This window comes from Dermochelys coriacea, chromosome 10, assembly GCF_009764565.3.
Source record: "Dermochelys coriacea isolate rDerCor1 chromosome 10, rDerCor1.pri.v4, whole genome shotgun sequence".
In the NCBI taxonomy this organism is placed as follows: domain Eukaryota; kingdom Metazoa; phylum Chordata; order Testudines; family Dermochelyidae; genus Dermochelys; species Dermochelys coriacea.
The window spans coordinates 7,049,708-7,289,754 of NC_050077.1; the positions used below are offsets into that span (position 1 = coordinate 7,049,708).

The 240,047-nt window shown below is 50.8% G+C and overlaps 8 protein-coding genes across 19 annotated transcripts; 3 read left to right on the forward strand and 5 right to left on the reverse strand.

Moving 5' to 3' along the window:
* Window positions 1-13,306: 13,306 nt before the first annotated feature.
* Window positions 13,307-39,085, reverse strand: LOC119862374 (chemokine-like receptor 1). Of its 3 annotated transcripts, none has more exons than XM_038419021.2 (2): window positions 38,961-39,085; window positions 13,307-15,022 (listed from the first exon to the last, which is right to left on the reverse strand). In XM_038419021.2, the coding sequence occupies exon 2, from the start codon at window positions 15,006-15,008 to the stop codon at window positions 13,923-13,925; it is 1,086 nt and encodes a 361-aa protein (XP_038274949.1). In that variant the 5' UTR covers window positions 15,009-15,022; window positions 38,961-39,085; the 3' UTR covers window positions 13,307-13,922. The 3 variants fall into 3 exon arrangements, with proteins under 3 accessions (XP_038274949.1, XP_043349562.1, XP_043349563.1); XM_043493627.1 differs by lacking the exon at window positions 38,961-39,085 and adding an exon at window positions 17,976-18,208; XM_043493628.1 differs by lacking the exon at window positions 38,961-39,085 and adding an exon at window positions 16,670-17,641.
* Window positions 18,584-34,460, forward strand: SHMT1 (serine hydroxymethyltransferase 1). 2 transcript variants are annotated; one of them, XM_043493626.1, is made up of 12 exons: window positions 18,584-18,700; window positions 22,285-22,420; window positions 23,558-23,703; window positions 24,102-24,217; window positions 24,439-24,599; window positions 26,025-26,106; window positions 26,825-27,037; window positions 27,991-28,107; window positions 29,400-29,522; window positions 30,122-30,238; window positions 32,387-32,497; window positions 33,149-34,460. In XM_043493626.1, the coding sequence occupies exons 2-12, from the start codon at window positions 22,319-22,321 to the stop codon at window positions 33,319-33,321; spliced, it is 1,461 nt and encodes a 486-aa protein (XP_043349561.1). In that variant the 5' UTR covers window positions 18,584-18,700; window positions 22,285-22,318; the 3' UTR covers window positions 33,322-34,460. The 2 variants fall into 2 exon arrangements, with proteins under 2 accessions (XP_043349561.1, XP_038274939.1); XM_038419011.2 differs by lacking the exon at window positions 18,584-18,700 and adding an exon at window positions 18,816-18,915 and having other exon boundaries at window positions 22,278-22,420.
* On the reverse strand, window positions 34,316-46,398 carry SMCR8 (SMCR8-C9orf72 complex subunit). Its single transcript, XM_038419010.2, has 2 exons — window positions 43,319-46,398; window positions 34,316-39,830 (listed from the first exon to the last, which is right to left on the reverse strand). The coding sequence occupies exons 1-2, from the start codon at window positions 45,667-45,669 to the stop codon at window positions 39,377-39,379; spliced, it is 2,805 nt and encodes a 934-aa protein (XP_038274938.1). The 5' UTR covers window positions 45,670-46,398; the 3' UTR covers window positions 34,316-39,376.
* A 61-nt stretch (window positions 46,399-46,459) lies between these two features.
* On the forward strand, window positions 46,460-63,321 carry TOP3A (DNA topoisomerase III alpha). 3 transcript variants are annotated; one of them, XM_038419009.2, is made up of 19 exons: window positions 46,460-46,616; window positions 50,100-50,159; window positions 50,879-50,952; window positions 51,253-51,328; window positions 52,305-52,413; window positions 53,437-53,580; window positions 54,086-54,256; window positions 54,566-54,666; window positions 54,838-54,912; window positions 55,041-55,123; window positions 55,269-55,476; window positions 56,358-56,543; window positions 57,463-57,592; window positions 58,247-58,360; window positions 58,442-58,607; window positions 59,023-59,166; window positions 59,562-59,684; window positions 60,062-60,786; window positions 62,208-63,321. In XM_038419009.2, exons 2-19 carry the CDS (start codon window positions 50,148-50,150, stop codon window positions 62,390-62,392), a joined length of 2,826 nt encoding a protein of 941 aa, XP_038274937.1. In that variant the 5' UTR covers window positions 46,460-46,616; window positions 50,100-50,147; the 3' UTR covers window positions 62,393-63,321. The 3 variants fall into 3 exon arrangements, with proteins under 3 accessions (XP_038274937.1, XP_038274936.1, XP_043349559.1); XM_038419008.2 differs by lacking the exon at window positions 46,460-46,616 and adding an exon at window positions 47,059-47,858; XM_043493624.1 differs by lacking the exons at window positions 46,460-46,616; window positions 50,100-50,159 and adding an exon at window positions 47,261-47,858.
* MIEF2 (mitochondrial elongation factor 2) lies at window positions 52,975-76,260 on the reverse strand. Of its 4 annotated transcripts, XR_006274666.1 has the most exons (6): window positions 75,750-76,005; window positions 71,638-71,788; window positions 69,232-69,412; window positions 65,721-67,700; window positions 63,445-63,454; window positions 52,975-52,988 (listed from the first exon to the last, which is right to left on the reverse strand). XR_006274666.1 is itself a non-coding variant. In XM_038419013.2 (4 exons), the coding sequence occupies exons 2-4, from the start codon at window positions 71,779-71,781 to the stop codon at window positions 66,631-66,633; spliced, it is 1,395 nt and encodes a 464-aa protein (XP_038274941.1). In that variant the 5' UTR covers window positions 71,782-71,788; window positions 75,750-76,260; the 3' UTR covers window positions 65,204-66,630. The 4 variants fall into 4 exon arrangements, 3 of the variants coding, with proteins under 3 accessions (XP_038274941.1, XP_038274944.1, XP_038274942.1); XM_038419013.2 differs by lacking the exons at window positions 52,975-52,988; window positions 63,445-63,454 and having other exon boundaries at window positions 65,204-67,700; window positions 75,750-76,260; XM_038419016.2 differs by lacking the exons at window positions 52,975-52,988; window positions 63,445-63,454 and having other exon boundaries at window positions 65,204-67,697; window positions 75,750-75,989.
* Window positions 76,261-77,698: 1,438 nt separating this feature from the next.
* Window positions 77,699-105,064, forward strand: FLII (FLII actin remodeling protein). Its single transcript, XM_038420164.2, has 30 exons — window positions 77,699-77,931; window positions 80,653-80,763; window positions 82,587-82,658; window positions 84,287-84,367; window positions 86,316-86,401; window positions 87,132-87,293; window positions 88,100-88,203; window positions 89,083-89,258; window positions 89,738-89,895; window positions 90,712-90,796; window positions 91,857-92,004; window positions 92,319-92,455; window positions 93,187-93,399; window positions 94,017-94,196; window positions 94,484-94,566; window positions 94,999-95,073; window positions 95,748-95,831; window positions 96,408-96,579; window positions 96,714-96,818; window positions 97,436-97,627; window positions 97,902-98,090; window positions 98,804-98,943; window positions 99,182-99,425; window positions 100,074-100,228; window positions 100,358-100,418; window positions 101,332-101,460; window positions 101,705-101,811; window positions 102,233-102,338; window positions 102,674-102,739; window positions 103,197-105,064. Exons 1-30 carry the CDS (start codon window positions 77,869-77,871, stop codon window positions 103,329-103,331), a joined length of 3,819 nt encoding a protein of 1,272 aa, XP_038276092.1. The 5' UTR covers window positions 77,699-77,868; the 3' UTR covers window positions 103,332-105,064.
* A 1,694-nt stretch (window positions 105,065-106,758) lies between these two features.
* LLGL1 (LLGL scribble cell polarity complex component 1) lies at window positions 106,759-180,524 on the reverse strand. 2 transcript variants are annotated; one of them, XM_038418826.2, is made up of 23 exons: window positions 180,234-180,524; window positions 164,510-164,607; window positions 136,686-136,767; window positions 136,019-136,149; window positions 131,293-131,451; window positions 130,836-130,998; window positions 130,145-130,280; window positions 128,935-128,989; window positions 126,971-127,125; window positions 126,675-126,892; window positions 126,287-126,354; window positions 123,907-124,057; window positions 121,466-121,570; window positions 120,293-120,585; window positions 118,593-118,746; window positions 117,927-118,080; window positions 116,818-117,101; window positions 115,942-116,206; window positions 115,459-115,573; window positions 114,970-115,064; window positions 114,087-114,192; window positions 112,779-112,858; window positions 106,759-109,913 (listed from the first exon to the last, which is right to left on the reverse strand). In XM_038418826.2, the coding sequence occupies exons 1-22, from the start codon at window positions 180,312-180,314 to the stop codon at window positions 112,780-112,782; spliced, it is 3,147 nt and encodes a 1,048-aa protein (XP_038274754.1). In that variant the 5' UTR covers window positions 180,315-180,524; the 3' UTR covers window positions 106,759-109,913; window position 112,779. The 2 variants fall into 2 exon arrangements, 1 of the variants encoding a protein (XP_038274754.1); XR_006274665.1 differs by having other exon boundaries at window positions 112,779-114,192; window positions 126,675-127,125; window positions 180,234-180,443.
* Window positions 180,525-212,328: 31,804 nt separating this feature from the next.
* On the reverse strand, window positions 212,329-233,234 carry ALKBH5 (alkB homolog 5, RNA demethylase). Of its 3 annotated transcripts, none has more exons than XM_043493302.1 (5): window positions 233,101-233,234; window positions 231,663-232,513; window positions 224,224-224,304; window positions 217,078-217,233; window positions 212,329-214,844 (listed from the first exon to the last, which is right to left on the reverse strand). In XM_043493302.1, exons 2-5 carry the CDS (start codon window positions 232,412-232,414, stop codon window positions 214,661-214,663), a joined length of 1,173 nt encoding a protein of 390 aa, XP_043349237.1. In that variant the 5' UTR covers window positions 232,415-232,513; window positions 233,101-233,234; the 3' UTR covers window positions 212,329-214,660. The 3 variants fall into 3 exon arrangements, with proteins under 3 accessions (XP_043349237.1, XP_038274981.1, XP_038274982.1); XM_038419053.2 differs by lacking the exon at window positions 233,101-233,234 and adding an exon at window positions 232,866-233,008 and having other exon boundaries at window positions 231,663-232,516; XM_038419054.2 differs by lacking the exon at window positions 233,101-233,234 and adding an exon at window positions 232,866-233,007.
* Window positions 233,235-240,047: the final 6,813 nt, after the last annotated feature.

A 240,047-nucleotide genomic window follows, 5' to 3' on the forward strand; every position in this document is an offset into this window, starting at 1 on the left:
GTTGAATTTCATTTTATTGTCTGTCTCCAATTTATCAAGATCCCTCTAAATTTTAGCTCTATCCTTCAAAGTGTTTGGCAATGCCCCAATCTTTATGTCATCTGCAAATTTGCCTGCCTGATTCACTATAGCCTAGTACTGCCTTTACGCTGCTCTGGTTGCACAAAGAGGCCCTAAACCTGATGGATCCAACCCCTGGAAAATATCCTGGAGCAGAGGAAATTTTAATGTGGCATAGTCCACATCAAGCAAGCATAACACACCTACATTACCTGCCTTCACCATCCCAGCATAGAGGATATGGTAGGGACATGAGTAGAGAAAGAGGTTGTGAATGGAACACTACTGCACTCTGGCTATTCCCAGCTCAAGAATGGTCCTTTGAGGGCTTGACAGGCCCCAGAATATGTGAAGGCCTCAAAAGGTGTGGCAAAGTCATCTTTGCCTACCACCCCAGTCTTTTTTAGTCACTTACAAACAACATAGAATCATGTATCAGAGGGGTAGCTGTGTTAGTCTGTATCCACAAAAACAATGAGGAGTTTGGTGGCACCCTAAAGACTAACAGATTTATTTGGGCATAAGCTTTTGTGGATAAAAATCCACTTCTTATGCCCAAATAAATCTGTTAGTCTTTAAGGTGCCACTGGACTTAACATAGAATCATAGAACTGGAAGGGACCTCAAGAGGTCATTGAGTTCAGTCCTGTGCACTCATGGCAAATCAAACACAATTGCACTTAATTTTGAGTTTCTTGGCAGGACCTCTTGCATTCTTTATCTAACATTGGCTGAAAAGGTAGTTGAAATCCCCAGCTGCTTTGCAGAAAGAGGCAGAGTTAGCCACTCTGTCTTTAAGGCGCTATGTTTATCACAGCCATGATTTCAATGATTTTCAGATTTTTTTTTTTATATATAAAAGTCATGGTCTTTGTCATCCTGCACAGCCTGTAAATAAGTAAGACTGCTATGAATTTTCACACATTTGGATTTGTATCTTATATGTGGGATGGTTTGCAGTTTTTAAATGAGTTTAAAACTTTTTATTGTAAAATGGAGGATACTTTAGTTTTTTCAGTTTTGCATGATAAACAATGTTAATTATAATCTGTGCCACAATTTTAGCTTTTTTAAAAACCAAATTTTTGCCATGACAAAGCTGTTGTTTTTTCCATGACAAGCAGCCAACCTCTATTTTTCATTGTGTGGCTGCATATATCGTTACTTTACAGTGAGACCTTGGGCTCCTAGGCAAATATTCATATCAGTACTGAACCCTCCCACTCTCCCTCATCCTTCTGAGAGCCTAACATAAAAGGAAAGGAGTACTTGTGGCACCGTAGAGACTAACAAATTTATTTGAACATAAGCTTTCGTGAGCTACAGCTCACTTCATCGGCTGCTACTCTGAAACCTGTCATGTCATAACATAAAAGGGGAAGGGAAGTCAAGTGATATCCATTGCCTCCGGTCAGGCAAGTGGTCCTGTATTCAGTTTCATATCTTTAAATTTCAGTTTTCACTAGCATGAGCTGGATTGTTTATTTTTGATCTGCATATAGCACTTATCACTCTAGTATCTCATGATTGCTCATTTCTCTTAGATTCCATGACCTTTGCTTAATATTTTTAAAACTTACTTCCTTCCATCAACCAGTTTATCATCTCTCTTCATATTCTGGTAAAACTGAATGGAGCTTATTGATCCATTTAACATGGGAACACAGAACAGATTCCAGATGGGAAAGTGTCATTTTTTTTCTCCACATGTTCACACAGAACTAAAGCATTTATTTCTGTGTAAACAAAATAAGTTACATACTGTGGGCCTGATTCAGTCACACATTTTCTATTCAAGTAACTCTGTTTATTTCTGTGTAGTTACTTCTGATTTACACTGGTAAGTGAAAGGAAAAAATCAAGCCCTGTAAATGTATTTCTCTATAACCTGATAGGTGTTTCCCAAGCTCACTAAGCCCTCCATTTCTTTAACTATTTTTCAGCTTCTTAGGTTGACTCCCTCCCTGACGCAGCATTGATTTCACACCTAGCAGGAGCTTTCACTGTAGCACCTCACTTCTAGCTGGCAGGGCAGGTCTGAAATTTATTTCAGAAGTGATAGCAATAAAATGTCTTGAAGAATTTGACCATTGACACAATTGGCAGCTTTCCCTAGAAACATTTAGCTACCTTAGGACATCCAGAATCTGCTGGTTGAGGGTCTGATCTGGACTGCATTGCCCCAGTTCCCTGACATAATTGTTATAGGTCCAGGCAAAGAGAGCAGCATTGTCCTACCACAGGGCTGGGAACCAAGAACATCTGACTTCTGATCCCCGCTCCGACTCTAACTGCTTTCTGTCACTTTAAACAAGTCATTTTACCTCCCTCTGTGCTTCCTTTTGCAAATCTGTAAAATGGGAATAATTAACTCCTAGGGAGAAGAGGATTTGTTAATTTTACAATGTGCTATACAAGTGCTAAGAATTACTAATAAACCTGTGCCAAAGGATCAGGCATGAGCATAGTTCTTTTTGTTTTTGTATTTTATAAAATATAATTATTCAGTTAACAGTCATTTGAAAGCCTATGCAAAATACTTCAGTTGGGACTCAGCCCTTGGTGTAACCCTACTACAGTTCATACTAAGAAAAGGAGTACTTGTGGCACCTTAGAGACTAACAAATTTATGCTCTAATAAATTTGTTAGTCTCTAAGGTGCCACAAGTACTCCTTTTCTTTTTGCGAATACAGACTAACACGGCTGCTACTCTGAAACCTGTGACAGTTCATACTGACTCACGTAGGGAAGTTTCCTTTTGGCAGTTGTGACAGAATTGGTAGCTACTGAAGTCCCTATTTGTTTGATTCTTGGGAGCAGTAACATGCACCAGGATGGGGGATTCTGCTAATTGGTTAAGTTGCCTCTAGAACCTGGCCATAACATAGACACCACAGTCCCCTTCTAACACCGGTCGTCTAGTCCAAGTATCACCAACCCCAAATGTTCAAAAATCACGAGTCAGGCTTACCAAAAATCAGGAGATTGGCTTTAAAGTCATGAGATTATGTACAAATAATAAAGCTGTTGGTGGTCTTATTTGCCTTCTCTTTTTGAGCCTTGAGGGTGAACTGAAGTTACATTTTGAAGCTTTCTTCACAGTCACATGGGCTAGACATCTACTTTTTCTTAAAGAAAAGAATGAAGGCTGAAATCAGCACATATCCACTTGACTCCAGGAGCTGGGGCTTTAAGAAAAACAATAATTTTCATAAGACTCATAATAAAATCATAAGAGTTGGCAACACTGAGTCCAATACTTCCCCCTCCCCTAGCTACCATCACCCAGCTGTCTTCCATCCAGCAAAGCTCAGCTGCATGTTTTTAAAGCTTGTTTATTAAGCAATCTTTCTGATTAAGATTGTTGGCAAGAATGGAATACTACTAGGGAAACACAGATGTACTCAGATACTACAGTGATGGAGCCATATAAATAGGATTCGTCTTCCCCTGTAAATTGGAGTTCAACAATGCATAAACACAGCCTCCATTACAATGCATTGTCTCCTAGAGCCTGCAAGAGTGGTCTGCACTTCTCCGATAGGTTTCAGAGTAGCAGCCGTGTTAGTCTGTATTCGCAAAAAAGAAAAGGAGGACTTGTGGCACCTTAGAGACTAACAAATTTATTTGAGCATAAGCTTCATCGGATGAAGTGAGCCGTAGCTCACGAAAGCATGCTCATATAAATTTGTTAGTCTCTAAGGTGCCACAAGTCCTCCTTTTCTTACTGCTCCGATACTTTCACACGGATGGTAGTTTTCAAAAACCACCATCTCTGCTGTGAGCCACTATCAGCCTCTCCCTCTTCGCTGCCTTGTAAGTAATGGACAAGCAAAGCTGTTCCCAAGTCAGCGTAGTGGGAGAGATGGACAGTAGCCAGCAAACGAGGCAGAACATATCAATGAAGCGATAAATACTGTTGCAAGTCTAAGGGGGAGTGCAGCCATTGGTGCAATTTCCTCTTTCCCTCCCCGTACTTGAAAACATTGTGGGAAACAACATTTCCCACATTCTGATTCTTGACAACAGCCTGATTTGCTAGACGCATGGAGCAGGTCCTATCTATGCTATGTTAAGTGTCATGTAAACATTATATAAATATTTTGTCAACCACTACTGCCTTATGGTGACGTAATAGCCTAAGAGAAATAGGCACCCTAGCTATTTGTTACAGTCTAGTTTCTTCAGGGTTGGGTGGCTTTTCACTGATAACATACCTTTCAATCGTGAGCTACAGCTCACATGCATCCGATGAAGTGAGCTGTAGCTCACGAAAGCTTATGCTCAAATATATTTGTTAGTCTCTAAGGTGCCACAAGTCATCCTTTTCTTTTTGCGAATACAGACTAACACAGCTGTTACTCTGAAACCTACCTTTCAATCGTTGTTTTCCTGTTTGCAGGAGTTCTCAGCTTCAGGGTTAGTCTGAACTGACAAACAGATTTGCCATGTTTGCAGGAATTAAAATGGCAGCATACGTTATGGGCACTTGGCTATTCCCCCCCATCAGGTTTCAAGTATTCGTGAGGGATGAGGGGCTTGATAGAGTATCTAGTCTCTAACTAGCAACAGATCATTGTGCATGCACACACATACACACAATGTAAGTCTCACATCTAGAATGAGAGCTGGGAGAGAGAAAAGATGTGTTACAAGTGTTGCCTTAAAAGTAGAACCTTTAGTGGCATCTGTTTCCCTCTGAACTGACTGATATTTCCACCTGCCCAGCCTGTCCGGGCCCATGTGATTTATGGAGTCCTGTAATTTTGCAAAAATTTTTAGTAACATTCATTCAATTTGCTATTTTACAGACACTTGTTGCACTCAAACTCGTTTACAAAAGAAGGAAGTTCAGTTGGGCAGATTCACTGGAGTCATCACATTTTAGAATAGGGAAACTGAAAAGCTAAGTACTAGTGGTCAAATATCCAGGCACCACTTAGCACTTAATTTGCATCCTGCAGTGCCTTACAGTTACTGGTTTACTAAAAATTAAAGCAGGCGGGGTGGGCAAACTTTTTGGCTCAAGGGCCACATCTGGGTATGGAAATTGTATGGCGGGCCATGAATGCTCATGAACTTGGGGGTTGGAGTATGGGAGGGGGTGAGGACTCCAGCTGGGGGTGCGGGCTTGGGGGTGGGGCCAGAAATGAGGAATTTGGGGTGCAGTAGAGGGCTCCGGGCTGGGGCAGGGGGTTGGGGTGCAGGTGGCGGGGTGAGGGCTCTGGCTGGTGGGGTGGGCTCTGGGGTGCAGGAGGGTGGGATGGGGATCAGGGCTGGGGTAGGGGGTTGGGGCATTGGAGAGGGTCGGGGTGCAGGCTCTGGGTGGCACTTACCTCAAGCAGCTCCTGGGAGTAGCGGCATGTCCCTGCTCCAGCTCTACATGGAGGCACAGCCAGGTGGTTCTGCGCGCTGCCCAGTCCGCAGGTGCTGCCCCTGCAGCTCCCATTGGCCAATGGGAGCTGCAGGGGCAGTGCTTGGGGTGCTGGCAGTGTATGGAGCCCCCTGGCTGCCCCTACACGTAGGAGCCGGAGGGCGGATGTGCTGCTGCTTCCGGGAGATGCGTGGAGCCATGTCATGTGCGGAGCAGGGCAAGCCCCGGGCTCTGTTCCCCGGGAGGAGCTCGAGGGCCGGATTAAAACGTCTGAAGGGTCGGATACAGCCCCTGGGCCATAGTTTTCCCACCCCTGGATTAGAGGGTTCAGTCAGTGTTATGCCCTGAGCAGGCATTTGGTCATTAGCAGTAGCATTTTCTTTCATAGGCATTGGCATGGAACAGGCTGTAATTACTGATGGATATGCTAATCCAGAACAGGTTTGTATTTCAGCACAGCAAGAATCTATACAGGGGCATGAAATTCACACAACACAGAAAAAAATTCTGTTCATAGCATATGTAGTTACAGAAGAGGCAGGATGGGGAGAGCAGAGCATCATTTACTGTACATCTGGCTCCAAGATGGGTCAGGGCAACCTGCAGGAATTGCGTTACTGACTGCACTTGTCTGATCCTTATCGGAGCAGTCTGCACCCTGGCTAGCGGGTGCTGCACACCGCATATGTTCTGGCCTCACCATTGAGCCAGCAGGCCACACTTCCTTAGGCCATGATGCACTGGCAGGGTAAATAGACCCCTTCCCTGCTGCTTTTGAACACCGGGTGGGAATCCGACCCTTCTGCTGCGCAAAGAGGCTGTGGAGCCATTTCCATTCATTAACTTAGCACAGGTCAAGCTATGCCTCTAAGACTGCTGGGGCAAGGTCAACAATAGTCAGTACCCTGTGTTATGCAAACAGAGCCAGCCTTCCAACTAACTAGTCCTTCTGTAGCCCAGCAGTTCTCAGCCAGGGTTCTGGGGCCCCTGGGGGTGAGGGGAGGGCTGCCAAAATAAACCAGAGAGCAGGGCCAGCGTTAGACTCCCTGGGACTCAGGGTAGAAAGCTGTGATGTGGGGCCACAGACCATTGCCCGGTTTGCTACCCCTTAACACCAGCCCTGGCTTTGAATCTCCTGGATAGGCAGAACCCCAGGTGCTGTGGCACAGGTGGGCCATGGAGGTTTTTATAGCATGTTGGGGGGGGGGGGGGCTCAGAAAGAAAAAGGTTCAGAACGCCTGGGCTAGGCTGTCTCATCTTCAAGTCTCAACCACATCTCACTCATGACAGGAAACTGTAAGTCTACATTTCCTGCCAAATCAGCAGGCTCTCAAATATGCTCCCCTGTCAGTTATTCTCTGAGCGCCTGCATACGATGCTTTGTTTGAACTCAGAGCTGGGCTATTCAACCAGTCCATTTCCCAACCTAGCAAGGAGACACTTATTTAAAAGATTGACTGACCTGGAAATTCTCATAGGAGGCAGCCTCCTATCTCCATTGCAGGGGGCGGGGGGTAGGGTATTACGTTTCACAAGAGGTTCCTCATGTCTGAGTCACCAAACAGCTTGAACTTCCTCCCGTCACATTGCCTCCCTTCTCCTTCCCTTCCCTGGCCCTTCCTTTTCCATGACATTCAGCACGAGCACCTTGTTCTCACCTTCAAGGCTCTGTGTAACTCCTCCCCTGCTTTCATCTTTCAGAGTAGCAGCCGTGTTAGTCTGTATTCACAAAAAGAAAAGGAGGACTTGTGGCACCTTAGAGACTAACAAATGTATTTGAGCATAAGCTTTCGTGAGCTTCATGCATCCGATGAAGTGAGCTGTAGCTCACGAAAGCTTATGCTCAAATAAATTTGTTAGTCTCTAAGGTGCCACAAGTCCTCCTTTTCTTTTTGCTTTCATCTTGGCTCTCAGTTCCTCTTATACCCTCTCTGGCTTCCTCTTACCTGTTCTGTATCCCCCTCTACGCTTAGCTTCATTACTTTCATGGTCAATCTCCTAAACTCATGAAGGAAATGCCCTCTCTCTCCTCCAAACTCACTTTTCATCACACCTCCTTGATGGGTCTCCTCACTGATGCTCATACCTGCACATACCTCATGCATCATCTTTGTCAGAGCTAGACTGGAAGCACTTGGGGCTAAAGTCCCTGACTTAAGAGGTGTAGTGCATCGTACACATTTGTGTCACTATAGCGCCATGATACATAAATAATAACCAACTGATGCTAAGAATATGTTTCACACTCCAACTTAGACCAGGCCTTAGCTTACCGGAAATCCCCTCACACCCTTCTCTTAGGTCCTGTCTTCATTACAGGAAGAGACCCACTTACTCTACTCTGAAACTTACCCTACAGTTATCCCCCATCATGGTTACAATGCCATTCTATTTTACAGTGTATGCCAGAGTGCTAGAGCTCTGCTCCGTCTAAGATTTTAGCACGGTTTAGGAAGACGGTTAGGCTCTGCGTGCAGTGCAAGATGTAGCTGTGTTTTAAATATGTCAGGACATAACTACGTTGTAACTGGACTCTTCGAGCCGTGCTTTTTTGCAACACAGGTCCAAAATCTACACTCACTATAGCCTGGCTTTGTAACATCATTCCTCCAGGTCTACAGTGGCCAGTGAAACAGCTGTTGTTACTCTGCCCTCAAGAACCACACTCAAACATGGTTCAAGCTAACATAATTCCTGCCTAGGGGCTCACCATACACGTCTGACTCTACAGTGACCCTTCCGGCAAGAGTCATCCTGCAGCTATCTCCCTCACCAAGCTGCTTTTAATACTCTATTTGCCTTACTCGGTTCACCAAACGCTAACAGCTTTGCCAGATCCATCTCTCTGCTGCTAATCCATACTAAGGGGCCTTGCCTATTAAAACCCTAATTTATTCTTCCCGTCCCCTGCTGAGGCTCATCCCTCATTCAGACCATTCCTAGCAATGCCACTTGTTCCTAGCCTCCTACAAGCCCCTTGAGCGATTTTACACAGAGATTTAACCCTCCACTTTGATCAAATGAGCTGTGCTTTCATAGGCTCACCCAGGGAGCTGCCTCGTCAGAGGAACCAATCAAGTTTTCATATCGGTGGGGACAGCAGATTTAACACATTTTTCAGCTCCTGCAAACAGTCAGAAGGAACTCTCAGCCCTTTCTGAGAACACCTCCTCCTTCCCCTCCCACCCACCTCTTTACATTTAAAATCACCTTGAAAGTACAAGTGCATCAGGGGGAAGGAGAGGGGGGTCTATTGCCCGGACTCACTGGTCAGCTTTAAAGGAGTTTTATGGGTTTGGTGACTATTTTCTGCTTTTTTCATAATTAACCTTTTCCAATCAGAGAGTGACAACTAATGTGGACATGGAAAAAAATCAGTAGTCTTCCTTTGGTTACAAATGAGAGACCCTGTGATAGTGAGAGGGTCTGACATGGGAGAACTCAGCACAAGGGAAGATTTATGTTGGGACTGATCCTGTCTCCGGCTACAGCTGCATTGATGTTACTGAGGTGTTCGGTTGCGTAAGACCTATGGGATCAGACTATGATAGCACCAGTTCTGTCTCCAGAGTGTTCATTAACAGAGCCATGACTGTGAGCAGTTAATTACTTTTGTTAAAAAAAATCGTTAGTGCCCTTCCTGTGTGTGGCATTTTGCAATACCTACAATATTGTTTTGGCAGGTGTTACGAGGTGGTGCTATTACTGAGTCTTCCAAGTTCTTTTTCCTGGCATGCACAACCGAATGTTCAGTCCTGGGAAGATGTACTCTGTTGTTAGCTTTGGCTTGGCCCAGTTCTGCGTTGAAGGCAGTTTCTGTGCGAGCAGCAGGCCAGTGTGATTTCTGGCCTTGGAATCTGATTTGAGTCAGTTCTTAGGGCAGAGGTGTCATGTGAAAATTGAGGATGGCAGAGAGTCCTAGAAAAAGGGATTGCCTGCAGTGTTGTTTGACCACCTCTGTTCCAGGCCTGGAGTATGTGTGTTAGGACCCAAGTTACACTTAGAATATACCCAGGCATTACTGATTTCTTGTCCACTGGGAAGCCACCTGGAAGGCCTCAGATATCTGCTAATGCTCAGCAGAGGGGCAACACTGCTATCAGAATGGGACACTGGCCTCAGGAGAGGGCAGTATATAATGGACTAGGGAGGGGACATGAGGGTGCTTAGCACCTATGAACAATCATGGCACGTGGATATTATCACTGGTACGCTGTGCAGAACATGTGGTTTTTTGGAAGTGATTTGAAGATGGGGCACCTGGCAGGCATTATGGGGAAGCTTTCTGGGGCATACAGGGAGGCCTGAAAGAAGGCACCAAGTTCAGGGTGGGATGAATTGACAAAGAGGTCTGTAAGGAGGCATGTTTAGGCAGAGGATAGAGTGAGTGGGGGTTAATGAGGGCAGGAAAGGAGGTGGGTCAAGTGGGGACATAGAACTGGTAGGTAGAATTCCAGGATTCTATTCCTGGCTCTGTGTGACCTTGGAGCATTAAAACCTTTCTGTGCCTCAGTTTACCCCTAAGATTTTAGTCTGCCATAGGGTTTTCTATAATGCCTAACATTAACATCTAAGTTCCTGAGGGTAATAATACCTACCACACAGGGGTATTGTAGGGCTTGATTTACTAACATTTGCAAACTGTTTAGAAAGACACAGTGTATTTTCTTTCTTTCTAGGCACTACTGCATTACAAATAATAACTAAGCCTCACAGCACCCCTGAGACGTGCTGCAGGGTATGTATTCTCCCCATTTTACAGGTATGGAAACCGAGGCATAGAGCTATTGAGTCCTACATTTTCATATTTGGGCAACAAAGTTAGGCACCTGAATAAGTAGCCTGAATTTCAAAGGCACTGGGCACCTGCTGCTTCCACTGAAATTAATACAAATCTAGGCAATTAATTTTAGGTACCCACAGCTGCACAGTTTGGCTGAAGCCATTTTCTCTCTGTCAGCTGGAGTCTGTGGTTCATAAACGCTGCTTTGTGGTTGTGCCACTCCGTGGGACAAAGGACTGTTGTGGAGGGCACCCAGAACCCTGCTGCCTAAATGCCCTCTGAAGGCTGCTCACTTTTATGATGGGGACTGGGTCAGTGCTGAGAGACCTTGGGACTGGGGCCTCCTCCTCTGGATTTCTGCCAAACGTAGTTTAGCTAGTCCAGAGAATCTGGGTCAGAGCCAGAATCAGAAGTGCCAAGGTTTGTGCTGTGAGAGCCACTTCTCTATAGAAAAGGAGTACTTGTGGCACCTTAGGGACTAACAAATTTATTTGAGCATAAGCTTTCGTGAGCTACAGCTCACTTCATCAGATGCATTCGGTGGAAACGAAAGCTTATGCTCAAAAAAATTTGTTAGTCTCTAAGGTGCCACAAGTACTCCTTTTCTTTTTGCGAATACAGACTTACACGGCTGCTACTCTGAAACCTGTCACTCCTCTATAGGAATTACGTGGACTTTGCAAACATAAGTAAAAAGCAGGGAGGTCAAATGCTGGTCTGAACAACCTTGATACTGCAATTCACCTCTGGGAATAAGTAAATACCCCCTCAGCTGCATGCTGCCGAACAAACAGTGCACTTGTTGGATGCGGTTTGATCTGGAGAACAGTCAGCAATTTCTGGCAAAGGTCAACTCTCTCTGGTAAGCCCTGCAAGCGCTTACCAGAGTGCTTGACTTTGTCAACAGTTCCACTGAGTTCAGTGTGGTAGCTGTGTTCGTCTGTATCAGCAAAAATAACAAGGAGTCCTTGTGGCCAAACAATTTTGTTAGTTCTAAGGTGCCCCAAGGACTCCTCGTTGTTTTTATTGAGTTCAATGGAATTACTCACATGCTTAAAGTTAAGCATCTATGTGGCATTGGAAGGATCAATGTCTACATTAATTCTGTTAAATATTGCATAGGCCAATGGACCCCTACTGGCTCCCTACATGTATGTGAATAGGGTGACCAGATGTACCATTTTTATAGGGACAGTCCCATTTTTGGAAACTTTTTCTTATATAGGTGCCTATTACCCCTCACCCCGTCCCGTTTTTTCACAGTTGCTATCTGGTCACCCTATATGTGAGTGACAGTTCTCATTCCATACAGCCATACAATGTGTTTATATGTATGCGAACCATACTGACAAGCAGGGGGAGCAGAGCAGATATAATTTATGCTCTTAGCTGGGCTTTTTTTCTCACTTGGATTAACAGACTGGTATTGTTCACTGGGTTTTCCAAACCTGCTAGGTGAAGGGCAAGGCAGCAGAGGACAAGTTACACAAGGACAGGAAGAAGAGAATGACGGTCTCCTATAACAGCATCTCACTCTACGCTGAAATGCCTTTTCTGATCATACAGGTTTTCTCTTCTAAAAAATAAACCTGGCCAAAGTCTGATCGCTCCTGCTGAACAAAACCAAAATCCTCATCCGGAACAGCTTCCAATCTGATGCTCAAGCAGATACAGCCTGGAGGCATACGCGGGGTATTATTTCGTCATTCTCAACCAACTGGTTTTCCAATGTATTAAAAGCACTGAGATCGACTCATAAGGTAGGAACCAAGTCTTGCAATTGGATCCACATGCACAGATCCCTGAGCCCAGTTTGGAGCCCCATTTACTTCAGTTTTGGCCCTAACTCCAGTGGTCTCTGAATTCCAGATTCTTTGGCTGTTTTGGGTAGTTGTCTCATTGCCCCAGGGGAACTAGCACGGTCAGTTGTGATCACTGAGTATTTCCATGTATTTTAGCACACGGTGACACGGAAGTCATTAGATCCACAGGCTGTGTGTTTTGAAATGTTTTTATTGATTTTTAACATTCATTACGTGAAGTACAAACTGTCAGGTCTCAGCTATTTGAGAGAGAGTAAAATGTCGAACATTGAGAGCTGCCAGTCAGAAAAACGTGTATTTTATATCAAACTTGAGTAACAGGGCACAACTATTAGTCCATGTCCCAGTATATAGTGGGAGGAAAATTATATAGTTTTACTACCTAGAGTCCTGATCCTGCAAAAACACATCACCTTACTCACATGAGTTGTCCCATTAACTCAAAAGGGATTATTCATGGGAGTAAAGTTATGCTGGCATTACACCCACTGAAGGCAAGGGAAGCCTTTCTATCGACTTCAGTACATTTTGGAGCATGCCCCATACACAATAGCATCAACGAGGTTAAGGACACAATGTGAAGAGGATCAATAACCCTTGTGGATCCTAGTGTCTTCCAGCCACCTTTTTGCTGAACAGGTTATTTTCTCCTAAGCCTCTAGTTCACTAGGACCAGTGCACCAGACATGAAAAAGGATCTTCACATCTGCTGGTCTAACTTATTTGTAATCAGGATTTATCAGAATAGCTTCCCCCTTTCTCCTCTTTTGTGTGCACATATATATATAGGAGCAGCAATGCACCATGTTGCCATTTAGTGGTGCTAAAGCATTTTGGGACTTCTGCAAAGAGCAGTTTGCAGCACACACGGCAACTCCTACAGCTACGCTCCTGCCATCTGACGGAAGTCAGATGAAGTCAATGAGGCTACACAGCTGTAAATATAAGTGGGGTTTGGCCCTGGGTGTGTTGCATCAGAATCTACAAGGTGACCCCTGAGGCTACCCTGGATAGAAGACATTTGTTAAATGAGCCACTGTGGAGAGGATCCTAATATTTCTTTATTGGGAACCCTAGTAAGATAAGGAAGGTACCGGGAGACCTGTCAGCAGATCAACAAAATAACGTAGTGCACAAGCCATTAGGCCTAAAGGGTTTGCTCTTCAGGTTCTGGATGTTTATACAGAAGTGAGCAACGCTGAACTGATTACTGGTATGGTCTGACTGCTAGTAAAGGAAACCTAAAATGGCATCTTAATCTTTTAAACATAGGTATTGTGGAACACATTTTGCTAAGCAAATATTAGCTTTTTTCCAAGGGAACGCTGCAGCGGGTATCAGTGAAGGCAGGGCAATAAAACAGACAAGCTTCATCTCGAAATAACGGGCCAAGTGCAGACTGGGTATAAACCCGGCTGGCATTAAATTCTCTGAGCCACATTCAGTGCTTAGTTTCAAGTTAAAAATGAGCAGAATGGCACAAACATAGTAACTTGCACTGATCTGGTCCTCCGTGTGTCAAAATGAGTGCGACTTACACTGAGGGAAATGAAAAAGGCGGAAATAGCAGGAAAAGCAACCAATAGGAAAGTGTAAAGTGTACATGGCAGGGAGTTGCTACTTTATTTAACAACCCTCTGTCAGTTGCTTTTCATTCTACAGCCCCGCTCCAATAAGCTGTTTCACCTCCTTGGTGTGTAAGTCACCCTGGATTTTGCACATCCAAACTGGAGCAAATCACACTTTTTTACCATCCAGAACCCATTTCTGCATTCAGTGACACAATACGACTCTGATTGAAATCCACGGGAACTGCTCTGGCAGAGGGCAGAACTGGGTCTCCTGTAACTTAGCACTAAAATTTTGGCCATTAGCTACTGATTAAACCCCTGGAACTTCTGCTTCAGAAGTGGCTCTGGATTTTCTCTTGCTGGCCAGGGTGTTCAGGATGGAGTCCTCACTGAAGGCCCCCTCGAAGGCAGAGAGAATGGACTGTCGGAACTTTTCCTTGAAGTCCTGCCCCACAAAGACATAGAGGATGGGGTTGATACAGCTGTTGAAGAAGGCAAGACTGGAAACCAAGGGGATCCCTATGTAAAGGGCCATTTTCAGCTCCTGATTGGAAGAGTTTTTAGACATTTCAAGCAAGCAGAAGACATGGTACGGAAAATAGCAGAGGAAAAACGACACTGTGACAGCAACAATGATCCTGAAAGGCTTAGTGGACCTGGCTAGATGGCTCCTTTTCATCCTGACAGCAATGATGCTGTAGCAGATAAGGATCACTGTGAAGGGGATGAGGAACCCACATAAGAATCTGGTTATGATCATAGCTTTGTGCCTCATTTTCCACAGCCGACGTGTCGCCTCAGATTTATAGTCATCAGACAGGGCAAAGTTATTGTAACAGCTGGTGACGTTCTTCGAATTAGTAGTCGTGTCTCGAAAAACAAGATACGGAGAGCTGATGATGAAGGCTAGGACCCATGTGACCAGGGCAATGTTGGAAGCCAACTTTGGTGTCCGGTGGTTACGAGACCACACAGGGCAGATCACCGAAATGCATCGGTCTATGCTGATCACCATTAGGAGGAAGACACTAGCAAACATGTTGAGGAAGGCAATGGTGCTATTCAATTTGCACAGGAGCTTCCCAAATGGCCAGTGAAAGCCCAGGGCAGTGTAGGCAATGCTGAAGGGCAGAAAAAAGGTGAAGATGAAATCGGCAACAGCCAGGTTTAGAAACCACACGGCATTAACTGTCTTCTTCATCTTGAAGCCAGCGATCCAGATGACAAGGCCATTGCCTGTCACCCCCAGCAGACAAGCAATGCTGTAGACCACCATGGAAAGGATATGCATGCTCTTTTGGAGGCCAGAGAAGTAATTGGACACAGTGGAGTTTTCATGCTGAGTGGTGGAGCTGGTCGAGAACAGTGAAAAGGAAGAGATGTTCTCCATCACCATCTGGGATCCTGAAACTAGACAAGCACACTTCTGCTATTATTTGCATCACTGGCAGTTGCCGGGCAATCAGTGTGATGTGAGAATCTTTGCCAACAACAGCACACCAAAAACCCGTAAGACCATGAATCTGGGAAATAACCTACATTTAGTATTGACAATGCTTATCTAGAGCTTTTCATCTGAGATTCTCAACAACAGTTTGCAAAGGTTATGTTACTGATGGGGAAAGTGAGGCATAAGGCATTTAAGTACCTTGGTCGAGATCCCAGCAAGACAGTGCCACAGCTAGGAGCAGAGAAGAGCTGTGTGTGAATATCAGAGGGCGGAAACTGGTCCTAAATGAGCCGTGTATCTGGTGCCTGATTTTGTCCAGCAGTTAAAGTAAGATGTTCAGGCGTAAGCTCAACCGCCATTGGAATACCTCAGAGTCCCATTATTATTAATGGAAACTCTGAAATCCATCAAGACAAAAATAATTGATGCAAAGACTCCAGAATGCCTAGAAAACACAATACCCAACTCACCAGGGAGAATCGCACTGGGACGCTTTTCTCCTCTAACAGCAAAAAAGAAGAAAGACACACCCAAAAAGTCTCTATTTCCCTCCAAGCACAGTTGCCAACTTTCACGTGGTAAATAAGCACCCCGACTTTCACAATAAGCAGAAATCAAGCTAATCCCATTTCAAAACAAGGCCAAAATAAACCAATCCCTAAGAACCCCAACACTCTATGTGACTAGGTCCCCCGGTGTGCAGTATGGGACTGTGGTGGGCTTGCTGTGCACCCCTGACTCTCTCCTGTCCTTGCCCCTGCTTGCAGGGAGCCAGTCCAAAAAAAGAAGCAACAAGCTACAAGCAACAAACCAAAAACTAGCCAACAAGCAACTCACAAGCCAATTAAGCCAAAAACAAGTCCAATTTCTATGTTTTTTTCACGGGTTTGGCATGCCTGCTCCAAGAAGGAGCACATTTCTGTGGAAGAGTTATGCACAGGTGCCGCTCCAGTTGGGAGGAGATGGTATTCCAAAGGCTGGCACTGAATTGGTCCTGGAAACCCTAGAGGTTTAGGCTCTGTGTTGACACTGGTCACAGAAGCTCCTCTTTATCTCAGTCAGTGTGATACGGTCACTACCAAATGGAACATCTTAGGATGGGCATGTGGTCTTGTCACTGCTCTAAAAGTCATGGGTGAAATCCTGGTCCCCTAGAAATCAGTGGATGTTTTGCCATCGATTTCAGTGGACTCAGGATCATAGCCCAGGTGAAAACTACCCAGGAAATTAATCAGACATAGGCAAGCTAGCAAAAAAAAACCCCTCTCTTGCCAGCAGACCTCTGCCCACACCTCCCCTAACATGCTCTGAATGGCCCTGCATCTCACCAGAGATGCTGGTAGGGCCTGAGTCTTTCATGCACTGAATGGTACCTTATTCTAGCCCTCAGTGAGGCTGTTATCTGGTGCTTTATGATTTAATTCTGTTTCAGCAAGGTGCCTTTTGGGATACATTTTAAGTATAATAATTTATTATAATCTAGTAAGACAGATTTTCTCCCATTTACAAGCAAATCCCCCTTTGAAGTCCCAGCCACCTCCTACTTTTTTCACTGCTTCCCACCCCCATTTAATTTCTGGCACTCGGATTAACTTGGGAGCACTCACCGCTACCTTATGCTTCTCACCACTTCTCTGCTCTCAGCTTCTGGACACAGCGAGCAGTGCAGCCGCTGGGCTTATTGTATCTCTGAGACAGTGAGTGGCTCTGAGAGTGATTCAGGTCCGCTTGTTTGGTCTTTCCATGGCCTGATTTCATGGGGAATTTACGGGGCATCATTTATTCCAACCTCTTGTTCCTCAATTTACAGGGAGTAGAATTTAACCCATTGGCATCTCTGGCCATAGCGTGTCCTGAGATGTTGTCCTAAGCAAACACTTTGGTTGGCAGGATGAAAGACGTCTCAAAGGTGCAGCTGTGAAAATGTGCCAAGTGATCCAACCCCATCCCAAGTGGAAGCTGGAATGCTGGGGACATGTGGCCCAAATTCACTATTGTATTGGGATCACAAGTCAAAGAGAATTCCCCAAGAGGATCACAAAGGGACAGATGCCTCGAGAGACCCTCTGAGGTGGGCACAATCTACCCAGAATGAGGCTTCACATTGTATTTGGGGGTTGATCCTCAGCATCTATTCGTGACCCGGGGTAAGACTGCACCATAGTGCTGAGCCTCCTGACTGTCTGCATCAGGGGAAGTTTTTCCTCCTGGCTTTTTAATTTGTACTGAGAACAGGAGGGAACCTGCTCTTACTGCTTTCGATCTTGCTCCGTCCTCTGCCATGCGAGACACACGGGCGCCTGCAGAAGTTGTGCCCCCTTCTAGGAGTCATTAATTCAAAATCACATCCTTAATGTTGTGTGTCCGCTGCCCTCTTGGCTGATACACTGGGGACTGAACCATTGACCTGCACAGCTATAAAGCATGTGCAACTGCAGCTTGAGCTACAGAGCAACCCTTGCACCTGGGCTGTGCTGTGCCGATCCGAGCCCACTGGGGGCCCTAAACGAGCATATCCCCTCACCCCACATACTAATAATTAATAGGAGGTGGGGGGCGGGTGCTTGAGCTGCTCAGGGCCCTAAAAAGAAAAGGAGGACTTGTGGCCCCTTAGAGACTAACACATTTATTTGAGCATAAGCTTTCGTGAGCTACAGCTCACTTCAGCATCGGATGAAGTGAGCTGTAGCTCACGAAAGCTTATGCTCAAATAAATGTGTTAGTCTCTAAGGGGCCACAAGTCCTCCTGTTCTTTTTGCGGATACAGACTAACACGGCGGCTGCTCTGGAACCTGTCGGGGCCCTGCGCAGTTGCTTAGCCCGCTTATGCCTAGCGCCAGCTCCGGCTGCAATGACTCCTCGTCTCTGCGGAGTGGCACAGATGGGGGGCGGGGGTCTGTAACAGACACTCACCAGTGGGTCACAGGTGCAGTAACGCAGGTGCCTACGGGGGGGAAGGAGGAGAGATGCGCTGCGAGGACCCGGAGAGTAAAGAGCTTGGGGCGTGAGCCAGGCTCCCAGAGGCAAAGCGCTCTCCCTTCCTCGGCCCGCTCCTAGCCGCTGGTGGGAGACCCCCTGGCCTCCCTCCAGGGGCGGATCCCCCCCCCGCTGGGCATCGGGCCCGATCCCCTCCCCGCTGGGCATCGGGCCCCCGCTGGGCATCGGGCCCGATCCCCTCCCCGCTGGGCATCGGGCCCCCGCTGGGCATCGGGCCCGATCCCCTCCCCGCTGGGCATCGGGCCCCCGCTGGGCATCGGGCCCGATCCCCTCCCCGCTGGGCATCGGGCCCGATCCCCCCCGCTGGGCATCGGGCCCGATCCCCTCCCCGCTGGGCATCGGGCCCGATCCCCTCCCCGCTGGGCATCGGGCCCGATCCCCTCCCCGCTGGGCATCGGGCCCCCGCTGGGCATCGGGCCCGATCCCCTCCCCGCTGGGCATCGGGCCCCCGCTGGGCATCGGGCCCGATCTCCCCCCCCGCTGGGCATCGGGCCCGATCCCCCCCGCTGGGCATCGGGCCCCCGCTGGGCATCGGGCCCGATCCTCCCCCCCCCGCTGGGCATCGGGCCCCTCGTCCTCCCTCGCCACCCGCCGTGGCCCGGGCGAGGGGCGCTGCCCACCCACGTGCTGCTCCGGGGCCGGCCAGAGCCCGCCGGCCGGCGAGCTCGGCCTGGGCCAATAGCGTGGGGGCAGAGGGCGGGACGGATCGCACGCGTGCCTCCGATTGGTTGAGGCCATTCCGAAGGTTCCGTGCGCGGGGACCACGTGCAGCTCGAGCGAGGCGGGGCGTGTGTATGAACGTTCCAGCCGCGGGGCTGGGCGAGCCTGCAGCAGCCCCAGGCGCGCCGGGAGCCCGGTAAGTGCGGTGGGTTCCCGCCGGGGCTGCAAGTCTAGAGAGCCCCTGGGCCAGGTTCACTGGGGTCCGGGTATCTCTCTGCTGGGGGCGACATCCGTTAGCATTAGCTCCAGCTGCACGTGGCTCGGGGGGGGGGGGTCGCTGTCTCTCGCCCCTTCTCCTGAACGGCAAGGGCTTTGTGCCTCGGCTGGGCTGAAAGGAGTTTAGCAGCAGCTGCCTCTGCTTTTTGCACTGGAGGCTGGGAAAGCAACAGGAAGTTGGAGCCAGGATCTTGATACTACTATTTGGGAGATCCCTAGAATCATAAAATATCAGGGCTGGAAGGGACCTCAGGAGGTCATTTAGTCCAACCCCCTGCTCAAAGCAGGTCCAGCACCAACTAAATCATCCCAGCCAGGGCTTTGGCAAGCCGGGTCTTAAACCCCTCTAAGGATGGAGATTCCACCACCTCCCTGGGTAACCCATTCCCGTGCTTCACCACCCTCCTAGTGAAATAATCACAGAATGCCTGCCTACCTCTTTTATGCCCCCCGCACCTCACTGGCTGGGGTGGCAGAACTGAAGCTGGAGGTAACATAGCAGAGGCTGGAGCAAAATCACTGTTGAGATGTTTCAGAGTAGCAGCCGTGTTAGTCTGTATTCGCAAAAAGAAAAGGAGTACTTGTGGCACCTTAGAGACTAACAAATTTATTAGAGCATAAGCTTTCGTGAGCTACAGCTCACTTCATCGGATGCATTTGGTGGAAAAAACAGAGGAGAGATTAGGGTGGAAAGTGATTTCCTCCCTCTTTTGCAGCAGGACACACAGATCTGGGGTTGTTGGGAAAGTGGGTTTCAAATGCAAACTAAATTTCCTCTTAAATCACAGTGACTGAAAGTAGTTAAAGTTCTTGAAGTGGGAGGGAATGGTTTCTACACTGCCCTTCTGTCTAAAACAATCTTTTCTCTGAACCCTACTGCAGATGAATAGGAAAATTATAATTATTTTACTGATTGTAAAATTTTATCATTTGAATGGTAGCTGTCCCCAGCCAAAATGTATAACACAGACCCTAGCTGAAGGGCACAAAGTGAACTACATAGTGCTTTTCCTGAAGCATCAGGTGTCAGCTACTGCCAAAGTTGAGATACAGGATCTGATGGACCGGTAGGTCGGATATGATCCTTAGATCAGGGACTGTATTTTCACAGGTTTCAGAGTAGCAGCCGTGTTAGTCTGTATTCGCAAAAAGAAAAGGAGTACTTGTGGCACCTTAGAGACTAACAAATTTATTAGAGCATAAGCTTTCGTGAGCTACAGCTCACTTCATCGGATGCATTTGGTGGAAAAAAAATTTTCCTCTAAGGTGCCACAAGTACTCCTTTTCTTTTTGGACTGTATTTTGTTTCCTGTATAGCACTGAATAAATGATAAGCACTTAACAGATAGCATGGTCCAGTGGTTAGGGCCCTGAAATGGGAGGGAGGGAGACACTCAATTCTGTACATCGGGTTCCATTTCTGCCACTTACTCTTTGTGAATTTTGGCAGTTTGCTTAACCTTGGTTTCCCCCTCAGTGGAGAGAACAGTACTTGTCCACCCACCTTCTGTAAAGTACTTGGGGATATACCAGTGAAAAATGCTATACAAGAGCTTATTTATTCATTAATGATGATCTGGTCTGGCAGGAGCTGGGATATCAGCCTGGCTGGAATGGCAAATCCTACTTTTCCAACCTAAGCAACATCTCATTCTGACTCCATTTTTGCAATTCAGCATTTCTGATATGCAGAATTTACAGTGCCCCAAAGAGATAACAGCAGATTCATGGGGAAATGAAGGTACATTTAGAATTGCAGGGGGAGGAGCGCTTCTAACCAGCTGCTCCTTTCCAAGCCTGGGCAGACAGCTTTCCAAATGGACTTTAGTTATTTGGCACTAGCAAACAAATGTGATTGCCTAATTAGCTGTACATGACCTTTCACTAGCCTTGAGGCGTTAATGTTTAAAAGGAGTTTTTGTTTTTGACTAAGACAGAGGCTGTTCTGTCCCTTCATGACTCTTTGAGAGTTTATGCTTGTAAGCTTATGATCGCCACAGAAGTCACAGTGATGGACTTTGATTAATGAATGCGTAGCTTTTTGGATTGCATTGGTCAGGCCTGATTGTCACGTTTACTGTAAATATGGAGCTTGGCATGGATCCAGTGTTCCACAGTGCTACTCAAAGTGGTGGTCTGCGGACCGGTGCCGGTCTGTGAGCCATCGGCTGCCAGTCTGCGTGCACATTGGGAAAAAAAATTGCCAGTCCCCCACATCAGATAGTTTGAGAAGCACAGCACATGCTTTGGGCCTTAGACCTGCTCTGCAACTTGTATTCATATTGAGCAGCACCTTGCTCGTATGAGAAATCCTGTGGTCTTACATGGGACTACTCCTGCATGTAATGTGCTACTTGTAAATAAGGGTGCCAGAGACATTTATCAGATGTGCTGAATTTAATATCTCTTGTATGTTTCAAGCAGACGTTCCCTTTAAGTAGAGCAGCAATTACAAAACAACATACCTCTGTCCAAAAATATATTTACCAACTACTGTTACAAGTAGTTCTTAATATTTCTAGAACTAAGAGTTTGGAGGAAAAATAATGCTTTTTCTCTCTTCAGTGTGATTTTAACCACACAGAGTGCTGGCAAATGCCCAGTTTCGCTATTTCCTGTGTAGAGTTAGGTCAACAGTTTCCCCGGTTATATGTGTGGATCTCTGACCCAGGAACAAGCGAAAGAAAAACAGCTAAAATAACAAAGTGATTATAGAACCACAACAATTGGCAGGGGCAGGGATAGTCCTGAAATGACACACTTAAAAAAAAAAAAAAAAAAACAACTAGATTTTAAATGGATGGGGTCTCTAAGAATTGTAGAAAGAAAAGGAGTATTTGTGGCACCTTAGAGACTAATTTATTTGAGCATAAGCTTTTGTGAGCTACAGCTCACTTCAAGCTGTAGGTCATGAAAGCTTATGCTCAAATAAATTTTAGTCTCTAAGGTACCACAAGTACTGCTTTTCTTTTTGCGAATACAGACTAACACGGCTGCTACTCTGAAACCTAAGAATTGTAGGGTTTTCATTATCAGCTTGGTCCAAACCTCAATGAAATATGTTCTTTCCATAGATTTGGATCAGGCCCTGATACCTAGATTTACTGGGTCTTATAATTTATAAAATTTAGCACCTAATTCGCTGCAGGCTGATGTTCCAGTTTGCAGGTCACAGCCTGGAAAGGAATCTATTTAAAAACAATACAGGAGTGCTACAGGGAGTGTTCACCTCTGGTGGGGGCTGTTATTAACAGTGCTCTACAAACTGTCCCATTCTGTTAGTTTTCAGACCACGTTATACCGAGCAAGCAACCGCCCCCGGCATGGCTCACTTAACCAATGTCAATGGAGAGCTCCCCAGTGCTGAACTCTGGGTGTCCCATAACAAGATGGTCATGGAGCCGCTTGATACCAGTGACCCAGAGGTGAGAAGGCTTTTTTCCAGTTTTTGTGGTGGGGAAAGGGTTGCGTGGGTTTTGGCAGAGGGGAAACCTGAGCAATCGCAACAGGAGATCTTGATTCATCCTCCCAGCTCTGGGACCCATGCAGCCAAAGGGATGTTGATCTTCCTCAGGCAATGACTCGGGATGGCAGGTCAGTCCAAGTTTGGTCATCCAGTCCTGGGTTGTCACTTGCTTCCACTCACCTCATTTCCTATTCCCTCTGCCACATGCTGCAGTCCCAAGGGAGATGGCAAAGGAGAATGCTTGGTAGCTCTCCTCACCAGTGTCTGGAGCATCACCTCCATGGTGTTCCCAGCCCCTGCTGCCGTGAGTCTGAAGGTCCCTCAAAACCCAACACTCCCACATGGTGGCCTATAGCTGTGCCACATAATAGGTCTATTCAGTGTCTCATCCCAGATTTCTCAGGCCCAGGGTTTCTCTTTCCTCTGTGGGATCGGATATTATTTATATGGAAATGAGCATAGCTGTGGTCCTTGCATCTAGCACATTGTTCCATGACAATGGAGCAAACGAGAAGGGGCGATCTATAGCCATTAGAAATTTAGATGAGCTGTTACGTCATCTGTTTCTTTCTTTCAGCCAATTTTCACTGCCGTAGTGCCTTACTCCGTTCAATTTACACGTTCCTCCAAGTGCTCATTTTTGTGAAACATCTAACATGCAGGCTAATGTGTCCTTAATTTCATCGTGTTAGGCCTAGGTTATTCCTCCTGGCACCGCCCTAAATAATTTCTCCCGATCCTGCATATTCACATCTTTCCAGTATTTGTGGATTTGTCTCCCCCTTGTCTACATTCCCTTAGCCAAGTTCTATTTTTAACTGCAGTGAGTCAGCCTCCCTCCCCGGGTCTCTCCTTGCTCTTCTCTGCACTCTCTCCAGTTTGTCAGTATCTTTCTGATAGAATGATGCCCAGAACTGAGTCCAGGGTTCCAGGTTCAGAGCCACAAGAGAAAGGATTCTTGCCTCCCTTGTCCATGGCAGGATGTCTCTGTATTTTTCCATTCTACCATCTGTTGCTTTTTTGCCTTAGAGAGAGTGCCTCCCAGCCTCCGATGCTCTGTAGAGAACTGATAAGGATGGGGTTTCTTCTCTCAAAGGTGTACGACCTCATCAAGAAAGAGAAGCAGCGCCAGAGGCTTGGGTTGGAGCTGATAGCATCCGAGAACTTTGCAAGTCGAGCGGTTCTGGAGGCCTTGGGCTCCTGCATGAACAATAAATACTCGGAGGGGTACCCGGGACAGAGGTGTGGAATGTAGGGGGATTCACATCCAAAGGGTGTTCTCTGTGGGTGGGAGAGAGTCCAACCCTCCCTGGCTTGGCTCACTGTCCTTGAAGTGATTGCTGCTCCATTACGGGCCCAAGCAACCACCGGCTGTAAATTGTTCCTTTCCCAAGGCAGGTACAGACGCACTGCACTTCGCTCCTCGCAGAGTGAGGCCAACGTGGGCTGTCGCCCTGCAGCTTCCTGCCATTCCTGCTAAACTGTCACCTCCGAGCCTGAGGAGCATCAGGCGGATTCTGCACAGACCCCTGGGGGAGGGAAGAGGGGTCCGGTTAGCTCTTACTCTGCCACTGGCATTGGGGATGGAAACCCGCGGCATCACTGACATAAGACTCCTGCTTTTCTCATCCGGGTCGCAGGTACTATGGTGGGACAGAGATTGTGGATGAGCTGGAGATCCTCTGCCAGAAGAGAGCTCTGGAGGCTTACAGGCTGGACCCACAGAAATGGGGGGTCAACGTCCAGCCATACTCAGGTAGCAAAGCCCAGATCCTCCTTGGGAAAGGGGATGGCAGAGCCATTGGGACCCCTGCATTCCCTAACTCGGTCATCTCTCCCTGGGCTGGGTACAAGTGTGGGTGCTCAACAGAGGGGACTGCTTTAAAAACCCCCTCCCAAGGTCACAGCCCGGACTCCCGCCCCCGAGAGCAGTGGTATCAAGCGCTCGGTGTGCTCAGGGGCTGCCTTTCGTTGTAGGCTCCCCCGCTAACTTTGCAGTGTACACGGCCCTGGTGGAACCCCATGGCAGGATCATGGGTCTGGACTTGCCTGATGGGGGGCACCTGACACATGGCTTCATGACGGACAAAAAGAAAATCTCAGCTACCTCGATCTTCTTTGAATCCATGCCCTACAAGGTAAGGGGGACTCCACCCGGCCGATTGTGGGGAGATCAGTGGAGGCCAGCAATCGTCACCCCTCTTCCATGCAAGCAACTTACACTGGCTTCTGCCTGAAGAGCTGGGATTTCTTAGTGTGCCCCGTATTAGCAAAGGGAGGGTGTGCTATGATGGTGGATACCGAAGTGTTAAATAGTCTTCCTGAGACAAATGGTGATGCTGGAGGCTGATGGACCACAGCACGAACGCTCAGGGCCTGATCCAGGGCCCACTGAAGGTGGGCGGGAGGGGGGGCGTCTTTCTATTGGCTTCGATAGACATTGGCTCAGGGCCTTAACCCTCCAGAGCTCTGATGGCCTATCCAGCGTGCACTGGCTCTACTGAGCCTTGAGCAGGGCTCCAGTCAAGTTGGAGGAAGGAGGCATGCAGCGTCCCAACTCTGTTGCCATTGTCCCAAAGTGGGAATGGAACAGAAGATGGGCCAGACTCTGATGGGTGGGTTAAGCCAGTGTTTGCACTAAGAACCAAGCTGACATGAGTGAAAACTTCTGCTGCAATTGCCCAAACTTCTCCCAGTAGCTTCCTCAGTGAGTTGGAGCCGCACCAGCAATGACTGCAGGGTTATTTCAGCAGAGAATGAACCCGCGATGAAACCAGCACTCACCTGGGTGGAAGTACGAATTAGCCAGGATCTTGCTAAGCTCACATTTATATTCCAAACCCAAGGGCCGTATGAGCTGAGCCTCCTCCCAAGGCTCAAGAGATCCGATTTCTGTTGCCAGCTCTGCCAGTGATTCAGTGGGTGACCCTGGCTTAGTCACTTCAGTGCCTCAGTTTCCCTATCAAATAGGAACAGTGATATTTACCTTTCACAGGTTGGTTCCCAAACTGTGTTAACATCTTTGACCTGCTCTGTAAAGATTCCCTCTTATTAAACATGGCAAATTCTCTGACTGGTGTGCATTAGGGCTGCCATATTGAGCCTGAATGCCCGTTTTGTTACTGTTCAGTGTGACACTAGGCTATTAATGACTGACCTTGGGCTCTGTGTTCTCAGAGAACAGATCGGGGCCAGTTGCTCCCTCCTGCACTTGGTAACGACTTGCTGGGTGAAGTCATGGGGTCCAACAGCTGACTCGAACTGTGGTTCTTTAATGGAGGATGCCAGGGAGATCAGACCATGGCTGTGCAGAAAGCCAAGCAAGAGGTTCTCTCTGACAACCCCAGGGAGCAGGGAATAGCCACTGTCTGCTCTGCAGACCCATCATGGAGCCGCCGTCGTTAACCCTTTAACTCTGCGAGGGTTTCATGAGAGAGCTGGGGCGGGCAGTGCTACAGAGTGAGCACTGCTGCACAGCAAGATGTAGCCGTCTCTCCTCTAAGGCTAGAGAGGCATCACATGGTGCTTGCCCTTCATGTCTCTTCTTGCTGCTCCCTTACCAGGTCAATCCCAACACTGGCTATATCGACTACGACCGGCTGGAGGAGAACGCCCGTTTATTCCACCCAAAGTTGATCATAGCAGGTAAGCGGCTGGAGAAGGAAAAGCAGCTGTTGGAGGCTCTGAGCAGCAGGTAGAATCTGTTCAAAATCCTTTCCTCCAGGCTATTGAAAGATCCCAGCCACAGGGCTTAGTCGATGGCTAGACACTCAGGAGCAGCGTGGCAAATTTCAGCAAACATGCAGCATCCTGCCTTATGTTCTGAGCTGCCTCTGTGCTGATACTGTGGCGACTTGGAGAGGGGGCCTTGTAGTTCGAGCAGGGGACTAGGAGTCAGGATTCCTGTGTTCTGCCACACCAATGCATTGCGTGGCCACCAGCAAGTCACTCACCCCTCTCTCTTCCCGTCTTCAGGCCCCGCAGGGATGCACTTTGGATCAGTGAGCCCAAGGACTCTGGGGGGCAGTTCAGCAGCTGCTAATTTGGTGACCTGGTGTCTGTCTCTCCCTAATGGGCAGTCAGGCTTTTCCTGCCACTTGTCTCACTCCGGCCTCTTACAGCCAAATCCTGGGCCCCTGCCATGGTCTGGCTCCTGGACTTCAAAATATTTCCTCCCTGTGGACTTGTGCTAGGAGACTAGCAGCTGCCTGACTAGTTACCCAGGCTTTGGGTGGGTTGTACAGCCCATGCTGCCGTGGCTACACCATTACTGACGCACAAGCTAGCTCCATTAGAACTAACTCAGGGGTGTCAATCACACAGTATAGACGCACCCTGAGGCTGGTGTTTTCTCCTGGCCTAGGAGTTAGCTGTTACTCGCGTAACCTGGACTACGCCCACATGAGGAAGATCGCGGATGAGAACGGAGCTTACCTCCTGGCCGACATGGCCCACATCAGCGGCTTGGTGGCAGCCGGTGTGGTGCCGTCGCCATTTGAACACTGTGACATTGTGTCGACCACGACTCACAAGACGTTGAGAGGCTGCCGGGCCGGCATGATCTTTTATAGGAAAGGTTTGGGCCACGGAGCGAGCAGAGGATGAAAGGCCCCGGGCTGGGCCGGGTGGGCCATTGGGGACCTTTGAGCTAGTGTGGAATAGGAGCCAAGGCTGGTCCCTCTTCCCTCTGGCTGGCAGGAACCATGGAAGCAAAGCTTGCAGCTTTCAGAGAAGGGGGGAAAAGGGCTTGTCCTTCCCATGGCTGTATTAGATCCCCAAATGGATTTAATGAAGTCCCAGGCTGCATGTGGTTAGTGATGCTCCCAGGGTGGAGCTGGACAGATTTATCATTACCCTCTCGCAAATCTTCTCAGTCTGTCCAGCCAGGCTTCCCTCTCTGCTCTCTCTTCCCTCCACCCTGAGCCTGGTTTGCCAATGAATCCCGGTTTGCCATTTCCTTGAGATCTCTTCCATGCTGCCCCCTGCCTGGCCCTCCCTCCCTAGCCCAGCTCAGTTCCCTGTACAGGCCTGGGTCAGGGGCAGCAGGGATTGAACCGGGAGCTGTGGATTTTAAGGCTTGAGCCTCTATTGCCTGAGCTAAAAGATCTAGCTTCGTCCGGCAAGCTGTCGCAGGCTCATCAGCCTCAGGTTGTCGCTCCCGTCACACCTTAAAGGGGCCAGAGCACCAAAGACTGGGTTACACATTCACCCTTTCCTCATTCAAATCCCTCCTCAGCTCACTCCTTCTGCTAAGTCCACCACCCTCCTCTCCCACTCCTGCCTACCATCATGCTGGTGCCCACCTATTCTGCTGCGCTTTGAGTTTGCAAGTTCCACAGGCCGTAGCGGGCTCTGCACAGCTCCAAGCACACTGCTGGGGTGCAGGGTTGTGACATCCTGACTCCAGCCACCATGGGGTTAAAACAAGACTGATTAAACCCACCCAGCTATAGAACACGGGAGAAGTTGCATGAAGAACAATGAGTGAGCTGGGCCCCATAGACAGTGACCATCCCCCTTCCCTCCTAGGAGCTCGCAGCGTGGATCCCAAGAGTGGCAAGGAAATTCTATACAACCTGGAAAGCCCCATCAACCAGGCCGTCTTCCCAGGGCTTCAGGGAGGGCCTCACAACCATGCCATTGCAGGTAGGGGCCCCAGAGGGCTCTTCAGTGGCTGAACTTTAGCGCTGCACCACCACGCACGGCCGGGGCATTTCTAGTTCCAGCCAAAGTTGCAGGGCTTGAAGCAGGAGAAAATGCACTTTGTTTAACAGTGCCCCCTGCAGCTGATGGCCAAAGGGATATTTGGCTCCATGTGGGAGTCCCAGCCAGGTCACACAAGCTGGGGAGGCAGGGCCCAGTGCAGGGTCTCATGGGTGAAGTGTTAAGGATGAGTTTGCAGCCCCCCTGGGACCAGCACCCAGACAAGAGTTTGGAGCTGCCCTGCTGCCCAATATTCTGCTGGTCTCTAGTACTGCCTCTTATCTTGTACCATATGGGAGCTAAAACTCCAGTACTGAAGGTGACCAAGGCTGCTGGCTGTGCATGGGGATATGAAGGTCAAGGGCTGGCGACCCAGGGCTGACCTTGCCTCCATAGGCAGGCCCCAGCATGAGAGTGGGGAGCCCAGACTTCCTGTCATTCTGGGTCAGATTCCTCTCTGCCTCTTTCCCCAGCTGTACCATGGCCCTACAGCTCAGAGGGAGGGAGGGTTAGTCAGTTTGCAGCAAGCTTTGCGATCCTCTGATAGCCAGCACTGAAGAACAGCAGAGTATCATCCTCTGGCTGGAACCCTTCTCCCCTGGCCGAACCCCTCCTGTTAATCAGCAAGAGCAGCTTTTTTTCTGTGGATTCCCACATTCCTCTCCCTATTGATAGAAATAGGCAGCAGGTGATTTTCCTCCAGTTGGGAGAGTCCAGATCCACGTCTTGGTATTCAGTGCTGAGGTGGGGGAAAGATACCACACAAAAGACACAGTTGCATTCTAACCCTCTGGCCATTGCGCTGGAGAAATCTGAAATCCCACTGTAGAAACATCCCCTAGCAGTGGGCCTGTGACTCTGACCCATCAGACCATTGGGCATCAGCTAGTGAGATTTTGGCAGCTGTATAATGGAATTAAATTCCACCGTGGGGTTCACAAGCCCTTGTGCCTCTCACCAGAACTTGTTGTAAACAGCTAGCGTAAACGTGGACTGTGCAGCACTGACGGCCAATAGGCGCTTTGTGTCGCGAAGAACAGCTCTGGGACCTTGCATTGCTGTGTCTTTAAAGCCTCCTAGCCGTTATTCTAGGCCTGGCTTGGGAAGGATCGTTCCTCAGCTTTCCAGGCCAGGGTTCCATTGTCAATGCTCCAGGTCACCACTGAGCCCAGGCACGGAGCAGCCTGGCTTCTTGATGCTAGCATAGAGACGCAACACTTTTCCTTTCTGCCCAGGAATCGCTGTCACTTTGAAGCAAGCCATGACCCCGGAATTCAAAGCCTATCAACAGCAGGTTGTTGCAAACTGCCAGGCACTGTCTGCCACTATGATCACACTGGGCTACCATGTGGTCACTGGTAAGGACAACTACTAGGTATCCACTACATTTCCTCCTGAAAATGAGGCTGTTTCTGTTGCCTAGGGCCTGATCCCAACTCTAGTGAAGGCCACAGACTCCTGCTGACTCAGGCTGGATTGGGATGGTTATAGAAAGGGCCGGAGCTCTGTTATAACACAACCTTTTAGGATACACGTGCAGGGAGATCTTCCTCCGGCCACCCATCTCAGGAGAGTTTGAGCGCAGAGCTTGGCGCACAGAAATGATACAGGTGTCTAATACGTTGTTGTGGCCCGAGCCATAGACACAGCAGCAAACCTCAAGCCAATAAGAGAGACCATTAGCTAGTAGGCCTGTTTCCTTTAGGCTCCGGATAGTTCTTGTTCTCCTAGCCCTCCCTTTGCTGGAGCACTTCCCTGCCCCATGGCAGGCTGCTCCACCACCCTGTGGCCCAACTCTTGCTCCCCGCAGTCCTGGGCAGCATTGTGGTTATAACTGCAATGGTCAGTGGGAGTAGGACTGAGCCCAAGCACTTAACTTCCAATATCCCAGCCTCAGTGCCTTGACTTCTAATGCACTAGATTGTGTCCATTTCTCGTCCTTCTATTCCTCTTCCAGGTGGGTCTGACAACCACTTGATCCTCGTGGACCTGCGCAACAGAGGGACGGATGGTGGGAGGGCCGAGCGGGTGCTGGAAGTCTGTTCCATTGCCTGTAACAAGAACACCTGTCCTGGTGAGGAGGTCCTCTCTCAACTGACTGCTTAGCCAAGTTTGCAGTTTCACACAGGTTGCAGCCTGCTTCAGGGCAGCACCCAGAGAGCTGGGGTTGCTCAGGATCCCTGGGGAAACGGGGCCACTTTGCTAGGTGCCAAAAGACAGATTTAGGAGCCTTATCTTTAGGGCTGCAGAGCAGAGCATCTTGGCTGACAACTGAGTGTTGCTGGCTTGGCAAGCTGTGTTTGGCCCACGAGTGGCCACACTTAGAACTATTTCTATCAGTGAGGGGAAGAGACTTCATTGAAGGAAGAGGTAGGGTCAAGCCAGACAAACCTCCGCTCACTTGAGAAACCTGCTCTTGGTGGTGGGGCCAGATCTCCGCTCTGGGGTCAGATCCCAAGAGGAGGAAGGTCTGAGGCAGGCAAGAAGGTTTCCTACAGCATAAGGACTAAAAAGGGGTCGGCTCTGTTCTCTGTGTTCTGCTGAAGGCTGGAGAGCCACCAAGGACAGCACCAGGGAATGTTTCTTCAGCAAGACTAAGTCTTCCTTTCCCAGCGTTAACCCCTCACTTCCCTGTGCCCTTGGGGTTCTCACTTGTTCGCTGGCAAGTGCTTCGGGTAGATTTACTCTGAAGTATTGTTAGTAAAGCTAAGATTTAATCCTGGGTATTTTTAGTAAAAGTCACGGACAGGTCACTGATAATAAACATTCACAGCCAGTGACTTTTACTATAAATACCCATGATGACTAAACCTCTGCTCCTGGGGCCCTGCTGTTCTGGGTGGCCCCTGCTCTAGCGGTGAGGGCTGACTGCCCCTGCTGGCCCATTGCTCCAAGTCACCTAGGGACTGCCCCCCCGCCAGCCCTCGGGGTTGCCCCCCCGCCAGCCCTCGGGGTTGCCCCCAGGACATGCTTGGGCATTCCCCACGGTTGCTGCGCTGGCTGCCCCTGGACCGCGGCTGCTCGGGCCGTCCCTGGGGACGGCTGCACCGGCTGCTGCTCAGGCCATCCCTGGGGCTGCCCGAGCAGCGGCTGGCCCCAGGGTGGATCCTGGGGTCAGCTGCACCGGCCGCTGCAGCTGCAGAGGTTGCAGAAAGTCTTGGAATCTGTGACTTTCCACAATCACCATGACAGAATCGCAGCCTTAATTTCTGGATGAGCCAGCTTCACGCTGATGCGTTTGGTCTGTGGCCGCAGACCGTGCCCCAGTTCCACGCCCAAGGCCAGTTCAGGGAGCTGAATTCAACTCTTCTTCTCTGCCTCCTGATCTTGGAAACACCCGGCCCCACAAGTTCCACACCCGGCAGGGGTAATTCAGGCTTTACTCTAAGTTCTCTGGTGCATGGGGGGGGCATTAAACCAGCACATGCCAGCTCCTCTGCAGACACTCCCATATTAGGGTACTTATTTGCCTGCTGCCCACACCCCCAATTACCCCTCTGCCCTCCACTGCATTGCACTACACTCCATCCCTGAAGTGGCTGCATTTCCACGCTGGAGCTGCCTGTATAAAAGGGACTACATAACCATGTACTGTTTAAGCAGGTGCTCCTGCTCTCTCCATGTCTGATCAGTGCGTCAAACCAGTGGGCTTGGGGGAAACCTGTAAGTGCAGCAGCTTTGTAGGCTGGAAGCAGGGGCAGGCTTCTCTCCCAGCCTCCATGCCGCTGATAGTGAATCTTAGAATGCAGCGGGGAGACTCACCTCACGGCCTTGCTGGCTGGAGACGTTTCCCGTGGGGAGCATGGGGGCTGCTCTTCCTTTCCTTCTTAAGCTTTGGTTCATGCTGGGGCTGAAAGGGAATTGGCACTGGCTGATCAAGACCTGGCTTGCTGTTCCCACCAACCCAACGACAGTTAAATGTACCTCTTCACTGTTGCTTCCAGGTGATTGGCAAGGTCACAGCCAAGTCTTGGGGCTGTAAACCTAGAGGCCAGTGGCTTTCCTGTTTTGCCATGCAGCCTCCTTATGAGAGCTGGGCAGAGAGGGGCATGTGGACAACCCCAAACCAAGCTAGAGAGAGCTCTAAAATGAAGGATGCCACTCTCCTGCCACTCCCCCCCAAAATAACTCCAGCCAAGACCACTGGTCATGGGAGGAAGCTTGCTCCTTTCAGTAGTGCTTGTGGGAGCGTGGTTCTCCTGACGGAGTCCTTTTGACACAGGTGACAAGAGTGCCTTGCGCCCAAGCGGCCTGAGGCTTGGGACACCAGCTTTGACCTCCCGGGGATTCCGGGAAGAGGACTTCCAAAAAGTAGCTCATTTCATCCACAAAGGTAAGGCTAAGGCTGCTGCACTTGGCTGAGCAAGGCAGAGCTGTGGCTCCAGCAGGTTCCAGAGCAAAAGTTTCTGCTGTAAAGGCCTAAGCCAGCTCCTCTTGCTGATTACACTGGGAGTTGGACCACGCCCTGGGTGAACACTAGATTTCAGTGTGGCTCTACTGAATTGAGGGATCCTGGCCGGTCCCTGTGCTGTGTCCACTCCTGATCTAATGTGCCCATTTTCCAACTCCAAGGAGCTTTCCGAATGGTTGGTGCCACAGACTCCCCTTTGGGCCTGTAGTAACCTGGCACTAACGGCGGCTGCTGTGATGCACTCAGGCCTGCTCTCTGGGTGTCACCATGTGGTGGAAACAACCACACTTCCACTGAGAGCAACAGATCCCATGCAGGCTAGGCCCAGCATCCTCCTGACTCCCCCCAGTTGCATTTGCTAAAAGAAGGCATCTTCAGCCCCCCAGCGTGGTGCAGGGCAGCAGGGCTGGCAGAGCTTTATGGGAGCAGGATACAGCCTGCGCATTCAGATCCCATCTCCCCTCCAGTGGCAGGGGCTGGAGAGCTAACGGGTTTGCGTTCCATGGGCTACAGGGAGGGAACGTTTGTCAGTCTGAGCCGCCCTCTGGCAGCATTAACCAATCGTCCACACAGGGATAGAGCTGACGCTGAGGATTCAGAACGACATGAGCCCCAAAGCGACGCTGAAGGAATTCAAGGAGAGGCTGGTGAGCGATGGGAAGTACCAGGCGGGTCTCAAGTCTCTGAAAGAGGAGGTAGAGACCTTTGCTGCTGGCTTCCCACTCCCTGGCCTGCCTGTCCTTTAAAACAAGGCCGCAGCTGCACCCAATCCAGGGCTACCAGAGAGTTCTGGGGAAGCAAACTGGGATTGCGGTGCATCCACATCCATTAGGAAGGCATCTGTTGCCATCTGACAAGCAAAGGGAACTAAGAGAAATGTCACTTCCCCACCCCCACTTCCGTTAACCTCCTCTCTTCTCCTCTTTGTGATTTGTTCCCACAAGGCAGATGGCTTTTAAAAAAAAGTTTAATTTTTTACCTGCCTCTCCGCCTAGGCTACCCCTGTAGTGTGCTGCCCCACACCTGTGGCCACGATCAAGGGGCTGGTAAGCCTCCCTTTAGGAAACAGGTCCTTTTCTAGTAACTGTGAACGGTGGAGCACTTAACTCTTTTTAAATGATTGAAATTGGCACCTGATTTTTAATACATCAACTGCACTTTTAATGAGGACAAACAGGGTAGCTCTAAAGTCCAAATTACTGATAGATCTGCAAAAAGGTGCTGATGCACCCCTACCTCCCACTGTAGTTAAGGGGGGCTGCAAATGCTCAACTTATAGCTAGCATACTTCCGAATGCATGAACAGGCATTGCTCTGAGCAGGGATCTATGCCATATTTTAAAGAGATTTTCAACAACATAAGCTGTTATATTCAGAGTTCCCACTGGAGTCACTTTACAGTCACATTTTGTATTTAAAGGTTGCAGTAGGAAAGCATCAGACTTGACTGCCTTAAAACATGTCTTGCTAGTTTCAGAATAGCTTATTCAGCCTTCCACAATCCCCCTCTCCATGGGAGAGTAACTCTGACAAGCAAGTTTCCATTGTAATCATGATTGGCAAACATACTAGTCCAGGTGCAATTTTGCAAGACTGAGCTACTGAAAGAAACACATTTTTGGTGCTTTTATAACTCCAAAGCACATACCACAGACTTCCCCTATTAATCAATGTTTCAAATGATGTCAATATTTCAAGCCACCGCGTCCAGTCAGTTTTTCAAACATCTGAGCCCAAAGCTTAGGTAGGACCATTTTTTAATAAGCACAGTCAAATTAGAATTTAATCACAATGTATGACAAGAATAAGCTTTAAAAAATACAACCAACTTTTTTTTTGTATTTCAAAAATATCTGAACCCAAATAAATAATTTTTTTAAAAGTACATTTCTCCTACGATTCATTTGGTATTAACATCTGTTAAGCTCTTGTGCAGCAACACCTACATCACTACACATTACAACATGCAGCTTGGATTTCTTCCAGGTGACACTCGGTCTAGCTATTGATATAGGTGCTCTGTACCCAGACACAGACAAGGAACTTGACATGCAGTAATAAGATATGGTGCTTTAAAATAAGATGAGAATTCATCACAGCCTACTCACCGCCCTCAAAGGCAGTTCTTAGCCCAGCCCCATTCATCTACTGACCTACCCTGCCCTGAGGCCAGATACCCTGTGCTTCTGCCTTCCAGTTAAAATGCATCTCTCAGCAACCAGTATGTAGTAGGTTTATGATTTCTCAAGCTATGGTAGCAGGTTCTAGGCTCTCACTTTAAAATGTCTTGGCAGTCCAGTCTTTTTTCTGTCACTGGCTGGCTAAGGCTATATCTACACTTAAGACACTACAGTGGCAAAGCTATAGTGATTCAGTGTAGACACTACTCAAATGGGAGGGGTTCTCCCATTGCTGTAGCTAATCTACCTCCCTGAGAGGCAGTAGCTTGGTCGACGGAAGACTTCTTCTGTCGACCAAGTAATTTTTCACACCCCTGAGACGAAGCTATGCCAACGTAAGCCCTTACGTAGCACTATTCACTCGGGGTCCAGTGGACTACAGGAGCTCTGTATTTCAGGACCAGCCTCCTTTGCAGCTCACTGGATTTCCAGTTGTAACACTTGTTCTAGCTTTTCACTGGGACAGTTGGCTTTTGTAACTGCTGTAACCCAACAGCAGCCCCATGTGTGTAGCAGCTCCCTGCCATCCATTTGGGGCCTAAACCTTCCAGGCACTGAGTCTGAACGCGAGTTGGGCACTCAGTATCTTGCACAATCAGACTTTCTGACCGCACCGAGTCTGCTGCCTATTGAAAACTGAGAACATCATGCGATGCACAATCCTCAGTCAGTCCTACAGGCTTTCAAACCCAAGCCACATATCCAACCCCTTAAAAAGTGATCTACTACTATTGCCATAGCCCAGGCATTGCTTCCCTCTTCTAGTTTAAAGGCAAAACAGCTCTTGAGCTGCTTAGAATTGATTGCTACTGGCTTAAGGTAAATCGGAGCACTGTTCTCTGAGAAACAGAGCTGGTAGAGAATTAACATCACCTCCCTCCGTATGGCTGACCATCCTAATTGTTGTATCTGAAAGCATGAGGCTAGGTTAATTAAAGAGTGCAAGCCAACAATACATCTTCAAACACAGGAAGGTAGAGGACAGTAATTGCAATCTGCTGTCCTGATTAGTCATGGAAGGCCACAGGAGACCTTTGCTCTGATGAATTCTCATGTGGGGCTTACAAACCATGTCTCCCTGACACAGACAACACAAAAATAGGAAGTGGACCCACAGCCAGCCATGCAACGTGTTGTGGGGTGCATGCTGGTGGCACTTACAGAAACACAATACAACACTGGGTCTGCAGGCTTTCAGAGGGAGAGACCTCATTTAGTAACGTACAGCAGCAGCTACTAGCCAGCAGGGTCTGGTACAACGCCCGGTCTAAAAAGTGTGGCTGAATCTCAACAGGCACTGGTGTCTTACTTTGGCCTTTGAAGCGTAAACCAGTTACTAATGTGCATGTCAGGATCAACAGTGGGGACCATTAGTATTAAGTTCCTAATTAACGAATGGTTCCTGATATCTGAAGGTATTGAGGCAACATGGTTAAGGACCAGGTAAAGTCTTAAAGTGCCTAAGCAGGGATTCTTACAATATGGTAAATCCATAGACTCTGAAAGCTTTCAATCAAGAGAGGCAACTTTCCAACCACTGTCAGCCAGTTCAGGTTTCCATAGGCTTTCCCCCTCACTGTGGATGAAAGGAAAAGGGAATCACAAGCAACAAGGATCTATCAATTCAGGTAGAAGATCCACTCCAGCTGTGCCTAGCTACTTTCAGTGGAACAGCCTCTGTTTCCTGAAGTGTGTTTACCTGCACTGCTCGCTCAACGTTAAAGCAAATAAAAGTTGCATGTAGCATAGGACTCTCTCTTAATCAGGAGCAAAAGGGGCAGGTCAAATGGTCCAGGATCACTCCCAAAGTGGGGGAAGATTCTGAAATTAAGAAGAATTGCATTGTGGTAAGTAGCTCAGGGGAGTGAGACTGGTGGAAGCCCAACTGCTACTAACCCCACCTTGCAGAACATTAGACCCCGATGCAGTTTTGCACATAGAGAAAAAATGAGAATCTTCATTTACCACCTTAGGAGTCTGAACAAAGTACAGATGAAGGCTGCTGTAACTAGAAAGTCCCATAATTCTGTATCCTGCAACCATCACCAGTCCTGCTCCACTGCTCTGAGCTGTCAGCTAGGGAGAGACAAAAGTCTCCCAGGACTTCAGTATGTCTTAGCCTCCTCACTCCCAATTAGCGTCAGGTTATTTTTCAGTACAAAGATGAGGTCTTGAGATGAATATATTTCCACTCGATCAATTAATAGGCAGAGAGGTTACGACTGAATCATATTACCTGCATTATTCTCTTAAGATCCCAGCTGTTCTTTTTCTACTTGGAATCTTGTCTAGGCTTAAGGTTATTAAGACACATCCTTGATTTAACAAGCAGTGGCTTCAGTCACCTAGTACATTACAATGTTTTTATATAAGCATAAAAATAGCTTTCACTTAGCAGACCCAGTTCACATGCAGTAGCTGCATACAGGCAGTCACATTTATAATCTGAAAAAGAAAAGTTCTTTAAACACGCTTTTCAAATGTGCAAACAATTCTTCAGCGTGGTGTGCAGACACATGTAAAGCTGATGTGACACATGCATACACTGCTCAACCCTTCAGCAAAAGGCTACTTTGCACTGGCTCCTGACTGCATGCTAAAAATCACAAGCAACCTCCAACTTTAGTGAGCCTTTGGTAACTCACTATTTCCTGTTTGACCTGGTCTCACTGTAAGCCTCAGCAGTGATATTAATACTTAAAACAGTTGTCCCTCCCCATTGCTTCCCCTGGCCTGCTTCAGTAAGTACTGTCTCAAAGACGTTTCTGTGTGTGAGGAGGAGTCAGTGTTACAGCACTATGGAGGCTAGGAACATTCAGTGCAATACGTCTCTAAGGAGCCTCTCTTTGTTTGGGATGCACGTTACATAATAGCACAGCTATCACATCAAGTTTCAATGGAATCTAAAATACACTAACAAACCCAACACTCTGCATTGCAGCTTCCTCAGGTACATTAGAGAAATTTACATTCAATTTCAGCACTGTCTCACATAATCACATTAGACAGAGGTTTAAAAATACACACACACACTTCAGCTACTCTAGTAAAACCTATGTTCCCTCCGAATCAGATGAGAACAGTGCTAAAAAGAAATAAAATCACGGTGATCTTTTCCACCAAGACTTTTCTCTCATGTAAAAGAACTTGGGGGGCTGGCATTGGATGTACTGCCGTAATCTCTAGCCAAGGGGTGGCAATGGAAGAGATGCATGATGAAAGCAGAGCATGAATCCTTCAGCACCCACCATAAAAGCAGTCTAAAGGTTCTGGCACAGTTTGCAATGTGGGAGGAGCTTTGAAAGTCCTCAGTATCCAACAAATAGGCTCAGTGAAACGCAGTACTGCATGTGGCATCCAGAACTACCCAATGGATGCTATGGGAGAGGTAGTAGAGAAGTTGCAAAGGCCTGGCGTTAAAAATAAACAAACTTGGAGTGGTGAGACAGAGCCAGCAGCAGCACTCGCTGCTGCCAAGCCTACACTCATTTTCCTATCCAATGCAAATCTAACCCCCGACACAAAACTACAAAAGATAAAACATTCATTCCAGATCTCCGAGTGCCTGCCCTAAGAGGCTCCTTGTCCCCATCCCTCCCTCTGCGTGCAGCTTCAGCTGAGTTGCACTATTCGTTCTCTAAACTCTGAGAGAGCAACCAACAGGGGCCCTTTTTGCTATTCAACTAGCATATTTCCTTCAAGGTTACACCACAGCAGTGCTGCAAAGTCTTAGCAAGCTTTAAAGACTTGTAGGTCTCCTTCCCCATCCCCAGGTCATCAAGAAAAGAGTATGCTGCAAATTAACAAGGCACAGCGCTCTACATTCACACTGAAGAGGGAGCCTCCATGCAGTCTGACGATACAGAAGGACTCCTTACACCTTTTTGTCTTCCAGCAAAGCTGAGAAATCAACAGAAGAATACATGCTTCGATCTCTAGCTCATAGGCTCAACAACAATCAATTCCACGAACCATTAACAAGCACAGAGAATGCAAAGGGGCACTGTGAATTATTTCATGTGGGCAGGTAATTTTTAGCCTCCATCATGCTTGGAAGCTTTAATATATAGAGATCAATATCACCCCACCCTTGGGCAAATGTATTTTGTTGTATATATAAAACAGTCAAAACCCCCAGGGCTCAGACTTTACTCCTGTCTATGCACTAGCAACGCTGATGTCGCCAGGAAAATGCAAAGTTTTACCTTGAATATATAAGTTACCATGCACTGAGGGGACTGGACACTACTCGTCAGATGTCACCCCACAAAGATAGCCGACTTCTCCCACCCTCACTGCGTCATGAACATGAAAGGAATGGTGTTCTTAGTAAGGTTTTTAAAAGTTGATAGTGTCCCTTTAACATTTGAAGATGGAGTGGCCAAAATTTTTAGATCTCGTTTCTTTGCTGGGGTACAACACATCCAGTTCTCAGCTGCAGGGAGTCGCACAGAAATCAGGTTCCTTCATACACAATGTTTTCTACACAGCAGACTCTTGCTTGCAAATATGTTGACTGCTTTGTATTCTTCCCGATATATCAGTTATTTGTAAATAGCCAAGTCAAGCACAGATGATCTTCATCAAAATCAGAGTCCATAGAAGGGCAGCCCAGGTGATACTAAATTTTGTATAAAAAGCTGGGAACGTAGTCAAATCTGAGCACAGGGTTAATACGCCTGACAGGTTCCTGAATGTACTGCAATTTCAGCAGCTCTGCTAGGTACTGTACCACTTTGACATCTTCATTCACAAGTCCCAGATGAAGTTTCAGAAAGTTCATCCTGCGAGACGCAATGGATTCCTCCGTTTCTGTCTCGTTGATGGGAAGGTGCAAGTGATGGCAGAAGGCGTACAAGAAGGCCTTAGAACACAGCTGAGTTAGAATATTTTGGACGTGCATATAGTAGGTGCTTCCTCGTTTGATCTGAGTGCGGTGATCAGCAAGCATGGGCACCAGGGTTCCTTTATAAAGGGGGCAGCGTAGAGTCTTACTGTCTGCATCCAGAATGCTGATGTACCGGCTGTATCGACTCAAGGAGTGCAGCATATTAACACCAGCAGGGGAAACCACTCTGCAAAAGAGAAGAGAGATACAGCATACTAAGGAACACAAGGGAAGCTGTGAAACACTGACAGATGATACAAAGACACGATGTTTGTACAAACTAGATTGAAAGGTTTCATAAACTACAGCACAATCATCTTTAAGAGGAAACCTGTCACTTGGATTTGGTAGCAGAGATCGAACGTAGAGGAGCCTTTAAAGGTGTCCATAGTGAACCTTGGCTTACACTGAAATACTCCTGTGGGAATTCTGCACCAAAAAAAGTGATGCGTACAATATTTTAAAATTCTGTAAATTGTATTTGTCAATAAATAAACGTGGCTCCACCATGGCAGTGGGGAGCACAGGCCACTGGCTGCACTGACGTGGGAGATCACCCTGAAGCCCCCACCTCCCGCAGTATAGGGACTTGGCCGTGAGGCTGCATCTGACCCTGATACAGTGCAAGGGCTGGGCCTGCCCAAGACACATCTCGGGGCCCTGCCCCTCTGTGCCAGGCGCACCTGTTGTGGGTGGGCAGGCTCAGCCCAGCAGGATCCAAGTGTGGAGGGGTTTAGTGGTGGGGATCCAGGTGTGGGGTTAGAGGTTTCTATGTGGGGCAGTCTGGGTGCAGGTGGCTCAGTGGGAGATCTGGATGCACAGGGGCTCATTGGGGGGTTCCGGGTGCAGGGGCAATTGGGACTCTGCAGGGGATCTGGGTGAAGGTCGTTGGGGCTCAACGGGGGGGGGTCTGGGTGTTGGGAGATGGGGCTTGGTGTGGGAGCATAGCAGGGGGGTGTGGGTGCTGGTGGAGTGGGGCTTGATGGGGTGGGGGTCCAGGTGCAGCTGGTTGGGGCTCAGTGGCGTGGGGGGCTCATCGGAGGGGTCCAGATGTAGGGTGGTAGGGCTTGTCAGGTGCAGGGTTCGATGGGCCTGCTTAACTGGGAAGCCCCAGCTGCTGCCAAGGGGATATTGCATGCCGAGCTCCTGCTGCCCACCCACGATTCCCCTATTCCCTTTTCTTCTCCATCCCCCTCCCCTCACTCCTACTTTCCTCTGCCCCTGTCCTATTTCACCCCCCATTCCTTCCCACTGCCTCTGTCTCCCACCCCTTTGGTCCTCCTTCCCTCATTTCCCCCACCTCAGGCACTCATTGCTGCACAAAAAACAGGAAGGCTCCCAGCACATAAAAGGACTGCAAAACTGGCACTAGGACCCAGTATTCAGCTGTAGAGTCAGCAGAGCAGAGATGCAGCTTCCTTCCTTCAGCTGGGCAGTTCCGCACTTGCAGAAATGAGCGGTGGGGAGTGGCACATAACCCTGAATGCCCCCCATGCCTCGCCTCTGTTGGGGGGGCAATCCCCCCAAAAAACCCTGCACCTGTGGTAGTCCCCCTTCCCTGGGCAGCTTTTTGGCAGGGAAACACAGGAATTCTGCAGGGAGCGGGTGGATAGGAAGTCAAGTCACTACTATCCACGGGCATGCAAGAACTAAGAAGAAATTGCTGGTGAATAGATGCAAATACTGCTACAACTGTTCCCTACTGGAAGTGAAGGAACAGCCTTTGGGGTCCCCTTTCCAACAGCTCCCCCCGTCCCCCAGAATTATTTTTGATAGATAGTAGCTTTGATGTTGATGAAACTCTAGTTGTAGAGAAACTTTTTGTAAACAATCCTTAGACAAGAGAGTTCCACTACAGAGTCTGGGCATTTCTCGCTGAGATGCGAAGTCAAAGGACATTCACAACAAGCAGTCACCTAACAAGGACTAACAAGTGTGTGTGATTTAACCGAGATAATCATAACCCTAAAACAACTCTGCCCATTGCTCCCAATTCTGCATGGTTAAGGTCATCTTGTCAGGAGAGGCGCACCCCAACCTCAAACCAGAGGAAAGAGTTGCTGATCTGTAATGCATCCAATGAAGTGAGCTGTAGCTCACGAAAGCTTATGCTCAAATAAATTTGTTTCTCTAAGATGCCACAAGTACTCCTTTTCTTTTTGCGAATATAGACTAACACAGCTGCTACTCTGAAACCTATTCTAGTCGAAATTATTGTAACTAAACTCTTAGCATTATAGGTTTCAGAGTAGCAGCCGTGTTAGTCTGTATTCGCAAAAAGAAAAGGAGTACTTGTGGCACCTTAGAGACTAACAAATTTATTAGAGCATAAGCTTTCGTGAGCTACAGCTCACTTCATCGGATGCATTATAAACTTTGATCTATATTCTCTGTGTGTAAGAATGACTGTGCAAACTTTCTAGAACACAGCTTCATTCTATAAAGGTAGGAAATGCAACATGCAAGAGCACTGTTGTATGGCTGTTTTTATATAGTAGCAAACAAAGTAATACCGTACGTTTTAAGAAGTGAATAAATAGATTTTAGAAATATCTTACAGCCCCAGGGAAACCCTCTTCCAGTGCTGCTTTTCCACAGAATATCTTCACCTAAAGCTGAAGTTTCCCAATAAGCCAAACTGTAGTTTGAACCTTGCAGCACATGGAGCAATTTGGGCCTGTCGTGCCATTTTATACTGCGGTTTCACTCAAACACATTCCACTGTATATAGACATCACCACAGGGCTCAGAACAGGACTTCTGCATCTCTCCCCATCACCTAACCCTAACCTAGGTTAGGTTGCTAATACACCGATACAAGCAGGCCACTTTCCTTCTAATTCAAACAACTGTTGTTGGTCAGATGTTCTAGCCTTTCATTTAATCGAAAGCACATTTCTAAATAAAAATCTAATGGAAAACTAAAGGCCCATGTGACAAGGAGGACAGTTTAAAACAAACTTCAGCTAGAAGAAAAGCAGACTTTTACCCAAGAGGTTCCGACTCCTCTGGTGGGAACACAAGAAGGAATTCAAAGGGACACCTTAAAGTATTATGGCCCTGCTCCAGCAAAGCACTGGACCAATACACTTGCTTGAGTGCTTTGGTGGATGGGGGGGGGGGGGGAGGGCTTTGGTATTTTAGCGGAATGATTTCCCATTGACTTTCAAAGGAATCTGATAGCTAACACCCAACAGAATGCATTGGAAGTTTAACACTTAAAAGGATTTCTAGGAAGGAAAGTATTGGAGGAAATACCACCCTTTACACCAGTGGTCCCCAAACTGTGAGTGGGGCACAGAGGAACATTCTGCGGGGGTACAGCAGATTCAGACCAGCCCCTACAGGGGGCCAGGAGGGAGTGCCAACCAGCTCCATCCCCAGCCGAGGCCCCAGCTTCAGCTCCTGGCCCCTAGGTGGGGTGTGACATAAAAAGTTTGGGGACCACTACCTTATACAGACACACATGTACACCTAACAAACAGAATGTGTAGCAACAAGCCCCACCAAATGAAAGTGACTATAGAGGGGCGAGGGTTTGATTACAGTATCAATTCCCCTTCAATACTTCCTTTTTTAATGTAAGAGGTCTCAAAAAAGGAACTATTCGCTTGGACCTCTTAACATTAGTAAGCCCATGAACCTACTATTTGAAGGAGATCTCTGTTAGTTTACCTCTGCAGTCCAATCAGCTTCCACTTCTGAAAATCCATGATATTCAAAGGGGAAGTGACCCACTGTTTCACAGGCTTGGCATACACCCCACAATTAGGAACAAAGATGGAGAGAGCAGTCACAAGTTTCTTTACCATTGCTTCATCTTCCCCCAGCACTATTAGCGTCCTTCCACTGAGCAGAGAATATATTGCAGGATGAGCAAAGGGATATTGCCTAATGAACTTCAAGGCATTCTGGCCAGCCTTTTTTTTGTGCCTTTCATTACAGTGACTGAGAGGATAAGCAGGAGAAGGAGTCTTATCAGAACACGTGGATGCTGCACTGCTCACATAGCTTGTGGAGTCTGAGTATTCATCCAGGCTAATTCTACTGGCCTCTTTACTGCTTAAGTAACGCGGATCAAGTTCATATGAAAGGAGTCCTCCTGAGACATCATCATGTGAAGAACAGTCTGTGAAGTTCACATGAAATCCCTGATCCACCTGCCTATATGGCTGTGGTGGAATACTGACCACACCATCATCATCATCACAATGTTTATGTGCTAGGTCAGGTAGAGGCTCTAAAAAGTTTGGAGACTCTTTCCCAATACAACAGGCAGAATCAACTGGCAATAATTTCTCCTGTTCAGAATTGCCTTCCATCTCTTCAACGTTAGATGGATTTAAACTTGGGCTGATGTGAATACCTCGGCCTTCATCATCTGCATAAGATTCTTCATTAATGGCACTTGGGTAGCTTGCTTTAAAATCTTCAGGGATCAAAGATTCCGAAGGACACAAGCTGAGGACTTCAATGCTGTCCTCACTGATGGTCCTTCTGCCGACTGCCTTGCTCCTGACCACTTGTGGACTTGGGTGGATAGGCAAACTTGCCTGGCTCTCAGATTTTGTCAGAATAGCAGCAGACTTTTCTGTTCCCAAAACCTCAATGCTTTCACCGCTACTAATACTCCCTTTAATGTCTGCATCAAGGTATTCCAAATTCTCCTGGTCAAAACCAATAGGTTCAGTCACTTCTGGTTCTTGGGGATCTTCAATCTCCTGCTCCATCTTGATAGGTACAGACTCCACACTAGATTTGTAAGATTCCAAGCTGATTAACACTTTAGGAATTGGAGATTCTTCCAAACACTTGGTGTTGACAGTGTCTTGATTAGATCCCTGGCAACCACTGTACTGTTTTTCAGCTGGTTTTTCATCTAAAACAGACTTATCTTCAAAAAGAAAGTTGGTTATACTTTGCTGCTTTAAAAGTTCTTTACAGATCTGATTTGTCAAAAGATAGCACACATCACCTCTAAATGTTTTCTCTATTTGATTTAACTGATCAAGAGTTTGGGTGAAAAAATAAACATCACAGAGTTCCTCCAAGGTTTTCAGCTTCTTGTCAAAACATTTTGCAGATTTTGCTTTGATGAGTTTAGGGGTGTAAGATGGCATCCGTGCATAAAGATGCGTTTCACCAGGCTCATCAGGGTTAGCGGTAGTAGAGTCTTGATCAAAGCTTGTGTTAGCTTGATCTAGTTCACACTCTGGCTCATATGGATGGAAATCAGAATTCTTCAGTTTTCTATAAGGATATGACCTGATTTGCTTTAACAGGTCTTGATGCTCAATAATGGACTTTTCAACACTTGCCAGTTCATTAGCTTTCTCAATGGCTTGGGTTGTATAAAATCCTTTGTCATTGGCTTTCTTCTGTATCTCTGTTTCATTGTGCAGCACAGTCCTGGTGTAATCAAGGTCTTTCAGTTTCTTTTCAAGTTCACTGGCAAAAGCTTTCCTGTTACCAGTCTTTAAGCACTCTGATGCTTTGGAGAACTCCATAGAGAGCTCCTGAAACTGATGCATGATTTTGTGCTCATCAGTAGAAATGTACGCCATGCAGAAAGGCCTCACAAAGCCTCTAGCTTCAAGGTCATAAAGAGTTAGATGGTGCACATAAGCAAAAGCCCCTTCCTTGGAATCTCCCAACACCACTTTGGAATCCTCCACAAAGTTTAGCTTTGGGTAGGAGCATCCAGGAGGGTGCCCCACAAAGGAGGCTTGATAATCCACAGACATGATCCGGAGGGAAAAATAGTTCAGATCAAAAGTGCCAGAAACTTTGGCATCATCCGGGATGGTCAACAAAGGCTGAGGGCCCACTTGTTCTGAGAACTCAGAGATGAGAATGAAGTCCTTGGTGAACTTGGAGCCAGAAAACTTGGACCAGGGGTTGGCTCCATGGTTAGCAAAAGGGAAAAGTGGCACAGAGTATTCCTCGGGCAGGGATGGTTCATTGTATGCCTCCTCTTCAAACTCTTCCTCTTTGGTAAAAGCCACCACATCAGGGGCACTGATCATATTTATAGGTGGAATGAAAGGACATGGAAAAGAGAACCCTTCCCCCAACCCAAAAAATGAAAAGATCAACCAGAATCCATCAAGAGAAGGATCCTTTCTCACACTAAAGGAACTGCCTCCTTTCCCAACCCCGTCCAGGGCTAAGGTCCTCCCACCTCAAGGTCTCTTGGGGGTGGAGCGGGAGGGGAGGGAGTCAGCCCTCCTCATCCAAGGTGCCTGGCAAGTCAGTTCCCCATATCAGCTTCCTCAGCCCCAGCCACGCACTCGGCACCCCTAGTGATCAGCTTCACGCCGTTTTCCACGTACCCCCAATTCCCACAGTCCCGGGGGCTGTCTCAGCCTCTCCCCCCACCCCAGGTTCTCAGTCACGAGCCCAAAGGACCGGCTCCCTCACGGTCCAGGATGTCGGGGGCGGGCCCCCCAGCCAGCTCCTCGCTCACGCTGGTGGCCTCCCGCCCAGGGCCGGGTCTCTCCCCGAGTCCGGACACGGGCAGGGGCCGGCTCTTCCCCCGCCAGCTCGGGCTGTCCTTGCAGGCACGGAGGACGGGCTGCTCCTCCGGCCCGGGGCCTCCTCCACGCCAGGCGCTAGCGCCAGCCGAGCCGCCCCGGCCCGCTTCTCCCGGGCTGGCGCTCGAACCAGGAAACCGTCACTTCCCTCGCAGGGCCCCCGGCCCGGCAGCCATCTTCCGATCACATGACCGTTCGGGCTGTGACCTCTGACCCGGAAATGGTGTCGGTTTCCGTGCGTGTGCCCGGGGGTTGCTCTGCGTACCGTTGCCAGTGTAACCCGCCAGAGGGTTATTGAAAGCGTCGGCGGCGCCTCGCGGGCGGGAGCAGAAGCGAATCACCGTTTTCAAAATAGAAATGACGCCGCGGGGCCTCTTGGGAGTTGTAGTTCTCGCCCGCAGCAGGCGGCGGTGTCACTTTGCGGCAAGGCGTAAAAATAGGTAAACGGCGCCCTTTTACCTCTCTCGTCACGACAGTGTGGACTGCGGCGGCGGCGTGGAATTCGGCGGGGAGGAGGGAAGGCGAAGTATTGGAGGGAATCGTGGCGCCCTGGTTGTAGGAGACCTCAGCACGGCGGGCAGCGGAGCCCCTGCCATTGGGCTGAGGGGGGAGGGGCAGCCCCTGCCATTGGGCTGAGGGGGGAGGGGCAGGGAGAGGGGGAGCCCCTGCCATTGGGCTGAGGGGGGAGGGGCAGGGAGAGGGGCAGCCCCTGCCATTGGGCTGAGGGGGGAGGGGCAGGGAGAGGGGGAGCCCCTGCCATTGGGCTGAGGGGGGAGGGGCAGGGAGAGGGGGAGCCCCTGCCATTGGGCTGAGGGGGGAGGGGCAGGGAGAGGGGGAGCCCCTGCCATTGGGCTGAGGGGGGAGGGGCAGGGAGAGGGGCAGCCCCTGCCATTGGGCTGAGGGGGGAGGGGCAGGGAGAGGGGGAGCCCCTGCCATTGGGCTGAGGGGGGAGGGGCAGGGAGAGGGGGAGCCCCTGCCATTGGGCTGAGGGGGGAGGGGCAGGGAGAGGGGGAGCCCCTGCCATTGGGCTGAGTGGGGAGAGGGGGAGCCCCTGCCATTGGGCTGAGGGGGAGCCCTTGCCATTGGGCTGAGAGGGGGAGGGTTCAGGAGGTTGAGTCTAGTGGGGAAAAGACATGGGTGATGGAGTAAATACAGCATTTTTTTGGGGAGGGGACTGGAAATCTCTTACAGCTCAGATATACATCCTGAGTTAGCATCCGCTTTAACTTTTAAAAACACGTGAGGTGGAATTTACAGTGAGCTGCCAGCAGACATCAGTGGGGAAGCTTGAGGGGTCTCTAACTACTGCCCCATCAAAATCAGGCCGGGGTCCTTTAGAGTGGTTGCTCGCTGTATGAGATCGCCTCCTGGAGGTGGCATCCTTACCTAAGACTTTTACTGATACCTGTTGGGTATCTGATTGCGGGAAAGTGGCGGCAGTGTGAGGAAACGGGCAACATGTCTTGGCAAGTTGGGAGCTGCCCTCAGCTCTCAGAATGAACTTTCAGGCCAGGCTTTTTGCCCGCTGTGGGGTCAGGTTGTTGTCTCAGTCCTGGAGTCTCTTCTCCCAGGCTGCAGAGGATATGACATTCGGAAAGATTCAGAAGGTCCTCTGTGTAGCAGAGAAAAATGATGCTGCCAGAGGAATTGCAGATATTCTCTCCAATAGCAGAATGAGGCGGGTAAGAGTAAAAGCAACGGTTTCTTTTTGAGTCACTTTCTAATGGGGCTTTGTTTCTCCAGCTACATAAACAATTTGTTAAGTGTACTTGCCAATCATTCAGTTGTTTCTGGGTTAATTAATTTTTTCTTAAAATAGATATAATGTAGTGGGGCTTCCCTATAGAGACTATTTATAGCTGATGATATTATTTTTATGAAAAGAAAAGGAGTACTTGTGGCACCTTAGAGACTAACACATTTATTAGTGCATAAGCTTTCATGAGCTACTATGCACTAATAAATGTGTTAGTCTCTAAGGTGCCACAAGTACTCGTTTTCTTTTTGCGAATACAGACTAACACGGCTGCTACTCTGAAACTTGTCATTATTTTTATGTGATCACATTAAAATGCAAGGCTTGCATTGTCTGCTTGAGCTCCCATTAGAGCTAGGAAATGTGCAAGCTGCATCCTCATTTTAGTGCCAATTTAAATCAGCCCTGACCTGCAGCACCTGTTTTGTTAGAACCGTGGGCCACTCTGCAGAACTCTACCAGTGCACTTCAATCCTTACATGCAACAGCTTGTGCTATTCCAGTCTCTGGCCTTTCCCAAACAGATTCCTACTGAAGATGAACTGTGCCAGGTTAGGTGAGGTGGACAAATGCATATTGGACAAGATGAGGCTGACAGCACCAGACTCATTTCCCCTTGTGACAGAAGCAATGTTGGAATTCTGTTCTTTAGTCCTAATCTTGGTTTCCAGATGCATAGAAATATGGACTGTGTCTTGTCTGTTTGCAGTGAGGTACTGCCTTGGTGAATTTTCTGCTGTCATTCCTAACTTGCAAGCTGTTGAATATATGAGAAATATTAGAATCTGAAACAGCCAGGGGCATCTTCTGCCATGTAATGCAATTAGTTTAGCAGGTCAAAAAATGCTGCTTCTTGCAATGCTGTTATTGCTTATCAAATTCCAGTGGCTTAAGTTTTTAACACAGTGAATATGATTTAATGGTTAGAGCAGAGACCTCAGTGTTCTGTTCCTGCTCTGCCATTGATATAAGGCAACACTTTCCTTTTTCCCCTTCCTGAGCAAGCTATACCCTTCTATACTAATACTCCAGTCATGCGTATTATCCCACCTCTGTGATGCCAACTATGTCATCGTTGTGTTGATTAACTGGCATTTCAAGTTCTTCCTGCTTATTCCCCATACTTCTCATATTAACATACAGATATCTAAGATACTGATTTGATTTCCCCTGTATGTTCTCTCTTGTCTCTCCCTTATCCTTGCTATAACAACCCATGCTCCTGCCAGATCCGACCCTCTTCCTAGGTCTCCATGTTTTTGACTTACCTATGGCCTTTTGTCATCTGCCTCTGTTGAACTTAGTTTAGAGCCCTCCTCACTAGGTTAGCCAGTCTGTATCCAAATATGCTCTTCCCTTTCCTTGATAGATGGACCCCATCTCTGCTTAGCAGTTCTTCTTCCCGGAACAACATCCCGTGGTCAAGGAAGCCATTGTTATGTGACAATGGTCAATTCATGTAATCTCTCAGTACCACAATCTACCCTTACGTAAAATAGATCTAATATCCTTACAGCAGGGTGCTGAGAGGCTTAATGTTTATAAAAGTGCAGGCAGATCCTAGGTTGAAAGATATGATAGAAGTAAAAAAAAATTGATTACTTGAGAATTGATGGTCTGACTCAATCTAGATAACGACATGCTTCCAAAGAAGATAATGTGAAATGTTTGGGCCCAATGTAGAAACTTCTACCAACCTTGATAAGTGGAGGATACACTTGGAACAGTGTGTGCTAAATTACGTGTCATTTTTGTAGGCTGACAGTTCATTGGAAACTTGGAATATTTTTCAGTCTTCATCCAAAGAGTTAAGTCTCAGTTGTGCCCCTGGCTAACTGAGTGACTTGTTCAATACAATATTCTTGCACCTATTTTCCATCTTGCATGTTTCTCAGGGGTGTTGTACAGTGCTCTGATGCTGTAAAGCACCATTAAGTGTCAAATGTTTCTATAAATGGCTGGTATCATTTCCGTCCAGTCTGCCTTTCCTCTAGATCTTACTTAAGTCACTGTAAAATGATTGCACACCTGAACACCAGCAGTCTGTTTTTCATTTGCTACGTATTTCCATGGTTTCTGCTATAGCTGTTTGTGAACGTTGATTTGGGTTGTTGGTTTTTTTTGTGGGGGAGCAATTTTTTAAATGTCTTTTCCATTTTTTGCCTAGAGAGAAGGGTTTTCCAAATTCAACAAGATCTATGAATATGACTATCATATGTTTGGCCAGGTAGGGTTCCATCTTTTCTTCATAACGCTCTATAACCCTTCTGGTTTAGGAAAACACAAAATGCTGATTGATTATCTAATGAAAACGTTAACCAAAATGGGACAGAATTCCGTATTCAGTAATGGAAATATCTGTGCAAAAAATGTGTATATGAAGAATGACCAAATTACTGAGAAATTGAGATCTCAAGTTTTCATTTGAACACGTAGGAGAAATGTCTTTCCCACTATTAGTGTCGTGCTGTCTTTATCTCCTACAGATATAGTATGGTTCATTGATTAAGGACCTGGTCAAAGAGTCAGGAGATCTGACTTCTATGTCTGGCTCTGCCACTGATCTCCAGTGTGGCCTGAAGTCACTTTACATCTTTTTGCCTTGGTTTTCCCATCTGTAAAATAGCATTCTGAGATCCACCAATGAAAAGCTCTGCATACATGCTAAGCATTATTAAGGCAAGGAGGCATTTTCCATCTGATCACTCATATATTCAGAATTCCCAGATTATATATATGATAATGTGTGTAAAATGCTCAGCTGTGGCTGGAAGGGAAAACTATTATGTCGGTAGAAGCAAGGCAGATATAATTGACTAGAAACTGATGTGTCTGATCCATCAAATGAGAGCGATGTGTCTGGAGCTCATGAACACCAACATAAGCAGGCTTTAGCAAAACATAGGCAACCGTTAGAAACTAATTGTCTTGATCCATTTCCTACAGAATGTTACTGTGGCGATGACCTCTGTTTCGGGACATTTGCTGGCTCATGACTTTAAGATGCCATTTCGCAAATGGTTAGTATCACTGATCTGAGAGAGCTGGTGACATGCTGCTTGTCATCTTTTTTTTATGCTGAGATGTGCAGTGCAATGAGCCTTTCAAGGTCAGCCTGTGGAACATAATTTATGACAATTAATGAACTGGCTAATGTGTATGTGTACCAGTGATAAGGACAGTAATACTGCCGCTAAAACCACCATTCTGGCTCTTCATCAGTACACCAATAAGAGATATAGAAATTATCAGGTAATCTCTTGTGAATGTTTTGATTTATTTTGTACGTTAAGTTGTACTGTTTATCATCTCTTCCCCAGGCATAGCTGCAACCCACTTGTACTCTTTGAAGCTGAAATTGAGAAATACTGCCCTGAAAACTTTGTGGATATTAAGGTCTGTGCTTTTAAAAGACTACCTGATACTCAAATATTAGGGACAGGTTCCACAAATATTGGTGCAGACAGAGAGAGGACTGGACCGCTGTCCATAACCTTTAGCTCTCTGGGACTGTAGCCAACATAAATATTTTCACTCACATTCTTCAGTCTATACATGCTGTCTGCCTTTGAACTTAGTTTCCTAGCCTAAGCACAATTAGTCAGTCAGGTCAAAGAACTGATTTATTTAAAGTAGAATCCACTGTGTAGGAATCAAGGTATTAATAGCCCCAGTTCCATCTAGATTACATTGGAAAGTCCTGTGTTTAATAAAACTTATTAAGGGACATAATCCAGATTTAGATATTGACTATTTCTGTATAAAATGAATGCAGATAAGTGAATATTTACTATAGTCATCAAAACCTGTTTGCTCACTTACTAGCCTCGTGAGATTCAAATCTTGTTCTCATAAATGGCCATGTGGAACTGCTCTCATACAGTGTTACTCCAGCACCCCTTTACAACCAGGAAATTAGTACAATACCTGAACATTCCCCTAATTATCTTAGGGAAAATTAATGAGGTCCTACTCTCTCTCTCTCTCTGGTGTGTTTTGTTTGAATAAAATTATATTTTAGCTGAAAATCTGCAGAACAGCCAGTGCAGTTAATTTCAGCTATATGCACAACAAAGAGGAGAAAGCACACAAATGGTGGTCTCATGTGCATGTACTTCTCTGCAGACAGTAAGGTTAAAATAAAATACAGCAGCATTACTCTGCGATATACTTGGAGGAATGGGATATGTTGCATGTAATAAAATGGAAAATCAGAACAATTCACTATAACATTTGTCGCTATGCATATGCATTCCATTTCAAGATCAAGTTAGACTGTTGACATTGCTGTTGGTGATTCGCTCCTGGACTAAATTAGATGGCATGATAAGCGACCTGCTGTCTCTCACGCTGTGCCATTCTCTCATCTCAGAAAACCCTAGAACGAGAAGCCCGGCAGTGCCAGGCTCTGGTGATCTGGACCGACTGCGATCGAGAAGGAGAGAACATTGGTTTTGAGATAATCCATGTTTGCAAAGCTGGTGGGTGAAGGACTTACTGTTTCATTCTTTGAAATGCTGACTAAAAAGATACCTTGTTCAACAATGTAACCCCAAAGGCTGCTGCTGAATGTTTGCAGTAGATCCAAGTAGAATGCACTGGCTGTGGTGTTGATTGTACCAGGTATGTGTTAATATAACACATTGCCAGCAACCAGGTTACATTTACAGTCCATTGATTTCAATGGTATCTTGGTGGGTGGAGGCAGCACAACTGGTATGGACAGGGTTAACGTTAGTGAGGGTTTTTTGTCCAACACATTTATTGCTGTCATAGCCAAAATATACAGCTTAAGTTGGACAGAACTTGCAGTCAAGGTGTAAAAGCTCGTCTTGGCTCTCCGTGGTACTGGTGGGTATCAGAAGTGAGCATAGAATTTTCTCTGCTGTATTGTAAATACATCTTTCTATCCATACAGTGAAATTCCATCTAGGATTGCTTAATTGTCACTGGGCCAGTTCGCTTCCCAGATAATGTAAAGAGATGAGATGGGGAGTGTGAATATAGTCACATTAAGATGACCCAGCAGAAGTAACTTAGGTTCTACTCTCTCCCTCTGTGCCTCTCTCTCACTGCCAGAGGTCTTGTCAGCACTTTTCCATTTATGTTATGATAACTCTAGGCCAGTTTTGGGAGCTGCAGACTACACTTGTGAGTGCAGAAGGGTGTCATTGGAAACATGGATCATCGTCATCTGGATCCTTTTGACTGCAAAGATATAAAAATGGCCCATACTTACTAGATGTGTGTTGTTTTTTGTTGTTTTTTTACTAGATTTACAAGAGTGAAATCAGTGAAACTTACTAGGACATTATAAAGCTTCAGTGGTCTAAAAAGGACTTTATTTTTGGACTCCAGATCAGCCTATATATGTCGTCTACCTTGAATGGGGTTACTTTGAAAGCTTAAACTGGTTCTACTATCGATAGTTTTAAAGGAAATCGCTGAGTATTCAGTCTCTGCCATTGGGTTGAAAATCATGTTTGATCCCCCTTTCTTGACAGTGAAGCCAAGACTTCAGGTGTTCCGAGCCCGCTTTTCCGAGATCACTCCTCGTGCCATAAGAGGAGCCTGCGAGAATCTTGTCCAACCTGATCAGAACATTAGCGATGCTGTGGATGTCAGACAGGAGCTGGACCTTAGGATAGGTACGAAGCTAGGGTTGGCAGTAGCTAAGTTTTTGCTGCTCTCTAAATCTCTCCTTTGAGGGATTCTGTAAAATTGCCCTGGCAGGTAATTGATTTTTGGGAGCGTTCATTGCTTTGCTATCAATATATAGCTCAACAAAGTGGAGGAGTTAAAGTATCTAAACTCCTTTAGGTTATTGTGTTAGTTCCAGGATAAAGAGCGGGCATCAACCTCTCCTTGTTTGTTCTTCCAAAGCACAGCAGGTGATAGTGGTTCAAAATTATCCATTTGCACATCCCTGTGACATGTGACAGAAATGCAAATGGACCATGCCTTCACTCAGTTGTTTCCAATAAAATAGTTGCTCTTTGAAGGAGCTGTTAGATTCTTAACTATTTATGTGACATTTGCTGGGCCTCTGCATTTCGAGTTAGTTGAGTAACAGAAACCAAGCTTGCAAGGTAGTGTGATTACTTTTTAAAATTATTATCCCAACTTTAAAATCCCTTTTTTGTTTTCTTCCAGGTGCTGCATTCACCAGATTCCAGACCCTAAGGCTCCAGAAGCTCTTTCCCGACGTTTTAGCCGAGCAGTTGATCAGCTATGGTAGCTGTCAGTTCCCAACTCTGGGATTTGTGGTAGAAAGATTTAAAGCCATCCAGGCCTTTGTTCCCGAAGCCTTCTATAAAATTAAAGGTATATTCTGGGATAATAGTGCAGTGCTCTCGGTGTCTGACAGGGTTCAGCGCTTTTGAAAAGGACACGAAACACGGCTTTACCCAAAAACATGAAAGAGGGAGATGTTTCTGTGTAATACACAAACATTGCTACAGATGTGTGATTTTTTTTTTTTCCCCCCCTTCCCTTGCCATGATCATTCAGCACAGTTTGGAAGGTTTCCCAAAAGTATGCGAGTTTTCTATGGCCCTCTTTCCTTACCTGTCTAGCCAGTGCAGTCTTACTTTGTACCATCTCTCTGATGTAGTGACCTCCTTTTCAATGCAGTGACCCATGAACATGAGGACGGCATGGTAGACTTCAACTGGAAGAGGAACCGACTCTTTAACCACACAGCATGCCTTGTCCTCTACCACATGTGTATGGAGGTAGGAAACCTTGTCAAATATATAGGGTCCAGCATCAAACAAGCATTTCTACCTCTTTCCTTCTGGTTGGCAAAAGCATTAGACAGCAGCTGATGCCTCATGAGAACCTTTGAACAGCACTCCATATAGACACTTCAGTTTGATTTTCCTTTCTGCGTGCTCTGTGCTTAGGATCCAGTGGCCACTGTTATCGAGATTGGGAGCAAACCGAAGAGCAAATGGAGGCCCCTGGCACTAGACACTGTGGTATGTTTGATACGATGATGCTAAAAAGTTTTTTTTTTTTTTTTTAAAGGAGCATTGAATATAAGTTTTAGTGACTGTTCAGGTTTGTGCGGCAAATGTTCCCATTCTTCCGTCTCTTTACGACACAGGAACTTGAGAAGCTGGCTTCCCGCAAGCTAAAAATAAATGCCAAAGAAACTATGAAAATAGCAGAAAAGCTCTACACTCAAGGGTAAGAATTTCAGACCTGGATGTGCTGGAATTAAATACCTTTTAGAGAACAGCAGACCTTTAATCAAAAATGGGACGAGCCCACAAGAGGAACGGAGACTGGTTAGCATCCAGTGTGGTTATTCGTTTTTCTTTTTGTCTCTAAGGTACATAAGCTATCCCCGAACTGAGACCAACATTTTCCCCAAAGACCTAAACCTCACCTCTTTGGTACAACAGCAGACCCAAGACCCCAACTGGGGAGCCTTTGCACAGGGGATTCTAGACCGGGGTGGGCCAACCCCTCGGAATGGGACCAAATCCGATCAGGCTCACCCTCCCATTCACCCCACTAAACATACATGTAACCTGCAGGTGAGTCTAACATAGAGCGGAGTTGAGTCACTAGCACGATTTCTGCTATTGACAATGCACCTTATCAGTGACTGGGTAACATGGTGATTCTAGCAGACGGGCTTGCTGTGCATATATTAGCAAATTGAATTAGACTTTCCATATCTTCAAAAGTGGGTTTATCTCCTGAAAGAGCCTTTCTACAATATGCTACCCTGATCATAAATGTTTCTGCACAGAAACCTGGCTGGAAAATATTAGGTGCTATAGAAAATCGAAGCTGGAAATATGCACCTCTTACCCACTTCCAAGCTTTGACATTTGAAGTCCACATCAGATTTTCAGTGGAGGTTCTCTTTGCTTATCCTAAAACTGTTGACTGCCCCTAGTTACATTTCCTCTTTAGTCCCAGCACAGAGGAGATGCTGCTTTCAGTCCATACTGGATCTTTTCCTTATAGACACTTTTTTTTTTTTTTAAAGGCATAGGGACCTAAACCACTTGACAGCCTGAAGCAAGCGATGTTTCAAAGTTATGCTTCGTGTCTGAGGGGGGAAGTTATTATTATAATACTAAGATCCCTTTCATGGAAAGATCTTAGTTCTTAACAGAGGTGTACAAGTACCGATTAGATGTACTTTATGGGTGGGAAAACAAAAGCACAGAGGCTAAATGACTTGCCTAATGAGGTTAGTGGTATAGCTAGGAATAGAACCCACATCTCTTGACTCTTAATCGCTTGCTCTGATCTGCACTTCTAGTGGATTCCTCTTGATGTCTTCACTTCTGGTCCCAAGGGACTTGCATTCTGAAAGAGGGCTCTTAAACCTATATTTGTGCGAGTGTGGTGTCCTTTATTTGGAGGAGACTCCTGACCCTCTTCTCTTCATGTGCGGTTTTAGGGGAATGAACAGCGACTATATGAGTTCATTGTGCGTCACTTTTTGGCTTGCTGCTCCCAGGATGCTAAGGGACAAGAAACAACTGTGGTGATTGACATTGCTAATGAGCGATTTGTTGCTCATGGGCTAATGATCCTGGCCAGAAACTATCTGGATGTCTATCCTTATGAGAGGTGGAGTGACAAGGTAACCATCTTGATCAAAGTGTATGGGAGATGGTAAATTGGGGAGGGGTCATTACAAGATGCAACTGGGTTTAATGTGACTCAGTAGTTAAGCTTGCCTTGGCTGATGTGTAAACACTTAAGGGCCAAATTCTGCTGTCAGATTACCTGCAGGACTTCCACTGAGAACTCCCTTGTTCCAATTGTTGTTCTACCCAGAGGTTCATCTCTCACTTGAAGACCTGCAGCTCATTTTGGCAGTTTGATTGCTCAATTCCCTTCCCCCTCCCCCATTTGACCTCCCGAGGAAGGGACCCTGTCCCAGGTCTGCATGAGGACCTGATGGTTTGCTTTGTGCAAACTTGTTGGTGCTTTCCTTCACTTGCTGAAAGAGGTCACTGTTGAACAATGCTGGGCCCACTTTTTCTTCCCAGACATTGAGCACGCTACGCTCAAAACCTGGAGTAAAAGCTGTTAAGAAAGTTGAACAGCAGTATAACCAAGTAGCTGTGCTTGACCAGTTTGTTGGGAAGACAAGGTTGTTGAGAGAGGAATGTCTCCATGCTAATTCTTTAAGTGAGCAGTCTGCTTCAGGGTCTAAGGACAAATTTGGTTACTGATGTTTCAGAGCAGAACAGTTGTATGGCTGAATGGTTAAGGATGTAGGGGAAAGCAAGCAAACTCTCACCCTCAAACTCTTTGGATTTGTGTGGTATCTCTTTAAGACAGAGTCCAGCCTTGGAATTGATAGCTGTTATGAATCTAAAAACTGGTGAACAGGCTCCTGTCTCTGTTCCCCAGGGAATGAGACACGAGTCTCCTGCAGAACAGTACAAGGCAGTACCCCTAGATCCATGCCTCTTTGGATTTTTAAATTCTATCTTAAACAAATGTTGCAGAACGTTGTTTCGTTGGAGTTTGTACTTCTCTCGGTCCTTCAGGTTCTCCCAGTGTATCAGAGGGGGTCTCGCTTTCAGCCCACCACAGTGGAGATGGTGGATGGGGAGACCAGCCCACCCCAACTCCTCACGGAAGCTGATCTCATATCACTCATGGAGAAACATGGCATTGGTCAGTATTTGCATCAAATGGGACTGTGACACCTCATGCTGTCTTTAGCAGAATGGAGTTTGTATACCTCTTCCCCCTTTCATGATCCTCTGTTTTTTCCACCAAATGCATCCGATGAAGTGAGCTGTAGCTCACGAAAGCTTATGCTCTAATAAATTTGTTAGTCTCTAAGGTGCCACAAGTACTCCTTTTCTTTTTGCGAATACAGACTAACACGGCTGCTACTCTGAAATCTGTTAAATCTGTAGCTGTAATGGTCTCTCTCTTCCACCAGGTGGAGAATTCTCTAAATACAACTGATACAAGATAAGACATTGTGTGGACACTTGCATTCCCAAAGTAACAGAAGGGGGAGGATCTAAAGGCCAAGTCTGGAGTGTGTATAGGACTCTGCAGGTTGCAGTTTAGCTCACTGGAGATACAACTTTACTTCCCATCTCAGTCTGTTTAGGGCCCAGTTGTCCCTCCCAGGCTCCCTTACAATTGGCATTGGAGTCAGTGGGAGTTGAGGGCAGCATGGGCCTGCACTTGCCCATTGTGATAAATTTGTGCCTGTCTTTAGCATCCCATGTCGCTGCATTAGTAAATACCAGCTTGTAGAGCCCTGATGGTTTGTTCATGCCAGCTATTAAATGACTGCACAACCGCTTTCAGGGACTGATGCCACTCACGCCGAGCACATCGAGACCATCAAGTCACGGATGTACGTGGGGCTTACTCCAGATCAGAGGTTCCTTCCGGGGCACTTGGGCATGGGGCTGGTAGAAGGTAAGGATGTTGATTGTAGTTAGGAGGGCTAATGCCTTCGCTATCCCTTCCTTTCACTTAAAGCAAGGTATCTTTCCTCAGGCTACGATTCCATGGGCTACGAGATGTCAAAACCTGACCTTCGAGCTGAGCTGGAGGCTGATCTGAAGCTGATTTGTGAGGGGAAAAAGGACAAATTTGTAGTGCTGAGGCAGCAGATTGAGAAGTACCAGAAAGTCTTCACTGAAGCCGTGGCCAAAGCCAACAAGTGAGTATCAGAAAAACCCATGCAGTCTCCCAGAACAGCAGCCAGGAAAGTGGAGGACTTAGCTTCATGTCTGGGGCTCTGATCACGTCAGAGCTTATTTCCATGACATGTGCATAGGTGTTTCCAAGAGGAGGCATGGAGTCTGAATGCTGATGCTGTGTGTCTGGTGGGCAGCTGCAGAGCTGGTGTCAGAAGGTGCCAGTCTGTGCTGACCTTTGGAGTTGCACCCACACCATGACTGAAATGGACGCATTTTTATCCTCATGACATTCCTAAATGGACTTATTGTGAAGTTCACTGGAGGCCAGCTGTGGGAGCAGCTACTCGCCCACCATCTCCATCGAATGGAGAATGGGAACAAATGTAAATGCTCATGGCAGAGGGAACCAATGTGACTGTGTGTGTTTCTTTCCAGGTTGGATCAAGCTTTGTCTCAGTATTTTGGAGAAGTAACGGCACTTGCGCAGCAAGAGGAGATCTATCCAGCAATGCCCGTTTCCATTCGGAAATGTCCACAGTGCAACAGTGACATGGTCCTGAAGAGCAAGAAGAATGGCGGGTCAGTGATATCTGTTAAGCTGATGACAGCTCGGTGTGTTGATGTTGTGTGGCTCCCTTGTAGCTCAGTGTAGGGTAGAGCACTCACCCAGCCCTTCTCCCCCTCACAGGGCATCAAAGCTACAGTGACAAGGTGTGTGGTTATGCCACCTGCCCTGTGCCTCCAGGCCACTGGGCATAAGGCCAAAGTTCAGATGCCATGAGCGGTAAGAGCTGTGCATACCCAGTTGAGCTGCAATTCTGGAAGCACATGATAGTTTTTATAAAACAGCCTCATTATGCTTGTCTTTAACAGTGGGTTGCTGAACCTTGGCCCATAAGGTGCTGCAGGTGCAATGGCTGATGAGTTCTCTTGATTATTCTTCTTCCTCATACTAACCTTTTACTCCTCCACAGCTTTTATCTGGGCTGCATGAACTATCCTAACTGTAAAGCAGCTGTGTGGTTTCCTGAATCTGTGCTGGAAGTCAGCAAGGATGACAGTGTTTGCGCTGTGTGTAAACCCCATCCGGTTCATAGGTGAGTATTGTTCCTTACATATGGACACACACAACTGCCCTGTAGAATGTACTGGTCAGCCATGGTGGTCTACACTACTCTGTAGGACTCCATATCCAGTTTTTGAGCAGGGCTGGGATTGCTACAGAGACAGCACATCCAGTCCCGGGACGGTCTGAGGAGGATGATTCATCTGGCTATGGTCGCTTTAAAAGCAACATTCACTGACTTCCAAAGCAGTGCAGTCCATTCCTCCTAGACTGGAAGAATGATAGGTGCAGCAGGAGGGCAGGTAGAATAGAATAAGCATGGTGGGACCTCCATGTCTTTGCTGGAACCTTGAGGATCAAGAGGGGGAGAACTCTGATCTGAGATATGGATTTTAATTTTTCATTTAGGCTGAAATTTAAGTTCAAGCGAGGTAGTGTCCCACCCCTGCTGCCACTGGAATTTGTTGGCTGTATTGGAGGTTGCGATGAGATGTTGAGAGAGATCTTGGACCTGAAATATTTACAAGGACCATCCAGACCGGTACAGTCAGTCAACCCGCCAGCTAACTACCTACAAGTCAACCAGTCCCTTAACCGCATGGCCAGTTATGAGAATGGTCACGTGAGGCCTACCACAAACCCTGGTGTAGCAAGGGCACCCAGAGCTGCTAGTCATCCAGCTCCTGCTGCTGCTGAGAACAATGCAGTGGTGTGCAACTGTAGGGAGGAGGCAGCATTGCTCACGGTGCGTAAAGAAGGGCCAAACCAGGGCAGGCAGTTCTATAAATGCAGTGCCGGCAGCTGCAACTTCTTCCTCTGGGCCGATCAACAATCAGATGATGGAAACAGCGTAACCCACAGGAGCTTTGCTGCACCCCCTGATTCCTTGGGTGAGAGGCCTCCAGGAAGTTTCGGGAGCCTTGGAGGAGGAAGAGGTCTGGGCCGCTATGGAAGCAACGATTTTGACTCGGGAGGAGGGGGCGGTGGCACGATGTGTAAGTGCAATCAGCCGGCCATCACACGCACCGTTCAAAAGGAGGGACCCAATAAAGGGCGTCAGTTCCACACGTGCCCAAAGCCGAGAGAGCAGCAGTGCGGCTTCTTCCAGTGGGTGGATGAAAACGTGGCCCCAGGTGAGGATGGGCTTGTGCTCGGAGTTGGGGTTTGGGTGGGATGTAATGGCTGGGGGTTGTGTGTTAAAGCTGAACTGAAGGGAGATATTGGGCACCCCTCAGGCATCATCTTCAAAAACTTCAGATAAAAACAGGAAAAGGATTGCAGAGCTACAGAACTTGACAGAGGGACTCGGGCTGCTGTAAGGTAACTCGTCTGAAATGCATTAGATGTGTCCTTTAAAGAACTGTCCATTTAGTCTAAAAATCTTACCTGGTTCTTTGTAACAATAAGGAAACTCAGAAGTCTGTCTTAAATTGCTGTCCCTTTGACTGAGCTAGAGCAGGGTATGTGACAGGTACCCAGATGCAATTTAGTCCGGAACCGATTTATTCAGGTAACGGGACCTCTCACGGCTAGCTGTGGTAAGCTGAGTGGATATTCATTTCAAAGGCACAGTTCAATGCACAGAGCTCTTGACCTTTCCTAACCTAAACTTCATCAGTTTGGGAATGTGCTGTCAGCTGGAAATACCTGTTTTCAGGAAATCTGTTACTGAGTGGGTGAGAACTTGAAAAGGGGAGTGAGCATCAGTTTGGTGCTTCTGTGCCCGCTGCTGGCACTGGAGCTGCACTTCATCCCACCACCTCAGTTTAAGCTCCATTAAATGTGGATCATCCTCCCTCTTGTATTTCTAATTAATGGAAAGAGCTAAAACTGCCAGGTAGGGCAGCATCAAACCTTCCTCCAAGGGACAACCGAGGGAATCAAATGTTAATGGGATACAGTTGGCTATTTTTAAAAACCTTTTAAATCCTATCTGGAATCCTTTTATTCCTTTATTTTTTTTAAAAGGAAGGGTTTTTTTCCGGTTCCCTTTTATTCCTAATGGTCTCTTCAGCAACAGAGAAACTAACCATATAGGGGGGGAATGGTGAAAGTGACTATTCCTGGAGTGCTGGCAAATTACAAAATAGGAGGAGCTGAAAAAAGATGTTTGTACAATTCATTTCACTTATAATAGGTACAGAAAGCTTTTTTTTAAAGGGACTCAAGTATTTAATGTGACCCTTAAATATCCAATTTTTTTTTTAAGCAAACTTAGGGGAGAAAAGTGAAATTAGCTAAAGTCAAGTCGACCATATTATTTTTGCTGTTTACAGTTTGGACTTTGTATAGTTTAAACTAACTACTGAGGTAGCTTCCAATTTTGATCTCGTGCACTAGCCCAGAGCTGCAAGATGCTGCCTGAGAGCATATAAATCCAAACAGGACAGAACCATCTTTAATTTCTTTGAGTAGTGGGATTAATAAAACATTTAAATGGACCCAAATTCCCTGGGCATGTCCCCTGCATCTAGACTTGTCATTCTTCCCCTATTTCTGTGGCTCACATGGTGTTAAACTGCTTAGAACCAACTCTCTCTCTCTTTCTCTGTAGGAACTGCTAGAGCCTTCTCTTCAAACCAATTCAGGAGCGAAGGGCACTTAAGAGGGTCAGGAAGCAAAGCTAAAAGACCAAGTAATCTCTCTTCTGAAAAAGGACCTACTCCCAAGAGACAACGGACGTGTGGCATTTGCCACCAGCTTGGTCACACCAGGAAGACATGTCCTCAGGACCACTGAGGAAGGACAGTATATGGGATGCTCTTGAAGGAAACGCTGAAAAAGCCAGTCCTGAACTGCTCCAGGAGTGGCTGGCTGTAGAGATGCAGTGGATTTTAAAAGCAGAATGTCTCTGGGGCTTGTGTTCAAACCACTTCCTGGAAATGCTGGCTAAAGCAGGTCTGCCCTTGGTGGTGACCAGCACCCTCAACTATTCCTTGGGAAGTTTAATTCTGACTTATTCAGACACTGGGCTATCTTCTAAAGGAGGCTCAACTACTGCTGCCATTCCTTGGTTTAGTATTGTGTGAGCTATTTTGTAAACACAGGCAGCGTGTTTAGAAACCCAAAAGACTAGGTCCCTTCTCAGATAAAGCTTTGGACAAAAATACAGCTGGTTGTTGGAGTGAGAGGCTTTTCGCAGAGCTGCAAACCCCAAATCTCTCCACAGCTGCTATTCTCCAAGGCCCTTATGTCTAGGAAATAGTGGGGGGCTAAAAAGAGTAACACTAAAGGAATTGAGGAAATCTGGAGCAGCTGCTGTGGTTTGTTTGCAGACCAGCATCATCCCCAACTGCTCTCTGTCCAGGAAAACATCTCTGTTGATGGTTGTGAAACAGTTTTTCTGGCTTTTCACAGGGTGGGATTTGATATTTTAAGTTACCCTTCCAGCTTAGGGTTAGTCAGTCAGTATTCCCTTACATCCCTGACTCTTGCTTCCAAAAGAGAATTAACAGCAGAGAAAGTAAAGCCTCAATCCCTTGCCCTGGAGAGAGAGCTTAGTGCAAGTGCTCAAACCTGAGAACCTTCACTTAGGCTGATATTGAATTTAGAATCCAGCTACTCCTTGGCCACTGTGAGCAAGGGAACTTAATGAAGCTGCTAGCTAATGCAAGTTATTTTGGTCAGATTGGTGTGCCTTTTAATAAAAAGGAGAACTCTTTATTTTACTTAAGCTCTGTTTTAAATTATGCCCAGGAATGGTGTCACTATCTCCCCCTCATTACTGCCTCTTGTCTAAGTGGACTGTAGGCTCAGCTGAAAACTCTCTTCCTAAAAGCAGCTGTTTCCACCACTCCCCACCTAAGCTATTCACAGGAACAATGTGGCCACTTGCTGGGCAGTAAATCCAGGAGCTTTATTTAGAAGTGATCTGCAAAAGAAAAAAAGCCTGAACTTGTTCCCTGCTTGCTGCTTTATTGCATCTTCCACACTCTAAAGAATTAACAAAATGTCGTTTACAAGCAGTTGAAAGTTGAATGAAAGGGGATTCTGAGTCTAACTATTCTTCCTTCCTTCCTTCCTCCAAACTGTTAAAAGGTGTTAAGTTTATTAGTCTGTACATGATCACCTGCAAAACAAGAGTTGACTTGATATTGCTCAGGAAAGTAGGAGTTCAGACTGCCTTTAAACTAGGCTTATATGCCCTTTTCTGCTGTGATGTATAAAGTCCTTTAGCCTCAACATGCAGCTTTCCTGTACCTCTGAAGACTCCCTCCACCCCCTCTGGTAGTTAGTGGAGCTGTTTAGAAGAGAGCCTTGACTTCCCTTTCCTTAGCAGGCACTGCAACTGGAGCTCTAGAAATACAGAAACAGGAATCCATTTGTTAGTACAGAAAAGAGGCTGAAGGTTCAGCAGACAGGAAGGAAAGAAGCAAAAATACTTGCTAGATGTGACTTGAGTCAGAGAAGCTGATCTGATCAGTTATAGGTAGTCCTGGTCGCATTGTGCTCACCCAGGAACTGGGGAGTAACTACTGAAACCCATAGAGTTCATCCTCAGAGAGCCAGTCCCATTTTAAAATGCTTGAGGATGAGGGCAGGGGAAGTGTCCTTCCTCAAACTGAATTATAGCAACTTCCCCACCTGCAGACAACTTTGCAGTAATTCTCCTGGGATCAGGGCAAAATACAAAGTAAGGTCAACAGAAATACCATGTAACATTCCATTTTACTTCTGTCCCTCACTCCTACTGTTAGGAGCAGCTGTGGCCTAAAAATACATCCCAGACCTGCTGGCTAAAATCAAAGGATTAAAAGAGGCTTTGTAGGGCAAGCATTGAGCTGGCTGAACACTGTAGCAGAACTTTAGTCAGCACTATTATAACTACGGTAGCAGTAAGCTAGCTGCAGCCTATTCAACCCACAGAAGCAAGCCTCTGCTGCTTATTGCCACACAGTTAAAACATGCACAGCATGATCTCTTATCAGTTTCACCGGACAACACAAAGTGTGGTTTAAAGATAGTGTCCCCATTTGGCCAGCCAAGTACTTCAATTGTCAGAGCATTCAACTAAATGGAATAAACTAAATAATAAATAAACTAAACTAAATACACACATTCAACTAAATGGAATGTAATAGCGAGCGCAGACTGTTTTGAAACTCTAGTAGCACGTATAGGAATCTTGTTTTCCAGGAAAACTAAGGCAGCAAGAAATGCCTTTTACACTACAGGTCATCGTGAAATAGAATTAAAGGCCCGAGCCCCTCAACTTGAACTGCCTGAGTGAAATCTCCCCTCAGTGTGAAATTTGTGAAGGGGCTGGGGGAGAGTGATAGAGTTGAACTATCTTTAAAGGAGCAGGGAGTCATCCTCTGGTAGCGAGGGCCATAAGTACCCAGATAGGCAGAGCCAATGCTGTTATCCAAACACAAGACACCCATTCCGCAGTGAGGTTTTATTCTCATCACTAACATGGTTTAGTGCCTACAGATCAAGTAGTCTTCAGATTAGAGGAAATCACAGTGCACTGAGAAATAGATTAGTTTTCTCTGCAGAGATGGTATTTTGTGTTTGGGGGGGGGGGGGGAAATAAACACCAGTAGATACTCACATTAAAAGGCTACAGGTTTATTTTCCACCCATAGTGTGCAAAACAGGCATGATTCTTAATTCACAAGAACAGTCAGAAAATGTATTTCTAGTATTTGAAATAGAGCTGGTACCAAAGTAAATCTCTGAGCAGCACTACAAAACCAACTCATTCTCAACAGGAAGACAAACATAAAATCACTTCAGCTCTTGCTGACAGGAAGCCTTCTGCTTAAAGCATTGTCCCCATCCTGCCCCTTTCTGGGGGTAGAGTCTTACTGGTGACCTAGAAGGGGCAGGATAGCTAGATAGCAGAAAAACATGCATAAAATAGTTTAATCTGAAAAGCTGGAGTGGGGACTGTCAACATGATTCATTTTAAAGCAGAGGGGAACTTGGGGACGACAGCAGTAGCTACAGCAGTGTCCTATCTTGCAGCTGGGCTACCATCTTTTGTGTCCCCACAGTTGTAGCAAGATTCAGGATCACTTAGTTCCATCTATACTGAAAAGCTTTTGTGGAAACAACCCTGTACCACCCTTAATCCCGCTGAAGTTTGTAGCAAAAAGTGCATAAGGAGGGAGAGTGAAAACAAAAAAAAGACTCCTCACAATCACGTCCTGAACCCCTAGTATTGGAGCTCACATTAACAGAACGAGCGACACCGATTAGATGTAGCTTGTCCTGTTGGGCAGCTGCACTCGTAACACTGAAAGTGCGTCAGGAAAAAGCAGATGGGAGCTGACTGGCTATGGCAATATCCTGTGATGCATGATCAGTTGATACTGATTCTCTCCTCAGGCCTGTCCCTTCATGCTGCCAACATCCTGGGTTTGCAAATACATACCAGGTTCCAACACCACCCCCTAAGAAGTTGAGTCTGGCACTTTAAGAGTGAATTTTGTGCTTGAGAAAGGGGCTGGATTGAGAGCCCTGAAGACAAGTCCAGTTTATACACAGCCAAGGTACAGGACAAGCAGTGGCAGTGTAAGGTTCGCCACACTCACCAGGGTCTTGGTCTGCAGGGCCTACCTCCAGGAACAAGGGGAAGTTCAGTTTCCAGGCCCATTCGATACTGGGCCTCATCACACTAAAGTGCCAAACGTGATGGCAGTTTGGTAGGGACACTAGTTCACTAGGAATTGGACGGAGACCAAACTCACTTCACCCAGGCCTCACTACTCAATAGATGGTACCTGACTTCTTGCGACTACAGCCATGGGCTGGATTGGAAGTGGCGAGACCTGGTGGCGATAGGCTCCAGATCCCATTTCCCATCCCTTTACTCAGGCACCTGGTGTCAAAAAAGTGAATACTTCGTTCACTAAGTGCAAGGATTTCACCTGGTAGCGACTAGGAAGTAGAAGCTTTGCAATCCACTCAGAGGTGGATGCAGCGAAGCGCAAAAAAAAAACCCTACAATCAGGATCTCCCAGGCTCGCAATTCATTTATCCGCACGTTCCTGCCACAAGAGGTCTGGCTGAGATACAGCACTGTAGAGTGCATACCCCATCTCATCTATCTCCTCTTCCAGCAGCTCGCAGAACAAGTTAATCTGACTATTGAAATAGCAGGGGAGGAAGCCTGCCTCCAGATAGCCAACCAACGATTCGAGCACCTGCTGGAACCTCGCAGCCAGGGCCTCCTCTGTCCAGTCTGATTCAGTTTCACTCAGGTGGAGGAGGACATGAGTCAGGTGACTGCCAGTCAGTTTGCTCAAGAAGGGATGGTTTTTACAGACACCTTTTAGGATTTTGAGGCAGCACCGCCTGGCTCCAGCGTCTGCAGCATCCAGATCTTTAAGCTTGGAGACCTCTGACCTATAAAAGCTTTGTCGCCAGAGGTTTCCCACAAGTCCTTTTGGAGGCTTGGCAAGAAGAACCTTATCCCCAGCTTCTGTCACTGGGCAGAGGGTTATGTTCAGCTGGGTCTCGTAATGTGTAACCTCCAATTTCAGCTCCTCAGAAGCCACCACGGGTCTGATGAGGCACTCCAACATGCTGCCTATGGCAGGCCAGTTGACTGAGGCCACCAGCATTTTATGAAGCACCTCATTGAGCACGTTGGAGGAGAGGTACCCGCCCACTATGAACCTGTCCCAAGGGCTGCTCCCGCGAGGGAAGTACTCCAGGTCAGTCCGCCTGATCATCCAGAACTGGGGGTCTTGTACGATGGTGTCCTCTCCTGGGATGAGGCTCCAGAGCGTGGTTTCAAATACCAAGGGCAGCATGAAGCAGACATGGTCAGCAACAACAACCTGGAGGTCATCGCAGAGGGAACCACTGAGGAACATGCTGCCGAAGGGCAGTTCTGGGCACTTGTTTTGCAGGAAGCTCTGCAGTTCAATGCAGATGTCCTTTGCCAGCTGCTTACCAAGGGCCATGTCCGTCTCTGGGATGGTGACATGGTTTCTGTAGTAAGAGAGGAGTTTCTCCTGGAATGTGAGACAAAGCAGAGTCCTGGATTCTTCTTGGGGAGTCTCCGGGGAGGTGGGATGGCCATGAGGCTCAGCTGCTGGAAAGGGAATAAAGAGATGTATTAGAGAGTCAATGCTTCCAGAGGGGGCACTGTAAGTACAAAACATAATGATCACAATCATCAGAGCTGGAAACCAAATCTGTACTCAGAACAGCAACAGCACGAGCAGGGGCAGTGCCAGATTCCCCCATGCCAGCTGCATCCAACACGTCTCACTCCTGACCTGGAAGGATCATTAAGGCTTTAGCTTGATATCCAGGGTCATCCAATCCTTGGCCTCTCAGCTGAGATTGCCAGCAAAGTACCAGCGAATGCTCTGCAGTTACACAGCACCTTTCACTCAAAGATCACAACTAAGCCCTGTGACCATGCTGGGACAGGGACTACCCTCATATGTCAGACTGAAAACCACAGTAGGAAAGACTTTGTGACTTGCCCTGGGTCATCAATTCAATGCCAAAGATGGAAATGAGATCCAGGTCTCCTGACCCAATCTGGTCCTTTAGAGACGCAGGGTACATCTGCCTGCCATAAGAGACATGCAGCTGGCTTGGGTCAGGTTCACGCTATGGGGCTATAAAATTGCAGTGTAGATGCTTGGGCTTGGCCTGGAGCCTGGGCTCTGGGACCCCAAGAGGGAGGACGGTTTCTGAGCCCGAACCTCTACTCTGCAATTTTATAGCCCCAGGAGCCTGAGTCAGTTGGCCCCTGGGTCTTTTATCACAGCACAGATGTCCCCTCAAGTTCCACAATGAGGGTTCTCTACCCTGGTGGCTTTGATTCAGGCACACCCCATTACAAACTGGATAAAACCACCACAAAAGCTCTTGGGGGCAGTCACTGTCGGTTCTGTGTTCGTACAGCACCTAGCACAACGGGGACCCGGTCTGTGACTGGGCTTCTCCAAGCTACAATACTACAAGTAATTTATGGAAGCCAATGACGACGCAGAAGCAGTGACTTGCAATCACTGCCAGTTGGGCTGGCTTTGAACAGGCACCTAGATGAGAAAAGCTCCACATTCCATGACCACTGTCTGCTTGATGTCTCAGAGTAACTTAATTTCTATACTGACTACCTGGCTGATGCTCCAAGCAGTCTAGGCCAGCCTCCCACAATCCGGCCAGCTCTCTCATTTCTAGATTAAAATACACCCCATCTGGTCTAGATGGCAAGGAGACTCAGGAGTGAGTGTAACCATCTCTTCCCTGCCAAAGTGATGTGGAACCAGCTGTGAACTGTGCCAGCTGTGTGGAACATAGTGGGCCAAATTAACCACTGGTGTAACACCGATGCCAACAAGAAGCCCATGGAGACGAGTCAGCGTGGCTAGCCGAAAAGGGTAGGCAAGGACTGGTCCATGACAGAAGACAGGATAAGTTCCCCAGGAGCCAGAGGATGGAGGAGTTCTCATATGGTCGTGTAGTGTGACTTAGGGAACAACAATCAGTACAAAAACAAGAGGTTGCCTGATGGCAACAACACGCAGTGAACACCTGGGACAGGTGTTTTAACCCTGTCTAGAACTTGGACACTAGGAGTAAGGAGACGCAGCATCGATCCTGACCTTGGGCAGGAAGGGTCGCAGATGGGGATAGCAGAGACTCGCTGAGATCTGCCCGGCTTTGCTTCTTTGGAGGCTTTGGCACTGCCTTAATCAAGCTCAGATCTTGCCAGCTCTCCTCGATGGACTTCTGCTCTGCCTTAGCATTGTCCTCGTCGGGCGAGCTGGTGGCTCGGTCTATCAGCTGTGGGAGCAAATGGAAGAATGAAGGTTCACAACTGCGTCACTGCTCTTACCAATGGTCATCTCCGACGGACTCACCCCAGCTCTGCTGCCAAAGCATCCATTCATCCAGAAGTGGATTGCTCTAGAACCATTTTATTTAGTTTTCATGCAAGTTTTTACTGCCCATGAACTACGCTCAGCTGCCAGCACTACAGAACAAAGAGTATGAAGGGCAATCAGCAATGCAGCCCCCGTACACTGCCCCACACCGGATGCAGAGGGAGCATGTCTAGACACGCAGAGGGTAACATGAGGACGTGTACCATAGATTAATTGGTTCTGCAGACTGATGGGCTTGTTTCAGAGCTCAGCTGTTCTTCCCCCTTGTGAATGTTACAGGGGATTTGCTGTGTCTTAGTCTAACTATAAGACATTAGAATTTCCACACCAGATGAACAGAGACTCTAAACAAATCAGAGAACGCTTCTGTTGGGGGTGAACATGTAGATACAGCACAGTCTTTCCTCTCCCTTTGAATCCTCGCTCCTTATTCTCAGAGTGGATTAAAAAAAAATGGATTAAAAAAATCAGATTTTCCTTATTTTAAATAAAAACAAGGATGATTTTTTTTTAAATAAATGGATTTAAAATTAAATTTGAAATTGGCAACCTATGTTAAGGCCTAAACTTCTTATGATCATTTAAATTAAAATACCATAAATAATATTAAGCAGTACATATTTGCTGCCAAGTTTTTAAAAAAGTCAATTGACTGCACTGATGGAAGTCTCTGGCCTAGAGCCAGAGTCTGATGAAGTGCTAAACCGCTTTTGACACCAGTAGCCTCTTCTACAGACTCAGAAAATATTTTCTTTATTTCGGTTTATTCAATTAGTTCAGTTCAATGATTAGTTCATTCAAAGATTAGACACCAATTGGAGCTGAAAAACCAGGAGAGCTTTAATCTATTGATGAAAACTAGGTGTGAGGACCTAAAATCTTGAAGGATATAGTGGCCAGAAATAATCAGTTCAAGTCACTAACTACAGTTAATACATCACTTAATTTTAAACGCAAAATATGTATCCAGCACATTTAAGGTAGTTTTAATTAATAAAAAATTTAAATGCTGGTTTTGTGCATTTTAACTAAATTTGAACATCAATCCAAATGGGATTGGAATTTGACCCAAACAACAAGTAAAAGATTAATCTACTAAAGATGGAAGGCATCATTCACCACTTTCTAACATACAAAATGCAAGTTATGCTATATAATCGCTTAAATCAGTGGTCCCCAACCTTTCTTGTGTGAATAGCATATTGCTATTCCCAGAAGACCAGGGTGGGCACCGGACACCCCGCTGCCAAAATGCCACCAAGAAACGGCAACGCTTCTCGGTGGCATTTCAGTGGCGGGGTGTCCTGTGGGCACACAAAAATGCCCCGGTGGGCGCCATGGCACTCTCGGGCACTACGTTGGGGACCCCTGGCTTAAATAAATGTGTACAGATACAATGTATCCTCCTGGTTAGCAAAAAAAAGAACCACCAAATATACCTAAACTGTAACCGCTGTATTTAGTTGCAAATCAACGTAAAAACACAGTTACCAGCCAATGAGAATCAACTTTTCTTTAGGGAAATAACTAAATAGTACAAATGCAAAACATAATTAAAATCAGTCATTTAAATCTCTTTAATTGAAAACAATTCACCCTGTTCTAAATGAGAAAATCTTGCAGTCCTGTTTTTTTGTTTGTTGAGGAAACCAAACGGTTTTCTTCCTTTTAACAGAAAGCCAAATCGCCTTCATAGGCAGAGTTCAGGGATATTTCAGTGTCCCAGGCTGGGAAGAATGATGGAGACAAGTCGCTTTCTCTCCCTTGCCCCCTGTAGTAATGCTCCTCCCTCAAAAAATACACACAACAGGCTTTGTGATCTTTGATCATATGGATATCACATGCAGAGCTTCTACTGGCCCAGATCACAGACTCTGCTTAGAGGAGGCCAAAGACTGTTTGGAAAGAGACACGTACAGAAGGTCTGCTGCATTGGTGTGGCTAGGGTGGTTTTGGGAAGGATGCATTGCAAGGTCTTAGTCCTTTGCAATCTGGGAGTATCACTCTTTTGTTAACGAGGGACAGCTACTTAAGTTCCTGAAGTCCCAATGCAGAAGTCACAGCTCGACAAGTGTGAACAGGACATTAGTCAGTAGTCATGTTCCAGAGGGAACCCAGGCTTACCCGTTTCACCACCAGAGTTGCGATGGCCAGCACAGCAGCACCCCCCACGCCAAGCACCAGCCTGGCGTTGGCCAACAGGAAGTCAACAGCACCGCCCAGCCCGTTGTCGTCCTGCCTCTTCCCCCTTTTATGCAGCTCAGCCATGTTCAACCTGCAGAGGAGAAAGAAATATGCAAAGTGAAGAGCCCAGGCTGGGGTCCAAGGTGGCTTTGTGGAACCATTTGAGGGTATTGAAAATCAGGGAAATTTTCACACAAGAGCATCTACTAGTTTGTGGAACAGCCTCCCCAGGGTAGGGATGGATGGTCATTAGCTGGGACATTTCATAGAATCATAGAAGATTAGGGTTGGAAAAGACCTCGGGAGGTCATCTAGTCTAAACCTCTGCTCAAAGCAGGACCAACCCCAACTAAATCATCCCAGCCAGGGCTTTGTCAAGCCAGGCCTTAAAAACCTCTAAGGATGGAGATTCCACCACCTCCCTAGGTAACCCATTCCAGTGCTTCACCACCCTCCTAGTGAAACAGTGTTTCCTAATATTCAACCTAGACCTACCCTACTGCAACTTGAGACCATTGCTCCTTGTTCTGTCATCTGCCACTACTGAGACCAGCCGAGCACCATCCTCTTTGGAACCCCCCTTCACGTGGTTGAAGGCTGCTATCAAATCCCCCCTCACTCTTCTCTTGTACAGACTAAATAAGCCCAGTTCCCTCAGCCTCTCCTTGTAAGTCATGTGCCCCAGCCCCCTAATCATTTTCGTTGCCCTCCGCTGGACTATCTCCAATTTGTCCACACCCTTTCTGTAGTGCGGGGCCGAAACCTGGATGCAATACTCCAGATGTGGCCTTACCAGTGCCAAATAGAAAGGAATAATCATGTCCCTCGATCTGCTGGCAATGCTCCTACTAATTCAGCCCAATATGCATTAACCTTCTTGGCAACGAGGGCACACTGCTGACTCCAATGCAGCTTCTTGTCCACTGTAATCCCCAGTGCAGCCAAATCGAGACTAGACAAAGCAGGGAACAGACCCAGTAGATCTCTTTGGTCTTTGATAGCTTCTTCATACTCGCCTTCCTGGCTCTACATAATCACACCTCCATCTCCCCTCTGAGTTCCTCTTGCCCCTTGGCCTTATCAACACCTTCTTACCACTCTCAGCTCCATGCCTTCCCCCCTTGCCAAATCTGGAATTGCCTCCAAGTTGCTAGAACAGCCCCAATAACCAGCACGTGGTGATCAGAGGAGAAGTTCTCCATATAACATGTTTCTGTTACAGCGAGAACATTGAGTCCTTCCTCTACAGGTTACTGAACCCAGCCCTGGAAACATGACGGGGACGGGAGGAGAGATAATTAAACAAAGATGGATGTTAACGGATGTCCTCCCCTGTTTCTCTTACACTGAGAAAGGGAGGTATTTGGTGCAACAAGATTTTCAGATCTTGTAATGGAAAATTAACTGAGACCAAAATGGGGCTCACATTCAATTTCTAGACAAGATCTTTGCTCTAAGGCGGTAGTTAGAGCAGGGGGCTGGGACAGGAATCCAGAGCACTAGTGACTCATTGCAGTACCATGATCAAGTCCCGGGCCCTCTGTGACTCCGTTTACCCAGAGATATGTTGTAAATTGCTTTCAGAGCTACAGATGAAAGGAAGCAGGCATTACAGAGTATCAGTATAAAGCATTGGCTGAAGCCCCGACAGGACTCCCTTAAAGATACAGTGCAGGGGATTGTCCAAGATTGCTCAAGCAGCTTAAAGTCCATTCAAGATAAAAGCACCTCACACTGCCCTTTACATGGAGATTCTGCTTCCTTCAGCCAGTGAATAAAACAAGGCTGAAGCTCCTCCGGCAGCACTGACAATCAAGCAGCTGCCTTGTCCTATTTCCACCATGCCCTACGTCCATCCTCTTAGTTTAACGATGCAATCCTCCCCTTTCCAAGCTGCAGGGCCACACGGGCATTATTTTCACCCCACAGCCCGCAGAGGAGACCACCGCACACATCCCTTCACAGGCCAAGCCCTACTTCTTTCCTACTGCTGCTTCGCCACAGAAAGGGGCCGCAACCAAATTATTAGATCCTGCAACACTGGAAGCGTACAAATCTATAGATGAACTCCAAGGCTTAGACCTCCCTCCCCTGTAGTTTGAAGCCCACACAGCATCTGTGTCCATTGCTCACAGGGCAGGCACAGCTCATGAGTAATGATCCCACGATGGCTCAGTTTCACTGTGTCGCTATGGGAACAGGAGAGATGCAAATCAACAGTTTATCAGGGGCTAGGACCCCAGGCTATTAAGGGCTCAAAATCTAGTTCCCAGACACAGTTCCTATTTCAGAAAACACGCACCACAGCGTTCTGGTGCCAAGCCCCTCATTTCAGTGTGCACCACCCTCATGAGCAGGCAGTCACCGAATGCCAAGGGGGGCTGTGCTGGGAGCTGGTCTGTAAGTTCAAGCTCTCAGGTTTTTCCAATGAGCCATGGAATGGTTTTCAAGGGGCCCAACAGGGCAAATATGCTAGGTCAAGCAATCAACAAGGCTATGAACATGTAGTAGGCTCATCAAGGTAACTGGCTTAAAGAGCAGAAATGAGTCTATTAGTCCCTCAAACATAAGGCGTTTATGGGAGCAGGCAGCATGTCCCTGAGTATGCTAGACAGAGCACAGTGGTTTGAGCATTGGCCTGCTAAACTCAGGGTTGTGAGTTCAATCCTTGAGGAGGCCATTTAGGGATCTGGGGCAAAAATTGGGGATTGGTCCTGCTTTGAGCAGGGGGTTGGACTAGATGACTTCCTGAGGTCCCTTTCAACCCTGATACTCTGTGATTCCTGAGTAATAACAAGCTTGTTTTCTACAGACAAGAAACAAGATCGCGGTCCCGTGCGTTAGGCACAGAATGTCCCCCTCTCTGTCGGGAGATGTTTCAGAGTAGCAGCCGTGTTAGTCTGTATTCGCAATAAAGAAAAGGAGGACTTGTGGCACCTTAGAGACTAACAAATTTATTTGAGCATAAGCTTTCGTGAGCTATAGCTCACTTCACAAACTACAGGTGGCTGCCCTGAAGCGTTAACCTGCAATTAACTAGCACTCCCCATGCAAAACAGAGTTAATATTAAGCCCCAGCATCGCTCCAGCAGGCAAGTACCCCCCCACTTCCCTCCCCAATCTGTCTGCCTGCAGATAAAACAGGCACAGCAAGCCTGGTGGCTCAAATGTACACAAGCGCTGAAGTTGCAGAGCTAGCTACACAAGCCACCCGTCCTGCTCCAACCACTAGACTGCACTTCCGCTGGGAACAGCACAACCCAACCCTGGTGGGTGGCTGCCCACAGCGGGACTGACAAGCGCAGATGGTTTAAGACACCAGAGCAGGCGTCTCCAGGCCGGGGGGGTGGGGGGGGGACACGCTACCTCTGCTAGCTCGCAGCCCCACAGCAACTTTAGCATGGCCGCTGTCTCTGGGCTGGGCAGCCATTTTCAGCTACCCTCCCCCCCCAGCCAAAGCAGCGCCCCATTCACAGCCTGGGGTGCGGAGAACGACTCAGGGGAGGGCTGAAAAGGTCCCACCGCTTTCCCCAGCCCCACTACACAGCAGGAGGCAGAGCCACCCCCCACAACACCCACCCCATAGGGCCCGATTCGGTCTGGCCCCTCGGCTGTGGGCTCCTGTCCCCGCAGGGCGGGGGAGAGCGGGCCCAAGGCGAGCAAGAGGCCAAAGCTGCCCCAGTCCGAGAGCCAACGGGGACCAACGCCCGGGCCCAGGCGGGATCGGATGCAGGCGGCCAGAAACACCCAGCCCGGGCGGGCGGGAAGCAGGGAAGCGCCCCCCTTTCCCCTGCGGTAACCGGACTCACCCTGTCCCCTACATCGGCCCGGCCCTCGCAGCGGCGGAGCCGGGACTCTGCTCCCGCCCCACCTGCCCTTGCTGCGTAAACCAACGGGAAGCGCTCACACAGCGGTCTAGATCCCGCCCCCCAGATCTGGATAAGCCCCCCCTTCTCCTCCCCAGGTCTAGATCACGGGGCCCCCGCTCTAGATCCACACCCCCCACACGTCCCCTTGAGCCCTGCCCCCGGGCGAGGCCCGGCCGCGCTCACCTTGCGCAGCGAGCCCCGCTAGGTCAGGGCATGTGGAGGCGGATCCCGGCAGGGCCCGGGCCCGGGGGCCGGAACACACCTCGGCCGGCCCCACGCTTAGGGCCGCTCCCGCCCGCGCGCGCCTCCCAGCGAACGTTGGCGACAGCAAGATTCGGTCAGGCCGGGGCGGACCAATGGGAGCGCCCGCCCGTTGTCCCAACGTTCCGAAATGGAACGACCGGTTGGGTTGTTGCCAATCGCCCCCTGCTCTGGGCTCGTCACACGTGGGCGGATCCCGGCAGCTCTTCGCCTTAAAGGCACAGCGGGGCCAGGAAGAGCCTTCCAGCGGGCGCAGGGGCTGGGGACATGGGGCGGGGGGAGGCTCAGCTCGAGCAGAAGCACATGGTCCTACATACCGAGCTGACAGAGACTCTGGGGGGAAGTGCTGAAAACCCGCCCCGGGAGACACCCCCCCCCCGCCGCCGCCACACACTACCATCCCTCACTCCTAAATTAGGGTTGCGACCTATGCAGGTTTTCCCAGAATCGTCCCTTTTTTGAGGTCGCTGTCCCGGGAGTGGGAGATCTGTAAGGGTGTTCAGTACACGCAGCCATCTGTGGAGCTTTATGGGCTCAGGATCCTCCCGGATGTCCTGGCTTTTGGGTAGCTCAGAGGTGGCAACCATAGCTTGCCCCAATCCTGGACCAAGAGGAGCCCACTGTGCTGGCTGTGGTACAAACAACCAAAAGAGGGTCCCTGCCCCCACAGGATCTGAGGCAAGAGACAGCAAGTGGCTACAGACAAAAGGGATGGGGGGAGCATGATGAGATCATTAGCCTTGTTTTATTATTAATAAATATTTGTTAGTTATTATTAATAACCTGTTTCGGAGTACAGCCCTGTTAGTCTGTATTCGCAAAAAAGAAAAGGAGTACTTGTGGCACCTTAGAGACTAACAAATTTATTTGAGCATAAGCTTTCGTGAGCTACAGCTCACTTCATCGGATGTACTCCTTTTCTTTTTATTAATAACCTGTCTCCTTTTGCCCACAAAGACAGCCAGCATGTCGTGCAGATAATTAATACACTGAAAACAACGAGGGGTCCAGTGGTACCTTAAAGACCAACAGATTTATTTGGCCATAAGCTTTCATGGGTAAAAAACCCCCACTTCCAGGCACTGCACAGCTACGTGAGCAGAGCCGAAGTGAGACCATAAGGGCTGAGGCCCTACCTGCTCCATGTTGATGTTGAAGAGAGGACTAGACTGGACTGAACTGGGACTCTGCAGATCTAGGTTCTAGTCCTAGCTGAGTGACTTTGGGAAAGCACCTTGGCTCAGTTCCCCCTTTTGTGAAATGGGGCTAATGATGCTGACCTTGTTTGTAAAGCACTTTGAAATCTTCTCGGTATTATTTTGCTAGCAGTCCATGTTCGTCCCAGCAGCCTTCACAAATACACCCCCTCTCTTTCATCGATTGCTGCCCTTCACCCCGGAAATGGCTGCGTTTCAGTAGTTTGGGGAGCATTTTGGATCTTTCACGAGGACAGGAGCTATAATAAAAATGAACAAAGCACCTCTAATGACTGCAAACAACATGTATGCACAATAAGGCTGTAGTGCTAGTATCGTGTCATTAAAACATTCCACATCACACATGCAAACACTAACAGTCAGGTTGCCTCACAAGCATTCTCTTCTCACCATCACTGTTATAGGGGGCTAGGCCGGGATACAAGAGGGTATGATAAATTATCTAAAAATTGTGCTTGGCGGAGCACAGCTAGAAGAGTTCTCAGCAGTAGGCGAGAATGAACCGCAAAGGAGAATGGGGACAGATTTCCGCACAGGGACCAAATAAAGGGGGCTTTGCACCAAATTGCGGGTCTGCACAAGACAGGCAGCTGCAACCACTTCTCCCCCTGGGGTGTGCGTTTAAAAGCAGGCATCTCTAAGTCTGGGAAATTTGTTAGCACCCTTGTCAATGAAGGGGTTAAAAGAGGGAGAGCCCAGCCTCCATCAAGTTTGGCTGTAGTGTGCAAAGAAGAGCCGGCCCCTGCTTCCTTTAGGGCTGTGTCAATGTAGCACACCCTGCCAGGAGGATCAGCCAGCCCCACTGGCTGCAGCTGAGAGGAATAATGGCTGCCACTGGAGTGCTCCCCTTTATCAGGGGGGTGGATCTGAGTGGGAATGACTTCAAGGTAAATCAGGGCCCCCCTTGAACTGGGCTGGGTGGGGGGAGGGGAGTTTAATTCTGGGGCTGGGCTGTGGGCAAAGCCCAGGGCTGGGAGGCAGACAGGGAGGTGGCTGGGCAGCTCCCAGAGTCTAGGCCCTGCCTGCTTCCTGCATGGCTAATTTTAGACAGTTGCTCACCCCTGTGGCTGCACCGTGGCGCCTGAGATCATGCTTTGAGCTACTGCGGTGGGTTTTTATCCTCCAGAGGCCTCCCCCCAGGGATTGGAGCTGTGCGTGCCTCTGTTGAGCTGATTTTTGAGAGAGGAGGAGAGACTGTGTTTAGTTGCCAGAGATGCCTGGCAATTTCAGAGCCCCTTTCTGGGGCCCTGGGGGGAGCTGTGAATGGATCCCATGGCAGGCTGAAAAGCACCATGTATTGTCATGTTGGTTCTGCTCCATGCTGTTATTAATGGCTGCATTGATGAGACTTGGCATTTGTCTAGCATTTTTAAAGCAGGGCTCCATGCCCTGAAACGAATTAAGTCTCCTCATGATCCCTGTAAAGGGGACAAGTTTGTAAAACAGCGGTTCTCAACTGGGGGCCGCGAGCAAGTTCCAGGGGGTTTGCCAAGCAGGGCCGGCATTAGACTTGCTATGGCCCAAGCCAAAGCCCCACCATATGGAGCTGAAGCCTGGGTCCTTGAGCCCCGCCACCCAGGGCTTCAGCTGAAGCCTGAGCAACTTTGCTTCATGGGGCCCCTGGTGGCATGGGGCCCGGAGCAATTGCCCTGCTTGCTACCCCCTAACGCTGGCCCTGGTTTTTATATGCAGAAAACCAGTTGTTGCGACACAGATGGGTCGTGGAGGTTTTTATAGCACATCCGGGGGGTTCTGGGGCTCAGAAAGAAGAAGGGTGAGAACCTCTGATGCATCCCAGAGAGATGAAATGACTTGCCCAAGGCCACGCTGGCAGAATTGGGAATGGAACCCAGGCACTGTTGTTCCCAGTCACCTGCTCTAATCCCCCAATCATGTTTCCTCCTTGGTAATGCTGCTTTTCTGAGTTATATTTCTCCAACCAGGGGTTAAGATGCTGCTGGGTGCTGCTAGTCCTTTGGCTTTGCTCGCAAGTCAACTCTGTTTCCCTGGGCCCATTACTTGCCCTTGGCCAAGGGTGATTTTGCTTGCGTACGCGAGACATAAATGACCCCCACCAGCTTTGCCCCAGTGATGTGACATGACTGATATTTGGTGCATGCATAATTTGTTTGTGCTACTAAGGAGCTTGACCCCTGGGATGACCCAACGTGCTACATTTATACTGATTCCTACCCTGCATGAAACTGTAACCAGGCCTGGCAGTTAATGAGCTCACGCTGGCCCATGCCAGTCACTGCATCTGAGGAGCGGGATTGCCGCTCTGCTGGCCCTTGATGGGGCCCACAGAGTCTTTACATCCTCTGAGGTTAAAATTCAAGTTCTTCCTTTGCGATTACCTCCCCCCAACACACACAACAACTGAGCCCTCTCATTCCAGTGTTGGCATACCTGACCTGGAAGGTAGTTAAACAAAATAATAGCCACTTAGGCCCTGATCATCCCAGCGGTTCCATGCAGGTGGGCCCCCATTGGTATGACTGGGGACAGGCGCAGGGGTCTGTCTTGTGAGGTGGCTGGCAGGGTGGAGGCCTTTGCCTGTCGCTGGAAACCTACTGCTAAGCAGGCCCTTAAAGCGCAGTTGCACAATCTGGGTTAAGCAGTTTGCACATTAGAAAGGCCTTTTGTTGCGGGTACGTGCATCTGCCCCTCCCCTCCCAGGATGGGGCTCTGGAGGCTGGGTTGTTCTTTAGAAAGCAAATAGTCTTCCTAACAGAGGTGGCAACATGCCTGCTAAGGCCATGATCCTTCAGTGACTGAAACTCATGCATGACGTGTCACTCATGGGAGCAGCTCCCTCGAAGCCAGTGAGCAGACTCTTGTGAATGACGCTACCCATACTCTGCAGAATCTGGGTCAGCTGGTGTCCGTTCATGGGATTTATGCTGCTTCTAAGCCCTGTAATCTTGTGTGACCTGCCTGACCATTTCTCCATTCACACTCTGCTATGGAGATGTTCCCCTCCTCTGGGTCAATTTCCAGGGCAGATCCTAGCTGAGCATGCGTGCACTGGGATAGTTTCTCTAAAACCTGTAAACCAGGCACCTGTAGCCACCAGTGCTCTAAGCTAAGAGGGCAACAGTGATCCTTGGCTCATTAAGCAGGGAAATAAATCATAACCAGGAAATAAATCATAAGAGGGGAGGGCTCGAGAACTGCACAGGAGAGACAGCAGGGGGCTGTTGAGAGTGCAGGTCCCAGGGTAAGAATCCCATGGGGGGGCTGCAGGATGTTTGGGGAAGGGGGGAGCAGGGGCTGAGAGGTGTGGACAGCAGGGTGTGGCTCGGAGTCCTGTCCAGCTGTCCCTGTGACAATCCGATGTGTCAACCTCATGGTTACTGTGATGTCCGAGTGCATTTCGTTGGAGGTTTGTTACAATAAGTCATACACTGTCAGAACGGCCTGTCGCCTTGGTATGTTTGGCAGGGATCTTAGCAAAGGGGCCTTGGTTGGTTTCACACCTGGGGCATGGTGGAGGGTGTTAAGATCACAGGGTCTGTTTCATCTCAGGTGGATGAGAAACCTGGCAATGCCCATTTCTCTGCCGATCGGATGCCATAAAATGACTTTCTCTTCCCCCCTCCTCTCAGGGTGGCTATTTTCCTGACCACGTGAAGGCTATGACCAGCTTGCGATGGCTAAAACTGAACAGGACGGGCCTGTGCTACCTGCCAGAGGAGCTCTCTTCCCTCCAGAAACTGGTAAGAGCTGTGCAGAAACCCAAAAGCTCCACCCAAAAGCTTCCCCTACAATCATCCCCATCATAATACCTAGTTTTTAACTCATGCTTTTCATCCATACTGTCTCAAAGAGCTTTGCAAAGGAGGTCAGCGTGATTATCCCCCTTGGGGAAACCAAGGCATGGTGAGGTGCTGTGACTTGTCCAAGCCTACCCAGCAGACCAGTGGCCAAGCCAGGAAAAAAACCCTTGCAGCTTTGTCTGGTGCGTGTGCACACAAATGCACGCACGCACGCACACACCCTCTCTTTAAGGGTGACCTGCAAAGGATCTTCAAAACCTGGACTTGCATCTTTCCTTTAGCCAAAGTGCTCATTAGATGTTGGAATGAAACCAAGAAAGGAGTCCCCCCTGTGCGAGGCGCTGCATGGTCCTTCTCTCCCTCCGCTGGTAGGGCTTTCGCTATCTTGTGATAAAAGGGAGGTGGTGGATTCACCATCCCTTGAAGTCTTTTAAGTCCAGACCACGCGTCTTTCTAAAAGATAACTTCTGATTGAGCTACAAGAGATGGGCTTGACGCGGGAACTGCTCTGTGGTATTGTGTGGCTGTGTTCTAACTAGATAATTCCAAGGCCTTGGAATCCATGCATCTGTGTCATAACTTCACTAGTTCTCCATAGAGCCTTCCTTAGTAGATAAGATCTGAATATCTAGTGGTGTGGGCAAAGGAACCTCCTTTCCAGCCTGCTTCCTACATTATAAAGAAGCAAAAATGGGCTCAAATCCCAATTTTTTTTTCTTTTTTTCAGATCACCTTTAATGGAATCCCATCAGTTTAAAACTCTCATTTCTAACCATGACCTAACTAACTAACTCCCGTGACTGATGCTGTCCTAGATGTCAGTCTAGCGGCTGCGTGCGTGCTTGAGCTCACTCACGTGACTAGTCTTAGGGAGGTCAATGCGATGACACACCAGGGTCAAGTTAAACTTGCTCAGAAGTGTTTGCAAGAGGGAAGCTTTTGCTGATTAAAGTGGAGTGAATGTCTTTAAACCAAATTCACCAGTCCTTTGATTTCTGTTTGTAACCAGACTAAAAATAGTTCAGTCAATTGCACTTTTGTTCTTTGCCTATTCAGTTTTGTAGTCAGTTTCACTTAGAGGTTCCCTTGCGATATCTTTATACCTAGTTTTTAAATAGTGCTTTTCATCCATAGATCTCAAAGCGCTTTACAGAGGAGGTGCTTCTCTATCCAAGGCATTTATCTTAGCCCCTCCTCCCCCCAGTCTTTTAATGTATTTATCCTCACAACACCGCTGGTGGTAGGGAATCTGGTAAACTGAGGCACAGAGACTGTGATGTGCCCAAGACTGCTCAGGAAGTCTGTGGAATAGCAGGGAATTGAAAGAACCTGGGTCTCCTGAGTCTTGTTGAGGCCACCCTGCCGCTCAGCACACTGCTGCAATGTTCAGGATGCAGCAGGGCGAATATTTAAAAAATAAATAAATCCCAGTTTCCATTGGAATGATAAAAGCAAATGCTGGGAACTCTTCTCTAGCATCAACCTGCCTAGTGGTGTCTAGGGCCTTTAAAAACAATGTTTTGCAAAATAAGCCAGAGTGTTTGGGACTTGAATGAAGGAGCCTGCCTGTGTTCGGAGCATGTCAGTAGTAGACAGTCCCTGCCCCAAAGAGCTGGACAGTCTAAAGAGACAAGGGGCCCCCCCAAGACAGGGTAAGGGGCAGAAGGCTCAAGCAGAGTGAACGGCAGCAAACAGCATGGCAGTTCCAAGGTCCCTTTTCATTGTGTTTGTAACCAGGTGTTTGTTCTTCACTTTCCAAACAGGAGCACCTGTCTGTGAGTCACAACAACCTCACCACGCTCCACGGAGAGCTCTCCGGCCTGCCTTGCCTCCGGGTGAGTAACCTGCGCCGTGTCCCTCTGTCGCCCAGCACCCTGTTGCACCAGGGGAGAGCGCTTCTCTGCAGATGCCTGGGTGCCAGCCCCTAGCTGCTGGCCTCTCCTCTCCCACTGATCAACATGAACCCGCCCCGGACGTGTCTATTGGACAGATCCCAGATTGGAAGCCCAGGCTCCCTTGCCAAGCCTGGGCCCAGCTGGGCCGATGGAAGAGCTTGGAGAGCTCCCCAGTGCTTCAAGTGGCACCCATCCAAACAGGGCCAGCGAGCTCTTCAATGTGGCCTTAGAAACTCATCCCGCTCTAGAGGCTGAATCCTCTAGCTGCATGGAAATGCTCCAGGGCTGCCTCAGCACAGGGGCTGGTCTTGTCTGCGGTTACCGGCTTGTCCTGCATGCAGGCACCCTGCACTGCCTCTCCTTTCGCAATTCCAAGAGGGAGTGCCGGTGCCTCCCCTGGGCCTGTGAGTGGCCGCCGTAGCCGGTCCGCCTCGCGCAGGGGAGGAGGGATTGGCTGCTCTGTAGCCGGATTCTCCCCACGCCCTGGTTGGCGAATGTTTTTGGATCTGCTGCAAACCCTGAAGGAGAGCTGAGTCCACAAAGATCCACTCCACCCCACACACACACCCCCACATCTTCCCCCCCCCCTCGCCATCCCATGCTTTGGTAACTTCCTGAACTGCTTGCTGTTCGGTAACCCAGCCGGCTTCCTGGCTGCGGCTCCTTCAAGGGGCTGGCACCCTGGGTTGCTCTCAGGCAGAGCGCCTGACTGCCGGGGCTGCATGCCTTTTAAAGTGTCTTGTTGCCGAGGTCAGCAGAGCGCTGCTGGGGCTAAATGGTTTTCCCCCCCACCAGGGGAGAGGGGCTCTGCCTTCTGGGGCTCCCCGCCTGCGGAGGTCCGTCTCGGTGCCCATGTCGATACTGTCAGCGTATTTGAGGCTTTAACCTCCGGATGGGGGTGTCACGTTACACTTGGAAACCCCTGTTAGCTAGTGGTGATGGGATGGATCACTTGATTGCGTGCTCTGTTCATTCCCTCTGGGGCATCTGGCACCAGCCACTGTCGGAAGGCAGCATACTGGGCTAGATGGACCTTTGGTCTGACCCAATATGGCTGCTTTTATGTGGCCCAGCATGGGGCACCTGTGGAGATGCAGCCTGGGGCTCTTCCCTGGGGGGCGGGTGCTGGTGCCCTTCTCTGGGGGGGACTGGACACCCTTAACACCCATTGGCACTGCTGGGAGCTGACAGGATTGGGCCCTTGGTCTGCTCAAAGTTTTGTTTGGTGGTGGGTCGGAGGAGATCCCTGGATGTAGCACTGTGGCTGAAAGGCTGAATTTGCTGGTATCCACCCCCCTCCCCCAACCCACGGCTTTCCTTCCATATGGCAGGAGCTTTTCTGTTCTCTCCTCTGATCCCACCCAGCTTCTCTTCTGTCCCCGTTAGCCCTCCCTTCCACACGCTGCCTCCCCCTGCTAATCCTCCTCCTTCGGGGCCCAGTGGGACCTGCTCACGTCTGGTCGGTCTTTGCCCCCGCTCTGATGCGGGTGCTGAGTCAGGGGCTTGGGAAGGCCCGGGTCGTGCCTGGATCCAGAGCCTTGACTATAAATCTCTCTTCCCCTTTTAAGGCAATCGTGGCTCGAGCAAACAGCCTGAAGAATTCAGGAGTTCCTGATGATATTTTCCAGCTCGATGACCTCTCGGTGCTGGTATGTGCTGCCTGTTCGCTCCGGTTCCTTCCTTGCTCTCCTAACCCAATCAGTGCAGTGAAACTAAAGAAGCAGAGAGATTCCAACAGCATCAGTGGGGAGGGGAAGGAAATCCTAAACCAGCATGCTCAATCAACCCAAAAGAGAGGCAGCATTGTCTAGTGATTAGAGCAAAGGGTGAGAGCCCGGACTGCAGGGTTAAATTCCTGCCTCTGCCACTGACTTGCTGTGTGACCTCTGCCAAGTCTCTTAGCCTGTCTGTGTCACTTTTTAAAATGGGGATTGTACCCATCTTTCTGAATGGCTTTGAGTCACACTTTGTTTTAAGGGCACATTCATGAATGGCTTAACGCTATACAGGCTCAATAAATCAGTGTTTTAATAAACGGCTCCTCGGTTGTTAAAGTCCAATAGCACCAACGGTCACTTATAAACCATGGCTTAGAACTATTTCTAACCCCACCTACTTATGTTCTTATCCCCACCTATAGCGAGGCCAAGCAGCATTTGATTTTTTAAAATTTATTTTACAGTTTCAGTGAATAATAATCAATGTTTATTTTTAATTTAAATTGATAATCTAAAAAATGCTTATCTCAATTGTGTGAAATTATGAGGGGGGGTCAGTCAGAGATTAGTCAATGACAGTAGATGTTGAGATTCAAAAAGCTAAAGCCTTAGAACCGTGAAAACACAAATTGTTAACATCCCAGGTCAATATATATATATGTATATAAGTAAATTTCCTTCGATCAAACTCCAAGTTCTCAAGCAGCACTTTTCTGACTTTGCCTATCTGTAAATTTTGACTGTTGGAAATATTTTTCCAGTTGTTGGTGTGTGCGTGCGGTGAAATTGACGTTTACCGACACTTTCCAGTAACATCTAATCCTTCCACGCCTACCTAATACCACATTCTACCTGATGGTTTGCAACATGCTTCTAACATCTATTAATCCTTGATTAACCCTTTACAAATGTACCCGTGCCGCAAAGTGTGACTGTTTGAGATTCCTGGATGTAAAGGCACCATCCTGTTTACCGAGTTAAAAAGTGCCTAACTCCCATTGACTCTCCATGGGAATTGGGAGTGTAACTTTCTTTGGCAGGTTTGACGGTCCCGGCCCTTATTAATAAAATCTGGCTGTTGGCGATAGGCCACACGCTCCCCAAGGAACCTAGCCACGTACATTAAAATGGCTTCGTTCTTGGATCTTCTTTTTAAAGAGACAGGCTGTTAAATTCGGGGCAAGGCTATTCCTATGGGTCTGTACAAGACCTAACACGGTGTAGCCCAGATCCTGATTGGGACCTTGGGTTATCAGCGTGTGTATTATGGTAATGCCCAGTTTGACCTCTGATCAGGACCTTAGGGCATTATTGTAATGCACTTTACCATAACACACATCATAACCTGCTTGACCTCTAAATTAGTCTCCATTTTAAAGCTGATCTAGTCTGCTCAGGAATATCCTTGGGGATTCCTAATCTTTCTTTTGTAAGCATTAAGATCTAGCTGAGAAATAAGTAAACGTCAAATAAGCAGCCACTGTTTTGGTGTGAGATCCCAAAACCCCAATGCACGTGAGCTTCCCCAGGTAGTTGGCAGCTGCCGACTCAATTAGTGGCACTGATGCCCCTCTGAAGGGAACCGACGAAGGACAGCTGCCTCTGGCTGCCGCTGTGTTGGAAATGGCACAGTACGGGGTGTCCCTGTGATCCGCTGGGCAGGTCGCACAAACCGCAGCTAGGTTAAAAAGACTGGAGGCCGTGTCCTGGATTTGGATATACGCACAGATATATCAACAGTGTGGCCCTGCAGATCCTTGCGGTGGTGGGAGGGGGCTGATTTCGGCTGGGGGGGACGGGGCAGTTGCTGGGTGGGCCGCTCCATGCCAGCTGGGATGGAGGCGTTCTCCTGACAGCTCTGTTGCTTCCCTGCCCACAGGACCTGAGCTACAACCAGCTCACAGAGTGTCCCCGGGAGCTGGAGAATGCCAAGAACATGCTGGTGCTCAATCTCGGCCACAACAGGTGGGTCTGGCTGCTCCAGGGTTCCAGCCAAGGCTGCGTGCAGGGGGTTCCTGGGCCGGCTGCACCAGCGGCTCACCGGGCATGGATTTCCCTGTCAAACAAACCCCCCCCCTCTGGATCTAGGGGAGGCCTGCGCCTCTGAGGGCTGGGAACATGTGAGAGAAGGGAGTCGGAACTGATGCGAGGGGCGCTTGGAGCAGCTGGTAAAGATCACTCTGTGCTTGTCCTGTGCTGCTCGGCTCCTCCACGTAAATGCCTTCCTGCCCCGGGCTGGGGAAGTCTCGGTGTCCCTGTTGGAACCCGGGAGATCCCCGTTCTTTGCATCGCCGCCAGGATCATGCCCCCGGTTGTGTTGGGTAACTAGGCTGGGTCACCTCACCACTCCCTGTCATGCAGGGAAGGGAGCTGAGAGCTCTGTTGTCTCTGAGTGGGGATCTGAGCACCTGGGCGTATGTCTGCACCCAATTGGTGGGGGGCGGGGGGGTGACTGCTGCAGGTGGAGACCTGAGTTAGCGCCGATAACCACAGCAGCGAGGCTGCACGACCCAGCCCAGGACCCTGGCTATGTTCTCGAGCAGCTGGCCCGTGCTGCTTCATTGGCCGAAGATCATGTCTGATAGGGTGTGTCTACACAGCAATCTCTTCGTACCCGTCCCAGTACAGTGTGGCGCGGCCCTCCCTCCCCCTCTCCTGGCTGGTAAACCGAGCACGGCTCGTCTTTCTTCTTCAGCATCGATAACATCCCCAACCAGCTGTTCATCAACCTGACTGACCTGCTGTACCTGGACCTGAGCGAGAACATGCTGGAGAGCCTGCCCCCGCAGATGAGGCGGCTGGTGCACCTGCAGACCCTGATCCTGAACAACAACCCGCTGCTGCATGCCCAGCTCAGGTAGAGGGGTGTCTTGCTGCACTGCCAGACAGGGGTGCAGGCTGCCGGCGCTGTTAGGGGGCAGGGCGCGCTCAGGAGAGGTCCCCTTTGGCTTGACGCTCTTCTAGCCACTCTCCTGAGCCTGGCTGGGAAGAGCCTTGTCCGGCCGCGGGTCCGGTTTCTTGCCTGGTTTCTGGTTGCATTGGACTGGAGAGATAAAGTAGCCACCAAAAGACAACCAGAAAGGCCTTCTCCCCAGTAAACGCCTGAGAACCCAGCCTGGGGGCCCCTTCGCTCCTTCTCCAGCGAGCCCTTTTGGAAGGGACACGGTCAGCTTCTTGGAGCCTGATCCAGAGCCCCCCATGACATGGTAAAGATGGGAAACCCCACCCACGACCCTTCCGAAGCTTTGGATCCAGCCCTTAAGTCTTTAAGTAAGACTATTTTCTTGGATCTCATGGTGCCAGCCACAGCCCTAAAGACTGGTCGTCTCTCTCCTGTCCCTCGCCTGCCGGGAATGAGCAACTCAGCCTCTGGGAAGGAAGGGCTGATCCGGCTCCCATGGCCCAGTCCATCTTTGGCCTCCAGCCGGGTGCAGGGATGGCTCTTGTGGAATGGGCTCATGTCCCTGGGGAGCTGGGCTGAAACCCAGCAAAGCTGAGACCAGGTTTAAACTAGTCCTAGTGTGGACGTGCTGCATCTTGCCTCCTCTTGAACCAGAGCTTGGGGTCCTGCTCTCTCCCGTCCGGGCTCTCCCCTCCAGTCCCTGGCTCGGCCCAGCAGTGGATCTCCCCTCACTGCTTCTCTCTCTCTCTTTCCATGTAAAGGCAGCTCCCTGCAATGACGGCTCTGCAAACCCTGCACCTGAGGAACACGCAGCGCACTCAGAGCAATCTGCCCACCAGCCTGGAAGGCCTGACCAACCTCGCAGGTGAGCTGCCAGTGGGGTTTCGCCCCAGAGTCCGCGGCTGAGGGAGCACGTGTGGGGACAAGGTGGGCAAGGGGAAACAGCACCTCTCCAGGCCTCCTTCCCAGTGCTGCCGTGCAACAGGGCCAGTCCAGCGACGAGTGCAGCGCGGGAGGCCCTGCATTCGGAGAAAGGTGTCCCACTCCCAGCGAGCCTTTGGCTAAGCTCACGCCACCCGCATGGCAGCTTGTGTCCACACACGGTGGCTGTCCCCAACAATGTGTGAGCCAGCTGGGTGCATCTCCCCGGAGCAGGCCTGGCTGAACCCGTCATCCACAGCAGCATCTTCCCTGATGGCAACCTACAACTGTTGCATCTTCCATGGTCCAGCTGCTCCTCCTCCCTCCATCCCACAATGCAGTGTCTTGTGTCTGGGGAAATTACCCAGAAGCCCCTGTTCCCAGTCCCAGTGTGGGCAGCCCATGGCATAGATTCTCCTGCAGTCCCAGAGCGCACTGGGACAGCCACCTGGTTAAGGTTCCTCTTGTGAGCCCAAGCCACATGGCTGGGTGGGGCAAGCCGTTGCAAGGATGATAGAGGAAATCGCCTTGTGGGGCCGTTGGTCCCCAAAGTGGTCCTGACCCCCGCTGGTCAGGCTCCTATTGGTGGAGATGGTCCAGGCTCTGACTCCGGGAAGAGTGCAGCTGTTAGATGGGCTGCCTGCCCCGTCCCTGTGAAAGTGGATGCATTTAGGCCGGGACCTGCTATATTATCCTGGCATCATGTCCATGCACTCGCAATTACTGTGTAACCCAGCCAGAGCCCTGGGTTGTCCGTGCCTGTCAGCCGACTTGGGCCCAGTCCGGTGGGTGGCTTCCCTTCCCTTCTGCTCTTCTTCCCCAGACGTGGACCTGGCGTGCAACGAGCTGAGCCGGGTCCCCGAGTGCCTCTACACCCTCTCCAGCCTGCGTCGTCTCAACCTGAGCAGCAACCAGATCTCCGAGCTCTCCCTCTGCATCGACCAGTGGACCCAGCTGGAGACCCTCAATCTGTCGCGGAACCAGCTCACCTCGCTGCCCGTACGTAGCGATCTCCCCCGAGACGACAGCAGGGAGCTGCCTGGCTTCCCATGGCCGAGCTTAGGGCACAGTCTCAGTGGGACGCGCCTGGTGGCTTTCTCTGGAGCTTGGTCCTTGGCTTGTGAAGCTGTGAATACCAAAGCAGCATCACAGACCCGAGGGGCTGGTCCCAGCATCCCGCTGGCTCCCCATCCTCTGACTCAACAGGCCTGTGCTTTCCTCGCTGGTTCAGGCCAAGCTAAGAGCTCCTAGGGCCCCCTTACCGTAGCATCAGCACCCCTCGTGGTCAGTAATGGGTTTATACTCACAGAACCCCTGGCAGGCATGCCCATGGTACAGTTGGGGAAACTGAGGCATAGAGCAGCTAAGTGACTTGTCCAAGCAGCTGGCAGGATGCCCTGGACAGTAGCCCCTGCAGAGCCCAGTGGCCCAGGCTACAGGCTCCCCCTGATCTGTGGCGTGTCTCTCTCCATCCCCAGTCTGCCATCTGCAAGTTGACCAAGCTGAAGAAGCTCTACCTGAACTCCAACAAGTTAGACTTTGACGGCATTCCCTCTGGCATTGGCAAACTGACCAGCCTGGAGGAGTTCATGGCAGCCAACAACAACCTGGAGCTGATTCCCGAGAGCCTGTGCAGGTGAGCGACCCGCCTGCCGCCCTGGCCTGGGGAGACAGAAGTGGGATCCCCCCCGCAGCCTGGGGCAGAGTCTCCCCCAGGTGGCTGCTGTGTGGGGATAGGGAAGGAAGCCGTTTGTTCGCTGGTCCTCTCCATCCCTGTGCGCCTTCTGGCTGCTGGTTACCCACCCGCCCCAAACACCTGCAAAGGGCCGGTCTGCCCAAGAGGCCAACACCCGCAGCCATCGCTGACCTCGGTGGGGACTCAGGACCTCCGACATCAGCCCTGCTATGTGCAGAGCTCACCTGCCGCTAACAACGTCCGCAGCCTGGGTGCGAAAGACCCCGCCCCACCCGCTGCAAGCTCACAGCCCCCTCCGAAGCCTGGCGGGGTGGATCCCTTGCGCTGAGCGCTCACGACTCAGTCTGACTTCTCCAAGTCAGTCCCGCTTGGTGCAGATCTCTGAGCTGCCGGCCCCCTCCCTGGCATGTCTGGAGCGGAGGGGAGGGAGGAGCTGGTGGGTGCGTTCTGCAGAGGCGAAGGAAGGGTTCTGCATTTCTTGCGGGGCCTGAGCGTAGAGCAGCGTCCGGGTGGGCCGGGACAGATGGACGACATGCGGAGCAAGGAAAATGGAAGAACTCGGCTCAGGCTGAGCCGGCGTCCCCTCCACACCCTGCGTCCCTCCTTCCTCCCCTTCTGGGATCTGGCTCTCCCGCTTGGGAGCGGGACTTTCTGGCTATAGTTGATCTCCTGGCCCCCCTGCCCTGCAGCTCATTAGCTCAGCGTGTCTCAGGAGCGGGGGCCAGGCCTCTCCTAGCGTTTCTTCTGCCCCTCCAGGTGCACAAAACTGAAGAAGCTGGTGCTAAACAAGAACCGCCTGGTCACCCTGCCGGAGGCTGTTCATTTCCTGACAGACGTCGAGGTGAGGCCACGGAGGGACGGGCCTCCGTGCTTTGCCAGCGCCCGCTGGGCAGACATCCCAGGCTCTGTCCTTCCTTGGGAGCCGGTCCCTGGGGGATCCATGCATCCCGGGGCAGTGCGGGCTGGTGTGCGAGCAGAGGGCTCACCCCACCAGGAGTGCCAGCCTGTGCTTCCCACCCTGAACGGGCTGGGTCTGACACATGGCAGCGGGGAGGCTCTCTACGCCCCTGGCCAGCCATGCGGTGACCTTAGTTAATGTACTGGGTCGGGATAATCCTATTGCACAAAGGTAGGAAACTGGGAGCCTAAACCCACTGAGGACGTGGGCCGGAGGCTCTAAGGGGTAAGACCTCAAGCCATGCAGCAAGGCAGTGGGACTAAACTAAGGGACTGTGGGGCTCTAGCTCCATGCCCAGTCCTACTGATCGTGCTGCCCCTCACCCTGGCTCAGCACATCCCTGGCAGGAGCTGCTCCTATGCAGCCGGCTGAGAGCCCTTTGCTCCCTCTGTCTCCCGGCGGTTCGATCTGGGCCGCCCAGCCAGGCCTAGCGAGTTGGTGCCATGCTGAAGGGGGTTATGCGGTGCAGCACGAGTGAGTGGGGAGATCCTGGATCACCCCTGCCTGGCGTAAAATCCCTGCCCGCCGGGCCTGCACTGGGCGTGGTGGAGAAGCCCCCTGCCGACGACCAGTGTGTTCGGTGAGGGGTCCGTTTCTGGCATCGTCTGATCTGTTCTGAATGACGCTTGGCTGTCCATGGGCCCTCCTGGCTGGTGTAAGCCTGGACCCCTGCGTGCCCGCTGCTGGACGTGGTTTTCGTGTTGGCAGGGGAGGGCGTGGCATCCCAACCCCCAGCGCCTGGGAAACAAATCATGTTCGCCCTGCTGAACTGTAGCCTTGCACCGTCAGACGCTGACCCTAAACCCTGATGGGGCGGGGATCCTCCCATGCCCCCCACCACCAATGCCCCCTGGGCTCTCCAGGGCGAAGTGAGAACCAGCCGGTGCCCAGATAGCTCATGTGGCTGGTGTTTGGATGAGCTCTCTTTCCCATGCCCCTGCAGATCCTGGACGTCCGGGAGAACCCCAACCTGGTGATGCCCCCCAAGCCGGTGGACAAAACCTCCGAGTGGTACAACATTGACTTCTCCCTGCAGAACCAGCTGCGCCTGGCTGGCGCCTCGCCTGCCACCGTTGCCGCAGCTGCAGCAGGTGAACCAAGGGGCAATGGCGGAGGGCGGGGGGATGGGTGTGGAAATGTCGCATCCAGCTGCAGCCTGGCTCCTGGGGAGCTGGGAGGACTGGGGATCCCAGACGCTGGCAGCGGAGTCCAGAACCCGAGGGCTCCTGGCCATGCGGTGGCCTGGCTCTGCTGCCATGGGGCTGGCACTGGCAGGCGATTCCCACCTGGGGCTGAGAGCGCCCCGCGGGGTAGGGTCTCCCATCCAGCCTGTTGCCTTGAGTAGGTGTTGGTGATTTCTGGGCTGTGACCTGCCGGTGCGCACACACATTGCCCGTGTTCCCAGGGAGCGGTGCGAAGGACCCCACGGCCCGCAAGATGCGGCTTCGCAGACGCAAGGACTCGATGGCGCAGGACGATCAGGCCAAGCAGGTGCTGAAGGGGATGTCAGATGTGGCTCAAGAGAAGAACAAGAAACTGGAGGTAGGAAGGGGCGGGGCGGTGGGCGCCGTCTGTCTATTTTTCACACACACACACACACACACACACACCCCCTCTTTCTCCACCTCGGCTACCTCCCTTCCACAGCCTACGTGCGTCCACCCTCGTCCCGAGGCCAATGCAGGCCTCAGTGCCTCTGCTTGTCTGGCCCTAGCTCCCTCCCGATGAGCACCCAGAAATGGGGGCACCCGCCAGTAGAGGCTGCTCTCGAGGCTGCCTTGCCCCTGGCCACGGGGGGAGAGTCCACGTCGCAGCCGGGACTGGAACTCGCAGCCTCGTGTATGCTGTGAGCGTGGGGCTCAGAACAAGGGCGTCCGTCTGCTGAGGGCACTCTGCCTGCCGGGCATAAGGACTGACCAGGCCTTCCCGGGCAGCTGGGCTCGGGACTGTCCCGACTCGGCCGCTCCCTGGATGACTGCGTCACAGCTGCTGGCGTCACTCCCGTGAGCCCTGGTGGAACCGACACAGCGGGTTGGATCCCGCTTCTGCCTTGCGCGTGGCCGGCCAAGCTCCGGGCAGGCGCCTCGATTGCTGGGGACGGCGCCGGAGGCCCGGCGTGAACGTCGGGTCCCAGCCCCAGTTTGCTCCTAGGAAGATTCTCCGCATCTAGGGACACTGTGGGGTCGAACACGGCCCCAGGTCTAGACCTAGGGCTGTGAGTGGAGAGAAGCCAGGCCGCTCCTCACCACCCTCTCGTCCCCCGCACCCCACAGGAGAACGGGGACATGAAATACACGGACCCGAAGACGCGCCGCTGGGACCAGAGCCTGGAGAAGCCCCAGCTCAACTACTCGGAGTTCTTCACGGAGGACGTGGGGCAGATCCCCGGTGTCTCCGTCTGGCAAATCGAGAACTTCGTGCCCACCCTGGTGGACGAGGCCTTCAACGGGAAGTTCTACGAAGCTGACTGCTACATTGTGCTGAAGGTACTGGGGCTGCCGTGCCCTGCCTCCATGCTTTCCTGTGGGGTGCCTGGAGCGTGGCCCAGGACCCTGAGCCCCCAATCCCCTGGGGAAAGTGAGCATGGAGCAGCGCAGTGACTTGCCTGAGGTCAAGCAGGGCTGAATTGGGAATAGGGCCCAGGAGTCCTGGCTCACAGCCCTCCCCCTCCCCCCCCCGCGCTCTAACCACTAGGCCACGCTCCCTCCCAGCTGCAGATAGTACCCGGGGGTCCTGGTCTCCTGCTCTAGCCACGCTCCCTCCCTAGGTTCAAAGGGTTTCCTGTCAAGAGGTTTAATACTGTGGGCGGGAGATAAGACCAGACAAAATCCAAGGTCCCAGCCTCCCCGGGCTCCCTTGGGGCGAGTGACAGGCTGAAGGGAATGGTTCCCTCATCCCAGTCACCCCCATGTGGGCTCCAGCTTCCTCCCGTGCTGGGGGCCCCATGCTGTGCCAGGCTGCAGGGAGCCTCCCAGGGTCATGTGGGTAGGCGGGGCTCCTGTGGGTGGCCCAGAGAGCAGGGAACACCCCCCCCCCCTCCGAGAGACCCACTTGGCTTCCTCCAGCCCCACCGACGGCTCTGCCCATTGGCATTTCCTCGCAGACGTTCCTGGACAACAACGGCTCCTTGACCTGGGAGATCTACTACTGGATCGGGCAGGAGGCCACGCTGGACAAGAAGGCCAGCGCAGCCATTCACGCCGTCAACCTGCGCAACTACCTGGGGGCCGAGTGCCGCACCATCCGGGAGGAAATGGGGGACGAGAGCAACGAATTCAGCCAGGTGCCTCCCCCCTCGACCGCCCTGATGACCCTCCCTCCCGGCCTTCCTCCTCCCACCCCCACCTCTGCAGCTACCAGCTCCTCTTTATAACCCCATACAGACCAATCCACCCCTGTACAGACACCCCCCCCTTCCTTCTCCAGCTGTCTCAGGGCTGGAGAACTTGGCAGTTCCAGGTTCCCTGCGACCGGGCGCAGCCCCCTGCAGCCAGCCCTCGCCCTGCCAGGAGGGAGGCCTTTTGCTGCGGACTGGCCGGCTCCCAGCTGACCCCTTGTCCCCACCCCTAGGTGTTCGACCATGAGATCTCCTACATTGAGGGGGGCTCGGCCAGCGGCTTCTACACCGTCGAGGAGGCACAGTACATCACCAGGTAGGGGGGCCGCCGGTGGGGGGCGCTACCAGCCACAGCCACCCTCTGGGGCACCACGATTAGGTGGCGTGCAGACCCAGAGAAACTGCCTGGCTCAGGCACTCCGGTCTTGGACACATGCCCAGAGGATGAGCTTCTCCAAGCCCTCTCTGCTCCCCTCGAGCAGGAGACCTCCTGAATAAAGCAGCTGTCACCATGGGTGCTGCGGAAAGGTCTAAGCCTGTCTGGAATCCGACAGAGCGCTTGGGGTGTTCTATTATCTTGTGGCAGTGAGTTCCAGAGGCCAAGCCACCCCTTGATCCATTCTGAATGCGTTGCTACCCAGCCCTGTGGGGCGCACTGTCACCCTGGTGCCCCTGTGGGGGCAGGTTCTCCTCAGGCAGTGGGCTCTCTCGTGACTGCCCCCCCCTTGCGTGCCGCGTGTCCTTGCAGGTTGTATCGCGTCTACGGGAAGAAGAATATTAAGCTGGAGCCCGTGATGCTTAAGGCTGCTTCGCTGGACCCCCGGTGAGTACGGAGCGGGATTGGGACGCTCTGCAGACAAGTGGTACCCAAGTCCGTGCCTGTGGGGCAGCGGGATGGGCCTGCCAGGATAGGTGAGGGACCTACAGACAGACAGAGGGACCCCTGTCCGGGAGCAGAAGCTGCAGGGATCATAGTGATTTAGCTTGTTGGGACCGGAGCCTGCAGTGTTAGCGCCGGGGTGGCGGGCAGGAATGCCACGTTGGGCCCCGTGCATGTCAGCAGAGGCTCTCATCACTGCCCTGGGTTGGGGACATTCGGCTCCATTCCCTCCTCTGTGCAGGCTTCCTGGATGACCGTGAGCGAGGCGCGGGGCCACTCTGAGCCTGTCCCGTCTGGGCAGTGGGGCTGCGAGCCCTGCCCTGCCTCCGGCGGGCTCAGGGGTAAACGCCTTCGTTGCCGGGAGGGGCTCAGGTGTTGCGGTGACGGTGCAGACCCCTCCAGAGCTCAAATTGCCCGCCCCTGCCGGCAAACCAAGCCATTGCGGTGCGTGTCGGCGGCCACTGGCCCAGTCGCTCTCTCCCGTCCCTGCTGCCCCGAGCAGCTACCAGCTTGGGGCCGGGGGGTGTCTCTGCCACCGAGCCCCCCTCTCAGCTCTTGGATTCAGCCCTGCTTGGGCTCCACGGTGCACCACTCTGACCCCTCTTTCCTTCACCCAGGTTCGTCTTCCTCCTGGACAACGGCCTTGAGATCTCCGTGTGGAGAGGGAGCCAGGCCACGCTGAGCAGCACCACCAAAGCCAGGTACCATCCGCAGAGGGACAGCCGGGGTGTGGGGGGCATGGCAGGGACGGAGCCAGCGGGCGCTGACACAGGGGGGCACCGAGTGCGCTCTGCCCCCTTCCACAGCTCGCAGCCGCTCCAGCAGCACCCGTCGGGGAGCAGGGTGATTGCCCCACATACCAGCTGGCAGCTCGCCTGGCTGGACGGGGTAAAGCTTGCTCCAGAGCCCGAGGGGATGTGTGAACGGCACCCGCTGCCGCTCTGGCATCACAGGACATGGCAACCCCCTGCCACCTGCCCTCCCTTTTGCCATCATGGGCCAGGAGACCCCCACTCCACCACCTACCCTGCCTCCTGCGGTCATAGGGCATGGCTTCCCCCTGGCCTCCCACCTGCCATCGCAGGGCATGTGACCTCCCACCACCTTCCCTTCCTCCTGCATCATGGGCCAGGTGGCCCTTCCCTCACACTCACCTGTCACAGGCCAGGCCTGGTGCCCCCTGCTGCTCTGTGAGCCCCGCCAGGAGCGCGGCTGGCCTGGAATCTAACTGGAGTCTAACTCTGGCCTGCTCCTCTCCCCCGAACTGTCCCGCCCAGGCTCTTCGCTGAGAAGATCAACAAGAACGAGCGGAAAGGGAAGGCGGAGATCACACTCCTGAGCCAGAGCCAGGAGCCGCCCGAGTTCTGGGAGGTGCTGGGGGGGCAGCCCGAGGAGATCAAGGCCAACGTGCCTGACGACTTCCAACCAGCCAAGCCCAAGCTCTATAAGGTAGAGACCCCTTCGCGCTCCACGTGCCCCCAGGGGGAGTCTCTCTGTGGCAGAGAGGTGCCCGTGCCCTGTGACCAGGCTCTGCCTTGTCTCTGGCCACCACCTCTCATGCCTCTCCTCTCTCCTCGGCTCAGGTCGGCCTGGGGCTGGGCTATCTGGAGCTGCCCCAGATCAACTACAAGCTCTCGGTGGAGCACCAAAAGCGGCCCAAGGCGGACCTGCTACCGGAGATGCGACTGGTATGGTGGGGTGGGGTGAGGCGGGCCAGAGGTGGTGGGGTCTGTTCCACCAGGCTGTGTGCCATAGGTCGCACCCGTCCGGGGTGGGGCTGTGCCCGCTAAGGCCACAGGGGCTGGGTACGTGGATGGAGGATCTGAGATTTGCCGACCCTCTACCGCCTCCTCCCGCTGCCACTGTTCTCGCCAGGCTCTGGAGTGGGAAACAGTCTGGAGTTTGGGCCCTGCTCGAAAAACTTCTCCCTATTGCTTCAGCAGTGGTCAGAGCCCCGGGGCAGGAGAGCCGTTCCCTGGGGCGCAGCCCCAGTCTCCATCTCCAGCCCAGTGGGAGGTGGGGCCTGTCAGGAAACCCCCCATCCCACCCCAAAATGGAGCGGGAATCAGGGTGGGGATCTGAGCTCGGGCCCTACTCCCAGCTGGAGGATGCTGCCAGGGCCTGGCCCCGAGGAAGGGCGAGGGGCCGGGCAGCCCTCTCTGTGACGGAGAGTTATCTGAAGGTGCTGGGCTGGCAGCCTGCTTAGCCCCCAGGTCCTGCTTTGGGGGTGTGGGAGAGATCACAATAGGGGGCAGTCCCCCCTCCTCCCACCCGCTCAATCCCTCCTCTCCCACTTGCCCTCCAGCTGCAGAGCCTGCTGGACACCAAGGCCGTGTACATCCTCGACTGCTGGTCCGACGTCTTCATCTGGGTGGGCAGGAAGTCCCCGCGCCTGGTGCGGGCGGCAGCCCTCAAGCTGGGGCAGGAGTTGTGCAGCATGCTGCACCGGCCCAAGCTTGCCATGGTCATCCGCAACCTGGAGGGCACCGAGTGCCAGGTACGGGGGCACTGGGGCCCGGGCTCACCTTGCCCCTCGGGGGTGGCCAGCAGAGCTATGTTGGGACTGGCTGGGGAATTCAGGTCTGGCCAGCTGCTGCCCTGGGCTGGTCCGACCAGGCTGTGGGGTAGGAGACTCTGTCTGTCTCGCTTCCCTTCTAGCCGGGCTGGGAGCTGCCCTGCGGGGAGGGAGGGGGGCTGCGCCCCCTGGGAGAGGCTGAAGTGCCCCGTGCCAGCGTGTCTCTCCTTCTTCCCTCTCTCCCTCCCCCCGGCAGGTGTTCAAGTCCAAGTTCAAGAATTGGGATGATGTGCTGAAGGTGGACTACACCCGCAACGCGGAGAGCGTGCTGCAGGCCAAGGGGCTGGTCGGCAAGGTGAAGAAAGACGCCGAGAAGAAGGATCAGATGAAGGCTGACCTGACGGCGCTGTTCCTGCCCCGCCAGCCCCCCATGGCGCTGACGGAGGTATGACACGGGGGGTGGAGGGGTAAATGAAAGACCCTCAGGGGAGTCATCTGGGCCCTTCCTTCCTCCCGTCTGGGTAGGGATGGGCTGGGACCTTCTCTGCCAATGCAGCTGTCCTAGGCTTCCCCTCCTGAGTCCTTGGGCACCAGCATTGTGCCCCCTCCAACTGGCCATGGGGCAGCCAAGGCTGGGGCAGGAGAGAGAGAGGGTGTGGGCTGGTCCCACTGCATCTTGCTAAGTCAGTGGTTCCCAAACTGGGGTTCGCAGAACGTTACAGGGGGTTCACCAGAAAAATTTCACTAATGGCAGCCAGAGGACCCCAGGCATTGGAGGCAGCAGGTGGGACCCGGTTGCAGGGCAGACAACCCAAGCCCCAGGGAGAGCAGGGCAGGGCAGTTCAGTTGGGGCTGGCAGCCCGAGCCCCGGCGGTCAGCGGGACCTGCAGCCTGAAATCAGTGGCGCTCAGTTGACCGGTGGAAGCATTGGCCCCAGCCTCTGGGGCCCTGGCTATGCCCTGGATCTTCCCTTATTTGGGAGAGGGTGTGGGGAAAAGGACATTGCAACCCCCCCCACACACACACACACAATATTCTCAGGACCAGGACTGACCCCAGGGTCCCCTAGGCCGCCCTGCAGAGCTCTAACTGCCAGGCCAGCTTGCCACCCGTTGCAACATCCTCCTAAGTGTGCACATCTCTTGGTGTGGGGTGCAGGCGGAACAGCTGATGGAGGAGTGGAACGAGGACCTGGACGGCATGGAGGGCTTTGTCCTGGAGGGCAAGAAATTTGCTCGCCTGCCCGAAGAGGAGTTTGGACACTTCCACACGCAGGATTGCTATGTCTTCCTGTGCAGGTAACACCCGCCCCTGCCTTCTCTGGGCAGCTCTCGTGCCCCCCGCCACCTCCTTTCTCAGCTGTAAAAGCCCCCATCCCTCTGGGCTGATCCTCTACCATTGGCCCCCCCAAGCCCCTGAGCGGGTGTGACATGGGGCTGCTGGTTGCGGGGGCTGGGAGAGCTCTGGGGCTATGGTGGGACTGGGGCTGCCCTCTTCCCCCCCCACATCACCGGGATCCCCCCCCTGCGTCGGCAGGTATTGGGTGCCGGTGGAGTATGAGGATGACGTGGAGAAGAAGAAGAAGAAGAGCGGCGGCAAAGGGGACGGAGAGGGAGGGGAGGACGATGAGGAAGAAGAGGAGGAGGAGAAGCAGCCGGAGGAAGACTTCCAGTGCATCGTGTACTTCTGGCAGGGTCGCGAGGCCTCCAACATGGGCTGGCTCACCTTCACCTTCAGCCTGCAGAAGAAGTTCGAGAGCCTCTTCCCTGGCAAGCTGGAGGTGAGCTGGGAGCCTGATTTTCCCCTGTCCCCAAGGGCCGCACCCTGACCTGGAAGCATGAGCACCCCCACTCACCCTCCGCTCTCAGGACCCAGACTAGGAGCCCCAAGGCCCCTGCCCTATATATGCCCTCCCATGGACTGGGAGTCCCCCTTCCATACAACCCCATGGGCCATACCACGAGCCGGGCTGTAGCAGGCGAAATCCCATTCCCAAGGCAGTCTAGTCTCTCCGCTGCGTGGGGCGCCCTGAGGTGGGCAAGTGGGGACAGGACATTACTGGCCTTACTCCCAGCTGCAGGGCTCAGTCTTGGTGCCAGCAGCTGCTTCCATTGGCTGGGGCAGGCGATGCCGACCCACCCTGGCTAACAGCGGAGGATCCAGCCTGGCTCCTGCAGGAGCCCATGAGGGTGATGGTGGTCCAGGCAGGTGGCTGGAGCATACAGCTGAGCCTTCATTGGGGTCAGGCGTGCTCCTGCACTCACCTCAAGGGGCAGGGTCTCCTTTGCATGTAGGTACCCAGGATGCTTTGCTAGTCGATGGCTCTCCGTCACTCGACGGGTCTGCACATGTCCCGGGGTCCCCTCCGCCGAGCATGAGCCAACTCCCCGGCCTCTGGACGCCTCTAACGCCATCCCCTTGCACCCAGGTCGTGCGCATGACCCAGCAGCAGGAGAACCCCAAGTTCCTGTCTCACTTCAAGAGGAAGTTCATTATCCACAAGGGCAAGAGGAAGTCCAAGGACGACAACCTGCAGCCCAGCCTGTACCACGTCCGCACCAACGGCAGTGCCCTCTGCACCCGGTGAGAGCCAGAGGAGCTGCTCTGCTAACCGGAGCCTCATCCTTGCGGGGGTTGAATGGGCCGACCGTGCTGGGGTGGGTGGGGACCCCGGCTGGGGCTGAGAACTCCTCCTCCTCTCGTCCCTTGCAGGTGCATCCAGATCAACACCGACTCCTGCCTGCTGAACTCGGAGTTCTGCTTCATCCTGAAGGTGAGCATCCCGGGGCTAGTGTGCCATCCCCAGCGCTCCGCTGTGGGCTGCCAGGGCCAGCGCAGTCTCCAGCTGGGCCCGCTGCAGCGACGGCTCATGCCACAGCCCAGGGCCCACATCGAGAGAGGATGAGGTGTCAGAACCTTTGTAGAAGTGGGGCGGCCAAGGCCAAAGTACCCCCCTCCCTCGCTCTGCAGCTGGCTGCCCCGGTGGTGAGCCCGCTGCCCTCTCTGCTGGCACCACAGCAGCCCCTAAGGTGTAATTGCAGCGCCTCCCCAGCAGAATGGATTGTTCTGCAGGGGGTGGGGCTGAAATCTGCGGGGGATATGAATTGTGAGCTTTTTGTTTTAAAAAGGGGGGGGCATGCCCCCACCCCTCCAGTTCCGGCACCCATGAGCAAGGCTGACGAGGTGGAGTCCTTTGAAGCTCCCTGCTGCCACCTCTCTTGTCTTGACCTTGCTCCAGCACATGCCGCTCGTGGGCATCCTTCTCGTGGCTGCTCCGAGGAGGTGCCATGCGTCTGTGGTTGCCCTTGAAGGTGCTGGTTGCCTGACATGTCCTCCCCACAGATCATGGGCAAGAAGCGTCTAAGGGGAAAGAGGAATGGAAGCCTAGAGCTTGGGGGCGGAGGAAGTGGGGCAGGATCAGGATCCTGCCTAGACTGGCTGACAGAAGAACCTGGTCCAGATGCATGAAGCCACATTGGGGGTGACCTTGGGAGCATCAAGCTGCTCTAAACACCTGGTTTAAGCCAAAGCAGCATCTCCCTCCACATGTAGCCTCCGTCTGCCCTTCTCTCAGCATGATTCCCCTGTTCCCATCTGCTCCCACGTTGCCTCTCCTTACGCCCGGGCTTCCCACCCAGCCCCAGGACTCTGCTTCTGCCACCCTGACCCACGCTCCCCTCCCCTAGGTGCCGTTTGAGAGCACTGACAACCAAGGCATCGTCTACACCTGGGTGGGCCGGGCCGCTGACCCCGAAGAGGCCAAGCTGGCCGAGGACATCATGAATCACATGTTCGACGACTCGTACAGCAAGCAGGTGAGGCAGGGCAGAGCTTCTGTGGGCGTGACCCAGGGTCTGGTTCTCAGTGGCGCTCCATGCCAGATGGGCAAGGCTGGTCTAGCCTGCGCTAGCCACCCCTTGCCCTGGGGTGCAGCCAGGGAGAGCTCGGTCCTCTCCCTGCCTCTGATCCCAGAGCCCTAGGGGAGGAAACGACTCGGGATCCGACTGAAACCCTCCAGCCCCCGCGGGCGCACCCTGACCCCTCCGCTCTGTGTGCCAGGTGATAAACGAAGGGGAGGAGCCAGAGAACTTCTTCTGGGTTGGCATTGGGGGCCAGAAGGCCTACGACGAAGATGCCGACTACATGAAGTACTCGCGGCTGTTCAGGTGCGTGCCGGCAGCTGCTGTCCGTGGGGCCCTGCAGGGAGGGAGCTGTCACTATGGGCAGAGCCTCCGCTGGCTAGACAGGTCCCCGGCTGGTCAGGGCTCCTGACATACGTTCGCTGGGTGCCTGTTCCAAACACGTGCTCGCACGTCTCCGGCTCAGCCTGCTCCTTAAGCCACCAGGGTTGTCTCTTACCAATTTGGGCTGGCCAAGTAGGGAAGAAAGCCTAGGCACTGTGACATGCTGCCCACTGGACTGGTAGAGCTTGGGAAAACATTTCCCAGGGCTCAGCTGAGACCTGACAAACTCATGGCCAGTGGGGGCCTGCCTGGAGTCTGGCGCCCAGGATTTGCCCTGGACAGCCGGGCCGGCCTGGGGCAGGGCACGCCCGCTCGCTAACAGCAGCTTGGCTCTCCACTGCAGGTGCTCCAACGAGAAGGGCTATTTCGCTGTGTCGGAGAAGTGCTCCGATTTCTGCCAGGATGACCTGGCGGACGACGACATCATGCTGCTGGACAACGGCCGGGAGGTGAGTTTCTAGGGCCTGGCGCCCCCCCCCCCCCGGAGGAGAGTAGGGAGGATGCTGTAGTCACATGATCGTCCTCGCTAACTCTTCTGCAGCTGGGCCTAGGCTCCCTGGTAGGGAACTTCTCGCTGGAACCCCAGAGAACCCGGTCTCTCCCCCAGGCCCTTCCAGCTGGGCTCCCTGGCCCAGATCCTCCCACTTCCAGGGGGTGTTAGATGCTGCATGAGGCCCTGCCCATGTGCTGCGGGGAATGAGCCAGGCCTGGGTGCGCTGCAGTGTAGTGGCTCGTCCTGTCTCGCTCGCTGACCTAACCCTGCTGTCTCTGCTGTTCCCTGCAGGTTTACATGTGGGTGGGCACCCAGACGAGCCAAGTGGAAATCAAGTTGAGCTTGAAAGCTTGCCAGGTAAGGGCCGGGCCCAGGGCTGGGGGTTGCCCCGGAGCGTCTCTAAAAGCTTCCCTGGCTCTGAATGAAAGCTGCGGGGCACGGAGGGGTGAGGGGAGACAGGCTCTGAGAGCCCCCATGGGGGTAGGGGGATTCTACTGCCCTGGCACATGGTTCCCAGGGGGTGGCTCCAGCAGCTTGGCCTCTTCCCCTTGAAACGCTGCAGCATCTGCCCCTAGCTCTGCCCTGACACGCGCTGGGGCACAGGGCTGTGCCTCCACCGGCCCCTGGGGATGGAGTTCGGCCCCTGCTGGTGCAGCGGAAGGCTTGTTGGTTGAGGGGCCGAAGCTCCCGGCTGTGACCACAGCAGCCCTAGCTCCCCGGGGCCTCCTCCCAGTTCCTGCAGTAGGAATGGAGCAGGAGCTGGCCCTGGGGGGGGGGCGGCAGTGCCTGAGGCCACCCCTCCCCCTCCTTTCAGGTGTACATCCAGCACCTGCGCTCGAAGGCGGCTGAGCACCCCCGGAAGCTGCGCCTGGTGCGGAAAGGCAACGAGCCCCATCCCTTCACCCGCTGCTTCCACGCCTGGGGCATCTTCCGCAAGCCACCTGCCTAAGGAGCAACAGGGGAGCACCTGCCCTGCTAGGGCGGCCGGCTGCCCGCTGGGCCATGGAGAGCAGTGGGTCCTCCGCAGCATACCACGCTTCCCCCAGGGGAGGAACAGAAACTGCCTCTGCCCTCGCTGGCGGTCTGCCCCACCCCTCCTCCCCACTGCTTCACTGCTGCCTCTCGCTCAGGGCCTGGTTCCTAGCCGTGGGCTCGGCCCCAGCCCGGAGCCGCACGTCTCCTGGCGAGACACCCCGCGGGGCTGAAGCTATGTGACTAAAACTGTGTGGCTGGAGAGGGCTGTAAACTGCTGCACCTCATCTGCCCCTGAAGGGAAAAAGGCCAGCCCCCCTCTGCTCTGGTACCAGCTCCTGTGGCTGAAGAGGGGCTCAGGGCAGGATCAGCCTGTAGCACAGTGTAACAGACCGGGCGCTACGGCTGTATTGGGCTGATAAGGTTATTTCTTCCCATGCCAATGCACGAGGGGCTTTGGGTGCCTTCTGCCAGGCCCTAGCAGGCAGGGGCAGAGTGGGGTGCAGTGCCACCAGGGAAAAGAGCCAAGCCCGGGGCCAAGGGGGGAACTCCGTTCTATGCAGCAGAGGCTGGGTCCTGGTAGCTGGCTCAGTGGCTCTGGAGAAGTGGCTGGAGCTTCCTGCGGAGGGAATGCAGGTCAAGCCAGGGCCTAGAGCCAGCTCAGCCAGTGTGGAGGGGAGCCCTCACCCAGCCAGGGGGAGCAGTGGGTGCAAAGTGAGGGGGGGAGTTTATCATCCCCAACGGTACACAAGCACCAGGAAAGCCCCAGTGCTCCAGGGGGAGGCTGCAGCTGTGTTTAAAATCCCTACCCAACCTCCCCAAAGCAGCTGGCCCCTAGAAGAGGAATGGCCTGGGGCTAGCTTGCATCTCACCCTTTGCAAGTCCCCCACATGTCGTATGCTGCCTGCAGCAGCCTGGCTCTTTACCCTCATGCAACCAGGCTGTGTGCTTGGCCTGTCAAAGGCACAAACCGCAGTTTGGTACCAGCTGCCTATTGATTTTTCAATGGGCAGGAGGTGCCGTTCACCTCCCTTCACTCACCCCCTGTGCTCTATGGCCATGCTGCTGAGCCCAGCCTGTGAGATTGCTGATGGGGGAGAAGAGTGTTGCACCCCCCCCAAAGCCTTAAAGAACCCCAGTGCTGGCTGCTCCTGCTCATTCTTCCTGAGGGATGGTAAGAGGCAGGCAGGGGCTTTGCTGCTGTCACGCAGCATGAAGTCAGGCAGCCAGACTTGGGAGTGGCTCTAGCAGGGATGTGCAAACAGGATCCATCCAGGCAAGCACCAGCTGGCACCAGGGACCGTCCCAGTCAGCAGTGCAGGTTCCCACCGCCTGCTTCCTGCTGAGCCTTGAAGCCTGCTGTTGTAGTGAACCCTGTGGGGGGCCAGTGAAGGCCCCTAGGGGGCACTGTAATACTACTGAGGACACCCGAGTTTTAGCACAGACCTTTCCAAGCAGTCCCCACCGGCTGCAGCTACTGGAACCAGCTGGCTGGATCCCCTGCGCTAGGACCGTGCCACTTGCAGAACCACAGGAGAGGTTTAAATGCCATTTCCCCCATCACCACCCCTTTGCACTCAAGGTCGAGAAGCACATTTTGCACTCAGAGCCCCCCCTCACAGTGACTGTAAGCGCTGGCTCTGTGCCGGTGCAGCCCTGGGCCTGGATGCTGCGTTCTGTATCATATCAATAAAGATTGCACTTCACCAAGCCTGGCCACACGCACTCCAGTTTAACTTGTGGAAATGGTTTAAAGACTTCACAGTACAAAGAATCCACCATGTGCTGAGGCATTCAGTAATTCAGCCAGAGGTCAGGGGCCTGTTACAGGAGTGGGAGCAGGGCCCTGGGGCCTGCACAGTGCAGCAGGTCACACCAGATCAGGGGTGGGGAGTGGGGGCTGCAGCTTGCCCTGCTCCAGTCGGTGAGCCACTCTGTGCGGCTCCCAGAAGCAGTGGCATGTCCCCTCTCCAGCTCCTATGCACTGGGGCAGCCAGGAGGCTCTGCTCTGCACACTGCTCCCACCCCAAGCACCACCCCCATTGGCCAAGAACCAATGGGAGCTGCAGGGGTGATGCCTGCGGCTAGGACAGCACACAGAAGCACCTGACTGCACCTCCACATGGGAGGGGAAGAACATGCTGCTGCTTCTGGGAGCCACTTGACGTAAAGCACTGCCACACCACTCGGTCCCAACCCAGAGCACAGCTTGCACCCCCAACCAGAGCCCTCATCCCCTTCCACACCCCAACCCCAAATTTCATGAGCATTCATGGCCCACTGTACAATTTCTATACCCAAATGTGGCCCTCAGGCTAAAAAGTTTGCCCACCCCTGGACTAGATCGTCCTTTCTGACCTCAGCTGCTGTGAGTTGGTGAAGGCTGGCTTTAGCCATGCCCAGCTGGGCTTCCTAACCAGTGAGGAGCTGAACAGGGGGTAGGGATGGCTTGCCTTTCGACCGCTTCCCTTTCTCCACAGCACACCACTAGAAGGTTTAGCCACAATCCAAGGCTGCTGCTTACCTGGGAATGTGGTTTTCCGTTTTAACCTGGGGGTGTGCAGCATTGGGGGCTGCACAGGGCCCTGCCTATTCTTCCTTGGAGTGCAAACAGCAGCCTCATGTGTGCAGGACACATGCTCAGCCCCATGCTGGGCAGTGGAAAGGACCATGAATGTAGGCTCTGCCTGGGAGCCCCCCTAGCCCCTTGCCCCAGGAACTGCATCTCCCCCGCTGCTATGGCTTTAGCCAAGCCAGACAAACCCCTCCCCACTCCATTTCCCCACTAGCCCCCACCCTGCCCAGCATAGAAGGGGCTGTGCATTAACCTCACTCCAGGGCTGCCACAGTGGCCATCCCAGCACCCGGCCTTTGGTGCCCAGGTTAGCAATGGCCCATCCGTTCAGAGCAGGAAGATGAAGTGCAAGGGAAAGAGGAGCCAGGTGGTGAACAGCTAGGACCAGCCTGGTAGGGGCAGGGACCAACACCCAGGTCCTAGGGCTTGTAGGTACAGAGGGGAAGGGGAGGAGGCAGCTCCCTGCCCCAGTGTCTCAGGCATTGCATGGCATGGGCTGTGCTCGGGGGGGGGGGGGGGGGGTCTGTGCAAGATAGAGCCAGCTGCCTCCTCCCGGAATGAATTTTTCCTTGGAGAACAGACAAAGTTTAACCCTCTTCTCTCCTAGCACCAGCGGCAGGTACCTTGTGCTGCCAGGCTCCGGCCCAGGCTCGGCTGCTGTGCAGCGACTACGCTGGCACCCTGCTCCCTGGGCAGATCCCAGCCTCCTGGCTGGAGCGCAGCGACCCTCGAGCACCGGGCTTCTGATGTCCAACCCCCAGCCCCAATCCCGCTTGTAGAGGGAGGGAAACGCTCAGATGAGTGTGAGCAGGGACAGGCACAGCCACAGTTAAGAGATATTAAATGCTTTATTTTCAATATTAAAAACCAGTATTTCATAACTAGACAATGCTAAATTCATCTTACCAAAAAGACACGGGGGGGATGTTCTACTGGGGCCACTAGAACCCCACAGGGCTGGGTTAGACTGCAGGGCACCCCATGGCCCATCGCAACTACATTTCTCCCTCCCTCCTGCCCCCACGGATCTAGTACCAAAATAGCCATACAAAGTATCAGTTTCGGCGGCAAAGATCGAGTGTAGAAAAATACTATTCACAAACAGAAGCGGGAGGGGTCCAGAGAGTTTGTGCAGTTCAGATTCTTCCTCTGCCCCAGCCCAGCCAGTTCCTTCAAAGACTCAAAGTATGAGCCGCTGACTAACCAAGCCCCCATCCCACCCCGACACGCTGCCGAGTAACAGTCTTTGCTCTCTTGGTACCAGGCTCAGATTCAGGGACATGCACCTCCCAAAGAGCCGCAGAGAGAACGGGGTGGGCCCAGAGCTGTTTTGGCACCATGGGCCATGTGACAAGGCAGCCACGTGCCATTCCCAGGCCGGCCGAGGGGAGATGGGCATTTGCTTGTGCTGGTAAGAGGTGGGGCTGATGACCCATAAAGGCATGGTGAGGGGGCTGCAGGCGGATGCCCCCATCCCAGCCCTTGTAACTCCTACAACAGCTCAGGTACCAGGGCTTTCAGGCCTCTGGGAGTCAGGGCCCAACAGGCCCTTTGGCACTTTGGAAAGAGGAAAGCAGCCTGGATCAGGCACTGACGGGGTATGGCGTTCGCTCTATCCCGGGCCTGCCCTGGTCTCCAGCTCCAGGCCTCCAGCCCTTGCAATGTGGGGGGAAGCCAATGCCTACTAGTGACGCTGGGAGCGAGTGCGCACCCTGAACACAAGAGAGAGCTCAGGGGATAAAGCTTGGGATGCAGGCAAGTGGAACCACCAAGAGCTGACCTGGCCGCGAGATTCCCCCCTCCCAGTGGGAAGAACAGAGCGGAGCAGGGGATGTTCCCCAGCCACGAATGGAAAGCTCAAAGCAGAGAGATGGCAGCCAGAGATTGTTGTGGAAGCCAGCCCAGATTTTAGCCCTGGGCCTGGCTTGATCAGTTCCGCTTCCTCCTTCCCAGCCCCGCGGGGAGAGGCTTTGCCATAACGCTCCGAAGGCCGGAGCATTCAGCCCTAGGAAAGCCCAAGCCAGCTGGCCCCTTCGGGCCCAGAAGTCACCTTCCAATCCAGTTTGGAGACAGGAATCCCCAGCGGCCACCGTACTTTGCTCTACACCCCAGCTCAGAGCGACTAAGGAAACTAATACTGCTGGAAACAGGACCGACCCCTCAACAGCTGCTCAGGCTGAGCTCTTCAGTGCTCTCTCTGGGCCTCCCCCTGCACCTCAATTTTAGGTTTGACCAAGTCAAAACAAACCATCTTCAACATTCACCGAGCCGCCCCCTGCCCCATCCAAAAGCCTCGTCCCACCCGTGCAGAGTTCAAGTGGCACTAAAGGAAAAACAGGATCCTAAGGAAATGGATTAAAATATCCCCGCTGAAACTGACCGGATTGCCAGGAACAAGCCTTCTGATCAACAGGCATTTGATCTGGGAATGAACGTCCCTGACCGGCAGCCACCTTTCAGCCCAGTGGACGGGGAAGTTTCAAAAGCGTAACTTGGGCCAGGGGCTGTCGGGTGGCCCATGTTAAAAGCAGGCTGTGCAGGAAGCCACTTCAGAGGATGCTTTGCCCTGAAGCGGCAGGAGTTGGCTGGACCCCTGTTTTATTGCAAAGCCTGGTTGAAACCAGAGGAAGGGACCCTCCCCTCCAGCAGAACTCAGGCCCCGTCTCACGCCGGGCTGAGGCGGTGAGCAGCCTGTAGATTCACAACTCCATGGAAATGGCCTTAGCACAGACAGGCAAACGTCTGGGGCCGTTTTCGTCCAGAGGCATTGGAAACCAAAGTGCGTAATTGCCGGGACCGTTTTCCAGAGGTGCCGTGCACTTGTAACCACCGGTGAGCTCAGGAGACAACTGCTCAGCACCGCAATGGGGGGGGGGGGAAAAGGAGAAAGAGTCTACAGCCCCTTGTTTTGGCATCTGCCTCTTAGGCACGCCTGTTTGAAGGCACTGGCCTTGGGTCCCCCACACCTGGATCAGCATGGCAGGGTCCCATCTTGGGCGAGCCACACCTGGTGCTGACTGGCTCCGCCCCGGTCTCCTTCATTTAAAGGTGTTCACTGGGGGGGAACCCAGCTGGAGCCAGCTGTGAAGATGGAAGATGAAGAGCCCTAGAGGCAACCAGGCCCCTAAAATAAAGGCTGCTAACCCAGAGCAGGAACTTGGCTCTCCTGCCCCCCAGGAGGAAGGAAAGGTGCTAGGAAGGGAGCTGGACCCTAGCGTGGCTGATTCACCTCCAGTGCCAGCGAGATGCTGTGGAGTTTATTGGGGGGCCGGGGGGGGAAACGCCGTCACCACCACTGAGAAATCAATATCAATCCGGTATTGAGCAAGAGGGCCCCCTAGTGGCAGACGGGTGTTAAGGCGAGTCCAGCCAGCACTCACGGACTTGCTGTCTGCGGCAGGCCAGCCGGTTCCGTGGAAAGTCGAAGTATTGAAAGAGCTGCTCGAGAGAGGAGTAAACATGTAAACGCTCCCCCAGGCCAAGCCATGTCCCTATTCCCCCCTCCTGCCCCAGAGCAGAGTCCTTCTGGGAGCTCAGCAGAGGAGAAGGGGAAAAAAAACAACCCCAGACCAGACTGCGTCCAACCCTCCCCCAGGCGTCCGTGTGATGTTGCGCTCCAGCAATGGGGTCCCTGGAGATGGATGCATTACCTCCCGGTCTAGGCCAGGCAGATGCAGCAATCTCACCCCGCAGCCCCAAGTCCGGTATTTGCTTTGGGGGGAGAGGGGGAGGCAAAGCTGTAGTGTTGCAGTGCGCTGGGCCCGCTGGCTGAAGGCGGCTCGGCTTGGCGGAGAGAGAACCTTCGAACCGGGGCAGAGAGGTGGGGGGCGGCGTCACGCTGCAGCTTCCCGGCCAGATATTAGAGAGAAGAGGCGAGTCTAAGTTACGCGGAGGGTCTCTGGGGAGAAAAGTGAAGCCGACAGCTTGGCTCAGTCAAGTCTTGTGTCCGTGGAATCCAGGCGCGGAGACGAGCCGGCACGGTCCCTGCAGAGAGCACATGCAAATCAGTACAGCATCCCAGGTGTGATACACCAGGACAGCCCTGTCAATTACACTACTAGCCCGGGTGCAGTTGTGGGGGGGTGAGCAGGGGATGGGAGATGCCCCTCACCCCCTCCCCCAGGTTATAGGCAGCTTTCAAGCAGTCTCACCCACCCTCCGTTTATGATTGGGGGCGGTGGGGGGGGTCTGAGAGTTTGTTGTACTATGGGGTGGCAGCATGGAAAGGTAGAGAGCCGCTGTACCACCTAGTCTTGAGCCAAGTTTAAAATCAGGCAACATCAAGAGGCTTTTCAAACAGCAAAACAATTGCATGAAAATCAGCCTCCTCTCAATGGTTTTTGTTTAGCTGTGGTCTGCCAGCTCTTGGTCTTTGTTCTTCATTTAGAAGGGGGGGGGGGAAAGGTTTTTTGTTGTTTGTTTGTTTTTTTTAAACTGGCAAAAAGTAGGGGAAGTTATCAAAAAAGGGCCACTTCGAACCTTGAGAAGGGAAAGGCGGCTTTAAAAAAAAACAACCAAAGTTTCACCAGCTCTACTCATGAAGTGGCTGATGCAGGACACTGCCCTCTGCTGGATCCAATCAGAACTGGATCATAAGCCCTTTACTGCTGGCAGCTAATGAAGATTCTTTCGCCCCATGGCAGCAGCTCTGCTCTCAGTTCGGTCAGGTAGCAAGCAGCAGAGTGTTGCATAACCCACCCAGCCTAACACTTTGCCCCCCTTTAGTAGTGGCTTGGCCATGGAGGTGAGGAGCCTCCTCCAGGCATGGCTGACGGAGCTGGGTTGTTTTTAAACTCAGGCTTTAAGATTCAAGGTTCAATCCCCACTGCCGACGACCCACCCATGGGCACAGCCTTAAAGTTCTCCCAGGAACAGAACAAAGGACCGTGCTGTCCCCAGGCCTGGGGGACAAGGCTCTCCTGCCTCGCCGAGCTCCACAGAACCAGCCCGGAGGCTCCCCCAGAGCGCACCATCTCCCTCCCTGCAGGAGCACGTGCTGCCTGTTACTAAACCTAGTAGATCCCCCGGGAGCCAGCCATTAAATTAACACACTGCTTTTAACAACGCACTGCCCAGCTGCCTTTATTAAACAAGGAAATGATGCAAGACACAATTGCAGCAGCTCCCCAAACTACATTAAGGCCCTAAATGGAGCATTGCAAACTGCCACATGAGGCCAGCAGAGGCCCCTTGGGAGTAGGGATACCTGGAACAGGGTGCAACATCTCAACGCACTTGGGGACCTGCATTGCTCCCATTTCACAGCCGGGGAAATGGGACTGAAGCTTGGCCAGGAACAGGACCCAGGAATCCTGATTCCAAGCCCCATGCTCAATCCACTAGCCTGCAGCAGCCCCGAAGGGGGCCAGCGAGCAAGGAGGGGCGAGAGATTGACTCGCGGGTGTAGAGAGACGCGCTGATCCCCATGGGACGGGAGTTCTGCCTCTCGACCCGCTCTGTCTCTCCACCGTTTATCCAGGCCAGGCCTGCTGACCTGGGCCCCTACAGATCCCATGCTGCAGCCCAGACACTTGGTGGGGAGTTGGGGAAGGCTGGGGGGCCCCCGCCTCATGGCACAGACCCCTGCATCAGTGCATGTAGAGCGGTATTCTGAACAGAGCAGGATTTCAGCTTGGAGCGGTGACTGGGTGATCTGGAGAACAGGCCTCACCAGAGTGGAGCAGAGCCGCCGACCATCTGGCCCAGCGCCCTGTCTGACAGCATCAGGCAGACGAGGGGTAACCTGCCCCCAACCCTCAGTAGAGGAGGGGAGGCTATCACTTCCCACAGGCTGTGCCAGAAGTTACCCCCTTACCCGGCTAACAATGGTGGGGGGAACAAATCCATGGCCTTTACACGGACGTTAGCCGACCCCTCACCTCTACCGCACTGAAGGCAGTAAGCATGACCCCCATTTTAGAGGGGGGAAACTGAGGCAGAGCAGTTTAACAATTGGCTCCAGGATACAGAAGGAATCTGAGCATGGACTGGGAAGCAGGAGTTGCAGCCCAGCCCTGTGCTCAGGCCACACCTCTAAGTATTGTGGTGTGCATGAGGGGGATGCTGCCCTCTGCTGGATGGAATCAGGAGTGCTCAACTCGTGGTCATAGTCCCTATACTGACAGATTCTCCCTTAGCAGAGGTGGCTGGAGCCTCAGAGTTCTAGCCTTGCCACTGCCTTTCTGCTCCCTCCAGCAGTTTGGGACCTGGGGGTTTTAAGGGCAGCCCCCAGCCCATCCAGAGCCCAGTGCAGCCTGGCTCTGTTGTTCAGCCACTGGGGTCTGGCGCAGCCTCGCTCTGCATGGGGGCAGGGGAGAAGTCTCCCAGCTGCCACTGCCTGGTGCAGGTTGGTGGGCAGCTCTCCCGATGGCAGGCCAGGCCAGGCACACAATGGAGCCATTCACCACGCTCACAGGGCACCAGGCTGGGGACACCGACTCCGCTCCCGTGTCCATCGCCTGTGTAGGAGCCTCCCTAGCTGCAGTGCAGACCCTGGGGCCCTGCTTCCTACAGGGGGTTCCAGCGCTGGGCAGCGCCATGTGCCCAGCTAACAGGGCCCCGCACCCCAAGGAGATCCAGTATGGCTGCCTCCCAGGGGCATCCGCACAGCCTCACCCGCAGCCCAGCAAAGCCTGGCCCAGGTTCCCCGGCGACGGGTGCTGGAGGAGGACAGACAGCCAGACAGCGAGCAGAACAACCAGGCGCTGGGCTCCAGCAGCAGAGAGGCTCCCTGAGCGAGCTCTCGACCAGGGCCTAGGGATTCAGGGCGCGGGAGAGCACGGCACCAGGGACCGCTGCAGCAAGCCCTGCCACCCTCGCAGAGCAAGAACCCCCTGCCTCCCCGCGCACCTCATTTAATCAGAATCCCTGGAGAGTGGGCCTCCTCCTCGCTCACGTTCCTCAGGTTCCTCTCCGCTTCCTCCGAGGAGCTGGAAGACAGACACGCTAACACAGACCGTTCGGTCCCAGGCACGGCCGGGAGCTGGCCCAGAGACGCCCCCCAGCCGCTGGGCCAGCACGGCTGAGCGAAGAGCTCCTGGGCTCCGGACACCCCCCCAGCCTCCCGGACGTTAAGGGCAAGCCAAGACGATCCATTGCTCCCGCTTGGCAGGGGATGCTGGTCGAATCACCCACCTGCATGTGCCCCACCAGAGCAGGACAACGCAGGCCCTCATCCGAGGCCAAACGTGGGACACGCCAAGCGGCTTCCCCGCAAATGGGGACAGCTTGGTCTGGGGACGGAGTCCAGCTCCTTGGGAAGGTCCCCACCCCCAGTCGCTCCCGTTGATGCCCGCTGGAGAGGCCGACTGGGCAGGATCGCTGAGCTGCCCGCGGAGATGAGCTCTCCGGATCTTGGCTGCGCACTGAAGCCTCCCATCTGAAGGAGCAAGGCTCCCGCAGCACTGCGTGCAGACAGCAAACTAGCTCATGAGCGGGCCCAAGGCCAGCCGTGCTGTTGGCCAGGGCTGATTCCAGGCTGTGGTATGCACAGAGCGACCCCTAGCTGGGGCAGGAGGCCGTCCAGCATTGCACAAGCCCAGCCCCATGGGGGGGAAGGAGGGAGATGTGCATACATGCGCTGGGACCCCCTTGACCAGCCTTATTTCACAGGCTCTCCATGCGCCTGGCCAAGGGGCTCCCAGCAGAGAGGCTGCATTGTCCGTACAGCCCGGGTTTGACCGGGATGCAGGACCCTTATAGCTAGGGACGGGGGTGGGCCCTGGGGAAGAGACCAGGGTGAAAATCCTCTGCCACCCTCAAGGCGCAGCATGGCTAGTGGTTTCACCACCTCTCCCATCCAACGCTGCAGGGAGCTCTGGCCTCAGGGTGGGCAGCCCTGTGCATGCACAGCGCCCCCCGGAGGAGCGCCAGCGTCATCTCCCCGGATTCCGGTCGCAAGCGGTTTGCAATCATCAAGTGCGCGCTTCAATCCCTCGGCACGGCCGGGCGGGGCTGTGTGCGGGGAAGGTGAACAAAGCCACTGGAGCCTGGGAGACGGGGAACTCCTCTGTCTTGTAAACATCCCCCAGCCTAGATGCTGACTATGTCCAGGGAGCAACAACGGCACAGCTGACGCTGCCAGGCCCCAGAGTGGAGCCCTCCAGCCAAGAACACTCAGGCTCGTGGCACCAGTGACTTCCCAGAGCCCAAACTTACGCCAGGAAATCTCTCACTTCCTCCACGGTGATGTCCCCGGTGGTGTCCAGGGGGCTCTCTGGGCTGTTTGGCGAGTCAGTGGGCGCCGGGGGTTCCTCAGGCGTCCCTGGAGGAGAATACATGCAGCACTGGGGTTGGTTCCAGGACACACCTCATGGTGCCAGCCCAGCTAGAGGGCAGGCCGGGCATCTGCACCCCAGGCCAGCAGAGCAAGGAGCTGACAGCTCCCCTGGACAACACCCCCTGCCTTCAGAGACAGCACATCTGGAGCTGTGCCAATGACGCCCTGGCCTCTTCCTTTGCCAGGAGCGTCCCAGGAGCGCTGCCAGCACCCATGGGACGAGCCTTCCTGCGGGACCCAAACTGTCCCAGCAGCTGATCGGACCCGGGGCAGGGAGGTCCCCATTCCACAAGAGGAGGTGCACTTTGGGCCAAGCGAGACAGCTCACTCTGCCAGGTTGTACTCCGGCTTCCTGGCTCTAAGCAGGGCACCCAGGTGCCAGCCTGTCAGAAGGGCCCTGCTTTGGCAGAGGGTCTTTGGGCTGGAGATGCTGCATGCACCGGAGAGGGGAAGATATCCACCACCCAGCAGCACTTCATCCCAACGCAGGCCAGGGAGAGACCCCGTCCCCTTAGGCAGCTAGAGTCCACTGTCTTCCCAGGGGCTTTAGGAAGGAGAAGGGCAGCCTTGTAGCAAAAAGCACAAGGACCCTCCTCTGCCATGATCCCCATAGATCTTAGCCGAGTCCCAACCCCCCCCCATGCCTCGGTTTCCCTATCTGTATCACCGGGCAGCGGCGGCTCGGCCGGCTGGGAAGCCCAGCTCCGCCAGCGCCCGCAGCACACCAAGCCCCTCGGTGGAAGGCCAGAGCAGTCTCCTTACGGGTGCCGTCGCTGGGGGAGCCGTTCGCCTCTGAGTCCTGCAGCACGGGAGTCCCGTTGGCCTGCGTCAGTTTCGGTGTCCCGGTGAAATCGCGGCTGACGAGCAAGAGGAGAGAGAGTTATTTCCGTCACCGCCAGTTCCCAGCCTGCATGGGGGAGGGCAGCGAAGTGGGGATAGGGGGCACTTTGCTGCAGGGGACCGAACTGCAGACGGGCCCACAGTCACCCCCAGATTCTTCGTCACCACACTGGACAGAGGGCAGGGCCTTTGGGCTCTAGGGGCAGTTAGCCTGCCCCATCAGGGCAGTGGTGGCACAGGCCAGCTGCTCAGGGACTCAGAGGGGCCATGACACAGGCAGCAGCCAGTTTGCTTCGGACCAACCGTGCTGGGAGCCTGCTCACGCCCTACAACCCCAGCATTCCCCACCAGCGACACCCTACTTAAAGCAGCAGCAGCTTGCAGTTCCTGCAGCCCGGGAGGCCAGCCTACCCGAGACAGGTGGTGCCGTGGTGCCGGACGAGCTCCAGCGAGCAGAGCGGCTCTGTGATGTTCCGGGCGCTCAGGGAGAATCGCTCGAACTCGGAAGGCGAGATCAGGTAGAAGCCTGGGGAGAGGGAGCCCAGAGAGACTCAACAGCGGGCACCCACTCGGACAGATTAACCAAGGCGGCTTACACTCTCCTGGCGTCTCAATGCACCAGCAGGATCGCAGTGCACCAGCTCCCCCAAGAACTGCTCCCCAAAGCTGCCCCAGCTCAGCAGGGAGGAGATCAGGGCCCCGTTGCACAGACAAAGTTCCTGCCGGCCAAGAGATGAGAGGGCGGCTCCCAGGTCCCAGCCCAGCGCTCTACCCACCGTGCAGCACCGTCTCCCACACCGTGGTAGCCTGGGGCCAAGCGAATGGAGCCGAAGGAGCCCAAGCCAGGAATCCACGTCCCAGCCACCGCCAGACCCACCAATGCGGTGTGCTCACCTTGCCCGTGCTTGGTGAAGACACATGAGGCGATGCCGCTGATGTCCTCCTTGCGGATGCAGTCATAGTGCACCTGCGGCCGCAGGCTGGGCACCGTGAAGATGTGGATGTCCCCCAGGTTGGTGAGGCACGCCAGGCCGTTCTCCGTGTAATCCTCGCACGCCAGGCTGGTGAAGCTCACCAGCGCCACCTTCCGCACCCGGCAGCCCTCGTGGGCCGTCAGCTTGAACTTGGTCTTGGCGCTGACTTTTGGCAGCGTGAACACCTAGGTCAAGGCAGAGAGCAAGCCGGCTGGAGAGCGGAGACCTGGTTCCTGTCTCCCCACCCCACTGCTATGGGGCAAGGGACCCATGTTTTGCGTGGCCACAAGCTTCATAGGGGCTCTAAGCACAGGCCAGCTGAGTCTTACCGGCAAGGGTCAAGGCCTGTCAGGTGTACCAGGGCGCTAGCCATCAGCAGCGGCAATGGCTGTGTGAGTATGCCATGTCCACGCCCTTCACTAGCCCACGGCCACCTTCACTAGCCATGGTGTTGTCTGTGGACAACCCACTTCTTTTAGTGCTGAAATGCCCTGCACCCAACGCTGGGCATTTCATCTTTAAAAAAAAGTCACAGCAGAGCCCCTGGCTCCCGCCACAACGTGGTTCCACCCAAGCCAGGGTTTGCCATGTCCACCCTCCCTTCTTCTCTGCCCCCTGCAAGACACCCCTTTCCCTCGGGAATGGGAACGTCCCCACGGGAGAAGCCGGCAGGAGGCAGCGTCTCCCGCTACCAATGCCACCTGGGTCAGGGTAACGGCGGCAAAAGGCCGCAGCTCGGCAGGGTTCCCATGCGGGACAGCGCGAGACGCAGCGATCGGCCCCTCCCTTCTCCTACCTTGAACTGCTCCTCCGAGGCGATGAGCACAGAATGGGTGCCCTGCATGTCGGGGGCTTTGGCCAGGTCCCGGGACACCTCGTAGGGCTCCGGGAGAGGGTTCCCCCGCCCGTCCAGGACCGCGATCGACACCACCGGCGCCCTATGCATCAGCTGGATCTCCTTGCCCAGCACCGCTTCCACCGAGCGCTCCGAGAACTTCTCCTGGGACGGGACCTCCAGAGCGTAGGCGAACACGGAGCCCGAGTTGGTCCCAGCCCACATGGTGGGCCCGTGGTGTGCGGCTGAGGAGCAGCGGGAAAGCAGCAGCATTAGCAGGGCTGCGCAGAGGTGCTGGGGGGCCCGGGTCCCCCAAAAGACAGACCACTCAGGGGTGGCCCCAGGGCGAGGAAGTATTGGAGACACCTCACCCCTCAGCAGCGTTTTCTATCCCACGGGGCCGGGCCTGGCTCCCCATTCCGGACATTGCAACCGGGCACACGAGGTCACAGTGACACTCAGCTTTGTGCGAGGCCATCCTGTTTGGGGGCCCTCGCAAACGGGGGACTCTGGGGAAAACTGCCTCCCCCCAGGCAGCCCTGAGTATTAGCACAATATCAACCCACACCAGAACCCCAGAAGCAACCTGGGTCAAGCCGCGCTTTCTGAGCTCAGGGTTTTTAGCACTGGCCAGTCTACTGAGCAAAGGAAGAACTGCACAAGGCAGTGCTAGCCTGGGGAACTCTCTGCCACATGGTTTTACTGAAGTAAGCAGGGTTTAAAGATTAGACCTTTCTATGGAGTAGGAACTCTCTCTCTGCAATGCTACTAGACAGCATAGCTAGAAACGATATTAATCCTCATGTCCCAGGGTGTAAGGTGAGCACCAGACAAGGTTAGGAAGAAGCTGCCCATGCTTCTCAGTACAGTGCTGTACCAGCTGGGGATCAGGGGTGTTGAACATCTGCCTCTTGGGCATCTTGTATTCAGGGCTGGTGCAGACATGGGGGTCCAGCCAGGGGAGCCGTAGGTCTAGCTCAGCGCGGCAGAGCTTGTGCCAACAGGCCTCACGGGACCTCCTTCCTGGCTGCACAGTTGTATTCCTACTCAGAGCTGCGGCCAGGCCTTACCATCTCGGAGGAAGGTATCAGCGAAGTACAGGCAGCGCACCACCCCCGAGAGCGAGTCGTCGGCTGACCGGGGCTCGATCCGCCTCTGCACGGGAGTCATCTCCACGTCGGTGGGGCCGGCCTGCTCGGCCAGCTGGGCATTGGCTTCCTGCACCTGGGGGAGGAGACACCAGTCCCGTGAACAGCCTGGATTCCAGGGGTCAGCTTCCTCCCTTCATCAGCTAGGGAGCAGCCCCACAGGACAGCCCCTCCTGGGGTCCCCGAGAGAGAGGGGACCCTCCAGGTTCTGGGAGTTAGTGCTAAGCTATGAGGTAGGGCAGGATGGTCAGGGCACCAGCCAGACACGTGGAAGGTTCAATTCTCTCCTCTGCCACAGACTTCCTGTGGAAACTTGGGCAGGTCACTTAGCCACTCTGGACCTCAGTTTCCCTTTGCCCAGAAGACATGTGTCAAAGAAAAGCAGGAGCAGGGACTCTGCTTGGTTTATACATTAGAAACATTCTAATGCACTCGGGACAAAGGACGTCCGTGTCAAGAAGCCAACCCGCCGCCCCAGCAGTTCAAGCACAAGAGGTCACTGCCCCCCTCCCAGGGACACCCCCACCCCAGGGGGCAGGCGCAGGATGGGACAGTCCCCCACCGTGCCCTGCCCTGCCCTGCCGTTACCTTGCTGGAGGAGCTGTTGGCAACGACTCTCTTCTTGCCGGAGACTCGGCTTTTGCGGATCCTGCGGAAGGACTGGCGCAGGGACTTCTTCAGAGACTTCACTCGGGAGAGGGGCCCCTCCATGGCCAGGGAGTCGTTGGGGTGGAGCGTGCACCTGCGGCGGCACAGACAGCTGCTCAGCGCCAGCCAGGGCCTCGCCGTGGTCTGGGGTGCAGGAATGGGGACCCCCGAGGATTGGCCATGTTCACAGAGGGGAGACTCGTTCCCGGCCTTCTCCCCAACCATGCCAATGCCTAGCTCTGCCCTGGCGGGTCGGCAGGGCCTGCCACGTAGACCCCCCCCCCCGCGAATGTCACTTGGAACAGGCGGTTATCAGGTAACCCACAAACACAGGGAACTAGGACTAGAACCCTCCCGCCTCAGCTCCTCCAAGGCCTCCTCGGTAAGGCCCCTTTGTGGGCTGTGCCCACCAGAGGGCACCTCTCAGCCACCCCATGACAGTAGGATCGGGTGTCCCCAAGGTAGCCCCTTTCATCCCAGAGCACTCAAGTGACGTGGCTGTAGGGGGCTCGGCCCCGAGCAGCCTGGCTAGCGGATGCACCCTGGGTCTGGCTAGGACACTGCGTCTAGAACATGCTCCACAAGTGTTCGAGCAGACAAGCCAGTCAGGACCCCCAGGCGCTCCCTGGTCAGCACCTGCTGCCCCCTAATCAAGGAACTGCTCCATCGAGGGACCCTCTTCCCAGCCACGCTCCCACAACAGATCACTGCCCCATGCGGCGCTCTTCCCCCTGGCTGCAGCAGGAGAAGGAACGGCCCTCCCAGCGCCGTCTGGAGAAGTTCCTGACACAAGGACGGAGCAGCTGCCACCGGGCGGGGGAGATGGACAGCTCTGCCCTGGGGAGCGACAACGGGGGGGCATGGGCCCTTCTGCAGAGTCACGCAGCCCCCCCAAGCAAGCCCAGGTGGCCACACGCGCTCTGTGGGAGGCCGGAGAGCGGCAGCAGAGGGGGGTGAAAGCCCCAGGGCGCCTGCTGGCTCCCCTGTTGGCAAGCAGGGACACTGCTCGCCTACCCAACCCCCCTTCATGCTGAAGGAGCCCAGAAGAGCTCTGAAGGCAGGAGATCAGTACGTGCCGAGCGCGGGACAACTGCTGGGGACCACCGGTGGCACACGGACAAGCCAGCAGGAGGCTGCAGCATTGCACGGGATCGTCCGCTGGCAAGCTACAGCACCCGCTTCGCTGAGCCGAGTCCCCTAGGACTTAGGTGTGCGTGGGAAAGGGACCAGCCTCATGAGGTTTAAACCTCCCTCCACCCCACTCATGGGTCAACGTGCCCCCCGCCAGCTCATTAGCTCAGCTTCTCCCAGTACTGCACCGGGCTGTGCCACTACCCCCAGTCAGGGGCTAAAGGGTTCCCAGGGAGAATCCTTGGCACTGCTCCTTCCAGCGGGGAGTAGAGGGCTGCTGTGGGACAGGACGGTGCCCCTCCCCGAGCACAGGGGAGAAAGGAGCTGAACCACCTTAGAGCCCGGCCCTGCCCATCTGCCATGGGAAGGATCAACAGCAACAGGATTTGTGGTGTTTGTTCGCCGCTCAGCTCCATATCCCAGTGCCAGCGCCAAGCTGGACGTGACGTGCTCCGTAGCTGGAGCCGGTCCCCTGGGGAGGAGGGAGTGCAGCTCCCAGGTCCCCCTACCTGGCCAGCACCGGGTCGCGTCGGTAATAGTCGAAGAGCCCGAAGCCATGGCTGGTGCCGAAGGCCACCAGGTTCCACTCAGAGTGCAGTGTCACGGCGGTGACGGCAGCCGGCGGCATGCACTGCACCAGCACGCTGGGCTGGAAGCCTGGGCTGAAGGTCAGGGAGCCGTTCTTGGGGGTAAGCCGGTCATGCCCCTTCCAGGTGAAGCCCTCCCGGTCCTGCAGCAGGTCCACCGTGGCCACGTTGATCATGTGATTCGACTTCTCATCGCTCAGCTCCATGACGAGCACCTGGCGAGAGGCAGACGTGACATTGAGGGACAGTTCCGCCGAGGCATCTCCCCGCTACCAGCGGAGGCGGGCCGTGCATGCAGCTCAGGGGAGAGCTCCTGGCCTCCAGCTGGGAGCCTGGTGCCCATGACAGCAAGGCACCAGCAGCACCGGGTCTGGTAGACAAGTGCAGGGCCGAGGCTCTTCCGAAGCACCCTCAGCTGCAGCACCCCCCTTATCCCAGGGCCAACGCCTGCCCCGGCGCCAATGCTCAGTGCCCCTGCCCTCCCTACGCAGTCCTGGCAAAGCCAGCTGGGGGTAGAGGATCAAGCAATGGAGTCTTAAGTGACAGCTGGGCTGGGGAAACCTCTCCTCTAGGAAGCGACTGGTATATTCCTGCCAGCAGGACTGGCTGGCCAGTGGGGCACAGCACGACAGCCCGGGGCAGCTGGTCCCTAACAAAGGGGTTTATCCCTGCTCGGATGGACCCCTGCAGCTAGATGGCTCCCCAGAAGCAGGAGACAGAGCAGACACTCCACAGCTGATGGGAAACATACGAAGCTTCCCCTGCCAAGTCAAACCCACCCCCAGCAAGTCTGCCAAGCCCTGGGGCAGATCCCACCAGCCAGGGGGTCTACAGGCCAGGTCACTGGGACAGCTGAGAAACATGCCCTGGGATCAGCTCTCTAGTCCTGGGAGAATCGCTTTTAAGAGGCAGAGCACCTACAGCCAAGCGGGAGCATGGCCTGAGAATCCCACGCTCCCCACCCAATACTTGGGCTCTGCCCCTGGTCCCTGCACTCCCTTCCCCCTCCCCAAACTTCGCCCCCAAGCAAAACCCAACAACAGTACAAGGCTGACTGGCTGTTCCCCGAGAGCGTCGCCCGCACAGCCGTCCTACCTGTCCAGCAGTCCCAGCCACCACCATCCGGGCCGTGTATTTACACAGCGCAATCTTCTGGATGCCCAGCCGCGGGTCGTCGCTGTACGGATCAAAGCAGCCAACCTGGATGATGGAGACAGGGAAGAGGGGGTCAGGGGCGCGAGAGGGCAGGACACTGCTTTTGTCCGGGGCTCCGGCAAGCCATTGCGCACACCGACTCCTCCCAGTGCGGGCACCCCCCTCTACTCCCTCCCTTCAATGGTCTCAGATCCTACCTTAACCCCCTGCCAGGACCGGCCCTCGCCAGGGGCCCCAATCTGTGTCACTGGGTTGGATTATTAGACAGCTCCCTTCTATTTTCATTAGAGATGGTCCTGGACAGACACCCCAGGACTGATGCTCTAGCTGACAGGTGCAGATCTGATGCAGGCACGGCTGGCAGGCCAATGATTCTAGTCCTTCACGAGGATGGTCAAGAGCCAGCAGAGTTCCTCCAGCAACTAAACTTAAACCCACCGCACTCACATGAGAGCCCTGGCCCATCAACCCAGCCGAGGTTGCCCAGGAGCTAGTGAGATGCCCAGCACTGCCCCAGACAGAGGCAAGGAGCTGCGTGCACCGTATCAGAGGTGGGATGGGAAAGACTCATTCTTTGACACATTTATCATAAGCATCTTCACGCTCGGGTCTGGGCAGCAGGCAAGCCCGGCTCTCACCATCAGCCTTGCCTCCTGACCACCACTGGAGACATGGCCGGCGTCAGGCCAGGCTGCAACTGCGTTACAGGACAATGGGAGATTCGTTACTAGCTGGCACCAAATGACCCCTTTCCAGCCCTGCCTACGGGGTCTGGGGGATCCATGCCTATGCGACTTGTGCATGCTCTTCTCCAGGATGCTGATAGCGGGGGCTGCCCCAGACTGCTCTGGCCCCGCCCCCAGAATCAGCACACACAGAGGGGCATTGAGGGGACCCCAGGTGGTGCAGTCCTGCCACACCGCACAGATGCCAAGACAGATGCAGACAGCAGAGCTGCAGTGGTTGGAGATTCCCTCGGGAATTCCCCTTGGAAGCATGTCTCTATTCTGGCCCCCTGTACCCAGAGAGTGGGCCTGATATCAATGCAGCCAAGTCCAGCTCCATCCAAAACAGTCTCTACCCCAGCAAGGGCTCCCAGCAGAGGAGCGGGGAAGGAGCGTAGAATAGGGATCACCAGGTGGAGGAGATCCTTGGACGCCAGGGTTTCTAGCCAACAGCCAAGACAAATCCTGTTTGTCTGCTGCCCATAAACACCTGGCGACGATCAAGCTACAGCACAACGCTGCCACTGCTGTAGGTCTAGAGAACTTAACCTTCCCTGGACGTCCGCAGGACCGTCACTCGAAAACGGCTGGGAGGAGCTCACAGCCACCCATTCCCATGGGGCTTGAAGCATGATCAGCACAGATCTCCTGTAGGGACAGGGCTCAAATCTCATTCCTTTGAAGATCAGGGGCCAGGTTGCACTCACTAAACTGCAGAGGGACTCCCGTGAATCAGCGTCACTCCAGATTTACACCAGTGTAAAAGCACAGTGGGCAGTGTGGCTGGGCTCAGGGGCTGGGGCACGAGGAGACTGGGCCTTTTACCAGGGCACGCACCTGCCTTTGAGCAGGGGAACGGTTCTCACGGCGAGTGCCCCTTTAAAACCCAACTGGCCAACTGAGGGGCACTGAGTCAGCCAATCAATGCCATCCTCAGCTGCTTCCCTGGCCCTCCCCAGGAAATTTTCAAGGCCAGGGGCTCTTGCCATGCAGACTCTGGGCTGCCATTCGTGCCTCTGGGACCAAGGGGGTTTGCAGAAGAGCATCTGCCCCGAATCCCAGAGGCATCCTCATTCCTGCCTGTGCCCACGGGGCTGGAAGTAGGAGGCGGCACTTGGCAGCAGCACTGGCCTGGCCCACATGGGGAGCGTCTGCCTGAGCCAGCCTGACCCTGCCCACACTCGTGGCATTTCCACAGCTGGCAAGAGGAGCCCTGGCGATGGAAGGCACAGAGCTGGTCCTGCCCGAACAGCAGCAGGGCGTGCTCCCCACACAGCCTGTTCTGGCCCTGCTCAGAAGGAGAGCGCAGTTTATGGCTCAAGGCCTGGCCTCTCTCCAGAAGCAGGGGAAGGGTTCCCTGGGGTGGGAGGTGGTTTGCGATGGCGGATGTGCAGAGCGAGTCTGGCTCTCTAGGCTCCCATCAGATGGCAGCACCTTGTCACCCACTGTGGCCCTGGGCTGGCAACGAGCCGCCCTGACATGGGGGAGATTCTCCAATCCATGGGCCTCCCTCCCAGGAATCCTCAGCCAGCGGGGCCCGGGCTGTGACATGGTAGTACAGGGACACTCCTGGAGAGGCCCATTGGCTCCTGTGAAGGGGCCCCACACGGAGTTGCCAGGACTGCCCTGGGGATGGGCAGGGACCGAGGGTGGTACCTTGCGGAAGGGAGGCCACTCCTCCTCGCTGGCCTGGTTGAGGCTGTCGTGCTCGCAGTCAGTCTGGAAGATGTTGGCCGTGCCCAGTTTGTACAGCGGACGCAAGGACACTCCCGAGGCGTCCCAGAAGCGGACCGTGCCATCCTCGTGCCTGGGGAGGAGAGAGGGGGAGACATGCCACTCAGTGCGGAGAAGCTGGGAGAGCTGTCTGGCTGTCCCTTGCCCGGGGCCCTGACTCCCCACATACGACCAGCTAAGCTGCCCCTAGCCTGCCCACTTCTGCAAGGGAGAGGTGTAAGAGGCGAACGGACTCTCCATTGCATCTGTTAGCGCGGAACTAGTTTCGACTCCCGCCCAGTGGCTCTGCCGCTCCCCACAGCCATCGGGGCCGATCTCTGCGTGCTCCGATTTCGGTCCCTCCTCCCTACCCCAGTCCAGAAGCTTAGGGAGCAGGCGGGAATGAGCTCAGGGTACCAGCATTCACGCCCGGCTGGCTCAGGAGGGTGGCAAGGTGAGGCAAAGATCTCCTTGGTCCACAGCACACTGGATTCTGGACTAGGGCATTGGGCCACGGACCGGGCGATCTGCCTCTGTGGTGATGCCCTCAGGACGGAGCCGTCACAGAGCTGGATGGCTCCGTCAGGCAGGGGTCAGGAGGGAGGGATGTGGCTGCACAGCTTGGCTTAAGCCAGCTGTACCTCAGTAGCGCTAGACCTTCCCAAGATTGTTAAGGGAAGCAGTTCCACAGCAACAACTGGCCAAGCTGACATTTCCCTGCCGACGTCAGGGCTAGAAGCCACCCAACAATCATGCCGTGGCTTCGCGGCAGCTCGAGGGGAGCAACTGACAAGCCATAACCACAGGTCGCTAAACCCTCGGAACAGCAAGGGGCGTTCTGCGGTCGGCTGTCCACAGCACAGCCTCTGGCTGCTTCCGGCTCCCCGTCCAGGAGTTCTGTGCAATGGCCCAGCCCAATGATGGGAGCCAGCTCCCCGAGGCAGCCCATGAGCACATCAGTCACCACTACCCAGACGTGGCTCATCTGTAACGAATCAGCCCCTCCGACGCCCCATCCCCTGCCTGCCCCATCTAGCAGCGGGCAGAGCTGAAAGGGCAAGAGCAAATCAGCTCCTCAACTCCGCTCCAGGCCGGGCTCCCGGTCAGCAGGCCAGCAAGCCACCCAGGAGTCCCGAGGTGGGTGTGCGTCCCAGCGGGACAGCAGGCTCCACGCCCAGCATGACAATGTTAGTCTTGAATTTTCCTTCACCCCCACCTCCCCCGCTCCAGCCTCAACATCTGCGGCTGCTAACAAGCCCTGCCTGCATGTTCGGAGAAGCTGGTGCAGCGCTCAGCCAACGATGCATTTGGCAACATGTTGCCAACTCCGAGCCAGGATAAAACCAACACCAAGAGCAAGGAGAAGGAAAAACAAACAAACAGAGTGACGCATCCTTGCCAGACTCATCAGGGAGGACCGTTAGCTAGTCCACCCAACAACTGAGATGGGGCTTCTCCCACCTCTCCCCTAGCATCCGTCCATACTCGTACTTCTCGCCCAGCCTCCTGGCTTACATCCCCCACTCTGCAATTCAGCAGCATCGAACCCAGGTCTCCCAGCCCCCTGCTCTAGCCACTACACAGTGCTACCCTTCTGCAGTGGCAGAGAACGCCCTTCAGGACAGACTTTGGCCGTGACTTTCAGTCAGCCAGGGAGAGGTCTGCTCTTGGGATCTCTGTTCAGTCAGACCTGATCCCAGAAGAGGCCCACCCCACCACCCACGAGATGCGGCTTTCTACGCTGCAGGAGGGCTGGCAGAATCCCCCGCTGGCTGCCTCTAGGGCACGACGCAAGCCTCAGCCATTCCAGCACGTTGAAGTCCCTGCCCCAGTCCCTTTGCTGCCCCTACTGGGCACTCTGTTGGAGGGTGGCTGCTAGACAGCCATAGGGCCAGCACCTGCCAGACAGTTGGATTCAGGTTGGGTAGTTCTTCTAGGTTTCCCTGCTTTGTGCCAGTGCATTTATACCTCACGCCCACCTTCACGAATATCCACACTGCAATTAAAACTCCCCAGCTGACTTGGGCTAAGGGGTGGTTTCATTGCCATGTAGACTTTTGGGCTAGGGCTGGAGCCCAGGCTCTAGACCCTGCGGGGGGGGGGGTGTTGTTAAACCACCCCTTGGCCCAAGCCAGGTGGCATGGGCCAGCCATAGGTTTTTAATCCCAGTGTAGACGTATCCTTCGATACCCCCACATGATGGTCCCTGGCAGGTGTCCCAGGGAGCAAGACCCAGTGAAAACCCCAGCACTGGCCAGCTCTCTAGGGCAGGGCTGTGGGAAAGATTAGCCATTCAAATGGCTGGTGGCCGAACGGTACTTACCCCGTGAGAAGAAGGCCCCTCTGGGTGGGTTCTTGGGCTAAGTTTTTCCCTCCGCTGATCGGCCAGTTCTAGAAGACAGATCCCACCCACGCAGGGTGGGGGGAAACATTAAGCAACAGCCCGTTCCACAGGTCCACTGGGGCTCTCACCCACGTGCACCCCTCCCGCCCTGCTGCTGGCATCCAAGCAAATCGAGACGGGTTTGCACAGCCCAACGGGATGCTGCTCGACGAGCCAGGAGAGCCACGTGACAACTCCCCACAGAGGCTCGCAGTGTCCTCAGCCAAGTCAGGCTCCTTGTGCCAGTCGTGGTAAGGACCCCACCCACCTTCTGGCAAGACCCAGTTACAGCTCAGTGGCTTTTCTCCAGCAGGGGGCGTTCCCCTACCACAGAAGGGTGCAGGGGGCCCTGCTGCTCTCCAGCGCTGATGATTCGCTCCCACAGCTTCAGGGGGACGTTGGAGATGTGATAGGCGCAGGTGATAGCGGAGGAATGGAGGGGTGCCAGGTAGGGGGCAGGAACCGTAGGCCAGCCAGGCGTCTGCAGGTCGAGGACCACCAGCTCCTCCTCCACCAGGACCACCAGGGCACTCGGGTTATCGAACTCTAGAAGGCAGAGCAGCGAGATGTCAGGCTGGGGAGGGAGACCGAGACGCGCTCGGTTCCGAAGAGCGGGCCGCCTACCCTCCTGCGGCTCGGTGTGGTGCACGGTGAAGAAGTCGATCACGCGCGAAGTGAAGTCCAGGGTGACCAGGCTCTGGCCCTGCAGGATGCTGACACAGTGCCGGTCCCCGTAGCTGGCCCGGGGCATGCCACCGCTGAAGATGATGAAGTGATTTCTGCAGGCAGGGGAGAAGTAGCTGGCTATCGGCAAGTTTGCTGCTAGGATTTCCCCCCACCCCACCCCACCCCACGGACCAGGGCTGGAGACCTCACAGGCCCCTATGGGAATTCGGTGCCCCACAGAAACGCAATGGGAGTAGGGTGCCCAATCCCTTCAGGAAATCCCCAGCCAGACCCATTTCTGAGGGCAATAACCCAAAGCTCTATGGGCCTGGTAGGACACCACTGGCACTTTGGCCAGCCCCGGGACACCAACACGCTCCGTTCTCCCGACAGCGCGCGTGATGCCTGAACATTAGCTGCCTGCACGGTACAAAGGGCGTCGCCTCCAGGGATAGTTCTGCTCGCAGGTGCTTGTGGATGGCATTTTGAATGAGGAGCTGCGCCTGGGAGGGCCTGGGTCAGGCACCCTCTGTTCCATTCAGAGGAAGGAGAGCGCACCAGGGTTGGGGCACTAACCTAGGCACGGGGAGAGCCGGGTTTCACTCCTTGCTCTACCCCAGGCTTCCTGGGCCATTTTGGGCAAGTCACTTGGTCTCTGGGACTCAGTTGCCTAGCTATAGAATGGGGACATCAGCCCTACCTCCCAGGAGCGAGGAGGAGCCCACATGAAAGAGCGTGGGGCCACGAGCAGAGAGATTGGCTAAAGCTAACATGCCCCCTCTCCCCCTGAATGAAGCCAGTTACCCTGAGCCCAGAGCCATTCCTCACACGAGCTTCCCGCCGGTGAAGGGATCACTCATGCTATTCCCCCGTTCCCGCTCTGCAGAGCGGCTTGGCCGGTTCTGCAGAAATGTCCTACATGCCCCCCGCCACCCCACAGAGGCTGGGGGGAGCTAGACGAATGCAGCAGATGCAGGACAAGGGCCGTGCTGCCCAGTGGAGCCCAGCCTGCCCCGAGGAAGAGGCAGAGCACAGCAAGGCTGGTCGAATGGACAATTCCTCCAGAGCAAGAGAACGCTTGGATTAACGGAGACGTGACGAGACGAATGCTTGCTCTGGGTCTGCAGGCCCCATCCCTATCCCTCCCCCGCCCACTCAGGAAGGCTGAGATGCTGGCATTGTATGTGCCATGGCTATTTGGGCTGGATGTACGGCTTACATGGATTTGGGGTCAAGACAGTTCAGGAGCCAGACTTCCCTGCATTGGAGTCCAGGGTTTTCGATTCATCCCCTCTACAAAACTTCAGACCCAGGTTTGGATCCCAGAGCTCTGGCTTGCTTGAATCCGGGTTTTGGTTTAGGGCCCCCTAGCTCCACCTTTCCAACCTTCCCCCTACTTGGGTCCTAACCCTCATCACAGCCAAGCAGCATGTCCCTGACCAGAGCGACTGCAGGTGAATGACATCAGTAGCTTCCCCAGGGACATATGCTCTACAGACTGGCCACTAACTTTGGCTCCTGAGCAGCAAGTGGGTGGACCAAGCCCCCCTTCCTACTTTTAGGGGCTATCCTACTTCTGTCTTATTCAAGGGCGCCGGGGGCCACCTTTTAGCTAGTCCACAAGTTTACTTGCCAGCGTCGAAAATGTGATTTGCCAGGTAGCGTCAGTTGTATTAGTGTGTTTAAAACAGGAACTTGGATGCCTGTCCTGAAAACAAAGTCTCCGGCTTCTATTAAGGGGCCCTCTAGTCGTTCCCCCCCTATACCCCCCATTGATTCGAGCACTCCACCGCAGCCCGGTGGGACGGTCCCCCGCGGACACAGCCCTTTGCTGCTGGAGCTGTGGCAGAGATGAGCACCCAGTTCAGAACCAAGTGCCACCTCCCCAGAGGTCTGACAACGTTCGCCGGCACGGGACATACCCAGATTCACAGGTTCTCCACAGGATTTTGTTGATGGCTTTACAGGGAAACGGACCTGGAATGAAGGAGAAGTCGCCACATTAAAGCCATCCTCCCTGCTCAACACCAACTCCTAGGAGGGGTCACTGTCTTAGCCCCTGTAAATCAACCCACTCCCACTTGTATCCCAGCAGCTCCCCCAGCAGGCTTGAGTACATTTTCTCTCCTGTCCACCTCAGCTGGAGCCTGGTTGAAGCTCCCAGATATTCCTTTCGGTATCAGGATAGATGCTCAGCGCAGCACTCTGTACTGACACACACAGCATCTGGTTTCCTCTCCATTAGAGCAGCCTTCACGGCCAGACTTGGGCAAAGGACACAACCGTCACAAGGCGCTCCGGGCTAGTCTTTAATGTAGCTTTCAATTGAAAGTTCCCAGAAATTACTGAGCAGCACTTCCAGCAGCCTCTACATAACCCTTCCCTAGCCTGCTAGAGTCCGCAAGGGATCCAAACTCGGGCCTCCCTCCCCACCTGCATGCCAAGCAGATGGGGTAGGGTTCTGCCCACAGAAGGAGCTTCTGGGGAAACGCCCCAGGGTTGGTGATGCAGGCTTGCTTCATCCATCCAGGTAACAGGACAGTGGCCACCTCCAGAAGGAAGCTGGAGAGCCATGTCATTCTAAATTACAGAGATCACTGTCCAGCCACAATATGTGACTCCATCTCGCACCATGTATGAGGCTAAACCTATTGCTTCAGGTTCCCATCTCCAAGGGCCCAGAGGGGAGCCTCCATTGCCCTCTATGGGGGGCTGTTTTGGGAATTCAACGCTGCTGGGATCCTCAAGATGTAGCTATAAGATCCACGGACACGTCAGAGCCCAAGTTAAAGCAGGGAGCCCTAGCAACTAAGACATTTGCTGGCAAGCCAGGTCTGCAGGCCAGTTGTACAACACTTGCAGTATCTCTCTCCCAAGCCCTAAGCCATCAGTGGTCAGTTTCACAGAGCACCCTGTCGAGAACAGCACAACCGACCACGCGAGTTAATGGCTCAGTCAAGAGGCTCCTTGTGGCCCCATATCTACCTCCCCCTCCAATAAGGTATCGGGGGCAAGCGTGAAGTCAGAAGTGGTGTAATGACAAACTCTATTAGAAGGTAAAACTGCCCTTGGCCCCACTGCAAGAAGGCAAAAGAACAAGGCGGGTGGGTCACGAGGCAAAAGCAAACTCACCGTAGGGGATAGTTGACATGAGTGGCTGCAGGGTCTTATAGCAACTACTGTTGATGGACCACACCATGTAGCCTCCATCACTATGCGAGCTCACCACCGTCCTGCCGCTCCGCTCCCAGCCAAGGCTCTCCAGCTGCTGCAAGGAACAGATGCGGCCAATAAACCCAAGGTGGAGAGACACACGGGGCTACAGGAGGCAGCTGTGCCATCTCATCCCCTCTATGCGTACACAGCCTGGGCAGAATCTGGTTTTGCCAAAGGGACATGGGGAGCAAGGCACAGCTCTTCAGAACGGAGATGGAAGATCAGGTCAGCAATGGAGGTTTGGGGACCACTGCAATATCACAGGTGCAGCTGTTAGTTAGAAGAGTCAAGTCAAATGCATCAAGTTCAGTTTGGCCACAGCTCGATGCCTGCGAGCCCTCCTGTCTCCCTGAGGAGGGAGTCTGGTTAAAAGTGTGATGGACTCTGCAAGCGTAGCCTCACTGACTTCCAACTCCAGTCCACCAGCTTCCAGCAGGTGAGTCACCAGGCATGGCAGAGCGCGGGAAGATGGCTTAAAGGGAAGCCACAGAAACTCATCAAGCGCAGATGGCTTGGCCAAAGCTCCCGTATTCCGTACATAAGTGGGACACCCACGGGACAGAGCGCACGGTGTTCTCGGCTCTCCATGAAACCCCATTCAAGGTACCTGATTGCCCAGGAAGAGGTGGTGGACATTTCTGGTGCTCTGGTCCCACACGATCATCAGCCCCCTGCTATAGCCAATCAGGATCTTGGAGGAGTCTTGAGGATGTTCCTGCAGAGACTCTACTGGCCCAAGAGCCTTCCCGCAGCGGTAATCGTCTGGCACACTGGCATGGAAGCAAAGTGGGGGGGGTTACCAGGCTGGTTAAAAGCCATGCAGCCAAGTACCTTGTTTTCTCCTCTCTAATCCCTCCCCAGTGCTGCGGGAGAGACAGCACAGTTCAGCTGTTCTGTAATGGGGAGGAGGAAGATGATCCTCTCTCACCCCTGGATCAGGTTATTAACATCCCCGACAGCCAGTGGGGACACAGACACACCCCATCTGCCATGCATCTTGGTGCCCACAGCCATGAGCGGATCTCCGCTGGCACCAGTTCACGGAGCTCTCCAGGCCAGCTCACCTCTGCATGATCTCCTCTTGATACAGGGTTTTATCCTCCAGCAACGTTAAGCCAGAGAGCTCCAGGAAGTACACGCCACCCCCTTCTGTGCCCAGGCAGGCCACATCGCAGGCAGATTTCAGCAGGATCACCGTCACCCGGGTAATGCTGGGAGGAGAGCTACCAGGAAGACAAGATTCAGACAGACAATGAGAGCCACGCCGGTTTACAGGCTGGATGTTTACCTGCAAAGTTGCAATGGCTCGTTTTGAGAGGACTTCCCGGAGACGCACCGGCTGCACCATGGGTCAAAGAGGAGCATGGGTTGTTTTCCTCCAGCCAACATTGGGTGGGCTTAAGTCACTCCCTTTTATGGACTCCCAGGGCACAAGACACCAGAGGGTCCTGAATGAGGAGCAGACTCGTTAGGAGGAGAAGCTTGTCCACAAGCAGAGCCACATCCATTTGGGCCCAAGCCTAGAGATGCAGAGCTCCCTCAACGCCTACTGACTTTGGCTTCAGCTCCTGCCATCAGCACATCCTCCAATGACCCAGACCTGCCCCAACTACCAGGGCCCAGCAAGAAGGTAACAGACCCTAGATTGTGCACAGACATTCCACCGCAGTGGAGATGGACCGTGGTGCTCAGGAGTCTGTGGAAACGAAGCCAGGGAGATCTCATACCTGAGGGTTTATAACTGGTTTTAGAACCAACATGGACTAATGTAGGCCAAAGAGAAGCAAGCAGCTCTGTCTATACCCAATTATTAAGCAGTTTAGGACAGGTAAGTCACTGCAGACGCCCGGGAGAGGATGGCTACAGCCCTGGACAGCAATCGCCTTGTCATTTAGATTCTAGCTTGTGCGCTCTTTAAGCTCCTGCATATTATGAAAGGAGAATCAGACAAAGCTCCCCTGCTGTGCCAGGCTGAGGACCGCCTGTCTGTCAAGCCAGCAGAGGCAATGAGGCGAGGAAGGAGTCATGGAACCCAGTAGAAGTAGCCATTTGAGGGTCTAACAGAATCTCAGCCTTGGGGCAATTCTCGCCGGTGCCTGCCGTACCCGGCCCCCAGCAGCCTCTAGAGTAAGTTAGCAGGTGCTGTTCTCCGCAGCCCACCCTCCATCATAGAAGCTGAGCCAATCTAGCCAAGCAGCCTCTTGCTCTCTATTAACACAAATCCTGCATGGGCACGAGGGTATTTTAAAGGGGTTCTGGTCTTTGGCTTCTAGCACTGGGCCTGATTTTAAGAGGGGAATTCAATGTACAGCAGCTGCAGCAGTGGCATACAGAGAGAGACTCCAGCAATAAAATGACACGCTCCAACGGAGGGTGTGGGTCTGCATGTCAATTAGTCCTGAAGACCCCCTCCTCTGCCATCGGCAGGATCACGCTGGGCCCTCGTGAACGAGGGCTGCTGGATGCAGTGCCAGTGCAGGGGCAGCAGGGGGCAGCATTGCCTAGCATGGAAGGAAGCCAATAGGCCATCCAAGCCAAGCCCCATCAGTATCTGGGCTGACAGCTGTTTAATGGGGATTTGGGCCCCACTCCATGGGGCGTGGAGTCCCCACCTCCCTCGGAGGCACCGGCTCACAGAGTGAGCCTCCACAGCAGCAAATGGCACTCAGGGATGTACCCTACGCCTGGCTTAGAGCTCAAGGGGGGCTTGGGACTTCCTTAACCTTTCCAGGACGTTCAGTCTGAGAAGTTGCCTTTTACAGTCATCTTCCATAGCGGGCGAGCAGCATCTCTGACCTGGGATTTGTAACCCTACAGATCCCACCTCATAGAACTCTTCAACCGAGCGCTGCAGCAGTTGGTTCTCTGACTGCAACGCTTCATCCCCACCTCACCCCCAAAAGAGTCTTCCCTTGTGGGATCTGGAACCAGGAACTAAGCTATCCCCATGGAGCCTGTCAGCTCACTGGAAACCGGAATGAGACAGGTCTATTGCCAAGATCAGTCATTCCAAGTTGCCCATTATATAAGCATTATCAATAGCTGGGCCAGTTTCTATACCCTGCTTCTAAGTACGTGCGGTCACTTGAACCGCTCTCCTTAGGAGATCTCATCGTCCAGGTAAGTGATCAGTTAACCTTTGCTCCTAGTTTGTATTGTCCTCGAAAGACTGAGATCCAAATAAAGATGGCCCCAGGCAACGATCCAGGCAGTCTCTGTAAACCCAGATGCTGCACTGGCAGGTTATGGAAGAACAGTACTGAGAGGTAAATAGGAACAAGCAGGTATTTATACGTACACTAGAATCCTGGAAGAGCCACAATTGTAAAGAGACTCTCACATGTTTTTTGTGTGCTGCAAGTTTCCACAGCCCTCTTCACTGGGCTTTCCACCCAGATAATGAATAATGCCATGGCCTGCACTCCATGGTGCAAACCAGAACAAGAACAAAGCCTTCATTTAAGGAGACAGCTATACAGGAACAGGATCTTGCACCTTCCAGAGCTAGCCAGCGTTAAAGGGACACAAAATTTACCCCTTGATTTTTAATACTGTCATCCTCTCAGATGAGTAGCTGTAGGTGCAAAACGCATCATTTGAGCATGCAATTGTGGCAACCGAATGCTTGAATGAGTAACTCTTTGCCCTGAGCATCTGCACAAGTTGCACACAAAGGGATTACTTTCAGAGATGCTGAGCATCCACCAATTCTGAAAATCAGACCAAAGGGCGTCGGGAGTCCTGACACCGGGTGTTTTTAAGAAAACAACTTTCCTTGCTGGCGTTTAATTTTAGAATTTAAAAAACAACATCAACTTCTTTGAAATTTTACCCTTCAATTTTCGCTCTTCTTCATTTACTGCCCAGAAACAAAGGGTAATTAATTCTGCTCTGGTTATCACAGGCTGTGCAGCAATTCGAGGCTTGCTGAAGTTTGGGAAAATCTCTCATCATCTTTCCAAAAGATTGCAGAAGCATATCCATCAACAGTAGGCACTGCAAAATTTAACTCCCGACAGCGTCCATTTGAAAAAAGGAATGAGTGCTACCTACCTAGAAGAAAGAAAAGGAGTACTTGTGGCACCTTAGAGACTAACAAATTTATTTGAGCATAAGCTTTCGTGAGCTACAGCTCACTTCATCAGTTAGTCTCTAAGGTGCCACAAGTATTCCTGTTCTTTTTGCAAATACAGACTAACACGGCTGCTACTCTGAAACCTACCTAGAAGAGTTATCAACTTTAGCAGAGTTTATTCGGGCTACATTCAAAACTGAAGAGCAAGATCTGGAGTTGGAGGAGACCTTAAAATGAACTCAAATCATGTTTGGTTTATACTGATGATTGGCCAAAAAGATCCATCCCATCCCATAAGAATTAGGCTTGTTTGGTCATTCCCCACCCTTGTAAGTAAAAAGAGGCAAAGCAGATTTAAATAATTTTTACAAAGAATAAAAACTTTTGCATCTGGCAACACTGGAGCCAAATTTCACCCCAGCACAGAGATTTGAGAATAAACTCTGGCAGACCTTTTGCGAGAGCGGCACTGCTATCCTGGCTGCTTGTTAGGGAGGGTTTTTGTTTAAATTTAAAGACATGAACTTGCAGAGTCCAGCAAGAGCTGAACTCAGACATCAATGCATTGCCCTGTCAGTTACTCATCCATGCTTCCTTTCCCCATTTATAAGCAGCGGTGTCTGCAGAGCCAACGCTAATCTCAGCTAACAGGATCTGTCTATTTTCTCCACCATTGCAACCATTCCCATGGCAACCGATTGATAGGCAAACTATACCGCTGTGTACAAAAGGGAAAGCTTTGCAAGCCACAGAGCCAGGATAGAGATTCCCAGAGGGGAGAAGGAATGAAACTGCATCTTGGGCGAAGTGATTGAACCAGATGGATAAAATTAAACTGGGGGGGGCAGGGGGTTCAGCCTTTTCAATATCCTTTGGCTGTTTCCACCGAGTGGCAGAACAGGGCACGGACTGGAATTTCGATTCAGTTCAAATAGCTCAAGACCTTTTACGCTGAAATCCGGGCTGTCTGGACAGCCTCATAAGGCAGAGCGATAAAGAGTTCACAGCTGGCGTTCCAAGCCCCGTAAGGAGTGCTTTAAAGCTGGGCTCCATCCTGAACAGCGGCTCTAACACCTGTCCCAAAACGAGCAAGGCAGAGTCAGTGGTTTCTGCCTCAAGCTACTCCCAGGTAAGTTGGCTCTGTTTGCAGCGCCAGTAACTCACCAGCTGCAGTGCAAATGCAACCTGGGATCTGAGAGGCCCATGCCAAGCTCATTCTGGTTCGCACACCATCACCAGCAAGACTCTGGCAGGTCAAATCCGGCCCATGGTTTCCTCAGTGCATGCGAGCTTAAAACTGGTGCAGGAACTTCCTCGGAGCGTTTTTTTTTTCGTTCGTTTGTTTTTTGGTGGGTGTTTTTGGTGGGGGGGGCACATTTGGATGATGCAAAAAGCAGAATAGAACCCAGCTCCCTCAGAACTGAGCTGACTGCAGCACTGCCAGCAGCAAAGGGCGGTCATTGTCATGGAGTCAACAGGACACACGTCTGGCGATGCTGGGGGAGGAGCTGCACAAAGCAGCACGGGCCCCACCTACGGGCAGGCCCTACCTGAGCCATGGCAGGGCCCGATGGATTGCCGGGTCAGCGAATCAGGGGAATGCACAATTCAATCCTAGGAGCACTCGGTACCCAGCAGAGGCCAGGACCAGCCCCTGCTACAGTGAAGCCCGAACTCCCCAGATCAGCATGCAAGAGGAAGGAGGCAGTGAGTACTTAGTGCTGTCGAACCCTGGTCGGCCCGGGAGGATGAAGCTGCGGGTCTCCTCCAAGTGTGAATAGCCATCCTTCTGGTCGATCTCCCACAGGTGCAGGGTGTTGTCATCCAGCAAGGACAGCAGCCGACCCTGGAAGAGACACCGACGCGCAAGGAAACAAAGGATGTCACAGGATTACGAGTTAAGTCTCCCCCCCCCCACCGACTCCCACAGCAAGACCCCTGCTGCGGAAGTGAGCACCCTGGACTTGGCCACACCAGCCCATGCATCTGGACTAGGACATTGGGGTGCAGATACCTTTACATACCATCCCAATGGCACAGCCTTGCATCCACTTACTGGCCCATTGGTCAGACCCACCCACCCCAAAGCAGTTGCTAAAAAATCTTCCAAGGCCCTGCCCAGCGGAGCTATTGGAAAGGGGCAGAGGTTTGTGTAAGACAGGAGGTCTCAATAGGGGGATCAGCGGGCCAGGAGGAGTCCTTGGGGGTTAGAGACATTGGCCTGCTGCCTTCCTTGCCAGAGAATGACCAGGAGTCCGGCTAGTTCAGAGGATGGGCTGCTGCACCCTGGTGACAACAGGACATGGGTTACTCTCCTCCAAAGGCAACTGCACCTGACCGAAGGGAGACGCGAGGTGACGAGAACCAAAAGCAGCAACGTACTTGTCCAGGCAAAAAGTGCATCTGCGTGACGGCAGCAGTCTCCTTGTGCAAGCCGGTGAACTCCACTCCTGGAGCGCCGTATCTGGCACGGGCTGAGAGTCAAGGAGGCAACGAGGGGACAGAGACAACCCCGTACCAACCCCCCTGCCCTCCACCCCAAAACCGACTCTGCCAGCACCCAGGGAACTCTGCTTTTTAGCGCACCAGCAAGACAGACCAAGGTTAAGAACTGGGGACTAAACACTTAAGACCCAGCTATGTCCATTTTGGTGGCATCTTGCTTGCCACCCAGGTATCCATGCACCTACGGCGGTAGCTCGCCAGATTTTTAAAAGCCTGGCACTGCCATTCTGTGGCTAGGCATTCCGCCGGACTGGTCAAACTCCCCCCAAAGCACCTGAATGAGGCATCAAGGTTTAGGAGGTCCTCAGACACCTCCAGAGAGTTTTGCACGCTTCTCTGCCTGCTCGGTCTAGGCAGACCTGCTCCTGCCCCAGCCCAGTGCAGCCAGACCGCACGACACACACAAGGGGTGGTGCCCCCCAGAAGATGGGTCCCAGCGACCCTTTTTGGGGGGCTCAACAGGCAGCAGGAGAGGTACCGGTTATTCCACTATACACAGCAGCGGATGTACTGCGGGAGGGGGAGGGGGGGCGGCTAGGAACTAGCTCCGCTTTCCACGCCTGGGTTGGGTAGAGCAATACAGGACAGGGTTAGACTTGTGAAAGCAACACATCAGCTCCCACAGCTGCTCCACTCCAGTGCCTCCATCCAGGGTGCTCAGGAAGAACTCTAGGGTCTGTCTACACTGCAGTTAGACACCCGCAGCTGGCCCATGCTGGCCAACTCAGGCTCGCAGGGCTCAGGGGCTGTTTAACTGCGGTGCTGACGTTTGGGGTCAGGCTGGAGCCCAGGCTCTGGGTCCCCCCACAAGATGGGAGGGGTCCCAGAGCTCAGACTGCAGCCGAATCCCAAACGTCTACACAGCTGTTAAACAGCCCCCGAGCCTGAGCCGTTAGCCCAATTTGGCTGGCACGGGTCAGCTGCGGGTGTCTAACTGCACGTGGGGGGGTGGAGGGGCACAGAGTGGCCACAGTTAGAGCATGTGGGTGGGAGGTGAGGCCCGCCCCCACACTGATGAAGCCAATTCTGTCAGCAGGATTAGAGAGTGCAGCAATTCCTGATCGCCTCACACAAAGCCCCCTGATAAGACCGGCTCAAGCGAAGTCCCACACTGGAGCCAACAGCCTGTGGCGTCCATATTGGCTCTGTGGGCACACAGCAGACTCAGTCCTCTGCAAGGAGTCAGGCTGGCAGGAGGGGTTCTTGGGGGCAATCACACATCAAGGTCTGCAGACAACAGCTGATGCAGTCTGGCAAGATGGTAGTTCCATCCCACTGTCCTGGTCGTGGCTAGGCGGGGCAGGGGCTGCCCACCCCATTAGGGAGCATGTTTACCTGCTGCAGACAGGCAGAATAGGGCTGCCCAAGGACAGGGTTCATGCTCCGAGCTGGTCTGGGCAGGGAGAGTCTAGACAGCACTGTCATGCCCCAGACACCCTGCACTTTGGCACAGCCAGCAGCTGTTCTGGCAGCTTGTCAGGCACCCCAGGGCTGTTCTTCATTTCCATAAGGCAGAGCTGGTTTCCCTAGTCCTGATCTTTAGAGAGGCTGCTCATGTCAAGGCCTGCAGCCTTCCCAGGATCCACCCTCCATAGCGGGAAGACCGCCAGGGTCTGCACTGGAGAGCTCAGCCTTCCATGGACAGCCATCTGCAGAGGTTGGAGTTCACACACGAGTCTGACTGTAAAGGTGCACGACTGTTTGCATCCTTCACCCTCAGCCCCACTGCTTCACAGCAGCCAGCATAAGCACTTTACCTTTCTCCTCCGGGATTTACATCTGCTAGAACGGTAGCTTAACTTGTCTCGCTGCAGCCAAGGGGAGGAAGCTTCTTTTAACATCATTGGGGACGACAGGCAGCTGGAACTCAATGAGCACTTCTCAGAGGGCTCACTAGCTCAAAAGCCAGCATGATGGGGAACTGTACCTATCCAGGTGGGGAGTGGCTGGGGCAGATGCCTTTGCAGCCACAGGTTTGTCATCAGTCTGCCTGGAAAGCCCTGCCCGTCTCTGTCTCTGCACCTTGCGAGAGGTTAACAGGGTGGAGGAGATCAGCTCATGGGCCCACAGCGCTGCATTCTCCTTCCTCGCAGCATCCAACTTGCTAGTAAAATCCACCCAGCTGGCAACTCGGGAGACCAGAGTCGACTAGCCCCAGAGCAGGTGCCAGGACCTGGAAGCAATGCCAGATAGGCCATGCTGCCCTGGTATGCCTCTAGCCAGGTCAGCTCTCTGGACAAGTGAGTATTTCAGCCTTTAGACCCATTCAGTCCTTACCTGAAGAAGTGCCAGCTGCCAGACAGTCACAGACCTGCCTGCGCTCTGGGGTGAGTTTGGATAAGTCAGCCCCTGCCTCAGGTAGGCTAAGAGTGAGTCTCTCGAGGAGACTGTCCCATTGCTTACAATGGATCTCCCAGGAGCACTGCAGGTGGCTTAGGGATAGAGAAAGATGCATTGAGACTCTTCTGCCCCCTCCCTCCCCTCACTTCTAATGAAGGCTCAGCGCACTGACAGAGCCCCAAGACACCTGGGTTCTGCTGGTCTCCATCACATTCTTCTGGAGCCCCCGGTCACAGCTGGTCATGTGCCACAATCCCAACTCCTGGAAAGAAACAGGCTGCCCCCTCGCTACGCAGGAAAAGTGGGACTGGGAGCCATCACTGTCCTTTGTATTCATGATGAGATTCCAGGCTGCAGGGACAAATGTCCACCCTCCTGGCGGGCGGGGTTAGCATAAGGGTTAGCAATAATTCTGCACTGCAGCCTGGGGCAGGACTGGGAATGGAACCCAGAGGGCCCAGCCCCACACGGCCAAACCTTCCTCCTCGTCTGCAAAAATCGGCTTTCAGCCTCATCACCTGGGGGCTACTGGCAGGGTTATTTCATACTTAAGCTGGGGCCCTGTTGAACTGCTGCATGAGGCAGTGGCCTCCAGGCTGTTTTCCTGGACGGATAGTTCATGCAAAAGCACCTCCCGGGCGGTCCAGTCAGTCCTTCGGGGAGTCTGCTTTGCCAGGGCACACCTTCCACTTAGTCCTCTCCTGGGCCATCGGGGATTGGCGAGAGGAGACAGCGGCAGGAGGGCAGCACAGACGAGCCAGCATGGAGATCCATGCAACTGGGATGCCCAACTCATAAGCCCTGCTCCCCCAGTTACTGCTGCTCTTCCTAGTGGGCAGACATCGCACTGAGCCTCTGTTTTTAAAGTAAATAATTCCTAGATCCAAGAAAGATACCCTCTCTTGGTTTAAAAGCGGTCTGTGATGGAGAATCCATCCTGACCACTGGAAAATTCATTCTAATGGTTAATTACCCGTAGTTAAAAAATTACATCTTATTTCCAGGCTGAATTTGTCTAGCTTCAACTTCCAGTCACGGGAGCATGTTATACCTTTCTCTGCTAGACTGACAAGCCCACTGTCAAGTATTTCCCCCCCCCCATTAAGTCACCCCTTAAACTTCTTTCTTAAGCTAACCAGATTGAACTCCTTAAGTCACACTGTAAGACATGCTTTCTAACCCCTTCATTATGCCCATAACTCATCTCTGAACAATTTATCAACATCATTCTTGAATTGCAGGCACCAGAACTGGATGCAAAATTCCAGCTGCAGTCGAGCCAGTGCCAAATACTGAGGTAAAATAACCTTCTCCTCCTCAAGATTCCTGTTTACACATCCAAGGATTGCATTAGCCCCTTTTTGCCACAGCGTCGCACTGGGAGCTCACATTCAGCTGATTATCCATCACAACCCCCAAATCTTTCAGTCACCACTTCCCAGAACAGAGCCCACCTCCCCATCCTGTAAGCACAACCTACATTCTTTGTTCCTAGATGTACACATTTAGCCATATTGTTTGTGCCCATCTTAACAAGCAATCCAGATGACTATCAGCCATTTGTACTCTTCCTTATTTACCATTCCACCAATCTGGTGTCATCTGCAAATTTTATCAGTGATGATTTTATGTTTTCTTCCAGATCACGGATAAATGTTAAATAGCATGGGTCAAGCACCAATGCCCACGGGACCCCACTAGAAACACCACCTCTCAATGATGATTCCCCATTTAGAGTTAGATTTTTGAGACCTATCAGCCAGCTTTTAACATTAAAATGTGCCATGTTAATTTTACATCATTTTAGTTTTTAATCAAAATGTCATGCAGTACCAAGTCAAATGCCTTACAGAAGTGGATTACATCATTACCTTTATCAACCTTTATCAACCAAACTTGTAATCTAAAAAAAAAAATTCTCTATATATCAAGCTAATGTAATAATTTATTTTCCATAAACTCAAGTTAATTGGAATTAGTTATAGTATCCTCCTTTAAATTCCATATCAGCTGCTCCATTATCTTGCCCAGGTTTGATGTCAGACTGACACACCATAATTACCTGGATCATACCATTTACCCTTTTTCAATATTGACACAACTTTAGCTTTCTTTCAGTCTTCCCCATGTTCCAACTCTTACTGAAACTCATCATTAATGGTCCTGCAAGCTCCTCAGCCAGCTCTTTTAAAACTCATGGATGCAAGTTATCTGGACCTGGTGATTCAAAAATGTCTAATTTTCATAACTACTGTTTAACATCCTCAAGAGATCTAGTGGAAAGGAAAGCGTGTTATATGATATGAATACATCATCTGTATTTGGGGAAAAACAGATCAGAAATATTTATTAAACACATCTGCCTTTTCTACATAATTGCTAATTCTACCATTTTCATCTAACAATTGACAATGATTAGGATTCTTTTTTGTTCCCAATATACTTTAAAAACTCCTCCTTATTGTCCTTAACTCTGCTGGCCATAGATTTCTACTCGTGTCCTTTTGCTTCCCTTATCAATTTTCTACAATTCCTTGCTTCTGATTTATATTCATTGCTATCAACTTTCCCTTTCTTTCCCTCTAAACCAGGTCAGGTGGTGGTGTTTTTTTAAACCAGTACAGCCTTCTTCCTCAATTGTGAGATTAAGGAAGCTATTGACCTAGTAGCCAGAAGCAAGACTGCTATTCCATTCACTGCAATGAGCCTGTAGAAGTCTGTTCTGGATATTTAGACTGTGAGCTTTTTGGGACAGGCATTCACTATGTATGTGCAGCGCCCAGCACAATGAGGTCCTGTTTTCAGTTGGACCAGAGATACAAACAGACCAGTACCTATGGAAGCCATTATAAGGAGTGCTGTGCTAACAGAGTGAACCTACAGTTTGCAGCAGGGATACTCCAGGGTTACCACCAAATGTTGCAGTCTCTCTAAAGGGCTAAGGGGAACAGCAGCGCACATGGTTCCCAGAGGTTCACCAAGACAAGGTTCACAAGCAATCGCTCTGTCCTGGGAGAGAACTATCGAGTAGCCAAACTGCCTTTTGTTGCCAGCAGAGGCTTAAAGTTTAATCCCAGAAAATTCGCTGCCCTCCCAATCTGAAGTAAGGTGACCCTTTCAGAGACCCCATGACTGTCCGTCATTTGTTTCCAGGGACATTTCTTGCAGGCTTTAGCTGAGAGCAGCTTGAGTCTCTCTCCCTTGCAATTCTCGTCTCTCCATAGGAGCAAAGCACCCTGTAAGGAGTCCCCTACTTCTCCTGATGCCCCCCTTCCTTTCTTTTTGGTTTACCGTGGCCTCCCAGAGCTGTATTCTCTGGAATCCCTCACTAGAGGGTCACCAGGCAACCAGCTGTCTGCTTGCCCGTTGCTCAGAGCAACCACCTCTTCCAACTCCAGACTCCACGCTATGCTTATTCAGCAACTCTCCGGCGCTCGTTTCCTGTCCCAGAAAAACAAAAAACTTCTGAAAACACAAGGAAAGGGAACGTGAGCAGAAAAAAACAGCGCATCCGAGATGGGGATGCAGCAGCTGGAGGATCTGGGCTCCTTCCTCGCTCAAAGGCCAGGAGTGACCCCTTTGCTATGAGGTTCCCCCCTCTAGAAGTTTTGGGGTGGGTACAGATCAACTCAGGGTCATAGAACCTGGGGTACAGCTGATACGGGAAAGCCACTCCACTTGAAGAGGATCATGGTATTGCAGAGGCTAGTACAACACAGAATTTCAAGTGTAAATATCCCCAGTGCTTGGAGGAAGATTTGGTCAGATCTTCACCACAGACACTTTCCCCAGACAAGATTCGAACTAGGTTGACTCAGTGAGTCTGATGTGGGTTTATACAGGGATGGAGGGGACTTGAGCCTCCCCCTTTGAAGTTGACCAAAGGGAAGGGGCAGGCTGGAGTTACAGGCCGTGTTTGGATTTGTTCCCTGGACCATCTGCACTCTCATGCTATTGTCCTGACTCTGTAAAGCAGCTGCCGCCGCGTCCGCAATGCAGCAGGAGCATGGGGAGGAAAGAGGGTGACACGATGAATTTAACTCACTTTCATAAACTCGTTTCATTGCCCAATTAAAATCCCAAACCGCTGGCGCTCCCAAGAGGGGCAATCCGATAGGCTGGGTATGTCTGCAATTAGCTTTGCTCCTTTGGGCACAGACAATGGCATTACCGCTCATGCCCTCTAGGACCCTGAACTTTCCCATGGGTTCACTCTTCCGGCTCTCCAGCCACAGAGGCCAAGCTGCAGTCTACCTGCGCAGTCAACTGCCAGAGCCATGCTACTGCAGTTGCAGGGAGGCAGATTAAGAGGGATTAGTGGCACAGGACCAGCCTGGGCTGGCAGGTCTGGGTTCAAATCCTACCACTAGGGTGCTAGGATCAGCTATGGTCCTGGGAGACATTAGCCCATGTGATAGCAGGACCACACAACTCAGCCCCATCAGTGCTACCTCAGCCCGTTGCAGGACAGGGCTGAAATACATTGACACAGCCCTGCCTCCTACAAGGCCAGGCTACAGCAAGACACCCGAGATCAGGGGTGGGCAAAGTACAGCCCCGGGCCGCGTCTGGCCCATCAGACGTTTTAATCCAGCCCTCAAGCTCCTGTTGGGGAGTGGGGTCTGGGGCTTGCCCCACTCCGCACGGCTCCCGGAAGCAGCAGTATGTCCCTGCTCCGGCTCCTACGTGTAGGGGCAGCCGGGGGCTCCGCACGCTGCCCCCGCCCTAAGCGCTGTCCCTGCAGCTCCCTGGGAACCGTGGCCAATGGGAGCTACGGGATCGGAGCCACGCACACTGCCGCCTGGCCGCACCTCCACATAGAAGCCGGAGTGAGGACATACCGCTGCTTCCAGGAGCCGCTGGAGGTAAGTGCCGCCCAGAGCCTGCACCCCTAACCTCCTCCCATGCTCCAACCCCCTGCCCTGATCCGCCTCCCGCCCTCTGAACCCCTCAATCCCAGCCCAGAGCACCCTCCTACACCCCAAACCCCTCATCCCCAGCCCCACCCCAGAGCCCTCACCCCCCCCCCCACACACACCCCTTCTGCCCCATCCCAGAGCCCCCTGCTGTACCCTGAACTCATTTCTGGCCCCACCCCGGAGCCTGCATCCCCAGCCGGATCACCCCCTGCTGCATCCCAACCTCATGAGCATTCATGACCTGCCATACAATTTCCATACACAGATGTGGCCCTCGGATCAAAAAGTTTGCCCAGCCCTGCCTTAGATCCTTATTCTCATGTGCACTGAATTCACATCCCTCCTTGGGTAGATGGAAACAACACAGTACTAACCCTGGACCAGTCACCGCCAGCAGATACTCCGAGCCCCAGTGCAGAACAGATTACTTCCCAGGTCCCAGCCACACACACTATGGTCCCAGCCAGTTCCACACAAGAGTTTAGCCAACCAGAGATGCCAGCGCCCTGCTGAGGAATCTGACAAAGTTTAGGTTTTGCTCCATTCCTGATCACAGCCACTCAGGGCCGAGCTCAGCTGAAAAGCCCATTGAACCATGCTCCAAGCTTGTGGTGCTGCTAGGCTTATTAGCCTTGAAGTCTGCGCTCTATCCTGCCAGCCAGAATGTTTGGGCTTGGGGACAAGGGACTCGCTAGCTTGACAGAACTCGGGTTTGTGTTGGTTATGAAGCCCTAGACGGCTCCAGGCAGATTGCTGGGGCAGCCGAAAGGCCAAGCCTGCCAGCTCATGCAGGCCTAGTAACAGAGAGATTGCTTCTCACAGCCGCCAGGACTGCTGCAAGTTTTCAAGACTGCTACAAGACTGAACAGGAAACCCACTGGCCCCTCCCGACATCAGCCCGATGGGAAGGATGAGAGCGAGCATGTATCACTCCATTTAGAGAATAATCATAGAGAATAATCATAGAATATCAGGTTGGAAGGGACCTCAGGAGGTCATCTAGTCCAACCCGCTGCTCAGAGCAGGACCAATCCCCAATTTTTGCCCCAGATCCCTAAATGGCCCCCTCAAGAATTGAACTCACAACCCTGGATTTAGCAGGCCAATGCTTAAACCACTGAGCTATCCCTCCCCCCTATTTCTCAGTAACCAAGTGAGAGAGGGTCTTCACAAGCCTGGAGAGGGTGAAGGTCAACATTGACATGAACACCATCGTTCACCCTACAGGCAGGTCCTTCAGGTCAGAGCTGGGACATGTTGAAGCTATGTGTGAGGAAGGGGAAGCCTGTCCTGCACTGGGACAACAAATGAGCCACTGTACACTTAGCCTGGCTGAGTCACGGACCCCCCATGGCACAGACTGGGCATGGAAGCAGAGAGGGAAAGTGAGAGATTCCCACCAAACTTGCCAACGCGACTCCCCCAGCTCCCAGGAAGACAAGAGCTTGGCTGCCTCCCTGGCACGTGCCACCCCCAGCCCTCCCAGTTCAGCACCTCTAATCAGCACTGGATTCCCATTCCCTGACGCTGGACTATTTCCAGGAACACACCCCACCCGCCGGTGGGCAGAATGGAGGATGGTGCAAGCCAGCAGCACAACCGCGGGCTGGCACAAGGGACTCGAGGCTGAAGGCTCAGATGGCTGGGAGAGTCACTGGAAATTAAGAGACTGGCCCATGCAGAGTTAGAGAAACTCCCGTGTATCACTGAACAGGGGCCATTCCCGGCCAGGGGCAGGGCCAGGGCCCTGCAGATGGAACTTGAAATCAGGGGCCAAAGCCAAGGTCAATGTCGCAGAGTTTGTTCTGCTTTAGGGAAGCTGCCCTTTGCCTTCAGCAAAGAACTGGCTTCGCCTAGCAAGCTCCCAGAGCAGCGAGGAGCTTAGAACGAAGCTGGCACCGACACACTGCCTCGGGCAGAGAAACATCCCGTCACCCTGGGGACACAGGCACTTCACCCACTGGCACTGTTGCAAGGCATCGGCAGCCTGGCACCCATCATGGGGAAGACGTGCTCGTTGACGGTCAGCATGCAGCAGGCCCACGAGGCATCCCCAGCATCCCCTTCCCCCACAGCCACCGGCCCCACACAGCACCTTGTGTTCCACACATCCCATAAAGCCATCAGCTATTCTAACATTAACAGGGGCCCAGCTGATCAGTTCTGCTTGGAATCAGATGCCCCTTTGTAAACAAGAGGAGTGAAAACTTGATACAGTGCCCTAGAGAGGAGGCTATCGCTGACCTGGGACAGATCCTCAGCACAAATTCACTAGGTTTCTCCACTGACCATTTCCAATGGCAAGTGGCTGCTTCTGGCCAGTTCATCCCTTGGTGGATGACAAGAAAGCACCTGGTTTGATGCAATCAAGCCAGGAAATGCAGAGATGGAGTGCCAGTGCTGAAGGACCTCCAGTAGCTGCAAGGCAGCCCTGATGAACGGTATTACTGAATCCAGGTCTTTTAAAGAGGAGCCGTTAACGTTTGCGGCTAAGTCCTCAGGGTCCTGGCAGCCTGGTTCCCCTGCAGCAGAAGGGGAGTCAAAGCCTCACAGCAGAGCACACTGCAGCCAGCAAAACGAGCACGAGATGACACCTGCTCTCTGAATTGGTGAGATGCACCATCCCAACCACAGAGATGCTACAACCAGGTCTACCTGTGGTACTATAAGTTGCAGACCTCATCACAGGGGATGCACAAGAATGACACCCCTCGCCAGGTTAGACACTAGTCCATCTCCAGCAACCCTGGGCTCCTAGCCCCCACGCAAGGGAAGGAAGCAGCTTTTGACAGCAAGTTTCAGACACTGCTCAGACAGAGTGAGGAGCAGGTGCGGGGAGGGAAATCTCATTGCCTTAGGCGATTCCCTTTAGCTCTTCCTTTTAGAGCAACTCTAAAGATGGCTATCCCAGACAGGGGCCACACAGAGCCAGGCTCAGCACTATGGCGATAGCCAGGAGCACTGGACAGCTCAGCACCTTACCCCACCCGGTGAGGTCACTGAGGCTCCAGCGGTGCATCCCAAGGATGGCTGAATTCGGGCTCTAGCTCTGATGGGAGCGGTCCCTCATCTGAGAATGCCCTGCCGTGCAACCCCAGGAGTTCAGACCATCTCTGCTGCCCAGGGCTGAGGTGGCTGCAGTGAGGTACAAGCTGCTTCATATGCCCCTAATGGTCTACGGCACTGCATGGAGACCCGGCTTGCATGGATGGGGCAGTTATCAGCTGTGCCCCGAGATGGGTGCACAAGGGTCCTATGCTCAATGCAGCAACTTTGGAAAGAGGACAGTGGGAGCTGGAATCAAGATGCCGAAGAACATGCCACTACCTTAGAAATTCTTGCCCTGATAAGATGCTGCTGCAGGAGGTGAATTATTTCAAGTTAGAGCTGGAAAAAGGGCCACATCTCAGTGTCCCACGTGGCTAACAACTAGCCTAACAGAGGTACAAGCACTAAAGGGTCCCAAAAGCAGCCGCCTCCCGCTCTTTTAGCTCAGTTTTGATCGGCCTCGTTTTACTTTGCAAGCAAAGCAGCCCCAGCCTCTCACTGTAAGTGCATCCTCCACTCCTCCCGTGCCCACGGTCAACTGGTTCTGCAAAGAAAATACTGACAAACCTGTCAGAGTTACGGAGCGCTTAACTCTCGGAATTTGGTTTCCTGCATCCAATCACCGAGCTTAGAGGCTAGCGAGACTCTAAGGCAGTGGGGCAAGAGAGACGTCCAACAGTGCATCGGGGCACCTTTTCAGCTGGCCTGGGGAGTTCCCAGAGGCCTGGAAGCGTCATCATGGCCTAGGGTCAATCAGAGGAAGGTTAGCGACTCCTTTCCCTTCTCCGTGATTGCACAGGATAGCCTTCCCATGCATGAAGCTCTCAGCAAGGGCTTCTTTCACCATCACAGGTGGATCCTGTGGAATCAGCTGCTGTCAGGAGTGTTCCCAGAGACCTTCTTCCTAAGCCTCGGGATTTCGATACGCTGCCCGTGACTTGAAGGTTTAATTGACAGGGTGGGACAGAGAGAAGAGACTGGATTCACCTGCTATTTAGCATTAATTCAGCTGCCTATTCCACCCCACCCCTCCCATGGCAGGCTGCTGAGCTCAGGTTTTAGCACCTCCAAAGCGCTTCCTGCCGAGAGATGCGAGATCCCCACAAGGCTCAAAACAGACACTATAGAATGGCAGGAGCACATGCCCTTGGCTGAGCCATATGTACTGGTTAGGTTCTTGTACGCAGAAGCGCAGGTCACCGTGATAGTAACCTGTCGAGTCCCAAGGATCGAGAGTCTCCAGCCACATCTACACTACAGGTGCAACAGCAGCATGGCTACTGTGCACTAGCTAGGTGGCTGCAATGCCGTAGCGCAGACGCACACAACGGCGAGAGAAGGGGCTGGCCCTTTTGCTGTAGTAACTCCACCTCCCCATGCCGAAGATGACAGCTGCTTTAATGAGCCTGGCCGCAGCTGGAAAGCCAGGGTGACTGGTTTTCAATAAGCTGCCAATACCTAGTAATTAACCACTCAGTGAGAGGAAACAGCCCTGCAACTCCCACTGCTTCACTGAAGGGCGAGGGGAAGGAAAGTAGCCCCAAGACATGGGATAGAGGGAAGGGGGGGTTCAGATTCCCCCACTCAATGCAGTTTTGTGCATGGGTTTCAAAGCTGATTAGCAGCCAGAGAGCAAGGAGGAGCAGCTTTGATTTCTGAAAGAGGGTTGAGCCAGTAAATGTTTAGTGGCCCAGAGCTCAAGCACTTCCCAGTTCCCTTAACCTGTCACACCAAGCCCTTCCGACTCATCCAAGCAGCTGTCAGGGATGGAATACAGACGCCTGGAGTCAGGAAGTTCCCTGGCTGGATGCGTAAGCCTGCTGCAAGGCAAAGTGCTCCAGGTAAGTTAGTGGGCTGAGCCCAGATTCCTCCTCCCTGCTACCCTCTTCTCGCTCATGAACTGCTGGAGAGCCAGTCACCCCTGGGTACACGTTGCAAGGGACCCCAGACTGCTAAGCAAGTGCCTGGTCCCCCAACAAGGATCTCTGCCTCCTGCCCACAGGAGAGTCCTGCACAAGGAGCTAGTCCAAGCACTGCAGGCTTGGGCTGACTTGCAAGGGGATAAATATGCTCCTTCTGGGATCACCTCTACAAAGCTCCCAGCTTCTAGTGGCAAGTGGCCAGAGCCAGACTGGAACCCCGAAGCGTCCAGCCAGACTAGTACAGCCAAAGTATGGTAAAGCATTCCATTCTTTTTTTTTTGGGGGGGGGGGGGGGGGGAATTACCACCCTGGCCCTTTGTCTCAGCGTCCTACTCTCAAGAAAGATCAAGCAAATCTGGTAGGTTTCATCTCCTGCCTCCTTGGGAGTTTGATACAAGGTGCGCTGGCTGGTGACGCAATAGAACCATGGGTAGCACAGCTGTAGGCACGCGTGTTTTGGGAACAGTGACTGTGGTACAGCCATTTCGTTACCGTAAATACCCAGAACAGTGTAGCAAGATCCCACGTTTGTTCCACCCAGGCCGGGAGACCACAGCATTGCACAGAAATTGGAACGAGTCCACTCGCCTGGCAGAGCTGCGTCAGACTGGCAGGCTGCTGGTCACAAGAGGGCATAACACTTGTCAGGCGCAGGGATGCAGCAACATCTCGGCACTGCCTCAGTCACACCTTGTGCCCATGGGGGAGGCCAGGGTCACCTTGCACTGGAAGAACCAGAGTTAAGCAAAGTGTATAATGCCTACCTGACAGCCAGGCTCTAACCCACACCAGCCATCACTCCCAGGAGTCAGTCATGCATGAGTGGGTGCCCCACATGGCAGACTGGGAAACGCAGGCAGGCTCCTAGAACAGCTGCCAGCTCTGTCAGCAGCTTGGTACAATTCAGGAGGTTGCACATAGCGTCAGATTCACAGATTATAATGCCAGAAAGGACCAGCATGGTCATCTCATCTCACCTCCGGTATAACACAAGCCACAGAACTTCCCCAAAGTAATTCCTAGAGCAGATCTGAGAAAAAAAAAAAAGACATCCTATCTTGATTTTAAAGATGGTCAATGATGGAGAATCCACCACGACCCTTGGTGAGTTGCTTCAAAGGTTAAATTACTCACTGTTAAAATTTTTACACCTTATTTCCAGTTTGAATTTGTCTAGCTTCAACTTCCAACTATTGGAGCAGGTTAGACTTTTCTCTGCTAGATGGAAGAGCCCATTATTAAATATTTGTTCCCCATGTAGATACTTCTAGACAAATCAAATCACCCTTTAAGATTTTCTTTGTTAAACTAAATAGATTGAGCTCTTTGAGGCTGGCATGCTATAAGTCTATAAGGCTTGCTTTTCCAGTCCTTGAATCATTTTTCATGGCTCTTTTCTGAACCCTCTCCAATTTATCAACATCCTTCATTAATTGTGGACACCAGATCTGGACACAGTATTCCAGCAGTGGTGACACCAGTGCCAAATAGAGATAAAATAACCGTTCTACCCTACTCGCAATTCCTCAGTTTATGGATCCAAGGATTGCATTAGCCCGTTTAGCCAGTGTCACAGAGTTTGTATTCATTTGATTATCCACCTTGACTCCAAGTCTTTTGCAGAGTCACTGCTTCCCAGAAAAAACAACAAGGAGTCCTTGTGGCACCTTGGAGACTAACAAATTTATTTGGTCATAAGCTTTCGTGGGCTAGAACCCACTTCATCAGATGCATGGAATTTTCCACTCCATGCATCTAATGAAGTGGGTTCTAGCCCATGAAAGCTTATGCCCAAATAAATTTGTTAGTCTAAGGTGCCACAAGGATTCCTCATTGTTTTTGCTGATACAAATTAACACGGCTACCACTCTGAAACCTGCTTCCCAGGAGAGATTCCCCTGCCATCCTGCAAGCATGGCCTGCATTCTTTGATGTATAACTTTGGCCATATTAAAATGCATATTTGCTTGCACTCGGCTTACCAAGTGATCCAGATTGCTCTGTTTCAGTTTCTTGTCCTCTTCATTTACCACTCCCCAATTTTTGGGTGATTTGGGAACTTTAGTGATGATTTTATGTTGTTTTCTTCCAGGTCATTGATAAAGGTGTTAACCAGAGTAGGACCAACCAAGCCCCAGCACCTGCAGGGCCCGACTAGAAACACAACCACTTGATCACTCCCCATTTACAGTTACATTGACACCTACCAGTTAGCTAGTTTTTAAATCCATTTAACGTGTGCCATGTTAATTTTATATCATTCTTTAATCAAAATGTCATACGTCAAGTCAAATGCCTTACAGAACTCTAAGTACATTACAGCAACACTATTGCCTTTATCAACCAAACATGGATTCCTTTTTTACAAGTTTGGTTGATAGGAGCTATTTCTCATCAATCCACATTGATTGGAATTAGTTACCCGCCTTTTATTAATAGAGTCCCATATCAGCCACTCCATTATCTTGCCCAGGATCCATGTCAAACTGCCAAGCCTAGAATTATCCAGATCATCCTGTTTACCCTTTTTAAATATTGGCACAAAATTAGCTTTGTTCCATTCTCCTGGAACTTCCCGTTTTCCAAAAAATTATTAAAAACAAAACCCAAAATTAACAATCCAATGAGCTCCTCAGCCAGTTCTTTTAAAACTCTTGGATGAAAGGTATCTGGACCTGGTGATTTAAATATATCTAACTTTAGTAGCTGCTGTTTAACATCCTCCAGAGGTACTAACAGCACCAAAAGGAAAGTGTTATATGGTATGACCACATTTGTCCCCCAACCCCTCCCTAGTACAGAACAGAAATATTTATTGAACACTTCTGCCTTTTCTGCACTATTGATGATTCTACCATTTCCATCCAGTAATTGACCAATACCTTTGTTAGGATTCTTTTTGTTGCTAGCATACTTTAAAAACTCCTCCTTACCGTCCTTATCTCTGCTGGCCATAGATTTCTTCTCGTGTCCCTTTGCTTATGAATTTTCTACAATTTCTAGCTTCTGATTTCTATTTGTTACTATCATCTTCCCCTTTCTTCTATCACCTGTGATCAGTTCCTCTTATCTATCAAGACAGAGTCTAATATACAACTTCCCTGTGTCAGATGCAATACTGTAATTTAGGAAATTGTCATCTCTAATATTTGGAAATATTAAGTAACCCACACCTTCACACTAAGCTTTATGGTCAGGAAGGTATGGAAAAGCCAGACTTGAAAAGCAGGCTGCAAAGTTGCAAACAGAAACAGCCCTTCTCAAAGGGAACCAGCCAGCCACTAGCCTGAATAGATGCAGCTCTCTGCAGCATTTTGCAAGCATCTCTGCAAGGGGGAGAGACCAGGCCCCGTGAAAAGCCAGGCTGTGGGCTCCAAGAACAGCAGGCACCATAATTAAACTTCTCTCCCTTCCATCAGGAAAGCAGCAATAAATTAGTGCAACCCCTGCAATGCCATCTACATAAATTACCAGCAGTCACCCACTGGTGCCACAACACAGGGCCAGACTTAGCCCCGCTGGATGGGTTTCTGGACTGGATGCAGTTGCCATAGGCCCCAAGCAGAAGGGTGTTTGAGGAGTTGTTCAGCTAGGGGAGGAAGCTGTTAGGAAAAGGCTTATGTTGCTCATTTTACAGTGTCTGAGCAAGACAAATTCACAACAGATCTGCCAAGGCTTTAAAAGTCTTGTTCTTTGAGGAACATTTTAAATGCAAGGCTACCTGGCAACTGGATTTGCCACGTGGGCCCATGCTCTCCAGGATGGGGAGTATGGAGAGGTTTTAACCAGCTGGTGCAGAAACCCAAAGATAAAAGCCAAAACACGCAGGCTTCATTAGGGATTTTGCAGCTCAAGTGTAGGCTTGTCAAAGGGAGCTGCAAAATAAATGAAGTCCTGGTCCGTTTCTATTTAAATTCCAATGAGAGTTCTGGACTCAAGTATTCCCTCCATCCACCCTGCTACTGCACCAGGCGAGTGCAAGAAAACTCGGAAGTGAAACCCTCCAGTCCGTTGTCAGTATACCAGCCAAACAAGATGTCAAAAAGACATTTTGCTTAAGTCAATCTCTTTCAGTGCCACTTTAAAAGGTTTCAGAGTAGCAGCCGTGTTAGTCTGTATTCGCAAAAAGAAAAGGAGTACTTGTGGCACCTTAGAGACTAACAAATTTATTAGAGAATAAGCTTTTGTGAGCTACAGCAGATGAAGTGAGCTGTAGTTCACAAAAGCTTATGCTCTAATAAATTTGTTAGTCTCCAAGGTGCCACAAGTACTCCTTTTCTTTTTACTTTAAAAGGTGTTTTAGTAACAGATAAGGCAGCATAGGAAAGACAAGCTCAGTTTGATAGTGTTCCTTCTCTAAAGGCATTTCCTCACTTGTTTATCTGACCTCATTTCCGGGGCTCAATTCACAGCATCCAAATGCCTAACCACACAGGAAAATACAATTGGCAGAAAACAATTTCCAGAGGAGCCTAATGCAAGCAGTGGATTTTTTTTTTTAAACCCAACAGTTTGCATAATCTATTATCTGGCATTTTATCACCCAACAAGAAATCGGAGGGTGTGATAAACTCAGGGAGTCAGTGAATGGAGAATTTGCTATACTGCAAGTGTGTCAAAATGCTTAAGTATTATTCATTTGACATCATCTGCATCTTTTACAGAGAAAAGCCTGTAAAGCTAGTAATTTATAACTGCTTTGGCAATGTACTTGCGTTACATGCTAATTCGATATACACCATCTCACTGTAAATGTCTCTAACGGGACGGCACCAGATGCAAGGTGACTGCCCCTCTGCTCAAACTTGTTATTGTAAGCCTCTTTATAAAAATCTGCCTATGCATTCGTTAAGATCCTGCTGACTCCTACATGAATCTTGGCTGGAGCTGCGAGCAGTGCACCAGGGTTAACCAAAAGCTACGTTTCAGTCGGAAACTTACAACAAATTCCCCCCAATAAAGACACTGCACGTTAGCAGGAGACATGATCTCTTCAAGGGAGACTGCTCACTCCACAAAGGCAGCCTTACAGCAAAGAGATGCTTGGGGTGGATGCTTCCAGACTACCACAGCTGGAAGTCCTACAGACGCCACAACAGCAATTAGAGGTTGCTGATGGGAGGAGTTTAATGAGTCCCACGCTGGCAGTTAGCCTATCTGCATTCAGGACCACCGGAAGAGCCTTCTGTAGCAACCACTAAATGCCCTAGTTGGGAAGGGGACATTACAGGGAAAAGGCTGCTAGGGTTCCAGGACCAGAACTGAAGTCACGTGAGTCAGGCAGAAATAAAAATCCAGAAGTAATTTGATCCTCAAAAGGCAGCAATCCCATAGCAGCATCTAAAGGAGCATCTGCAGTCTGAACTAGACAGCGTTCTGTCCAGCCACTAGGATGACAGAGAACCTTTGGCAAACCTACTTTCCAATGCAGCCAGGGACAGTAACTAGTGCCACATCCGATGAAGTGAGCTGTAGCTCACGAAAGCTTATGCTCAAATAAATTTGTTAGTCTCTAAGGTGCCACAAGTCCTCCTCCTCTTTTAGTGCCATAAGGAATTCACTCAGCAGCACCGGAGAGCAGTGCCCTCCATCCACAGAGCTGGTACTGAATCAGTGCAGGCTTCCCACAGGAGTGTACTGGCATAACACCACACCAGGAACCCCAATGGCAAGAGATACATCCCTGTGCCAGAGCGCAGGCGAAGCGCTCATTAAAAGGGACACGATCAGGGAGATTTCCTTATGCTCTCATTATAAGGAAGGCGGATTGCTTTGCTTTTCAGCTGCCATGCTGGCTACTAGTTGCCCTTCCCCCAGTTTGGGCACAGGCAGCAAGCCACTGAATGTGGCTTCCAGATTCTCGTGCGCATCCCTGCTTTGTTTAGAACTTTGGCTCCGTCATTCTAGTGTTTTAAGTCTTAGGTTTCTTTAGTAAAGTTTGGTCAAAATTACCTTTTTTAGGTAATCAAGGTCCCTCAGATACACAGGAGACTGGAGCAGGGACTACAATGAGCAAGAGCTATTCAAGGCCAGTTAAGAGCAAATCTGGTATACAATAGCATCTCCACAGGAGACTCCAGTTTCTTTCTGCAGACATCTAGAGCAGCGAGCCAACCGTTAGCTGTCACTTGACCATCTGCACAGATCTATTCCACAGGACCATGGACGCTGGCAACAACTGTGCTGGAGCTGGAGGGTTGCAGACTCCCTCCAAAGCCAGGCCGAGCACATCAGAGAGATGACCGTTGCATAACGAAAGCTTTCCATTGGCTACTGCCGCACAACACCACCACATACACACACCACGCTTTTAACACCTTAAAACCAAAAACACATTGAGAGTCTCATTTACTTTTGCACATCACCCAGCTTAAGTAGGTAAAACAGATGGGTCAGTTTCACTTTTACTACTATATGCAGTTCCAGCAGCTCATCTGACAGCTCAGGGCCAGGGCATAAAGAAACAAAAACACTTTTCATGGTAATTGTGTCTGAGGAAAGTTTCCATGTTCAGTATTCTCTTTTGTCAACCGTAGGCACACACACATCCTGCCAGTACTTTAATGTCTGGGGGGGAGAGTGAAGAGTTAATAGCAATGCCTAAAAAAAAAGACCCACTCAGCACTATATCTAAGCAGTAATACAGGGAATTTAAAGCTTTTAATATTCCTGGGGTAGATCCCTTGAATTCACCATGCACAAGCGCCCCACAGATCCGTGTTCATGAAGAGGTGAGCTATTAGCTCTCCTCCCTTCCCCCCAGTGTCAACATTACCCACAGCAGTGCTCGTTTGCATCACGCTGTGGTTTGTGCAGCTACTGTTCTACATTTCACAGCAACCCTGGAGCCAGTTGTAGGAGTTTAAAGACAAGCTCAGAACCGTGTGAGAGCAGCCTGCCACGCTGCTGCTAATTCTCCAGAGCTGTGTAAAGTGCTGAAACCACACCCCCAGAGCAGCCTTTTTTACTGCGAGGGTTTGCACTAGCTTTCCCCCCCTCCACCATTTCATTTTTCCTTGGACAGCTTCAATGGCAGCAGCTCAAGAGTGAGCCTCCCTATACCCTGGGCAAGTTGAGCCATAGTGGGTACGACCACCAGCACCCTTTCTACACTGGCACTGCCTGTGGAGAAGTTAAGTTACATGATACCATAGAGAAAACCTGCAGTCAAATATAGGGGGTTCCGATGGACAACCAGGATGCCTAGGGACCACCTCAGATCAGGACTATTCAGCAAGTGCCAAGTATTCTTGCTGGACCAAGCCAGTGACACCTGCTTTCAACAATAATCTTTATCCACTGAAGGTGAATTAGCATTAAGATGTCAGCCAGTGAGCTGAGCCTCCCAGACAAGTCCAGGTGTGATCTCCTGTAACAGGGTGCAATAGGTGTACAACACCCAGAAGGGATGGGGGGGGATGTCATTCCTTCTCCCTCCCCCACCAGTCAGGGTTCTGAGGGGTTAACAACAGACCTGTGACAAGGGCCAGTGTTCGCTATTCCACTAGTTACTGCTAGTGAATCATTTGGAGCACCTGACGTAGGTTTAGTCCTCAGCTACAGGACAGCCGTGGTGTGTCACCAGATCAGGAGGCAGCAAGACATGAGGGCATCCATCAAAGGTCTGTTTCTGTCCTCACAAGCAGGCTTGAACAGGTCACTAACAGGTACCACTAACTGAGGTGACTGAAGTCTAACCTCCCTGTGCCGATGGACACAGCTGCATTGTTCTCCTGGCTACACAAGGCTAAGAAGTCTTCCAAAACCTCTATCTACACCACTGCAGTCCCAGAAGGAGAGCCAGCCTGTGTAAACCATCCCTGGAGAAGGGAAATGCCCTTGTGCACTGGAACAACAGGCTTCCTTCATTGCCCACGGCAGCTCTATACAAGGTTCAGGTGGATATCCAGATTCACTGGAATTTAGCAGCCTCCTGACAACACCTCAAGCCGCTGGGGGTAGAAACCAGCCTTGCCCAGGCCCCAATAGGAAGAGGCTGATTTAAGCTATTTCTGTCTCCACCTAGGGTTGGAGAGTCACCCATAGGAGCCCCATAGAGGGCTTTCCCTCCGAGTGTCGAAGTCATTGCTGCATGGCCTTGGGCAGAACACTTAGCCCCAGTGCCTTCAATCCTTGGATGCCAGCGATGAAGGGTTGATCCAGACACCCATTCCCCAACCGCGACCGGGGGAGACTTCGTTGCCTCTCTCTGCAGAAAGAGCTTAACAGTCATCCTGGGGAAGGACTGTGTGTTTAGTAACTGACAGAAGCAGTACTGTACCATTGTCTGTTGTCAGTAGATATCCCCACACTGTTGATCTGAACTTGTCTACAGAGAATCCTACAGATCACAGCCTATTTTGAGGCAAAGTTGTCTGGCCACAAAGGCATACATTTTCACAGCAGTGTGCGGGGCTTCAGTTGCACAAGATTTTGCTAAATCAGTGATTTTCAATCTTTTCATTTGCGAACCCCTAAACATTTTCAAATGGAGGTATGGACCCCTTTGGAAACCTTAGGCAGTCTGCAGACCTCCCAGGGATCCACAGACCACAGGTTGAAAGCCAGTGTGCTAGATAATTAACGTCACATGGCCGAGGCAGCGCACCCCAACTACAGTTTGCTCCTTTTGCATGCAACAGCCACCAGAGTTTATTCAGTAGGCAAATTAAGGAGCTAGACAATCTATGGCCTCTCCAACAAGCACTGAGATGCATTTAGCTTGCCCATTTCCAGCCCTTCAATGGAACCCTGCTGGAAGATGCAGAACAGGGGTCGGCAACCTTCGGCATATGGCCCATCAGGGTAATCCGTTGGCGGGCTGCGAGACATTTTGTTTACATTGGACCGTCCGCAGGCACAGTCCCTCGCAGCTCCCAAGTGGCCGCAGTTCGCCATTCCCGGCCACTGGGAGCTGCAAGGGATTGTGCCTGCGGACGGTCCAACGTAAACTAAATGTCCTGCGACCTGCCAGCAGATTACCCTGATGGGCCACGGGCCGAAGGTTGCCGACCTCTGATGTAGAACAAGCCCTTGGAGGAGTCTGTGGCGGGGCGGTTGCAGCTTTCTAAAACTAAGTTGCTGTGGAAGGAGGGGAAGCTGGAACCCAGTTCTCCTAGGGAGCCAATCTGAGTGAAAACCAGGCCCTGCATTTCAGCATACGCAGCTTGTTGCTTTGGCCGACCCAGGAGGAACGGATTGTTTTGGAACCAAATCAGCCAATTAAACAGCAATAAGTCATCAGGACCGGGTGGGATTCACCCGAGCGTTCTGAAGGCACTCAAATATGAAACTGAAGAACTGTGGTACGTAACCTATTGCTTAAATCGGCCTCTGTACCAGATAACTGGAGGACAGCAAACGTAATGCTGATTTAAAAAAAAAAAAAAAAAAAAAAAGACAATTACAAGCCAGTAAACCTATCAGTACTAAGAAATTGACTGAAACTATAATAAAGGACAGAATTATCAGACATAAGGTGACCACAATTTGTTGGACAAGAGTCAACAGGGTTTTTGTCAAGGGAAATCATGCCTCACCAATCTATTAGAATTCTTTGATGGGGTCAAACATGTGGACAAGGGTGATCCAGTGGATATGATGTACTTGGACTTTCAGAAAGCCTTTGATCAGGTCCTCCACCAAAGGCTCTTAAAAAAAAGTAAGCAGTCATGGGATACGAGTGAAGGCCCTCTTATGGATCAGTAACTGGTTAAAAGATAGGAAAAAAGGGTAGGAATAAATGGTCAGTTTTCACAGTGGAGAGAGGTAAATAGCTGCATCCCCCAAGGATCTGTACTGGGACCAGTGGTGGTCAACATATTCATAAGTGATCTGGAAAGAGGGGTAGACAGTGAGGTGGTAAAGTTTGCAGATGATAACTATCTTGAGTAATTTTGTAAGTCCAAAACTGACTGCGAGGAGTTACAAAAGGGCTCTCTCAAAACTGGGTAACAAAATGGCAGATGAAATTGACTGTTGCTAATTGCAAAGTAACGCATATGGGATTATTTTTTTCCAAAACTATACCTACAAAATGATGAAGTCCAAAACAGCTATTACCACACGAGAAAGATCTTTAAGTCATTGTGGAGCGTTCTCAGAAAACATCTGCTCAATGTGCAGCGGCAGTCAAAAAAAGCAAACAGAATGTTCGGAACCATTAAGAAAGGGATAGATAAAACAGTAAATAAAATGTCACTATATAAATCCATGGGACACTGATGCTTTGAATACTGCATGCAGACCTGGTTGCCCCATCACCATTGAAAAAGGTAAAGAGAAGGGCAACAAAAACGATCAGAGAGATGGAACAGCTTCCATAGGAGGAGAGACTGAAGAGCCTGGGACCATTCAGCTTGGAACAGACACAGCTGTGGGGAGGAGGGGAGAAGGGGCTAGAGATAGAGGTCGATAAAATCATGACTGGGGTGGAGAAAGCAAATAGGGAAGCGTTATCTTCCCCTTCACATAACACAAGAAGCAGGGGTCCCAATTCAATTGATAAGCAGCAGGTTTAAAACAAAAGGGAAGGAAACAGTCGGTGCAGCTGGCGATTAGTTAGGATCTTGCTTCCACCAGTGGCTCTGAGCTAGCAGGTGCCGACCCTCCTGGACCGAGCTCTTGCTCCCGTGGAGAAGCAGGCTTGGAGATCGGGAGCAAGGGGAATGGGAAGCCGCTCACTTTGTCTAAGTTATCCACTGCCACTGGTTCAGTCTTACCCAACTGAGGCTATTCCTTGCTGGGTACAATCCACCCAGCTGATGCTAAAGCAGCTCTAGCCAGCCCCGTCAAAAGCAATAGCTTCAGATACAGGCTACATGACCTGGCAACGGTGGCTTTCCTCTGGCGGTGAAGAGAGGCACTTTTACACTGCTAACCCTAATCAGGATGGAGTGAGAGGAAAAGGCACTGTAACCGTGCATCACCCCATAGGGGTGCACAGCACAGCATAGAACTGAGACGGTCCCTGCCCCAAGGCGCTAGCCATCTAGATGGCCACCAGCACACGTACGGTTAACGTGGACCAGCCCAAATACAACTCCTGAGGAAGGGAATGTTTTATTCCCCAATCAAATAAGGAAAAACTCAGGCCAGACCAGAGGAGTTTCTACAGAGCTAAACTCTACCTGTACAAGCATCTGTGCTCCTAGGTCAGTTTTGTATAACTGGGGCATGGGATGGGGGAGGGAGTTGCCAGGGCAGCATATTGGTGCCACACACACACACACACACACACACACACACACACACACACACACAGAGTGTCTGTTGTGCCCATCAACTAAGCTCTCCGCTGCGGGGACAAACAGAGCCATCTTCTGGGCTGCGTGGCCAGCGACATCGCAGCTGGGCCGGCATTCAGGCCTGGTGCACAATGGAAAAATAAAAAAAGCCAGCTTTGTGCTAGGACGCTGAATAAAGGGAGCCCCTCTCGGGTGCGCACACAGCACCTGGGTCTTCGATTTCCTCCCCCCTCCCGTGCAGAGCAGCCACACGGACACAGCCACCAGCAGCAACGCCAGGAGGAGATTCTACAGCCAGGACAGGGACAGCTCTGCACCTCGTCCTGTCCGGCACGTCCGACCGATTTCCGACTAACGCCCCCTCGCATTCCTGCTGAGCGGGGCCCACAGAACAAGGCCTCAAAACCCCTGGGACAAATTGATTCCTGGCCTGCAGCCAGCGAGCCCTCTGAAGTCTCCCCACACAGCAAGCAACAAAGGACGCTCTCTGCCAGGCCTCGCAGAACTTGCCAGCTCCCCTCTCCTCCGAGTGCCTTTGGCTACGTGCAGCAGATTGGTTAAGGATGCCCTGGATACAATGGGGCAGCTTCCCTCCCCTGCCCACCATGGCTCAAGACAGACGCTCGATTCAGGGGCAGCCAGTTGGCCTTTCCCAGCTCCAAGGCTCTTTCCCAAAGGGTTCCCTGTAAGGCTGCATCCTGATTCCCTGAAAACGCCAGCCCAAGTCACTAGGCTGCTGTCCAGGGCGTACTGGTCCATTACTGGGGCTCCCAGACAATGGTAATAAAAACAAACGCAGAGCGGCAACCCAGTGAGAGATGTGCTGGTAGACTGCATGCAGACACCCCATTTCTAAGGCTGGGGTTTGGGCCCATGTCTTGCCTTTAGAGAGGAGTCTTTTCTCTGCACTGGAGAAAAAAACAAACCAAAACAGCTTATTTGCTAAGAAGTGTTGCCCGAGCCTGAGCAGGCCTCAGCATTTAACTGATTGCAGTTTAAGCTGGACGTACATGTATTATTTTTTCAGAAAGAAATCCAGCTCCTAATTGGACACATACTTGTACGCTCCATGTATGGACACATTTATTATTTGTATCAGTGTAGCATTTATGAGACCACCATGAGTCAGCACCCCACTGTCCTAGGCCCTGTACAAACAGAACCCCCCACACGCACAGTTCCTGCCCCAAAGTCCTGCCAATCTATGTAGAACCCAGACCTCCAGCTCAGTACCTTATCCACCAGATCTTGCTGTCTAATAACTCTGCCCTATTTGATTGGGGGGGGGGGGGGGAAGGAAGAAGGACCCCTACAGCTTCTTGTAAGCCCACTTGGTGGGCTAGTGGTCCCCATTCCAGGCTCACTTTCCCCACTGATTGTTTGCAAGGTGTAAGAATAAAAAGGCAAACACCAGGCAAGGAGCTTTAAACACCAAATACCGAGCACCCCAGACAGCAGCTGGCCCAGTGTGTGTCCACCAGCCCTGCTCTCCCCAGCCACCTCTGCAATTTGCCATCCTCAAACTGCAATTTGTGTTCCTTAAATAATCCCCTGGGCTGAAGGTTTGTTGGAGGAGGAAGAAACACACACATCTGCTCCTTCTCCCCAGCCTGCATCACTGCTCAATCCCGACTTGCCACTGGCAAGAGGAAACAAATGGCATTACGGCACCGCGAAGAGAGCTGGAGGCAAGCGGCGAGGAAGCCCCCAGCAAGGGAGGAGTGCGAGCGTGAACGCTCTCCCCATTGCAAGCCACCAGCAGGATCCGGGAATGTCAGTTTCCCCTGGGCACCGCTCCATGGCGAGCAATGACACCATGTCTACTAAGAACGGAGGAGGACTCCGTTCTTAAGTCACATTCTGTATTTTTTGAAAATTGAGCAAGTTCAGCTGTTTCCTTCCCCACCCTTTGGGAACAAGGAGTTTGGATTTATCCTCTACTCGGCTATCCAACAGATACACACACAGTCGGACAGCCCAGCTGCTGCAGAGATCCATCTGGATTTGGCTCTCCATGGAGAGATTCCTGATGCCCAGGACAAACTATAACCAGGTCATGCTAATGGGGCAGGCTTGTGCTTGAAGTGAGGGGCCGCAGAGAGGCGTTTGGTTTGCCACACTTGAAGGAGATCCAAGAGCTTCAATGAAGCTGCCCCTTTGGCTCACATGGACACAGTTTTACCCTATCCATTAAAGGCAGAAAGTAGCAGCATGGCAGGAAAGCCACTTCCACCATGGTTGGAGGCAGATGCGCTAGCCTAGCAGGAGGAGAGGACAGCATGGCGCAGCTCGGGCGAGGCGAGGTTCACTGGTATCAGATGTGAGGCTGTCTTTTGGTCACTGTCTCCACGTCTGCCCCTACCCACAAACTCGTTTCTAGAACCACTTTGCCAAGCCAAGGCCCATACGCGGCCATTCACCTATTTATCAGAGGGCCGGTTGCTATGCACTGAGTTGGAAACATCACCCGCCCTGCTAGATGAGGAAAAAGCCATGCTCCTGCTGAGAGCTGGAGGATCAACTCTGAGTCACTGCTCTGCACAGACAGCTGATTGCAGAGGCTGGAATCTTGGCAAAACTTATTTTCAGCAACACCCATGCAGGGAGAGGGCGGGCGCTCCCACCCGCGCACCCTCTCTGGAGCACAAGCAGCCTTCCCTGCCCCCACCCCAACCTGAAACTTGGCCCATGCAATTGTGACTTCACTTCCCATCCTCAAGGTGTGGTGATTAACCCTTATGGAACAACACCCCTGGGAAGCAGGTAAACACCATCATCCCTGTTTAACAGATGGGGAAACTAAAGGCACAAGCGAGGACCCATGAACAGAAGGGATCAGTGTCAGAGCTAGGAGGTCCTGGGCTCCAGTTCTGTGCTCCAACCACTACCTCCAATGTGGACAGCTGGAGAGGTAGTAGGTTAAAGGTTTTCCTCTTCCTCCCACCTTCTGCTGGTAATAGCTCATCTTAAGTGATCACTCTCCTTACAGTGTGTATGATAAAACCCATTGTTTCATGTTCTCTGTGTGTGTATATAAATCTCCCTACTGTATTTTCCACCAAATGCATCCGATGAAGTGAGCTGTAGCTCACGAAAGCTTATGCTCAAATAAATTTGTTAGTCTCTAAGGTGCCACAAGTCCTCCTTTTCTTTTTGCGAATACAGACTAACATGGCTGCTACTCTGAAACCTAGGTTAACCTACACCCTCTCCACACATAGACCTTTCCCAGATGCTGGCTGTCCTCCCACCCACCTCGAACCACTCTGCTCCATCCCCATCCCCTCCACTCTCACCTACCAAAAAAGGTGGGAACAGAACAGCACCCATGTTTTCCAAGTTTTAGATACGTATAAACAACCCACACCCACAAGAAGCCAGGTACTAGCAAACTGGCATGCACAACAAGAACACACCCATTCGCAGTGGGATACAATGCTCAAGACACAGCCTAGCCATGCTTCCAGGAGGGCTATGCAGAGTCCTTCAAAACTACATGCTCTGCAGCCTTCGGCCCTGGGTGGGCACAGAAAGGAAGCAGTTAATCCAGGCCTTAAGTTTGGTTGCAATCATGGCTGTGAGATTTTGCAGAGACAAGAAAAGTAACAAAGTTCTGTGCTGTAAGCCTGAATTTTCACTCTCATCTTGACAATGCAGTCAGCCAGGGTCCAAGCCCCAGGACATCCGCTGGGAAGCTCACACTACTCAAGGCTATTTCATGGGACAAGAAGCCACATTTTCCCAACCAACAGGCTTCCAGCCAGAGGTTCCAGTTTTCAAAGCTGCAGATGAGCCACTGAGTCGAGATCAGATGCCATACTGATCCCAGAACCACAGTAGGCTGGGCTGAAATACAGCCCTAGCGTAGAATGGTTCCAACACCTTCCCGAGCCCGTAAGGAATGCTTCTGTCTGTGCCAAGGCTGGATCACCCCCGCAAGGTCCCAGCTGTTTGGCCGGCAAGGTATTTTGAGACACAATATGAAATGCTTAGCTAGCACCTATCAAGGGGAACCGAGCAGACCAAGCCAGCATCCACAGTTAGCCAAAGAGTTTGAATGAGACCAACACAACCCCGGAGCCATGTGCAGCAGCCATGTCAGGCCCGTTTGTAGCTGGATGGTGGCCCACGAGCTACAGCAAGTTTGCCCCCCAGCTGGCAGGAAGCGACCTTACCTTCCGCCCTTCTCCAGAGAGTCCCACAAGAGAGAGGTCCGGAAAGGATACATTTTCACAGCTCCCGATTTGGTGCCAACAGCCATAATTCGCAGCTTGGGGTCGTAGGCCAGAGAGCTCGGCTGGTTGGGGAACCCATGTTCCACAGTCTAGGAGGAAGACGAAGAAACGGGACAATGTCACATGCCACGGAGTTCAGCGGTGCAAGACTGACTTGCTATGAGCCCGCAGAGATGGTGACACAGGGCCCATCCCAAAGCCTTCGCCCAGCGCTGCCCCCATGGGCTTGGACAGCGCGCGCACAAAAGACATTCCGTTGCATCCCTATTTATGGGGCCCACGAAGACCTCGCAATTTACATGCCACCCTTCCCTGCAATGCTGGGGAGAAGGGGGAGGCCTCACACTCACTTGCTGCTCAGAGACCGACTCCCCCTTGAGCACCTGCCCAAAAGTCTTTACACTAGGAAGTGGTATCAGTGCCAGGCAGTTCTGTTGCCCCATTGCCCAGGTGGGCTAGGCCAGGGCCACATAGGCTATAGCCTCATCTAACGCTCCGAGCCCTTGGCCAAGCCCGAGCCGTGGCATTGTCTGAAAACGGTCAGACGTCGCCTTCCCCGCTCCTCTGAGAGGGACCCGTGTTGTGACGACCCCTACAGGGCTCAGCCAAGGATCAGGGCCCACTGGGCTTGACAGGGTCCAGAACGTGGGAAGCAGGCCTTCCCACAGACACAGACTGGCAGGAGCGTTACAGGGAGACAGTAGGTCCAATCTCCCCACAGCTTGTAACCTACAGCCGAATTTAAGAGCCATGGCTCAAGACTCCTTGGAGCTACCAAGTCCTGGGACGTCCCTGGAATAACCAGGTCGAAAGGGGGGCGCTAACCACCGTGCGTCCCACTGACTTCATCGAAGCCTTTCAAATGGCCTGCATGCACCGTAACCGGGAGGCAGCGCTGGATTCGTCGCGGCTCCGGCCCCAGCCTGATCTTTGCAGCAGGAATTCCCAGCACCATCCTTAGACAGCTGGCTATCTTCTATGGCTGGCCACAGCTTTCTTTCAGGAAGGTTAATAAGAGTCGATGCAGCCCACACAGTGCAGGTGCAGCCTCCCTTCACGTCGCTCCCACCCCAGCGGCCTCCTGGAAGGCCATGTTTTAGGAGAAGTGGAAGGGAGGAAGAGGAGAAAAGATCAATGAGGCTTGGCTGGAAGAGCCGCCTGGAGCAACCGCTCCCTCCCACTTCCCCTGAGCACTCCCAGCAGCGCTCCATCCAAGGACTGGGTTTTTGTTTTGTTTTTTTTCCCAGGACCATCATGCAAGCATCCAAATTCCAGCTACATCTCTCAAGTGTCAGGGTCAATCCGAGTACAGTACAGGAAGAGAATGAATCTTCGATCTCACTCAGCAAATACTCCCCGCTTCCCCTCACAGCTGCTTGGCAGTCAGCGAACGCGACCACCCAGGGAATATATTCCTTATCTGCAGAATGGAGTCTCCTGCAGCCAAGCAGAGGTAGGCAGTGGGATATGGGCCTTCTACTAGGTACCCGCAACCAGAACAAGGGGACAGCCCAGCATAAGGGCTGGCTAAAGGGAGGATTCCTCTTAGCAACTGGATCTAGATTATTGGATGAACTTCAATCACCTGCCAACTCAGAGAAACAGAGGATGTTTTTGCATTGAAAGTGTTCGTAACGGACAAGTTATCCAGGAAGCAACGTCAGCAAGAGACCCTATTACAGGCGCAGAATACAGACCAGTTAATTCCTCCTACCCCAAGTGAAGGAAGCTCATTCTGTCTCTGGCAGCCCTTTCCCTAATGTTCACAGGCAGGACCCATCTCACCAAGCAGGGGCATTTAATACTTGGCATTTCCAAGACACCTCACACAGAAGGTTCTCCCCAGTGCTTCGCAACCGTCTCTAGGACTAAGGCCATGCCTATACATACAGTGCCACTGCAGTGCATCTGTTGAAGACACTCTATGCCGATGGGAGAGAGCTCTCCTGTGGGCATAAAAAACCCACCTTCGCAAGTGGCAGACGCTGTCCCACCAACATGGCACCATGCACACAAACGCTTACGCCGGTGGAACTTACATCGCTCAGGGGTGGTGGCATAATCACACGTCTGAGTGACATACGTTTTGCTGACATAGTTTGTAGGGTAGACATAGCCATATCACCACCATACGGTCCGTAGGATCTTCCCAACTTCACCTTCCACACGCAGACTCTCAACTTTTGCGTCCACTTAGCAGATCTTAACCGCCTACTTCCTCATGGAACATCTGTCGCCCACAGCAGCCAAGTGCCCCTTTTAAAGCAAAAGTATTTTCTCCAATGGTACGTAGCGGGGAGTTAGATGAGGACCAGACTAGAGGATGCTCTTGTACAAAAGAAAGGCCAAAAAAATAATGTTTTGGTAAACTTACTGTCCAAGGACAACTAAATTTTTAAATACATGATCAGATTGTAACAAGGCAGCTTGAGAGGTAGTGGGAGAAGTTTACGAGAAACCTGTCAGAGGAAGGCTTGGCAAAAACCCTTGAGAAATCAGTGATCGGCCCCATCTTAAACACACCACTTGTTCTGAAGACAATGCACTGCACAGACACCAACTGCAGCACAACCAAATAGGTTCCCCGAAATCTCAGCCCCACACGGTTACTCTGCAAAGTAGCAACATAGAACAGATCTCGGGATCTCGTCATGGTAAGTACGAATCATAAAACCGCTGATTTGCTAGTGGCTGCTGGGCCTATTCTGGCATTTAGAGACCAACAGATCTCTTTACGTAAAGGATATTCTGAAACAGCATCACACACAAGGTTAGCGGAAAGACTCTGAAATGCCATGGGAACAACTCAATGCTCTAGCTCGATGAGGGCCAGGTTTGGGGACTGGGTCTGTATGCCAGCAGGGGCTTCACACCCTGGACAAAGGGACACCTTGTCACCTTGCACTTGAGGATGCAAGGGACATGATATCGCCACAATTCTCTTGGGAACGGGGCTGGGGCCAGCACTAAAGTTTGCCATGTTCTCAAGTGGAGAGTTCCAGTGAACAGCAGTCAGGCAAAGGCAATCCAGGGAGTAGGACACGTGTGTCCTCTCTCCCACCCTAAAAGATAGCAATCAGATAGCTTCGAAAGACTTGGGTGCCAATGTTACTCCTCCTATGGGACACACATGTTCAGCTAGCCTGTCATCACCAAGCCAGACAGCTCTAGGCTCCCTGCCATCAAGCCATCCAGATTTCTTAAGCTAAGTAGGGCAGGGCCTGGTGACTGCATGGATGAGACCAAGGAAAACAGATTCTGCAGCAGGTAGCATTGGCTATTAACATGGTTTCTGTTGCTACTGCTCAGAATCAGTACTGCACCCACTGTCCCGAGGGCTGGCACACGCTGAAGACAGTCCATGGGAGGAAGAAGGGTACAGGAGTTGTATCCTCTGCAAGCCAGAGGAGTCACAGAGTATGAAGCAAGGGTTTGGAATGCAGGCTCCTTGGAACTAGACTAGAGCCAGTAGACCCACCATTCAGCCCCAGGGCACTGTACGAACCACACTCCCTCTGCACCTTCCATCCAAGGGTCTCTAGTGCTTTGCAGCTATCAGTTTGCCCCCAGCCCCTCTGGGATGTGGGTCTCCATTCTGTAAATGAGGATACACCAAAGACAGGCTAAGTGACTTGCCAAAGGTCTCAAAGCGAGTAAGTGGCTGAGCCAGGAGAGTCTTTGCTTTAACTACTAAGCTGTTTTGCCAGAAGAGGAGCTCAAACACATGGGCTGGACACCAACAAGGGCAGCGTAGGACACCAACAAGCTACTCACAAGTAGCGAGTGACATTTACAGCCCTCAACACCCTCTCTCACAGGGGAAGCGTCACCCACGGTCTAGGTTGGGAACAGCGGCGTAGAGAGGAGGCTGACATGCCCAAGGTCATATGTCACCATGAGTGCTAGGAATTCAACCCAGCTCTCCCAAGTCCCTAGCACAAGGAAATAATTCTTCATTGTTCCCAACAAGACACGGCACAGTCACAAGGGGTGAATGGAAGGGAAACATTCACAAATCTCCTACATCAAGGGCTATGGGATCCCCTGAGTCCATACAGGACAGAAAGGATTTGATATCATCGCTGAAATAAAATGGGTATGCAGTTCCCTCTAAGTGGAGGCTTCACCTCCAACTCCCCTAGAGGGGAATGGCGCACAGTGGTTAGGCCCCAGAAGACTCAGGTTCAATTCTTTGCTCTGCTACAGACTTCCTGTACAACCTTGGGCAAGTCACTTAGTCTGTGCACCACCTATAAAAGGACAGGTTTCAGAGTAACAGCCGTGTTAGTCTGTATCCGCAAAAAGAAAAGGAGGACTTGTGGCACCTGAGAGACTAACAAATTTATTTGAGCATAAGCTTTCGTGAGCTACAGCTCACTTCATTGGAGCATCCGATGAAGTGAGCTGTAGCTCACGAAAGCTTACGCTCAAATAAATTTGTCAGTCTCTCAGGTGCCACAAGTCCTCCTTTTCTTTTTACCTATAAAATGGTCATTAATATTTCCCTACCTGCAAGGACAGATGCACAAAAGACTGCAAGGTGCTCATATATTATGGGAATGGGGATCATATAAGCCCCCAAGACATAGCACTGCATAGAGCAGGGGTGGGCAAACTTTTTGGCCCGATGGCCACATCTGGGTATAGAAATTGTATAGCTGGCCATGAATGCTCACGAAATTGGGGTTGGGGTGCAAGGGGGGGTGAAGGCTCCGCCTGGGAGTGCAGGCGGGTGCTCCATGCTGGGATCGAGGGGTTCAGAGGGCAGGAGGGGGCTCAGGGCCAGGGCGCTGCGGCACTGGAGTGGGTCAGGGGTGCAGACTCCAAGCAGCACTTACCTCAAGCGGCTCCTGGAAGTAGCGGCATGTCCCCTCTCCGGTTCCTACACGGAGGTGCAGCCAGGCGGCCCCGTGTGCTGACCTGTCCGCAGGCACTGCCCCTGCAGCTCCTGACCAATGGGAGCTGCAGGGGTAGCGCTTGGGGTGCAGGCAGCATGCAGAGCAGAGTCCCGTGTCTGCTCCTACGCATAGAAGCTGGAGCGAGGCCAAGCCATTGCTTCCAGAAGCCGTGCGGAGCAGCCCCAGACCCCACTCCCCAGCAGGAGCTCAAGGGCCAGATTAAAACGGCTGGCGGGCCGGATCCAGCCCACTGGCCGTAGTTTGCCCACCCCTGCCATAGAGTATTCCCAGACAATCAACCTGCCGGGCCAAGAGACAACCTTTCCCTTTCAACCTAAAGCAGGACATACTGCAGATGCATATAGTACTTCCTTATGTTTCTCTGAGCTACAACGAGCAGCAGATTAGTATCTTGCCCCCTACCACACACACATTGACATTAGCCATCTGTCATTTTAGGTTTCCCTCAGTGCCCAAAATCCAGTGCTCCCACCTCTCAAACCGCCTCCCATTGGAAGCTGAAGATCTGGTTTATTACAAGCATCAGCAGCACACACACTTTATTTTTTATCTCGCGCTCCAGCAGCTCAGAGCTTTTGCCTTGCACTGGTGTTCTCTTTTGGATGGGTTTCCACAGACTAATTAAGTGAGCTAGGTATGGCAGGAGCATGGCTGTTTAACAGACATCTGCACGTCTCACCCTGGTTTAATTACTCAAATATCAGATCACTGTCCTGAGATAACTAGGAACCCAGGAAGCAGCCGTGGGTGGGGCCTGCTGCCTCATTTCCAGCTGCAGAATTCCTTACAGAAGCTAATTAATAAGCTCTTTCCCATTTTCATGCAGACACCAGATTCCCAGCCCATTCTATTTGGAAGATGAGTTCAGGTGCAGCCACTCAGATGGCTACTCCCCCCTCCAGCCAGAGGAACAATAATGATAGGGAGGGAACATCAGCTGCATCTGATACTGAATTCAGACATCAAGGCAGGAGACAGGGCTGCTACATTAAATTCCTGGCCCTGCCACAGATCTGTACATGACCTGAGGAGGGTGTGTGGACCTGTTTGGCCCTCTGAGTGGCGATGGTGTTTCCTCACCTGCGGGAAGCTAGAGTTCCAACAGGAGGAACTATGAACATTCAAATAAATAAAGAACTTGTCGAGGCCAAGCACGCAGTTGGGATTGTCCCCGCCCAGCTGGCCATTCCCATCTGGCCAGGGATTCGTCATCATCAGAGGGCTAGTGGGTCAGATTTTCTCTGCTGTCAGCCAGCTTGCAAACAGTCCTCTTGTTCCGTTTTTCTCAACCTTTTTGATACCTGGGTCCTGTTTGCTGCCTTCCTAAACTGTGTCAGGGAGATCTAAGGAAGCAGCGCCAGTCCATAGCCCTGTCATTGAGAAACATTGCTCTAGTTGGTCATTGAGCCACTAAGGGGAAGCAACACTGAACCAAGGGTACAATACTTTGTGCATCTTTCTAGGGAGCTTAGGAAGAACCACCAGGAGGGCTAAATATTCGAGCACTTGACACATCTGGAGATTACCGCAGCACCAGGACAATCCATGACAAGTCCGGAGGGAGCTTACCAAAGCTCACAGGCCCATCCTGCTCAAGCAGATCCAGTTCTCACTGTACTTGTCACCACGACATCCAAGGAGAGTCCGATTATAACTACTCCAAATATTACAGCAGGAGTCAGAAGGGGAATCACGCCTGTAATTAGCATGGCCTCCCCCACTCCCCTTGTCTGGTTTCATACAAAGCCTTTCAGGGAAAGAACTATTTCCTCTTGTCTGGTTGCATTCCACAGTTTGTGTTCCTCTGCCTAGATCTGTTATCGAACCATTCTTTGTGGTCACTTTTACAGCCAACAACTGACAAACTAGAGTCTTGGCACAGGGCTGCTGCCACCACCAGGCCCCACTTGGACAAGATGCAGTGCATTCTTCTGGTCAGGCGTTACCCATCTGCTTGAAAACGAGGCGCTTCATTTCTAGCTGCGTTTGAGCTGGGTTATTTTGAAAGAGGATCTTCAGAAATTCATAACTGGCCAGAACAATCATATCTCCCCTTGGAAAAGAGACAGCTAAGGGGAGATACGATTGAGGTCTATAAAATCATGACTGATGTAGAGAAAGTAGATATTGTAACTACTTCTCATGACACAAGAACTAGGGGTCACCACATGAAATTAATAGGTTTAAAGGTTTAAAACAAACAAAAGGAAGTATTTCTTCACACAATTCACAGTGAACCTGTGGAACTCCTTGCCAGAGGATGTTGTGAAGGCCAAGACCATAACAGGGTTCAAAAAAGAACTAGATAAATTCATGGAGGATAGGGTCCATCAATGGCTATTAGCCAGGATGGGCAGGAATGGTGTCCCTAGCCTCTGTTTGCCAGAAGCTGGGAATGGGTGACAGGGGATGGATCACTTGATTCCTTGTTCTGTTAATTCCCTCTGGGGTACTATTGGCCACTGTCAGAAGACAGAATACTGGGCTAGACAGACCTTTGCTCTGACCCAGTAGGGCCATTCTTATGGGTTTTTTTAAACAATTTTTCAGAACGGAGAGGAAGAGACAATAAGTTCTGATCTACAACAGATCCCTTTAAAGTATCTGCTTACAAGTGGCCATCACTCCATCCTCAAGACGTTCCTTCTTCCATAACCCACGCACCATTCTCTAGACTAGCGAGTGCACCAGGATGAGCGGCCACCTCAGAGTCATGCCAACCCTTTACATTCTGTTGCCATTTAACAGGAAAAAAAGCTAGTTCCCCATAGTCAGCCCTCCTTTAGAGGAGCACCATTGCTGCTTTAATATGCACCGGAATATAGCTTAAAAATATAGCAGAAAATAGCTATAGGGCTCAAATCACTTGCTCCTCATCCCAGTGTGATGGAACAACACTGGGGAGTCAGATTACCTCATTCATGACTTTGCAGGAGCATGGCCATGAGTACAACCTGGGGCAACAAGAAGGACCAAAGCAGATCAATAGGTCTGATGGGAGGGACGTGAGCTCCCTTCTCATCAATGAGAAGCTAGAGGATCTACAAACTCCCGCCCCAGATACCACAGACACACCAAGTGCCACCAACTCCCTCCCCAGGTTTCAGTATCTACAGTTTTACTGAGCCCAAGCTCTGGTGAGTTACGGATTTCCAGGCGCTGTCAAGCACCCAGAGGGGACTGAGCAGGTCTTGTGTTTTGACGAGGCTAAAAGAATTTAGCCACTGGGCCGTGCAGAATCACTGCTTCTTTGGGAAGAGCACTGGTCCTACAGCTGGAACCGGGATCCGTCACTGCCTGTGAGATGCTCTTCTCCCCACGGATCAGGGGCCCACCTCCCAACTGGTGTTGGAACAGGTCTGTAGTCAGACAACTCTGCACTTCTCAAAGACAGCAAGAGGAAGCGGAGAGCCATAGATATGGTGCATGTGAGTGCCAGCAAGGAGCCATGGGCGCCAGTGGAACGGCTATCGGAGGTACCTGCCACTCTAGTGCCCGGTCTCGTACACGGGCTGCCTGAGTTATGCAGTGAGTGAGAGAGTCAGTGACCTCTAGGGATCAGATTCAGAGGCAGTGTATTTTACTTGTTAACTGACAGGTCTCCACGGTGAAAGGTTAGTGAATTAATCCTGCTACAAGCCTCCACTATTACCACCCCCCTCCCCAACATCTTCCTTCTGCCACGAAATCCACAGAGAGCTTTCAAATTCCTCGTTGGAGCGACAGCTTAACGAGCTATTCTCTATGACCCAAGCCCTTATTACAGCACCTTCCCTCCCTCCCTGTCACGCCAGACGACATCCCCAGGAGCTGTATCTGGCACGCAGAGGCTGCCTTCTTGAACGCAAGCTCTGGGCCTAGTTACAGCAGATACAAATCAGATTTCAGGCAAGCTGAGAAGGGGGGGGAGGAGGGGGGAAGTCTTAATAGAAGTCAGGTGGACGATCCTATCCCGAAGCACTCAGCGGATCAGAACGCAGTTCAGAGCTGCTCCTCACCAAGTTCCCGCTGCAGCACAGAGACCCCGGCCACATACAAGTCCTGCATCCACAGAAAGCCCTGCAGGGCAACCTTGCTTTCACCATGCCTCCCCAGCACGGGACAAAACTCCTGCCCAAGAACAGGAGTAACTGCCTAGGGACTTAAAGCAAGAACTGCACCATGCTCCCCCACCCCCCGCAGTTTGTAACAGCCTTGAACGTATCTGGTTTAACACAAAGGTAAAAAAAAATCACACACCCAATTCTGCAAACGCTCCTCCTGAGATGAGCCAGGCAGTAAGTGCTACGACCGGAATCATCTGCAGGATCAGGTCCTGTGTCAGCGATTACAGAGGCCTGCCTATAGCATGAGCAAGGCACATGGCCACACAACACAGGACCGGCTGCACTACAACTGTCTGTACAGAGCATGGGTTGAGTCAGCACTTCAGCATGCACATGGAATGGGACCAAATCAGTGCCCCCCCCCCCCCCCCCGCCAGGGTTGGGAAGGATTTAGCCATCCGCTTCCACCAGCCATCCCAGAAGGTGATCAGGCCCCTGGAAATGCGGATGAGACTTACCTTCCTCCGTCAAGCACGTCGAGATCTACTGATCAGCGTTATGTCATAGCTAGGTGGTATTCCATCCACTGTGGACAGGGCCAGCTGGTGTCCAACGTGTGACGGGACCATAACATGTTATTAGCCACACGTGCTCCCAACTAGACTATCCATTTGTACTCATCTCTTACTTGATAGAGGAAGACAAGTTACTCAAAACTGATGGAACGTCTCTTTGCCCTGCAGTTTCGCAGAGCAGGCTGCATTCAGCCTCCCATCAACATAGCTACCGCCTCCTGCAGAGGTGGCATTAAGCCGATGGGAGAGCTTTCTCCTGTGGGCTTAGAGCAGGGGTTCTCAAACTGGGGGTTGGGACCCCTCAGGGGATCGCGAGGTTATTTCATGACGGGGTCGTGAGCCGTCAGTCTCCACCCCAAACCCCGCTTTGCCTCCAGTATTTATAATGGTGTTAAATATATAAACAAGTGTTTTTAATTTATATGGGGGTGGAAGGGGGGTTGCAGTCAGAGGCTTGCTGTGTGAAAGGGGTCACCAGTACAAAATTTTAAGACCCACTAGCTTAGAGCATCTTCACCAGAAGCACTACAGCAGCACAGCTACACCACTGTATATTTGTAGCCCTTACTCCAACTCAACAAATGTCTCTGTGCCCTGCAGTTTCCACAGAGAAAGCCGCATTTGGCCTCCTAACTAGACACGAGCAAGCTGATTTTTCAGTTGGGTGGCAGAACCGAATAAAGTTTTCCTTTAGGTCAAACCCAACCTGGAACGTTTGGGTTTTTCATCAAAACTAACATTGTTTGGGGTTGAGCTAAATGTTTTGTTTGACCCAAAAAAACAACCATGTCTACCCTTAAAAAAAAAATTAAACCAATCTACCTCCATTTCTAAATACCAGTGCTTCAGAGTGAAAAGTTGAAAGCTTGGCTTGCAAAGCATCAAAATGAACTGTTGTGATTTTCTTTTTTTAATTCAGCCAAAACTATTCACCAAATTCACAAATAATTTCGGTTGCCTGGAGCGTTTGGGAGCAAATAAGCTATTTGACTGAAAAGTTTCACCAAACTCTATTTCCAACCCTTTAAAGCTGCAAGAAGAACAAGAAAAGCAAGTGCGCTCATGCCTAGTTTGCATTTAGCAATAACCCTAATCCAGGCACCCGAGGTCAGCAACACCAATGCAGCCCCGAAGCACAGCACCTGGGTTTGCTCCAACTGAGCCAATTGGCATTTGCCTCAATTACAAGTGAGAGCAACCCTCACGTAGCTCTTCCAGTGCAGCCCCGTTCACGTCCTTGCCTGCACTTAGGGGTCAGCACTGGTGCAGCTGTTCCATGGGCAGAGTTGGAATTATTCCCATCTGCAGCCTTACCATGAATACAAAGGTTCTGTAAACACAAATTGATGTCAGGGCTGCGGGAGGGGATGATATAAACTCACTGATTGTCCAAGCGGTTTAGGATGGGTGCCCGAGCTCGGCCTCAGAGCCATCTGGATTCCTTTGCAGATGTCTGCAAGCATTGATGAGTCCATGCCTCTCTCTCTAATGCTCTGGTCCAGTCCTGAGAGAAACCATTGCCACCGCCGACAGCCCTTCTTCCCTTTTTAAGCCCAGCACTCGCAAGGAGCCTCAGGAAAGAGGCAGCTTCAGTGAGGGGCAGATCTGGAGGTTGTAACTCTCAGCTAGGATTTCGCAGCCCTTAATCCAGTGACATCCAGTTCAAAACCCTAACCATGAAGTGACCCCCTAGGGTTTGTAGCTTAACCTGCTTGGGGAAGGGACTAGTGAGGCTCCATGCACAGGCGATGCAGACATTTGTATCCTCAAGGACTGGTCAAAGTTCAGGACATCACAGACCATCGTGGGAATAATTCAGATCCCAGTCCTGCAAGGTAAAGAGCCCTTGCCTGCTCTTCAGTGGGGATGGAGAGATCATCCTACCTCATGGGATCAGGCTCTGGACGTGAAGGCAGTTAGCAAGCCAAGAGACCAACTGCACTGGCCACACAGCTTCTTGTACACTGCTCTGCCCTACATTTGACCCACAGTTCTGCCCCTGACCTACAGCATTTCCTGGCTTCTGTAGCGGAAGCTACCCTTTAGGGAGGTTGCTGTGCGATGGGGACAGGTATCCAGGCCAGACTGGTTTACAGCTGTAGCCAAAACTGTCCCCAGGTCTGCAGAGGCAGAGAGGCTAGGCTGACCCATTTCTGACATGGACAGTGCAGCGTCTAAAGCAACTGTAAGTATTCCATCCCTGACCACAGTGATCTAGCAGAGACCCTGGCAGATCTAACCCAATCCCTTGCAAATACAAGAGCTAGCACCACCAGTGCATGAGAGATGGCCATTGTGCATCTATTTATGAAATCTGAATCTGTACCATCTCCGTTAGCTGCCTGCTGGCATCGAAATTCTATAGCTAGCTCCAGGCAAACAGCCCATTAAGCCTTCCTATACTAACAGGAATGGACAAAACCAATATTTGCTTACAACTGTCAGCATGAAGCACGACATCAGGAGTTTCTATCAGTTCAGACCATGCTCAGCTTCATGCTCGCGCTCCCCGTATTGAACACAGAGCACAATGGGCCTGCCAGTTATAATGCTGGCCATGCCCACCCCAGATCAACCAAGCTGGCCATGCTCCTGGCCATTTAGAGACATCCCCACATTCCGAAGCATCACACAGAGTGGAGCTTCGCCTCTTTCCTGAGCTGCTTTTTACCGCGACTCCCTCCAGATCCTTCATTCAAGGCAGATGGAAACCCAATTGCAAGTCAATGGGTCCAGTATTTTGCTCCTCTGGGGGCAGACCAGTCATCGTAAAGCACAGCTGCCTACTGAGGTGAAGGTAGCAAAGGAAACTGCTCCTGGAAGGCTGCAGAAGAGATCGGGAGGTTCTGAGCCTGGCACCCCCACCAGTTGCCAGAGATATCCAGGTTATGTCCCAGAACCAAGAACTGCGTGCCAATCCTACCAAATTTAGTTAGCTGCTGGGAGAGGATGGTCCGTTCTTTCTGCTCAGGAGATTAGTGGAAGGCTGCCTAATTCCCTAACACAACTAGAGGAGAAGATTATGCGATCACAGTCACTGTACATTTCAAATGCAGACTTAAAAGCATCCACACGCAGCTCATTTTTCCTATTTGACATCAATGGGAAATCCACTGCAGATCAAAGGTAGCACAAGACCCGAATCCTTCAGGGCTTTGTCCCCAGCCCCACTGGGGAGACCCACATATTAAGGAGGGAGCTTTAGCAAAGAGCGGAACAGCCAGCAAATTGGCTACAGGGCTCAAGTGCTAGTAACATTCCCAAGCCCGAAACACACAGCTAGCTGGTTTGGGAGACATCTGCATCACTACACCCCTTTGAATCCCGGTCTCCCAGTTAGACCCATGGCTGGCTTTAGAAATTTCGGGCTCCTCGAGCAGGCTGTTCTTGAGCCACCTCTCCAAAGTTGCCTAAATTCACATAGAGCACTAGTGTGCTAAGCCAGTAGTACAACCACACAGCCTGACATGGGAAGCGTTGGACCACCAAGAACAGAGTGGGTGGCCTGGCCTGGCCATTTAGGCATCCAAGCCTCACAGTCTGTGGGTCCCCAGAGCTTGCTTTCTCACATCCCCTATTTCGTTAGGCAAGTTATGGCTTTACTTTGGGAACAGATTAACACCACAAGAGAAGGTGGTCAAAACCCCCACAACCCTACAGGATGAGCCCCAAGACAGGAGTGTTTTATCCCCATTTCAGCCCCACTATGAGCTTTTCAAGGAAAAATCACCACCACTGAGGTCCAGATCTACCTCCATTATGGGGCAACTGGGAGTCCTGTGAAACATACAGACAACATGCAAGGGCTCCGAGGCCCATGGGAGGTGGACAGAGCTCCCGACCGGGATTCGGGTCCTGGGTTCTATCCCCCAACTCAGCCACTGACCTGCTGCATGCCAGTGGGCAAGTCACCCCCTTTCCACTCACCCTGCAAGCTCTCTGGCGCCAGGATTGCACACTGGGGCCCCACTCTCTACTTCAGTATGACTGCAATCCACGAGACACCGAAGGACAAGCACTAGGGAACAGAGCAAGGCTGGGAAGCGAAGGTCAGGCAAAGTCATCGGGTCAGAGCTGCCAGGTGTGACCTACAACTCCAAGGCAGCCTAGCAGCAGGGCATTCTTCCTTCAACTATCCCACAGCCCGTCAAGCCAGGAGCACAGATGTTTGCACAAAGCAAGTAGGGCTCCTTCGGCAAGATCATGCCGCATTCGCTTCCAAGCTAAGTAAGCGATAAGGTGTAACTGACCTCCCTTCCTTTAGTGTGCAAGTGACAGGACGGAAAAAGCATCAACCTTTGATGCTCTTGTTCAGGATGGACTGCCAAACGAGTGGGGAGATTTTATTTATCTCCATTAAAAAAAAACCCAGAACACACAGCTGTGCCGAGGGGGTGCCGATCGGAAGTGCAGGTGTGTGCAGCACCAGGGTAGGGATCACACTCCACTTGCAGATCGGGGAGCTTGAGGAGCCCCTAAAACGACCCAGTGAGAGATGCAAAAGCAGAAGTGCAGCCACATTTACAGTATTTCTACAGAGGCGGCTTCTGGCTGCCTCATAAAATGTGTTTGTGGCCAGGAGGCCAAGGGCCACGGAGTCCTGTTTGGCCGTAAAGGAAGGAACAAAATGTCAGTAATTTTCAGGCAGAGAGTACACCGAGCGCCACCCGCTCCTGGGATCCCTGGTCTTCTTCTGTATCACTCCCCACCCCCAGTCACTTACCAGGTTAATTTAATGATCCCAGCGGGCTTATTAAGCCTGCACAATAAAGAGACAGAAGTCCAGGATGAAACGGGCAATCAATCAAAGGGACACAGCTCTCCCTCTTCAAAGGGGAAAGGAGCACACAGCTCAGAAGGGAATTCGGCATTTTTAAAGCTCCCTTTGCCAAGATGCATCAGAACTGGCCGCAGAGCTTCACCACCAAAAGCCATGCCACTTAGCAGCCTCTGCCCCAGCATAAAACTCAGGTGCCGATTTCCACGTCAGCTCCATCTCCTCCCATACAAAACGTCCCCCCCCCCGAGCCTGTTTCCAGTCCACGTCTCAGGACAGGAGTAACTGAAAACTAACTGTTTCAAGCCCGAGCCCTCCCCGCACCAGGCTGGCCCGTTCGGCGGACCAAACTCGCCCTGCAAATCTGCGAGTTGCCTCCTGCGGGAGTCCGAGTTTTCCTCGGGCGTCCCCCCCCCCCGCGCCCCATTGTTTCGCTTGAGCGTGCAAGACTCATGCAGAGACTGACGCGTGCAAGGGGGGATGGATGGACGGCCCGCGGAAGAGGTGGACACGCGGGGGGAGCTCAGCTTTTGTCACCACCGTGGTATTTCCCTGCACCCGAAATTCAATGGTGCACGCAGGAAAACGAGGGCAAGTTGCGTCCCCTGGGCAGTCTCAAGCCGCCAAGCTCAGCCCGAGGAGAAAAACAAACAAACAAACAAACACTCTTGCAACAGGTTTCAGAGTAGCAGCCGTGTTAGTCTGTATTCGCAAAAAGAAAAGGAGGACTTGTGGCACCTTAGAGACTAACAAATTTATTGGAGCATAAACTTTCGTGAGCTACAGCTCACTTCATCGGATGCATGCAGGCTGTAGCTCACGAAAGCTTATGCTCTAATAAATTTGTTAGTCTCTAAGGTACCACCAGTCCTCCCTTTCTTTTTAAGAATATCTGAGGAACAGTGGGGTTTCATGTTCTCTGTGTGTATATCAATCTCCCCTCTGTTTTTTCCACCAAATGCATCCGATGAAGTGAGCTGTAGCTCACGAAAGCTTATGCTCTAATAAATTTGTTAGTCTCTAAGGTGCCACAAGTCCTCCTTTTCTTTTTACTCTTGCAACAAAGTCCAGCCCCCCCCCCCGGGGCCTGCAGGCAAAGTGGAGGGAGAGAAGCGATGACAGACGCCCCGAGAGAGGGGAGCGAAGGCAGCCCAGAGCGGAGCCCGGCTCAGCCGGACCCAGCCCCAGCCCGAGCCGGGGAGAGGGCGCGGGAGCGCAGGGCGAGCAGCCCCCGGCCCCGGCTTTGCAATGCGCTGGGATCGCAGCCAGCCCGCCCCCCGAGCCTCGGCCCAACGCCCCCCCCCACCCACAAGGCGGGGATGGAGCTGGCTGAGGCTCCGCACGGCAGCTCAGGGCACCCCGGGAAGGGCTGGGAAGGGGGGGGGGCGCCGCCCCCACCTTGTTGAAGGCGAAGAGATCCAGCTTGAGCTTCTCCCGCTGGGGGTCCTGCCCCTGCCTCCGGAACCGAAACTTCATCATGGTGCCGGGCCCCCCCGCAACGCCAGGCAGGCAGCGGGCTCGCCTGCCCCATGCACCCGGCCGGCCCCGCGCCGCCAGCCCGCAGCCTGGATGCTGCGGGGAAGGGGGCCGTTCGGGAGCAGGCGGGGGTGAGCGACGCCCGGCCGAGCCAATCAGCGACCCCGGGGGAACGCGAACCAGACAATGGGGGACTCCGCGGCTCGCGAGTCCGGCCTCCGCGGGGAGCATGCGCCGGGGCGCGGGGGTGCCTGGGAGATGTAGTTCCTCCCCTCCCCGCCCCAGTTCTGCCAAGTCTGTGGAGTCCCACCCAAGGGGGGCCGATCCTGAGTGGGGCGGCTGGGCACTCCTGCCATCTAAGTCCTCAGTAGTTCTCAGCCCTGTCTTAGCCAGTGCCCAGAGAAGAGCTTTGGCAGCTGGACAGTAAAGAAGGTGGATTCCGATCCCCGCCACACACACACACACACACACACACTCGCTGCCCAAAGAGTGCGGGGGGGGGAAATAAAAGCACTTGGGCCAGATCCTTTCACAGCTGCCCTAGGTACAGCTGCCATAGGAGGGGAGATGCAAAAGACGGGGACTCTTCATCTGAGAAAAGAGACGACCGGAGCGGGGGTAAAATCATGAGGGGTGGAGAAAAGGAGGCGGGAAGTGTTATTTACCCCTTCACCTAACACAACAAGCAGGGGTCTCCCAATGAAATTAATAGGTTTAAAAGAAAAGTAAGGAAGAAAAGAAGTAGCAGGTTTAAAAGAAACGTAAGGAAGCCCGTCTTCCCGCAACGCACTGTCAACCTGTGGAACTCGTTGCCGGGGGATGTTGTGAAGGCCAAAAGTGTAACTGGGTTCAAAAAAGAATTAGATGCGTTCATGGAATATAGGTCCATCAGTGGCTATTAGCCAAGATGGTCAGGGACCCATGCGCTGATTGCTCCTAAACCTCTGAGTGCCAAAAGCTGGGACTGGCCCACAGCAACAGGGGATGGATCATTTGATAATTGCCCAGTTCTGGTCATTCCCTCTGAAGCATCTGGCACTGGCTGGCCACTGTCAGAAGACAGGATGCTGGGCTAGATGGACCTTTGGTCTGACCCGCCACTCTTACTTTGGTCTAATCCTGCTCATGTAGCTTTCCTTATCTCACTGAGCTCAGTATAGTGACTCACATGCTGGACTGTTGGCACATGACAGAAACAGGCCTTGCTTTGAACACATCAGCCCCTCCAGCCCCCCAACGCCATCAGGCTCAGGTCTCTTGTCCTCAGCCCCTCCCTAGCTCCTGCACACTGCTCTCTCTTCTGTCACTTACACTGAGAATGCTAAGCAGAAGACTGCAATGGTCTATGCCTGGTTTTCTCAACCTTTTTTTTCTGAGCCCCTCCCCAACATGCTGCAACTGTTTTTCTGCCTATCCAGTAGATTAAAAGCCAGAGCTGGAGTTAGGGGGTTGCAAGCAGGGCAACTGCTTGGGGCATCACACCACAGGGGGCCCCACGAAACTAAGTTGCTCAGGCTTCAGCTTCAGCCCCACATGGCGGGGCTCAGGCTTTGGCTTTCTGCCCTGGACCCCAGTGAGTCTAATGTCGGCCTTGCTTTCTGGTTTATTTTGGAGGACCCCCTGAAACCTGCTCTCAGCCCCCTGCCCCCCGAACCCCTGTTGAGAACCTCTGGTCTATGCTCTGAAATAACAGTGTTGCACTCATATGGTGGCTAAGTTATCACCATGAGTAGTATTATTATACTAAGCAGCACTCGCCTACATTCGGCAGGGTATTTCTTGCTGCTTTTTGCAGCACTCAGTAACTCCCAGTCTTGTACAGAAATGCAAAAATAAGGGATGTGCCTTGTAATAAGGGACTGTTGGTGACCCTACCCAAGGGCTAGAAAACTGAGCTTCCCGTACAGTCACCTCCAGAAACTGGGGCTTTAAGAAAAACCCCAGTTATATTGAGTCTCACAGGAGGTGCCAACACTGGTTCTATCCCGGAGCAGTTTGTGGTTTTTGTGTCATGGGTGGTGGCAGCAATTTGACTAAGCTTATAAACGCTGAGGAAGAAGGGAGCACTAAGGAAGGATTGTAGCTTAATCTTCATAGAAGCTCAAGCTCAGCAAAGCATTTTAAGCCCATGCTTAAACTTCTGCACCTTAAGTAAGTGTTTGCTGACTCAAGGCCATAGGGTTCCGGTGCATATGTACAGACCAATGCACATAGCACTGGACTTCTGGAGTTTCTTGCTGTGTTTCAAGCATATGAAGAGTGCTTCAAAACAACCTTTGTTTTTCCCAACCTCTCTAGGTGTCTCCCTGTACAGATGAGAAATGGCGGCCATGATGGCAGCTTTTAAAGTATCTCATGCACGCTGGAAGCCTTCATCAGAGACATGCTGATAAAGAAGCCCCTCGCAGGGCATTCTGATGCTGCAGAAGCTGTGTTGCCAACTCTCAAGGCTTTTGTCATGAGTCTCGTGGTAATTATTGTTTTCCCTAAAGCCCCAGCTCCTGGACGCAAGTGGAAATGTGGTGATTTCAGCCTTCACTCTGAAAGAAAAAGGAAGTTTCTAGCCCTCACGGCTGTGGAGAAAGCATCAGAATGTGACCCCCAGGGCACCCGAAAGGCTCAAAAAGCAGCAGGCAAATAAAAAGAACACCAAATCTAGTACTTCTACCTAATCTCATGACTTCAAAGGCAATCTCAGGATTTTGGGTGAGCCTGACTCACAATTGTTGACCATTTGGGGTTGGCGCTACCGCTGCTGACAAACCAGTGCAGAGCTGAGCCAAAGAAGAGCAGTGCTATTTGTACCGGCCAGCAGAGCACAGTTCATACACCTGAAGGCACGCTGAAGCAAGTCACTTCATGGTGCTGTGGGTGGGTGGTGTTGCTTGCAGCATTGGGGCTATTACATCAGTGCTGGCTGACACAGCATGGGTAGAGACTGGTATGGTGTTCCGGATTCATTCCAAGGCAGCTTTTACAACACCCACCTCGTGCTGCATAGGGTTTTGCTCTGTGTGTTACAAAGGGAGATGTGGAAGCTCACTTGTGTGGGTTTGCTTTAATTTGATGTTCCAAACCTCTCTGAAATTGGCACAGCTTGACAGACCTATTTCTCCAGGAAGTGTGTGGGAAGCTGAGGGGGAAAGCATGGAATAAAGCCCTGATCCAAAGCCCTTTGAAACTAACTCATTGACCCTTTGGATCAGGCCCTAAATGTGTCAAACTGCAGGCTTCTGGATGGGTCCTGCAAGATGCTGCCTGCTTTCACTGGCCGCAGTGGGGCTGGGGGTGTTAACACTTTGCAGGATTGCGCCCCATATTTAGGGAACTGGGTTATTTTGAACTGGAAATAAGGGGGTTCTGATTGCAGTCTATAAAATCATGTGTGCTGTGGACAAAGTGAACAGAGAAGTGTTATTTACCCTTTCCCAAACTACAAAAACCAGGGGTCACCTGGTTAAATTAATAGGCAGCAGGTTTATTACAAACAAGAGGAAGTATTTCATCACACAAAACACATTAACCTGTGGAACTCATTGCTATGGGATGTTGTGATGAACGAAAGTATAACTGGTTTCCAAAAAAAAACTGGATAAATTCATGGAGGATAGATCCATCAATGGCTATTAGCCAAGAGATGGTCAGGGATATAACCCCATGCCCTAAATGTCTGACTACCAGAAGCCAAGAGGGGAAGACAGGGTAGATCTCCCCAAAGTACCCTGTTTTATACACTCCCCCTGAAGCTCTGGTACTGGCCTATGTCGGAGACAGGACAGTGGGCTAGATGGATTGTTGGTCTGTCCTAGTAGGACAGTTCTTATGAAATGGATAAAAAGAAACACTTGCATCTGGAGCTGTCTCAGGCATCCGGAGCACTACACAATTCCAATTCCCGTCCCTGGTGTCGCTCCACTAGGGCCAGTGTCACAACGTGGATCATTAATTTTAATTAGCAAATGACTGCATAGCACTTTGAAACATAAACTCCCTTATAGCTGCTAAATATGATCACAAGTGAATCACATTCACCCCTGAGGTAAAAGCAGTGGTTTGAGTTAGCCCAGAAATGATTGTGGCCCACAGTAGGTGAGGAAGAGAGAGTCAGTTGAACGCTAGGAAGAAAGGGAAATTGTAAGGCGAGAATAAAGGCAGCATTTTCCAACCTGGCTAGTGGTTTTAGGTCCCTCAGTTTTGGGGGAACTCAGCCAGACCCCAACAGCCTAACATTCAGAGGTGCTGAGCACCTGTAGCTCCCCCGCAGAGGGCTATGGGGTTATGGCTGACTCTGGTTTGGGCAGGTGTTAAAGCAGGATGCAGGATTGTACTGCGTAGTTTGGGGGTGATTTGCTGGGTGTGGGTAGGAGCATCCCCCTCTGGTACACTCATTGGTCTTTGCTTTCTTTGTGATCTCTCGTTAGTTTCCCTTGGAGGAGGTGCCACCAAAAGTCATTTAAAAGATTATGATTTGTATCGCAGTAGCCTTCAAACCCAGCTCAGGCTCCTACAGTGCTGGGAAGTGTACAGCCCCAAAGTGAGAAACCCAAAGTGCCTGCAGGCTAATTGACAAGACAAATAAAGGTTGGGAGGGGAACTGAAGCACAGAGAGTCAAAGTGATTCACCCAACGTCATCCAGCAGGCCAGTGGCAGGGCCAGGAATAGAATCCAGCTCTCCTGATTCTCAACCCAGGGCCCTACCCACTTGACCACACCACCTAATTAGTGATTATTGTTCACATGAGGATGCCAGAGATATGAAACAACATATCACAAGCACATAGACCAGAAGGACAAGACGGTCTATTGTCTCATGATTGCTCCCCACTCTACTCTGGCTAGAGGCCAGCTCGCCATACTCTTCTAATTCACATCAGCCACAAATTCAAACATCCCAGGAGTTCGGCTCCAGGGTTTTGATTAATTCCATTGTAGAGATGACAGGAGCTAGCTGAAAAATCTGGATTCGGATTTTGCTTCAGATCCCAACTTCCTCAAAGTTCTGCAGTGATTCAGACCTTGGGGTTGGGTTTTGTTCCAGCTAGAAAACAGATACCAGGAAGGTCGGTGATGGCTTGAAGGAAAGATCTGAGAGGAGATTTTCACAGTTTCCTTGGGCAGTTGGCTGTCCAATTCCCATTCAAACTAACCAAAACTTGGTGTCCAAATCTCAGTCTGGGACTTACGCCCAGTGTTAGCCCTTTTAACGAGAGCCAGAATTCGGGATCTTGCACGTTGTTTCCATTAGGAGGAGAGAATAGCGAGGGAGTTGGGGATTTCTCTGCTGCAACCCTGTTAATTTACAAAGCATGTACATAAAGCCCTGTTTCCCTGAACACAGCAGGAATCAAAGAGCAGGAGGCAGTTATTTACTCACAGCTGCAAGCCTCTTCCCAGCCAGCACTCTACCCACAAGCTCTTCCTTTAAGCTTTTTCTCAGGGTCATGCTACAAATACTTATGGGGCTGTCATGGGGCTTCCTTGCTGCCTTCTCTGTGTGCCTCCGTGGCATTTGTGCTGCTTCTCTCTCTCTCCCACTTTCATTCAGTCATGCACATGCACAGAGCTGCAATCCAATCAATCCTCTGTCCCTGCATGTGTCATCGGACCCCCAGGAAATCCCTTCGACCACATGGCCCAGCCACTGCCCCACATGGTCTAGTCCTTGGGCAGTGATTTTTCATTGTTTCAGCTATCACTAAATGAAAGGGCATTTAATTGTTCCATCATTGAGCCTGCATGGAAGGCAGCTGTCACACTCGACAGCTTGAAAAGGACCGTGACCGCCCAACCCCCAATATCGCACCCATAATTGAAGGCATGATAGAATGAAACGCTTTGTGGCTGAGGAAGGAAGATTTTTTATTCTTGCCACCCTGTCCCTTCAGCCCTGGGCACAATTTGTTCCCTTAACAAGGTCTCATCTTAAGATGCCTCTATCAGGGATTTGCGTCCTCCGGCTGCAGATCCCTGGTGAAGCTGCTCCTCTGCGGCTTGATCTTTGCAAACCTTAGCACATTCTGCAGACCCTCCCTGCCCCGAGAGAGACAATACCCATAGCGGGAGCTGGCTCCCAGTCCTAGAAACACGCTCGCTCACCCTCGCCGATCACGCTGCTGAGCCTGCCGGGAACCCGTTTTTCTGATTTGAGATACAGCCAGTTCCTCAAACTGACAGCCCCATGGTGCGCAGAGGTAAAGCGCCACACAAGGGAGAAGAGAGGGGCAGAGGGGCTGCCACCTGCCCTCCACAGGGGAACACCCAGCTTGTCAGCACAGCCCTCAAAGTGGACGGCACTGGATGGGCGGGAGCCTGCGTAGGCTAGCTGGGAGATGCACTGTATCAGGATACCCCACGGGCAGCCTCTGCTGGCAGGGCTCCTTAGCAGGCCTGGCTGTCACTTGATGCCTTCCCCGGGCCAAAAAAACCCCAAGGAGGGCATGTGGCAAGGTCTCCCCATGGGACACAGAGTGCTGGCAGGGGACAAATTCTGGCCCATTGCTTGTGTTGCTGGGAACCGTGGCCATTCGTCCTGGCTGCTGCTCCCACACCGGGCCAGGGCAGATCACCACGCACCAGAAGGGAACCGATCAGGATGGCTCAGGTGACTGCAACCTGAAGTGCCAGGTGCAAAACAACCAACACAGAGACAGAAGATGCTGAGTCGTGTATGTTCCTCCCCTCCCTGCCGCCTAATGGGGCCTTTGTATGCTGGGCTGCCCAGTGTATTTACCTGTAAGCGCCTCAGGGCAGAAGCCCTGCTGAGTCCCCGGCTGTGCAGCCCATGCACACAGGTGGCATTATCGAAATAATAATGCTATGGGATAGTAACAAGTCTTTGCTGCCATCTTTGCCAGAGTCCTGACTACCCCCACCCCCACATCCAGCTTCACCCTCCTCCTGACCAAGGAGGACTAGACAGAATTCCACCTGGGATCTGCATGGACCACCTGCTAATGGGCTGCAGGGATCACCATAGAGCATGGCCTGGCCTGTTTCCATCCCTGGCTGCTAAGTGCAAACCTCTCTCCATTCCCAAGGCCGGGACCATGCCGGGCTGCACTGAGAAGTGCCATGAATCAGGGTACCAGGCTGGCGGAGCTGCTGGCTGTTCACAAAGAGAATAATCCAACAGGAGCGAGAGCGTAGGTGATTACACCGGAAGTGGATGATTCACCAGACAGGTTTATGGGGCAACTGGTTGAACATGTCTGTGCCTCTGCCTCAGACACTGACATCTCCTCACGAGGGCCAGCTGGATCCTGGGTGCAACTGGAGGAATCAGGCCCAGGTGGTTACCAAAAACCTGTTCCATTTAAAGGAGAAAAAAAGAATCCCCCTGCCCTGGTCTTTGAAACTATCCCAGGAAGGAAAATTTCAGCATGTTACAAAGGCACAGTTTGGGTCCAGCTTCCCTGCTATGAATCCCTTTCCCTCCCCATCCTGAAGAGTCCCCAACCCCACTCAGTTGCTCACACCTGACGGCTGTAATAAACCGCTTTCAGAGCCCTGCCGCCGGAGGGGTTGGACTGGCCCAACGCAGCATCCACCAGCACACAGAATCGCCAACCCTGCGCATTCCAAATCCCTAGCCGTCCCCCGTCCCCCAAATGAGATTAGCTTCAGAAGGAGAAGATTTAAAAAAAAATAATAATTGGGGGGTCATTGTCTTTGCCTTAGTCTTTCGGGGTCCCCTTCTCAAGTGGTCTCTACCCCCAGAGGGCTGGAAGCTTTGTGTTTTTTTCCCCCAGTGCAAGATGACATCCTTGCATACTCACCAGAGTCCAGGAGCTGGGGCTTCAAGAAATTCATCAAGTTATCTGGCATGGGAGCTTTCATTGGGGAAAAAAAAAAAAAGGCTGTGAGACATTCTGGCTGCAAAGCCCACCCAGCCAGCAGGCCCGGCGGCAGTGCTGGCTCCAAATCTGCAGGCAGCCAGTGCCAAACACCCATCCACATCCCGACCTGGCCCTGTGAATGTGGAGAAAGTCTCTGCCCCTTGTAGATTAGCCTTCACTGGGTGGGCGAGTACCAGTGCTAACAGGAAAGGGGGTGGTGAGCACACCGCCCTCTTGTGGCTGCAGCTAGTGGCCACACACAGGAGCAGACAGGCAATTAGCATGTGGTGTTTCTTACTGCAGCCCCCCCTCCCCAAGGTGATGCTCAGGGGACCCGGGTTATGAGGCACCTGGCTGTGGCATGACATGGTCTTGTCTGTGCCTGCTGTAGATCAGCTCCCTGATTCCACCAGCCTCTGGCAGCACAAGTCCTGCCATCCTGGCCTCCGCAGACCTGGCTCCCTCTGTCCAGGGAACGACAGGCACACGCCAACCCCCGAGTCCCCAAAGCGTGCCCTGCAGCATCCAGCCCCTTAGCCACTCAACATAATTCAGAGTTCCCAGGCCTGCTGGTCCCGAAGGAATTGGACACACCAGCTTGTCAGAGTCAACTCCGGCTCATCACTTTGCTTTGCACCACAGCACGGAGATCTATTGATAGTGAACACAAGCATGCTTATTATCAAAGAACTGAGATTCAAGTGATAGGGAGCAAGACCTATTGGAAGCCAATGGTTATATATAAAACAAAATCATAACATGCTTCCTGGAGACTAAATGTCAATGATAATTTACCCTGTCTAAAGCTTAGCTCACCCCAAGTTCTCTCCAGCATCTTCAGCCATGCCTGGTTGAGACTCTTTTTCATGACACAAACTCACTGATTCTTTACTTTGTCGGTGAAGAATGCCAGGGTGTCTGCTTTCACCCTCAAATGTACTTGAGCACACCTTTGATGTGCACCTCAAGATAGGCTCCCTCCCCCTGCCCTGCTTGCTTTTCCTGTTACTTTTCTCTTTTTGAAGTTTTCACAAGCCTTCATTAGCATTCAGTTCAGACTGGTGAGAGGAGACACACTGTGAACTATATAATACTTAACTCAGCTGGAGAAACATTTCTTGTCCGGACAGAAAACCTGGTTTTCACCTTTGCTGGTGCCCAGTCCCTAGACACAGGCCTGAAGGATGTAATTTTCAGTGTACAGACACCATCCACGGACGTGCATTTTGCGATTATATCGAAGGCCAGTGCGACACTGGTTTTTATTCGAAACCTCTCTTTGGTGAACAAAATGTACATACCAGCCCCAGGAGATCCCTGCAATCCCTCTGTGCCCCAAAGAGATTCCGGGATCACACTGGGCAGCCGCTCCACCAACTGAGCCAAAAGCAGAGTGGGCAGCAGGAGCTGTACCAAGCCAGGCTCTGTGGAAAATTGCCCTCTGTGGACCTCGCACAGGCTTGTCAGTGAGAGCAAGGCCCAGAGCCTCAAAGGTATTTAGGCTCCTAACGTCCATTTTGAAGCCTAAATACCTTCTGAGGATCTGGGCCGGACAGCTACTGCATGGGAGGCAGGTTTTGGTGAAAGCTCCTTCTGGGGGGGGTTGTAGTCTGTAGCTGTGTGCATTTGTGCCCCCAGAGATCCCTGGCGCTAGTCAAATGCTGGCAGTGTGCTGGCTTTATTTCGATTGTAGGCTCATTGGGGCAGAGACTCACTTCTTCTTGTTCTGGGTTTGTACCACGCCTGGCACCCTGGGGGCCTGCTCCATGCCAGGGGCACACATCGGCGCTACCACCACACAAATGAATAATAATAACATTGGTTTCCTGGTGGCACAAAACCACCTCTTCCTACTTCCTTCGGTGGTAAGTTCTTATGGGGCCAAGAGCGGTGTTTCATCATATACATGTACAGTGCCTAGCCCCATAGAGCCCTCGCCCTGAGCAGGGCCTCTCCACCCCACCAGAAGATGAATAATAAAAGCAGCACTTGGATTAATACTGATCCTGAAACCGTAGCAGTGGCGCTCAGGTAGTGGTGCTCAGGGTGCTCTGGGGCTGGAGCACCCACAGGGAAAAATGAATGGGTGCTCTGCACCCACTGGCAGCCAAGCTCCCCTCCCGCCCTGAGCACGCCACGTCCCCGCTCCTCCACCTCCCTTCCCGCCTGGCCGCTGCCGAACAGCTGTTTGGCCACTCCAGGAGTGGGAGAAGGGGAAGAGCAGGAACGTGGTGGGCTCAGGGGAGGAGACACGGAAGAGGTGGGGCTGGCGTGGGGATTTGGGATAGGGGCAGGGAAGGGACGGAGTTGGGGTGGGGACTTTGGGGAAGGAGATGGAATGGGGGTGGGGCAGGGGCCGGGGGCAGAGGTCGAGCGCCCACCAGTGGGAGCAGAAGTCGGCGCCTATGTCGGGGCTGCCCGGGCACCATGACCGGCTGGCAGTGGCCCTGGCCTAGGTCCCAACTCGAACATCAGCAAGCTGTGGTCAGGCAGCACCGCCACCCTGTTGCGATCACGTTGTCCCCGTCCCCTCGCTGCTGCTGTGTGTCTTTGTGCTGTGTACTGCCTGGGGCAGGAACGGGGCCTTGTGTTCCATTTGGGAAGCACCTGGCACTGTGCTAGTGGGCACAACTAATGATAATAATCCATGTAATGGCCACGCACAGGAAACCAGCTTTGCTGCAGGCACCCATGATGGCAACTTCTGGGATGTGGTGAATCATGGCAGTGATTTTACGGGCTTACATTCCACTATGGCCCGGCCGTACCAGCTAACCGCAGCAGCAGTAGTTGTGCATCTGATGCCGTGTACCTGCCGGCGCTGTACAGCACAATTCTGATGGGGGAAGTGAATGATTCAGATGCATTCGTCACAGCCCTTGGGGATTGGCTGCATGTCCCTAGCTGTTTGCAATCACTAGCATGTTCTGTAGTATTTAACAGTGGCAGGTGAAAAGGGGATGGGTAACGTAGTGGCAGAAACCTGAAACTGTAATAAGTAGCCCTAGCCTGATGGGTGCACGTCTCTGCACGAGGGGGCGCTTCTCAGGAGCAGGGTGTAGCAGAAGACAAGCCTCACATTTAATAATGCACTCGTTGGGCGGCAGCATTACATAGGGGTTAGAGCAGGAGCAGGAGCAACAAGACTCCGGAGTCCTATTCCCAGTTCTGCCACTAACTTCTTGTGTGACCTTGATCAAGTCAGCGCACATCCCGTGCCTCAGTTTCCCCATCCATAAAATACTACCGCCCCTCTGCAAACTGTTTGACTCATTCAGAGGAAAGTTGTTCTCGGCGGGCAAGGCCTTATTACTAAGTGTGTTTTCACTGGTGCCCAGAAGCATATTTTGAGGTTTCTAAGGCCTGCTCTACACCCAAAGACTAAAGGCGGGATTCAGAACCAATTTAGAGCCACTGGTGCCACTTTGTGTGTAGACACTGCTCAATGAATTTAATCCTGCTTTATAGTGGTTTAGATTGCACACACCATTTTTGTACTGGTGTAACTATCTATGTCAGGGAGCAGCGGATATTTACCATTATAGTAAATAATATACCATGCCCTGGCATAGACAGTTAAACCAAGATAAAGTCCCCTTCTTGTACCACAATAAGCTATACCAATCTAAAGCACCTTCATAGTGATACCACTGCATTCACACTGGGAAAGAATACACTGCTTTAACATAGTGCAGTCACAATGGGACAAATTCCTAGTGTAGACAAGGCCAGAGAAATGAACAAGTATAACCAGTTTGAAACCAATAGAAGCATGTCCACACACTAAGTTGTCCCAGTTTAATGAAGTGGGTCATTTAAACCAGTGGTTCTCAGCCAGAGGTATGTGTACCCCTGGGGGTACCCAGAGGTCTTCCTGGGGGTACATCAACTCATCTAGATATTTACCTACTTTTACAGCAGGCTACCTAAAAAGCCTTAGTGAAGTCAGGTTTCAAAGTAGCAGCCGTAGTGAAGTGAAGTCATACAAACTAAAATTTCATACAGACAATGATTTATTTATACTGCTCTATATTCTATCCACTGAAATCTAAGTGACATTATTTATATTCCCATTGCTTCATTTTATAATATGGTAAAAATGAGGAAGTCAGCAATTGTTCAGTATGAGTGTGCTGTGACACTTTTGTATTTTTATGTCTGATTTTGTAAGCAAGTAGGTTTTAGGTGAGTTGAAACTTGGGGGTACACAAGACAAATCAGACTCGTGAAAGGGGCAAGTAGTCTGGAAAGGTTGAGAGCTACTGGTTTAAACCAAGCAGCATTAATTTGGGGCCACTTGTTCAAAGGTTGCCTAGATGTCCTAGCAACAGAGGCAGAGATGGGCTGGATCCCATCCCTCCCCGGCCTTGCTCTTGGGAGGTGGGGAGGGGTACACGCTCTTGCAGCTGTAATAGATATTCGCGGGTAACTGCACCTCAGTGGAGGGTCACGCACCTGTCAAGCCACACAAAAGGTTAGAAGCGGCTATTAAAAAATAAAAAGCCAAGCCAAGAAGACATGCCTTGTTTTGCTTGACACGTTCACCGGCCGCTGCCTGTGTGACTGCGTGAGGGTGGGATTGAAGGGGGAATAGCTCACATGGCTCCTCACAGTCAAACGGGACACAGCTGGCCCTTACCATTACATTGCAATGACTCAATGTAGCTCACAAAAGCTTATGCTCAAATAAATTTGTTAGTCTCTAAGGTGCCACAAGTCCTCCTTTTCTTTCTTTCAAGCTGAGCGTTTTGCTTCAGCAGCATTAGCATTTAAATAGGTTTCAGAGTAGCAGCCGTGTTAGTCTGTATTCGCAAAAAGAAAAGGAGGACTTGTGGCACCTTAGAGACTAACAAATTTATTTGAGCATAAGCTTTCGTGAGCTACAGCTCACTTAATCGGATGCATTCGCTTTGAAGTTAACACCCCATTAAAAAGAAATGAGGGACGTTTGCACTGTGCTGGAGCTATTGTTCCAGTCCATCAGGATGCAGGACACTGATTTCCACAGGCTTTCCCTGAGGCTGGGGAGTGTTTAAGTGTAGCTTTGGGCCTGGTACGTTTTCTCTGTCTACAAATGATAAACACATCCTCTCAGCCAAATCATAACTGACAGCAAACCAAGAAAGAACCAATGCCAAGTGTCAGTGGGCAAGAGCACAGCGTGTGCGTCTCTCCTCTCTGTCCCAGTCTGCACTGACCGGAACCCAGAAATAACCACCTGTTTCTGCATCTAGCAGAGTCTTGGAGATTTAAACACATGGCACAAAAAAAACAAAAGGCGTAACAGAAAGGGAGGACTTGTGGCACCTTAGAGACTAACAAATTTATTTGAGCATAAGCTTTCGTGAGCTACAGCTCACTTTATCGGATGCATTCGGTGGAAAATACAGTAGGGAGATTTATATCAGCTCACTTCATCGGATGTATTCGGAAAGCTTATGCTCAGATAAATTTGTTAGTCTCTAAGGTGCCACAAGTCCTCCTTTTCCTTTTGCAGATACAGACTAACACGGCTGCTACTCTGAAAAAAGGCATAACAGTTATATCCACATCTGACTTCACAGATTCATTGAAATGTTCCTCTCAGGCCAGTCCTACACTAGAGATTTTGCCCAGTATAACAGTTGGTTTGGGGTGTGATTCCCCCGCCCCGCCATTTCTATGCTGGCCCAACCCCTAGCACAGATGCCATTATCCCAGCATGGAAGTCCTTTTGCTAGCATAGCTTATTTTGCTCAGGGAACTGGCATCAGCTGCACTAGCCAAAGCACTTTTTTTGCTAGAAAAGGTGCATCTCCTTTTGGCTGGGGTTGGCTGGTGTAGTTATGCCAGTGTTGCCCCATTTCGACCAAAGCAGTTAGTCAGAAGTTCAGAGTTCTGTGGATGGTCTAGCTGGGAGCAGAAATTGACAGGAGCTGGGTGTTTTCTTTGATGCGCTCTTGATTATTTACAAGGAATATACAAAGTCCTGTAATGCATCCGATGAAGTGAGCTGTAGCTCACGAAAGCTTATGCTCTAATACATTTGTTAGTCTCTAAGGTGCCACAAGTACTCCTTTTCTTTTTGCGAATACAGACTAACACGGCTGCTACTCTGAAACCTGACAAAGTCCTGTGTCTCTGAAAACAGAAGGCATCAAAAACAGAAGAAACAAGGTGGGTGAGGCAATGTCTTTTACTGGACCAACTTCTGTCAGTGGGAGAGAGAAACTTGTCCAATAAAAGATATTACCTTCCCCGTCTCTAATATCCTGGGACTATCACTACAACAACAACAACACTGATTGCATAGAAAAAGAAAAGCAGCAGTTTCTTAGCTCTACACCCTCTCCCCCACACACCTCCCCAAGCTTCTTTAGCCAACAGGAGACCCAAAAGCTCTCTCTCTCTTTCTCTTTTTCCTTGGTTGCACAGGCTCCTGCTTGGCTTTCTTGCCTCTTTTCTTCTGACTGCCTCTCTTTTTGTTCTTGTCTGTGATCTTATCATCTGTATGTTCACTCCCATACACACCTACCCAAAACAACACTCAGCCCGAAAGCTCCTGGCAGGTTCACACACACCTTTTGTCTTCAATAGGGGTTACATTTACGGGGGTTAACTGCAGGGTGAGTTCACACCTATCAACCTCAATGGGGTTTTAACCCAATCCATAAGAGGGTTTCACCCAACTCATAATACCTGCCAGCCTGCAGTGTACATCTGACCTGAGACAGTTTTGATTGCCCCTGCATACGCCCTGATGGGTAGCACCAGCTATTGGAAATGGGCATGGGGTATGATCAGAGTGCTAACCAAACACCCATGCTTAGTTCCTCACTCTGCCACAGACTTCTTATGTGACCTTGGGCATGACTGTCCGCGCCTCAGTTTCCAATGTAGAGATAACAGCCCTGCCCTGCCTGACATGGGGTTGTGAAGAGAAATTAACCAAGGACTGAGAGGTGCTCAGATACCAGGGGAACGGGGGCTGTGTATGTACCATTGACAGGGACGATTGTGTTCATGGAAACAAGTCTAATAATGAAGGTGATACTGTCAGGCTGTTATCTACATTTCAGTTTTTTTAATGATTTGACAAGGGGATCACTGGGCTGGTTTACACACACATTTGTTCAGAAATAACAAAAAGGTGTGAATTTCACCTGATTTCGTTATTTTGGGGCAAGTCTGTGGGTGGATACTTTTGTTTTGGACTGAAAAGGGTTAAAGTTGATTTAGCTCAAGGCAGTTTGTGTCCAACCTAAAGCCTGGTCTCCATGGTGAAATGTCTCCAGCAATTTCACATCACTCCTGGAAATGGGAAGAAAAACAGATACATTCATGCAAACCCCTACAGTGGACACAGTTATATCAATTTCAAAGCGTTGCTATTGGTTGCAAGTTTAAATGTATTGTGTCCATATGATGCAAGCTGTTCTGATAAATGCTGAAATGGACTAAACTGATGTAAACACTTAGAAATCGATATAACTGCATCCCCTCTAGCCAAATGCACCCATTTAACTGATCTGTTTTCTTTCCGAGTTGGTGAGATCAGTGCAAAAACTACACATATATGCATCCTTAGGTAAATTAATTTTAATCACTTTCATTCCAAAATAAGAGTGTCCACAAACCAACTCAAACTGAAATAAATGCACAATGTCACAGACCTACCAGTTCTCCAGTCATCCATGAAGTCTTTTAAAAAACAGACTATATGACCGCTGAATCTCAAAACTATGCAGATTCTAGAGATGAGATTTGAACTCTGCGCTGCATCCAGGGCCTTAACTGCAAGACCATCCTTCCTCTTTTTGATTCATAGCAAGAGGTCATTTGAAGCAGCCTGAGATTGGGTGCAGAATTCCCAAGCGGGGGGTTATACGTGATGTGCAGGGGGGTCTCTCTGGCTACAGAGGTATATTTCGACCCAGGGGTGGCCAGCCCGTGGTTCCGGAGCCACATGCGGCTCTTTAGAAGTTACTATGCGGCTCCTTGTACAGGCACCGACTCCGGGGCAGGAGCTAGAGGCACCAACTTTCCAAGGTACCGGGGGGTGCTCACTGCTCAACCCCTGGCTCTGCCACAGGCCCTGCCCCCCACTCCACCCCTTCCCTCCCCCTCCCCTGAGCCTGCCATGATCTCGCTCCTCCCCCCATTCCCCCACCCCTGCCTCCTGCATGCCAGGAAACAGCTGATCGGGAGGCGCTGCTCAGTGGGGCTGGTGGGAGGAAGGTGCTAGGAGTGGGGCAGTGGGGGGGGGAGCTGATGTGGGACTGCTGAGGTATTACTGTGGCTCTTTGGCAATGTCCATTGATAAATTCTGGCTCTTTCCCACGCTCAGGTTGGCCACCCCATTTCAACCCATCGAAAATACCACTTCACAGCGTAAAGCCATGATGTGGGGACACACAGCAATTATGCAGTGCTCAGGGACAGCCATGTTACCCCAATGCTGGCCACGCATGCTGCTGAGCTTTTCCAGTCTGGAGATAATCTTCTCCAGGTGCCAAAGACTGAGCACCCAGCCAAATCAAGAACCTGCTTCTAGAATGCCAGGCAAGGGATCTGGCTAATCGACAGGCTAGTTTAATTCTACGTGCAAGATCTCTGTGCTGCCCAGTCAAACTCTAGCTCCTGCATCAAGATCACTTTGTCTAGCCCCAGCTGCCTCAATCTGGCCATGCGCTCTGTTTCCTAGTTCTTTGGCCTTAAAAGCGCTTCCTGGCTCCTGGGAAGGATTTGAGGTGGCCCACAAGCAGTCAGTCCCTCGTAGATATTTTTAGCAGGACTAATCACAGCCGCTCGCCATCAGGGGATGTGTGAAGAGCCCTCGAGGACTGGAGCAGGGACATAAGCACCACTGTGGTGCCAGGCCTCGCCAGCGAGTGGCTGGCGTGCTCTTCCCCAGATACCCAACTGACCCTGCATCCAGGATGTGGGCTGGTGATTGGCAGTGGGAAGGATATTCCCATCTCTCTCCAGCTGCGAGCTCTTTGACAATGGTTCTCTCCCTGTCCTGCCAGCTTGGGGTTATTGACTAGAGAGCAGAAATGGTGCAGGGAGTTTCCTATGGGCCAGGTGAGTGGCCAGACGCGCTATTGCTGTGGAACTGAGCAGGAGAACGACCTGGTCACCTCATTCTTGGATAGCTCCCTCCTGCTGCCCTTCCCTGCGGCCTTGTGCTGGAAGCAATAGCTCAGCCCAGGCCTTGTAGCCAGATGCACACTCACTGCCTCGCACAGCCCCCTGCACTCTGCCCCCCCGGCACTGCACATCACTAGCTACAGCCAGGAATTGCTCCTAAAGGTGCAACAGCAGGGTGTAGGGCACGAAGCGAAGGAGGAGACTGTCCCTGTCTGAGGGCAGTTAGGTAGGCCCCAAGGTCTTCTCCACCTTGGCCAGGGTTTGGCCAGGACACAGGAGCCTCTCTCTAAACCCTTGAGCCATCCATTCTCATCCCACAAACTTCCGTCAACACGCTGACATGCTAAAGCAGAAAGATCCGAGCAGGTTAAGACAGCATCAGGCAGATCTCTGGATATTTTCTGAGTTTCTGAGAATAGTCCCACTTGGAGGCCAAAGCAGCAGCTGTAGCTGGAATTTCCCTGGGAACTCCTTAGCCCTGGGTAGGATGGAGAAGGTTAGGGCAGAAATGACATCACGGGAGGGAGCCTGTGTCACTGGCTGAAAAACCAGCTGTGGCTGGGGTGGGACCTGGTGAGAGAAGGGGAAAATAGCTGAGAGGAAACACAGAGCCCTCACGTCAGGGCAACTGGCAGCCCCCAGGAATGTTCCATCCCAGTTAATGCCACAAGGATTTGAGGCAGGGTTTTGTGGTCTAGCCATTTATCATGAGACTGGGAGACAGGACTCTGGGGCTCTTTTCCCAGCTCTGCCCCGACTCGCTGTGCAAGTCACTTCATTCCTCCGTGCCTCAGTTTCCCCCCGCTGATGATATTCCACCTCTTTCTAAAGTGCTTTGAGATCTCCGGGTAAAAACTGCCATCTCGGTGCCAAGCGTTATTATCAAGAGCTAGTTATTAAAAGACTAACTGAGCTTCTAAAATTCTTTGTCCATTTCCCACCCTAGAATGGCTCATTGCAACCGAGACCTCTGTGGTAATAAATGAGCTAAAACGCCCCGACAGCTACAGCAGAGGTGACACATTTCTGAGCGACTGAAGGGCACAGTGTGAGGTGGCGTGAGACACAAGGTCAAAGATCAAAGGCCTTTAATTAACCGAGCTGTGCAGTAATAAATGAACAGGCTGCTGGTCTCTGCACTTCGAGACAAAATGCTCAGGGGATGACATCACGCAAGGGCTGCTATAAAAAGGACCGTGATCAGTTGCTCTCCTTATCCACTGAAGGTCGGACACGAAGTAAAGGGCTTAATCTGCAGCCAGGGAGATTTAGGTTAGAGGCGGGGGAAAACTCTCTCACTCTACTAAAGCACAACCATACGGGTTACCTCAGAAGGGTATCATTGGCGGTTTTTAAGAACAAATACCTGTGGGGGATGGACTAGGATTTCTTGGTCCTGTCTCAGCGCAGTGGGGCTGGACTAGATGTCCTCTCGAGGTCCCTTCCAGCCCAACAGTTAGATTCATAGATACTAAGGTCAGAAGGGACCATTCTGATCATCTAGTCTGACCTCCTGCACAACGCAGGCCACAGAATCTCACCCAGCCACTCCTATGAAAAACCTCACCCATGTCTGAGCTATTGAAGTCCTTAAATCATGGTTTAAAGACTTCAAGGAGCAGAGAAGCCTCCCTCAAGTCAACCATGCCCCATGCTACAGAGGAAGGCGAAAAACCTCCAGGGCCTCTCCAATCTGCCCTGGAGGAAAATTCCTTCCCGACCGCAAATATGGCGATCAGCTAAACCCTGAGCATATGGGCAAGATTCACCAGCCACATACTACAGAAAATTCTTTCCTGGGTAACTCAGATCCCATCCATCTAATATCCCATCTCAGGGGATTTGGCCTATATACCCTGAATATTTAAAGATCAATTACTTACCAAAATCCCATTATCCCATCATACCATCTCCTCCATAAACTTATCGAGTAGAATCTTAAAACCAGATAGATCTTTTGCCCCCACTGCTTCCCTTGGAAGTTCCCTGGTTCTACTCGCAGTCGGAAAGGTCTGTTAGTGAGGGAAACGCCCGAGTTAGGGGATTTGGAATGATTGAGACAAACACCCTGTGGCAGCTGTTAGCATCTGACAGCTGGCCCCTGTGGGTCTGGTAAAGTCACCACTGGACTCGGGGGCACATGGGACAGGTCTCCACCTAGCAGAGGAGCAGGGGCATGATTCAATCTACTGCCCCCAAGCACAGTGGGAGCTGGCAGGCCTGGTGGCAGCCTCAGCAGAAAGGCAGAGGAACGGACATCCCTGCTGAGCCCCGGGTCAGAGGAGAGGCGCTCTGTGAGGAAGCTCACCATGCTGCTCGCATGAGACATAGCGAACGCTAGCCATAGCCATAGAAAAGCCATGATCTAGCCCAGAGCGCCATCCCCAACAGCTGGCCACTCGGTGCTGCAGGGAAAGATGGAACCCACAGCCAGCAGCATGGCAGGTACCCCTCCGATGCAGGATGCTTAACCCTTTATCTGAAACTCTGCCCTGGTTTGTGCACCGGACTGAGAACCAGATCTTCTAATCATAGAAGGTCAGGGCTGGCAGAGACCTCAGGATGTCATCTAGTCCAACCCCCTGCTCAAAGCAGGACAAACCCCAACTAAATCATCCCAGCCAGGGCTTTGTCAAGCTGGGCCTTAAAAACGTCTAAGGAAGGAGATTCCACCACCTCCCTAGGTAACCCATTCCAGTGCTTCACCACCCTCCTAGTGAAATAGTGTTTCCGAATATCCAACCTAGACCTCCCCCACTGCAACTTGAGACCATTGCTCCTTGTTCTGTCATCTGCCACTACTGAGAACAGCCGAGCTCCATCCTCTTTGGAACCCCCCTTCAAGTAGTTGAAGGCTGCTATCAAATCCCGCCCCCCCCCACTCTTCTCTTCTGCAGACTCAACAAGCCCAGTTCCCTCAGCGTCTCCTTGTAAGTCATGAGCCTCAGGCCCCTGATCTTTTCCATTGCTCTCCGCTGGACTCTCTCCAATTTGTCCAAACCCTTTCTGTACGGGGCACTCTGACTCATGCAACAGCCTTGAGCAAAGCCATTTCCTCTCTCCGTGCCTCAGTTTCCCCCCTTAAAATGGTTTGGCTGGTGCTCACTGGCCAGCCCCCCTGGGGGCTCCGAGGATTGGCTAGTTAGGGAGGCAATGGTTAAGTGCTGTGTTTTGCCTACATACAGGGGGCCTCCAGGCGCTACTGTGATAGAGGCGTGATGCTGGCATCTTTAGCGCACACTGCAGTGGGGCATCCTAGTGCCTCTGGGCACGTACCAGAGCCCTTCCGTCTCATGGCCTGGTGCTCGCACACCTAAGCAGTATTCCCTAAAAAGAGAGACTGAGGCGAACCGTGGGCCAGTCCCTTCCAGCTGGCTGGGGAAAGAGAGAGAGGCTCTTTGCTCGGCTGCTTTCTAGTCGCTGGGGTGAGGCGGCTTTTCTGTAGCAAGCAGGCTCCCCCAGCCTTGGCTGGAGTTCACGCCACGCTGGGTCTGGGCTCAGCAATTGGCAGACACAGCTACTCCCTGGCCTGCTGGGTGCCCCCAGCCCAGGCATGACCTGAGCTTGGGCCCGAGCCACGACAGCTTTTTAAAATTAATTGGGTGGATTTTCCCTTCCTCCGCCCCCACCCTCCCACGTCAGCCACACGCTGTCAGGCCCCATCCCGCAGAGGCTGAGCCAGGCAGTGGTGTCCACACCTCCTCTCACAAACGATATCCAGCTGCAGGCACCAAAAGGCAGGGTGGCTCACGTCAGTTTCCACCAGGAGCTGTCCCGGCCTTTCACGTCAGTTTCCTCTGCTCCTCACCCCTGCCCTACCACGGAGCAGGGCTCGGGGTAGATAGAGCCAGGATCCCCCAAAGATATCCAGCCCCCCTTGTTCCCTCACACGGCCCCTTTCGCCTAGGGTCACCTCCTTCTGCTTTGCACCCTCCTTCTTATCCTTCCTCTCTCAGCCCCCTAGCTGGGCACTTGGTTTCTCACTCACAGCTTGTATCCTACAGCTCCGGCTAGAACCCATCCTTCCTGAAGCAGCACAGAGGCTGCGTGGCGGGGGGTGGGGGGGGGGGAAGTATCTGAATTTGGTTGCCTGAGTGGCTCGAGCAGCTCCCCTCCTGCCCGAGGGGTTGAGAATGAAGCAGATGTTCCTGCGGTTTGTTAAGCAAAGCTGAAGACACTGACTGTATTAATCCCAGGGAAATGCTTTCATGTGGGGGCTCGGGATGTTTTTAAAGCTCCCAAGTATATAGGCCGGTGTCTCTGCCAAAGCAGAAAGCCAGAATTTGCACAGAACACAACTTGCACAGGAAGTGGCAGCAGAGAGAGGGCTTCTGCCCCAGCGAAAGGCCCAGTACCTGGTGCCCCACCCCCTCATTGCCCCTGGCCCCTTTGCCTGTCCCCAAACAGGCACAGCTTTCCAGGGTTAGGGGGCACGTCTGTGGGGATCTTAGGAACGAGCTGGCAGCTCTGCTTCTCCCTGCGTAGAGTGAACTGTGCGGAATGATGATCTCTCAGCAGAGAAGCGAGGCAAGACTCTGCTCCTGAAAGGCTCCGCTCAGCGGCCTCAGGCCCAGCCCTGAAGAAAACTAGCTACTCCTGAACCTGGAGCAGAGATGTTGGCTCCATGCACCTAGAAACTCCGTCTCTGCTATGAAAGCCCCAAGCCTTTGCCTCGTGTAAGGCCATGAAGTGCTCTGAGTGACACTTATGTTGGCTAAGCGCTGATGGAGCATTAATTAAATAAGGCTCCTGCAGCCCTGTGACGTGGGTGTTATCCCTGTTTTACCGGTGGGAAAACAAAGCACAGAGCAGGGACCAGCTGCAGGTCACGCAGCAAGCCAGGAGCTGGCTTAGAACTCACAAGCTCCGGGTTCCCAATCGAGGTTTAGCTCACGAGACCATGCTCCAATTAAGGACAGGTAAAAAAAAAAAATGATAGAATGGATGAAGGGAAGCTTGTTATTTAGCTGCACAGCACAGATAGTGTCAAAGCAGGCTTCCCCCAGGACTACTGACATTTAATTAAGAGCTAGTTCTAGCCCTGGCTTCTGAGACTGCATAAGTCTATGGGAGGAGCACTTTGCTGGGACAGCTATCCCCATCTACTACACCAGCCAAAAGCTCCTAGGGTAGACACAGCTTGCTCCAGCAACTGGCAAAAACCCTGCGTAGATGCTAGGGCCCTTGCATCCATCAGAGAACACCCCGCCCCCCTGACAGTTGTGCTTGCACAAGGGCATAGTACAGACTTGGCCTGCCAGCTGTGAGAGCCTGTTTGTGATGTTGGAAGTCTCTTGAGACCCCCAAACTAATTTCACACAGGAGCCATCCAAGAGCATTACCAGGCTGGGGTGGGATTTGAACTGGAGACCCACTGTAGGGGTGAAAAAGCATCTCCAGTGCTAATGAGCTCTCCCCTAGGCCAGCCAGCCCCTGCTAGGCTACCAAAGCCTCTGAGAAGAACAGTAGCACTCTCCCCCGTTGAGGAACAATGGAAGGTCGACATGGAGCTAGTGCTGCACGTTGATCTGGAGGATGGATAGACTCTGATGGGATGTGAAGACCCAACCACAGAGCCAGCCAGGAGATTTATTCTGTGGTGCTGCAGTTTACAACGTGTTTCAGACAGCCGTGCAAAGTATTAGCCAAGAGTACAAGGCGGGGCTGGATTGATCCGTGACCCAGACATGTCACAGAGGGAAGCAGTAGATCATCAGAGGCTGTTCCCTAAGCAGACTTGCTCTCCATGTGTCAGGGACCTCAGTTTACCCTGGCACTGCATTCTGTGACGTGCAAGGCAGATCACCTCTAGCATAGGGCTCAGGCCCCTGGCTGGGCCAGCCTGGGGAACTCAAGCTGAAGTCAGACACTCCTCTGTTCCCAGGGGCCCGTAATGCTCTAATAAGGCACGAGAGGCTCTGAATATTGGGTGCGAGCCATTGTTCTCTCTGCCTATCCTTAGTGGCTGTTCAAGGTGGAGCCCTTACGGAGGGCTGAGAACTTCCTGGGGAATAATATCTTCCCCCCTCCTTTGCTCAGTACAACCACTCCTAAGCCAGGCTGTAGGGAACAGGGGTTCGCTCACTTCATTTCTCATGGGATTTCATCACTAGTTTCTGGGGATGGGAAACGAGAGACACAGGGAGTCTTCCCCAGCTTGACTATGTTAAATGCCCTTCTCGAAAACACCTGGGCAAACGTGCAACCACTGCAGACCCCAATCATTCAGCCTTTCACCATCCCTCCCACAGCGAGCAAGGCCTTCCCTACTCTCCCCTGCTTAGGTCAGCCACAGGCAGCCCCTCCTCCACGAAAGGCTGATAGATCCTGCAGCATGACCTGGGAGGCAGCAGACAGACACAGTGAAGCTCTGGCAGACCAAAGGGAGGGGGAAGCTGAGGATCAGCCTGCTCCCAACCATTCCTCTGAGATCTGCTGGTTCAGGCACCAGAACTGAGCATCCCTGCGGTGGTATGGCACCAGGAGATCTATGTGAAGAGCTCTGGAAGAGAGAGCCAACTCAAACAGGTGGCAGCTTGAAGTTCACCAGATTTAAAGAGGCAGTAGTCCTAATTCAGGCTCAGCAGGTGCAACCGGAAACCCTGACCCCAGGCCCAGCCCCGCTTTGCATGGGAAGGAGGCATGTGTTTAAATGCATTTCCCAAAGTAGCAAGTCTGAGAGCCTGGCCTTGGGGAAAGGGGCCGGATTGACAGCCCTGCAAACATCTATTTACCCATCTGCTGTCCAGCTCAGAGCCTGGAACAACTGCACCGCTTGGGATTAGTACCAAGAACAGATGCAGCATGAGCAGTCAAACAGCGAGCTCCCCCCAGCCCTGCCCCCACCCCAGACCTCGAGGGACAGCTGGGAAACGAGTAGCTTAGCCTCTGTGGCCCATTCCATCTGGATCCTTCTGATGAGACTACTGCTGGGGGATGGGGCTAGCGCTACTTGCTGGGGGTTGCTGTAGGCACAGAAGCCCGCATTAGAGTTGGGTGAATGATGGTTTTGAATTGAATTGGGACATTAGCATGAGCAATAGGCCCAAAGCAAATAGGAACCAGAAAGAGATCAGGAGAAAGAAGAGTAGTTGCGTTAAAGTGAGTGCGACCCTTCGAAATACCAGGATTATCTTATTTAAGGACTGGGCTGAAGAAATAGAAATAAAACACAGTTAATTGGCTACCAGTTGTAGTAAATAAGTGCCCAGATAAGTTTAATATATTACAAAAAAAAAAAAAAACCCCTCACTTCCTTTGGCCTTAGCAAAGGTCTGATAATGGGAAGGATATCACTTGTTTGTTAAGAGGGTATAAAAAGGTAAACTCTAATGACACTGCTAATGGCTGCTGTGAGCCTATGTCTGAAGGCAGCCCAGGTTACAGGGCAGTTGGTGACAACCTCTTACTGGTTTGGATTGCAAACCGGAACGTGACACCTGCCTGCCCACAGTGGTGCCAACCAATGTGGGCCTAAGCCCAAAATGGGTTTAGCCTCTTTGTAACTATTTTTAATCCAATGCTTATAAGTATTTTGTCACTGTTTTTATATAGCACACTGCTTAATATTTAGGATTTTTAGACTGTTTAGAGCAATTGTAGAAGTGCCATTTGGCCTTAAGATGTAATAAAGGAATTTTGGGTTAAATGGGTGTCGTGGTAGTATCCTATATTAATAATAATCCCAACAGTTGCCTGATGATGGTACCTACCCACTAGGAGTTTGGCTGAGACTCACCCAACTCACTGCACTTCTACAGGGGGACACAAATTGGGAACAACTTTCAGGCCCTACCGTACAGGGCTGGCTTGAAAGCCTTGTGATAAGAGGTCACCACAGGGTGGATTTCAGCCATTAGTCCCAGGGTGGAGGGAGGGAAGAACCCTAAATGCAAAGGAGAATCCAGTCATAGACTTGGCCAATGAGAGGGGGATTTGCAGTCACTGTTGCATTGATCCATATCAAAACACAGAGGGCACAAAGCCATACCCCTCGACTACTGTACTTCAATAGGATTCACTTTCAATGAAGCTTTTCCACTGCAGTTCCTTATCTTTGCTTCTGCCTCCATCGTGTGGGGGCAATGGGGCATTGCAGCTGACAGGATGCAGTCCAAACTACAGCCTGCAATTTACTGCGTTGCCAGGGTGGTGTTGTATATTATTGTAGAAGCGATGGGGGGGGGGGGGGGAGCTCAAAAGGCAACATGACATTTAATTCTGGGAGTGTGAATCACAGCTGGATGACTCAGCCTTAAATTCTAGGGAGACAGATGCTGAATTTACATTCCTTGCAAACCAGCAGACCCCGTGGGCAGAACCAGAATAGTTAATGAGAAGGAAAGAGGCACATCACAGGGATGTCTCAGCCAAGAGCTGGCCTAGTGGCATGTGAGCCACCCTAGAATGCCAGCAAAGGCTTTGGGAGAACTCAGGAACAGGATGGAAGGTGAAAATCTAACTGCAACCATTGTCAAGAACCAGTCAGTCAATGGCATACACACCCCAAGGTGAGCAACTGCAGGGCAAGAGCACAAACGCACATGGCTCACTTTGCAATCCAAACTTCCTTGGATGTTTGCACCACAAACTCAGGTATTTGACATGGGTGTAAAAAGTAACATACATGCATATGGCAGCTTCCAGCCCACATGACTTTACACCGGGATTTTATTGTTCCCAGTCATTGGAGCACAGCTAGTTCTAGGGTGGAACACACCAGCAGCCATTTAAAACAGGAGGAGGAATTTCAGTTGCAGGATGGAGTTATCTGTGGTGGAAGTTAGCCACCACATGGGGGTTAATACTTTCAAACAGCACAATTTCATGATGAGCATCACTTCTATCACCACCACACACCTGGGGGGCACTGACTGGGTAATGAATCAGCCAGCGAGCACCACCTGCTGACTTTTTCCTCTCACAGCCATCACTGCCTATTACAGCACCTTTCTACCCAGGTCTGATGCACAGTTCCCCTTCCTGGCAGCCTCCAATGTCACTCAGTGCTAGAGACAACAAAGGGAGTTGTCAGAGTACCATGGCTTTTGCATTCCCCCCGCCCCGACTGTACCACATCTGATCAATAGCCTTGGGCAATAACTCTGATCAATAGTGGGCAATAGCCTTGAATCCCATCCCAACCCCGCATAGTGCGCTGCACTCATTATAAGACAGTAGCATTCAGTACAAGCACCAGGAAGCATTCACACACTTCTTGGGTGGTATTAACACTTCCCCTCCTAACCAGGCAACACCCAGAGACCTCCCAAGCCCTGCTTCCAACCAGGAAGTCAAACCTGCTTCTTACACCTTCAGCCTCCACGGGGCAGATTAACGTGCAGTGTATCCCATCCCAGAGATCACTGCAATAGACCCTTTTAAAGGCCGCTCGGAGAGATATGAAACTGCTGCCTGCTCAATAGCTTGCTGTGTATGGCGTTCTCGGGTCCAGGGAATGCCAGCAAGGACAATTCTCCCTGTCCAACTCAACTAGATTGATGAGTGTCAAGATAAGCTGATTCCTGAGAGCTGTCTAGGAATGAAGGAAAAAGCTGACCCCACCCCTAGCAACCACATCAGGGTACAAGGAACTGCACCTACCTCAATTCCCTCTGCAGAGTCAACTGGAAACAGCATTTGTGCTAAATGACAATCTCTTCCAAGCTGGATTTTTGCTTCCTCCATAGACTGCCTTTGAGCATCCATCATGGAGGATTGGTCCATCAATAGCTATTAGCCAGGATGGTGACACAAGCCTCTGTTTGCCAGAAGCTGGGAATGGGTGACCGGGGATGGATCACTTGATTCCCTGTTCTGGTCATTCCCTCTGGGCACCTGTCACTGGCCACTGTCAGAAGACAGGATACTGGGCTAGATGGACCTTTGGTCTGACCCAGAGTGGCCATTCTTATGTTCTTAAGTGAGGGCCAAGGCTGTCATGAGCCGAAGAAGTTAAGAGTTTCATGAGCAGGTCACAAGATATTGTCTTGATACCAAGGGCAGGGCCAGGTAGAGAAGCATTTTTAATGCAGTGTAGCAGAAGAGTGGATACCCAGATAAAATGGTTGTATTTGCTTTGGGGGAGCCCCAGTGCGGCACAGGGACTAGCCATGCCTGCCTGGTGCAATAGGACAAAGCGCTTGTCTCCAAAGGGCAAACAGAAGGTCTGCCAAACCCATGAGAGGAAAGGGCAAAGCCAGGTTTATTTCCACTCTGAAAGGCTCCAAGGTCTATGCGGGTGGCCTCTTGAGCCTGCCCGTTGGGGCCCAGACTGTCAAACCTGGCTGACTGAAGTCAGATTCTTAAATCCATAGATTCGAAGGCCAGACAGGACCAGTGTGAGCCTCTAGTCTGACCTCCTGCACAGCACAGGCCATAGGACTTCCCCACAAAAATTCCTAGAGCAGAGCTTTAGGGAAAAAACAAAAAGTCACATTTAGAAATGGTCAGTGGATGGAGAAAGCGACCATGAGGCCTGGTGGCCCAATTTTCCAAAGTGCAGGCCCCACAACTCCCTCTGCAGCTGCAGGCCACTTCTGGTAGGTGCTAAACATGGATTTAGGAGTTGAACCTTAAAACCTGGGGCAGTAAGTCAGGCCTTTGGCATCCTTGGATGCAGCATCGTGAGGAGACTGGCACGAAAAAAACAATTGTGGCTGGTGGCCTGCTTCGTTTGCCCGTGAGCAGGTGCTGCTGCTTCTTGGTTGGCCCCCTCTTTTGGGAGATTCCGAGAGCTTGGGTAACAGCCACCAATTGGCTTCGATGGAGAAAAGGGCCAAGTCTCAGTAGGGTTACGCAGAGAGGAAGGTATGTAAATGTAGCGCTCTACTGTTGAGAATTCGCCTCCACCATCCTTTCCCAACCCCTAAAAACCCAGTTGGTGGGTCTCACCTCCGTTTACCTCCTGGGGGAGCGGCGGATGCTGAACACTGCTCCTTCATAATACAGCCCTTCCCATTGGGGCGGGGGGGGGGAAAAATGAGGCACAGAAGGAACCTAATTCACATGAGGTCACACCAGGAGCCAGTTAGGGAGTTGGGGGCAGAACCCAGGTCCCCTGACCTCTAAGCACAAGCTCTAGCACTCCCTAAGGAGCTGGAGCAGGTGTAACAGGTGTCCTGTGATTGGCCCGTTACCTTGCAGATGTAAGGTATGGGGGGGGGAATTCTGATATTACTATACAGACATGGGTACCTCAAAAGGTAAAGCAAAAAACAAACAAACAAACCACACAAGCCATGAGGTGGCCTCACAGCAGAACCACCACCAGCAACTCCCAGTTTATAAATCTGGGACCCTCCTGACTGAATGGGAGGAGCGAGCACAGCTGCCGCTACACACCCCAAGACTTTGCATAGAGCCTGAAAAGAATGTCAGCAAATACATGGCTACTAGGAGTGGCTCGCTCACCTTTGATTTGACGATTCCCTTGGACCTTGCCCTTCCCCTCCCTCCAGGCTTGTGTGGTCCCTGAGCTCCCTTGCACTTCTGAAGTGCTCCACCCATCTATTTTTTCCTTCTTCCTGACTACCATATGGGATACAAGTAGAGAATGGAAACAATCTTCCAAGCAATTTGTAGGCCATGGCACTTTCTATCCAAGAGAAGTGAACTGGTGAATTCCCATTGTGACAAGACGCACTAGTAGCGTACGGGGGCAGGGGAATGATTCATGTCCACCAAAAAGGACCTTTCCAAGTCTAGATTCTAGCATAGCACCAGAGTGGATGAATGCTTCTTTGCACGTATGATACTGTTTGTTCAGGGATCTGGAAAGTAGATACTCCTTTGTAGAGACGGTAAGTAATATTCTCTCCTTTCCTCCCCACATATGGGTATGCAAAGCTCAGAGATTAAAGGGCCCAATATTCAGAAGTGCTGAATACCAGCGACTTCAGCTGAAGAGCAGTTGTTCCCTTAGGGTCCCTGAAGCAGTATGAGCCTAAGCAACTCATTGTAGACAACACAGCAAGTCAACAGCCTAGCTGGGATCAGAACTGAAGTGTACCCCCCCCCCCAAAAAAATCCCACACAGAAAATCCCACACAGTCAAGTGATGCTTTCTGCTTTTATTCAATTAAATGCAGCATTCTATACAAGAAAAAAAATCCATGAAATTCCAAACCCTGACAGTGAAGAACTAAATTCTTCCTAAGAATCAACCAGAATTAAAAGATTTCCCCCCATGGTACTGTACATAAAATAATCTCTGCCCCATTTACAGCGTTCCACACAGTACTTCTTTTGTATCTCAAACTTCAGAACTGTACAACTTTGTTACAAACGACGCTTTCCTATGAAAAAATTACAGAAAAAAATATTGCCACTTTTTATTTGTAACAAAACGTTAGAATCTTTAAAAAAAAAACAAAATTTAAGTCAGCCAGAACTCTGTTAAGAGCGTGAGTGTGGGGGGGGAGGGGGGAGAAGATGAGGGAAGGGGTACCGTGGCGCTTGTCAGAGCATCAGATTAGCATTCCCTTTCCGTCTCAAAAAGGGAAACGGCATTTGGCATATAAAACTACTTATCACTAGAGGTGGGTCCAAGCCACAGGGTTCGGGTCCCGCTCTGAACTTCCCCCAAAATTTCAGGGCTGTTTGGATCTAGGGGTTTTGGTTTAGATCCATCTCCAGTGAGCACTGCTATCAAAAAAATCTCATACTAACAATAAAAACCAAGAAATAGAGCTCTTCCCTTTCCCTGCACAGGAACCCTGGAAAAGAGAACTTTGAGAACTTGAAGAAGAAACAAAATATTACGCCTGCGTGTGTGTGAGAGAATGTTACAGTAGAAGCTCCCTGATCGACTAACTCAGAAGCGTGCATGTCAGTTGCCAAAATATTAAACTCATAGGCTAACCTTCAAGATGAACCAAGCCTTTGGATTACAGATCGTGTGTGCCACAACTCAATTTATTTACAACAGCTGGATTAGAATTTAGCAGGTGGTAAAAGCCAGATGTGCCAACTCACATCTTCCGACCATTGTGTCATTTACCTAGATGCTGTTAAGTGGACCTGCTGAGGTTGCCAGATGCTTAAGAAGCAAAGCAATGTTCTGCCTAGAGCATCAAACTTAAGAAGGAATCTAAAGGAATCCTTGTGCTAACACTTCTCTTCTGTTACTAGCAAACCTTTTCACTCTTCCTATGGACACACCAAGCCCATGCAATGGGCTCAGAGTTTTGATTCCATCACTAGAACAGATTCATTTCAGCTACATATAGCCACATGTAGCAAAAATAAAATTTCTTCCCCAGCCTTTGTTTGCAGAGAAGCAAAAAGCATCTACTTTCCTTAGGTAAGAAATATGCTGTCATGGTCTATGTTTAGGGGTGTTTTGGGGGGGTAATTTTACTGTGTCTTTGATTTAGATGATAATTTATTGAATTCTGCATACTACATGCAACTTTACAGAGAGGAATTTGGACATTACTGTACCAGACTAATGTAATGTACCACATTACTGTACCAGACTAGGAAAGATTTTAAAGCCAAATTGGTCAAGTCTGTGAATAAAGCCTTGTTAGAAGCCACCTGGCTCTATCTTCCATTTCTGAGCAGCTGGTAATGACCCAAGTTCCACCCCCCCGGCCCCAGAGATGAAAAGAGGTGGGATGGGGCAGCTATTAACCAAACCAGAGTTGCCAGAACTCGCCTCACATCTGGACATTCTCTAGGTTAGGAAAGCGAATGCAAGTCTGACGTGGGACTTGCAAGCAGCCCCATAGGCCACTGCAAGCCAGCTACAGAGTACATGTGGGTGTCACTAACACCTTGAGCCATTGTTCCATCAAATAAAAGACAGTAGGTTCTCTAGACATTTAAATCTGTGTGAAAATGTAAATTCTCCATTTTTTAAATTCAAGGTTTCACTTTGAGTGATGATCAGTGCAAAAAGTTAAAAAACATGTATCTACAGATATACATACGTGTGTCTATATAAAATATCTGTACAACTGGGGAGGATGGCCTCTCAATACACAGAGTGACATCTGCCCTAAAGAGAAAGATGCCTTGAGTCCAATTAGTTGTGCCCCAATCTCTCCGTGCATCAATATTGCAGTCAGTTTAAGAAAAAAAACAAAACCAAAACACCACACCAAATAATCCCACAACCAGACTTTGAGATCAACTCTCAAAGGCTTTCCTGACCACTTGAGCAAAACCTGTAGAACTGAACAAACAGCAATGATGGAAAAGAGGAAAAAGTTGCACTGAAGAATACAAAAATAAATCTGAAGTAAAGGTACCTGTTGTCTACATAGAATGCATAAAAGAGTCAGAATGAGGTGTCATTTGTACCATGTTGGAGGAGAGACCTCTATTACATAATGCATTAGTCGGTCTTGAGCTCCTTTAAGACAAATCCAGCACCTCATTCCCATCTGTGTCACACAGCAAACCTTGCTCTATCAAGTGCTGATTTGGGAGCCACTAATATCACATCACAAAAGAGGCACAATTGCAACCAACTTCTTTTTAAGTTGAGGAGCCAGAACACAGTATCCTTACTGCAGAGGTAGACTTAACGTAGCGTGTTGGGGGGGGTGGGGCACTGCATATCATAAGAGAACTGTCACAGGAAAGAGGAAATAGAGGCACAGATCACTATGGTTTCTGCTATTTATCCAGCCAGAGCTACGTTTAAGCGAATCAGAACGCTACTATTTAAAAGAATGATGTACTCAGCATCCTAGAAGCACACAGGGCATTTTAGCAGCATTTAAATTGTGAATCCAAGAGTGTTCTAATTAAAACCAATCCTCAGCCTCCTGCTAGAAGTCACCATCTTATAACAGTGACATTCACAAGGCCAGCAATAGACAGACAAGACTGCATATCCAGCATGAGAAACCAAAAGGGAAAAGTTTTTCCTTTGAGATTGTTAAGCTGGTCTTGGAACTGGATTGCTATTCTCATCCACAAGCTAGGAGACAGAGTAATAGCAGTTCTGATTTAACAGCTTATTTTCAAATGCAATTTACATTTTAAAGACAGCCAGAAGCATGAACTTTTAGAACTCTGGGCAGAGGTGGAGTTTAAAAAAAAAAAGGGGGGGCTGGCGAAAGACTATTCTCAACTTTGAGCGATGCCAACTGAAGTTCTTAACCAGGAAGAAAAAAAACAAAACAAAAAAAAACCACAACAACCTGCCACAAAAAGACAACCCTAGGTCTAGTAATCCTTATGCAGATAAAACTTCTACTGAAGTCTGTAGTAGTTTTGTTTGCATTATGACCAATGGTGGATCTAGTTTTAAATAGTCTCAGCATTCAAGAGGAACCACCTGTACATTTTGGGGTAGGAGAACCACACGAGTCAGATGGTTAGTAAACATACAAGATTTCCAACAAACAGCACACGAGGAACAATGCTTGGTTTCTGGACTGAAAACTCCTCATGACAGCACCAGACATGTTTCAAAATATATTAGATCTTTTTATTGTAAAGTACATAGACCATAGCTAGTGTTCAAGACACGCTACCAAAGAAAACTACCAAAAAAAAAAAAAGTGTTTAGGAAAGGCAAAGCTGTAAAAAACAAAAAAACAAAAAAAAACAACCAAACTTAAAAATAAAGACCAATATTTGGAATTGCTGACATTTGGATTCAAGGAATCAAATGGAGAAGACAGTTAATATTTATTTATTAAAATTAGGGTACTAAATAAGTTATTAGACCCCAAACTTTGACAACTCATTGAGGCTTCAAGCCAGGATAATGCAGACTGAATGTGGAAAGATGATCAGAAACACATATTAGAATATCTAAATTCTCCTATTAACTCCTTGGACTCTAGGAATCTTATTCTCAGCACTTTAAGTAGTTGGCCAAGAGGCTCATGGCACCGGAATTCCTAGCGTCTCTCAGTAAATAGAAGAGGGACACAGAACAGTTGTGATATTTGTTGAGGCTAGGAACAGACTGTGCTATGCAAGATAAATGGGAGTCATCTGACACCTACGCAGAGGGTTCCTGCCTCAAACGGCCAACCCCCCCCCCCACATCCCCAAGTCTTCTAGTTCTACTGGGGTGACAATATCACGCACTTCTATGCATCAGCACATCTTTGTGGCTGAGAAATCTGACAGATTCTTCAAGCTGCTGCAATGCTCTGAAGCATCCTCCACTAGGGTACTCCAGAGATAACAGTCTGGATCCTTTTCCTCCTGAACCAAGAAGGGAGAGATCCACTTCCACCAAGATGCCAGCCAGCATAAAGACAGCCCTTCCCAGGGTGTTGCCAAGTCGCATTCCCTCACAAGTGCGATCTGCTAGCCCTACACATTGTTCTGGCTATTCTCTATCTTTGAGAAGGATAAAGCAGGTATCCAAAAACACACACCACACACACACAAACTTTTAGACTCAAAGTCCCGTAGCTTTACAGGCCTCAATAAAGCCAGTTAAAACACTTATCCAGAGATTTAACAAACAAAAAACAAAAACAAAAAAACCACCCCCAAACACTTCAATATACTTCTGAAAAATTGTAATGATGCTGTTAGTGAGATGCGTCAAGTGGATGGAGCAACTTCAAGTCCAACATTCCTCCCTCCTTCAAACAAGCCTATTCTCTCCTCGAGGAGCCCCTCAAAACCACCACTGATGTGAGCAAGAGCTTATGTATGGCCTTCGCAGAGAGAATACACCCTCTAGTCAGCAGTGCAGAAAACAAGATGCTTGCAAGCCCAAACTAGCTGAGGGGGAAGTGGAGGGAAGCATAGGGCATTAAAAGCTGTTACTAAAGTGCAACAAATATTCTAAATACTTTGTAATCGATTGCAGTAAGAGGTGCCTGCAAAGCTTCAAAACTTCCAGTTGCTGCAGGACACCTTTAAAAACAAAAAACCCAAACTATGTAATAGCAGACGTAGGAATTTAGGAGCCCTTTGGTGTAGCATGGAGCATGAGGCCACTACAAAGAGTTTCAACTCTTGGGGTCAAACAAGATATTTAGAACATTTTAAAAAGAAACTTAGTTAAATAAAGCAAAGGAAAAATTAATTTCTTAAGTCTTCAGTAACGAAACAGTTAACTTTTTGGTGTTTTCAAAAATACAGGCCAGGCAGCCTGGTGCAGCATGAATAATATCCACTTCATGAGGGAGGGGATGCCCATCTGACACACCCCTTTGGAAACTGCAGGTGGCACCTTACACATTCCACCAATATTTATGCCTCAGTACTACTCCATTCATAAAAACAAATAGCCAGATACTTCCCAGTTACTCTTCAGCCTGAAAGGAAACAACAAAACTGAAGCTAGATGAGAAATAGCTGGGGTCAGGAGGGGAGGGGAGGGGAGGGAAGGAGGGGGAGTTTTCATAAACTGGAGGCCAATCTCTTCAGCTTTGAGACTCTGGAAAGCTCATGCCTCAATGTCGCCTCATTTTAACTTTGCGGGCTGGACTTCCATCCTCCTCCTCCTCGTCATAGTCCTCTGTATACTCGTAAGACCTTCGCCAATAGTTCTCAGAGCTGAAGTTGCTCCGTCTCCTATGTTTTGGTAAGAGGACCGAGCGCCTGTTCTCCTCCTTATCCATTTCTAAAATCCGCGGCCTACGGAAAAGAAGAGAAACATTTGGAGCAGACAGCCAGTTGAGAATTTAAGAGATGTCTCAGACTAGCTGTGTTATTTAAGCTACAATTTCTTGAATATTTTGAACAAATGGACCACATGGACGAGCGGACTTCCAATGCTTTGTTATTCCTACAAGTACAGAACTCCTGTGGAGTCCAACGCAGCCAAAGCAGCAGACTATAAAGCCACACGAATGCCGAGGGGAGCATTTTGCCTGTAGTGATGCCTGTTCTTTCTGAATCTACATTACAAGTTATTTAAAGGCTCTTTCTTTACTCTTGTCCTACAGTGAAGCTGTTAAACTACAAGAGAAACTACCAAACTATGCAACCGCTCTGTCATTCCTTCCTAGGTGTAGCCAATTGTACCAAACATTACCCCTTTTATGGGAGATTCCCTCCGTGATAAGCACAGGTAAAGAATGTCAGCATTAAGGGCATGATTCCTTTCAAGTCAATGGGATTTTTGCCATTGTTTTTAATGGGAGCAGGACTCCATATTCCCTTGGTCTTTTAGAAGCTAGTTTACTGTTCCATGAGGGTTGTTTGTGGGGCAAGGTTTCTTGCTCTCCCTCTTCCCCCCCACCCCAAAGCATCTGGTACTGGCCACTGTCAATGGCAAAATACAAGACTACATGGTCCAATCATCTGATCCAGTACAGCAATAGCTATTGTCCCCATAACAAATGCATCATGTTGACATCCATGGATTATGCATGTACTATACTAGAGTCTTTTAGGCTACGTAAGGGGAAAGGCCCATTTGATTTTAGAAGACGCAAACAGTATTGGACAGAAGTGACAGACTAAGAACGTAACCTTCAGGTTAAAGAGAAAACCTTCCCATGACCACCCATGTTGTACAGACATAGCAACACTTGTGGTTCTATAAAACTGTTTTCTGTATGATCAATTGCATTTATGTTGTACATTTACTCCACACTAGTTTGCAGTACCATTAGATGTCACGCTACATTTGTAGATGTGTTTCTCTTCTTGGCTTATGCTCATACAGTTAGTCTGGGACTTGAGTGGGATGTTACACAAATAAGACTCCCCTCAAGTGACTGGCTGCAGCATGGGCTGGACCTTGCTGACACCAGGCCAATCTTGAAACCAGGCCAATCTTTTGGTTTTACATGATGTTGAGAAGTCGTCTTAACCCTTGCAAAGGCTCAGAGATACCCCTGGGTACCAGGAATACTGGTTAGACCTTACATGGGACAGCTGATTCTGCACCGCCATTGAAGTGTGCCAACATTTTTTTTCCCCTTTTCTTCTATAAGAGGAGTTACCACTCCTGGCTAGAAACCATTATATAGGCCAAATGCATCACTGTAGTCACAGGTGAAATCTCATTATGGACAGGTTTCCATAAACACACTCTAAAAGACTGGCTCATCTTCTGGCACTGCTAGACTAACTGGACCACTTCCAGGAAGGAGTCAGTGTCCAAATCCCTCTTGAAACCAAATCCTGCAAGAGTTAACCAAGAGTTTGGGTATGCAAGGAATGCAGGATTGGGCCCACAGCAAGCATGAGAAACATCATGCATTAATTCCCCCCTCGTCCCTGTCAGTGAAACCTTTTATCTTGTTGAAAATTCATTTCATTTTATACAATAGCTTGGCAATAAAGGTCAAAATTAGCTGCAGGGGAACTTTATTGTTCTGAATGAGTGCATTACCAAGAGGAAGCTGAATCTATTGCTTCTCAATCCTGCCTACCATTTGACAAAAAAACAAAAACAAAAAAAACCAAAACACAAAAACAAATAGCTTAAAATCCAAGGTCAGCTTTAAGTTTACAGGTCTGGCTCTAATAAAAAAAAAATGCTAAAGTCATTTGATTAAACAGACCTATATTGCCTAGAAAGCATGTGTGCAGTAGGCAGCCCTGAGGCAGGAAAGGGGAGAAAACTTAAGCAGAACTTTACTGCACAAGAAAAAAAAAAAAAAAAAAAAAGCCCAACTAAATAGGACAGAGGTTAAGTTGTTACACAATAGCATTATAGGAATGATGCTGCATTATCTTTGCAAGAATCACACCAAGGCCTATGAAAGGGGCTGTTCTAGCAACTGTGATTACTACCAGGCTGATTGGTGGGTGGGTGGCATTTACCACTGTTTTGCAACATGCCACAAAACTTTGCATTTCACTGAGACCAGAAGCACTGCAGCCAGATCACTGCTTTCACAAGCTATCATCCTACCTGTGAGCAGCATCAGGATCTGCTTTGCGATGCGACCGCTTTGGTTTCAGGATCTGGTCCCTGTTGCTTCCTGATAGACGGTCAGAGGTGTAACCTGGTGGCAACACAGAGCTACTCAGCGATTTTGTTTCCAATCGAGGAGCATCTAGTCTTGTTCTGTGAATGTTAAAAGACAAGTGTTTCCAAAGAGTGCTGACATATCAAAGTAGCTATTCTATCTAGTCAAACTGAAGTAGATTCCCTGATCCAGGCCCACCAGCAAGGTTAAGTGACAAGCAGGACAAAAATTGCAATCCTCCCCTTCAAACTCCCACTTCCCTATTAAAAAAACGTTTGCATGGGATCTAGCATACAGTCTGATATATTGGCCTATATTAACTCAACTATTAATTCTGAGGGTTAATGACTGTTCAGCAACTTAAAACCCTGGATAAAGTATCTAGAAGTGATGAAGCAAAATTCTCATTTCTGATCCATACTACAGTGTCTAGCATCACCTCTGTGCTCTCACTGCATATCTAGCTCTCTCGGTGGGATCAGGAGAGCACACCTGTGCAAATCAACAGAGTTTGGCTGGAGATTTTCTGACTAACTCAACAAAAAAATATCCAATCGTCGTCAGGTGAAGGTCTGGAAGGAAGTCCAAGCAAGCAAGCTGCAATGTGGTATCTCAACTAAAATATTCAAGCTCTAGTCCACACTATAAGGGAACCACGCTAATAGTTACATCAATGTGCAATAGGGTCTGGGCAAGCACAGTTCAGCTAAAACAGAATAATTCTGTCCAACAGCACCGTTTGCTCAGACACAGCTGTATCTGGCTCAGTTTGTGTGTCCAGGAAATAACAGAGCTAACAGAAGCTATCCTACAGAACACTCAATAGTACAGATTCTTAATGTGGTTGCCTCACTGCTATGCACAGACACAAGCTTTTGGATTCAGCAGTGCATAGTTTCAAAACATGGACCCAAGCCCTAGCATTGAAAGGATGCAAGACGAAAAGGTATCAGTGCTTAGAGCAGTGCGTGTAGTGGAAATGATCCATGCAATCTTCATGAAAGAAGGATGGCTACAGATTCCTGCTGCTTCTTAATATTTTACAATGTGCATCTCCCATATGGGAAGTTTGCTAAAAATCAGGTCATGGGGTTGGGCTGTAAGAAAGGGGAAATTAGCTTTGAGGTTATTCTTGAACCTAAGTTTTGCAAGCTTGATTTGGACAGGATATGGGAAAAAAACAAAAAAAACAAAAACCCTTCAGATCCTTTCAAACTCCAATTACAAGCTGTTTGCAGTTGCAGAGCAAACTGTCCTCTCCACCAACCCTCACCAGCTTACTCTCTTTGCTGCACGTATAATGTGTTGACACATGAATAAGGCATGTCCATACAGAGTATGGAGGTCTGCCAGCTGCACTGTAAACAGGAAGTAGGTTTTTGTCAGACTAATAAGAATCCAGTTTACCTGCCAGTATCCTACTGGAATTCAGATCCAAATCAATAAGTGAACTAATCCTAGTTAGAACACTGAATGCAGAAATGATGGCAGGTCCTAGGCTGAACCAGTTTATTGCCATTCCAACACTACTCACAAATATGCCAAATATAACACAAGTTGTCTGCTTCTGATTAATGAATGCTATAATCAGTGTTCTGACAGCCATCATAAGCTTGGCAACAGAATCTCAGTTTTTCCTCAATCCCAAGCACTTCATGATGGCTCACACAAAAATTATTTTTCAAAAGAGTCAATTTTTGGAGGGGGAATAAAGCTTCTGAAGGTGTGGGATGATATAGCCACCCCCTAACGTTAATGAATTAAAAAAAACAAAAACATTTTGCGCAGAAATATAGACTTGCATTTCCAATCATATTTAAAGTTTTAACTGGATTAAAAGAGAGCATAAAATCTTGGCTTGAGCTGTTGAGTTTTTAGGTCTTAAAATGTAGCTAGGCAGAAGAGGACACTAAAAAGGAAAGACACACACAGGCAAGTAAATTATACAAAGCTAACATTGTTTAACATAGGTTTCTTCTAATGTATTGTATGGGTACAATATGCAAGAAGTATTACAAAGAGCTTGAACTGTCATTTGGAAGTTCCAAAGCCTGTTTGAGCAGGTCTCATTAGGTTTCACTAACACACTGCTTATTTCCCTGGTTAGAGTTATGCTTAAAAAATAAATAAAAAAGGGTAGAGGTTTTTTAAATTTAGGAGTTTTAGTCCCCTCAGGGCCTCCAACCTCTTAAGCTGAAGATAAATTCCAGCCCTTTCTGGTGCTGTTGCAGCCCTGTACTCAAGTACACAGGGAACACTGCAAATATCATTATGTTCTAACTGCACTGAAGCATTTATGACCTACTTGGTAATCATGCTGCTCTCAAAATATTCCACAAAACTGATCAAATGTCAGAGCATTTCTCCAATACAAATACTTTTGTTCTACACTCCCTGCCAAATAAGTACAGAGCATCTAGAGCTTCATACAGAGAACGTATTCAGGAACAGAGACTCAAGCCCTAAAGTTTTGCCGGTTGGGCCCTTCACCACATGGCTTCATGTACTAGTTCCTAACTATACCAAAGTCTAAAGCTAAGCACCCATGCCATAATACATTTATCTTGGTGAGAATCAGATTCTCTGGCTACCCAAGCAGACCCTACAGAAAGAACGTGCTTTATGACGTCAATATTATGCTAGCGACAGACTACCTAAAGGGGAAATAGATATTCTCCTGGTTGCATAACACACTATTTAAATCTGCAACAGTCATGTGATACAGGATGTGATAAACTTCACCATAGCAATCCGCACTATGGAATGCAAGTGTTTACAAAGGGTCACTGCAGTCCTGCTGCGTATGGATGCAGACCAGGTTCGACAAGGAGCAAATGTTTTAGCATTACAATGGATATGCAATAGCTAAATAAGCTGTAGTGTGCAATGTCCATAATGTACCCTTTTGCAAAGTGGTATATATGCATTTTAGGGATCAGGCCTGGTAGGTGCTATAAAGACTGGGAAAAGGGGGATTCCACTCTGTCTAAAAGGAAGGATATAACAGCATCCTTCACCACATCAGGCAGTCAAGTAGCTATCAGAATCTTACTCAGTAAAGGCATAGAAGTTCTCATTGTGCTCTCTGTCCTAACCTTGAGTGAGGCAGAGTGCAGGATGCTCAGATACACAAGAGAATTCAATTACACTGACTAAAAAACAAGCTCTAGAGGCACTATTATGCAAGCATTCCCAACACAGTTCTGCCAAGATATGCAAATCCCTGCCCTCCTTGGCCTCTTCTAGTATAGACAAGTGCACTGGTTTAATATTCAGTTCAAATATATTTAAACTGCGGTGTAAAAAAACCCCAACCCCCCCAACCCAAAACCCCCAAACCATCCTTTAAGCTGCGCTATCTAATTATTGAACTAAACAAAAACATAAGCTAGAGATAAAAACACTTCAAGTATGTCTCCATTATAGGTTTCTCCCTGTTTAGCTAGTTTAAATCTATTTAGTTAACCCAATGCTCTTCTCTAGCACAGACAAATCACCAGCCACTCTCGAAGGCAGGATATTGGGCTAGAGGGACCACTGGCCTGATCCAGTATGGCCACTTATGTTCTGAAGTCTGGAAGCCCATTTCTCTGGCCTGCCAATGCACCTCAATCCTGCCTCACAGTACCCCCGTGCCCCTTCAAATATTTCAACAGCTACAGAAATTTGTGAGAGCACCCTTAGTGGCACTAGTCCAGATTGGCTTTGCTTCTCTGGCAGCAAATACTCTCACCCTTGCTGGTTTCAACTGCAGCAGCCTTTTGATTCCTATTAGAATTGCTTTGCCATGTTTATGTACAATACATGATAAATTAAACACACAATAGCTTCTCTCTCTTTACTTCATAGATTCCAGGACCAGAAGGGATCAATGTGATCTTGCTTTGTCATCTGCCCCTACTTCACACCTCTGCCCTGTGTCTCCACAAGGTGATTCTGCCTCACTAATGTCTCAGGGCTGCTGCCTTTCCTGGTCTCATTTCATGGCTTCTCTCTAACCAGATGTCAGAGTCTTCACTTTGCCCCTGAGTTGATCTAACTGGCACTGTGCCACATCTTCCATGAGGCTAGGTTTCCTTGAAACCAGCTAAGCTGCTTGAAAGCTCAGAGGATCTGGAGCCAGATTTCTGAGAACTAGCCTCACTCTTGCCTGGGCTGCAATTCCAGCAGTCTGCCATTGTGTCTACTTCCTTCTGGGTTTTCAGTACTTTAAGCCAGAAGGGCTCCATTGGTTTGCACTATTCTCGTAAGGGGATCTGTTGACAGTGGAATTACTAGTTGTACACCCCATGGAAGGAACGACCCCACAACAAGTTTTAAAAACAGTGGCTGCCATGTATTTTCAAGTTTCAGAGGGTAGCTGTATTAGTCTGTTTCAGCAAAAACGAGGAGTCTTGTGGCACCTTAAAAACTAAAAAAATTTATTAGCGGATAAGCTTTCGTGGGCTAAATGGGTCATAGCCTACGAAAGCTTATGCGCGAATAAATTTGTTAGTCTTTAAGGTGCCACAAGACTCCTCAATGTAATTTCAAGTTATTCAAAAGTGTTGTTTCTGCTACAAGGACCCAATAAAACAACAGATACTCGGGGGAAGTGGGGAATTAAGAACCGAAGAACGGCGACAGAGGGTCAGACACAATGATCCATCTAGCCCAGGAACCTGTCTTCTGACAGTGGCCAGTGCCAGATGCCTAAGAGGAAACGAGCAGAACAATTACAGAGTGATCAATCCTCTGTTGTCCAATTCCAGCTTCTGGCAGTTGGAAGTTTAGGGACAGCAGAGTATGGGGTTGCAGCCCTGAACATCTTGGCTAATAGCCATTGATGGATCCATCCTCCATGAACTCATCCAATTCTTTTTTCAACTCAGTTATACTTCTGGCCTTCACAACATCCCCTGGCAATGAGTTCCACAGGTTGACTGCGCACTATGTGAATAAGTGCTTCCTTATGTTTATTTTAAATCTGTGGCTTATTAATTTCATCAGTTGACCCCTGGATCTTGTGTTCTATGGAAGTATTGTTACCCCTTCTTATTCACTTTCTCCCTCCTTTCACGATGTTACAGACCTCTATTATACCCCCCTTAGTCCTCTCTTTTCTAAGCTGACCTGTCCCAGTCTTTTTAATTGCTCCTCATATGGAAGTTGTTCCACACCCCGAATAATTTTTGTGCCCTTCTCTGCACCTGTTCCAATTCTAATACATCTTTTCTGAGACAGGGCAACCAGAACTGCACATCGTATTGAAGACATGGGTGCCCCATGGATTTATATAGTGGCATTATGTATTTACTGTCTTATCTATCCCTTTCCTAAGGGTTCCTAACATTGTCAGCTTTTGACTGCCACTGCACATTAAGTGGATGTTTTTGGAGAACTATCCATCATAACTCCAAGATCTTTCTTGAGTGTTAATAGCTAATTTAGACTCCCTCATTTTGCATGTATAGTTGGGATGTTTTTCAGTGTGCAGTAGTTTGCACTTACTAACACTGAATTTCATCTGCCCTTTTGTTGCCCAGTCACCCAGTTTTGTGAGCTCCATTTGTAACTCTTGACTTAACCATCTTGAGTAATTTAGTATCATCTGCTAAGCTTTGCGCCTTGCTGTTTACCACTTTTTTCAGATCATTTAGGAGTATGCTAAAAGCACCAGCCCCAGTACAGATCTGTGGGGGACCCTGCTGTTTACCTCTCTCATTTCTGAGAGCTGACCTTTTATTCCTACCCTTTGTTTCCAGTCTTTTAACCACTTACTGATCCATGAGAGAACCTTCCCTCTTATCCCATGACAGGTTACTTTGCGAAAGAGCCTTTGGCATAGGACCTTGTCAAAGACTTTGACAGTCTAAATATACTACATCACCGTTATCCACTTGATTGTTGATACCCTCAAAGAATTCTAATAGATTAGTGAGGCATGATTTCCCTTTACAAAAACTATGCTGACTCTTCAACATACTGCGTTTATCTGTGTATGATAACTTTGTTCTTTAGCTTCAACCAGTTTGCCTAAGGCTGAAATTAGGCTTACTAGCCTGTAATTGCCAGGATCACCTTTAGAGCTTTTTTTAAAATCAGCATAACATTAGCTACCCTTCAGTCATCTGGTACAGAGGCAGATTCAAGTGATAGGTTACATACCACAGTTGTTAGTTCGGCAATTTCATATTTGAGTTTCTTCAGATCTCTTGGGTAAATACCATCTGGTTCTGGTGACTTATTAATGTTTAATCTATCAATTTGTTCCAATAACTCCTATACTGACACCTCAATCGGGGAAAGTTCCTCAGATTTGTCACTTAAAAAGAATGGCTCAGGTGTGGGAACCTCCCTCACATTCCATGCAAAGAATTAATTTAATTTCTTTGCTGATGAAACTTTAAAGCTATAGGGACAAACACTGGCCAGAAGAAATGCCATCTATTGAATAACATGGTGTTATAAGATAGTGTCATGGGTGATGAGAAAATGTACAGGGCACTACTTCACGCTGCCAATCCCTAAAGATCCATTTATAGGCCTAGTTCTGTAATCCATGCGTCTCAGACATCAGCATTTTTATTTCCCTGTTGAAAATGAGTCATCCTCCTCCCAGAGGAAAAGAATTTCTCTGCCTTATAAAAGATGCCCCTACATAAATTGATACGGACAATATCAACTTGAAGAGACCACATCATGTAAACAGGCCTTAAATTGAGGCCAAAAATTTAGGTTTTTACAAGGCTGGCTTTATTTGTTAAAAATAAGGCAGCCAATGAAAGACAGCGGTTGGGATGTGAACGTACCCTCTGAAGTGTTTTCAAACATTACAAAAAATATGCTTTTGAAGGAGTCAGAAAATGAACCTAAGAATTTACAGTAACGAAGAAGAGGTCAGAACCAGGCAGTCTATTTTCATTGTTCAAAACTAGTGTAGTAAATAATCAGATATTTAAAATTTAAAATATTGAATAATCTAGTGTTTTATAACAAGTGATTTACCACCTGATAATGTCCCTTTAAAAATGTTCTGAAATGACAGAGTGCTAAGGTATCAACTTTATTCTTTCTTCCTTGATCACCCAAAATGCTTTAACACTTACTTTCTAAGGATGATGACAGCTCTCCTCTCCTTGATGTCCTGCGGTCGAATGCAGTGCGTAATTTCGTCAGCTGCATATCCACTGTAAAAACAAAAACAAAACAAAAACAAAAAACCAAGAACTATGAGCAGGCTGATAAGCAAATGATTCCCAGTTTCAGAGAATCAAGCACTGCCACCTACTCTAACTTTCATGGTGCAGTTCCTAAACTTCACACGGTTCTGAAAACAAATTAAAGCAAAAATTACATAAGGCTGATAACATTAAAGTTCAGGAAGGCTGGTCCTGGTCATTTTCTGTTTCTGAAGTACACATCAAAAGAAAATTATTTACGAATCTATGGCTCGTGTTAAAGTGACAATTAAAGTGTGACCACAGAGTGTAAAGTCAGCAACCTCATTTAGTGAAGTATGATCAGGAGAATTTAAATGAGCAACATAATACCACCACATTACCAAAAGGGATATTCCCATGTAATTCCCTCCATAGAAAGCCATCTAAATTATAATGGAGATAAATGCGGGCAAGCTATAGACAATTGCTACTGATTACTGGAAGATCCTATTCTCCCTTTTGAGTTTCCCTTAAGTGTTGTGACTTTGGGATCACAGGTGAATTTTTAGCCTGATGAAAAGCAGAGCGGCAAGGAGTCAGAGAACAACTGCTCCTGTGCTTGAAAAAAAACCACCTTTCTATTTCCCCAACAAGTTCAGATACTTCCCTGCATTCCACAACCACTCCCTGCTCGGCTGCCCCAAGCAAGCAGCACAGACTGCCCTCCTATGTAACCACACAGAGATTCTACTGCTGGAGTTATCAAGGCCCAGTCAGAGAAGCATGCATGAAGATGATTTAGCTAGGCTGAATGCATCCGATGAAGTGAGCTGGTGCTCATGAAAGCTTATGCTCAAATAAATGGATTAGTCTTTAAGATGCCACAAGTACTCCTTTTCTTTTTGCGAATATAGACTAACATGGCTGCTACTCTGAAACTTAGCTAGACTTGTGTCTTTAGACTAATTTCTGTAAAACAAGCTACTGTCCTAAGAGCTACATACTATGAGTATTCAGAAGCATTTGAGATGTATTGTTGGCGCTATCAAATAGTACAGGTATCAACATTCTCTTTAGAATTCTGTTCTTATGGTTGCCTTTTTGTTGAAAAGTATAGTTTTCAGAGTTCAGTGCAATCAGCAAGGTGTGTAGTTTGAGGTTTCCCTGAGCAGGGCCACGCTTTATATTAATATGGATGATTGCAGGCAACATCTGCTTAGACAAGTTACCTTGTAAGAATTTCTGGAAATAAAAGCATTATGATAGGACATTCTTAGGATGTTAACTGAAGGTAAGAAACAAACCCAACTCAGACTGGGAGGGAAGGGAACGCACCATGCCAATGCTTCTCCTGCTTGGTTTCTTCTAGAGCATTCTGGAGGCACAGACTGAATCCCCTTCCCAGCCCAGAGTGCCCCACGCCTGAATGTGACTTAAGAGGGCATTTCTGGCAAGATAAAAGCCTTTCAGAATGTTCTAAAATAGATGGCAGGGGCTTTCAAGGATTCAAAGGATTTCTAAGGGGTCTTGAGAACAGAGTGTAGAGATCAGAGTGGGCACTACATCTGGCTCAGGAGAAAACACTACAGAATGTGTGTGTCCAGGATTTAAAAAAAAAAAAAAGCAGAAACACATTTGTGAACTCACCTCTTTAATACTATGGGCCACTCTCCCATCTCCTCTTTAAAACTTAACACAGACAGCTTGCACTTATAGTATAAATGCAGCAAGTTTGAGCTTGGCCAGCAAGGTTAGCGTTAATGATTTCATGCTGGATAACACGGAGGCACTTAAATGTAACATTCTGCAATGCATCCACATCATTCCATAATTGAGTGACTCTATAAGAGGCTTCTATTTTCATTTTCTTTTTAGAAATCTGTGCTCTCATCTCCCAAGTGCTTAGAGACTGGGTGGGATGACAGTGCATACCCTCCCCAAAGCAAAGCTCTAACCCTATGCCTTCCTCATTGCAAAGTCCAGTAGTCACCAGTAAGCATTCTAAAATTGCATAGCCTGTCTCAGTGGGCTGTAGGTTACTCAAGTAGGTCTATCCAGAGAAGGCTAGATGGCACAGGACAGCCCCTTCTACATGCATGGAGTTACCCAGTAGATGAGACTGTAATTCTCCCCAAAAGAGAGCGCTACCTTTCACTCCTTCCAAGATACAGCTTCTATTGTTTCTAGGACTGAGATAAATTCTGGAGAGAAGATCAGTGTGTTTTATTCAGGTGTATCACAAAGAAGAGTTATGCAAGTGGGCTTATTATAGGGTTCTATTATGTTTCAGTATCTTTGCTTCAAGCTCCAGTGAATCAATTAAGATCAGATCACCCACATTAGTGTTCATCTTAACAGAACCCTAACAATGCCTTTAACTTAAGAGAACAAGCCAATTTCTAAATGGGAACACTCCATAAGATGTCAAACAGGCTGTGTATTTGATTTGCTGGGCGGGAACCTATTTCACAGAGGAGTTTAATGCCAACTTGAATCTAATAGGACTCATGGCCAATGTTCCCTCTAATTTTTGATGGGTCGTGTGCGCAAAAAATTTCTTCTGTGCAAACTGTTGTGCTTCTGTGCAAATCTTTGTGCACACGGTGTTTTGCCATGTGCACAGGGTTTAGGATCTGTGCGTGCGCGCGTGCACACCTTAGAGGGGACAGTGCTCATGGCCACAGACAGGCACCAAGTATTGGTGCAAAGATTATAAACCTAGATATTCTGCCTCCCTGCTTCAAGAAGCATGTGCCAAGAAGATGGCAGCAATAAGTACCCAAAGCTGGTCAGCCCAAGCTCTATGCAGACTGAAATAAAAGTTATATTTGAAATGGCAAAAGAGAATGCTCTGTCACTCCATTCTGAATATGATCATCAGGGTGAGACAAAACAAAGTCACTTTCTGTTTTGCCAAGGTCAGTCAGCTACATCCCTGAGCCTCTCAACACCACTACTACTGAAGCTATAAAGCAAACATTCATTCCTCATCATATCTTTGTGAGAGCATCTGAATTCTATTCCTTGTTCTTCTGAAGGCTTCCTCCGGGACTTTGGTCAAATCCCTTAAACTCTGTTTACATATCTGTAAAATGAAGTTAATACCTACCTCACAGGGGTGAAGAGAGGCTTAATTTATTGTCTGAAGTGATTTGAGATTCTCAATCATCTAGTATAAGCAGAAGTTTCACCCTAATTTTTTAGATAGGGAAACTGAGGCACTGCCTGGTTAAGTGAATTGCCCATCCCAGTCTCATTCCTTGTCCATTAGAGGGCATATCAGAGCCACTCACCCCAACAGGGAAATGCTCCTAATTGAGTTGCACTCAGACACTGCCCTTCCTTAGTCAAAGGAGTTGCTGCTGAGCAATGAGGTACTCATCTCTGCTGGAGCTGAGCATATTCCCTACACACTGCTCCAACCTCAACACCCTGCTGGGAAGACAGACATAGGCTGTGTACTTGATACTGCCAGTGCAAGTCACCAGCGTACTAGACAAGATGCATTTGAAGATGTCAGCATATTTGGACAATCACCATAAGATATCTATAGATTTCAAATCAGTGGCAATTGGGTTTAAGGCTTCAGCCTATTTTCAGTGATCAGTGGTTTTGAAGGAGCCCTCCCTCACTGACTCAGCTGATTGGACTCTACAGGTTGAAGCAGAGCTTGAAAAATCCACATGCCGACTCACCATTGGCATGAAGTTTCCTCTGATAAGGGGATCTACACCAATTTCTGAAGTTTAAGCTCTCTTTTAAAAATAAATTTCTAGCCTGAACAACTAAGGATTTCTTGCAACAAGGAAAGCAGGCTCATCCCCAGTCTGCAGCCAGCTCTAGTGCCTCTGCTATTTAGAGTCTTGCCCAGCAGCAGGAGAGTGAAACTAACATCTTGGCGAGTTTCAGAACTGGTCAGCAAGAAGTGGAGCATATATGGAGGAGGAGAGCCCAAAGAATGACACGGGGAAGGCAAGAGCATTAGAGGTCTTCCCCTCATAGCAGCCAGGAGGTGCCAGGGATCAAAAGTAGGAAGTAAGCCCACCCCCCCCTCCTTTCCAGCATCCAGATGGGGACTGGGTGGGGTCATCATTACCCTAAGACTGATAGAAGTGATGTAGTTCCGCCACCCCAGCAAAGTTCAGAGATAGCACCTAACTCCAGTTGCTGGACTTCTCATGTGGGCATTGCTCATGAAGCTCACTAGTGTCCATCCCGCCTCACACATCTCTTGTTAATGATCTCTCACTATTCCTCTAGTTAATAGCAACCTAATAATTTGTTCTCAAGACCCAAGCTGAAAGATGTATCGTTGTTAGCAATAAGGAGAAAGATCTGCCTTCTGCTGAATTTTGTACCCTGCAAAGATCAACACATTTACGAATAGTCTAATATTCATGGTGATATAACAGTAGCTATCAAGATATATTGTTAGATATAATGTAGCTCCCCCACTTTGCTCTAATTTTTTTTAGTTTTTTTTTTTTTTTTTTTTTTTGCAGTTTAAGTATTCTCCCCCCCATCAAGACAAATTCTCCTCAGAAAGACTGGGAAACAGTTGTATTCCTACTGCCTCATGCACACTAGTTCTATCCTACTGATACTCATCGGATTCCTTTAAAAAGGAAACTCTAATATGGCTGAGTCAATAGTCAACAGCATCACCTACACAACTCTAGCCTATAAAGAGTGGCATTGAAATTAAAGGTACATAGTATTTACACCAAGATTGACTTAGTCTTCCTACTGGGAAAAGAAATTCAGCTATCGGTTGAAAGTTGGAGAGAAAGAGAGGTTTAAAAAAGGTCAACTTTAAACAAGTAAGGAAGTACCATTATACCTTGCAGGGAGGGAGATGACATAGCAAGATGGACCCCTTCCCCTGCCCCACAAAAAGATAAAAGCCTCTAAAAACTCTACTGCAGAGAATGATACAATACTTAGCCAAAGGGGGAATAGGTGGCTACAAGGTCAGACAATGAAACAACTTAACAGAGAGCTCTGAAAGCCAGGAAGACAGTCACTGTTGATATTAGTAGGAACAACACAGTAAAGGTGACATGGGGAGGGACAAAGAGAAGTGGAAAAGTGAGTTAAAATGAGAGGGAGAGATGCAGCTTTTTTTCCCCTAGACTCTTTGATGGTCCCCACATAGATCCAATACATGCAGCCAAAGAAACGCTGTTACACTGGCCTCCCAGGAACACAGTCCTGCCAAGAACAGCCACTGACACAGCAATGCTCGAGTCACACAGACATTTTTACTAGCATGTTACTTCTATCCACACAGTTTCTCTATTTTCAGAGCAACTGCCTTCAGAAACTATTTACTTGGATTTTTCCTCCCTTTGACTTTGGAGAACTGACTCTTCAATGTGCCTGAGAGGGTTGGATCTTAGGCATCACCTTTAGCAGGACCTAGAAGACTTGCAAGTCATGTTCATTCTCTTTCTAACCTGGCAACTTTAATAAGTCATTACAACTTTGATCCATCCTGGATCACAAACCAATCCCTCTGGCAGAATGTCCTGTAAGTGCTAAGTATTTATTAACTGCTACATTTAAATAGAAATAATCCCTATTTTAAAATATATTTTTACTGGAAACTAATCTCTTATCTTGGATTAAGCAAATGAATTCCAGCATGGGTTCAGTAACAAGAAATCCTCAAAGCACTATTCAGAAATCTTTTGTTTCAGTTCTATGCTTGTCTCACCCACTGAAGTTATTTGTCAATACAGAGCTGACGTCCTCCAATATGAGGCAATGAAAGTTTTGCCATTAACTTAATTGGGAGCAGGAACAGGCCCATATTCTTTCCTTTTACACCTGCCCAGTTAGAATGCTTTGTAGCAATGTAAGATTTACCATTCCACATCAAACATCTGGTCCATCAAGGCTGGTTATCCTGCCTGTCAGTCTCTAGTACCTTACCTCAGGCCAATATTCACCAATGGAATAAGCAGGTAGAATTTTGTTAGCTCTCAGAGAGCTGTGCCCACTTACATGTCAATTTTCTACCCCCTCCGATCTGAAAATCGCCTATCACAAGGGGTACTGGGAGAATTACTTAATGTTTGTGCAGAAGTTTAGAGATAAAAAGCAATGCAAGTGCTCAATGTATCTGTTTTTAATGCACCTGGTCAATTGTACAATGCTGTGTGTGTGTGTGTGTGTGTGTGAGGGGGTAAAATCCTTCCTGATCCCCTGCAGCAATAATTTTTCAAGCCAAAGCATGAGATTGTGTTACCCACAGACAGCCTTTTGGCTAACATGCACATTTACCAACTCAGACAATAGAATAGCTAAAATACTTCCCTTTAGCAATGTTGAAAAAGTTAGGGGTATTTGACTGTCAAAATGAATTCTGCAGAACTGCCCTTAGCTTCAGGACTATAAACATTGATCATAAAATTATGCAGCCCCCAGCATCTGACTTCCTCCCTTCAGTGACACCTAAAAGCCCACCTGCTCCACAAAGCCACATGCACCAATCCCCAAATGTAACTTAACTGGCCGCTACCTGTGCTTGTCTCAACATTCGGTATGTTGTTAGAGAGGCAGCATGACCCGGGGACAGGGAAAGAGATTAGAAGGTAGGCACTTTCAAGACCCAATCCTGGCTTTACCAGTGACTTGCTGCTTGACCTTGGGCAGGTCATTTGACTTCTATGGCTGTTTCCCCACCTGTAAGATGGGGGGGTGAGGGGACAGGACCATACTGTACCTACCATACAGGGCTGCTGTGCACACAGTGCTTGGAAGCTATGAAGTGCTACATGACTTGCACTTGCAAGCTATGTTTCACAGGAGATCTCAGAGCATTCTACAAAGACAGCTAAGATTTAATATCCCCACTATACAGATAGAGAAAAACGAGGCCAGTCACCTCACCTCTGTTTACAGTCACACAGGAAGTCAGTGAACAAGCTAAGAATAGAACCCAGGAGTCCTAGCTGCTAAATCAGCTGCTTTACCACTGACACACTATTGGAGAGGGGCTCCATTTTATGTTTTACTGTGTATTCTAATCATAGACAGGAGCGAGTTTCAATCCACCAATGTTTCATGCACAGAAATTTTCATTGAGGCCCCTGCAGATGGGCTTGTCTTCCTCCCAAGCCTAGCTGTGTCACCGTCACTGCCTGCTGCCCGAGCTGAATCACTGCTCCAGCCAGACCCCCACCGACCATAATGCCTCAATCCCAAGTTTCCTTCCTTAGTCCTCCTACTCAGTCAGTGTAAAGCCCTGTATCTAGGATGCTATATAAACAACTCAGGCATGTGTTTTTGCTGATGTTCGGTATTGATAACAAGTTACATAAACAAACTACTAAGGAGTCTCAGTTTAGTTGCTGAAACTCAGAGACCTTCCACTTAGTTACCTTAGCACAGTGACACTCCCTCTCCTCACTGGCAGGAACAAGACAGGTTCGGAGACTCTGATGGGCTTGAACTGGAACTTACACCCAAAGCAGAGTGCAGAGTCGCTGAAGAAAGACACAGAGACGATGGGTCTCTCAAAGATGTGGATAGGGTCCACATGGGAGACAATGCAGCCACCAGGCTGGTAGTCGTTGATCACCGCACTGTTCACAAAGCCCTCAGGGATCACCCTGTGCTCCACTAGCTTCCGGATCACCAGGTCATGCACCCACTCAGGAATGGCATCCACCTCCCCCTGAGGGTACAGCCTTTCCTGACCAGGGCCTCGTCTCTGCAGCTGGGACCCATATGTGTAGCCCTCCCCAAAGAAATACTTGTTGCGAAGAGGGGCCCTGTCCACCGTATGCTCTTTGTAGAGGCCTTTCTCAGCTCTAGATACCACATCCTCAATCCGGGCTTCAATCTTGGCACACTCGTCTGGGCTGAAGAGACGAAGCTGCCGGATACCACTTTTGACTTTCCGGGCCTCCTCCTCCTCTTTCTGCTGCTGCTGCTGCTCCTCCTCGTAGTCACTGGGCTCAGAGTCAGAGTCCTCATGGTACTTGCGTTTTCGCTCCGCAGCAGCGGCCCCCCCAACTTTCCCATAGGGGGACTCTGTAGGATCCCGCAGGCTGCTGCCTTTGTAGTTGTCCCGATAAGGCATCATGGACTTCAGCTTCTCTCGCAGGTCTGTGTAGCCACTTCCCGCCATGGTGTGCTTGCAACCCACCTCCTCTATTGATCTCCTCTGTGCACGACTCTTTGGGCGAGAGAGTGGGAAGTGCTGCTGCTATTCATGGCCTCCACCGTCCTGCTGGGATAGTTCCAAAAGGAAGGAGGTATACGGAGTGGATTCTATATTCACACTTCCACATACAGGGCACCCACCCAACTCTCTCTCTCTCTCTCCTTTGGTGGGGGGTAGGAACCTTTGATACAGGTAGCTCAGCTCCACTCTTCCATAAGGGCCCTGACCCCTTGGAGGGGAGAGGGACGTGCTCTGCTCCAAAACGGGAAGTTCCCTCCCCCCCCTTCTTTTGGGTAGCAAAACAAGAGACGTATCTTGTTCTGCTCTAAACTTCCACGTAGGGTGCCCCCCCTCCTTCCTGACACGCGTGTGTGAGTGCGTGTGTGTAGGGGGGGCAGAGAATTAGGAAGCTCACCTCCGTCTATGCGAGCAGGCTCTTCTCTGGCTACTGCGTAGGGAAAAGGGAGGAGGAGACGGGCAGGCAACACAGGGCCAAGCCTCCTCTCTTCTTTCCTAGGGCGGGGGGGGGGGGGCTAGCTCGGTCCCCCCGCCACTTGCTGGTTGGCAGGGGGGGGCTAGGCAGCTCGGGTCCCCGGGTCTTCCCGGGGCGGGAGCGCGCAGTTCCCCCAGCCGCCCGCGGCCAAACTCACGGCCGGGCCAGCGTGGGAGCAGGGCTCGGCTCCGCGGGGCCACGCGGCCAGCCTCCCTCCAGGCACGGTGAAGCCGCCGCCGGGCCGGGCGAGGCCTCCGGGCCGCCCACGGGCTGTCAGCTGCTGGGCCCCACGCTCTGCGCCGGGAGCCCGCCGCCCATGGGGCTCTGCCTCAGGCGGTGGCGGCGCCTGGCACATGCCCAGCTGCTGCTGCTGCTGCTGCTGCCCCGGCTCCCGGCAGCCCCCGGGCCGCCGCCGCCTCTCTCCCCATCACAGCAGCCGCGGGGGGGGGGGGGGGGGGGGCGGGGGCTCCGACGCGCTCGCAGACGCCGCTCGGACTCCTCGCTACGTCACCAGGCCCCCGCCCGACGTTATAAATAACTCAGGGGCAGCCTCGAGCGCAGGCCGCGCAGTGCGCAGGCGCGGTCCCGGAGCCGTCCGACTGCGCCCGCGCCGAGGGCCTCCCCCGCAGGCGCATGCGCGCTAGGCCCGGCCGCGTCTTTGCGGCCGACGCACTTCGGAGCCGCCGCCGCCGCCGCTCGGCAAAGCCGCTGGGGCTGTTTGGTCGGGGTGGCCCGGAAGGCGGGGGGGGGCCGAGCTGGGCTGAGTGAGTGACTGGGGGGGGGGGATATCGTTCTCTGAGGGCGTCACCGATACCTCAATATCCCCCTCCCCCCGTTACGGTACCACCTACCCTACCTTTTCCCCCGGCTCGATGCTGATTGGGTGAGCTACTCTGTTGAGGCGGGCCCAAAAGGAAAACTCTAGTTGATTGGCAGTTGTGAGATGGAGGTCCTTCTTGTGCAGCAAGTTGCGTAGAACTGTGCGGGAGAGCGGAGGACCCCTCTGAGAGGAGTTATTGGGGTGGCTTAAGAGGTGCCTGATTAGGTTGGAGTTGAGAGAGGGGCCTAGAAACGAGCTCTTTACCGGATAGCAGGGCGGGCGATGGCGGGTAGATGGGAGCAGTCTGGTGGGGATGGGCAAAAAGAATCAGGCATCAGGCAGGACAGCCGAGCCCTGGAGCATCTGCTGCGCACTGTATGGCTGCCACATGGCACTGGCAGTTCTGCCAGGAGTAAGGGGGGAAATGATGGGACAGGCCATGCCCCCCCCACCCCAGGGCACAGGGGATAGGCACCCACACTACCACCCCCAGGGCACAAGGAATAGGCATGAACTCGAGGGGATTGGTACCCACCACTGAGGTATGGGTAGCGCCTCCCACCCTTGCTTTGGAGACAGAGCATCGACCTGGGATAGAGGTAATGACCTTTACGCTACTGGCCTAGGTCAGGGGAGTCTCTGCACATGTTCATTCTCCTCTCAAGCAGTGCTGTGCAACTCAGCTGTATTACACATCTCAGAAGCATCAAGCCCTTTGGAGTAGCAAAGAACTTGCTTTTTAAAAAGCCCTGGTAGATTCAAGAGATCCGCTCAGAGCATTGTTATAATATTGCAACCCATCTCACTGTGCTTTATTGGGATCATCCGTTTAGAGACTTAGGGGCTGGAGGACGTAAACCTTTGTGCCAACATCTGCGGTAACTGTTTTCATGAGCCCAAGGGTATGAACTGTGAAGTAGTTACAAACCCCTGTATTAGTCTAGGGAACTAGAACAGAAAAAGGCTGATAAGAATTCTGAATAGTTCCCCACGTTGCAAGTGGGTTAGAATGTTAGATTCCAAACAGAAAGTGGCTTTTGGTGACATGCAAAGGTTACAGTTATATAACCTGCACCAGATTACCTGTTATCTCTAGTATGCTAGTGGAGGAACAGAAATCAGCTGAACAGAAGCAAAGAGGACAGGAGCTCTCAGTTTCTTGAAGACATCCAGAATGCCACTGACTGTATTCGTATGCCAAGAACAGTAACTCTCTCACTAAGTCACTGACAATGAAAAACACCACAAGTCACAAAAACAGGCTCCAGATGGCAAATTTACCTTAGAGGCTGACCCTGACAAGGCCACTGAAGAAGAAACTGTTGTGAGAACATGTATTTGCCATTTTTCTGCAAGCTGTTGAGGTTCAGAGGTAAAATAAAAGGTTTGGAAAGTAAGGTTCAGAGAGGAAGGATGGTCTAGTGGTTAGTGTGCTAACTTGGGACACCTGGTTTCAATGCCCTGTTTCACCACAGATTTCTGGGCTGATTTTGGCAAGTGACTTAGTCTCTCTGAGCTTCAATTCCCTGTCTGTAAAATGGGGATTACAGCACTGCCCTACCTCATCAAGATACTATGAGGATACATACACTAAAGATTAGGAGGTGCTCAGATACTACTGTGATGAGGGCCATAGAAGTAGCTCAGATAGATAGGTTGTAGTTATGGACTGATGTCCCATGCTGATGAATAAACCTTTCATCTCTCTGTGGGTTCGGAATGTTTTTTGGCTACTCCTGATATCTGATATTCCTAGAGCAGCTCTGTGGCTAATACAATGAGATTGCAGCTCAAGATGGCAGACACACATGCAACCAAGGGTGCAAGTTATCATTCTCGCCAGCCCTCCATCATCACATCAGTTTTAGCTGGATTAAGCCTCAAGAAGCTCATCTTCCCTTGAGGATTTGTCATGATGACATCCTCTGATTTCAGAAATCAGAGCAAGAGAGAGGGTTATCTCCAGGACAGCTGGAGGATACGGACAGCAATGCAGCTTGTGGGATTTTGTTAGCAAATCAGACCCATCCTCTTGATTCAGCCTTGAACGCAAACCCCAAACCTTTGCTTTAACCTAACCTGGATCAGAACAGCACTTTCCTGGCCTGTGTCTAGTTTCTACAGTGCTCAGAAATGAATCATAATCAGGGCCCACTTAGGGAGATACGTGAGTATATAGTGTACCACCACTGCCATCAAGCTACCATCTTGTGCTCCAGAAACTCAGCTTTCATTTTAAAAGAAGCATGTTTCCAGCCCTTAGGATTTAGAAGAAAACCTTTAGTTCAAAATGTGAACCAACCATAACCGATGCGCTGATGCATGCCTCAGTTTGCAGAAACAATGGCTCTGAGAGGTGAGAACTGTCCCATTCAGCCCAATGGAGTGTTTTAACTGGACTGTCCAATGCTCATCATTTAATGTCAATGATGTTAATTATTTCTCTGCTGATCAAAGAAAGGAAGGGGATCATCATATTATGAAAACAAGCACAATCTGCTGTGAATGGGGTCTCAACTCAGTGGAGTTCGGTAAAGTATCATTGCTCCTCCCCCTCAGTTTAACCTGTGATGATAACGTATTGATGGTTCTCATAGTTCAGCCTGGGGTCTCTGCTGCACTAACCTGCCCAAGGGAGCCAGTGGGCAGCATATGGACTTCTTTCAAGTGACTGGCACCAGCGGGGCCAATGGTTGCGGCATTTCCCTATTCTATTCTGTGCAGGTTCTTATCCCGCCTTCATCACCGTGGCATCTGAGTGCCTTCCAGTAGAGCATTAAGTGACATGACTGACATCTGTCACCCATGACTTCTTCTTCCATCCTCGCCCTGGGGGAGAGTTGTATGTGCAGTGGAGTATTTTGGTGTGGTAGGGTTGCGTTTGGTTTTTAACTGTACATACAGCTTTGTGTGAAGGCAGGCCAAAGAAGTGCCCCTTGCACTTGGAGCAGAAGGTGGGGAGGCGTAGGACGGTTCTTGGTTCCTAAGGGAGTTCATTCCACCGTTTTGGGCCAGCCCCGAAGAGAGCTCAGTCTCTTGCCACAGATGAGCTATATCCGTATAGTAGAAAGTTCAGTGTGCCGGAGAAGTAGCGTTGTCAATTGTGGCTCTCATCCCAGAGCTTTAGATGATCTTCTAGGTGTCTTAAGCCCAAGTGTGCAAATCTTTAGATCCCTAAGGGATCTGTCTGCAGTTGAGGAGACCCATGTCACCTGTTCCCCACTTTGTTTCATTCCAAGGACTCTCAGTCTCTTCGTTGCAGCCACATTTCCTTTCAAGAGGCTCTAACTCTTTTAACTCACCCTCCAAGGAAATGCTGGGCAAAGAGAACTGATGTTTCTTGGTTTTCCTTTTCTCAGAGGGATTGGCTTTCATGGGATTTTTTTCAGCAAGATTTCTGACCTCTGACTGTTGCTCCATTTCAGACTGACTCGTCCCAAAGGGGGGAATCGCTGTCCTAGATGACATACTGAGCTTTTCACATTGTCTCTTCTGGGACTCATGGTGTTAATCTGGCTACAGTCAAAGGCTGTGTGTGTGCAAACCCCAACAACACTGGATAGCTAATTCTGTCCATGGCCTACTTGGAAGCATTCAGAATCGCTAAGCTTCTGGACAACCTCGCATTGCAGCAATTGTGTTTCTTAGGAGTCCGCAGGTTTGAGGGGCTGGTGGGTGGGGATTAGTAGGGCACTGGACAATTAAGTGGCTTTCTAATACTGCAGTGCATGGAGAGATGGCAAAGTAGGTTATTATTACTGGGCACAATCATGACATCACTATCACTGTAAACTTGAAGGGGAGAGACTAAAAGGAAATAGAGGAAAGGGTTTTTGTGAGCTAGGAAGAGCATGGGGAATAAGGTTCACTAACTGTATCACCTCATGATATCTCCTTGTCCCTTAGGCTAAGTAATGCTCTGAACCAGATGTATGTAGAGTTATTTCATTTCTCAGTGTATAATTTCTCCTCTGCCTCTCCCTGGAATATCCTGGCACCAATATTTAATAATACTTCACACTTCTATAGCACTTGTCATCCAAAGATCTCAAAGCACTTTGCGAAGTATGTATTGTTATCCTCACTGGACAGTGGGAAAACTGAGGCACAGAGTGGGATAGGGAATCACCCCTGGGGACACAGCCATTGCATGGCCAAACTGGGACCAGTATACAAGTCTCAGGGCTCCCGGTGCCAGGTTCTAGCCACTTAGCACGTATATAGCGCTTTATATCTCTCAAAGTGCTGAGCGTGCGGTGTGCAGTGGGATTCTTCACACACATTGGAAATCTTCACATATGGTATTTGTAATATATATATATATATAAATAAATAAATTAAATAAAAGAGCAAGAACGTGAGAGGAAAAAACAGGTCACACGGAAAGCCCAGAATTTAATTTAGCCTCTGCCCTAGTCTCTTACTGCCCTTTGGGAATCATTATCTTTAAAGCTTGGAGCACCAGAAATAAGTGACCTGCTAACCCCTGATTGCAGGTTCTGCAGCAGGCCTGCTGTGACCCTTGTAAAACTTCTTTCTTTCTCGCTTGCCTGCCAGTTCAATTAACACAGTGTAACTGGCTCCTTAATATGCTCTGGCAGGTTTGTGCTGCTGTCATGCCATTGAGGCCCCCATTGTGGAGAGACACCCCCCCCACACACTCGGTCGAGTTAGGCCTTCCACCCTTGTGATGGTGAGAGATGAACGTCTGCCTGGGTTACCCCTCCAGCGTGGCTCGTTCAGTACACGGTGGGCAGTGTAGGTAAATGGCCTGTGTAAATCAGGCTCTAGCATTTGGATACTGAGACATGCATGGTTGGGAGGGGCAGATCAGCTGGCAGTCCAACACGGCAGGTAGTTTGTCATGCTGTGGAGCTTTCCTGCTCAGTGTTGGGAGTTCAAAGACCCTTTATAGGAAACGATCATCACCGCCAAGTGCACTTCCTGTCTTCAAAGTGCTTTGCAAAGGCAGGGCCAAATTCAGCGTGGATGTAAGATGGTCCTGCTGCATCTCCACCATGTACAAACAGGAGTGGTGGGAAGGGTTATCTCCAGCAGTGGTTCCTTTTGGTTTCACCCAATTGCATCTCTTTTGCTAGTCAGTGCCCAGCTCACTTTCTGTGCCTGTCCCCAGGAGCCTGGTACAGACCTTAGTCCACCACATCATCGCTGGAGGTTGACATCCCCCTATACCCACATCCTGTTCTTCTGGAGTGGGTACCATTGCACTCAAGCTGGCAAGGCCCAAAGGATGGCATGTGCCAGAATGGTACATGCTGCCGGTTACTTATCACCCTATAATCTTCTAGGTTTTTGCAAATTGATTGCTTAATTATTTGCTCCAATATCTCTCTGGGTACGGAAGTTAAACTGACTGGTCTGTAGTTCCCCAGGTTTTCCTTATTCCCCTTTTGATAGATTGGCACTATATTTGCCCTTTTTTAGTCCTCTGATCTCGTCTTCCATGGGCGTTCTTGGCTTTGTTCTTATTTTGCTTTGCCTTGTCTCCACAGTGTAGCTGCCTGGGTTTTAATCCCAGCTCTGCTGCTTGTGGCCCATCCTTTTACTTCTCTGTGTTTCACTCTGTGAAATGGGGACATTAATAATACAGGCACCAGCTTCCTCCAGGACCCAGGGGTACTCAACCCCTCCATACCATCCCAGGCCCTGCCCCCCGCCCTCTTCCCCCACTCCCGCTCCACCCCTGCCCCACCTCTTTCCACCCAGTTCCACCCCCTCCCCTGAGCACTACCCATCCCTGCTGCTCCCCTAGCACCTCCTGCACACCATGGAATAGCTGATTGTGGCGGGAAGGATGTGCTGGGAGGGAGGGGCAGGAGTTGATCGGTGGGGCCGCCGGCAGATGGGAGGTGCTAGAGGGGGAGGTGGCTGCCAAGCATCCATTAATTTATTTCTTGGAGCACCCATGGAGTCGGCACCTATAATGAATACCCACCTGCCGGCGAGTTTGTGTGCACGTGACAACGGCTGGCCAGCACTTGGCTGCTGTGAATGACAAGCTGGGCCATCTCACTACAGCTCCCCCTTCCGTCCAAATTCTGCTATTTCAGTCCCTACAGCAAGACATGGCTGGTTACCCCCCCCCACTGCACTGCCCAGTGCCCCTGCCTACTCCTGGTTGTCTTTCAGACCGTTTGCTTTCCAGGCATAGCCTTGCACAAACCCAAGCAAACTGTCCAAGTTTAACAAGTAATATCGAGATAGCTCTATGCCTCCCACGGCAAAAGCATGGTATGCGGAGGGACTATTTTACCCCTCCAGTG

Coding starts and splice junctions, on each gene's coding strand:
- FLII (XM_038420164.2), top strand. CDS start 77,869: ATGGCTGCCACTGGAGTGCTCCCCTTTATCAGGGGGGTGGATCTGAGT. Junction 93,400..94,016: donor ACTGCTACATTGTGCTGAAG/GTACTGGGGCTG, acceptor ATTTCCTCGCAG/ACGTTCCTGGACAACAACGG. Junction 100,229..100,357: donor GGCAGTGCCCTCTGCACCCG/GTGAGAGCCAGA, acceptor CGTCCCTTGCAG/GTGCATCCAGATCAACACCG.
- MIEF2 (XM_038419013.2), bottom strand. CDS start 71,781: ATGGCTGAGCTGCATAAAAGGGGGAAGAGGCAGGACGACAACGGGCTG. Junction 69,413..71,637: donor CAACTCTGGTGGTGAAACGG/GTAAGCCTGGGT, acceptor TTGCTCCCACAG/CTGATAGACCGAGCCACCAG. Junction 67,701..69,231: donor TGCGACCCTTCCTGCCCAAG/GTCAGGATCGAT, acceptor TTCCCTTTCCAG/CAGCTGAGCCTCATGGCCAT.
- ALKBH5 (XM_043493302.1), bottom strand. CDS start 232,414: ATGGCGGGAAGTGGCTACACAGACCTGCGAGAGAAGCTGAAGTCCATG. Junction 224,305..231,662: donor GGGAGTGTCACTGTGCTAAG/GTAACTAAGTGG, acceptor TTGTTTTTACAG/TGGATATGCAGCTGACGAAA. Junction 217,234..224,223: donor GCTGTCATCATCCTTAGAAA/GTAAGTGTTAAA, acceptor TAACATTCACAG/AACAAGACTAGATGCTCCTC.
- TOP3A (XM_038419008.2), top strand. CDS start 47,673: ATGAACTTTCAGGCCAGGCTTTTTGCCCGCTGTGGGGTCAGGTTGTTG. Junction 51,329..52,304: donor AAAACTTTGTGGATATTAAG/GTCTGTGCTTTT, acceptor CTCTCATCTCAG/AAAACCCTAGAACGAGAAGC. Junction 54,667..54,837: donor TCTACCACATGTGTATGGAG/GTAGGAAACCTT, acceptor CTCTGTGCTTAG/GATCCAGTGGCCACTGTTAT.
- SHMT1 (XM_043493626.1), top strand. CDS start 22,319: ATGGCTCACTTAACCAATGTCAATGGAGAGCTCCCCAGTGCTGAACTC. Junction 26,107..26,824: donor CCCAAAGTTGATCATAGCAG/GTAAGCGGCTGG, acceptor CTCCTGGCCTAG/GAGTTAGCTGTTACTCGCGT. Junction 30,239..32,386: donor TAACAAGAACACCTGTCCTG/GTGAGGAGGTCC, acceptor CTTTTGACACAG/GTGACAAGAGTGCCTTGCGC.
- LLGL1 (XM_038418826.2), bottom strand. CDS start 180,314: ATGATGAAGTTTCGGTTCCGGAGGCAGGGGCAGGACCCCCAGCGGGAG. Junction 136,150..136,685: donor TGCACTTTTTGCCTGGACAA/GTACGTTGCTGC, acceptor TGTCTCTTCCAG/GGTCGGCTGCTGTCCTTGCT. Junction 127,126..128,934: donor TGGAGAACCTGTGAATCTGG/GTATGTCCCGTG, acceptor CCCTGCCTGCAG/AAATCACTTCATCATCTTCA.
- SMCR8 (XM_038419010.2), bottom strand. CDS start 45,669: ATGATCAGTGCCCCTGATGTGGTGGCTTTTACCAAAGAGGAAGAGTTT. Junction 39,831..43,318: donor AAGCTGATTGGACTGCAGAG/GTAAACTAACAG, acceptor TCTCTTTTGCAG/AGTGGTTTCCCCTGCTGGTG.
- LOC119862374 (XM_038419021.2), bottom strand. CDS start 15,008: ATGGTGATGGAGAACATCTCTTCCTTTTCACTGTTCTCGACCAGCTCC.